The sequence below is a fragment of the Teleopsis dalmanni genome, chromosome X, assembly GCF_002237135.1.
Source record: "Teleopsis dalmanni isolate 2A chromosome X, ASM223713v2, whole genome shotgun sequence".
Classification (NCBI taxonomy): domain Eukaryota; kingdom Metazoa; phylum Arthropoda; class Insecta; order Diptera; family Diopsidae; genus Teleopsis; species Teleopsis dalmanni.
In genome coordinates this window covers 10561381-10849738 of record NC_051848.1, presented here as the reverse complement: position 1 = coordinate 10849738, position 288358 = coordinate 10561381, and the positions used below count along the sequence as shown (strand labels likewise).

At 32.6% G+C, this 288358-nt stretch overlaps 6 protein-coding genes across 18 annotated transcripts; 3 read left to right on the top strand and 3 right to left on the bottom strand.

Annotated features, from left to right (window-relative positions):
• The first annotated feature begins 29005 nt into the window (after positions 1 to 29005).
• Positions 29006 to 75865, top strand: LOC119688174 (GATA zinc finger domain-containing protein 14-like). The gene is made up of 5 exons (XM_038102859.1): positions 29006 to 30832; positions 70199 to 70334; positions 70449 to 70660; positions 72114 to 72415; positions 72571 to 75865. Exons 1-5 carry the CDS (start codon positions 29006 to 29008, stop codon positions 72728 to 72730), a joined length of 2637 nt encoding a protein of 878 aa, XP_037958787.1. The 3' UTR covers positions 72731 to 75865.
• Positions 75866 to 98208: 22343 nt separating this feature from the next.
• Positions 98209 to 119871, top strand: LOC119687112 (alpha-protein kinase 1-like). Of its 5 annotated transcripts, XM_038101301.1 has the most exons (7): positions 98209 to 99019; positions 104788 to 105118; positions 105193 to 107332; positions 113957 to 114110; positions 116752 to 116975; positions 118198 to 118577; positions 119074 to 119871. In XM_038101301.1, the coding sequence occupies exons 3-7, from the start codon at positions 105245 to 105247 to the stop codon at positions 119201 to 119203; spliced, it is 2976 nt and encodes a 991-aa protein (XP_037957229.1). In that variant the 5' UTR covers positions 98209 to 99019; positions 104788 to 105118; positions 105193 to 105244; the 3' UTR covers positions 119204 to 119871. The 5 variants fall into 5 exon arrangements, with proteins under 5 accessions (XP_037957229.1, XP_037957228.1, XP_037957227.1 ...); XM_038101300.1 differs by having other exon boundaries at positions 98209 to 98873; positions 104788 to 107332; XM_038101299.1 differs by having other exon boundaries at positions 104880 to 107332.
• Positions 119872 to 120815: 944 nt separating this feature from the next.
• Positions 120816 to 125823, bottom strand: LOC119688173 (dynein-1-beta heavy chain, flagellar inner arm I1 complex). The gene is made up of 7 exons (XM_038102857.1): positions 125790 to 125823; positions 125026 to 125730; positions 123391 to 124150; positions 122092 to 123190; positions 121844 to 122023; positions 121265 to 121775; positions 120816 to 121207 (listed from the first exon to the last, which is right to left on the bottom strand). The coding sequence occupies exons 1-7, from the start codon at positions 125821 to 125823 to the stop codon at positions 120816 to 120818; spliced, it is 3681 nt and encodes a 1226-aa protein (XP_037958785.1).
• Positions 125824 to 127634: 1811 nt separating this feature from the next.
• Positions 127635 to 129174, bottom strand: LOC119689525. The gene is made up of 4 exons (XM_038104364.1): positions 128546 to 129174; positions 128254 to 128464; positions 128074 to 128184; positions 127635 to 127958 (listed from the first exon to the last, which is right to left on the bottom strand). The coding sequence occupies exons 1-4, from the start codon at positions 129079 to 129081 to the stop codon at positions 127788 to 127790; spliced, it is 1029 nt and encodes a 342-aa protein (XP_037960292.1). The 5' UTR covers positions 129082 to 129174; the 3' UTR covers positions 127635 to 127787.
• Positions 129175 to 131952: 2778 nt separating this feature from the next.
• On the bottom strand, positions 131953 to 270209 carry LOC119687571 (nesprin-1). Of its 9 annotated transcripts, XM_038101921.1 has the most exons (31): positions 250135 to 252841; positions 236987 to 237048; positions 235492 to 235764; positions 233058 to 233221; positions 232715 to 232991; positions 230039 to 232645; positions 216599 to 229798; positions 215547 to 215700; positions 215325 to 215485; positions 214287 to 215255; positions 214036 to 214209; positions 213527 to 213718; positions 210696 to 210933; positions 207830 to 210612; positions 201538 to 201843; positions 199099 to 199250; positions 187152 to 188121; positions 186593 to 186805; positions 186133 to 186393; positions 165888 to 181808; positions 156504 to 165530; positions 152914 to 153024; positions 151787 to 151951; positions 143418 to 151724; positions 142066 to 142371; positions 141181 to 141438; positions 137094 to 140113; positions 136384 to 137013; positions 135255 to 135384; positions 134856 to 134935; positions 131953 to 133450 (listed from the first exon to the last, which is right to left on the bottom strand). In XM_038101921.1, exons 1-31 carry the CDS (start codon positions 252356 to 252358, stop codon positions 133210 to 133212), a joined length of 63576 nt encoding a protein of 21191 aa, XP_037957849.1. In that variant the 5' UTR covers positions 252359 to 252841; the 3' UTR covers positions 131953 to 133209. The 9 variants fall into 9 exon arrangements, with proteins under 9 accessions (XP_037957849.1, XP_037957853.1, XP_037957854.1 ...); XM_038101925.1 differs by lacking the exons at positions 156504 to 165530; positions 165888 to 181808; positions 250135 to 252841 and adding exons at positions 264605 to 265500; positions 270054 to 270209 and having other exon boundaries at positions 135255 to 135396; XM_038101926.1 differs by lacking the exons at positions 156504 to 165530; positions 165888 to 181808; positions 213527 to 213718; positions 250135 to 252841 and adding exons at positions 264605 to 265500; positions 270054 to 270209 and having other exon boundaries at positions 135255 to 135396.
• Positions 270210 to 278319: 8110 nt separating this feature from the next.
• On the top strand, positions 278320 to 286006 carry LOC119687469 (E3 ubiquitin-protein ligase MSL2). Its single transcript, XM_038101796.1, has 5 exons — positions 278320 to 279005; positions 279063 to 280374; positions 281350 to 282019; positions 282088 to 282745; positions 285483 to 286006. The coding sequence occupies exons 2-5, from the start codon at positions 279088 to 279090 to the stop codon at positions 285517 to 285519; spliced, it is 2652 nt and encodes an 883-aa protein (XP_037957724.1). The 5' UTR covers positions 278320 to 279005; positions 279063 to 279087; the 3' UTR covers positions 285520 to 286006.
• The last annotated feature ends 2352 nt before the right edge of the window (positions 286007 to 288358 follow it).

The following is a 288358-nucleotide window of genomic DNA, read 5'->3' as shown; positions in this document are numbered from 1 at the left end:
TGGACTATTTTAGATTAGTAATTAAAATATCTATTTTGTTTATTCATCTTTTGGTTTATGTGAGAATCTTAAATGCTCTACATTATTAACAATATTAAAATGAGCAGAAAAGTGGGCATTTAGCCTGGCCTTCACGGAATCTAATATTAATAAGAGTTTTTCTTAGATTGTGTTTATAAACAGGTCAACATGTTTGGAACCGTGACAGGTGATTGAAATAATTTTCAAATAAATTTTAAACATCGTCGCCAAAACCACATTTAAATGAGAACATTTGACCGCTTGAACGCTAATTATTATCGGGCGATTAGTGCTTGGTAATTTGTGTGCGAACGCTGATCAACCTCCGACTAATTTTAGCCTATGTCTACAAAGATGCGTACATTCCCTCATACACATCCATAAATCTTCTTATTAGCATGAAGAAGAAACCAACTTCCAAAAACTTGAAACTCGTTTCCATTCTCCGATGTTTGTCTTCGCAGCGAGTTGGCTGATTGCAGCGCTGACCTTCGCTGACAGTTGACGTTGAACTGCTTCTTGAGTGCACCTCACGAAATTAGCGAGCAACTCTTCTTTGACGACGAATTCAAAATACACATAGCTTTGAACTGTTAAAAGCTGAGAATTCGTACAGTAGCCGTGCGTAAATGAAAGATTTTTATTGGATATTTGTGTGAGGATTAATTACAGTCCCTATTTATTTATCTACAAATATACTAATCAAAAGTGCTGAAGTTTTCACAACTACTATGTTCATCAGACATTATAGCTGATGGAAATCAAAATTGGGGGAGGTCGGTTCTTTTAGTAAGTTAATAACAAAAATTCTAAAATTTTCATAATAAGTTCATTCGTCAGAGATCACAGCATTTATATTTTTGAAATATGGTATGTACAGATCAATTTTACTAGTAGACCAACATAAAAAGTGATAATGTTTCTTTTCACAGCACTGTCTACATTAGTTGATTCCCGTGTAATTGTGACGTCACGATGAACGCATGTATTGAAAAGAAGGTTTTAAAGAGATTTTAATGATTGAAAATGAGATCTATCTAAATATTTATTCGGATTATTCCGCATTATTCATTTAGACTGATTATTCTTTTCATTTGATCATCTCCATTCAATTATTTTGTCATGTCATCCAATTCTATTCAGTATAAATCTTTAATAATTTGGTCTGATCTTTCTGCTATATTTGTCTGTGTGATAATTTTTTATAATTATTCCATCTGATCATATTCCACAGTAATTATTATCGAGTATACTATCTAATTATTCCATCCAATCATCAAATCCAATCATTTCATTGCTCAGATCAATATTTCTACATATCCGCTCAATACAATATTTCATTCCAATTATTCTACACTATAATTATTATCAATCATACTCTCTGATCATCTGATCCAATGATTTCATCATACTGTCCAAACAATTTACCAAATCATTCAAACTAATCAGTTTTTATTGTCTGATCATTCCGACCGATTATTCTATCCCATGCATAATAGTTCTTATGCATCATACTAAATGATAATTCTATCCACTCATTATATTCTACCTCTCTAATAATTTATTCAGATCATTTCGCTCAATAACACCTAGTCATCATTCTCTTAGATTATTCTAACTGTTCATTGTATCTTGTTAACATCTCTTATTAATAAATTTGATCATTAGGTTTATAGATTCTTAATTATCATTTCATCCAATTATTCTATTCAATCATTTCATCCATTTAATTTCTTTATTTATACACTCCAATGAATTACAATTAGTAATTCAATCTAAGTTTTCATTCCGTATACTCTGCACAATAAATATTTTCGATTATACTATCTGAACATATTATCTAGTCATTTCTTTCTATTTCCTTCTACCTGATCATTCCGACTGATTATTACTGATTGAACTAACTGATCATATATCCAATCATTCTATTTAATCATACTATCCAAGGATTTTCTTTAATAATTCAGAGTGATCATTTTTTTCTGTCTGAGCATTCTGACCGATTATTCTATCTGATCATTTAGAATAGTAATTTTTACTATTTATACTATGTGATTATTTTATTTAATCATTATTATATTCCATATTTATTATAACTTAATTTAATCATATTTCTCAATAATATCTATCGATTATTTTTTTTTTTGATTATTTAAACTAATCATTTTATCCAATCAATTTCTATAATCATTAAATCCAATTATTGCGTCCAATTATGCTCTCCAATCAATCTTACCGATTATATTATTCGGTTGTTCTGTTTAGTCACTCTATTGGGTTTATCGGTCCGATCGTTTTATTTACAAGTTCTATTCGATCATTCTATTCGATTGTTTTGCCTAACAATTCTCTTCTAATCGATATGTCTTATCATTTCTTAGAACAATTCAATCTGATTATTTTGTGCGATCACTTGCATCAGTCCTTCATTTTAAATTTTTTTAAATGGACCAGAGTTCAATTTAAAGCTTTATAAAATACCATTGATTGATCCACCGTTTTAAATTATTTTACTTTCTTTTGTAATACATAGAATAACAAAAGTTCTAGTGAGTGTTTCATTGATCTTTTCGCATACTTCTCTTCTCGCGACCGCTTTAATCGCGGCTGTCGATTAACTACTTTGTTAAATTTATGCGCTTTTCATGTTTTAATTGCGCTAGAAATATTAAAACTCCATTGCCGCCGAACTACAAGTGACGCAATCGATCTGCAGTCGCACAGCAGTTGTCTATTTTGGTATTATTCTGAAAATTATTTTTCACAAAAACAAATGAGGGCAGACATTCTATGAAATTACTTATTGAATTATATATGTAAGCCATGTAACGATGGCATGATGCAATGTCGGAAGTGGGCCAAATTTAATTAAAACAGTTTAGGAAAATGCGTAATGGGAACAGATACAGATACAGAATTCGAATTCAATTATTTATTTATGCATTTATCAATTTTACTACCATATTTGCAAAGACATGCCCACTACAGTGTGGACTTCACACAGTAATATCTATGGGATGAACTCGATCTTGGATGAAGTTGCGGTTATCTCGCGATTCATTCATTAGCAGCTCATACGAATTGCAGAATTATATTTTTGTTTCGCTAGTTGCTTGTTACTAATCTTGATTGTTACTAATTTTTATGAAAAATAATCCATTCATGATAAAGTCTTTTAATGATATCGAACTAAACATATAGACGTCAAACTTATAAATAGCTATGATTTACGAAAACAACGGAGCCACTGTAACCGAAACGAACCTAATAAAATTTGATTACGATCCATAATTTTCACCAATAATTACAAGAAGCAACTTGTATTGTCCCAATTCACTGAAAATCCTGAGCTTTATCTTTCCACTGCGACAGATATGTGTCGGAAAATATTTCCCTGGGGAAAAGTAGCTTTTATAAAATGCCACTAACCAGTCTTAGTGTTCATCACATTCAGTACTTTATTGTACATAGAAAATCAACAATTTTTCAAGTAAAATTGGATATGTATAATATGATGTTTAAGTAAGATTAAGTAAGGTTATGATAATAAACTCAAAAAATGTCCGATTCTTTTATGCTGAATGATACATTGTTCTGTTAAAAATTGCCTATAAATCTACCATTATAAAATCATTTCGTTATTGTTGAGACTTCTAATGAGTTACCTTTCAATATGCATATGCGATGTACCGACAGAACATATATAATATATAACAAAAGTTAATGAGGTTAATAAAGATGTAGAGATTCAAAATGCATTAGTTTTCATTAGGCATCTTTGGGGTATGGATAGAGCACTTTTCTTATTGATTGATGAAATACAAGTATGTAGACACTTCTTGCGTATTTATTGATAAACCATGAGTAGAGTGCAATGACTTCACAGTAAACTCAAGCCTTGAGATTTATATGTGGATTCCTGATGACTAGTACAATGACTTTTCCATAAACTCAAGTCATCATATGCGTGATGTGAATTTTTGATAACCAGTATAATGACTACTTAGTAAACCTGAGCTTATATATTCGTTACGTGGATTTTTGATGACCAGTACAATGACTACTCAGTAAATCCAAAGCCTCCATATTTGTGAAGTGGATTTTTGATAACGAGTACAAAGACTACCCAATAAACTCAAGCTTACATATTCGTGATCTGTATTTTTGATAACCAGTACAATGACTACCCAAGCTTCTGTATTTGTGATGTTGACTTTTGACAACCAGTACAATGATATTTCCGTAAACCCAAGCCCATAAATATCAGGTAGAGACAATGATGGAGTTGGAAGCCATATTAGTTAAAATCGAAATAAAATTGTCCATATAGTATCTTTACCATAGAGTGACTCTCATAAATGAAACTTCTTTTTTCGAACAAGGCGCTATATTTACTACGTAGTGGCTGTAAGAAGTCAAACTTCTATTATTATTTGGTAATATAGGCGTTATAGGGGTTTTGGTCTAGTACGGAGTACTGACAGTTTAAAGATAAAACTTCAAAATATTTTATTGAATTACGCTAATAAGTAGTGAGAGGAGAACAAATGTTTTTTTTAATTCTCTGTGTATTATATATGGTATCTGATCTGAAAAGGCAGATGGATTACATACTTTGTAACAGGCGATATATTAATTAATGGAAATTGAAATCCATGGCTTGCCTTTTAACACCCACTACTAAAAACCAACCATTATTTGTTTCTTTAACACTAGTTACTATTAAGAAATAGTGTAGAGAAAAGTGTTGTTTTAGAGAATACGTATATGTCTTTAGAGCCAATTGTACCATATACATATGTACTAGTAAAGTAACTATTGGTAGTCTCTGTAGTCTACTGTTTTACTTATAATGATCTTATTTTACTAGAGCTGTCTTCAACTACTACAAATATGAGTTCTATATAGAGTGGATTAATACATAATTAAAACTTTTTTTCTTGTTTTTTGCAGCACGTGGAAAGCATTGAAAGCTACAGTGTGAAACCTGAACCCACTAAAACCACCTCTTAGGGATGAATGGTGAAGATTTTCATAGCAATGTGCAAATTTTATTCCAGTAATCAGGGGAGAGAGATGAGAGCAGATAGGCTTAGTACCTAGTGAGATTGGGTGATAGTACATAATTAAAACCAGAATAGACACTACCACTTATACTATTTTGTTCTGGTTTCTCTCCTAACTATTCAAGAACAAACCATACCTACTTAAAATTATTTCATCTTTAAATTTCAACATTCAGTTTTTTTCTGAATCTATGTTTTAACTTCTTAAGAAGTTAAAATATTGGTTACACTGGAACTTTAAATTTCAGTATTATTTTTATTTCTGGGTACAATTTTTTTTCTGTATAAACTGCAATCATTGGTTGTTTCATTTTCTACTACGACTTAACATATATGCATATGCATTCCTCTGATCCTTGCAAGTGTGCCGTTAGTGAAATTATAACTATTTAGGTATTGCATCTGTTGGAGTTCTTTGAGTTTCGTTCACAGAAACAGCTAAAGCCGTTTTGTACTGCTAATGAGACCACGTCATAATCACTTACTTCTCTTTTCCGGAATATTTTTCACAAGGACACCTTGCAAAACATCCCAACCATGCAATCATTCTTGTCTGTGCAGAAGGCTTTTGAATGAATGGGCTTTATAAATAGTCCCTCTTAACTGCAGGTGGTGGTTGTTGTGGGTGAAGAAATTTTGGTACGCACTTGTCTTGTGGAGTGCCTTGGAATGTTTATAAACATGTTGATGGGTCGACACAATGGTCAGCTGCATGTTGCTAACAATTGGTTGCGCTAAATATGTTTGCGTGGTTGCTCTTCAGCTTTATTGCAATTTCAATTAACACTCGAAATGGGTTACTTCGTTGACTATGACTAATCAATTAGAATGCTTATATAACCGAGCATTATTTGATGAAGTTAAATTAAAACAATTAAATAAACTAAGTTAGTAATTTCAAACTCTGAGGATATGCATTACTGTAGAGATATATATGGTACACTCGTATGTATTCAACTTCAATTGTTTGTCGCCGAATTAAAGTAATTTTCTGATATTGATAAATTCCCATATCAAAAAATAAGAAGAATCTAAATAAATGTACAACTCCAAAGAACAAAATTAGGTGAACTCTTAAGCGATACACAATATTTTCCTGTTGCGGATGGAAGGTGCCATTATCACCTCTTCGAGCCCATTTCAAATACAAAGTGAATGCAGAGTATCTATGGCAATGCATGCCGTTGCTTATCTGGCAATTGCTACGTTGGCGTTTCTTATGTGTAAATTTATTTCAAATGTAAACAATTCTATTGTTTAATGAGGAAAATCATTTCACTTTTCTGCCGCTAAGAATCGAAAACTAAACAAAGACCAGATCCCCTCACATAAAGCAGGCATTGCTCCGGGAAAACCAGCAGCAAAATTAGCAGCAACAAACAACAAACAACAGAGATAGAAACTGCAGTTTCTATCTTTTTTCACATGCATCGCTGTTATTTTAATTATTTACATCTTGGCACTTATAGATAGATACATTTGAATCTACAGCTTCGCTCCATATGTAGGAATGTGTGTTAGCATGTTTGTATGCTGAATCGAATGGTTTGAGAAAATAAAAATCTGTATTCAATAAATTTTAGTGGCACTTTTTTTTTTACTGCAACTGCAACTGCAACTGGAACTGCAATTGCAATTGCAATTCCAAATTGAGCCAAAGTGAAGTTAAGAACCTTTTGCATTGAATGCGGCTTCAGGGGACGAGAAATAGGGATGCATCGGTCAGCAAGAAATTTATAGTACGGATGAGTTTCTCAATGCGACGAAATTGTTTACAGTTTTTTTGATTAACAAGCGAATTCCGATATTCCTCAATGGTCTCAGTCACAATTTCATGACTGAGATATAAACAAGAAGATACCAGGAAGAAGAAAAAATAATGACGGGAAGTTTTTTGAAATAAATTTTACTTAATATTGTAGCCTTATTATTTTAGAAGAATTGCATGCATCAATATTGTCGACTCGTTATTTTAGAAGAATGATAAGTTCACCATATAGTGATGTTTTTGTAAAATGATATTTGTGAGGAGTTATTTGAGTTATTTTTCTAATAAAGACATAAAAAAGAGATAATAATAGATATAAATTTTGATCATGAGCTGTATAAGACTCTGAAGTGGTTCGGTTCAATACTTTCGATACTTTCTTATATATTCAAAATTCGAGTTATTTAATGTTTGTGTCAGTAATTCGGTTTAAAATTATAATGGTTCGGTTTAATTATACTAAAATCTCGTAGGTCTCAGTTTAAAGCAGCTTCTATGCAATTACTTGGTTTTATCTTTATGTTACAGTCATCAATAGAGAGCCAGGACCAGTGTTGTTTAGCGTGGGTTCCTGCCTTGACGGCTTAAGACCACGGTACTCTACAAACACATATATCAAGATAATGCGCTGATAAACGCCCTATTGGAAATTCTTATGAATTTCCGTCGGTGCTAAAGAAGCAATGGGTGCATGACATAACTTCCATCTTGGTTTGATGCGAGGCCGACACAACCTCTGCTGATCTTTGGGTCGCAGCACCCTGTGATGAATACAACTCTTCGCCGAATGAATGATAAACAAATACCTGATTATTCTACTCGCGTAAGTTTGGGTATTAACCACAGCCACTACGAATCCAATCTCAACTGCTCAGCACAGCCGAAACTGTGGGCCACTGATTCCTGTAGTACCAAATACTCTGGACAAGTGTCGCAAGCTTGAACAACACTTACTACTATGTACACTTCCTGCACAAGTGTCGGCAAAGCTCCGGGATTTTAGTCGCCCCTTACGACAGGCATACCTACCTTGTGAATATTCAAACCCCTTACCCGCAGGGGTAACTTGAACTTAATAAATCTTTTACAAATTGTAGATAGAATTTATTCATAAAAAACAGGGGCTGAACCAGGGCGATTTAATGGTTCGATAGTTCTTGCAATTGGTTCGGTTCAAAACCTAGTTAATGTGAGTGACAGCTTTTGTGCTATTAGTTTGTTATATAGTTATAAGATATAATTGTTGAGCTTGATTTTATTAAAAGGTTTTAGTTCAAAACCACATCGGTTCAGTTATTTGATTTCAATATTCCGTTATAGTTATTTATAAAGACATTATTACAAGGATCTGGACAAAGTATTGAGAAATTAATAGTTCTTTTATATTGCTTACGTGGAACTAATTCGGGTTAGTGGATCGATATTCTGAAACATTGATTCCATTCAAAACCTTGCTTCAATCTAACAGTTCAGTACAAAAGTCAAATGAGAGCGGTTTGTTGTTGGGTTTTGTATAATTTAATTATAAGAGACAACGATTTAAAACCGATACATAGCCCTATATATATTTATTTTGCATCAAGTGAGACAAATTTGATCAATTCTCGATACTATACAATATGATAATTACTTATACGAGTATAAAATCTTTTGAAAAAAAGCTACTGCATTTCAGTGTTCTTTTAACGAATCAAAACTTCACTGGGTATTCCTGGAATTTTCCTGCTGTGTGCTGGAATACCTTAAATGCCATCATCCGTCGTTACTTTTGTCAATGCAATAAAGTTCTGACCGTCGAATGACGCCGTAATTATCGCGTATGTGCACATAATGAACAAATTAAAAATATTTACTATTTCGAATATAAATGCAGAGCCTTTCTTTTATCTGCAACTTATGAAAACATCATAAAAAGATACAATATTTAAAATTTTTGGATGAGTCACGTTTGTCTATAAAACGATTTGAGGAACAAAAGATACTAAGGTGCAATAAAGTGAACAAGAAATTACGGTCGGTTGAGGTCGACAATGAGATACACACAACAATATTACTACCACAGTTCTATAAAATTAATACTGTTCAAGTTCGATTCCAATTGGACGAATAAATGGACTACTTGGACGACACTGTGTTATGTCAATTGAAAACAAGCTAATGGTATACAAACAAGTATTACGTCCAGTTTGGGCGTACGGATCTCAACTCTGGGGTTGCACGTATGAGTCAAAAAGGCAGATTTTCTAATGATATCACAACAACATCCTAGGTAAGACCGATTACCAATGCTCTGTGGTGTGTCCGTAACAGCGATCTTCATCGTGATTTGGATGTTTCGACGGCTGCTGAGATAATCACGCTTCAGTCTGAAGCAAATAAAAAAAGTTCACTGCTACACAGAAACCTCATCACTCCTTCAAACAGAAGACTTCGTATGATGGCTTAAGAGAACCAAATTGTCTGATATAATTATTTAAATCACATATTAATCATTATACTATAATTTTACATATAAAGATTAATATGGACTATTTTTAGTCCCCGTTGTAAAAGTATTGCTTATCAGTTTTTTTACTTTTCGTAATTAAATTAAATGTTCAATTTTTAACATTGATAACGTCTTACGGGTGTTTTCCACAGAAAATATTTGTTTTTTCCTTAAGTTTACTCTTTATTCGATTTTTATTTTCATTATTTTCGACTCTTCGCAGCTGCTGCGGTTTCTTATAAAGTTTCCATAAATTTATGAGGATCAGGTTATGTATTATTAAAGTAACAGTAGATTCCGTTAAGAAACGGCAGATTTTAAAGCTTTTGAAAATTAAGAGAATAATGATTGGATCCATGGTATCTTAGTAAGAAGACCTAGGATATCAAATAAGTAGAATGTAATGATTATTATGGAATTAACCTGCAATCAATCGCGAAACTCTGTCAAATGGGTGAACTATCAAATCGATGCAACGATCAGAAAACGCTAAGCTTCAGTGGTATATATTAGGCCTAAAACTTTACTGAGAACGATTGCAGAGCAACTAATATACATTAACGACAGTTTCTATTATATTTAAGTTTGACAATTTCCACACTAAATAAGCTAGCACATTCAAAAATATCAACGAAAAAACCGATTAGGAGATTTCCCTTATTGTTGTTAGATTTTTTAAAAGTCAATATGAAAGCATTTATTTTTGTTTTTTTTTTGTGAATAGTATATGGATAGGACTGGAAGGTCTGTTGTAATTGATTGTCTTCCATTGTCATAACTGATATTATTGTTATATCAAGAATTGATAAAAAATTAAGATATGTTGATGAAATCGAATTACCGCTATCCATATATACAGATATAAAGAAATAAACTATATGACCTAATTGCATTTCTAATAATAGATCTTAAAATACAATAGTATTTCTCCACATAAAACATAAAAACAAATTAAAAAAAAAAAATTTTAAAAGTGAATGACCCCTCCACACAACTCCAGAACATCTTGAGATAATTAGATTTAGATAGAAAAACTATATGGATGTGAAACATAGTTGGTTTCAGTAAACTCCAAATCAACGTAAATCCAAGCATTAATGCAAATCCATCCATAATGCACCCACCTGGATCAGAAACCGCAAAGTTAAATCGAACGATGACGTCTTGAAGCTGACTGAATACTGCTAAATATTAAAATAATATTATAATGGAGTAACGAGGAGGTAAATAAATTTTATTATGTTTTTTGCATCGAGTACTCATAACGATAACAGATTTAGTTTTGTCCTCCTTAATCTTTCACTTATCTTACTTAAACTTTCTATTTTCTAACTTATATTTTTGATAATTATTATAAATGGCTAACACTAGTCATCATACATAAATCTCTGTACTGGACAAGGGAGGGGAATGGAATTTGTAAAGTTCTTATTAAAATTGATTCATTCTACTTCATGGATAAAAATTGCAAAAAATAAATAAATCTTTATTGTACTTTCTTGGATAAAAAGTTTAACACCCCAAAAAACGTTTACGTCATTGACTTCACTTATCTCTGTCATTTCTTAATATCACATGATTAAAAAATATTACTAACATACTTCAAAAATTTTTTTGGCGATGTGGAGAATTACTGCAAGTGGATTAGAGTTGATACAAGTGACCTAGCTTTAAAAATCAATTATATACATTATTCTCAGCAAAATCTTATCATCTAGATACTTGTATAAGAATTCGATAGCCTTTTGAAATAAAGCTGAATGTTTAGTCCAATACTAGACTGCTATGCCACTTTTTTATAGGTCATTTAGAATTTCCACACGAATATGCAATTTGTTCCCATATCCGTACAATCTGGGACTGTATCCATATTTTGATCTTTTTTGTTAACACAGTATTAACAAAGTTTTATACATCTTCTGGGGGGTCTGTAAATATTTCAATTAACTTGCTAATCTTTTTAGTTTAAAAAGATCGTATTATTCTTTAAACTATTCTTAAGTAGGTATATTTTCAACAAAAAATATTTTTGATTTAAAGTAAGACTTCTTATTACTTCCTGCTGTCCTTCTCTCCTAGTGGAGAGTAGGGCCTTATTGGCGTCATCTTCTTAAAGTACGACTAAAATAAGTCTAAACTTTTGTTCGCAGCTTATAGCAATGGATCGGAAAGACAAAGTGGTCGATAACCTGGCAGAGATGTTACAATAATCTTCAAATCGCTTATGTTAGATCAGCATTCTAATGCTTCGCATGTACATATGTATCGATCTAAGCATGTATGTGCGTATGGGTATACGTAAGTATATAAGTATATTATTGAAGACTAGTTCTAAAAATTTTTTTAACTTAATATACTCACTTAAAATTGTAGTTCATTTCTATGTACAAGCATAATTTGGTTACTTTGTGTTAAGTGTCTTTTAAGGTACGAACCAGAACCACAAACTTCCTGATGGCGATAATAATTTTTCTGGGCTGAGGATGACTGCAGCTCATAAATTGAATGGATAAACTGAAAATGGTTGCTGAGCTGAACCGCAAAAGAAAACATTCATAAAATATTCAAGAACTTTAAAAAGTATTTCTAAGAGCGAAGCACAATTGAAACGAAGGCGAAAAGCGAAAAGCGACAATAACAACAACGACATAAAAAGTAGAAAAAGTAGAAAAAGTAGAAAAAGTAGAAAAAGTAGAAAAATAAAAAACAAAAGACATAAACTAGAAAAAAAAAATAATAATAATAATAAGTGTTGGGACCATTTATGAGTTTTGCGTTTGCGGTGTCGTGCCAGTTGTTTCCAGTGAATAGGTTAAATAGTACACATAGGAAACGTGAAAATGTCCTGGAGGCAACCAAAGGCATCGCATGCAGTCAAGTGTTTGAGTGGAGGAAAAAAGAACTGCTTGATGAGATGGTGTGATGCTGCTCTGCGATAAGCTAACCAGAAGAAGATGAAGAAGAAAAATGTATTCATAGTCGAAACAAAAGTAAAATTCCTCTTGGAATATTTAACCCAACATACATATGCAAAGAAATTTTCCTAAAAATTAAAAACAGACAATATCAGAACTACTCAGCTCAGAATTTACAGTCTAGAGAGTGGGATGAAGGTAATAATGTTTGGTCAAAAGAGTTGGAAAATTTGCTTTTATTTTGAAGTTAAAGTTTAAAGAGGCGCTGTCAAAGCAGAGAAAACCCATTTTACTCCTACTGAAAAACTGAAAACCTATGACAAAAACTCTTTCTTCCGGCCTGTTTCTGACGTTTAAATTATTTCCACTAGAGCGGAGCTTATGAAGGCAGTAAGAAATTAAATCGAACAGTGCAGAGTGTCATTTTGAAAATTATTAATGTAATCTGTTCAAGAGTGGAACTATTTATGGCTATGCTGTAACTGTATGGAGCCAACTGAACTACAATCGTTCGATTAAATTCTTTAATCTTGTACTTTTTTTCAATCCATTCTTTGACAACTGAAAAGTTGACTTCCATAAGTAATCGAGTGCTATCTTTAATATAATATGCAGCCATATTCCGTAAAAGACACACGTTTGCAATGAACTGTTGTCATTGGCATGATGTCTGCAGAATGGATAGAACATTCAATACCTATAATTGGCTTAACCAAGATTTTGCAAAGTCCCACTCGTTGGAAGAAGAAAAAATGTATACAAAATTTCAAATTTTAAAGAAATCTTGGCTAAGGGAAGAATAAATGGAATGCAATACGAGTATAGTATACATCAGATCAAACTTAATAAAGTATCTACATATCTTTTTCAAGTTTTCATTTCTGAAAGTAAGAGACTTTATTTTTCCTATGCCTGCAGAAATAATGAAAAATTTTGATACATCTAGAAAATTTTGTTAAGAAAAATCACTAGTTCAGTTTATCCGCATTTTTGGGCTTTTTTAAGAATCATGGCTATTTTTACAGACTCATACCAGGCTCTGTCATCCGCAGTAAGTGGGAAGAAGTTTCTAAAATGCTGAAATGCGGATGCAGTGTTGTTATTGAATATCAGTAAAAAATAGATGGCAAGTAAGTTGATTTGTGAAGAAAAAGGAGTGCAATACCTTCTTAATTAATAAAAAACGGATTCTCTATAAAACCATTTTTGATTTCCAATTATTTGCAAATTTACAGCGAGAGCTAATTGTTTTACAATCTCGGACGCATTCATAAATATTATATTTTGTCTGATTTTTATGTTGAAGGTATTGTAGACAAAGTTAAAGCATAGCCTGTGACACAAGAGTTGCTTTAGTGTTTCTTTCTAAAACGTTGGCAAAAACGATTTACAAAAGTTTCGTTAGGGCAGATTTAGCCTGGTATCATATTAGTTTATAGTTCCCTGAGAACCGACATTATTTTGAAAACGTATTATATTTTGATTTTGTAGATTTATTTAGTATATGCTTTGACAAATTTTTAAATCTACGAATATCATTGTTGCCATATACAGGCTGGCTGATGAAAATTGCAGCAAAGTAAAAAGCACTGTTTTTAGCCATTTTTGGTTGACACGTGCTTTGTGCGATGATACTGAGTCCTGTTGGACTGTCCAACGCCTGCGACCGAAATACTTATCTACCCAGGGCCTTAGTGCTTCCTCTAAAACAATTTCCCGATAGATTCGAGCGTTTATTTTTACCCCACGGGCGATAAACACGAGCGGAGAGCGATCATCGGTCGTTACGGCAGCCCACACCATCACCATCGTCATTGATGGTCATCATCGTATGTTTAAATTTTCAGCTGACCTCTCTGACAAGTAAACTCGATCATTTTGCTTGTTTACGTACTGCTCAATTACGAATACTGACTGATCAAAAAAAATAAAATTTGCCAACCCACCATCTTCGACCGAACGAACCAACACTTTGGCTCTTGCGACTCTAACATTTTTTTGTTCAACGTTGAGATCATGCATTGTGTTCAACTTCAATGGCTTTAGTCTGAGCTCATTTTTTAAAATATGTTACATCCTTACTCGCGATACGTTCAGCTCCTTCCCCATTTGATTGCAGCTACAGCGTGGGTTTCGCTTAATTCGCTACTTCAGTTTACGAAGCATTTCCGGTGTTGTTACTGTTTTTTTTTTTGGTCCACTTCCTGTGCGTCGGGCAACGCTACGAAATTCACGGTATAGAGCTATGGTACAAGTCATAAATGATTTGTTCACATTTAGGTGTTAAAGGGCTCCAAGGATACACACTTGTGTTTTTCCAGCCAAATATAAAGCAATCACACTTACATATTTGAACTCTATCACTTACAACTTTACTTCGACAGCACAAAAATCGAAAAGCCTTCGTACGCTTATAGACAAGACAATGATGTGCCGAATGAATCAATTTTAAGCTTTATGACATTTGACAGCTAGATCGATGCAAAGTTTGTTGCAATTTTCGTCAGCAATCCTGAATGTGCCTGGTTAGTACATAATATTCTGCGAGAATACCTTTTCCTTTGCAGTGTGAAGTTACAATGAATAGAGTAAATCTATGCCTGATTAGTTCAGGCATAGACTTTCTGAGAAAATTCCATTTCGTCTGCAGTAAGTAATGGGACTTTAGATTAAAGTCTTGAGTGCTTATTGCAATAGAAATATTATAAAAACAAAGGCTTGAATTGATTCTTTGCTTGTTCCATCGAGAAAAGTATGGTGTAGAGAAGTCATCTATGCAGTATTAACGTCTAACAGAAGAATTCGAACTACCCTCATACAATGGAGTATAATAAAATATACCTCTAGACTTAGTTTAAAATACATGTTTTGCAAGAATCTGTATTGATTAAGATTATGTTGATAGTAATTATGGAAGATTATTGTATTCTAGAAATACATGTTATATTTTTCATTCTAGATCACAATTTACTTAACTAAGACAAATGATAGTAAAATGTTTTTTAAGAAGCGGAACTAGTCTTATCTAAAATTGATGATATTAAATAAGAAGAATCGAATATCAATGAGAATTCTTCCTAAAGTAATTAAAATTTGCATAAATAACGTATAGCGGAACAACGTTATTCCTCTTTCTGGTGATTAATCTTCACTTGGTGATTAAAACAATTTCCTAATAAAAAAGACAACTGGCATCGATGTAAAGTGAATCTAGGTAAATGTAAAATGGACTAGTGAAGCTTTGCATTCGTGGTCTTCATTAGCATTTCTAAGCAAGTTGCCTGTTGGTGGGCTCTGTCAGAACTCAATTCTCAGCCTCTTAGTAATAAAGTCATCTCTATTCACTTTCTCATTGATATTCACCGTTGGTATTGATGAGCCGTTGAATTATGCACAGCAGCTGACGCAGTATACGTACGGGTAGCAGTAAATTATGACGAAGCTGACGTGTGACACTACTGCGAGGCTGGCTACTGCAACTAGTCGATGCTGAGATAGGCACTAAATAATTACAAATCGACGATACATGCTTTAATTAATAGAGAAATTATGGCAACGAAAATTATGAAGAAGGCTGCTTCGCTTAAGAGCACGGTTTCACCAGTTACGCTGACCGCTTCATGCAGAAACTGCTTTAAGAGTCTTTAATTCAATTATGAGGAAATGTGCGGAATTTTCAAGTTGTTGGTTATTTAAGATGCAGGAATGATTTCGGGAAACTCTACCGCATGCACACATATGCGCACCTTGCGGGAAATTGGAAAATATTGTCAAATCCTTGAGCACCGCAAATTTATCAAATCGGCCTTCCACTGCTCCATGCGCAACAAAACGAATCCATTTCGAAGCAATCAACATTTCATGAATATTTTGCATTTGATACGATAAGCGTCGATTAGTGATTAATTGTTTTATTAACGACGCAAAATTGCTGCAGACCACACAGGAGACGCAACTACTGGTGTGGACATTCCATTCACTCACATGCTGTGCGGAGTCGTGCTTTTATGCAAGGAGTAAAAGGCATTAATTTCTTATCCAAGCCATTACGGAATGCATTTACAGTGGAATATTATTATGTGCTCGTCTGGTTTGCTTTGGTAATTGAACGTTTAGATGTTGTCCATATATAATCGAATGCGGATGGAGGATGGCGGTTGGCGGATGATGGTCGGCGGACAGCGTTCAGCCTACTTACGTGCTCATAGATTCCAGTAAACGCTGAAGTAATCATAATGTTCAGTAATTATAGTTGGCAATGCTCTGGGATATTGCAACACTTTTGCTGTGGTAGCTGTTGTTGCTACTTGCACTGCTGAATGAGACGCATTCATCAATGCAACGCTTTTGTGGCGTGTCTGTCGTTGTTGGCTTCACAAATGCCTCCGTTGGCTTACGTTGACGCAAATGTCGACTGCGGAGGCAATGGCATTCTGTGAGGAATCGCTGATGCCGATTATCTTGCTGATTTAATTAAACAATCTGTTATTTATTGTGAAAGTGTACCTTTTCCATGGCAAGCATTCCACTGCTATTGCTACTGTTACTGCTACTGCTACTGCTTCTTTTTCTTCTTCTTTAGCCAACTGTCATTGCTCTCGAAACAAAAGTACATTCTACGGCGTTTTTAGAGAATTTCATATATATTATAATGATACATCTTTATATGCTTTATAGACATAGGGTGCAATGGGAATATTAAGTATATTGAAGCGTGAAGCCTCAGTAAAAGTGACATCTAGTAACTTATATTCATATAACCGAACCAAACCGATCGGCCTAATGGTGTCTGTCTATCAGTCTATCTGTTTACTTGTTTCACTGTGAGGAATTTGTCTTTCTAAATGTCTGTTGTCTTCTTTTTTGACTTCCTCTTCATCAATCCATCTACCCAACTATCGATTTGCTTGATTATTTTCTGTCAGCCTATCTTTATGTTTGTTTTTATGCCTATTTGTATATATCGATGTCTTTTATGTTCCAATGAAAAATAGCTTCTCCAGAAGAATTTAAACTTTGTACTCCCATTTTCTGGAACTTTTATCGGAGTAATATTTATTATATGGCAACATCTCATAGATATTTATATATGACAAATGTTTGCTTAAATAAAACTGCTTCTAAAATGAAGAAAAGTCTCCAATCCGCAGTTTTCTTAGCTTTCGAAAAGGTGACAGAATTGTGTTGTAGATTGTTTTGGGTTTGGGTTGCAGTACTTTGCCAATCGCTAAACTACTTCTCAGTATTTTCAGGTTCATTGCTTTTTCAAGCACTATAACAAGAAAAAGTGACATTCTCTAAAAAAGAAAGACTCACTTGAGCATGAGCCCCTATTCGTCCACCAGATCTGAAAAACCAAGTCAAAGTGTGAAGCATCTAGCACACGTCTTTGTGTCTCTGTGAGAAGGTGCGATTACTCATTTAAGTAAAAGGAAGCCGATTTACCATTGCCATAAACTTGACTATGTTGTGATTTAAAAGCATAAAGCATGAAACTAAAACCTTAACAAGATTTAAAACTATCTAGTCGATTAACTTGGCTAACTTCCTAATTTTGTAGGGTGAAAGCTCTGTCACCTCGGTAAAGAAAAGGGTTCAAAAATTTTGAATCTTATCCTAGCTCATGACATACACTTACAAATGAGTTGGAGTACAGTTTCTTCTTCATTCGCAGAGCCATTAACTCTACAAAAGTTGTACAATGGTTTGTGAGCATCAATATCGTTCTATGGGTTTGATTGCATTTTAGTAGAAACAGCTGATGTGTGAATTTCTACTATGAATCTGTACTAAATCAGCTTTCTGATTTGACAAGAATTCTTATCAATTCAGGTTTTCGTTGCTAACTGTAGGTATTTACATTTGATTGCTAATTTAGTTGAAAATGGGATACTGATATTCAAAAAGTGAGTTTGGGAGAGCAGCATACACATTTCAGCTAGTTTATATGTTTAAGATCCTATAAAGCTTAAATAGCTTTTGTATGTCCCGCACGATATGCTAATCTAATCATATCCGTCTCTGTGTTTGCATGAAAAAATTATTTTAGAAGGGTGATATTGATAATCTAGTAGTAATCTAGTAGGTACTCACGTCAACAACAGTTTTAATTTCTTTAACTTCTATAGGAGCTTCAGGTCTCCACGAAACATTTTAATCGAATTAGATTATCTTCAGTTACTTACATCTCATACCCTGTGTCGTTCCCTTATTAAATTTTGATTCCTCTGTGATTCTGATGATCCTGTTAGTTAGTCCTACTAACCTTTAGTAGTTGTACTTAGCTGTATAAGTATGTATAAGTGGGAAAATATTTTATTTTATTCCTTCTGTTGAGTTCTTGAAAATTTCGGTATTTTACCAAACAATAACCAAACATAACCAAAATTATATTTTTTTTGGAGATACACATATCTTATTTTTGGGGGGTTTGTTCTAATTAATTTTTTTATTAACGCCAATGGAACAGAACTGATTTCCCCTACATTTCGTTAGGCATCTTAAGTAATCTTTTCTTGAAGTAAAACAGGCAAAACCGCAAAAGTCACGTCTCCTTTTGTGCTGGCACGTAGCTTGGATGAGCTCCTTGTGACATTGTGCACACGGTGTGCTTTATTTCAACTTCCTTCTTACATGGAACGTTTGGTATGTGTTTGCTTTAACTAATATTTGCATGCTCACATAAATTCTGGTAGGAAAACAAATTTCAGACTCAACTCAATGCTGTTTTAAATGAACAATACTAGGACGAAGGATAATACACATATAAAATGTGACTATTATGCCTCTGGGAAATTTACGAAGGCTGTGAATCGTGTTGGTTACTATCAATGTGCCATTCCAGTCTCACTTGCTGGTGCAGCAGGTCTCACTTTCCTGAAACTATGACACAAATTGCTAACGAATTGCGCCGCCAGCAACGCCGCCCGACTCCTAATTCCCTCAGGCGTAGTCGTTTTATGAGCGCAATTTCGGCTTTGCCTGTAGTTTGCCATAATTTCGTGTTTATTATTAATTTGCAACAGAACTTTTCCATAGAATAGCGTACGAAGGAAGCTCACAAGGACGATGTGCGACCGAAGGCGGTAGCAACAGATAGACATAAATAATTCGACGTGGAACTCAACAGGAATCCAGTGTAAAGGAAGTGGAGGCGCGCGTAGGTGAAAGTTTTAATAGGTAAGGAAGCGTTCGCAATTATTTTCTCATTAAACGTAAATGTATATGTATATACCAATATATCCATTCCACCACTCCAGCACTCCTCTACCACTCCATCAGTGAGAAGCAGCAACTCTGCTTCGCATAAATCTATTAAAATGCAATAAAAATGCGCACCGGCAGGCTTAGCGACTGTTTAGCAAGTGGCCCAATTTGGTTGATTTCAGCATTTTGTTGCTTTATGACAAGGACTTGTGGCACTTTGGAATGAAAAATTGATTCTTAACTGTTTGCACTTTGTTGGTGAAAAATTACAGATATCAAAAAAAAGACGCAGAGTATGAGTAATTCAAAAAATCTTAATGAATTTCTGAGAAAGTCTTAAAGAAGTAAATCTAGTTAAAGATCTTATCAATCAGTTACTGCATTAAACCAATCATCCAATTTCATCGACTTCTATAACGCTATGTAAATTATCTCAGCATATATGCAGAATAAAGCAAACCCTAAAGATATTCATCCGTCAATTAGCTAATACTACTCCTGTTAATCCTCCTACTGTAAATAAAAATATCAATCCTATAGTTCATGTAATAGTAGAAATTGTTGCTAATCAATTAAAAATGTTAATTCCGGTTGGAACGCCTATTGGCAAATTTCAAAGTAGATATGACCAGTATCGAGTTCATTCCTAGTTTATATACTCCATTTGTTTTTATTTATGCCAATGTAACATTTTGAACCAAACTTGGATATTTTGTGGGTCAAAATAAATGCCGTGTACTGTCAAGAAATAATATTTCGAGTATGATAGTACAATAACTTCAACATTGTTAAGTTAGAAATACCCAATTCTCTTGTTTATATCCCTATTTCTCTCTCTATAGATGACGTGGTTCTTATCCTCTGTCCTTTTCTGTGTTATGGCGCATATATTACAGTTGTATATTTTTCTCAACATTTCTGTTTTTTATTGACGAGACCAGATAGTCTTTGTACCAAACGGATGCTGTCGCAAATGGGTCAATGGAACTAAATGCACTTCTGTCAAAATTTTCGATGTTTCTCGTCTAAAAAGCGGATTTTAGAATTTGAAGAAGTGTGTGAAGATAAGGCGAATGTAGCGATAAGAAATATTATGAATGATTGAATATGACAATTATGTGAAGGAATCACTTAAACTGATTAGAAAAAAATATGGAAAAATCCAAATATATTAGAAATTCAAGAAACATAACTCGTGAAAAGCGAACAGAAATTCCTGAATATTTGATAAAATCATAAATTAGTGAAGTTGAAAGGGAATAAGCTTGAAGACCTAGTGATTTATTCTAGGCGAATAATACATAATCTAGAGAATAGATGTTAAGTAAAATAAAAGACAGAAAAATAAGTTAGAAATGTAAAAAGGAAATAAAAGAGAGCTACTCGGTTGGTAAAGCTTAGTGGTGAAAATTTGGAATCTTTTCCAATCTTTTTCTTATACAATTACAGTGTTTTCTAACTCTGGTTTCTGATTTCCCTAAAAAAATTCCTAAAAAGATATGTCTTTATAGAGTTTCTTGTTTTTAAAAAAAATGCTAAAAAGATCTACATTTACATATACATTTACTAAGTTTTCTAACTTTGGTTTCTTCTTTCCTAAGAAATTTCAAAAAAGATATATCACAAGATATATCATATATTTTTTGTTCCTTTATTTTCTTAAGGAAATAAAAAGTTTTCAATATTAAATTTAGAAGTATATAAAGATAAAGATTAATTCACATTGGTGAAGCCAATGATTCCAACATATTGTTTACTAATGGTTTCTATAAACAGAACATAGAAAATTCTCCTTACTCTATTCTCTGCGGAAGACTTGGTGATACTAAGGCATCGTCATATGAAAGTCGATATATCATTTTATCGGAATTTCAATTTTGTATTACAGCATTACAGCTGTCATCCTAAAGAAATTGATCAATTGCAAATAGTTTCTATTATACTTAATATATTAAAACTGAATTAGATCTGTGAATTTGTCGGCATTTAAACAAATAATGTAACTATTTGATAGTACTCCTAAAAGTGTAAAGCTTTTATCCTGAAGGTAATAGCTATAAAACTTATTCACGACACGTGGACATATCATCATTAAATGGAAAGCTAGCTTGGATTTAAGATTAATCATCACTTTAAAATTGATTGAAGATTTATTTAATTAAGATTTAATTTAAAATAAATTAACCTCTATACGCAGAAAAACAATCTAATTAGAGCAAATGATGATCAAGAAATTGTTGGCTAGATGAGCAGAAATGATTCTAAATATCATGAACATCGGATATTACAAAAACAATGTCAGTAATCGTATGTATTGTGTTTCTTCATAGGAAGACTTCCTCGCCTTATATGAAGGAAGATTTCATCCATGCCGGATGGCAATAATTAAAAAAACTTTATTTATTCGTTAGTAGGAAAGTCAGTGTACTGAATTCTTCTGCTTTCTTTAGTTAATAACTTGGATTTTGAATTGAAAAGAACAGGTATCGTGTGACATAAAAATATATTTGACTATCTAATTTCCTTTAAATAAATATTTCCATTAAATATATAATTATGAAGAATATGGAGATAACGAAAAATTTGATTATATTTTTATAATTTTTTTTCTTTTTCGTAATATAATAGTATCCTGCTATCCCTGCTATCAGTTTCACTTTTAACTTCATACCATTTTGTTCCATTAAATAATAAAATTTGGAATTGTAAGGAATTAATTGACGTTACACTCGTAAACTGACTTCCCTGCTGCACTCACGGTTTTAGTGTATTTTGATTTGCATTGTTATTGCTGCATTTACTATCCGGATCCAAAAAAATGTATGCTAATTGATATAGGTCCTGCATTGTGATTGTGTGGCAATCGTAAATACAACACCGCAAACAAGCAGGAATTTTAAATCGTCCTAGGAGCACCCTTTTTCGTTGTTCGCTGGAAAAGGTGTGCGGAGTACAGGAGTACAGGTTACAATTGCGCTGCATTTATTTTGTTCAATTAATTCGAATCCATAAACATCAAACACCAAACTGGTTTCTGATTTATTAAGCTGGATTGCAGTTGCTTCAAGGATATCACAGGACCCCTGCCGTGCTTGAGCAAACTATTAATTTATTACCTTAAAAAGTTGAATCCGTACTTAAACCCCATTGTCGCACTGTTCTTTTTCCATTGAAATTAAGAATTCAGTCCACAGCAACTATGAGCGTAGTGCAAAGGGTATAGGGTAAATTTAATGGAAATCGAAAGCAAATTATATATATAACAAATCAATTCAAAGGTTGGAAAAATGCAGCTGATCTGTGCATATTTGCCAAAGTGATACGTTGCTCAGATTAAAGTGTTGTATATGCGTCTCCACACCCTAATTTGACCTAAAACCTGATGCACTTACACGAATGCAAAAATGAGAACAAAGGGAATACATTACAATAGAGTGAATAGGGCAGCGAAGAAGAAGTGGCAACAGCAGTCGGTCTTATTTTTCCTCAGTGCAGAATTATTTGTGCTACAAGGAAAAGGTTTGCGGAAGGGATGAATTTCGGTATTAGAACTATCACGATCACATTACTAATTTCTATTCATGTTAATACTAACAATTGTATTTATTTTATTTTTAGTTTGAGGAAAAATAAAACAATTTCTGACTTGATTAAATCTATGGTTATACCTATGTGTGAAATACAAGCAGCCCTAATTTTCCACCAATTCACACAATTTTTTAACTATTTAAAGACGTTTCTCATGAATAGCGGAATCCATGTTGGCTTACAACGCTGAAATCTATGCTTGTTCGTCTGTATACCTAAACTATCCACATTGTTTATAGAAAGTTGTCTAACGGTTTGCGCAAAGTAGAAGAACAAGGTATATGGACACGAGTCCCTTTCTGGAGATTATTTTCAAATTCTTTCTTCAATTGCACTACAAGTATAGCATGTCACACAATTTTGTTGAAATCAAAGCCGTTCTGTATTATATGCAGGCATTTTCGGAATGAAGAAATTGATTGATATGGCTCGATATCGGATGCTATTGATGGTGACAGTAAATTAGTTTTTTATTTGAAGAAGTGCAAAAATCGGGTTAAATCTATTGCATTTGTATTTGCGTTGATCAAAAAATACTTATAAATTTTTATTACTGATGGTTAAGTTGTGGCAAACAATAAATTTGAATATAATTATCGATTTCGGTGTTCTATATGTGCAATTGGATATTTCTTTCATTTGTGGTAGATTGTGTTAGCCTTCAAATTCTACAGATATTCTATGAGTTCGAAATTTTTGGAAGAGTAGATATTCTGAAGTCAGAGTTAGTTTTATACTCCATAGGGGTCTAATTGACTTCGTTTTTTTCAACGATATAATAACTCTATGGATATTAACGACTTTTATCTATTTAGTTTATTATACGCATATTTAATTTTTAATATTTATAAATATATATTATAATATTTTATATATAATAAAAATGTTTTTCAATAGACGTTGTCAACACCTTCATATATTTTGGTGCTTTTTTAATTGGTATGGTAAGGTAATGAAAACCTTAATCTAATTTTTTTCTAAAAAATATAATTTATTTCATTAACTAGTTACATATATACTATAAGGATTGAACGAAGTGAAATATTTTCAACAGAAGTAGTTTTAGAAGAACCAACCAACCACCTTCTTATTGCACCGTCTCGATACTATTGCATTATTACTGTACCGGCTTAAAGTTTATTGCATTCACGCAAGATTATATGGTAGTTAAGTCTCATTGACCTCTGACAACACTTATTAGGCAATTGCCGGTTCTAATTTGATAAGCAACGAGGAGAGAATATTTACTAAAGAACTTTATTCAGTTAAAGTGGGAAAAGTTCTCTAAGAACTGTTTCAGCTCTGTTTACAAAATGCTATAATGCTACTCAATGCTGGTATACTACGGACTTGTATGCTTAGTGTTTTAAAATCGAAGTAATAGTTGGATTTAAGTCCAACTTTTTCATTTCGTAAAAAACCCGTATTAAGCACATTAAACTGGCTTTAGTCCTTCAATAAGTGTTACATTAAAAATGTGTTCACAAATGTTGCAGTAGGTTCTAGAACTTTCAAAACTCAACAATTACAAAAAGCTAAAACCGAGGTTATGACATAGCTCTTCTTCTTGAATGCAGTACTCAGTGAGTGCTCAGTGAGATTTATCATTTAGAATTTCATTGTTAAACTGTAAGAAAATTAAGTGTATCTAGTATTATATCATATTTCTTAAAGGAAATGCTTGGTGTATTCTCGAACATACCCTGAGTCATTGATAGGACTTGGGAAAAATGGAATGATTGTGTGATATTTCATGAGAAAAAAACAAAGTACTGAGTTGGGATTCACATCACTGTTGGTAACTATAAGTTCTACGTTGAGAAAGGCTTTGTTTTTTGGGAACCAACGTAAATAATAAAAATACCGAACATACCCTGACTTATTGATAGGACTTGGGAAAAATAGAATGATTGTGTGATATTTTATGAGAAAAAAAAAAAATACTGAGTTGAGACCCACATCACTGTTGGTAACTATAAGTTCTAAGTTGAGAAAGGCTTTGTTTTTCGGGAACCAATGTAAACATAAAAAATAACGTCAGCCTAGGGACTTAACGATGAATCATTCTTGCCAACAGTTGTTGCTTCGAGCTAAGTAGACAATTGAGAAATATAGTTAGGCTCTCACTTGACAAACAAAAATCACGATATGTCGATCTCTTATCATGGTTGTCCTATTGTATGATGCTGAAGCTTGGACAATTACCAATAGTGATGAAAAAGTCTTGAAAAGCAGTGATTAAGATTTGTTAGACATTTAATAAAAAAATTATTAGAACGAAGTGGGAAGCAGCAGAAGAAGAGAGCAGCCAAGAAAGAGATGGAAAGACAGTGTGCAGCAGAATTTAAAACAAATGAACATAAGAAATTGGAAAAAGAAAAGCAAAAAACAGACAAAAATGTAAGGATGTTGTTTAACAGGTTTAGATCTGACATGGACTGTGTAGTCACGGATGATGATAATGAGAAACTGTTAAGAGCATTCGAAAGAAAAAATCGCCAAAAGATCTTTAGGTTTCTTGTGCGTTGCCAACGAGTATTGAATTAGATGGATTAATGAGCTGTATGACCTCTACCGCGACATTACCACAGTGAAGCTCACAAAAATTTGGCGGTTTCGCTGAGTTGGTCATGTTGTGCGAATTAAAGAAAGTATTCCAACTAGAAAGGTGTTTGACGCATTCGGTTCGACCAAATGACAGGTTCCAAAAATGGCTGGATCTATATTCTGGAGGCACTTTTGAGTGCGACAATAAGTGCCGTTCACCACACCCAAAAAGGACTACACAGGCAGATCTCTGCGGGTCACAACAACAACAGCAACAACCAACTGGCGACAGCGAACTAGAGATTGGGCTGACTGGCGGAGGCCACTGGTCGCAGTCAAGTACGACTCACGTCTATAGTGGCCAGCTAAGTAAGTAAGTAATGTAATATTTCAGTACAGTGAGAATCCGGTTAATGATGATTGTGTGAATGTCAATATTGATTACAGCTTCAAATTTTTTCTTTCCTGTTCTTATCCTTCTTTGTACTTCTTGAAGTATTTATCGCTGGTGTGGGCTCAAGAGCTCCACGCCACGTCAAAATTTAAGACATTTTTGTTTGTATTACATAATTTAACATTGAATAATATTTACTTTGTTTCACTTTGATTTATTTAAATCAAAAGCAAAAGCAAAAACAAAAACAAAAACAAAAGTGAAAACAAAATAAAAGCGTATGTATGGTATTAAGCGATATAATGATGTACCACCAAAAATATTCTGATGTAATAAAAATCACCAGCTGAGCTCAATTATATTAATTATCTCATTTTACGAGTAGTTATGATTATTACTCATTATTCTATGTCATAAACAACATTAACTCGGCTTTTGGCGAAGCACTTACATTTCCTTTTGGTTATGCGAGTGTGTTTGTGTATGTTAACCTGTGTATTATTTTGCGTGTGTAGTATTTTGTGGGATGTTAGAAAAAAAGTTGAATGAAATACATAATTACAATAAAAACGCGAATGTAAGTAATAACAGCACTAAGCACCAAGCACTAAGCAGCAAGCACCAGCTACAACGCTAACACAAGTACTAACAATAAAAACACAAAACAAAAACAAAAACATAAACCAAAAACAACAACAACAATAATAATAACAGCAACACCAATAGAACAGCCATATACTAAACGTTAAATGCCTTTAACTACAACTATGTAATGTAAGCAACAGTTTTATCTTGTTGTGTGTTATTTTGTTGCTATTTGTGCTGCTGCTGCTGTTGTTGTTGTTTTTTGTTTTGTTATTCTTAATCGTGTTGTTGTGGGTTTGCTACTACTTTTTGCTATTGCGGCTAAAGGTGCATAGTTGTTGATGACAATGTTTACATATATGCGCATTCATATGTGTATGAGCAAACTCTTCATCAACTCGTTAATATTTGCTGTGTGCAAACTGTAAATGCTCTGCTGTTGGTATAATGAATGGTTGATTCTTGCCTTCGCTGCTGCTGCTGTTGTTGTTGTTGTTGTTGTTCTTGTTGTTATTATTGCTTTGTATAAAATTCATGGATTCATTTGTGCTGCATTGTAGTTGTTGGTGTTGCTGTTAGTGTTGCTGGTGGGACAGCTAGTGGTATTGTTGTAAATATTATTCTTTGGTTTCAATAAAATTTGTTGTGTTTTAGTTAATGTTCTTTTGTTATTTGTTGTTTAGTATTGAGAAGCGTTTGTCTAGTTGTCTGTTTACTTACTGTGTATACTTACTATGCTTTTTGCTTTACAAAAAAATGTTGCCGTTGTTTATATTTGTGTTGTGGATTGTATTGTTTTGTGCTTGCATTTTTGTCTATTCGCTTCGGTTCATGGTTGATACATGTAAACATGTAAGCATGTAAACATGTTGCTAATGCGCATGTGGCGATATGCATTGAAATGTTGCTGGTCGCTGCTTGCTGCTTCATGTTGCCTTGATGTAAATTTTCGTCGGAGTAAAAATCAGTCGTTATCTCGGCGTTCAACTGTTTAAATAGTATGTGGATTAGAGCGGATTGCGCTTGATTTATTTGTGTATTTCAACATTTTTAAATAATTTGTATCTCGAATCTTAATGATTTGATGCCGAAGAAGATGTGAAATGTTGTTTAATAATTAAATAAAAGTACAATAGAAAAAAAAAGAAAATAGTGAACATTGTGAAGTGCGTTTTACTTAATGCATTCGTTGCAGTGTAAGATAAGAGCGTGCGAGCCTTGCGAGACGCATGGAAGCAATAAATAAAATCCTGAAAGGATCAATTAATTGTTGCGATATTTATTAGTTAATAAATTAATAAACTATAATTTTTGATTTAAACCGAAACGGAAGTCGATAGAGAACTATTGAATAAATTTCCGAAATAAAATTGAATTTTGGTGGTAAATGAAATTTTGTGCTCTTGTGTGGGATAAAATTTGGAGTGTTTATGTTGCGGCGCCTCTTCCGTTGCGTGCGTTTGCCAATGCCCATGCCCATACCAGTGCCCGTTACCGTTACCGTGCGAAGATTTAAAAGGGTGCGTCGTTAATCTGGAAAGGTTGAGACTGAGACTGCGACTAACATTTTGTTGGCGGTCTTGGTGACGGTTTTCGCTTGAATCTGTGCAATACGTATTGTGCAATTAATATTCGTATTTATTTTGTTCTCGGTTTTAAAGGTGTTGGAAGTGTTTTGTTAACGGATATGCGCCGTGCAGAATTTTTTGTGTACCAGATGTGTTCGCGTGAAATTTATAGTTACCAGGCAATGCCGGTACCACAAAAATATTGCACATGCAAGTGAACTGTGAAAGGTAATATGTACATGTCTGTAAGCGCGTAATCTCAACATATATAAAGATTGCCATTATAAGGAAAAAATTTTATAATTTGAAAAATTAGTTGGTTTAGAAAAAAACTGAGTTCTAAGAAAAAAAATTAATTTGAAATTCAATAGAACATAAAATAAGCTAACGGCGTATGCGTTTCCTTGCCAAATTGTGCAGTAACGCGTCCGGAATGATTTCGTTATCGGAATCTGTGCCTGAGCGCAAAACTCAGGCACGATTTCCGCAAATTTCATTGCATTTCTGGAGAATCCTAATCGCAATGATCATGTGCTGTGCGGTTCTATTGCCTGAAGCAAATGGCAGACAGTTTGAGCAAAGCGGAACGATTGTATCTGCGATTGGAGTGACTGCTGATGATGAAGCAAATCCAAATTTTGAAATTGCTGAGGAAATCATACAACTGCCTCATGCACTACGCCATCAGGAACACTACGCTCATCACTTCATGTCGAATAGACAAGAACACACTAAAAAGTTATTCTCAATTCCAACAACTAATAAGCCAACAAAATCAGTAACAACAACAATAATTGAGAATAATGAACAAAGTAACAACAATAATTTCATTACCAGCAAAAATAATAACAATAACAACATGAACAGCGCAAATACAAACAACAACAACAACAATAACAATAACAATGACAATGACAATGACAAAAGCAATAGTAAGAGCAATAACAACGGCAACGGAATCAGTAGCCAACACATTGCAGAAAGAAACCGAAAGAAAAAACAGCAACGCCAACAACAAATACAAATCGCACAGTTGCCATTGTTGAATTACAAAGTTTATTGGCCACATGCAATGCAACAGCAACAACTGCTGAAACCTCAAGAAGACTCAGCAGAAGAAATAGACGATGTAGTCGCTACAGATGTTGATGAAGCCGCTGTAATGCACCAAACCCTAAAAGACGAACATCATTTACGCCACCAACACAACAACCAACACAATCCATACACTCAAAACGTTGAACGGAAAGCAGCACGGACGTGGGAGGAGCAACAAATTCTACCTTCATTGCGTCATCATCAAAAACAAAAGCACCACACTTTTCACAGAAACCATTTTGACACCACAACTGAAACTGTTATCAAAAGCAGATCAAGACAAGCCAACATTACGCCTACACCAAGGCCAGCTACTGTGAGTTCCGCAAAAACCAAAGATGCAATTATAACCACAACGGATGCCGCAACCGAAGACATTGATTCCGACAGCAATGAACTTGAAATCGCTGACACAATTCAGCGCTTCGGTGCAGGTCAGACAAATGCCGAAACTCCACCGTTAAACAGGTCAATGCATCGCTACTTTGATCGTGACAGTATTGTGGTAAGTGATCGCAACTTTTGGTTGTTCACAACACGCGGACCAACAACAATTAAATTGCACACAACACAACAACAACAACGTAGTAAGCAACGCTCGGCAAAAGCTGCACATGAAGAGCAGCAACAACAACAACATCAGCGCCAAGAGCTTTATGCTACAAACAACACAAATATAAAAGCGAATACTTTGCAAAAATTTGATCAGCAAAGAATATCTTTGAAATTAAATGCAGAAAATTACAACAACAATAATGGCAACCGCAGGCAAACCAACGATAACAACAACAACAACAACAACAACAACAACAATAGAAACGATCATGATTACAGCAACGAAAACGAACATGAAAACGAAGATTACGAATACGAAAGCGCGGAAGCCGAAGCCGAAATCAAATTGAACACCAATACCAAAGCCAAAAACGAAAACGAAGACGAAGGTGTCAACGAAGCCGATGATAGCGATGCTAAGGATGACAGTGATGAACTGCAACCAGAACATAAAAGTGCAATGACTGCTAATGAATTCTCAACTAAAGTTGCAGTTAAACGTTTTACAAATCCATTTAAAAGTCACATAATAACTCAACACAACAAAAACGAAAACAACAACAACAATGGCAATGTGGGAAAAATACAACAACAAAACCAACAAATGTTTGCAAACTCCGCCTACAATAACGGTAATGCAGCCTACAGTGATGAGAGCAGCAATGACAGTGGTGTGAATGGTATTGCCAATAATGACGACGTTGAGAAAAATCATAGGGACAACAACAATGATAATGATAATGATAATGACGATGTTGATGATAATAATGATGATATTGATACTGACGATGATTATGATAATAACAATAACCGTTTCAATAGCGCAAAATGGCATAAAATTGAGCAGAAACATCATTTAAAGCAACAGCAACATCAGCTCGAGCTACAGGCATTACGCAAAAGGCATGGTGGTATCGCTATGAACAATGTTAGCAACAACAATACTAACCAACACAACAAGAACGCGAACAATAATTTGCCCACGACTTCAGTGATCGCTGCGAACACTGCCAGACGTCAAATTCACGATGATGTAAGTACAATGAAAAAAATCATATATACATATTCCAAATTTTAAATGCATACGTTATGTTTTTGTAATTATTTAGTTTTGATTTACATTTACATTTACAACGAATTTAAATCGGCCGGTCACACTCGCCGATAACCTTACACCGCACAACAATTTTGTTAAAGCTAAAAAAAAATCTGTACAATATTTAACATAACAAAGCTTTAAAGAAAATTACAAAAAAACAAAAACAAAAAAAACAAAGCAAAAATAAAATAAAAAACAAAACAAAAAAAAAACAAAAGTTGCAACATTGACCCCCTTACCCGCTCTAAACCATTGTAAATTATTTCTTGTCACAGTCACAGTTATAGACAACCTCGTCCAGCGTTCACTGTTCACTGTTCAGTGTTCAGTGTTCAGCGTATAGCGTATGCACTGTTTAGTGGTTTTATTGCTGCTATTCTTTCGCCTTTGTTATTGCTATTGTTTTTGTTCTTGGTTTTGAATTTAAATTTCATTGTTATTACTTTATTCCTTGATTAATATCAAAATGATCATTAAGAGCAGAAACGATAGAAGAGATCATTATCTCAATAATTATTTCCATTATTGCCTTTGTGCTGTGTTGCTGTGTTGCTGTGGTGCTTTGCTGCTGCCTGCCTGCCACCATTGCCTGACTCATTATAGTTGCAAATTATATTGCCTAACTTCGGCATGATGCTACACACACACTTGTGAGTGTGTGTAATTATTTACAAGCAGACAAGACGCACGCAGAAGTCAAGATGCAGGTACTTTAATACACTGAACATACACTTCTTGATTACTCAACTTTGTGTGCTTTTCTTTATATTTTGCGTTGTTTTGTTTTATTTCATTTGTGGGAAAGCACAGTAAATTATTTTTGGTATATGAAATATATGGTATATGGTGTATGGTATGTCAAAAGTGCCATTCCAGCGTGTTGCTTTTTAAGAACACGCATAAGTGGCAAGGGCCCACCTGTTCGTTTCTTTAGCGTGGTGTGTGTGTGTGTGTATGTGTGTGTGTTTGGTTGTGATTGCCTTGCTGTGGCGACTATCTGTCATCTTTTTAACTTTGATGTGCAATGAAAATAAGAAGAATTGAGGCAGAATTAAGGCAGCACAAAATACAAAATTTGTGGCAGGCCATGAACTGTGACTTTAAAAATTAAAAATCTTAAAAACTTGGAGTTTCTTCAAGTTTTATGTGAAATTGTTTGAAATTATCTAAATAAATTTTATATTTGCATTGATAATATTTAATGGTTAGTTAATCACTAAACATACCCTACAAAGTGTCGTCTTATTGAACGGGGTCCATAAGGATCGATACTATTTAAAAGACTTACATCTTTTCTAGTTCCAGGTTTGAAAAGATGTAAGTCTTTTAAATAGTTAAATAGTTTAAATAGAAAGAACTTTTTAAGGGACCTCTATCGAAAAAGCACAAAGTTCAATCAGCTACATATATTCACATGATCTTGAACCTAACCTTTAGTTACCTTTTAATTATTCTCCAATGATTTAAAATAAGTTTGAGCTCGTACAGTATATTGAACGAGATATTGGCCGTTGAGATAGCTTTAATAGCAACCTGACTATACGTTAAATAAAAATGAGTAGGGTTCGTTGCTTTGGAGCACATTTCTACGACCATGCCAAATCTTTCGTGCTAAATATATTAGATAATATATTTAACATTTGCCACAAGAAAGCAGTTTCTTAAAGGCGATTATATTTCAACTTAAAATATTGAGTTGAAGTTTTATAAATGATATGATTTGTGCGTTTCAAGTTCTGCAAATAACACTAGTTTACAGCTAAAAAATTCAAAAGACGAGACCTATACTGTCTTTGGAAAACAAAACTTTTTATTATTTGTAAGCTAGTGTAAGTGGATATTATAACCGTCGGTGTAAATTTGTATCCTTCCTTTTGTCGTTTTTGCTGTAGCACGCAAGGATCTATATAGCAGATAACATGAAAGCAATTACAAAGGGTGTAGTACATATATGGGATTATTTCAGAGTAAGAATGGATTGGGTATGGATGGGATCCTTTCGTTGTGATCTACTTTGTTTCTTAATTAGTCGTGTTGACATGAATTTAACCAGAAACCTGAAAAGTAGTCTCTACTCAATTTTTTTAATTATTGTTTTTTATGTTAACATATTAGTAATTTTCAATTTTTCATTTCTTTACCTAATGGAATTTGTTGTACTCTTTAAATATGCACAAATATATTTGCAAAATTTGTTTTGATAAAACAATATTTTCATCCGATTTCTCGAGTGACTATAGTTTGGTACTGCCTCCCTCTAAACGTATGCCTAGCTAACACTACATACTTAGCAAAATTATTATAAAAATTTAATCAACGCAATTGTTATCTCATTCCTCACCATATTAGGGAGGTTAGGTTAGTTTATATCGGTGATCCTAAAAATTTTCTTAAGCCTGTTGCCTCATTGTGTTACTAATTAAGAAATTTAGAGGTTTAAAAACAGTATTGATTGTTTGACAAAGGTTACAAAGGTGTTTGAGGTGCTGAAACTGGCCAAACTTCTCAAGAAGGGAAGCTCCAAATATAGTTATGCCGCGCTTTGCATGAGCTTAGCAACATAAAAAGCAGACATGAGGAACTTTTATTGTCCTTTTCATAACTACAATAGGAATGATTAAATGGGAGACTCAATGTTCTAGCTTGGTTGCCTAATCGGCGGTAACCTGTCAACAAACGATGGTGATACGAGGCATCTCAATGAGAGTGCCGAACTTTTTTTTCACTGGTACGTAAGCAACTTGCATGATGTATGTATACCCTATTAGAGAAAGATAAAAGAATATTATTTTGATGATAAGCCATTAATCGGTATAGATTGAAAATGTTGAGCCCGTTTTTAGTGTAAATGTATCAATAAATCTTCTAAAACTTATCAGCCTATTTTTCGCCGGACGGCAAATTTTTCTGTCAACTCAATGTATCCAATGAAAGTGATGAAATAAAGGTTTAAAATTTAGTACGCTGAAATAGTAAGTAGTCATAAGAAAAAGCTATTCGAAGGATAACTTCGATGTATCTGCTTTATTATTCAAACTTAATAGAGTATATTTACTTTATGTTGAAAAATATGGTACTAAAATGCTACACATTATTGCTAGAAAAGTGTATCTTGCAAGATATGGTAGTTTAAATTTCACGTATATAAGGGACAGTTTTGTATTTTATTTTTATTAAGTGATTTATAATTTTTGATATAAAATCTCTATTGAAGTTTGTTAAAAGGGAAGAAAAAAAATATATATTTATTAGTTACGTATTAGGAAAAATCATTAGCCTTGGGTTTGTTGAGACTTTCTTATTATTTGTACAAATGCAAGTAATTTTTTTTTTTGATTTTGCGGATAATTTTAATGTAATTATATTTTTAAATAACAGCTCATATCCGGTAGTTGTGTTCTATTTATCGACATAATCTCCCTGAGTTCATAATAACATACAGTGTAAAGTTACATTTGGTTGGTTCAAAAACTTAGAGACTATATCCTTGAATATCATTCAGACAGTCAAACAGTTGGACATCGTTAAACAGATTAAATTTAATTCTACATAAGCCAATATTAGGCATTATAGCTTGGACTGATTTCAACTTTGGGTGGCTTTTTCTTGCAGTTGGTAATTTCTCACGTTCTTACATTTGACTCAAACTTGTTAGACGAAACCAATTAACACTTTCGTTAAAGTTCAATATGTTTTCTTAAAGTTTTTAGAAACTATTTGAATTTGGTGGACTTCAAATGGAATTACGTGTGATACTCGGTTTTGCAACATTCCCTCAATCGCAAATGTCCCGAAATGTGTGTTTTATAAGTGATAGTTAAAAATAGATGATGTTTCAAAACACTTTTCAAACCGTGAGCCGTGTAAAATTATCTTGATGCACTTTTACTACTAAGAGTTATCATTTAAGAGTTATCATAATGAAATCCTCTTTTATCTGAAGATAAAAGAGGCAGATTACAGATCTTCATGACAATGTAGTAATTTTTCTTTAATAACATAAAATCGATAAATATCGAATAAAATAATTAAAAAAAAATTATTTAGACATCCACTAAAATAAAAGACTTTCTCGCCATAATCAGGTTGACATATTATGATGTGGTATTTAACAACTTCAAGATTTGCATATAGTATTTTCAGTGTCTGTTGCTAACAAAACGAGCATATCTCTGTTGGTGTTAGCGATATATCCCAGCTGGGCTGCATTTAGGAATACGAAAATGTCTATGCCAAGTTGTATACAAATTTTAATTAATTTTTTCAGCTGCACAACCAAACTTGTACACACACCCACAAGCCGGTGCACACCCATCGAAGTATCGAACTGCAGGGAAAGAAAGATCAACTTGATTGAGTGCAAAGTTGAATAAACGAATTTAAACAATATCGCCAATAATCGGAGCTGCGGGGCCCCTTCATGTCAAAATTTAATAAAAACTATTTTTATTTGCTTTTTTGTTGTTGTATGTTGTTCCTACTAGCGGATACTAAAACGTTTTCAAAGGGGATAGCCGACATTGCAGGCGCCACGGATACCGAAACCATTGTTCTTTTGTGCACTATTTTATATACTCTACACCCTTTGAGTGTAGATCTGTCCTAGTTGTATTGAAATGTGATATAGTTTCTATAGATTTGTTTTTTTTGAGAATTTCAAATATATAACTGGATGGTCATATGTATACCATATATGCCATATTTCATGCTACTATTGATATTATTATAGATTTGCTAGAGATTAAATTTAATCCTACATAAACTATTTTGCATTTTATAAGAAATTAACCGTGCTAAATTTTATAAGCATATATCGAATATTGGTAAGTTCTAAACGTCCATACTATCAAAAGTCCATGTGGTTAACTCTTAGAATACTGTAGTGTATTTTAGATTTCTCTAAAACATCTTAAATGCTATGACTGCTATTATATCTGTTTTATCCAAACTTGAGATCTATGCCATAAAAATGTTAACTAATTCTTGTTATATCTCCGGTTAACGACGTCTGATTTGCGTATACTTATACTCATTTATCTATATACCTTTTTTTAGTTAAGTATTTATTATTATAATATTTAGCTCATTATATATATAATCACATATTATATATAATAATTTAGTACATTTACTATCGGTTCTGTGCCTTATTAAAGTCAGTAATTTCACTATTCAGATGAAGAAAAAAGTTTCCTTTATTTGGAATATCATGTTTTTAAATGAATATGGAATATTTGCGAAGAATATGGAATGAAAAATATGTGCAACTTAATAATGTGCCAGTTTTCTAATTATTATACAACTATGTTGAGGGGTTATAGTATCCTGTCTTAAATATATAAAATGCAACAGATGTGATCAAAAAATCTTTTATATGTTATTTCTCGCTAACCAAACAGCAGGTATTAAGCTTTTCAGAAAGGCAGAATATTCTTCATACCAGAGTGAAGACGAGAAAGTACAAAGATATGTGTAAAGATCTCGGTTAGATTTTGTCATATAACCCAAGGGATAAGTTTAAGTAATAATTTCAGAGTTTGTGAATTATCAGGAATAAAAATGATTTTTGCCATACATTTCATCTGATATTTCGTTTGCCGAATGTAGGTTAGAGTATATTCAGTTGAGAAACACCTAATTATAGTTGCAGATTACAGATCACAGATTCATTACTTCTCTAGGAATCTCATCCTGACTCAAAACAAAGCTGAGTCATCAAGTAGGCAATAGATATTGTGGTATTTAATAGTAGCCTTATCTCCTTTTACAGAGAAACTGCATTTTATTAAATCAGATAATAATAAAAAAGTCAACAATATGTATATCAGAGTTCTCGACCAAATCTCTTAACATCCATTCTCGTTTTATTTTATTCCTTCTTCAGTAGCATTAAAAGAGCAATTATGGGAGTGCAAAAATGAGGTTAAATACTTTAAGAATAAAGAAAGCCAAAGCAAACAAAAGATATCCTACTGTGATATCAATTGATGAACGATATACGGAATATAGGGCATTGCGTATGTTGATCTCAATCGGTGGAAATGCAATAACATTTCGCTGTGTTTATTGCCGTTGGGCAGGAATGCACCCAAATGCATGGCATGCGAAAATGGGAAAATCGAGCACTTTTTATTGGTTTGGATAAATTTTTCCGGATGTTTTGTTAGTTCTTTGTTTTTTCTATTTACTTTCGTTTTGAAAGTTTTAAAATTTGAAATTTTTTTAAATAATCCAGTCAATTTATTTTTATTTTAATTGAGGTGCAAATTGCTGTTTCAGTATTACAATTTCGTGCCTCTATGGCAAGCGGAAGAAAGCAGAAAATAATTCGGTGAAGTCAAGAATCTCTACAATGGGAAAACAAAAGCCAAATACCGAAATTTACTTGTTTGTTTGTGTTTGTTTCACTTTTCACGACTTCACCATTCGGCGGCGAATTGGTACAGCTGCAACCCTACAAGGAGGCTGTCTGCTTCCGCCACCAACGTTGCTCTAATGTTCTTTCTGTAATTGAATTGGATTTGTCGAAACTGCTCTCGGTTCGCTTTGAGTTGAAGAATCATTTTGAGTTTCTTAAAATTGATGGATTTCTGTTAAAATGATTGCCTCAGCGCTTATTGCTTATCGTTTTGTGTTTAATGGGAAAATAAATTATTTCTGACATCATTAATCAGAAAACTGAATTGGGCTACGAAGTTGTTCAGAAGAATGCACTCATATTTTATTTGAGGGGCAATTGGTTCATATATGAAAGAAGAAAATTTGTTGTTAATTAACCGTGACATATTCAGACATTTAGAACTCGTGGCAGAGAGACCTATTAACACAACATACAATGTTAGGTGCTTGCATTCGATTATACTTGTATTTCTTTATACGAGTCATGCTTTCATTATAAAAGGCATATCAAAATATTTTGATTTTTTGACATCCATCAAACATTTCGAACCTTAAAAAATTGATCAAAACAGCAATTAGGACATTAGTAGAGCACCGCAGAGCAGGTGGTTTGTGTAAAATATTAAGGGAGGTATCAAGTATATGAGTGAGTACATGACTTGAGTATGTGACTTAGCACATTTTCAAGTGCAATTAAAGAGCACTTCATAAGAGTACTTTATGTATTGAACCCATATTTAAAACATTGACAGCAACAATATTTTTGTCTACAAGCATTTTCTTGCATTAAAGTTCGTTATTTTAGCCACTTAAAAACGCGATCCCAACAACTCCTTGGCTTATTTTAGTTTAAGACAGAACTAAGCCTGTTCAGGCATAGATGTCGGGTCAGAAATATCACATATTTTTACTGAGAAAAGAAAGTAACACATTTGTACCACTTTTTACCATACTTTTGAATAGAAAAATGCAATCACAACGTTTTGAGTTACTTTGTATTGTTACGCTTCTGGTACTACTACTATTACTACTTACCCCACTGGCGTACAGGGCTCAATAATTCTTCTAATCTGACTTTATTTAGTGTTTCTCTGTAGATATCGTTCCATGTATATCGTGCTTCAATTAACTCACTTTCGCACGTACTTCTCCACGTTTTTACTGGCGCACCAGGTGTAGTACATTTATTATATATGCATTTTTTATATATAATATAAATATATATTATATATTTTTTATATCACTTCAATTGAAGTATAAAAGTCTGTCCAAACAATTTACTATGTAATGAGAATTCATTAAAAAATATTAACTTATGTACAACGTTGTGTGAGACTTAAACTCACTAAAACCACTCCTTAGGAATGAGTAGAGAAGATTTGTGGAATTAATCAGGAGAGAGAGATGAGAGCAGATAGCCCTTATACCCTTACAACGTTTAAAGTATTTTATTGTTTATAAACATCATAAAGACTTCATTGATTTTCTTAGATAGTCCTAACAAATTATATCTCCCAAGTAATTTCTACTTCTTTTATGCGTCATCACTCTACTGAAGATATGTCTTGTTATCCAGATATGAACTTTTTACTAGATCATTGCTTTTTACCCGACAGGACCAAGTCACTGAATGTTAAAGCAGTTTGAAAATGAAATCGAGATGTCCTAAGCTTTATAGCTTAGGATTCATTCAAAATACAATATATGTTGGGCAGAGTATATTCAGAGAACTCGAATATACTTTAGCATCATGTAAAAGTATATGATGAGTTAAATAGTGTAAATATGATCACTGTGCTTTTAGTCACGTCTTTTGGCAATGCAACTTCTGCGCCAGATCTTTTGGTGAAACACGACATTCATTTTTTGTGATGTGGTCAAAGCAGATGTGTTCTTTAGTAGTTGGAAAGGAATTGATACCAACAATCCATCGGGCTATCTGAAACATCTGTTAAGAACCCAATATATGTTTATCTATCTTACTCTCACTTACTGTTCGAGTTTTTTTAAGTAGAGGCATTACGCTTACTGCATTTAATGATGTCGAGGTCATCTATGATTTTAAGTACGGGACATATTTGCAAAATGTTATACCAATTTGATAGCATCAATCAGGTAGCACACAATCACTTTAGGATAATTTTTTTGTTTAAAAAATATTTAGAAATATTTTAATTAAATTGCTTAGTGGATCAACAAGAAATAAAGGAAACAACTTATAATTTATTCAATATGAATATAGAAAATTAACACAATAAACCTCATTATCGAAATCCTGGCTATTACTTTATTGCTATTATCTGGTAATCTGGAATTATTTGCGGATTTTCTTGTTAAAGACACATTTTTTATTATTTTTATGGAAAGGTTTTTATTTCTTATTTTGGACGTCCGAAACGTTTTGTTTAGCAATATTAGTAAATGTTCTTTAAACGAATGTCTCCAATTTTCAAGAAAACTCTCTTGTGGCATAAAGAAAACATTCTTAGTGAAATCATCATGCCCAAGTAGATGTGAAGATGGGATTGAAGTCTTTCAAGTGATCTTTTAATATGTATTCCAAAAGTTTTCATTTCAATATTCTTTATTTTCAATACAAGCATTAAGAAAAAATCCATGATTTTTACTTACGTGTTCTGAAAGTACTGAATATTTCTAATAATGTTACATTAAAGACCCAGAGGCATACTTCTATGCATGTCAACTTGATATCAACTAGTTTATATTATATTTTCCAACACTAAGTTTTGAGAAAGAAGTTGTCTTGGCTAAAGCAAGTCCGATGATAAATGGAATTGAAATAATTTAAGGATGGTCTCCAATAAATATTGAAAGCTGATCGTTACTAAAAATAAGCTGATCGTAAAATTAATATCGCAGATCAGCGAATTCTATTTCCGAAATAAATTTCCAAAATAGTTTTCTCTTAAAGAAAACTTCCCGTCAATCTTTAAAGAAGTCGGAATTTTTACTTTATAAAATTTTGTCATCGATCGAGGTTCATAAACATTAACATGAAAACATTTGATTAATGCTGAATCACGAAGCATTAACACTTAACCAAATCATGTATGCAAATCATGTGGAAGTTCGAAATACTCGTAATGTAAATGCTTTATGATTGAGAATAATTACACACTTGAAAAATTTAATTATAATTCCCAATTTACTCGACACAGTTTGTACTCAACTTTCCCCAACGCCTCCATACCAATTGTCAGTTGATCGTTGATCGTTGACGTTGTTGCGTATCGTCCGTCCACATTACAACACTGGGTTAAGTGTCTGCGACACGTTGTCGTAGACTCTTAACGTTTTCCATTATGGTTGTTGTTGTTGTTGTGCGGTAAGGGCATATCGCACCAGCAGTGTTCGTTGCCAAGTAAAAGTTGTGAAAAGTCTGTCAGTGCACATTGAACATTGATAAAATGATAATGTTACCAATGTTTCCCAAGAGCGCCTTAACTGGAGCTGGGAGCACTGTGACATTGAGTCACATTTAATACGATTGCGATTGCGATTGCTCTTGCATTAATTGTAATAAGCCGGTTATATTTTTTAACTTCAATGGAACAATGAATCTTTAATTAAATAAGATTATCTAGAGTGCGATCAGTACGTAACATTAGGTTATGCTGATCAAAATTATTATTTAATATTTTTATATTATTTTTATTATTATTTTTTTAGGTTTGCAATTGTTTGTTTGCTTGATTTTTTTAAATTTTAATCTTTCCTGAAGTGCGATCAGTTTAGTATTTTCTCTCACTTTCTGTTTTTCTGTTTGACTTCCGTACCCATCGACGATACAAGGAAGAGTTGTGACAGATTTCTTAACATTTTGTTTACTACAAAAACACATTTATACGGACACAATGTTAATGTCTCTTTTCGTTATAGACATCCTTATTCTAAGATTGTTAGAAAGTTTGATTGACAAACTTCAGTTTTGCATGTTATTATAATGGCTTCACCTTCATAACTGCTTCTTATTATCTTCCTCAGCTTAATAGGTTTTCTACACGTATTATAAACTCTTTATCCGGTCACCTCAATTTCTTCATATAACTATAGCCTCTATATCTTCATTTACTTCTCCGATCTATTTTATTCTCGGCCACACTATTTTTCAAATTTCTGAAAATTTGCTTTGAAATATATTTTATTGATTTATTTTCTCAAATATTTCAAGTGCATGCTCTAGTCAACATAGCCTTCATATATCTGTATGTATCACTTGTCTTCTCTATTATTGGTCACCGACTTGTGCTACCTGTAAAATGGTTTGGATTACCGTCTCTTCACATAAAGCTTACCAGCAAGCAACCAGCTTATGTTAACGCCGTACAATAATTCCGGTTATAGTCATGGATATCAACTTATGATTATGACACTCTTTTTACCTATGTTTCATCAGCTGATCCAAAAGCTGTATGAATGGCCATCCTTTTTCATACGACTATTAAGTCAAACTTCTGCCATATTATACCACATTTCTTAATTGTCAAATAACTACGAGACTCAACTCAAGATTGCAAGACATTCTTTGTATTCCATCAGTTTATTGCACTGAGCTAAAGGTATAAATCACATTCCTTTTTAATATGACCATCATATCAAACTCCTTCCACATTTTACCAAATATCTCAATTCACAAGTAACCATAAAACTCAGCTCATGACTGTAATACCTTTCATTTCTTCTATTATACTGTTTATTTATTCTATTATATTATTTTACTGTTTATACTGTTTCAAAACTATAGTATTTAAAATGATTCTTTTTTTAATAATTAAACAACCTGATAATCTAATCTCTATTAGCATTATCCATATCGCTGTATAAATTTTGCGAAGAGACTGTGTTAGCAGAATCGCATGGTTGCTAATTTTCCTAAAATAAACGAATCACTTATTTAAGAATTTTAGAGAAGAGATTGGAGTTTAAGCGATAGCGATTAGAAGAATCGGTCCTCAGATCATTTTCCCAAAAAAAACTGCTAGTTGAACTATTGATTTTTTTTATATAAAATTTATCTTAGTCTATAGTACCTTGTATCCTATTACCTATTGCTTATAATAGATACCAAGAAATTTCAAGCTTTCAAGTAATCGGTTGTATTGGTATGGTTTTTAATGATAGTCTTGAGCTAAAAGGAGTTGTCTTGAGCTTTTATGAATATTATTTTGCTAATACATAATTATAAGCCAATTTTCTATATTTTCTCTTGGATCTCTGAACGCGTACTTATTTCAGCCACTTTCTTTTAAACCATTCGCACCAATCTAGTAAAATGAATTGTTCAACATTAAGATTAATAAGGATTAATATAATAGTTATAAGAGACGGGTATTATTGGTGAGGTTTCGAATGTTATCGAAACGAATGTCAAATGTTTTGTCAGGAAATGTTCAGTACTATTAAATGTATATAATTTTCTTTTACTTCTTGTGGATATATATGTATACAGTTGCAGCAAAGTGTAGTGTGCTTGAGGAATTTAATGACCTTTATTCTTCTCAGTATTCTGGAAAACTCTGATGAGCTTTTTAAATTGCTAATGGCAACAGACTTTATTTTAGCGTAATTCGATATAAGAAGAAATATATAATTTTACATAGAAAACATTTCCCTACTTTAGATTTGCATGTAAATGAGTGAGTGTAGCGTGTCTGGCGGTCGTTCTTCGGTCTTCTAATTGAAAAGTTTGTTTACACAGCATCCACTAAGTGATGATGTTAACATGCGTTCAGGTTTGTTTATTGCCAGTTTAAGTTTCATTTAATTGAATAAAATGTTTCATTTTTCAACTTGACTGGATTGCTTGGACTGTTTGGAATGCTTTATGTGTGCAGAGAGGCTGCTGAAGCCCATGAACGTTTTGCGGCGGAGTGCAGCAGTGTGTGTATGATTGCATCTGGAAATTCCACTTAATTGCCGATCCATCGAACTATCTCCGATCGCGTTGGCATTGTGCGCAACGTTCGACTCATACAAATCATTTTATCAGCATAATTAATGCTTTTAATTGAGCAGAGCTCGCGAGATTCAATTTTCGATTTTAGTTTCATTTTTCTAAATAAAAGCGCCTGACTCATCAATGAAATTTTGCTGATAAGATGTTGAACTGAACGAAAGCGTTTGTTGATTTTGCATTAAACTGGAAGAAAAAGCATTGAGCTCATCTTGTCAGTCATTGATGTTCATAGTATATCTACTAATCGTAATCGTATTCTAAAAACAGTAGCTTTCTCACTATGACTTTATTGGGGATCTTTTAAATCCGTTTTAGTAGGTGCTCACTACTGAACTGTAAGATTTATTGATTCGTTTAGGATCTCTTTTCATACTTGTACAATCATATGTATAATAATATTATGGCAAAGAAGTATTGATATAATCACATAGAAGTTTCTATATCTTTCAAAATGTGCTTCATCAGATATTTTTTGCCTTCCGCGTTTGTTGTGAAAAGTGCATAATATCATTGCATCGTAGACACTTTATGAGTTATTCTGATAAGTTTTATGTGAGATATTCAGAGAATGAAAAATAAAAGTTTTGTCTCGCTGTTCATTCAACATCCAAGCTTATCATTCGCTTTTAGTCTTAAATTTATGAATGCGGATCAAACTTTGTTGAAACTGAATATTCCTTATAGCTTCAGTAAGTATTCTTAAATAACTTCATTTGCTGTTTCTTATTAAGATGAATTTTTCGAGAAAATTATTTTGTCAGTTCTCTGAACAATCAGTCAATTCTTGTTGTTGTGTTAGTAGGTAGTACTTAGAAGAAAATACATTTTTGTTCCATGTTTCATAAGGTCACGTATTTGATTCAGCTTCTTCGCGGACATATGACGATAAGGCATTCAATAAACTAAATTTATTTTATATATAGATTTCGTTATTTTTATTATATAAAATTTATTCAACTAATTGGAAATATTCTGTTGACTACCGTCATATTTTGCACTCCTCTCGTGACCTCCTCTTTGTTGTTTATATCGGAGTTAACTGAAGAGTCTCTAAATATTTTTAATAGATATGTATATATCTTTATTTGTAATATATATCTTAGATGATACATTTTTCACATATTTGTCCGTTATGTCTTAATTGATACTAATATAAGTAATATAAATTTAAACCTGTTTCATAAAATATCATCTCTGCCTGAAGCCTGATATCTTTAGCTGACACATTTTGTTAAGCCTCGTATTACCTGTAGTTTTGCTTCTGTAGCGCCGTATTTTGACATTTATCCAGTTATTAACAAAGGACTCAGTTGTAAAGTAAATAATTTTACAATAAGATTCTACATCATATAATTGTAGAGTTGTGAAGGTTCTTCTGGGGGTGTTCACAGATTTATATTCATCGATTTCAGCATGTCCGGGCAGTCACTAGCCACACTATTTTGAAGTATTTAACAGATTGTAAAATATAGTTGTTATCTTTCAGTTGTTATCTTTCTTACTAATATATACTTTATTTTGTCAGTATTTAGCGACAAATACAAAAAAATCCACAATTTAGGTTAAAACTTTTTTGATATTTACAAATGTAGGATTGCCATATATATTAGCTTAACATCTCTTTGGTATAGATACGTTATAATTCATGTAAATCTTTCAATTGGTTCTATTAATTTGTTTTTGTGTCAAATTTGTATAGATCTTCAGGTCAAAGTCAACGAAAAATCAAGCCTCTGTATGTTAAGCGCACTTTAAAATAACCGATTTAGAAAATAACCGATATTACATTTATATACCAAGATTATGCGGCTATAACGGGGCATCTGATTATAAGTAAACAGTGAGAGTGACAGTATGAGTTGAGTCTGATATGCCGAACAACGGTATAAGTTGTGCATACGTAGAGCATTTTTACTCTCAGTTTTTCAAGAATATATACTATTATAAGAAATTCATTAAGTTATAATATATCTATATTAGCGTTGAGAGACGTCATAAATGCTAAATTCTGTTAGCAGCTCATTTTGCAGCAAAACTCGACTCCGTAAGTCGTGAAACTGAGACTATTAGGACACCGTAGTTATAACTAAGGGAGAAGAAAGAGTTATTTCATCAAATTTTGTGCAGAGAAGTATTTAACTTTAACTCCTACGTAAAGTTTTTTCATCTACTCATAATGTTTCATTAGACATGGTTCCTCATTGCTACTAGTATTGTGAATATGATTCGGCATTATTACTTTTCGGTGATGCAAGAAGTTTTGAAAGAAAGTTTTGAACTTATAGAACCTTGTAAGAAATCATAATAACACTTCCTTTCATTTAGGAATTACTAAGACTTTTTTATACACCCGTAATATGTAGCAATTATCGGGGATCCAATTGCATCCGAAAACAGGGCGTTGCTTTTTCCGTTGCATTTTTTTCGCCTTTTATATCGAAATTAATTTCTTAATAAAATTAAGTGGAGTAATTGATAATGACACTTTAATTGCCAACAATCACTATTAACAGCGGCAATGGCAACAAACAACAACGAATAACAACAAAAATACAAACCACAATGAACGAGAAATGAGACGACACAACAATAAAACTTCAGTTAAAAATCTTTTGAACGACAGCGACGAATCATAAAAATTCCATATTGAAATTGTTTATTTATGAATTTCGGGATGAGGTGGCCCATAAATCATATCAGCCACGATGAACAAATAACTTAAAATTTGTTTCACGTTTTTCTGCTTTGTACTGTTTTTGTTTTTGTTTTTGTTTTTGTTTTTATTATTATTGTTTTTGTTATTGCTTTTTGACTTTTACACAATTTCCCGCAACACAACACCAACAACATCAAAAACAACAACAACAATACGAACAACAATCGTAACAATAAATAATAATTTGTAATTTTGTTGCTGCAGAGTAAGCGTAAGCTTGGAGCACTGCTAAGCAGAGTGCATCGTGCTTGCTTAGCAACAACAACACACACACATTAAAGTTATCAAAATGTTTATATACATTCGCATGTTTATAAACATGTAGTCGTGCGTACAATTTGTGTTGCTTGTCATTCTTCGCACTCCCATATGACCATTAATGAATGTCATGCATATGCAGCAGTAATTAATTTATGACTTAATGGTGTGTTGGAATTTGACACCAATTCGAGCAGATACATGAAAACATATTGAAAATTACTCATATTTAATAAAAACAAAAAAAGCAAAAAAAATATTGACAAAAATAATAAAAAATTTAAGAACTTTTCGAACTTTTGAACTTTGATTCAATTTTGTTGCTCGCGCTAACTGCAGTAAAAACGGGTCTGTGAGTAGTATATTGTATTGAGAGGGAGGATGGGGAGAGAAAAAAACTGCAAATAAGCATAGGCTTAAATACTTGTTTTGGTATAAGTAAATATACGAGTATATTTGTATTATGCATTGTGACCAAATATCAAGAGTCATGACCTCCCAAATTGCAATATTGCAAATTTTGAACAAATATTTCTAAAAAATGTTTACTTATTAACCATTTTGATCCACTCCAATAACTGCTTTTTGATAAAGTACACTCAATTAACATAGATTTCTAAATAAATGAAACTAACACAAAATAACTGAAGTTAACAAGGCAGGAGGATAATGCATATGAACGAAGCATAGCGATTGATGAATACAATTTTGAAATCGTGAACAACTTTAACTGCCTTAGTGCTCTGACTGATAAAAGTAACTATACCGGTATGGCTATAAATGTCAGACTAAAAACAGCAAGCAGATGCTTCTATAAGTACAAAGATCTTTCGAAATCCAGACTACTATCCAAAGCAAGTAAACTTCAAATATATAAAACGATAATACGACCGATAGCAACTTATGGCCTGGACAAGTCCTGGACAACAACAAGGGCGGACGAAGAAGCGCTGCAGATTTTTGAAAGGAAGATAGTTCGCCAAATATATGAAACTATTCGAATAAACGACGAGACATTCAGAAGACGAACAAACAATAAAATTGATGACCTGCTTAAAAGTAAAAATATAGTAAGATTTGTCAACACACAAAGACTGCAATGGGCAGCTCACGTTGTAAGAATGTGACCTGAAAGAATCCGATGACAACAAGGCATAGAGGCAGACTAAAGCTGAGATGGAATGAAAACACGTACGAGGACGCCAGAAAACTCGTAGTAATGAATTGGAAAAGAACTGCAGAAGATCGAAACAGAGAGAGGCAGGTTGTGAAGGAACCCAAGATTCACACTGGACTGTTGTGTCAAACAAGAAGAAGAAGAACAAGAAGAACATATATATCTATGTTACCCTGAACTAATGTTTCAGGCATGTGGACAAAAACATTATTTCAAAATTCCGATTTCGAAAGCACACATGGACAACAGCAACAACACTATACAGACAGATCGAGTCAGATATTAATTTTTTGGTTTTTTTTCCCACTCATTCACATTTAAGCAGCACTTTTAATATCTTGTGTTTAGTGCGCTCTATTCTTCAGTACTGGTTTGTTCTAATAAAATTTTATTCGCATGTTTATCTTAAAAAATCAATTTCCAACTGTAACCAGCAATAACCATCACGCGAAAAAGGTTACACTATTCCCAAGGTAAGTTCAAAAAAGCCCTTATCTTTATTAAAATTCAGTAGGCATTACCCGATACTGTAAATGATAGTGAGTTTTACTTGCAACATTGTAATTTAAGCTGATAACGCCGAACTCTTTTATACGGTGATTCAAATATGGAATCCTTGGAATGCAGCTATTGGTAATCGATGTGTGCATTGTGTCACGGTGCTAAATCTTATTTGTATTAATATTACTCTCTTTCAATAAAATATTTGGTTGACTTCGCCCGTGATACTCTCACCGACCGTCACGGTCTCCCAGACAATGAGGTATTTCGATCGGAGGTATTTCTATCTCGGATCAGATTTTCTTTATCATCATGCTATATGTACTGCCTGAGAAGGGGCTTAAGTATGTTATATAATATTTAATATATTCATAAATTCTAATGGTCAGTGAAGATTATTGTAATTTGATGTTTAATCGTGGTTCAGTCTTTCTAGCTAAATCTCTAAATCTCTATCTCCTTATAGTAGGAGTTGTATACAATATTAATATTTTGCAATATGAACTGTATTAACATTTGAAGAAATTCAATATCTAGGAGTTTAAGATATGGACTATTAACTGATTCAAATCAATGAAAGTATTATCAATATATATCACATTAGTACTATATACTCTACCCAGTAAACTTAGACGTGCAATTTTCAATTTTTAATATAAGGGCTTCGGTTATCTAATGCTGTGTGCCTGATGAGATGGTACACACCATTTCTGTTTTAAGCAGGGAAGAAAGAGAAGGAGAGGAAATTTTTTTTTTTCAACTATAATTAAGAACCTTTCGATTAAAAATGTACTGTGTTGAACAGACGTATAACAAACAATATTTAAGTGATATAATTGAAGCACTTAATGCCAGAAGTTGTGACTAATTTTTTTAACAACAAAACTCGATTGTACTGACTTTACTGGGTAGTGCTTTCGCAATCAAGCTTTTATGTTATAACCTGCCATCACAGTGACATACCAGTGATATTCCAGACATTCATGATATTTTGAGTTGAAACCTTTTTGCTCTAAGGGTTTCAATTACTCTTTATTAATATTAGTCATTATATGCCAAATTAGTAATACGTGGTATAGACAATAAAATTAAATTCTTGAACCTTTGTTGAATTGTTTATAGCTTTTCACTCAATAATAATGAATAACGAAAAATTTAAATCTTCGACAAATAGTCCTATGTGGTCCATACTCGTATATCATATATAAAATATCATCTCACTATTATTCATCAATTTACATAAGTTTCTTTGAGCTTTCCTTAGCTAAAAGTGAATATCATAACAGAAATTTGAGCCGAAAGCTATTCTTCATTCATTGGTTTGGCTAACCCATCATTAATGAAGCCATCAAAATATGCATTTTAGATGAGCAGTAGGCATTGGTCATAAATCTTTATTGCTGGTTTATCGTAATATATTGATATTAGCTTTAAACGTACGTTCTGTGGTGTAGAAAGTGGGGAACCATTGAAGTGAGTGGCGAAGGCAAATAGCAAAATGTAAAGTCTGGTAAGCTTACGCTAAGCCAGGCGGTCTGAAAAATGGGAAAACTTAATTGAACGAAGATTTACATAATGAATATTCCTCCAACTGCTTGTTAGGTGCTGAAGTGCGTAGCCAAGTGTCGTCAGCAACGTCGCGCCATAACCTCACGCATTGCAGTCAGCGAATAAATCATTTCGCTGGTACGGGTGCACATCAATTTCGTGGAAACCAATTACAATTCTAGCATTAGGTACTTCCATAAGTTATTCATATGCAAATTCAGTAATGAATTATGAGGATCTAAAATTAAGCGCCATTATTAATTGCCTACAAAGTATTTTCATGGACTCACACATTTTATGAAATGAATTACTCAGACGTGAGCACTTAATGCAGGCGAGTAGCACTTTTTATGACAGTTAGTAGCGATACGAATTTAATCCACGCAAGGCTCCTGGCGCTTTTTAATATCAAATGGATATCATATGAAATCACCATTTGAGCTATAATAGGAGTAAAAAGTGTTCATTGCAGTGGAAAAAGGAAATACTTTTGTTATTAAAATGTCCGTCCACAGATCGACAGGCACGTCAATTCAAATTTTCATCAATGTTTGGACATATCCTGTTCACCTTTGTTTACAAGCAGCGTGTGTATTGTGTGCCCGAATATCATTGAGTTCTGGCTTGTGCATAATTATCTCTCTTATCAAAATCCCTCTAACCACATTTTAAGTTAATTACCTCATAGAATTTCTGAAACATAATCTGACAGGTCAGTCATGTGAAATAGATAAATCTCACTGGCGAGCGAGTACAAGTATCAATCATTCCGAGTAATTTTTCATTCTCTTCGCTACGTGCTGCACACGCTGTTCAGATGTTCTGTTGATCAGTTGTTCAGTTGTTCAGTTGTTGAGATCGTAAAATTTTCCAACCCACAAGACAATCAACCATATCAATTTCATTTTAGGATCTGCAAAAGAGCAGGATTTCGTGTAGCAGCGCTTTGCGCTTGTGCGCCTCAATGGACTTAGGCATTAAATAGATTGATGGATTGAAGGTATATACGTATAGGTATGAGCCCATCGCAGGTACATGCAGACAGGAACATTACCAAATGTTTTCATTTTAATTGGTTTTCAACTTAATTTGTTGTGGTGGGCAGGGTCCGCAACAAATTGTGCCATTGAAAAATGTTCGTTCAACATTGTTCGCTCGAGAAGAAGATGAAGAAGGTGCATTACACGCTCGCATTTCGAATTGCTCGGCTCAGTGCTCGTTAATGTTCATTAGTCTTTGGGTTCTGAACTCTTACCGGCCGTTCTTTGCAACTACATGGCCTTATGTTCTGCTCTCTGCTTTCTGCATTCTGCATTCTTTTGTTATCAGTGTTTATCAATATTGTTGTTTTGTTATCTGCGCGTGTAAACAATGTTTGTTGTTCTTGGTAAACTCCGCAGTGGGTAGACGGCCGCAAGCAGATCGTTCTTTACTTTTATACTTCCACACAGCCACGGATTTTATTGTTTACGCTCTTGTCTTCTTACGTTTTTGTTAATTGTTTTTCATGGAAGCAATTTAGAAGGGTTCTTATTCTTATTCTTATTCTTTTTCTTTTTCTTCTGATTGTATTACTATGAGATGTGTAAATGGATTTGAATTTGTAGCTGTTGGGCTAGGGGTTAGCAATTGTAGTAAAAGGCAGCCGACATTTTAATGATCTTTACATAAACTTTATTTGGTTTTCTGTTCATCTAAACAATAAATTTTTTTTGTCAATTTTTTAATTTTCAATTGTTTTTCCACTGCAGCTTATTTTACTCAATTCACATTCGTTCTGCTATTGAAGTTAAACTATTAAAGTTTGTACATATAAAGAAGAGATTTCTTATCATCTGACTTCATTTAAAATTTAGTAATGTCAAACTTTGTTAATAAAGACATTTACCTGGATTTAATGTTCTTTAGATCAAAAAACCAGAGTCACTCATCTACTCTTTACATTACTTTAGACCTCTAAAAATTGATTCTTAAAATGGGACTAAGTGACAGTCACTTACTTTTCATGTTAATAAAGACATTTAATTTATTATTTGATGTTCAGATTAGCAAGCAGGATCACCTAAATTAAATGTCCTTTAAATCAAAAAACCAGAGTCACTCATCTACTCTTTATATTACTTTACACCTCTAAACATTGATTCTTAAAATGAGAACGTAGTGACAGTCACTTACTCTTCATATTAATAAAGATATCCAATTTATAATTTGATATTTAAATCAGTAGCCAAAGTCACTTATCTACGATTCGTATAAACATCATGATACGTGTTCTTCAAGTGAGGACCTTCAAGTGAAACCATATTCACACTTCAATACGTGCAATTCGTGTAATTTTACTATTCTTATAAGTTGTAACATGGTGTATTGTCATAGTGGAAGAACACTGGAGGCTAGAATTTCACTAACTCACCTCTGCGTTCCTGGCCGCATACAATTCTGAATTTGATTCTGAGGATAAAATTTGGATCCATGTTTTTTATTTTATTATAATACACTGTTTTACGAAATCATTTTTAATGCACTGAAGCAGCGCCTAATAACGCTCGGATTCCTTGACCGATTTTAGTTTTTGGTCTGTTGTAAGGAAGTTTATATTCATACAAACCTATATAAGGTTTGTATGAATATAAGCACTTCTATAACTCAAATTTTCTATAATTCGAAGAAAAACAGTTCACCAAGGTTTTAGAGAACAATTTACATACAATTCTGCTTCTATAACTCGAGAACTTCTATAACTCGAATTTCTCTGTAACTCGAACAAAAATTTTGTTCTGTACCGATAAGAATATGGGAAAGCGCATTCTATAAGTTGGATTTTTGTTTTAATTTTAAATGCATTTTGCTGTTAGAGAAAATCTCTTTTTCCAAAAATTAAGTAGAAGACTCATTCAAAATTCTGAATAGGGGCAATCTCTTTTTACTCAAAATAAGAAAAAAATTAAACTCCCGAACCCTAATGTCTGAATATTTTACTTTACTATAAGTTTTGTGCTTAATTTGATTGCCAATAAATAAATATTTTAAAATGTAATTTTACTTTCTTAAAAAAATTCTCTAACTCGAACTCTCCATAAGTCGAACCTTTTCTTTGCAAAATTGGACTTCGAGTTATGGAAGTTTGTCTGTATATCAAATTTTTTAGCTTTGGGTGTTAAGGTATGAATCTCTATACTCCTTCAAAGTGATAATATATATCAAAGTATATAATTACAATATTATATATTCAACACTGTCATATTTATAGTCATTTTGGAATTAAAATTACGAATGAATACTACATTCAGCACAAGAATACTTTAAAAAAGAACTAATTTTTAAAATAGCACTAATTTTCAATATAGCACTAATTTTTAATATAGCACTAATTTTTAATATAGTACAAATTATTGTGATTTTGAGTTTTATGTGGCATATTCTGAAATATTTAAATGAATGTTTTAAATTTCATCGAATAACTTGAAGAATTATAAGCCATTTCAAATTTTTACTAAAGCTTAAGATACTCTTCAAGGAGAAGTCCTTGTTCAGATATGTTAACCGTTTCCATTGTGCCTATAAGACGAATTGTCTGGCTGGCTTATTCGACATCTGTGTGACAGGAAATCTAGAGAAGAAAATGTGAAATTGTGTCGACATCTTATTAAGAGATGCGTAGCAGTTAAAAACCGTTTATTTTAAGTGAATATGACTACCATGCAATTCTATATCTATACTACCTTGTCTATACTATTATATCTATACTCATCTATAAAATATGCAATTTTAATGTATCACTTAAAATTTTGGAAAAATTCTGATCAGGATCGATTTATGCATTTTCCAGTCTCATATAAAATATAGAATAATAATGAAGTCATATAAATAATGAGAGCATGGAGTCTCCCTTGAGTCACTTTTTAAAAAACTTCAGCAGATAGTAAAAGGAGTGGTGTCACTGCGATAATCTTGCCAGACTCAGACTTCGATACATATCAACTGCCTATCCGCTGCTAACGGAATTAGGCAACATCTTTCCAAAGGACATAATGGCGTTCTTAACTGCTACTCGTCTATGGAATTAGAGTGGGTGTGTCACAATAATACTTAAAGAATGCAGTGACATGGTGACAAGTTCTCAATCCTTTTAAAATTTAATCTTATTTAATCTAAAAAAAGGAATATTTTCAAGCGAATTTCAAGCGATGAACAATCTTTTTAAAAGTTTAACGCATTCTGTAACTGAAGTTCATTCAATCAGTGAACCAATTGAATCTATTAGAAACTGCCTGCCTGTCGTCAACTGCTAACAATGATCAAGCTCAAGTTTTCAAATTATTCCAATAAATTTTAATTCCAATTTATTTTTATTGTCGTCACAAGTGGTTCGGAATAATTGGAAGTGGCAGCAAAGTGTCTAGCAGCGATCAAAGCACAGCTTTGCATGCGAACGCAAATCAAAAACGGCGAGTTGATGAAAAAATTGTACTAGGATTGTGACTCCACTCCGGTGGGTAGGGAGGAAGGCGGTGGAGACTCAACTCATATTGCTGAAAACGGTTCAATTTCAAAAATTGCTGCAATCTTTTGGTTGATGTGACTTTTTCTGATTGTGTCAGTCACGTTTCAAGATGAATTTCGCATGCCTTGTAAATGCCTTGGTGCATCTACAACTGCGTTTGCATTCCAAGAAGAAGTCGCAATAATTCGCTAGTAACAATTGTAATTCTAAGCACACACATCTGCATTTTTTAATAGAACAATAAAGCAACAACAACAACAACAACGTCAACGTCAACTGCAGTAACAACACCGCAAAAAAAAAACAAATATTGCGAAAATCGCATTTGAAGTAATCGCGTGGCAAGAATTGACGATTGCAATCATTTTCAATGGGCGCACGCAAGAGTAGTAAGTGAGCTCAGCACTAGGAGGGGAAAGACAAAAAAACTCCAAACTCTAAACTCAATGCTTCATGTTTTCGTTCCTTGCTATGTCACGACGCTTTAATGGATTGCTTAAATAACGTCTAAGTGTGCGAGAATTTAGAAGGGATTGTCTTCCGATTATGTGCATATGTAGGTATTCTGTATTCGGGATTCACATAGATGCTTATCACTTTCTGAATTCAAAAAACCTATAATTTCAGCATTATTTGAGTCGTTTAGTTCTTCCAGTAATAAGAATCAAATTATTAGATACTGAAAAATCTTTTCTTTGTCTATTACCTCAACTATTTAGTTTAAATACGATTCAGGTCTCTATTGTGATTGCTCCCCGTTGGTAGTTGTCCTCTGTGTCACCTAAGTATTCTTCCATTCACAGTATCAATTATTATGTGGAGAGCAGTGTGCACTGCAATTGAGATGTTCAATGTATTAACTGCTTTTATAATAATGTGCTATAAATATTTTTTCATCACTAACACCGCAGCCACAGCGTCTCATTTAGGCGGTTTAGGCGGTCATTATAGCTCCTAATGAGGATGATTTATCATACAAAGTGCTTTTATAGATATAAATGAGCTCATTATCAATAACTCAGCTCATTTAAGGCGAAAAATGTCTAATGCAACTCTTAAAAATAAATTTCCCACAAGGGAAATTACCAAATTTTTAAATATGTGTCATATGTTTTATATGTAAATTGTAAACAAACAGCTGAGCTGTAAACAAAGGCACTGATGAAGTAAGTATTTAATACAATCTTAGGTTTTTTTAATTTAAATATGCAATTTCCAAGTCCACTGATGATGAGTATTTGAATATACTCGAAACAGCTCTGTGGTCAATCAAAAATTCAATTAATTAATAAATAATAAAAGTTTATTGTTGTGATTCACTACTCTTCAAAATATCTCACTATTAAAACAATAGTTTTTATAGTTTCTAGAAATAGTTAAAAATTAAATTTATTATATTAACGATATCTGCATTCCAACGCACAAAAGCGATGCCTATTCGACAGGTGCGAATTTCTTGATTTTATTTTTTAGAGCACGTTCCTTTATTGACTCTTCTGTCCACTGTTTAGATATGTCTAATATTTCTTGAGTACTGTAGTGTATTTTTATCTCATCCCCAGTTGTATTTTAATGCCAAAAATCAAATTAATAATGATATGAATTTGCAAAAAATATTCGCAAGTCCTGTTGGGATCCTGCATGGGTATATTTTATTTATTTTTTTTTTTTTTAATTTTCTTCTCTCTTTATTTCTTGCAACAGCTATTAGCATGTTCACATAGGTTTCTGATCAACGCTCAGTAATATTCAGCGCATAAAGCCAATAGAAATGAAAGACGTCTACATTTTTTATTAAAGTGGTTTTACTATTTGTTCTTCCTTACACTGTCTTATACTATTTATATATCTTTTATTCTACATATGTATATTATGATTTTTTCAATATATCAAAGATTTTTATAAGGTATTTATATATCTGTATTAACTAATATTAAACTTTTCTCATAGATATCAATTAACGCTTTCGAAAAAGAATTCAATAATTCCAATTTTAGTAGACAAGAGATGCCATGTTACTTGCTAAGAGGAATAGGTACAGTTTGAAGACCTGCTGTGTATTTGATATGAGTAGTACTATGTCATTATCTTTTTAAGAACTTACTTACTAATTTAACATATAGCAATTTACTAAAATAAGTTTATAATAAATATGATTATATAAAAAACAATTAACATTTTAAACCCAGCAAATACATCAAATTTTTTAGCTTTGGGTATTAAGGTATGAATCTCTATACTCCTTGAAAGTGATAATATATATCAAAGTATTTAATTACAATATTATGTATTTCACACTGTCATATTTATAGTCATTTTGGAATTAAAAATAATTAATGAGTACTTTCAGCACAATAATGCTTTAAAAAGCATTTAATTTTAGTATAGCACAAATTATTGTAATTTTGAGCTTATTAATGTTTTAAATTTCATCGAATAACTTGAAGGATTATAAACTATTTCAAATCTTTACTACAGTTTAAAGTACTCTTCAAGAAGAGCTCCTGAAAGTAAGTTTTTTACTTAAATTCACTTAAAGCATATTCAGTCACCTAATATGGTTTCCTAAAGGCCATGTTATGTAGAGTGTCTCGGGCACGGCAAAATTGACTCTTTCGGGCCAATTTCAGAAAATGCATGTTTTGTAGAGTGTCACATCAGTATTGCCACAATTGAAGAAGAGCTAAGAGAAGTCAATTATTCTTCGAATGATATCTGCCTAGAATCAAATAACAGAATCCGATATAAAGGAACAATTATTCTTCGAATGATATCTGCCTAGAATCAAATAACAGAATCCGATATAAAAGCATGATAGAGGCTCTATGTTCCACTGGGAGATGAGGATGAGAGAGAGATATATTCTTACTTTCAATTTGCCACCAAGTATAACCAGCAAGAAAAAATTCATAGAGGCTTTAAAAATATTAATTTATTATTATATTTTCTTATACTAAGTGTTAATAGTACTTACAAAATTAGACGGTTTTCCTAAAAATGGGAAAGTGTGATAATCAGATTATTAGCGGTTTGTAAAATAGGCTGTGTTGCTTCCTGCCATTTTTGCTCCAAAACGTATTAAAATTGTAGTAAATTGCTCCTAATATGCGCAAATTCTGACATTACAATACTGCTTTGGAAGTTCCGAGGCACAAATATCCCGGTTCTCATATTGAAATTTAAACCGACATATTATTTTTTCTCTCATTCTCAATTTTATAATTTGCAACAATTTTAATCATGCCGTGCCCGAGACACTCTAACATAGCCCTAACCAACAGTAACCATTCATCAAGGTCTCTAAGGAAAACAACTGCGGAATTCTTTCAATTTTTCCATTTATGATAGATCAACTTTCATACAGATGGTTTTTCTTATTTAGATTTCATATGCTTGGCAACTATGCCCTCAACCCTTCTCTGTCAATTGCAGTACTAAAAATCAAAACTCTGCCATACCTGATGTCAAGTTTTTAAGCCTGAAAATTTGTTTTCTATTTTGCAGTTTTAACATTCTCCTCCATTTTTCAGATTTCTGGATTGCTCTAAACTCAATAAATGCCAATATTAGAGTCAAGTTTATGGCATAAATTTGCAACCCATCTGGACTACCAAATCGAATTTTACGCAGTGAGCACTCCAAACTAAGAAAACTAAAAAACGTTAAAATGCAAATTTTAAATTTCATGAAAAGCTAAACTCGCGGTTTTACTGACTGCGAACTTCGTTTTTGGAATTCAAAAATTGTTTATTTAAATCGTTCGATTGTTTGTTTGGAATTCAGTGTCTATCTGTCTGTCTGTCCGACCATTCATTCCACCGACCATTTTTTAATTTTTCCACTTTTTCACTTCGTCGAACGTCCGAGTACTTTTGTCATTCGTCATGTATGAACAGGCCTGCTCCATGGATTGGCGCTACTTACTTATTGCTTGCAACTTCCCGCAGCTGCCGCCGGAAAAATCAAGGCAAAGCTTTGTGTCTCCTAGAGATTTGCCTCAGTATCAGCACTACTAGTGGTAAGGTGGTCCGCATATTTGTGTTAATTGGTTTGTTAATCGCTTAACTCATTTGTCGACATGTCGACTTATAACCTTTCCATTATTTATAATACGATGTAGCGCTTATTTTTCTCTTTGAAACATTAGTTTCAGCTGCTTAAGTGCAGCTTCAAATTAATCAGCTGTCCGTCTGTCGACTATGGCTGAGTCTGTGTGCCTCAGCTGACACATTTTATAATACAAGTTATAACTTATTTCTTAGTTTTTATTTTTATTTTTCATTATTAAATGCAACTTACTAATGGCTTTCGACAAATTGTCTGAAAAATTAGCATTTGGTTCAGTGTTAAATGCTTAAATAATTTGTGCTCTCTTAATTATTTTTAATTTTAAGTCTATTTAATTAAGTGTAAAAAAATTTCGTTCTGACTTTTCTGAATTATGACTTGGCAGATAGGCCGATACAGTCCCATAAGTGACATTAAAACTTTTTTGAATCGCCTTCTTCTGCAGACAAATGCCTCACACATACACGCTATGTTCGGCATTTATGTTATAAAACAAAACTAAAATCCAAATTCTTTTAGAATTAAAAAATTTCCTCACCATCGACAGCTGTTTCTATTCCGTAGATTTCTAATTACACGACATATAAATCTTAAATAAAAAATAAATAATCGCATAAAGAAGTCATAAACATTTTTTTCCCATGTCGGAGGACCTAGTAGTCCAATTCCTCATTCCTAGTTAACTTTAAACTTTATTTTTATGTCAACTCACGAATAAATAAATATCAATGTTAATTTTTTCTTGCTGAGAGTGACGCGTCTTTAGGACGAAAAGAAATTATTTAAAAGTTAGACGGCTTCGAATAGGAAAGGAAACACAAGGATCAAAATTTTATTTAATTTATTGAAATTTGGCTGATCATACAATGCTGTTTCGAGTATTGCCAAGTACTCACCATGAGTGGTCTTAGGATATATTCGAATTTCTTAATTAGTTTATACTCCGTATATAATTTAAATAAAGATTATAGTTTCCTAAGCGCCGCAATTAAAATTGGTTGGTCTATCTATCTATCTATCTGATCTATCTATCAGATCAGTTCTAAGGTTACAATTTTTTGCATAAAAAACACCAACAGCAACTAGCTGGGATGGAAGGTAATTGGATATTATATATTTGTAGCCATTTGCTGGATGGCTCGACTATGTATTCTAAGTTATATATTCAATGTAAAGTGCAGAAACACGATATATCAAATTGGTTAAAATAACCGATGTTATGAAAATCTGTCATTAAATCGTTGCATCAAGAAAACTATAAGCTTGTAATAAATTTGTTAAACAGTACTAATAATAGTCCTTAAAACATTTATAACTGTACTCAAGAATAGTTTCCGGAAGCATATTCATACTTCAATAACATTCTGTAATATATAACAACCCTCGTTGAATTGTTAGTTGATTCATATTGATCAAGAATATATTTCGTTAATAATGCTTCGACATCTAATTTGCAGCTTTATCTACATCTTGAAAAATTCCATTTATTCACAATAGTATGAAAGGTTAAGAAGGCATTTAAAGTGATGTCTAAAGCGTATTACTGTTTCGGTAAAGCAAGAGTTGACTTCTTCTTCGTGATATTTAAAAAGTACTTACATATCAGTATACGTTATAGTTGTTTCTATGCCATAATAAGTGTGGCACGGTTCTACCTAGACTATTATCGATGCCAGGAAGACTATTAGTTGTTTCTATATACTTTGAAATATGGGATTAACAAAATGCCTCTCGATGGTTTTTAAGGTTTAAAATAATAAACTTTTTTAAGTTTATTCAAATAAATTCCAAATATTTATTATTTTAATTTTATATGAAGAACTATGTTATTAAATTGGTTATTATGAATATATCTACAGATATTAATACAAATATCATAGCTTTAAATGGTTTTTTTGCATAGGTGTACATATCACATATAGATAGATAGTCACGTACTGTTTTCCAGTACTTCAAAATTCTATGAAATATCAATAATTGATGAAAACTTAAGATGTTTGAATTGCAGTATGTATATGCGAATTTCTCGAACATCGTTGTGCTCGAACACTTTGAAGCACCAATATTTACCCTACTTTTTTAATAACCGGAAATAGAAAATGTAATAATATTAATATCTCCATATCGTTTCATTGTGCTTGACTATTGCCTTTGTTTAAGTTTAAGTTTTGATTTTTAAGAATAATGTTGTGATTTTTCTTTCTGATATTAAACTTATTAACTTAGTGTCATCATATCGAATACCGGTGCATAGAATAGACTGTAGTTATGATTGCTATAATGTATGGCTATATATCAAAGCAAGTTTAGTAGACGGTTTCAGTGTTACCTGGTCTTAAGTGTGATCTTTGTGTAATAAAATAATGAAGATATTCCTAATGTCTGATTTAAAAACTTTAGTAAATGATGTCGCGGACTGACCCGTATTTTAGGAAAGTTTCTTTATTTTTTAATTCTATGAAGTACATTCTATAAGTACATAAATATCTCACTATCTGAATAAGCCAGTGTATAATGTAGTAAAAAGTTTGTGGTGGATTGCAGGCAGATTGCAGATACACTCGGTGAATTTATACATGATGAGTCACCGAATCGGATTTGCTTAATAGTCAATGTGTCTTTCCTCAATTTTTGATTTTTGGAACATTTCATATTTCACTTTCCTCACATTCATAGATATATGTATATACATACACATGTATAGATATTTGTAAAATTATTAATGAACTGTAAATGTCTGTGAATTCATCAGTTGTTGCTATGATATTGTGTTTATCATTCAAACATAAAAGATAGTAAAGTGTAAATAGATGGGAAAATGTAAGACAAAAATTATTTATATCTTTCACACAAGTTGGAACTTGGCACAGAATTGGTACCACAAGTGTTTGTCGGTGTTGCCAAGTTTCCTGAACTGACTACTTCCAACTAACGGATTGAACGGATCAGATTGGATTGGATTAGTTCGGAAGAGTTGCGTTACATGGTAGCCGTAACAGAATTATGGAGAAAATGCTTTAATTGCATTATTCTCATGAGTTTTCCTATAGAATAATGCCAGACATTGTAGAGGCATCGGCATTCGAGTATGCGGGCACTTGGACCGTGTGGTTGCACTATGATTGCTGTCACACTTCCGCGCTTGATCTCTGATCCAGTAAGCCAATGCAGTATTCAACAGCTGAGCAAATCTTTTACGATAAACAAATACGAGCAAATCCGTTTAAAAAGCGTATAACGAAAAAATATTTGCATTAGCAGTTGTCAGTTTTGCCAATTCAATTAATTTTTTTCACACAACTTAACATGACCGCATTCGTGAATTATTGCCCATACAATGTCTGACAAGTGTGAAGACATTTCAATTTGTTTGTCTATCTAAACGGGCACATAAATATTCTGTCCATATTCGTATATTCACGATCGTGGAATATTTGGCTGCGGAATTTATTTAATGTCAGTCGTAAGTCACCCGTAGGAAAACGACAATGAGGGAAGGCGTATCAATTAATTTTGAAAAAGGGTTCAATTTTGTTTTTGACATAAGACAATATATGTATATGTTTTTAGACATCTGAAGTAAAGGGATTGGCAAAAAAAGTCTAATTAATTAATTATCTAATACATATAGAGATATCGAGAGATAGAAACGATTAAGAAACTTCTATTGATGGTGGATAAATCTGAGGAACATGAAATTTTTTTATTCTAAAATTAATAAAATTTTGTGTATATATGTTTATCTTAACATATATATCTTAAATCTAAAATTAAACCCTAACCAATCTGTTTTGAAATAAATTTTAATATATGTAGAGTTGCCAGATTATCTCAAAGTTAACCTACAAAATCCAATTTAGATGGCTGTTTAACAGAATGATCTACTATTTTTAAATATAACCAAATTAATGCAAATTGTATTGAAAAAATAAAAAATTTAAGTAGTTATTGTTATTAAAGATTTTTTTTCGACGATCCATCATAAGCCGTCATACCATGACGTTTGATGCCGGTGTGCTAGATTCTTACCGACTAAAAGACCATACCTCTTCATAAGGGAGATCCTCCTGGTACCTTTTTTATAATACTTCGGAAAGATTTTCTGTTTTTCTGAATTGAATTAAAACTGCTTTTGTTAATTCTTTCTGTAGTCAATTAAGCGAACTATTGTTAGTTCTGTCGTATACAATTTCCATTAGTTTCCAATGGAGCCAAATAGTTATGTTATTAAAGCTGATGAATGAACATTAATTAGTTTATTCATTATAGTCCACATTCATTATTTTTCAAGTTTGAACTGAGCACTTTCATAAGCATAGTAGTATTATGATTAAATAATCCAATTTCATTCAATCCAACAAATCTTGAAGAGTCGTTCTTTAAACTTCCAGGTGTGAAGTTCAATTCGTTAGTTCAAAAAATAGAACCAAATAGATACCAGTACATTAATTTGCTACATATATCCAGAATATAAGTTATTTGATATAAACAATCACTGGTATATTCTTCACTATCTGACAAACATTCCGGAAATTCTAAAGGAACATTTGTACATTATATGACATCGCAATTTTGGGCACCGTTTTAAAATTGATGACTGTCCAAAAGTTTGAAAATACAAAATATTTTTCTGGAAACAATTCAGCAATGTAGTGATATTTCAGCAATAATACTCCAATTATATTTACACTTTATTAATATATTATAATAACATAAAGTATAGGCAATTTATTATACTTACTAATGTCTATAATGTCTATAATTAGCGAAATCCAACTTGATTTTTATTCACACAAGTATTAAAATCTCTAACTATTGGGTGTGACGTGACCTATTTCATATAAAAATCTAACTTCACATAACATTAATTACATATTATATAGTATATATAGGCTAAATTAACTATTCTTCAAAATGTCAATGATCAGGTGTGAGTCCGGCAACACGAGGGTCAGAGCCCACAACTTCGGCTTTACTGACCAATAAGAATGGTTCCTTAAAGGTGAGTGTTGTGGTTAAAACTCACATCGATATATTACTAAAAAATTTTAATTAAAGTTAAAATTGTTTTAGTCAATTTCTTTAATGCAAATTAGTTGCTGCTATAAATGTGGACTTTTTTTTGGGTATAAAATTTATAAAAAAGTGCTATCAATTTTGCCTTAAAAACTCCGAATAATTTTTGCCCAACATAATATGTATTGATTGCATTTTCAAAAGTATGAACGATGTTCTTCAATGTTTATAGAGTGGCCAAAACATGTTTGAGATATGCTAAGCAGTATTCATTGCACCTCGTATTTCTCTAAGCACCTACTGTAGCTGCAGTAGGGTTGGTCCTTCTTCTTAGGGTGAATCTGATTTCCTTATTCGATACATGTTCCATTAGCTTTATTTACAGCTTATATGTATTTACGGTAGTTGCGTCTATAATTTCTTAAGCATATAGGCTCCAAGTTTGGATACTGCCGAATCCAATAATATTGCGAAATTCTCGTTCTTGTCCGCGGCGAACCTTCTTAACCTCAGCAACACAGTGAACCTGAATTTATTTCGTTAATCGCGAACTTAATGGATTATAAACGGGCAAAAATGTCTTGAATTGCCTGTCTTATGAATTTTGTTCGCATTTTTTATTCGTTTAAGGAGTGGCAGGCCGGCCAGCGTGCCAGCAAAAAATTCGTTGTCTAGAGATAAAGTATGAAACAGAAATTATCTCATTAAGGTTGATGTGTTTTTTTTTTTGTATATCTCGAATATTTATTATTTTCATTTTCTGTGCTCATTTAAATATTTATTATGTAGCAACGCGTCATATGCATTTACTTTTCATGCATGTTGAGCAGGTCAGGCGCGCTGTGATGTAATGTACGGCACAAGCCAGTTCGAGTGCGAACCTCGATTAAAATATTTCTGATTTACCGGCATTCGTTGTGCACAGACGGATTTGCATTCTATGCAAAGAGATAACGTCTAACTTGGATCGATAAAATGTCTTACCAGTATTTGACAAGAGTCAAACGTACGTCAACGAGAGCTAAGCCACATAATAATCGCTGTATATATGTCAGAATGCTTGTATCTATCAATCGCCTCAATTCACTCACTATGCCAAACGAGTAAAGCGTGGAGTGGACTGAAAGTACTGAAAGCTACCAAACAGATTGTATTTCCAGATTCTGACACGTTGTCTAACTTTATTAAATGTTTAAAGTAAAAGTAACTAATTTGTACAAAATTATTAACTCTAAGGAATATATGAATCCATTTTTAAATAGCAGTAGTGGCATTCTCAAGAAGTGGTCGATGAAAATAGATTCACCTATTTTTATAGAGAAATATTTAAAATTTTTATGCATTTTTAAAAAATTGAGGTTATGTTTGCAAATTTTCTATACTTTTCTACCGAAAGAATACTGAATCGTCCCATTTGCAGAAAGTGTTTCGATGAATTTCGCAGTCTATGTAATAGCTGTATTCCGCTCGTCAAAAGAGTATCACGGCAGTGGGACAGACTCCAAATTCGGGCTTGAAGTCTATGATTGCATATACCGGGAGTTTTTATGAAATGAAGTTGTTATTTTTTTTTTAAAAGATGTGAGAGCAAAAACAAAATAAACAAAAAACAAAGAGTTATTAGATAGAAAAGAGATTAAAACTTGATTGCTCTGATTTTTAATTCTCTTTAAGGCAATAAAAATCTATTCTCTTGAGTTATGTTCTAAGGGTACTAGGTTTGCTCACAGTAGACTAAAACGACCACATCTTAATGATTCTGTACTCTGTAACACTTTAGGACAATAAAAAGGATCTGAGATATCGTTAAACTTATCTCCATAACTACACTTCAAAGTCAAATTGACAAACATCAAAAATCGCACAAAGCAAGCAATAACCCAAATATAAAAACAAGATGAGATAATAAATATCGTACTATATTATATTATTATAAGCATGATGCGCTTAACAATTTATCAAATTATGGTACGTTTTGCATATGGACTCACATCTTCATCCTTAACAAAGCTAGATAACATTGGAGTGCGTAGAACATATGCCGATTGACAGGCAACCTCAAGCTAAATGAGCTGCTTACAATAACAAGAGATGTAGTTATACGAACGGAAGCCATCTAGCTTTAACTCAATAACGACATCCGAAAATCGAAGGACGAAAAAGGACCCGTCTACTTCGGCTAATCTTTCACTTCAGTGGGGCCACTTGTTGGACGGCGCGCTGCCCCAAACTCCCACAATATATGGTATATAAATCAATATAAATTTTGTTTTTACATTAAGAAGTTGCGAGATAAAACATCCTCCATTCGCCAAGAAGGCTTTTTGATACTACATTTCTATTCCATTTGGAAAGACGGTCGGAATTTTTGCAAGCAGTTGGACGCGTTGAATATGCGAGATAAAGTACTTTATATAATCATTTTCAAGTTATTTCCGTAGTAACTTAGATCAAATCTTTATGCAAATCGTCAATCATATTTACACTACTATTTATTTATACTACGTTTATAATAATCACTTTTTGGGCTTAGGTCTTGGTATCACCCCCTAAACGGCAGTTTTTTAAAACCATTGAAACTGCGACTTAATATTCGTAATAGCAATACTTTTTGGAAAAAAGTATGCATCCAAAATTTTAGCAAATGTATTTCTTCTATTTGCGTTACCTACAACATATGCACGTTCCCAGAATTAGCATATGCAAATATTATGAGAGTAATATTTCAAACGAATTTTGCCTGATACTCCCGTTGGTTCGGAACAGTGGTCCGGTTTACCATGTTCTATTGATTTACCTTCCAGTCTTAAATTCGAAGCCATATTTTAAAGGTGAATTCACTTTTTCTGCTGCCCCTGCATTAAATGTTTGCAGGCATATCGCTACCGTTGAGCAATCTACACCATCTCCTTCCTATGCCACCTAATTGCCTGCTGCCTACTGCCAACTGCCAACTGCCAACTGCTAACTGCGCCCTCCATGGCCTTCGCTATTGCATCGATTGCGCTTCACTTTTAATGGCTGAAATGCATTGTTTGCCTTTCTGTTCAGGATTCTGCGCTCTGGAACGAAATTTGTCAAGCACCGAAAGGAGCAGCATACAAACTGGCTGAAAGTTGAAAAGGTGAAGGGAACGCGAATGCAAACGGACCAAGCACGGGAACGCGAACGGAATTGCAAATAACAAAACGCGAAAGGTATAAAGAAACCACTGAGCGGGGGCGCTCGGAAATATGTTGTTTCGCATGCCACATTTACCTTTTCTTTTTTCCTGTGTAATTGCACTGAAGTGCCCTCGTATTCCAAACGCGAATAAAGTTTTGTGAGGCTTTCACCCAAATTGAAAACTATTCAGATGCGGTACGCGATACTCAGATACTCATAGGTATGACTTTTTACTTGCAATGAAAATAAAAAAGTGAAATGCTTTTAGAGCAGTCTTACAATTTTTTCCAGTATTTATTTAAGTTGAATTTTTATTTAAGGACCTTAAAGGGAAAACTAAAATTTTTATTTGATCGCTGAGATTTTTATGCTTAGCTGTAGAATGGCTTTAGGGCGATGAATGTTTTATATCACCGATAAAAGTTTTAAAGTCATTTAACTACGAAAATTTACTATAAGTAGTACCATTCATCTAATATTAATTATTTACTGCATAATAACTTCGAATTGATTTTTATATATAAAGTGAAAACGGATTTCAGGTCATTGGAGATGATAGCCCGAATAAGGATTTAAGAGAATATAACATTTTTGGTTTGTAATTTTTTAATTCCTCTAAATCTGAATCCTAAATCCTTCTTAGCTGAAAACAATCAACTGAAATGCATTCTTGATTTCAATAAAAAATTTAAAAAATTTAACAACTTGGATTGCTGGTTTTTAACTTATCGTCGCATTGCAATTGACAATTGATTCGCGACTTCAAAATAAATTAATTGACACTCTTGATAAGAGACACTGTGAATTAGTTGCGAACGTGATTGTGTCCGATACGTGACTCGTCTTTATATTTTATTTCCATTTGTCTGTTTTATATATATTTGTATCTTACTTACTTACTAACTTGATTGGCCTTTAAAGTCGTAAGTCATGCATGAACATGTCAAGCAGTCTCTACAAGTCTGTCGGTTCTGGGGTTTACTATGGTTAGTTGATAATACCGAGTGCCTTTATATCAGTTGTTACTTGGCATTTTAAATGCAGATATGGACGTCGTCTACCGGGTTTTCTATCAGTAGGTACGGAATCAAACACCTTTATAGCCAGAGCGTGACTATGCTGTTGTCATTATTTAACTCATATTTTTCATCATTTCATTTAATTTGATGTTCATTACCAGTGCGGATGGAACCATAGATCTGCCAAAGTATTTTTTGCTCAAATGCTTCTATTGCCATCTAATCACTGTTAACTATAATACAAGCTTCTTATATCTAGTGATATATCGCTAGTGAAATAAGTTATCGCTGTTATATATATGAAACTATATAACATTTGATATATTGATAAGGTGTATCTTGTAACTAACATCTCCTAAAGAAATTAAAAGGGACTAAAATAATAATAATACATAATTGAAGAACTTATGGTATTCAGTTTGAGTAACTAGCATATGTCGTGTGACAACAAAAGAAAATATCAATCACTTTGAGAAACTCGGTAGTAAGATAATATCGATAATAATGACGGGTCTGTAATCGATGCTAACAGTCAGCTAAAGGAAGTATTCTCTTATAATATCTTGCACTACATGAGAGTCTCCTATATGATTGTTAGTTTGTAGGACTGATACATCACTTCCTAAAGTTATGGTACAACACAATGAATATCATATATAATAGATATGTTCAAGTGTTAAAATGCCTATTGCTCGCTGCTATTTGAAAGTGCTAAATTACAGATATATATGTGAGTAGAAGATTCTGTCGCACTGTTAATATTACTTATACTTATAAATGGAAATTGTGAAGCAATTTTTTCAGCTTTATTAAAGCAACGAACTTGTTTCAGATTTTATGGTAGATTGATGTGTAGCATAGGAATAGTAAGGTAAAAAGATATAGCATTGCTCTTGCTTCAGTTTTTGATTTTTATGAGTAATGCTTACACACGGAATACAAAATGGACCGATTATTAAGTTGCAAGGTTTGATAGTAATTGAAATTATTCACCTACAACTATCTATAAATTATCATCATATATAGATCTTTAGTCTTGCATTTTCATCAGTATAAGCATGCCTGACACTCGGAATCAAAAAGTAGAGAGTTATAAATTGTAAAGCTTAAAAGTGTTCAAAATTTCTTCTCTTTCTACAAGTTGTAGATAGTCTTCCTATATTGGGCTTTGATGTACTATTTTTATTAGTACTTGTGGATGCTTACCACTTTAAATCGAAAAATAGGGGATATAAAGTTTCAAGGTTTGGGAAAGATTAGCATTTACATTAAGACTGAAAAGTTTTCGGAAATTCTCATTTAAAATTCGCGCGCTGTATATTTTTCGATATTTTAAGTTTATGTAGTTTGGCAGCACTGTCCTTATTTACTATGCCAAAAATGAGCGCGATCTGTCAGACAGTTCGTTTACGGCAGCTGTTGAAACCAGTTCACCTCAGTAGTGCGTTGCGAAATGTCTTCGACGGTCGTACGACCGTCCTGAAAGGCTTTGTACCACTCATAAACTTGAGTTTTCGATAAAACTGATTCCCCATAAGCCTTTTGTAGCATTCGCAACGATTCTGCACACGAAATTTCGTTCGAAACACAAAATTTGATGCAAACTCTTTGTTCAATATTTTTTTCCATTGTTTTTTTCGCAACGCACTACTGAGGTGAACTGGTTTCAACAGCTGCCGTAAAACGAACTGTCTGACAGATCGCGCTCATTTTTGGCATAGTAATTAAGGACAGTGCTGCCAAACTACATAAACTTAAAATATCGAAAAATATACAGCGCGCGAATTTTAAATGAGAATTTCCGAAAACTTTTCGGTCTTAATGTATGTTTCTTATTTTTTAGATTATTTTTTTGTATGGAATTTTGACGTTCCATTTTTTACATTTCATGTATGCTTGACTCTCGCAATCCAAAAGGAAAGATTTTTCTCATACTCCCTTAATGTATAGGTTGTCTCCTTATATATGGTATTAAGACTCTTATTGTATTCTGATGTATTTGCGCATTTAAAAGGTCTTTAAAAATTGTCAATACTAATGAAGTCTAAAAAGTATTCAAGTGTGTTTGCGAGGATTCTTGATTTCTTATAAACTGAGTAGAGTGTTTAGTGTTTGGAGATCTTTAGGAGAGAAGCCTTTTCGATAATTGAATGATATCACAATATTTAATAGAAAAATTGAACTGAAAATAAATTAAAATAAATAAATTGCAAATATTTCGAATAAATTATTTCTCGTATCGAATGTGAAAGTTTGGGGCATTTATAAGTCGGTGTTAACGGGATGTGAATTTTCTAAGGTGTGTATATATATTTATATATATACATATATATTTATACATATATATATAAATATATACATATATATATATATATTATATATGTGTATGTGTGTTAGTTGTGGCTGTATGCGTCGTTAATTTTCTTTTTGTTTTGGCATTTATAAGTTAACAATATTTGATTTTTTATGAAATTTTTAATGTTTATCGAAAGTAAAAGTGGCTACAGCAGGAAAGCTAAGACGTTTGAGCTTGCATTTCTAACGACTCGTCCGTTGATTGAAAGTACGTAGGAGTGCTTTCGATAGCTACGTAATACTTGCAACCTGCAAAAGATGTACGCCAGAGGCAGCACACGATCATATGGCAAATGTGCAGCATTTGAAGCGACCTTACGTGCTCTAACAGGAAAAAATGCTTAAAATAAGAAATGGAATATTTATTGCTTTCAGCTGTCTGATTGTCAGTCCATTCGACTAAATACTAACTTGCCCGCCTGCTCGCCTGCTCGTCTGCTCTCCTGTCTGCCTGTAAGCCTGCATACCTGTATTCCCTCTAAATCTGTCTGCCATTTGCTATTTTTTTTTTAATTTCAATGCAATCTTAAATTTAATAGAACGCCCCAATTTCATTTTTGTATAAATCTTTTTTCTTTTTCTCTCTCTTCCTTTTAGGACGAATCAGAGCATTTGTATTCACGCTACTACATTCCGGGTACTCTGACGCGTCAAAAGCAGGAAGAGCTTGGCACATTTGATGCTGTTCAGGAAACACGTCGCGCACATGCCTCCAAACATAATCAAGGCAAAGGTAAATAAATAAAATAATGAGTCTAACAGATTTCTTCTGAACTCCACTCTAAACTATGCTCTCGTTTCTTACTATCTTATTTTACTGTCTATTTCCACTTTTGCTTCTTTATAGATTTAGCCAATGCACACGTGAAGCAGATCTTATTGGAAGCGAACTGCAATATACCACAACGACGTGTTGAACGCATACAAAAGGATCCTTCCAAAATTTATATGCCGCATTGCACTGTGCTCTACAGATGCGGCGATGACACTGGCTGCTGCAGGGCTGAACGTCAGACTTGTGCACCAAAACGCACCAAAAGCGTAGATCTCTATTTCTTCGTAAGTATCATAATGGTTTGCATATATATTTTATTTATAATAGATGTCTCGACTCTAGTAAAAATTTATTGTATACGCTTACTCAATACTTGGCCCAACGCCTTCCGTTTCTCAATCCACTGGGCTTCCTATTCCATTGGCATTTCTAAGAATCACCAAGATACTTTGTACAATTATTTAGATTGGTATGAGATGCCGAATCTATTATATTCACTTTTAAAGGATGCTATTAGTCTATAACTAATTAAGGTTGACTTAAAGCCTTCAGTTACTCAATCTATTAGCTTTCCAATTCCAATATCATTTGTTGGTATCGCTAAGGTGTAACACTTTTTTCGTTGTTAGTCATCTACGCTTCACGTGCTATATGGCTAATAATATAAATAGTACAATAAATTCATTCCTTACCCTGTATTTAATATCTTTTGCGGAGAATCTAGAAATATTATTTACAGAATTCAAAAGAGTGCTTTGTTTTTCCATAACTGTTTATTCTGTACTAGTAGCTAAAGTGCCGAATTCTAATTCAATAGAATTTTTCCTAAGATTTCAGATAATCTGTTTGATTCTGCAGATAGTGTCTAATATTTCCACTGTCGACCACCGTAATAAAGTCTTAATTATATAAACTTTGCTTAATATTTTTTATATAAGCTATTACGCTATTTTGACCGTGAAAAATCTCAATATCGGTTTTGTTGTCTTCTCTTACTCGTAGTATTACGTAAAAATTCATTACACTAAAGAAACACTGCACCAACATTTCATTAGAATGCACTCCCTGAACCCAAACAGCTACTTCTTTGTCCCATTGAAAATCGAATTTCATTCCAAAACCAGAAACTCAATTAAATTTTGAATTCATTTGATTTATTCGAAATTAATTTCCCTAAATTTGTATACCTCAATTAAAGCAATTGTTCACGTTCACGTTCACGAGTTCCGTTCCAAGCCACTTTTTTCTTTTCACTCATTTGGAGCATTTGAAGGCTGAATGTTGGCTTTTGTGTAGCTCTTCTCTTGTTTATGTAACAATTAACTTCAATGCCAGTTCACAGAAGGTTAAACTAATGTGAAGAATACATAACCGCACTCTACAGTCGGTAACTACAAATCCATATATGAAGAGCTATATATTGTCACTACTTTTCCAGGTTTTGTATTTATAGGTAAGAACAAGTCTTATTAAGATTTTGTTTCATCAGTTGGCATGGATTTGTAGTTTTGGATTGCTACCAATATTTTTACCTTACCGTTGAGTTGCATTTCCAGATATTTTAATTTGTTTATGATTTTGTGGTAGATATTCTTTATACTTCTATACCTTTTATTGAATTTTTGAAATATATCCTATTCATTTTAAATTTATTTATGGATCGATTTAAGGATCGAAATGGATAATATATTGAAATCTATAAATTTGTTTTTCCTTTTTATTCAATACTTCTTCAAGGTGAAAGGTGTTAACGATAGACGTGGTTCTATTGAACGTCTTACATTCATCAATCATACTGAGTGCCATTGTGTCGATAAGTCAAAGCATCCACCGGACGAGTATGGCAGTTTAACAGCGTTCACTCTCTCCCAAAATAGCCAAACGCTACGCCGCGCTACTATACTCAATTGTAATTGCCCCAAATTGTACGAAAAGATTCTCCAGGAAGACGGCTTCTGCCGTTGTGATTGTTCATCAGGTAACACCGGCTGTGATTGGTTAAAGAGTGGTATGGAACATTTCTCTATGATTGATAGAAAGTAAGTACCAAGACTGATGTACATTCGTAATATGTACTTATTTAAAATTTACCCATTTAGATACAATATATGTGTTTACTCTATAAAGTAATATATGATTCTCTTAATCAGATATTTGAAAACACAAAATGTTTCTTTTTCTCTTCTTATTACAGATGCATACTGGATGGACGATGTAAGTCCCCCACATGCCAGTATGGAAGTTATATTAAGAAGCACGGTCGTTGTCCACGACGCGAGGAACAACTTTCAGTCAATCTGGGTTCGTCGGCAATGTATAGCGCAAATGCAATCTCATCGCACAAATATCAATAAATTGTGATTGAATGCAAAACTCAATGCACCCAAGCCAAGAGGAACGAAATATATCTCAATTAGTAGTTGCGTGTTCCAGCACGACTGCATGAAGTACGCGCTGGATCTTTGGTCTTTTATAACACTATACTCTTTCCTGCTCTACAAAATGCGCGCTGCAGGACGCGCACTATAAGCCTTCTATTCCCAGAATAACGTCTGTTTTTTCAACTTTTGATGATCCAATTCAAAAGATGATGAAGAAGAAGATTTATTGCTGCACTTCGAATGAGAATCAAAATACTTGAATGAGTTATGTGCTTTATTCACATTATATAAAATTGTTAACTTAAGAGAACCAAGAAGGAAATTTACACTCTACTCTCAATAATTTTACTTAGACAAACTACGAATTTTGAACCTTTTTACTAATAGTTTAGAAATCAAAATCAAAAACAAAAAGCAAAAGAAAAAGAAATACCAAAAAAGAATTAATTAATTAAAAGCAAAAATTATTTAAAAAAATATTCAACAAAATAAAATATGGTATTCATATTCAAAGTAGGGTCGAAACATAAGTACATTTCTTCAGATTTACTCACACACACACACGCGCACCTATTCGAAATTTTGACATATTTTGTTGTACATACTTGACTGTATATATTTCCTTTATTGTTTTATATTTTGGGGTTTTGCGAAACTGAGTTAGTTCAATTATATTGCAGTGCTAAGAGAGAGAGAGTAGGGTGAAATTGAGTTAGAGATAAGCGAGATACGAGTTATGCTCTCCAAACGAAAGGTAGGTCCTTGTTTCAAATTCGGGTCTTTAGCAAGAAAAATTGAAAGTAATGTTTTCCAAAGTAATTTTCTATAATAGGAAAAATCAATACTCTTTAATATAACACTTTTTTATGAATATATATTCCGACAGTGTACCTTGGAAATAGTATTTTAATTTTGTAATGTCTGTAAAGCCGTACCATAAGGTTTTGTTTATTTATTAAAATATCTTGAACTTCTGGGAAATCAGTATTATAAATAATAATCTATATATCTGGCTTCTTTAAATCAGTGCAGGGACTTTTGCAGGAACATATTTGACAATTCGCCATCCCTACTCTGAAGATAAAACTTTGCCGCTAACTAAAGGCGCACAAAAATGTATCTTCAAAACGAGATTTTAATCCAGCAAATAATCAAATCATCAAATTGTGCTATCAATTTGGATAGTTCTATGGTAAGCCGTAAATGCTTAATAATATAGACGTCAATATAATTTTTTAACCAAAACTAACACAATGGCTCCCCATTTCTGCGAGGTTTTTAACTCCCTAAAAACCAGTAATTCCAATCCCACCGTTTTGTAACAAAATATTGTAACATCTATACTTTTTATGTACGCCTACTACATAAACACTGTACCATAGATAGTTCAGTGCTACCCAGAAAAGAATTTTGGTTTTGAAACTAATATATTGTGACATCATATATATAATCGATATTAAACTAAAAAATAAACAAGATTTCTCACTTTTATGTTTTTTGGAAGGAACCGATTAACACCATGGACTTTGTATTACTTATCAAAAATGAACATATAAACAATTATTTATCTTGTGGAATAATGATATAAAGGTTATTAGTTTTTAAAATTAAAATGGTTAAAGGTGGTAATCGGATGAAAAATAACGAATATTTTATCGATTCTTTTGTATCTTTTGTATCTTTTAGATTTCGCAGCACAGAACTTCGATTTCGATACAAATTACTTCACTCAGATCCAAACTCATTTGCAAAAATGTAAATTTTCTTTAAAAATTAATACAATAAGAGCTTTACCTAAATGGCCACTCAGAGAAACGTATATTTCTTCTAACTGTGCAATGGTGTAAATCCCCTGTCTACATACTCTCTTTTGAACAAAGCAAATTTCTGGTCCCATTGGTATCCACCAAGAAAAATCTTTCTGTCTTTGTATTTTCTTTCATATGAGTATTGTTTTTCGATATTTTTCCAGTATTTCCAGTATATAAAAACTTCCATTCAACAATGTAAATGGAATCTTTCATCTGCGGTCGAATGGTGTAGTATCTCTTTGAAAATGTCAGCAATCAAAACTGACTGAGAAAGAACGGCACAGATATGCACAAATTTGAACTTATATATATTCCAAAAACTATTAAAGTTCTAATACAGTCAGGACCTACTATATTTTCTAGTTGAAATTCAGTTGTCTTTTATTACGATTGTGATGTTAATAAATTTAAACTTATATATTCCAAAGACAATTCAGGTGGCACTAAAGTCAGGACCTACCACAATTTCTGCTAAAAATTCCGGTATTTTTGATTAAGATTGTGATGACGACTTGTCGACAGTCCCAGCTATAAGAACTTTTATTGATCAGAGAAATATTCCCTTTAATGGGGTAATATTATAGTCTTACGTTTTAGAGTCTAAGGTACATTAGGTCTAGATATTACCTTAGCACTTTATGTCCCACTGAACCCGGCGCCTATCACAACCGACACTCAGAATTCTAAGCTAAAGCAATATCACAGTTTCGCATACATACACACAATTACACGCACACATGTATACAAATTTCCAAGCTCATCTCGTATGTATTCTGTTAGTATCTTAGCATCAATTTAACATTAAATTTAAATTAAAAAAACAACAAAATAACAAAAATACAAAAACACAAAACAAAAATAAGATAAAAAGTTCAAATTGATTACCAAAAAATCCCATAAAATACAAGATTACATAAAATGCATTCAACGAAATGATTTCGATAAGAGATTCCAATGATATTTTGACTGCCTTTGAGTTAATTAGTTTAAGTATTGTAGATTTGCTCCCAGTAGCCTCTCGTCTTCTGTGCGTATTTTCGTTATGATTTCCTACTCACTGCAGATACGAGCAGAGACGTCGATGCGAATCGTCGCAGATACATGGAGGAGAATAAGTAGAGGCAGCGTAGGTCTTATTCTACGCATTTGCCACTTACGGATAGTGTGCATACCACTTGCATTTTCTGAGGCAAAAAGTATCTTCCAGATACAGTATCTGCAACTAATGTCCGTATCTTGTATCCGAAATCTTATGGCGAGTTGCAAATTTTTGTTTTTTTTTACGCATAACTCTAGTCAAGCGTCTTGTAATATAATTAATAAATTTTTAATGATAATTTTTTTAATGATATATTTTAATATTTTAATAGTTTTAAATATTATATTTTATGTTTTATATTTAAGCTATGCTTATGATATTTTTTATCTGAATTATTCACTAAAAACTGATTTTAAGCTTACCATGGCGTTACGAATGGCAAATTGTTGAAATTGTATTTAAATATTATTAAGGATTGCATGCCTCAAGATAAATATTTTAAACATACTTTATATTTCATTCTCATGTATTTTAGATATTAATTATTTAAGCTGCGAAGCAATAATATTTAGTGAAGTACTCAACTGCACAGATACAAAACTGTTTTACTTATGTATTTCGTTAAGTGCTTAACTTAGAGAAACTTGTATAAATAAAACTTTCAAATAAATTTAAAAAGAATTTGTTTTATTTCCTCTATTAATTCTATTCACGGAAAGAAAAGAAAAAAAGCTAGTCACCAGTAACTAGTTAGCATTAATACTGGTGGAAAAGCACTCCCCAGAACGTCTTTCATATATTGTCATAAATATTGATCTGTCACTCCATCTATGATAGCATTATCGACCATCTGAGTTGCGCTGTATAGCATTCCTTACAGCATAATGACTCCGTTCCTTGAGGTTACAAGGTTGCTATATAAGTACGGGTTTGGTCCAACATTCCCACTAATTTGTCTCTTCACAAATTACTGAGTGGGTAGTGGTTGGGGGTTATAAAGGGGGGAAGAGGAGGGGTGGATTGGGTGGGTGATATATAAGTGAACGTTAACTTGGATACAGACCGAGAAACCGGGCCACTTTGTGACGAAACTTTGTGTACGTAGTAGGATAGGAGAACATATGTGCGATGTCTTGAGGTGAAGAGCTGCAGTTAGGGCACACATTAGGAATAAACGTGTTTATGCGTGACAACTAACTGTTTAGCATTTGGATTTTTGCGCTTTTTATATGTGCTACGACAACAAAAACAATAATAACAACAAATACTACTATCAATATATCAGAAATAATCTCCAAAAGTATTACAAAGAAAAATAAAATTCGTATGTCGTATCAGAGATTTAAGAGATGGCAAAAGATGGATATTTATCTTTTACATTTGTTGATGTATTACAAGAAAGGCGTTAAAAACTCAGGCATCAACATTTCTAAATATGAACCACATCAAACCAGGGAGGTGGAGGTTCAAAGAAAATTCTTTTCTGGTTATATGGTTTACTTTTAATGGTCTCACCTATTATACGAGTGCATTGAATTTATTTGAGCTTCTCTAGAAAACTCGTATACATCATATTATGATCTACAGCTCTCACCATATCAAGTAAAAGCTTTTTAAAAAATATCAAGAAAATAGAAAATTGGCCAGACTGGCACTAATTCCATACTTAACATCAGTCACGTAACCATGATTGTGTCGAAGAGGGTATAGGATATACTAGCTAATGTTTTTAGCAGATTTTCTCCAGTGTATTATCTGTAGATTAAATTGTCAAAGAGCTGTATATTTTCCTTTATTTCCTCTCTGGCTACATCACTACTTGACATACTTTTACTGTATTTTAAACATTTTACTTTTATATTAAAGAGAAGGATTTTGATTATCCGAACACGCCCATTTCGCATTGGATTTTAATAAAGGCAGCTATTTTGAATGATGTATTGGTCTCGATAAAGCTTGAAATAATAATTTGATGAAACTAACTAATTAATAGTTATAATGTGTACAAGTCAAAAAAAAATCATGCAAAAAGAAAAGCAGTGAATACGTATTTGCATATATTCGTATATAGGTATGTATATATATAATATATAAAACGTATTCACTGGTTTCTCTTGACTTTGAAGAGCACTCTAATTAACTCGAAAATAATATTATGACTTCAGGCCACTAAAACTATTTTGTATATATTCTTTAATACGCTAAATGACTGAAATAGAGACAACTGAACATGTTGCTCTTTGATATTTGAGAGGTTATAAGTGCAGCGTTCCTTTTAAGAACTGTAAGCCAATAGATGGCTTTAGTTGTCTATTGGAACCCGTTTGGAACCATTTGTATAAGGCTGGATATAATAAGAAGCTCGATGTATGCAAAAAACGTAATGGACCAAGTTTCCATCTGCAATTCGATGTGGCTGTGGTTGCTGACTGATGATAAAAAGTGACTTGTAATCACTTACGAAAAGTCAAGCGAAAGCAGTTGTGGTCGCGATAAACTCGCTAAATCGGTGACCAAGGTAGGATTGACGGATAGGAGATTTTTGCTGTATGTTTGGTAAGATTGGGAGGATATGTACTATCAACAATTGGAGGGTCTGAAGGAACCAATCTCCCAGAAAGAGCCAGCTCTGGGCAATTGGAGAAGAATTACATTTCATCAGGACAACGCCAAGATACACTTATCAGTAATGGCTCCCTAAAAGCTTTGGAAGCTTGGATGGGAAGCTTTTATCCACTCACCTTATAGTCCATTCACCTTAAAATGCCGCATTTAAGTCAAATACTTAAATCTGATCATTCTAACTATGGTAAGTAATTTTACCATTCAATTTTATGCAAATATAATGGATTTTTTTTTCTGTTTACTAGATATATCTAGTAAATCTAAGAATCTTTTATTATTAGAAATTATTTACATTTGCATTGTGCACACTTGCGAAAAGTAGTAACAAACTGAGATATCAAGAAAATCAAATAGAAATTAGTGATGCCAAATGAAATTAAACTGAACCGCAAAAGACAAGAAATTAATTTCAGTGTTTGCTGTGGTGCACTTTGTATCTGTCTTGGTTCAACCGACGGTAACGAATGCAACATTGTGAACCCGCTTTAACGACACTATCAAATGCCGGTGTCATCCATTGAAAGAGGCCACTGTCATAATTTTACGCATTATGCATGCATGGGAATCGGCTTAAGCCTAAGTTCGAACACAACTCTGTGCTCTGACATCACTAAACAAAGTCGCATTTGCGCGTATTAATTTTTATTATTTTTCGTTTTATGACAAACTGATCCGCTTTTCTCCTACGACTTAAACGAAGGTTCTCAGGTCCTTTTCATGCTTAGAACATATGAAACAGTCTTTTTCTGTTTTGCTTATTCAACGCATAAATTAACAATAAAAGAAACGTAAAGAAGACAAGACTTTGTTTTATTTATTTATTTTTTTTTTTTGTTATGCTTTTCTGCTGTCAAAACTGTTTGGTCACTGAGGAACAAGAAAAAAAAAAAAAAATGTGATATATACATATTTCATTATCTTAAGTTAGGCCTTTACTTTGGAAGGTAGAAGATATCCAAAATCCTTTTAATAAATTTTAGTTGTTAATGCGACTGAAGCCTCTTTCCGGCTTGGCGTAACACACGCTCTTAGGCAGCAGTGAATGACAAATGCTTAAACCGCATTTCGTGCCATTTTCGGTCCGGCCTGCAATCAATTTTCTGAAATTTGGAAGCAATTTGAGAGCAGCGGAGTCACTTACTATCAATCACTCAACAAGGTGAAGGTAAGTGTGTTTGGCGCAGTCGCAGGTAGTGTTCCAATAAAATTAGCCCATGAGAACAGAGTGAATCATCGTAGCTTGAAGGTAACAAATTTGCTAAAAACTGCGTAAATGTTCTGATCGATTGATAATTAGTATTCGTCTGTAGTAGTTTCAGATATTTACTTGAAACAGAGAAAATATTATAGAAGACCTTAATTAAAATCAAATAAACAGTTTCCCAGTATATCACTTTAATCAACTGATTAAGAAATTCAAATGATTAAGAAAAAATATATGGTAAGATTCGAATCTATAAAAGTATTATTTAGATAAATATTGTACAAATATCTATTTTGTAAAAAAAAATCTGAAGTTAATTTAGACTACTCTGTTGAGATCAGTGGTGAAGCCAAAAGGGAACGCTGATTGTGAGTCTGAAAATATTTTAAAATCATTAATTTTATAAATTAATTAAACCAGATATTGAAGAAGCTGTTTCTACTCATAAGCAAGAGTCAACAAAAGATACTTTAAAAAAACTTTACATTTAATTTAGACAATGTACAAGGCCTGTACAGATCATAGAAATATGTTTCGTTCTAAAAGCGTGAACGTGAATTTTTTGAATTATCTTTAACTTGACTTCTAATATCGATCTAGCTAGCCGTATCCTATATATAAACCTGTAAAAACCGTGCTATTACTTTTTCTTTAAGATTTGCAATATTTTATTTGATGGATTTTTATCTACACTTAGGCACAGTAAACCAATTACACAATCTCGTCTAATGCAACAGTGCTTGGAGTAAAGCGAACACCTCTTTTATATTTACCTAAGTAATTTATTCCCAAGAATTTGAAATAGATGTATTTTATTCTAATATTTTTTTTGATTTAACCTCTCATGTTTTTAGCCAGAAATCTGTGCAAGTCTTGTTGGCAAATGAATGAATAGTGGTGCAGTAGCTGCTCCAGCTTTGAAAGATCCAGCTTACTATTCTCATTATATACGCATCTAACCAATCTATGCTTACCCGGGATGGTGGAATTAAACACTTATTCAAGAATTAATGCAATAATGTAAAAATGGTCCCTAAATAGCGATCAATTCAAAGTGTCCATGTTGTCAGTCTATATATAATATCGCCCTTATTCTTAATACCAGCATAAGACTTCTTAAGAAAGTCATGATGACTAATGCGATCTTCTAATTATTAATACTCGGATTTTAAGTTTTTCTATATTATGTTTATAATTTTTCGTTTGTTATTCTTCCGATAAGATGAATATCTAAGTAATCATACTTAAGAAAAACTGAAGTTTCTTTCGAAAAACTAAGAATTATAAATGTAAGTTATAAATGAAAGTTTGTGCAGCCTTGGCTTCTTGTGGATAAACACGATTAGTCATCGCTTCTAATTTGACAGGCACGAGTTCTAAGCCTGGCACTTGCAGTCCAAACAAATTATATACGGACTATAAGCTAATTAAATAATATTCGATTATTCCCAAAGACCACTGATGAAGAGTACTTGGTAATACTCGAAACAGCGTTGTATGGTCAGCCAAACTTCAATAAAATTAAAAATAAATTTTTGTGTTTGTCCTTTATTTCTTTCTTTGTTATTCGAAAACCCTCTAAATTTTAATAAAGCTTCTTTGTCCCCATACAAAGAAAGCGTAGCTTTATAGTAACACTAATACTTTATTCAAATATTAGACTTGTGAAAAGTAAAGAACAATATGTTAAAATATAATATTGTTCAACTTTTCCTAACCGCGAAAGCGGATTTGTAGAATAACATAGCATAGCTTCTTTGTAAAAAGCACCAAAATGGTCGCTTTACATATAGTAAGTAAAACAATATGCATTACAAAATGTCTCTACAAAAAGAGTAGCTTTGAAAAGAAATAAAGAAATAGGCAAAACCCAAAAGTTAAACTTTCAATTCGCTGAACTTGTGTTTCTAAAAATAAAGCTGAAGTTTATAAGCTCGTTCTTATTTAAAAAGCACGGCAAGTGCGTTGGTTGTTGTCACTAATTAAATAAAAATAAGTGACAATAAAACCTGGAACTTGAGCATTGAAAGTTTGTGCAGCCTTGGCTTCTTGTGGATAAACACGATTAGTCATCGCTTCTAATTTGACAGGCACGAGTTCTAAGCCTGGCACTTGCAGTCCAAACAAATTGTATACGGACTATAAACTAATTAAATAATATTCGATTATTCCCAAAGACCACTGATGAAGAGTACTTGGCAATACTCGAAACAGCGTTGTGTGGTCAGCCAAACTTCAATAAAATTAAAAATAAATTTTTGTGTTTGTCCTTTATTTCTTTCTTTGTTATTCGAAAAACCCTTCTATTATAAATGTATACTATATAAAAAGTTATAACTGAAATATGGAAAGTTTCAGTACCGCAACAACAGTGAAAAACTTTACATATTATTGGTAATAAAGAAATCAATGAAGTGTCTTGTAATTGCAGACAAGATAAAAATGTGTACTCGATAATAGAAACACAAGTAATTTTAGATATATAAGTACGCTACATACATGAGACAGCAACTAAGCACTTTAGAAACTTTGGAAAATGGAACAGTATATGAGAGAAGAGCACCAATGTTTAGAGGTTATAAGAAATGAAAAAACTCTATTGATTATTCTCGTTGAGAGTCAAGAAATTAGCTTAGGAATTAGGAATTAGTTAACATCTAAGTCAGCAAGAAGCTTTAGCGAGATAAATGATGTAAGTTAAACATGTCAACTGGAGCAGAGATGTAGGTGAGGTTAGATTAAAATGACAATCCTGTGGTTCCACTGAGTTTATTGGCCCATTGAGTTAATATACAAAACTAAAGCTCAAATGCTTTTCAAGGATTCCTAATAAATACTCGTAAGTCCTTAGCATGTTTAATATTAGTTGCACACATGTCTGACTGACATCCGACAAACAGATGTGAAGCACTTTCTTTATCCTCTTTATAACTGTGTTAAACATCGTTGAAAGGAAAATTCATGTTTTTAACAAAATTACCTTACCAATAATAACCGGCCAGCAATCTTATTGCAATTCTGATATCTTTATGAGACATCCCAATTAGATGCTAGATTTTTTAATATATCATGATGAGTCGACTTGCATACAGATGCTTGCATTTTATTGAATCGTGCCATCCACAAAGCATAGGTTTCCAATAGAGTATTGTGATAATAGTAAATATTTTGTGCTAACTACTAGCACACTGATGGGAGGAGAGAAGAATATAGAGAAATAGAATAATTATAAATGATGAAATTACTTTTCAATTTACTGTGTCTAAATACATATGACAGTTAAACTTAAAATGGTTCTTCCCTTTATTCTTTCTAATTCAAAAACCAAAAGAAAAATAACGAATCAACAAAAAAAATATAAAAAGATTTTTTTTTTTACTCGATACTATTAAAATATATTCTCACAAAGTTTCTAGAACCCTGATAGTTAAATATTTCTTCCTAAATTTAGAAAGATACGTTATGTGGTTTGAACTTTTAATCTCGAAAGAAATGCTTCAAAATTAAAAGCTGACAGTTTAAAATAAGAAGAAAAAAAATCTTCATTTTAGGAAAATTAAAATTTGTGTTAGATTAAAATTGATGGAGTATTTATTCTACACATACCAAAAAAAAAACTATCTCAGTAGTTGTTGCCAAAGTGTAGCCTCCACAGTCTCTTTTATTCATGCTAATTTATGTGCTGAGGCAATGAAGAAAACATAAACTAGACATTTTCTAATAGACCATGACCCAGTTTCATGGCAATTTTCACGCCACCATTCGTTGCAAAAGGGCTTGATTTAAAACATATATCCCACTTTTACGAGATTGCGTTTACTTGTGCCTCTTGAGCCTCCTCTAAAGTTACTTTGAACACTAAACACTCGTATATCTCATCCAACACGAACTCACACTTTTCACAAAAAGATCACAGAGTAAAAGCTATCTTAAAATTAATTGAAATATTTATTGCAGGCAATAACAATAAAAGTAACAATAAATAAATGCGTGATATCTTCCAAAGGTCAAATTTGTCTGTTGTCGTCTCCCACACAACATCCCAGGTTGGCTTGGGGAAAATTATTCAAAATTTAAGAAAGTCTTTGTCATGCAATTTTTGCACCTTTCAGCCTTGCTATTAGAAATAAATAAAACTCTTATAAATGCCTAAGTAAAATAAATGTATGAAGTTACAGTGAAACCTCGATTATACTCGTATGGAGAAGAGATATTTATTCAAAAACTACCAAGTGTTATGAATTTACAATGTTATATAGAATCTTCAATACGAGTTCAGTAATCATATCTATATTATAACAGTACTGTTTCAAAGCACCTAGAATTCACTGACTATTGTGTGATTCGATCTATGTATTAACCAGTGATCTTAAAACTTTCTATGAAACTAACCACATTTCGTCATTTGGCATTGCAGATATTTCAAGAGTAATGAGTATATCTTCCTAGCTGACATTACATTTTCGATTAACTGCTAAACACAAGAGACAGCTCCCAAAAATGAATTGAATGATTGTATTCAAACATATGAGTATTTAATACTAATTCTTTATAATTCATTTTATAGACAATTTAATTACTCTTTACAATAACTTTATCTGACAAAATCCACAGCCGTCGGTATCTAAAAGTACCATCTTCTTAGAACAATGTCTGAGTCTACAGTGTACTGGTTAATAACTTATAAAAATCTAAAGATACTTTCTTTCTACAACGTTACGTCTGCCAGTGGTAATTGAGTTTATTTGTCTGATAATGTGAAGTTCTTTACTGTCGTGCTTTATACAGCAAGCTTCTCGAAGTCTTTGAAGTCTTTGACCATTGATTCAGTATGTGATTAAACTATTTATATTTTAGAATAAACTTTTCTTCCTAAGTTCTGTGAAATAATCATTATATTGCCAATAGATAATCTATGTCTCGTCTTCAACTCATTGCAATAGTTACTTTGTAAAACCCTATTTCTTTGTATTATGTTGCTTTACATTTTCTACGTAGAAGAAGAACCAATTAGTCTAGGCTACAAATATAGAACTAACAGTAGAGCAACATCATTTCTACAGGTGTCGAGTTGTACATGCGTTAAACTGCCGTCCAAGAAATGCATCGAGAAACACTTAAGTTTAGAAGTTTAGATGTTGAAAAATTGTGAATTCTAGTAACACCTACGGAAGAAATGCTGTTCCAGAAAAATATATACTTCTTCTGGTTCGAATAAAATAAATTTAAATTCACTACAATTCATTAACTGTCACATTTTCTGTTTTGACTAAGATAAGGAGACACTTTAGATAATATCATAGTAAACACCAATGCAAGTGACAACAAAAAAGAAATTCATAGGAAAAGTTATAGCATTGAAATGGAAATTGTGGTGTGAATTGGGGAGCGGATTGTGAGGCGAATTGTGGAGCATTGGCAAATGTCGATTAGTGAATAGCAATACTATTAGCACGCGTCGCACATGCGCACAATATGGTAAGTACGGCAACTATGGCAACTGTGGCAACTATGGTAAATATGGCATATGCTTACTTTTATAGGCATTTAAGCAGGGTTCAATTATTTTCGTGCACTCTCCTTTGGGAGCTTGGAAAGCGTTCATTAAAATTATAATTAAAAAGGTAAGCTGTATAGGATCAAACGCCCATGCTTAAACGTTCGGCGTGGGCTGGGACTTTCTAATGAACTGCTGTATTCGTGTTCATACTTAATTTTGCGTTTTTCTTCATACTTTTTAGTTATTTCATTAAATTATTTTTATGGCCATGTTCAACCTGTACACAACAGGAAAATCCAATCTGAAGAGTGAAAAACGTTTCAATTAATTAAACAAGATTTGTCCACCCAGGCATACTTTTATGGATGTGCAATATTTCGCTCACAAGGACGGCTGCACGCTCATTCACTTCCTCAACTACTGACCACTTTCTCTGCTGCCAAAATTCAAGGTTTCAATAATTAACTGCAAACGAATTTTTCTTTTTGAACTTTGCAGATATTGAATCCTTAGATGAGAGAAGAAATAGGATATAACTAGGGCACATTAAAAACGAAACAAAGCCTTCGAATTACGAATGATATGAGTAATGTCGATTTATTGGCAACAGAAATGTTTCTGTTTCTGTTGCTGCTGTTAATTTCGTTTAAAAAGGTATTTAGCTCTGATATTGCAGAATTTGCGGCAATTGCGATGCTTGCAATACGAATTTACACAACGCTCGCGATGCATGCCAGCATCTTGAAGCAGCATAAAGCACCACAAATCACCACAAATCACCACAGAGCAACATGCAGCACCATGGAGCACCGTGAAACACTTACGAGTATGCAAATAGCTATTTATGGAATATTAAAAGAATTAAGACACAAAACAAATATGCCAGCAACAGCAACAGCAACATCACCGTCATCGTCAACATCATCAACAACAATGACAACAAAACATTATTGAGCAAACAACAACAACAAACATTGTTGACTTCCACGCAATGTGAACTTGTGCACTTCTCCTTCTCCACCTTTTATATTTTCTTTAAAACTTTTTTTCCTTAATTTTCACAGAAAACATATTAAAAAAAATAATAACACAATGTCTTTACTTCAATCCACTGATCATGTGATCGTGTGATCGTTTGATCGTATGATCATTTGATCATTTGATTGCTGCTGCTAAGAAAGGGAAACGTCCAGGAATACGTTTTTAAGAGGTGCGTCTTTGATAAACTCTGTACTGGGTTGCTTGCTGCATTCCACAAAGTGAACTCTGAACAGTTTACATCAAAACGGAGTCAAAACACAAATAACAACAGACGAGAAGATGAGATCCAAACACACTATACTTCATCAGCGACCGTAAGACACGCTACACTCTCAAATGCACGACACCTTCACAGACTGTCATCAGCTATCGTAATTTTAATATGCAAATGAGTGCAGTGGAGTTATTCACCAAACACCTCTAGTACTAGAGCGCATGGATGCAGTAAGCTCGGTGTAGGGTGAAGAATTAGTAAGACAGCAAACAAAGTTCTAATTACTTAACAACAATCGGCAAATATAAAGAACAACGGATGGCACCATAACAACCATAACAACAACAACAATAATATCAACAACAATTATAAATATGTACAACAATAGAGGGTAAACAATGACGTTTAACCGTACGTGTTACGCATACAAGAGAAGAATGCGCATCCGGTAGGATTGGCATTAATTTATGTGGTTTCATTCCCGAATCCGCAGCGCGAGACAATAACTCTTTATTTCAATGTCAGATATCATAGCTCACAACTGTCAAAATTGAGAAGTCATTCAACTCGACAAATTAAAAACATGCCGAGAAACATGAATCATCTTATGTTTATTCTAAAAGTGGGACAAAGGCGCCAGTAACTCCCTTGAAAGCTTTCTTCATTGTTATACATACATTAGTATTATGTATGAAAACTGTAAATCTCATATGTATTTCCGGCAGTAATCTTTTGTGAAATATAGAACTTATTTATTTGCATGTTTATTTAGGTTGAGTAAAATCATGTGAAGAGCAAGTACTGAACTTGAGAAGTGTAATCAAAGTTGAGAAGGAAGGAACTCTGTCCCATGAACACGTCAAATATTTCTATTAGGTCACTAGAAATATTGTAGATATACAGTAGAGGTTAATTCCATGTTGTCTATAAATAGTACTTTATTTCATTAAAAGTATCTGCCCTTCATCCTTCACAGTAGATCTTTTTCTAAAAATCTAAGAGAGAGATAGTTGTTTTTTAATACGGATCGCAATGGGTATGCGTCTAAAGCATTTGAAATGTTTTGGGCCCTAACATGAAGCGTCATGCCTAATATTGAAATAATCGCCAATTTTGTAAATAATAATTTTAATAATTTTTTTTAATTGGCCGACTAAGATTTTGTGAAAGAGGAAAGAAATATATATAACTTTGTGACTGAATTTTTATATTTAAAACATCATTAATATATCATTGCAAATAGAATCCGAAAGGTATAAAGTTTATGTAAGTCTGAATGATTCTATTAAAAAAATACTCTTAATAAAGTGTGTTGCTGACTTTAAAAGCAGTCATTGCAGTTTAGTTAAAGAAGATCTAACTCTAGAGACTTTAGATTCTTAAGAAGATCTAAAATCTAGACAACTAAAACTACTGCGCCTTAGGAAAGAGTCGAAAAAGTGATAAAATAACTTATTGGGGTTCTCGATATTTTGATTGACAATATTTAAAGTTTAAAGCATGATAAAATTTTTTTTGCAGTACTCCCCATCGAATAAAAAGACGATATTTGCTTTAAATTGTTCAAGACATCATTTGACACAATACATTATACATAGCACATAAAAAAATTGAATTCGGTTGGAAGTATTATATTTTTACCCAACGCTTGTTTAGTAATATATATATTAAACTTAATTCCACTAATTTAATAATGAAATATATGCTTATATATGTGAAATTCTTTACATTTACTATAGTGAGAAATTAAACCATTCAAGCGCGACAATCAAGCACTTTTATCTATCAATGTGTAAATTGACAGTTGTAGTTTGAAAGTTTCTCTACAATATGTTGTAGACTTAAAAAAAAAACAGAACTCTTACTATTGTATTGTACAATAGCTCCTATAAGATCTCTAGAAAGGATTTTGTAAGGTAACAATTTAAGCCTATTGAAGAACCTAACAAACAACAGTCTTATTGTTTTAATAATTTTATGCACAATTTTTTTAAAATTGTGTCTTTGTGTTTTATTAACTAAAGGACTCTATTCTTCTCAATTATTTTGGAATGAAAGTTTCAAAATTCTTTCATAACAGGTCATACCGGGTGTTATGTTTTTACAGACATAAGAGTTCCTGTCATGGGCGCACCCAGAGCCAAAATTAAAAGGACGGTCGGGCACTAGTATGTTGATCTGGAAAATGGAAAAACTATTATTTAAGAAATATATGTATGTATGTACAAAATATATATTTAATTTTTATTCAAAACAATAAAAAAATATTGAAGTCCCGCCCCTATCTGTGTACGCCCATGATTCTGTAAAAATTGATCCATTTCTCAAATGGACAGAGTGGTATGCTATATATGTTAAAATAATTACCATTGATTTTTTTTTAAGTAAATCAAATTCCTATTTAAATTTCTACATTGAGATTAATGCTGAAAATCTTCTATGTGATCCATTTTGATTATATAGTTAAATTTTTACAGCTAACAACTTAGCAGAAGATAGTAATATTGGATTGGATTATTGATATTATGTCCACTCATATAAAATCTTTAAAATTTAAATTTAATTTAAACACAGCCATAGTGAACTTTTTTTTGGAAATTGTGTGTACGTTACTATTAAGAATTGTCATAGTATCACAAAGAAAGGGATATATCCAATAACATTTTCATAGTAAAAATTTTTTTGGAAAAATCGGTTACAACAATATAGATAGATATAAATATAAAAATATATAAAATAGGTATGGATTTATACACATATAATTTATTGGTTGAATATATGAATAAATCGAAAGTACTCTTCATGTACGAGTACATAAATATATATAACATATATTTAATACATACTACCAATCGTTTTTGGATTATTATGACTTTCAATCATAAAAGTAAAATCTTGCTTATTTCTCAGTTGTTCTAAATATGCACATATATATACCAATAAAGATACATATATATAGAATGTATGGACTCATATATATATAAATGTGTTCGTATTTCTCTATTCCACCTATTTGATTGATTTTTTTATAAATTCGTCGAATATTCGGGGTAACCGAATTTCACATTTAATTCATTATACGGATTGGTGTTATGCAAATTTGTCATCTATCCAAAAAAATTGTTTTTAAACATTGGCAAAGAGATGCAAAGATCATTTAAAAATTTGACGAAACGTACAATTTAGTCCAGAAATGATAACAAAATATGAGAAAATAAAAAAAGTAATAAAATTAAAAAAATTATAGAAAATCGTACAAAATCGTAGAAGCAGAAATGTTCTGTCATAAAAATAGGATCGCAGACATCGCCGTGATTTCGGCGCGAAATTGTGCATAGGCGGTGTGTCGATGTGGATCAGTATATGTAGACGTGCATGGATCTTTTGACAGATGCATACCCGTACGTTCAATGTGATCGTAAAGCAAAATTAAGTAATTTAATTTGGTATTTTTATTGCGAGCATGAGGCATGCAACACTTCCAATTCTAATAATTCGCAGTGCTTTGGCCTTCTGGCTTCGAGGCGTGGAGAGTGCACTTCACATGATTTAATGGCTCTGTTGCCGTACGACTAAATTATTTTGTTAGCAATAATTATTTTAAGTGTTTAAAACCTAAATACCCACAAACATAGTTTTTATATTAACATAACCCGAAATGTGTGTAATGCAAAGATTTATTTCAAGAAGAAAACGGAAATGCTTCACTTTTGTATACTGTATATCTCCTAAAGACCTATATATATATTGAGTTTAGTAGTATCAGCTGTTGAAAATTAATCCACAAAACACATTTAAAAATTATTTAAAAAGACATCAAATTTCCGGAATAGATAATTAAAGCAATAAAATAGATTTCCAATAAAAATAATACGAGAGGTTGGTAGTAGTTTTAAATTTAATTCCGTAGTATTTTCTATTCTATCAAAAGTATTAGAAAAATTAAGAATTTCGTCTACTTTTTACACGTTTAAGAGAGGATATTTACATATTCTGCTTCTGCTATTTAAATAGTAAGCAGAGGAAGCTCTTATAATCAAGCAATATACATACATCATTCTATTAAAAAATGGATGGAATCTACAAGTCAAAGCAAGATATTAGAAAAGTAAAACTATGAATATAAGGTTGGACTCCAGATTGTGAGTATCTGCTGTGAAGTATCTGCTCTCTTAACAACATTACAATCTTTAACTGTATTTCCTTTCAATCCATAATTAACCTGCCTTTATTGATTGTCAATATATGTCTGTTTATCTGTTTATGAGTATGATATTCCGTATATATACCTGTTATCTGTATATCTATCTCTTTGTATGGCGTTCTGTTCTTCAATCGTTTTCATCGAGACTGGTGTCAAACTCAATGTGACTTAATATCGAGCAAAATGTTTTGGAAGTTGCTTTAGAGCCGTCATTTTTTAATCATTTGAAGACCATAGTCAAGGCAAAATACATATATATCTATTTTCTTTTTACGTCATATAAACTAATCAATCGAAGAGAGTGGCGTAATCGATTATTATCTGTAAATATATTGTCAATGGGGTGATCTATCCTCTAATTCTCCATGGATTTGGCAATGATTAGAACTCGTCCTTTTTTATCATTTATAAATGATATTAGAGACTTCATATTCAATGACAGTCTTTATTTCGTATGAAAGACTAGTAAATAGTAAAGAATTCCAAAATTATTTTGTAATCAAATAAGTTTTTGGGTTTACCAAATTTATGTAAAATTTAGAACTGTTTATTAATAACTAGTATATTTAACAAGCGCACACAATTTCTTGACTTTACAAAATATATTGCATAGTTTAGTTATTGGTTATTGAAATGTCTAGTCGGCAATCTCCCAAAACCAAATCCTGTATTTTTCCGTCAACGCCTGTTGTTAATACAGCCTCTGAACATCCAGCATATCGCTCGTTTGTAATACCACTTCGAATACTTTTAAATAAACCAAACCTCTTGCAAATCTTCTATTTTGGATGGATCAGGTTCACTTAAATTAAAAATTTTGGTATAAATTTCTATGGCTTATATATTTGTTAAAAATTCTATTAACTTAACTCAACTTTAAATGGTCTGTAAACAAAGAATAAATTCGCAGATTAATATAAAATTTTGGATTTGTTTTCTTAAGAATGAAATATTAGAGAGGTGCAAAAAATGGACGAAATAAATTAATTAAATTTGGTCATTAAAACAATTAATTTTCGAAATAAATACAAAAAAAAGTTTTAGATTCAAAGATAAATCTAGATAGATCTCTTTACTATATGTTGGTGAAAATCTAATCAGAATATACTCTAGTATGCATCACTTTTTAAAATACTGAAATATCAATCATAACCCCTGAAATTCTCATTAAACTAGAATCATTTATTTTCGAACACATTGTGATGCAAGACGTTGTGTTTTTCCGAAGAACAGTGAACTCAAGCTAAGCCTTTAACCTCGGGAATGAATCGTCTTCACGCACTCATGTCGGAATGCTATTTTGAGTTTCTTATTTTGATGGCTGCTCCCTCGTGGGTTTACGCACGCATTTAATTAAGCCATAAAATTGTTTTACAGATCCTAAAATAACGTCCGCTCGATCGATGACTAATTTTTATGAGTTTCTGAATTATTAGCCGCGGATTCTTTAGTATGCATGCAACTTTACTGTAAATAGAAGAAAGAAAAGAAAAAAAAATCGGCGACATATGGCAAATTGTGGGCGTCTGCATGAGCTTCGATCGTCAGTGCGGCGTATCGGGCGGCGTATCGGGCGGCGTGTCGTGCTGCATCTGTTCGTACGCTCGCTTTGCGCAAGTGAATCGCGAATAATGCGGAGTGTTGTGCGGTCTGAAATAAGCCAAACCCATTTAAGTACACGCGAATGTAAATGACAAGTTTTTCTTCTTATTTTTCTTCTTTCTTCTTATTTTAGCGTTGTTTTGTTCTTGTTTTCAGGTTCTTTTTGTTTTGTTCTTGATTAACTTTTGCGACTCCTGCGTAAAATGGAATTTCCACTAATCGACTTGGGCGAAAACGAGTTGAGCAGTGCACACATGCGCAAATGGCTTAAGCGGAGTGAGCTGACGAAGTTTATGACGAAGCTGACGAAGCGCAGGAAGACCATGCAGAAACTATCGCAAACGAAAGAAATTTGGTGCGGAGGAAGAAAGTTGGAAAAATAATTTGCACCACACACACACAAAGAAACTTACGCACACTGCAATAAAACGCGGTCTTATTTTTTATACCTTGAGGAAGCTGGTTTTTCTGAGGTTTCGTCATACAATTATGCCCGCAGTTACTCTGAAAAATGCATAAAAACATCTTTATTCCGATTGACAGGCTGGTTGGCGGTCTATTATGTTCCCGTCACTCTAGAATTTGATCGTTTCGTTTGTAAGCCGCTACAACGTGTGTATGACTGTGCCCTACCACATACACGCCACAACAATCTTCGAGACCGCTGTTCTTATCTAGCTCGGTTACATATTATTATGGTTTCTAAGTGTGAACGTGATGTATTTTCGACGTGTCATCAATCAAATTCCATGAAATTAATTCCATTCATTCTTCGTCTCAGTCTTAGTCTTGGCAGTAGCAACACCAACACCAACACCAACGCTAACGTCAGCGCCAACGGCGACAGCGACAGCGACGGCAACGGTGATGGTATTTTTTGCAGCTTCTGGTTAAGCATCTTCCATCTTCTTCTGGAAGACAATGCTGTTTCTTGGTTCTTTTGTCTCAGTGATTGAGATTCTTAGAGCATGCTCGGTACGCGCGCAAATGATAAAAATGCAAATTTGTTAAGGAACATTGGGCGGCGATCATGCCAAGATCACGAATATCGATGATTGATGTCTTTCTCTACTCGTATACGATCGAATCTGCGTTTCTGATCTGCGCTTAAATACAGCAATGCACGCATGTCTCCATGTCTGCATGTCTGCACTTGGAAGACCCATGTGAGTTCGTGTGTGTCGTGTGTGTCGTGTGTATTTCACATGTCATCAGATTAAATTGAGTGCACAAAAATTTCGTATGTCTTATTTTGGGGCGTCAATGGACAAATAAACGTAATTGTTTGAAATTTGGGTTTTTTTCCATTTTATCTCTCTTCCCATTGTCAGATTGTCAAAACAGAATTTTCAATTAGTGAAAGTGCTTCATTTTCTTTTCAATTTTTCCGTCACATTCTTTCTTTTATTCTGAATTTCTCAAATTCTTTTTTAGAAACTTTCTTATTGATCTTCAGTGATCCTCAATTCAATGCGAAATATAAATTTAAAAATTTGTTTTTCTTGAATTTGTTTTTGTTTTTTGTTGGTGAGTTCGAAGTGCACTTAAGGTTCTCATAAAATGTTCAAAATTCACTCTTGAAGCTGCTGGCTTTGGAAACATTCGTCTTTCTACCCATATAGTCGTTTTTGTGGAACGGAACTATGAAAATTAATCGTATTTTTGTTTGCGACAATAATAAAAAAAAGCACAGGAATGCCCCTATTATGAAGTCAACTCCACTCAGCGTCAAAAATTTCAATGTTCAGTGGTAATCATTTCTTCCACTCTTTCAAGCGCTGCTCGATTTGTCTCTCCGCAACTGATTGATTGTACCCACAGACCAGATCTGTCGCTATTGCCACTACTGCCGCTGTCGCTATTAGTGGCGTGGCTTGTATTTCATATCTGGTTTCTACGCGATCATGTAAATTAATAATGTTTTAATTGAAGCAGCAATTAAACAATTTGTTGTTCGTAAAAGAATGAGTGAAGACTTGCTGATATGTGAACCATTCAATAACCAAAAAAAAAAACGAAAAAAAATGAGAAAAAAAAAATGATAATAATAATAAAAATGAATTATGTCGTCATCAATAGAAACACTGTTCCCAGTGCTTTTGATAATCAATTAAGAGCATCTGTCTATTAATTATAGTAATAATGATTATAATATATATCTCCACATCGCCGTATCTCCGATTGCTGCAAAGCGGTTTGAAAGTAACTCAATCTGGAAAAGTCATTCACTTCACTTTACTTCACTGCACTGCACTCGGCTTCATTGCGTTTACGTTGCTTTTGTGTTACTTTATCACTTTTTTGTAGTTTTAGGTATTCACTTTGACACAATAATTCCAAAATCACATAAATTCATCTCAGGCCACTTATCACCAATACTGAGTGATCAACAAAATACCAAAACACACCAAAGAGTTTGATCCCATAAAAGACATACGTTTTGATGAGTGTTGACCGAGCTTCACCTACTACTTCCTCAAATATTTCGTAAACATAAAAATTTAGTAATTAAAATAATTACTTCTGGCCAAGGTTTGTTGTTATTATCAGTGTAGGCTTTCAAAAAATGAAAATAATTAGCCAATTAATTCTACAGCATATATGCATTACGGTATTTTATAATTCTGAAAAGAAAATCGGTAGTTGATCTTAATCAAATGCGTATATATTATAATCAATCAAGTACTGCTTATATAAAGAGTTCATATAATACGAATACCTTCATCGAAGGGAATCACTATTTGGTTATCAATAATACGTATTGACGGGTTTCAAGGAACCCATCTCAATTACCCATATAATTTCTATATAATGAGTAGAACAGATGGCCATGCAATGGTACTAACCTGCACGCTATTTTGAACGTTATTATCTTATTTAACGTTATCCTAAATAAAGATAACGTCAGACAACCCAACTTAAAGCGACATGTGATGCAAGGATGTGAACGAAGAAGCAACTCAGACATGGATGCACCACACTCAAAATAGGAAAAGATCAAGAAAATGAAAAGGTGTGATCTGCACTATATATTGTACCTTCTGAAAATTGCAGTCTAGTATTTAATATATTGAAATAAATTAGTACTGCATGTATTTATTCCATACATGAAAATTTAAGGATGATTTCATATACATAGTTCTGCGTCACTCTTTGAAATGTGATCAGAGTAACCTAACAATAAATTTATTAAAATTGGATGAGAAAGTTCTTGTAACGATCTCGAAAATAGTTTGTGTAGACTTTCAGCCCGATAGTTACTCATTCTATTTGATAACTACTAATATTTTTAAATAGAACGTCGGCATAAACATATTTTTTATTTACTACTCATTTCTTTATTGAAAATCAACATTAACTTGAGTCTACCAAAGCTAACCCTTATTGTTATAAAGGATTTAAGTTTTAGGCGATGTCCTTATTAAGACCATCTAAAGCACCTGATGAATATTTTAGAAAAAACATATAGACAATCAAAGACATACCAATTAGTGTCTGGTTAAAAATCAATGATCCTATATTTATACGAAAATACGTAGTAAATAATAGTGAATAATAGGGACTAAATAATAAACATTTATATATGTTTAAACATTTATATATATATGTGAGTAAACATTTATATATAAAACACAATATAATAAAATAAAACAAAGCAGCTATGTATATACGTCTATTTGTCTGTAATCAGATAAATCACGTTTGAAGAAATGTTTATAGCGTACTAAAAAAGTCATATATTTGTTTAACTTTTGGTGACAAGTCACTTTTAGATATATGTATTGTCTGTCTGATTGTGTGACTTCTTGTATATATGACAGTCTCCCTACCTAACTGTCTACCTAACTGTGTATTATCTTTTTTTTAAATAAAAACTTTAGCATGCGAACGCCTTCTCCGTCAGGACGTACGTCTTCCATTAGTATATTAGTCACACTTTCAGTGATTCACTGACATTCCATACTCATTATTCGATATGAACTGCGAAAGTAACATATTACATTTCAATTTTTGAGTACTGCATCTACTAAACATCTACTAACATCTACTTACATCTACTAAACCAGATATTCGATTTTGGACGCTACACCTATCATATTCTCCAGTAAAACGCATCTAATGTCAAATTGCATATAGTAAAATATGATACGTTCGGTCTAGGCAAAACAAACCAACACTATATGGGTGTTTGAAGCACCCATTGCTAATAAGAAATTATTTTAACTATAGAAATAATTGACTTTAACTTGATTTCCTACAAACCAAATATTTATACGTAAGATAGCTTAAAATTCCAATATTTTCTTTTTCTCTCTGTCATTAACTAATCTCTCATTTTTTAAAAGAATTTTTAACATAACGGATAGAGGTATGAAGATTAAACATTTGGTGGAATGAGCCAAATATAGTGACTATATCCTAAGCTTATAAACGAACAATCAGAACTTATATTAAAAAGCCATTAATTGGAATTGCTTGAAATCACGTATCCAAACAGGTTGAAATTAATTAATATGGATAAATTTGAATTACCGGTTCTCTATCGGTTTGGTACAAGTACCATTCAAATTAGTGGGTCAGTTACGTATAAATCATAGAACAACGTCTGTATTTTTTAACAATTAACAAATAATTTGCAGAAAATTATATGTTAATATTATTGAAAAATTAATCGATTGTTAAAAATTTTGTTAAAGTCATGACAGTATTAGCTGATTGGTCTTAATGAATAAATAAGTTCTTTGTGTAATTTAGTTTTAATTATTAATAATTATGTTTGTTAATTACAAGTAGTAATAATAAAATAAAATGGTTCAAATTTGGGTGCAGCTTGTAAACAAATTGATAATTATTTATGTAGGGTATTTAAATTTTCTAAAAGCCAAAGTTAACAATTTTAATTGTGTTATTATCAGCTCAATTTAATTAATGAATTTTTAAAATGTTTTTTAATGAAATTTATAACAACGATGCTATTTTAAATAGATTATCTCCGACGGTACTTCAAAAGTACCGTCGGAGTACTTGTTATCAGTAAGTTACGAAATATATAATTATAATATATAATTTATTTATTTATGCGAATTTTGTTTGATTTAATTATAGAATAAAAGTAAAATAATTATTTATTACGATTTAATTATAAAATGGTACAATAATTTTTAACAAAAGCTAAGAAAATGCAGTTCAACGCAGAAGACTCAGAGGACTGGTATAGATTTAATACTGATATATGAGCAAGCCATACTACATACAGTAAAATCTCTGTTAAGCGAACATTGAGTTTTGAATAGCAGTTTTGAATGGTTAGTAGAGATGTGAATTTAAAAAAGAGAGGTCGGAGGACTAATAACGACGCTACCCGATCGATAGAGATGTTTGTTTTTATAATAACAACTATTTAAGAGAATTTTCATTGCTCTGTTTGGTGTGTAAACTGCACAGTCGAAACTGAAACAGATAGTAGCATCAATAAATATAAGTGGATTTTATTAAAAAAATCATATTTGAAGATATTATCAATAATAAGGAATTTCTCTCTGAAAATTATTCATAAGTCATTACCCTCAACCTTGAGGGTTTACACCTCAAGCGTTCCCAACTTTTTATATTTGAAAATCAACTCTTTTACAGTGCAACTCAACGGATTATTCCTTAATCCTTAGTATCGATGTTGTCTTTATGGTATTTTAAAACGAATCAAAAAAATGTTCATATCATTCTTTTACGAATACACTCACCTACATTATCGCATTAACGCATAATCGCATATTGTATCGTACCGTATTATATCGTACCGTATTGTATCGTATCGTATCGTATCGTATCGTATCTTATCGTATCGTATCGTATCGATGGAGATGATTAATTCATACTTGCGCTGGCATAATTTGTCGGTGCATTACCACTGGCCTAATCATGCCTGTTACTGCAAACTACAACAACAACAACTATAACGAAATAAAAACACAAACAACAACAATAACAACAACAATGTCAACATCAATTAAAAAACAAGAAGAAGAAAAAAATTAAGCCGTCGCAGCAACAACAACTACAGCAACAAATACAGCAAAATTGTGATTGAATCAGCTGTGAATTATGTTCAGGCGTGAGCAGATGAACGAAGCGAATAGAGCCAAACGAGCAGCACAAACTAAAGCAGCCAAGCAGCCAAACAGCCAAGCAAACACTACTGAAGCGATGAAGTAGCGCCGCCGCAACGTGAGGAGCATTCCATGTGTGGTGTGTAGTGAGTGCATGCATGATTTTTGCTATTGGGCCAGTTGCGTCAGATACGCGAGAACAGCGAACGAGACAACAACGCGCGTACGGACTAAAATAAAATTTATAAGAGACGGCAATAGCAGCAGCGCCAGCAAAAGTTTTCAGTTTTTAAAAATTTTTATTATAAGAAAAGTGTTTAAAACTGAAAAAAAAAAAATAAAAAAAATGTGATCGCAAAAAAAAAAATATATTTTATTATTATAAAATTAGAAAAGAAATAAAAAAAGGACTCTCTAACACTGTAACGAGCCGAGAAGGTTTACGAGCGCAGGTGCGGGCGTTTGTTTATGTGATCGCGTAATAATTCGCGAAGTTTTACGCATTTTGCCGGTTGGCGTTTTCTTCAGATTTTCGGATTTTCGGATATTCGGTTGCCGGAGGCCAAATAGTTTAGGCATTCCTGGCATTAAGCGAACGCGTAGTACAAAGTCACGTCACGCCGACAAATAGTGGCGCGCGTTCATTCGAATTCTCAAGAAATTTTCGCATGCGACCTTAGAACTTAAAACAAAGAAAGAAAAAAAATCAAAATAAAATTGACCATCAAAATAAAAAAAAAAATTTATGCGTTCGCAGGCAGACGGTACGGTACGGTGGAAATTCTGTTTAATGTTTCTACTAGAAGTTATAGTGTAGCACAATAAACCATCAAGAATGACATGTGAATTTATGGAAAATGTATTGAACTTAACCTTCTGCATATGCTTCTGGTTGTGGTTCTAATCCTGGTACAGGTACTGGTACTGGTACTAATACTGCCTTAACCAAATTTTGATTTGTGAGCCTGTGTGAGCCTGTGATAGTACGTAGAGCAGTATGGCAATTAAATCCAAAATTACGCGACAATAAGCACTTTCAAATCAGACCCACAAATCATCCGACCCCAAACTTCTTAGCCCCTTGTGCAGACATACCAACTGGATGAACGTATGGGTGGCTGCTAGACGTGCTATTTGCAAACGCGTGCTATACTTGGCGCTAATGCTAGATACATTTATTTTAAGATTACTAGCAAAGACACTACTGCGCTGCTTAAGTATATTATTTATATTTTGTTTAATATTTTTTTTTTTTGGAAATAAGTCAAGTATATTAATCATTTGCGATGTCTGCAGATAATACTTGTAAAATAGAAGAAAAAGAACCCGAGCAAAAAAAAAAAAAGTAAAAATAAGTAAAAAAATAAATTGTGGTTAGACGAGTAAAATTAGTCATTGTACCAGGGAAGTGGGCGTTCTACATTGTTTTTGGCAATAACAAAAGCGCCGACCGAACGACTGCCCGTCCATTTTCACTAAACAAAACAGTGAAAATTATAACAACAATAATGCCAAACAGTGGTTGTTTCTAAAACATCTGTTCTTCTTCTTTTTGCTTTGCATTTTCTTTTAAATTTTTATTTTAATTTTTGTTTATACATATAACAAAATAAATTTAAAAATGTAGAGCAATTAGTCGCAACATATCTATAGATACATATGATGAACTCGTACATTATATATGTATATAAAGATATACATACGATAAATGTAAGAAGGGTTATATTCTATAAAGTTCCTTATGAACCTTAACTACTTAACACGTCTTTCAGAAATTTCTTTACCCTAATTTACAATCTGCGGTATTATAATAGCTAGTGTGTGTAAATCAATTTGATATCTCGAGAATCATATTTAAGTTCTCTATATAACGATATACATACGATAAATGTGTGAACGGTTATATTCTATAAAGTTCCTTATAAACTTTATCTACTTAACACGTGTTTCAGAAATTTCTTTACTCTAGTCTACGATCTGCGGTATTATAATAGCTAATGTGTGTAAATCAATTTGATATCTTGAGAATCATTTTCTTAGTTCTTCATTCCCTTCTTATAGAGTTGATCGATTAACAATACCGAAGTGAATTCAAGTTTCTGTAAATAATAGTAATTTCAAAAAAATATATTGCTAATATTAGGACCCACTAAATTAGTTAATTATTATGTTGCATAAATTATATTAAGCCGACTTGATGAACTTAGAATTACTCTCTTATTGCTATTTTGAGATTGTTGCCTCTATAAATGACAGTACTTTTCTTATTTTGTCGAGTTTTATATTATTATCGACAGCTATATAGTCGTTTATACATTAGCCAGTGTTTCACGATGTCCTCTCTTCTTTGCAGAACTTGCAAATGTTATTAGAGACAAGTCCTAATTAATTTATTTTGCTACTTCAACCTATTCTAACTTATTCATAACTTATTGTTCAAGCAATTCTTTATAGATTGCTCCATACAATTTTAATTCCTCGTCCTAAAACACGATTACTATTTGGATCACTACGCAAATACCTGCGACGTGGTTGTACAAAATGAAGGAATGCCTGCTATGTGTGTTTGAACTTTTTTTACTTAGTGTCTCTATTTTCTAAGAATTTTCAACAGGTTTCAAAATTTCGATCTGGACATAATGTATTATATAAACAAAAAAGTTAGATCCAAAAATTTTAGCATTACCTAAAATAAGTAAGCCCACTGATAAGATCTTTTATGTTTTCAAATGTTTCAAAATTCATTACTTGATTTATTCATTTTACTGCAAGAAAGTCACAAAATTCTAGCATATTCAGTATAATAGCTGTCTTTAAAATAAACTTAGTTACTTAGTTGGCCAGTACAGATCTGAGTCGTTCTTGGCCTCGTCGAGTACCTTCCGCCAGTCAGCCCAATAATAATTTTCACTTTGTCCTACCATATAAAATTGAAATGATATACCCGACATATACTTGAAGAATAAACTGGGATTTTGCTATTAATAAATTAATATCAGTTCTCTGCATAAGGCCCTGAAAAAATTTTTGTAAGATATAAGATATGTAACCACACAGTAAATTTTTTTTTTTCCAATATCCATGATAATAAACACACTGAAGAGTTTTTATCCTCAAAAAGAGTTTATTTAATACAATTCAATATTATAATAAAATTGTATAAAAAAACAATGACACATTCTCAGGATATGTACTTTTAATGCTTATCATTATGTATGTTTTATAGGAATCCATCTATCCATCTATTTATAATTCTCCACATTACTTACTTCTACTGATTCTGATGATCTAGAAAAGCGAATTCCTTAAGAACGTATATGTATATGGGAAGAATAATGCCAAGTACCACAGAAGTCTATACGACACAAATATAATAAGCAGTAGTACCATTGATATTGGTACCCATGTGTTATATCAATATTATGTTTTATTTTTTCTAAACGAATTAAAAGTAATAAAACAAGCAAATATTAGGTTGATCAAAAAGTATTCGGCAAATCTAACGTTTTTAAAGCATTTTGATTTGATTTTAAAAAATTATTTTACTAATTCGAATATCGCTTATGTTTTCACCCACTTTCTGCTATTTGATTGAAATCTTTTAGGATTTTATATTTGCATATCTAACACATTTCTAATACTTATCATCAGGAATTCAAATTGGAGCTGAATTAAAAACCCATATTTCTCCACATTAATCTTAGCTGAGCACCGTTCGGTTTCTTTAGAGTTGTAGTTTCCAATTTTATTAATTAATATTTGCTTTTTATTAATTTGTTTTTTTTTCTATTAAATGTACTTTTAATTATTTCTAATTGTGGCTGTATTGAGTCGCTTTTCCGAGAAACACAAATTAATGGTCATATGTTTCTGAAAATAAATGCACTAAATTATTGAACTAAAAGCATGAAATACGTGCTCGATGTCAATATACCTAAAAAAGCTAGTAATTAATAATACTAAAATTATAAATTAAAAAAAATTCTATGAAATGATTTTAATCATAATAACAAGAATTCTTTTTAAAACAATTATATAAAATATATTCACTCAAATCTAAACCGGAAAAAAAAGCGAAAGACTTGCTCCGCACAGTCCACGTTAGCAAGTGAGTATTGCCAAAGATCAATAACACTTTCTCGCGAATCTGATAATGATAATCTAAAACTTTTTAGCCAAGGTCTTTAAATTCTTAACATACTACAAAATATGTCTATAGTTAATCGTTTTGATAACCAGTGATGATATCTCTGCAATTTCACCCAAACTTATATTATTCATGAAATCTAATATTTTTTCACTTTATAATTTCTGATAAATTTTTCTATTTTTGTTACCACACGATTAGCTTGCATTTGAATAAGAATTCGCTGATACGAGTTCAGTTTATTAAGTCACGATCTCAGGATAAAGCGTATGCTTAGTTCCAGGTTCTTAACAGAATGCATTAGCTTAGATCCTAAAGGTGTATGATAATTTGATGCATCAATTTAGAAGTGCTTCCGGGATCTGAATTCAATTAATCAGCAAAAACCTACCTCTAAATCTAAACTTAATATAAACCATAGATTTACCACAAACTATAGAATCTAAATCTTATGCTCACATTGACCTAGTTCTACAATCTGAACTTAAAACATTATAATGAACTTACTCTTAAAAGTTTTCACAAACAATTGTCCTAGCTGAAGCTGTCACATATTTTGCTATTATTTTTTATTAACATTAACTTTTCTAATAAGTCATAGTCTCCGACACCTTATCAAGTAATAATAATATCACATATTCATACATCGTTATTATTCGTATAACTTCTTTTCGAAAAGTGCAGGTATATTTAAGGGTATATTCCGATCTGTAACATTGACTTAACTTTAATACAATTTTTCCAATATAAAATTAGTTTGTTTTTATTTTTTATTCTTAAGGTCTATAAGTTAAGCACCACCATAACTGAACAGTTAATGCATTAAATGCTGAAAAACCTGTGCTACTAAGATGGAAACAATGGGCATTTACCCATTTATTTATATATCTGTATTTTCTTCCCGGTATATTATGTTGAAAACTCTGTTATTGTGATTATATTCCTATTGTTCCCGGTATATTAAGTTGGAAACTCTATTATTTTGATTAAATATCTATTTAATCGGTATATCAAGGTAAAAACTCTATTATTTGGATTATATTTCTATTCTTCCTGGCACATTAAGTTGGAAACTCTAGCATTTTGATTATATTCCTATTCTTCCCGGTATATCAAGGTGGAAACTCTGTTATTTTGATTATATTTCTATTACTCTCGGTATATTAAGGTGAAAGCTCTCTGATTTTCACTATTTTTCGAACCAACTTAAGAGAAAATACTGCTAATAAAATAATTCACTGAATTTTATATAAGAAATGTCAAGGAAGAATGTTAATTTGTCGCAATACAAAGACGTTCTTTCTTCCGAGAACTCAACGATTCGCTCATTCAACGAATCAGGCTAATTCGTTAATGATTCTATCTTCTTTGTTGTCGTACTTACAAATACTAAAATAATGTATAGTATTCACATATATAAACTGTGAGATAATTTTATTTTGTTTCGCAATTGCCCCTTTAGTTTAGAACTCTTCACCTATTTAGAATGTTGTTGTTACTCGTGTTGGTATTTCTATTGAATTGAAATTGATAAAATTCAAAAATAAATAAATTAATCATTGAAAATCAAATTTATTTAGTTAATCACTGGGAATTCCAATTTTCGAATTGGTGCTGGAAAGCGATTCGAATAGAAACGTAGAAGAAGATAGCGGACGAGTGTTTGTAGTGGGAAATATTTAATAAATTAGGTCAGCGAATTCAGAACGAAACGCACAGCTGCTAGAATCACTGCATTCGTTTCAACGACAGAGATGCATACCAATTAATTAGACAACCTGATTGCTTAGACGGTGCCATACCAGTCCACACACTTCCCTTAAGCCTTACGACTTTGTAGAGTTCGTCTTGCAATCGTTTGCGCGGTTACGTGAGATTAAGCGATTGTGAATCGCGAACAAACGTAATGATTTATGGGTTATGAATTATGAGTTTTTGGTTTTCAGTTGCAAATCTGAAAACTCAATGTATATTTTTATCTAGAATTGCGTATCGTTGAGCAATCGGATTGGTGACTACCTTTCTGCCTGCCGGCTTGCTTGCCGCATGTCTGATTTCTGTTGGTAAGACTGCTTGTTTGCATACTTAGCTGCTGTCTTCGAGGCAGCAGCTAATTTTGCCGTTGTCGGTCTCTAGTGGGGGGAGGAAGTAGGGCGTTGACTGTAGTTAATTAATAATTTAGTGAACCAAAAGCAAATAATGTATGAGCTTATGCGAATTTCCAACTAAGCTCTTTAAATTGAGGTTGTCGCAAATGCGACATTATTACCAAGAACACAAACAACAACAAAACCTATTAAGCTAACAATTTTCTTTATCAATAGTCTTATATATTTATCTGCATCTGCACTACAACTGTGCGGCTGTGGCTCCGTATCCAAGTCTATTTGTGTTCTATATGTACATATGTATACACATCTGTATATATATACATATATATATGAATTGCGAATGCGGCCGTAGTGACGGTAGTAGTGACGGTGCCGACCACAGCGGCAGCGGCAATTATCGTGAATCTTTTTGTTGATTTCTTAAGCAAACACAGGCTCACAAATCACTTTTTCTGAAGAATTTCAAATAACATCAGAACAAGAAAATAAACCCCAGTCAAATCATGTACTCATATAGTAAAATCAAGTGAAAATAACCGAAGTATGTGCTCTTGTGTGTGAGAAAAAAGCGGAAAAATAAAAATGAAAGGTGTGAAAATCATAAAAAAACATGGACCAATAAATGCCGTGGAACATTATAAAAGCAAAAGTGTTAAAGTCAAATTTGCTTTGAGAGCTATATAAGCGATTCCTTTAACCCACCACCAACGAAGTATTTGCACTAGATTGAAACAATTAAACTCTACAAATCAAAAAGTAAATAATTTTTCAAAAACAAAACAAAAAAAAAGAAATCTCATCCTAAGCCGAAAATTTTTTAAATTGTCCAGCAAGCAAACAATTTGAATATCCGCCAAAGACTCAATAGTTGCAGCAACCGTAATGGCAGACATGAGATCTAATTTTAATCCAATCCTGCTCACTTTTCTGTGCGCCACATTTTGGTACTCAGCCAACGTCGAAGCTAGCATCGACCCAAACGACCAAAGTCTGACATTCTTTCTCAAAGCAGCAACAAATTCAAATGGATACAAAGCATCAACAGCAGTGACGTCGTCAGTTTCAGCTGCAGCTCCAGCGTCAGATTCAGTCCCAGTATCGGAGTCATCTATGCTTGCAGCTGTCCATCAACATGGAAAATTGAAACGTATTGAGAAATCATTTGGGGACACTGACAATTTGTCCGCTAACAATGCAAATCAATCAAAACAACATTTTACCAGTATTCACCACGAAAATATCCATCGAGGCGAGCACCACAATGCTGCAGAAAGAGGAAGGGAGAATGCAATTATCAGTGAAGTCAACAGTTATCCAGCTAACAACATACAGCAGCCGCAGCAGCAGCAGCAGCCGCAGCAGCAGCAACAGCAATTTAATGAAAAGCATTCACTACATAAACAACAAAAAAAAAGTCATACAAAAGAACATACAACAAATCACCAAATGCACAAGCTTCACAGCAATCAGAAATATCATCAGCAAAAACATTCACAGCAACAGCAACAGCATCAGCTACAGCTACAACAACACAAACACAAACAGAAACACAAGCAACAACGTTCGCAGCATGCAAAACGATTGACAAAATTATCATCATTTCAAAATATTAACAAAATAAATAATTTAAATGAGTATCGACAACTAAATATGCTGCAAGAAGATCAGCAACATCTACAATATAGGCAGCAGCAGCAACAAGCAAAACAACAAGAACAAGAACAACATCACTATCAATACAAGAGCGAGCACGAGAAAAATTTGCGTTTGGAAAATTTGCGGCTGAAGGAATATTTGCAGGTAACAACGACGAAACCCGTTTCAGGTTACAATACGCCGCAAGAGTATTTTAAAAACGCACAACATCCCCAGCACCAACAGCATTTGCTAAATTATCGCCAACACAATAACCAAGAACAGCAACAGCAACAACAACAACAACAGCAGCAGCAGCAGCAGCAGCGACAATATCAGCAAAAACATCAACAACAACACCAACAACAACACCAACAACAACACCAACAACAACAACGACAACAACAATACCAACAGCGACAATATCAACCTCATCAGCAACAAGAACAACAACAACAACAACAGCCAACGCACAATAATTACAATCAAACATCACTGTCCAAATTAAGTGCTACGAAAAACTCTACTGTCAACACGATATTAATAACGACAACAAAAGAACAACTACAACAACAACAAAAGCAACAAAAGCAATATGCACATCATCATCAACAGCATCAGTACCAGTACCAGTACCAGTACCAGAACCAGCAGCAACAACAGCAACAACAGCAAGAACAACTGCAATTGCTGCAACCGCTATCGTTCACGCATAGCAATGCATCATCAACGATACACGCCCACAATCAATCAAATGTTATGCACTCATCGATTAAAGTATCAAAGTCCATTCCAGATGTGATCCCTCCAATTTTTGCACAGCACAATTTCAAGGCAACCAACCAGCCTAGCAACATTAAGTCTAGCAATGTTGGAGTTGGTGCTGCAACAACAACACCAGCACCAGCACCAACACCAACAACAACAGCAGCTGCAGCAACAAAAACAACAAAAACGCATATTACTACTAATACAGCCGGAAAGAGTCAACATAATGAGAATTTCTATTATAGCGACATGGAAGGTGATGAAGATGACGATGACGATGAAGATGAAGACGAGGATGATGATGTGAATGGTAATGGTAATGGTAATGGTAATGGTAATAGTAATGGAGTTGGTGTTGGCGATCTAGATAGTGTTGAAAATAGCAACGAGGATGAAGATGAAAATTATGAAAACGATAACGATAGCCGCAGTAGTGATGACCGTTACCATTACGAAGAGGATGAGGATGAAGAAGAGGAGTTAAACAGTAGAAAAGAACAGCAATTAGAAGGCGGCAATCATAATCATATAAAAAGTTTGGCACACCATTACAATCAGAATCTGGAGGTAAGTAAGTTACTAGTTTAACAAAGATTGCCATATAAAAATAATATAATAATTAACATATTAAATAAAAAAGTCTTGAAAGCAAGATAAGTAATTTGACAAGTAGGTAAATGTTTATAATATCACATATAGATGATTTTATTTCTTTTCTTTCTTTTGAGTCGGAAACTATATACAATATTTCATGTGAATTTAGGGATTTATATTAGTATATACATATAAGCTGTTGTATATGTATATAAGACTATATATATGGTAAACATCGAGTGTTTTTTAACTGCATGAGAACTTGACTGCTAATATAAGACAGAACTATTATTGGAATGAATTTTTTTTATTATAATCTAGTATTTACTTTCATGGCATTTATTTCTTGTATATGATTTCCGGCATATGGCCGCAGCGGCTACGAGTTACGTAGTCCTTTCGATCAGTCTAATTTTTGAACATTTATTTTGAACATTAGCTTCCAATGCTTCAAGAGTTCCTGGAGTTGCATTTCTAGAAATAAATTAAGTTATTGTTAATGTTAAGCGCGCTGTACGGCACGTTGTGCCGTCTTGTTGGAACTGGAACCAAATGTCGTCGCTGTTTAATGTCGTCGCCGATTCATTTTTGGAAATTGCTAACAAAAATTCAGTCAGCATGGCTCGATAGCGCCAGCTTCTTCCTTATTTCAAGACAAATAAGAAATAAGAACCGATGATGCCACTGCACCAAACATTCAATTGTTGATGGTTTTGCATCAAGAAAAGTAAAATTAGTGCGAACACGATCAATAATTGCACGAATTGCTTGCTCCCTAGGTCGATTATGTTGACCGTAAAAGAGACGACGTGCTATATGAACTTCGCGAACAAATTTATTTTTTTTTTAAGTAAATTTTCACAACTTAGGTGCGTTAATCTAGCGTTAAGATTCATAATGAATTGCCAAACCTTACTAAACAGAAATGTCAACACAGTTTGTCATTCTCAACTGTCAAACCCTAGTTGTCGATATCGATAGTTTTCATGCAGCTGAACACCCGATGTATGTAGTTTAAATATAAATGGCAACTAAGTTTTATTATACCATTATACTTCAACGGTACCTGCATAAACGAACAGGAACCTGGGTTCAGTAAAACTATTCGTTATAGATTGATTAGTTAGTTGAAACATTAGTGCTATAAGTTTTTTGCTATAATGTTATATAATTTTGTCATATCAGAGTCATATTAGAGCAAGCAATCCTATTGGGACCAGTCTGTGAGACACAGGTGCTCTCTACTTTCAAAACGCAGAAAATACATAAAGGAAATATAAAGAGTTCCTCTGTACTTTCTTTTGGCTGGTATAAATTGTGAGAAATTCTCATTTTAGCTACCCATCCTATAAACACAATCCTTTTAACATGGTCAGTGTAAAATCCACCTGAAGAGAAGAGATAAGCAGCAGTACAACATTTGTATTGTTATCGGAAAATAGCATAATGGAATAAGAATATATGTTATTTGATAAACACATTAACTCGTATATCCTTCACTATCTCACAACATTCCGGAAATTCTAAAGGAACATTTGTACATTATATGGCATCGCAATTTTGGGCACCGTTTTAAAATTGATGACTGTCGAAAAGTTTGAAAATAGAACATATTTTTCTGGAAATAAGTCGACAATAATACTTCCATTATACTTACACTTTATTAATATATTATAATAACATAAAGTATAGGCAATTTATTATACTTGCTAATGTCTATAATTAGCAAACTCAAACTTAATTTTTATTCACACAAGTATTAAAATCTTTAACTATTGGGTGTGACGTGATCTATGGTATTTCATATAAAAATCTAACTTCACATGACGTTAATTACATATTATATAGTATATATAGGCTAAATCAACTATTCTTCAAAATGTCAATGATTTTTATGCTGCATTCTAACTTGATAACTTCACATAACTATTGAAATCTCTAATTATACGGCGTGATAGGATCGACTTTATATAAAAAGTAAACTTAACTTAATGTGAATGATACACTCAAGTTATTCACACACACACAAATATGTATTCAAAAATAGAAAGAATATTTAGAAATAAAATACGTATTATTTGTATTATCGTAAAATATATAATATAAGAGTAGAATACATAAATTTAATACGTATATCATGGGTCAAGACAACTCAGGTAACACCTTATTGAATTTAAAAGTGCTGTCCAGAATTAGAATTGCAATATTTTGATTGGAGTGTTTAAATTTAATACTACATTGATCCATAAGCGCTGTTATTATTCGAGACTGTGATCTATAAATGGGCTCGTAAGTTAATAGCAAATCGAATATACACTGCACCAAAAGTTGGTATAAATGAATTTGAAAAATCTGTAATACAATCGTTTCACTTGTTATACTCGCGTAATCTGTTTTTAGGCATCTATATATATATATTTATATTTATATATAGATTCGACTATATAGTATATTTTATTTATATATAGATTCGACTATATAGTATATTTTATTTCATGTTATACTTATGTTAGTACGGCACATTAAACTGCTCATGATGTATCATAAATACTATTCCATATTACCCTATATAAATTATGTAATTTTACACATTCATACCTACCTTATCAAACTGAACTATGCAAGTACGTCTATCGAAGTACGTCTATCAATATAGATTTCAGTATACGTAAACCACACTTGAATTTCAATCAAATATTAAATATTTATTGTGCTCTCTCTGCCCGTTAGATGCTCATAATTTTCTTTGTACATGTCGACCCATTTTTGACAGCAATAACTGCGATAGCTTTTATAAAACCCATTTTTTTGTCCAAGCAATTATCAAAGCACCCCATTCCTTTATGTGTATTCAGTAATATTTTTGTTAACAACTGCTTTATGAAATTATATTTATCCATAGTAACATACTTGAGTCACATTTGACTCCTGAATATTGAACATGTTAAGCTAGCCTATGTGTCTAACTTCAAGAAACTATCCTATAAATTTTAGGCTAAAACTGCAGCTAAATCGTTTCTTCAAAGTTTAGAGCATCGGCTTCTTCTTTAAATATGTGCTTCAGCTTAGGACTCTGGATGCTACTAAAATGTATTAACCAAAAAATTTTATTTTCTTTACAAATTTGGAAATTACGGTAGAGTTCTATTCGGTAATGTCCTGCAATTTAGAACTCAGGATCCAAAATATCTGTGCAGCAAGTGTTACAATTTAACTTTGTATCAGACATGTAGGTATGTATATTGCATGCTCTAACCGCTTGTACAACAAGTCCCCGTTGAACAATATGTGAAATCGTATATGTAGTACTCTCTGTATTGTGAATTGTGAATATTAATTCAGTTCTAGATGATAAGGTCGTATAAACTAAATCATTATTTTTTTTTGTAAAGAACTCTTTTCCTTTCACAATAGCATTGACACCTGAGAAATTTTTATGCAATTCTGTATTAAAATGATGAAATTCATTACTTAAATTGTCAGTTCTGGAATTAAATTTAGCATTTATCATTTCTCATTTCTCACCCGCCTCTCCGAAGCGAAAGTTTTGACACGTAAAACAAAAGAAATGAAAGTTCTTTAGTCGTATGTCTTTGACGTAGCAAAAATTTGTCATATGTCAGCTCTACATGAAGAGGGAATACAAAGCTTTGACGGCAATTGCCTAAAAAAACATTTTCCAAGGTACATTTTCTTCTGATTAAACAACGAAATGAAAACAAATCCGACAATGAAAATAACAGGCGGAAGAGCATTGAAATCTGAAAAAATTTCAACAAAAACCGAAAATGGATGTGTAAGCATAGTTTCTGATTTTGCCCTTTCTTTTCCGATGCACTCTTCACACACCGGATTACCAAAGGAGGAAAAAAATTCGTAGACTGTAATTACGTTATTGTTTTTTCTTACATTTGATTTAAGGCTTCTGTTGGTTTCGTGTAGCTGTTTTTCGATATAAATTTGGTTCAATGTACCAATTAAATGTACTTAACGTACACATCGGTATGGAGCCCTTTCAGAGATATGCACGCACAGAGCTAGTCAGCCACATGCACAAGTAGGGAACAACCGCATTTGTATTCGCTTGACCCAGAAATTACGTATGTAATCCCTTTTTTGTTATTGTTGTTGTTGTTGTTGTTGTTGAATGGAGCGTTCCAGTCTGCGTGCTGCAATGTCATCGCAGATGCGTACGTCAACGTAATTGATGCTTATTGCGACCGTCGAGTTGTGGCACCTGTGGCCAGCCTAATTACTAAACATGATCGGTTCCGTTTCGGTTTCTTTCTTCTCTCCAGCATCGACATCATCGACATCATCGACAGCATCGACAGCACTATCAGCAGCTATTGTTGCCGTCTTTCTGTTTGACCGTGTGTCTTCTTGTGTGCGAGTAAATTGCTTTACGATATGAATTTCAATTGAAATCGTTTTAGTGTCAATATTTTCTTACCACAATTATGGATAGCACCTGCATATGAGTATGTGGGAATGGTGATGGGAACGCACTCTCCATTGCAATGCCCATGGATATGTACAACCGTTGCTGAAAGAGGCTTAAATAAAAGTGAAACCATTTAAGCACAATTAGTAAACAATAAAAAATGTGTGGCAAGTTTAGTAGTTTATACACGGACAGACATTCTCGTCTGTTTCAAACATACATGCATGTTTAAATGTCCATACATACTGAAGTTTATGGCCGAGGTGATGTGAACTGACATCTGCTGAAGTGAGAGTATTTTTTATATTCACCAAGTGACTTTGGGATCTTATATTAAATCAGTAAATCAGTCAGTTGATAGCAGCTCAGTGCTAAATTTAAAGCGAAAGCGAACGTGATAATCATCTTTATAACGACCTAGAACATATAAAACGAGATGTGTAATGTTGTCCTGTCAAATTAATTTACATATACCATATAATATGAGAAACACGTCAAGATATATATCTATCTACAGCAAAAAATATTTTATTATTATCATTAATATTATGATCGTTAGTAATATATCACTATTGATATCCTTGCATTTTGGATTTTTTGGATAATTGGATCATTACACTTAGTTTTGAACGCCATTTACTTTGGCGGCTTCCGCCACACTTCTTTATAAGATTACTTAGTTAGGAGTAATTTTCAATCAGTTCATTGTATTTTATTAACTTTCATAGTACCTATGGACTTCTGGTTTTAACTCAACTTACTACTATTCACAATATAATCATTATTGTCTTATATATACTTACACATATTCTCTTCCTTCCCTCTCAAAGACAGAGAGATTCTTCATATCAATCTGTAGAAACACAACCGTTTTAAGAAATATTTCAAAAATCCTTTTTAATAGAAATTGAGTGCAATATAAGAAAGATATCTAATACAAAAATGTTTATTTATTTATTAGTATTTATTAGTATTAGTATTTATCTATTAGTATTTATTTATTCAAATAATACTTTCAATTCGTCATTATTAAAACAGAACTCTGCAAAGTAGCATTATAAGCAGAAGTAGCTTTATTAAGCAGTAAATATGTAAAATTGAGATTACAGTGAGATTAGTGTTTAAAGGATAGTGTCATCTGGACCAAAGGAAGTAAAAAATAAAGTTGCGCTTACTGTAGAGAAATAAATTTTAGGAAGCATGAACCGCTCTTGATTGCAAGTTTAGAAAGACGTACATAAAACAGAGGGGCCTTCATATAAATTAACATAGTGGTCAAAATCTGTTTACAGATAATTTCACTATATAGTTTTAAATTTTTAATTTTTTTTTGGAGGATTTTGGCCAACTGCAGGACCTTTCAATAAATAGCATTTTAAGCTTTGCCAACAGTTCAAGGTGGTTTCAAACCTCTGAGTTTATCCCTTATATGGTGACACAATGGACCTAAGTGGATCCCTTTGGATAGCCGGTACAACCTAATATAACCTAATGTTTTTTCGATAATTAATTGTAGATTTTCTATATCCTAAATATGACAATTTTTTAAGAAGACATATCTACCAAGCGGTAAACGATTCTTATCATTGAAGGAAATTCCATGCAAAAAATAATCGCTATTTTTTGTAGTAAGTTTTATATTGTAAAACGGTTAACCTTATAGTACATTCACACTGTCTCACTTAGGCTGTTTTGCTCATTATAGCCAGTAATGAGGATTATTTACCATACAAAGTGCTTTCATATAAATGAGCTCATTATGAATAAATCAGGTCATATAAACAATTCAACATATCAATTATATACATATATAACTTTTTTGTGTGCTGTATTATTAAGTGAAGTTAATAAAAGTTTATAAAAGTTCTATCAGCTGTATAAATGAACTTATTATAATGTGAACGCTCATTTACTTTATTTCGGATTTTAAACTTTAACTACAAATCATCTGTGTTGGATCGAAAGGTTCTTTGTCGATTTCGTTGTGATGTTTATTATATATATTTTATAAGTGTATATATAATACAATATAATGCTAAGATTCGCCTATTCTGATCTTTACAATAAATATAATATTTATTTCACTTAACTAAGTATTTAGAGATTACACAAACTTAAAAATAATATTAATTATTATAATCTTATTATTTAAGGATTATCCAAATGATGAGCCTTCTCGTAACTCATTAGAGCAGGGAAGCTCTCATGGTGCATTAACTGAACAAAAATTTAAGGAACTCGGTACACCGGAAGCTGTGCAGTCCTCCCACGACCATTACTTACAGGAACAAAAACAACTACGACAAAGTGAGTAAATATTCACCATGTCACATATAGATACCATCCACATTTATACATCTTTTAATACTTCTGGTTTTATCTGCTTTTACGATTTACGACTAGTGGCTAGCGGCTAGCAGCTAGCGGCTTGTAACTTACGACTTACAGTTCAATTTGCATTTTCCTAATATTTAATAAAACTAACAACATAAATGAAAATATTTATAGAAAACGCGAAAATATGTAAGTATAAAAAAAGCATTCATCATACGCTTGTCGATTAGCCTGATCTGTACGGCTTTGTAAGCCGTTGTACACACGTGAAACAGATCGCGCCGGAGGCCTATCATTTCCATGACTAACAGAAAATTGCCCACTTAAGTTGCGCTTTAGTGTGATTTACATGCCATTAAATCACTGCTACATTGAATACTGATTATCACATCACAGGTAAGTTATCAGCGAGCCAATCAAATGCGCAAAGTGATAACCCATTAACCGAAAACGAAAAACGAGGAATTTTGCAAATTGCTGGCCCCAGAAATTTAATGCCTCTATCCGTCTAACAATTCGTCCGTCTTTCTGTATATCTTTAGGTCATCCCAGCCATTGTTGTCAAATTTATTAAACTCTTAGCATGTCCGCACTGTATTAAACCGGTGCTTGGGAGTTATAGCGGCACCCACAAGTGGAACTCACACAGCCGCGTGCCGCATGCTGAATAGCCGGATTGCCGTATTGCAAATCGCTTTATCGTTAAATCGCTGCATCACCGCAGCATCACTGCATCATTGTATCTCTAAGTCGTTTCATCGCAAAGTTGCCGAACCGCCAACTGCAATAAAACTCTTTTGAAGTTTAATCATTTGAAAGTGAATTCACTATCTCGTGTTGGTTTACATATATTTACTTTCGGCTATTTATTCAGTTAACCACCCAGCAAAAGCGAAACGACATTCGTAAACACGATTTATGTGAATTTTTATGACATGACAGCTCATTAATTGAAATATGAATTAAAATCTTGAGCTCCGCGCAATGATCGCTGCATTGCGAGTGTGTGGTACCCACGATTTGCAGATTTTAAGAGGTACTTAGGAGGACTTTCACTACTCATTGATTCGATATCCACATTACCCACATTAATTCGAACTAATTTCCATGAGCTAGCAGGGAAGTTTAAGTCATTGACACTTCCAGTTTGAGTTGCATCTTAGGAAAGCATTTCTCTCTAACAAATAAAAACATATGTTATGTTATATACTTTTCATAATCAAAAAATGAATCATTTTACACTGTTATTGCAAAGAGAAGATACGTCATTGTCTTTGGGGTGCATTGTCAAGCAACTCCCGATTTAAACATTAAAAAAAAAATGGTGGGAATCAGCCTATAAATTATTGGACAGTGAGTTCCTCTTTCAAACCCAATTCCGTCAAAGGAAGAGAAATGGAACTATGTGCTAACACTATCAGAGTGTGCACCATTAAATTCACTTACGAGTGTACCTACCAAGAAGAAACTAGATGAAAGTCTGTGAAAATTCAAGCCTCCTTGAGAGATACATATGTAAATCTCTGATATGCACTATTACAATAACATACTATATGTTTAGGTAAGTAGATAACTCCCAGTAATGAATAGAAAATTGAAAAAATAGGACAAATACATACAACTAATCATTGAGAAAATAGAACTAAGGAAGCCACTCTCAGTATATGAATGGAGCGCAATAGATCTTAACCTCGATATACTAAAGCTATACTATATCATTAGAAAAGTAATAACAATAATAATTTTAGTGATATCTACTGTTGAAAATATTACATATACATAATCTCTAATATCATTAAGACATGAGTGAATGAAGTCAATGATACTTCCAGCGGAGAATGCAATGTATATTTCGTCAAGTATTCTTACTTTGAAGGATGTACCATATTGTATTCATTATATTATTTATTGTCAAATTGTTTATTGTCAAATGTTTTCTATAAGATGCTCACGAGTAAGCTTTGCGATATTCCCTATTTAAGGTTTAGTTTACATATAATTCATCTTTCTTTAAACACGCGAAAGTAAGTTCTACAATATTTTCTGTGAGTCCCACATTGTTAGTTGCTTTAAGATGTGTTAAAGGAACTTGGATAATATCGTAAAGTCCCAAACTTTCTTTAAGAATACGCAAGCATGTCTGTTTATATTCTAAATGAATTATATCGTGTATATAAAAAATGCATTTTAAGGGTAATGATAAATGACACACGAAGGGCTATATACGTTTGATATACGTAGGGCTTTACTACAGATTTAAAAAACTTGATTACAAATAATTAAATTAATATTAATTCTTTGGTCGTTCGTGAAATCAAACTCATACGCCTTATATGGTAATTCAGCTTAGTTATAGTATATGGAGTCCAGAACCAAAATAAACCATATAGTTTGTTCTTAGCATTAATCTCTATGAAGGTTACGAGTAAATTAGATTACTTTCTTCATGTAAAATAGAGATAACAGAGGGGTATACCTTGTAATAAGGTGAACCATCTAATAATAATAACACTGCAGTACAGTCAGCATTATCATATATTTACCATACATATATAATATTACATACCATATATATTTACTGCATAATTACATATATTTTATTTTCATATTTTAGAATCACCAACAGAACTGGCAAGGGAACACATGATTCGTATGAAAACTGCTGCAAAATGTAGTAAACCAATGCCACGGGTAATTCATGTTTCCAATGAGACTTCAAAATTTTATGTGCCAGTTTGTACCATTCTGCATCGTTGCGGTGAAGACACCGGTTGCTGTGATTCAACACGACAAGTGTGTGCTGCCAAGACCCACGAGGATGTGCCAGTGTATTTTTTTGTAAGAACCATTATTAGAAATTTAAATAAATTTTATCAACAAATTTTAAATCCATTTTAGTTTGTTAAAATACAGTTACCGTATTTTGTTATAAAAGTGCAGAGCATATCTATAAACAATCGGGGTCTTTTTAAACCGATGATTGATATACCATACTTTTACCTTACAATCTTATTAGAGTTGGTGATAGCTACATAACTACTTCTTCATAATTTGGTTAGTAGTAATAATTACCGGGCAAAAGTTATAATAGTAAAATTATGTTACAATGAAAACTACATTAGCAACTTCTATTGATGCTTGCAGTCTAATGAAGACTCATCTCAAAAACTAATAGAATTTCACTCCTGCTGACACCCAAAACTGAATAATAATTGTTTTCAGCTTCCATATAGCATATAGATCAGGTTTTGCAGGATGGTTTTATAATGAGAAACTATATTCTACATTTCACACTATTGCTTAATAGTTTCGTCAATAATTTTTGAAACCATTGATGAATACGTGAACATTCATATAAATTATTTTTATCACGAATGTAAACTGTTTCTAATCCAAGCCATAAACCAAAGTGTTTACACGCTAACCGAATATAAAAGCTTAAGTAATATAGAACCACTAAACCGAACTATTTACGAAAATGATATGGTTCACAAATCTAATATATACATGTATTATCTGCTCTCCATTATCTGACTATCTATCTGTTTGTAAGTATTTATTTATTAGAGAGAGTTCCGTCACGTGAATATTAGATCACAGTATTATAAAGATGTAGCTCTTACTTGAGAAATTGTAAACTGTATTAAATGAATAAAAAACACAGTTAACGAAATATTTAATTATAATTCTATATTTCACTTTAAATGCATACATATCTCAAGTAAATTCCAGTCTATGTACTTTTTACTTACCATAGAAACACTGTGAATTTTGATTCAGCGTAATCGTTTGAGATTACTGGATCCTGATAAACAAGTAAATAATCGACTCTTGATATGTATAACCTTTTTTTATTGCCCTAATTTTCAGCAATCGCCAACACCGGATTTTCTCTTACAGTAAATACTATAAGACAATTAATATTCTAACTGTCATTGTCAGAAAACTATTTCTAAGTTTATTAAGACTCCAATTCGTAACGAATACATGCATATACGTTCCATTACGAAGTATTGAAACGTATTATTTATGCTATATTTATTTCTTCTCACTCTAACAGGTAATTAAGGTTGATTCAAACATTAATACACGCGAAACAGAGGTCTTGATACTGCGTAACGATACCGAATGTCACTGTGTGGATCGTAGCTCCTTGCCGTCAAGTTACATGCGTGACAAGCGATCGGGTCATAGCATATGGCGCCATGCGAACGTGCAAACGAACTCTGGGCTTATGAGGAAAACATACACACACTGTAGTTGTCCAACACACTTTAACGTCTTCCAGCAAGAGGATGACAGAGCACTGCTCATACATCCGCACCCACATGCTGCTAAACGCGAACTAAAGATTAATTGCCGCTGTGACTGTCTAAGCAATAATATGCCTTGCCAGAGCTTAAAGAACGGCGAGGAAGGTTTCGCCGTGGATGACAGAAGGTACGTTCTAATAAATTACAACAGCTACAACCTTTATTCATTTATTTCAACAAAAATCGTGTTCAGCTTCGAAGCTTCAAGTCGGCGTATTACTCGCTTTTGCTAAATCAGGCTACGTCTGCTCCTGCTTTTGTTGTGACACCTCCGTCATAACTAATCTCTGCATTCATGCTGATGGCAGAAAATTCATTTTATTGCCACGAAGCAGTATCCGTTGTCGCTGACCATGCATAATCCCAATGTCATTAAACAATTTTAAAGGCATCCCATGCAGCGTGGGTGTGAGCCAGTGCTGTGCGCTTTGACGCGGTCGCGCCAGGACAATTGACGCGTTTACGCACTTCCACAGTGTGAGATTGGTTAATGACTTCAAACTCTCTTCCTCCTTCCATCATTTATTGCTTTTAGCGTAGCGTAGTTCATTGTATTTTTTTCTTTTTTTTTCGAGATTTCCGCTATTATTTAATTTTTATTTTATTTCCTGTTTTTTTTTTAGATGCATAACAAATCGAATCTGCATGGCACCCACTTGCACATTTGGTGATTACAATCGGCAGACGGGTCGTTGTCCTCGCCCCAAGCTAAAAATACATAATGTAATAGAGCATGAGAACGATTTTGGCTGAAGTCGTACACCGCGCTCTTCGCACAAGGTCGATTGAGCCAGCACTTAATTTGTTGTTGTCGATCAGATGTTAATTTTATAAAAAAAAAAAGTGATTCTGTAAATATTTTAGTTAATAAGTTTTCACCATTGCTTTTATTTCCTCTTATTATTAGGTCCCAAATATTATAGTATTAAAAATTAAGTCTCAAATCACAGATAAAAGTAAATTATAAGTATCCACACAAGAACGGCAATATTCGGAATTTAGTGCCGAACTGCACGTACCAGTGACCAATAAAAAAATTTCTTCTCAAACCACGTCTGATCATTTAAGACAGGATATTAATTATTATTTACGGAATTACAAAATGTAAAAACTTTTTCAAAACTCAAAACAGCTGAAAGACGTGCGTTTCTGGAAGTGACCTTCTGGAAGTGACTCGAATCAGTTCCATTCATCCGTACTTGTCGTGGATAGTTCCGTTCACATGCTCTGAACTGACTCATTTACTTATGCAGCCCTAAAGAAATGGCTCTGTATTATGAATGGTGGCATGGAAAGCGATGGATATATATTAAAAATATCGAAAACCAGAAAGTGGAATTGTAAAACAAAAAGTATTTTCCATACATTCAGTGGTACTCGTACTTAAATTTGTTATGCTCCTTATTTACAAAAATACTAGAAAGGAATGTAAAATTGTTTTAGTTTAAGTCTTTAAATAAACTTTAATATATTTTTAAAATTTTTAACACTTTGTTTTAATTGTATCAATAATTTTTTTGTCTTAGTTCTTCTACATCTTTCCTTCATCTTTCCTTCTTCCTAATAACTATACATAATGAGTACTTCTTGAAAAACCTTTCAGGCTGGTAAAGATTCTAAATCTTAGTTCTGGTTATTTAGTTATAAAAGTGGGAATAGATAATTAATTATATGTATCTATTATTGCAAAAATAACTTGAAATAAAATCATTCGATGTTTCGGACTCATCAAATAATGTTTCGGACAACGTCTCCGATTTAATAAAATAAATCTGTTTGATGGAATAAAACGCTATGTTTGTTTGGAAGTGGAGGAAAGGTCTAGTCATATCTTACTTAGCTGTCTACTTTGCACTGTCAGGAGAAAACTCTATAGTTGGATGCTACATACACAATACATGAACAGTAAAAATGTTACTCACAGTTTATGCTAAATTAGAGAAAACTTATTATGATTAGTCTTAATCAAAAATTCCTAAAAACTGTTAATCAAAATGGAAAAAAATTTGTCTATTCTTGCTTAATGAAATTAGTATCACTTAAAATTAAAAATTGGTGTTTTATATAAAGACATTTATGTCCGTCGATCTTAAGCATATAAACTCTTGATTATATATTAAAAGCAAGAAAATGAATCATCATGATGTATACTTCCTATATTAGCTACTATTATCGCCCATTCACCGTTTTTTATAGCCAATCGTATTAAACTAAAATAATCAGCTAAGAGTCTATTCTCAACAAATAAATATATAAAAAATGTTTAAAAACTTTTTATTAAAAGCACATCCATCTATCCAATGGGTCCATAACTTAATTAAGATGAAGGAATTCAGTTCTCGGTGGTACATCTACTTATATAACACTAATCTTGAATGCCGTTTGGTATTTTCGTTAAAAATTCTGTAAGCAGTTTTTTAATAACTGTTCTAAATTTTTGTAACTCATCCACAAGATTTTGTTTTAGATCATCGACATCTGAAACCTCAAGTATATCCTCCGCTTCTATAAGCTTGTTGAGATAATCTTGCCAGTTTGGATCCAGTTGAGCAAACTTATTTATAGTTTCTCTCGGCACTTCTATGTGATATTTATTTAACACATTTAACAACTCTAAAAGTTGTGGGAACTCATTTTGTTTCTCACTCACTTCCATTATTAATTTTTTGAAAAGCAAAACAGCGTCTTGAGCCTCTTTCAAGTTGCGTGGCACAACTGAAATAAGTTCACCGTTATATTGCATATAAAAATGGAATTCTAAAAAAGAACAGACCATACAATTAAATGCATTCCCGAAGGAATAATAATACATACCTTCTAACTTATTCGCAATGAGTTCGAGTAACATGTTTATAATATCCAATTGTCGTTTCTCTATACAATCCATTAAACTGTTCCGCATGCGGTTTTGTTTAATCACGAATAAGTGTACATTTCTAACGGAGTCCATTAAAGCGATTTCGTCGGCTAAGTCACTGTAATGTTGTATCCGTTGCTCATACTCGCTTGCAATACTACTACTGATTGAAACTTCTTCTACACCTTCATTGTCTGAGTAGTCCCATACCTTCCGATACTGCTCCCAAAATTTTAGATATTTTGTTATTTCTTCCACGCTGTAATCCATCTCACAAGCAATGTTTTCCTGTATCTTCTTCGACTCCGCATCATTTGCAAACGTTTCGGAAAATGAGGTCTGATGAAGATGCTCCGCAATGTGCATTTGGACACTTAATCTGGGGTATTGCTGCAAACATGTAGCTATACGCTCAAACATGCCATTAAATATGCTTGTTACGGAGTTTACATCAGGCGTCAGTTGTATCTGCGAAAATATCTTATAAATAAAAATTGCCAGAGAAATTGTCAGTGCATATAAAATATGGAATATACCACTTGTTCACAGATATCGACTTCAACATAAAGTAAAGGTACAGGTGGTAGGCATACATCATTCGTTGTACATTGCACCACTTCCAATACGTATTGTAGTGAATTTCGTCCGCATATAAGTAGAGCCGTCTCCAACATAGCATCAATCTGATTGACGTAATTATGCCAAATAGAAATTGCCTACAAAATATAAAAATAGAAGCATTGACATAACTTGCTAGTTCTGCTAGTTTTGGATGATGTATTACATTTTCGATAAATAAGCACTCAAACTCATCGTTAATTAGTCCGACAAGTTCGACAATTCGATTATAGAGCTGCGTAATCGAATCCACTGCAATTTTAAACTCCGTGTGCATATTCAGCAGAAACTTTGTTAAACCCACAGCTGGTTTCGACTTTAAGTCAAATAGCATAACATCGCACATTTTTTGACTATTCTCTGCTATATCTTGATTGACATACTTAAAGAGTTCCATGCACATTTGTAGCTCCTCAATATTCTTACTGCATTCTATGAACAGCTCACCATTAATTTCATCGGCCCACGTTAGCTTCAACAGGTTCGAAGAAATTTTTTTATCCAAAATTTGTATTAGACTTTGGAAGAGTTTACGCTCCTGTGGCAGTATTGTGACTAAGGCAGTGTTATAGTCTTTGCAAATATTTATTACGGTGTTATGCGCACAATCTAGGTTTGTGTGGCTTTCATACAATTTTCGCAAGGAGAGTGGTAAGGTAAGTCCCAATTGTTCAAAATGTTTGGCCTCTGTAAAAGCTTTGAGTAACTCCTGATCCATATTACATTCCAACATGTGTGCTCCCATATGTGCGCTATCCCGTACTATAATACCATGGTCCAGTTTAGAAGACTGGAATACCGAAGCTGCTTTTTTAGTCCACTCTTCGAAAATGCTTTTAGACGCTTTATTTATTTCCTTTTTCAAGTCGGCAAACTTATCCAAAGTAGTGCAGGCAGCAGGCAATATTGGGAGCCAGTAAGATTCCTCGAGTCGATTGCACAACCATTCCAAATAGTCAACAAAGATGTGGTGGTAGGTAACGCGTGCAACATGATTTACTTGTTGGGACACATATTGCTTTTCACGCTGCTTAAGCTTTTCCACTACTCTGGTCATTTCTTCTTGTACCTTTGCCCAAATTGTTGCTACTTGCTTTAGGTAAACCATTTGCATGTTACTTCGATAAGAAAAATAAAACATTATATTTAGCGCTTCTAGCCGCTCCTCTATATTACAGACACGGCGAAATATATTTGTTAGGAGGCGCTTAAGCGCGTCTTCGAAATCCAAGAAAATTTTGTGGTAAGTTTCGTATTGTCCACACCTGAAATTTAAAAAATTATTATTTCAGAAATTTCAAATGGATTTCAACTGACGCATTAACTGTTTAGATTAAGCTGTTGAATACTTAGTGAGACCACGTAGAGACCTCCTTAGTAATGTCAGTTATGAAGATATAATATGTGTAATTAAACAAACAAAAATAGATGAATAGATGCTTTGTCTAAAGAATGTTTTGCTTACCATTCATTTCGGTAGACGTTTAATATTAAATGCTTAGAGTTTACACGTATCGACTTTAATTGTGCAAAAAATTTAGTCTCTATATCATCAATAATTTTGTCACAATCACTCCCGAATGCTCCACCAAATATTGGCTTCGGTATAATTTCAGTCTCATCCAGCCGTCCAAATACAATCATCGCCTCGCAAATATCAATTAAATCGCATAGACGTTTGATGAAGGTGTCTATATGGTTGAAAATAATATCTTTTTTCAAATTCCAATTTTTTGAAGGATTTCGAACCACATGTTGCTTTGCTATCTCATCGAAAATAATTTTGTATGATACGCAGCAATCGATCGCCATATTGCACATTTTAATGCCGAACCTCGTGTTGCCATCCAAAATTTTTCCTAAATTCACTTTTTTTATGCAAAATTTAATTATCTGATTGCTTAAATCGCAAAACAGTACTGTTATTAGGTCGGCTTGAGAAAGAGTCCCTGACTCAAGCCAAATGAAGTAAATCATATGAATCACTTGAGGAAGTAACGTTGTCACCGACGCTGGACTATCTGAAGTATCTATTTTATTGCATGGTTTCACTAAAAGTTGTAAATATTTTATATTCGTCCTGGCGATATCCAACTCTTTCTCACATATTTTAGAGAGATCATTAAGTTGTTTTAAATAAAGAGAATTTGTCACTCGCAGGATTTTATATATCGGTTGTGTGTCCGAATGATTTAATAATAGACGAATACCCTGTAAGCATTCAGCTGTAATGGTTTTAAGAAGTTATTGTTATAAATTTTGAAGATATTGTATTCTTATCAGATCAATTTCTAACATTGGTTAAAGAATTACTAATGTTACATGATCTGAATATTAAAAAATCGTCTCTACAATATATAAATTAGGTACTAACTTATTATTAACATCACTAAAAAAAATATAGTCAGCAGGATCTTGAGAAATTAAAATCTCATGATAAGCTTAGCAAATGGAATAAATACATTACTGGAAATAAAAAGTAGTGTCCATTATACAAAGAGTTTCAGAATTTCTAAAAAGTCTACATCATTACAAATGGTGCAAATATATAATCTTATTACTAATATTACTGGATAAAAATGTAATCACTGGAGTGCTGAAAGATCTAAATTTTTTAACTAGTTTTTGTTACTACAAAAAGTATAATCACCAGGATTCAAATTGAAGGAACAATGAAAGACGTACAATTACATGAGATTAAAAAATTTCTAGCGATCTATTAGCGATAGTAGTATGTTTTTTTATTTTAAATGCAGCTACAGTCCCCTATCTGATACCTATAAATAAAACTATTGTCGAAGATCTGATGGAGTTCGTTAATTGTTTTTGTGTTATGAAAATAAAGAATATGGACGAAGGCAGGGTTTTTCGATATTTTATAGCTTGAGTTTTAAAATCCCTAAAATTAAAGAACGTGTTCAAAATACAATAATATATATTATATTATAATAATACATATATTATAATAATACATACTGTTATTGTGTGCATAATATTTAAATTACACACTCGTGAAAATAATGTAGTAAAAAATTCATTCAAAAGTCATTCAAAATATATGTGAGTCGTGTAATGTATATATTAAATTTATATTCCTTACAGCGATATCGCCAGAATTCGTATCTGTCCGTAAGTACATTGAGCGTCTGAGGCACAACCATTTCCCTGTCTTCTATTAGTGTACGTATCTGTGCAATCCAAAATACAACCATCGATTCAAGACTAAGTACGTATTTGTTATTATATGTAGTACCCTTACGACATATTTTATCCTCAACTAGCGGTAGAAATAGAACTGTTGAACCACCCAATTTATAATGAGCAGACGTAAAAGCACAAAGAACTCGGTACAGTGTGATGAACAGTCTTAATTTTACATGATCAGGTACGTCTACGTACTTGTGGAACATGGGTCTGTATACAGTATTTAGTAACCAAATATAACTTCCATCTACATCGTTTAGTACGTAACCCGGTCGAACCTCGTCATGAAAATTTTCGACACTAAATATTTGGTTGGGTGAACGAGTAAAGTAGCAAAAATCACAAACTGGAAACGTTGGCTGTGCCATGGATGCAGTCAAATCATTTCCAACATAGTAAATAACAAGCATAGCTTCCTCTACTTCCATTAGCCATCGCCGTATAACATCTAAAGCGCTTTCCTTCCAGTCGTTTTGATTGAAGTACTGTAGTGTGCACATCTTCTGCACATATTCAACTAATTTCACCACCTCCTCGTCGTTGTAAGTCGGTTTTGGAATTTCGGGTTCAATCTCGGCAACCTCTTTTTTCTCATCGTTATCTTAAAATTATGTGTATTAGTTAATAGTGAAATTTTTTCCAACATAAGTAAAAGTTAACCTTCTTCATCCGTTGTCGATACGGTGTCAGACATATTCCTTTACAACTGAAATATTATTTTAAAAAAAAAAATAAGGATAGCAGTAACTTGTCACTTCGCAAACAAACTGGTGTGAATGTGTTGTCTTAGCAACGTCTGCGACGTCTGTTAGATCGATGAAGCAGAAGGCATTAAGAATATTTCCTATCAAACACTTGTGGACTTATAAAAATAAAATCCAATGTAAATTTTTCTGTAAAGGCAATTTATTGAGAAATTATGTTTTATTACATGTTCAAGACATATCTTCTTATAGATACTTGGGTCAGCTTAGTTTTCGAATATCGTCATTGATTATACTAAAGCAGTGTATTTCGGCGATTGGGTTGCTACTTTGAAAAAACTTTTCTGTGCACCAGGATTCCGTAGTTGTATCGTAAACACATGTGCTTAAAAATTTCCACATGTTGGGCTTTTGATATTACACCATACGGTGAGGTCAGTTTTTGAAAACTATAGTGTACCACTTAAAGAAGCATCGTGCACGAAAACCCTTTAATTAAATATTCTAATTAAATACGTTCCGAAAAATCATAAACTCCTTATATTACTATTAATATTGTTATTATTAAATGATATGAATGCACTCTGCCTAAGGGTCCAACTAAAACAATTCTAGATTATTTATAAATCTCGTAATTGCTGTAGGCTTAATTTTACCTATTCCATTTGGGACTAAGATCTAGCTTTCACGGTAGTCAAGTCTACGTCTTGCCGTCGCTGGGCAGTTGCATAAAATATTTTCAGATATTTCCTTCTCCTCATGACATAGTCGACAGGAATCACTTTCTACCGTACATAAAGTCTTCATGTGGTAATTGAGACTACAGTGTCCCATAAGAAGTTCAGTGTAGATTTTAATATCGTTTCTGTTAAGGTTAAGGATAGCGTTAACTTTGATGTGTTCAGGTTCAATGACTTTGTTTCTCCCGTTCTCCCGTTCATAAGTTATTTGTGAAGCTATTTGTTACCCCGCAGGAGAGCTCTGGACCAATGAAATTATATAACTACAATAATGACGTATGTTGAGAACTATCGAACTCTCTACCCTACCCATAGCTTTTATGGACGTAAAATGATTGAATTGTTATATCTCAATCCACTGACAAAAGTGTTTAAAATAATCATACAAATTATAGTTATAAATAATGTATTAGTGTGATTCATTCTACTAAATCGATAACAGATAGCCTACAATAATGACGACAAAACCTTTCTTTTATGTCATATTTTGTTCTGAGTTAGTAAATAAAAAATATAGATCATTATACCCGCAATCAAATACTTTAAAAAACGAGCTCAAAAGATACTACTAAAACTTTTTTTGTAAGGTAGTAGCACTGTATTATGCAAGATTTGCGCATGATCCGTTACTCAGTGTACTTACATGATCTATATTAACACTATACTTTCGAGTGTTCTGCGATGGCACAAAGCTATGAAAGTTATGCAAATTTTGGCAAAAAATAATGTGATCAATCAGGAACCGTACACACCTTACATGGACCTGCGTAATTGCTTTAGTTCTCAAAACTTAAATTGCCACTTCAAGGGAGGTATACCCAACCATAAAATGAAAATTCCCTAAAGAAATTGAAGGACCTATGAAACATCTACTTAAATAGCACCTCCGTCAGATGTCAAATTTAACAAAACAAGGTTAGTAAAAATGTTAAAAATAAGTTTTTTGTGTTGAAATATTTTTACATGCTTTCTGATCTAATGCTTTCTAATCTAAATTTTTGCTAATACTATAATTCCAAATATTTTCCTATAAATCGAATAAGTAACGAAAGATTTAGTGCAACAGGTGAAAGCCACCAAAATCAAATGGAGATTTTATATTTAATTCAATGATCAAAATATATAATATAATAAAAATAAACATTTATATGTAATAAATAAATTGGCATTCATGCTTTTTGTTGTTGTTTCTTGTTAAAAAGCGAGTAACGCTTTTAGTTCTCAGGATCATCTTCTATTGTTACGCAGTGTTTGTGTTTAGAGCAACACTGACACTTGTTGACAGGTGTGATTGGTTCCCCAATTTTTGGATTATTGTTCTTGCAAGAATCATTTGTTGTGTTTTCCTGGTTATACAAAACGCAACGCACACTCGATGGGTATTTCTATAAAATATATAATTTCATATGTTATATTCATTCATAGAATTCTTTATACCTATTCTTTGAAATCAAGACTATTGCTAGACACTCAATTTGGTATTATGTGTATAATACTTACCACAACTAAAAGATTTGGATCATCCTCTGCGTAAGAATGGTCGTAGGGATCTTCACAATCATCTAGAATTTGTTTTGATGTTATGTACTTGGTCATGCAACAAATTAGTATCTTAAAAAATGAGCATCAGTCAGTGTTATGTTCGCAAAACCACAAAAAAAAAAATAATCGACTACTTACGTCTAGATTAAATGCTACTATTATAAGTCCCAGAAGGACATACAAAATCTTCCACATGCTGTGCTTGAATATAGGTAGGCAGCCAACGGTGTTTATGTCAGCCAAATTTAGTAAAGGCATTGCACCGCCACCGTTATGATGTGACACGTAGTTCTCAAAGCAGTTCTTACAATCGTGTTTACAGCAAGCGTAAGGAGCATAAACAGATTCTCTGAAAAAATTGCGTAAATGTGGAACAGAAAAAAATAAAATCATATACACAATATATATATATATAAAATTAATACTGTACTTGTTGCTGGTCAGACAAGACCCACTTGAGCTCGGCATCCATGAAGCCTTAACCCAGTCACCGTATCCGTACACACCACAGCACTCTTGATGAAATTGCAAACCATCCCACAGATACTTCCATTCCGCGCACGTGTAGTACATGTCGATTCCTGTTAATAGCGAAGTCTCCACCATGCGTTCAAACGAATCAGCACAATTCAACAAATAATAGACCGATCCGAATCCACAAAAAACTATCATTGAACTGAATAAAGTCCACAGATTTAACAACAATAGAACATTGGAGGAAAACTGGCGACCCCACAAGCGTTGCCACATGAATATACTACAAAAGTAGGTGATGATAATCTGGATTCCTAACAAGTATGTGTTGAATAATTGACCACTGAGCAGCTTGCATTCAAGTTCATCAAGATAACCGCTAAGAATGCGATGATAAACGTATGTCAATACGATAATCATGATGCCGAGCATAACCTCCGCCACCAAAAGCATAACTATATATTGACGAGCTTTACAAAATGGTTCACGCATTTTTGTACAACTTTTTTTTTTTAATTTGTCAGTTCTTGACTCCGATCAAACAAGAAGAATATTCTACTTTTTTTTTGTCTAACGTTTTATCTACTAAATAGTTTCGACATTTAATTTTTTAAAATTTTAAAAATTAAAAACTGTGTTGCTATGAAAATAACTGAGATACATATTATAAATTTCATAATAAATCGATAAAGTAACGAAAAACTTTTAATATCGAACTTCGATTTCGAAAATTTATTTGAATATATGAAACCTACATGCGTAAGTCCAGAGACTAGTGCATGTAAGTACATATATACTATCACTTAATGTATCTGAGGTCCTAAGAAAGTAACGTTTTAAGAAACGATAACAATATAAGGATTTATAGAAAAATCAAGTACTTTATAAATGAAAGATAATTTTTTTTATTAAAAAATATGCGTTCTTTATATATTTTTCAATATAATAGTCTTCTCTAATTCAAGTACATTTAGTTTTACATTTCTGCAATATGTTTATCCCTTCTAAATAATAAAATTGTTCGAAGTTCACAAAATTGTAATTCGTGGAAATATACGCTATAGACGGATGCGCTAGTTTCAACGTAACTACCGGAACCGTAAAATTGCAATAGTGACTGACAGCCAGGCAGCTATAATGGCACTCATATCCCTCCAGGTAACATCCAAACTGGTATGGGAGTGCATTGATAAGCTGAACAATCTTGGTTGGAACAATCAAGTGCACATAATATGGATTCCAGGGCATGCTGGTATCTACTGCAATGAAATGGCGACCAAACTAAAAAAAAGAGGCGCGTCTTTAGTAAAGATAAGCCCAGAACCTTTCTGCGGTCTAGGCAAAGAAACTCTATCCAATCTTATGAACGGCGCAGAGGAAAAAGAAAGAGAAATCTATTGGGAAAGGCTATCAAGACTATCACAATCTAAAATGCTTTTAGAAACTTACAACCTAAAATGCTTAAAAGATTGCATACAACAATCAAAAAATAACCTAGGAATTATTACGAAATAACTGACCGGCCACTGTAGACTGAATAATCATCTAACGAAGTTAGGAATTCAATCCAACTCAGACTGCAGATACTGTAAAGAACAGAGAGAAATTGCATACCAAATGCTTGTGGAGTGCCCGGCACTGATGCAGAAACGAAAGAAACACCTAGGAGAGTATTTCAAGGATCATAAGGATTGAAGACTAGAAAAGATAGGCTCTATATTGTCTTTCATTAAACAAATCGGATTTGGAGAAACACTCTAATCCCATTAAGGGGCACAATAGATCTTTTAGGTCGCAGTGCACTATCCCTTTTCGCAATAATAATAATCGCTTTCTCGACAAAACAGAAAGATGTTCTTGTCAATATTATGAAACCGATGGAATAATGCCTATGAAAGATTGTCTTAATGAAGGTAATTGATAGGAAATATCCCAAATGTCTTTCGAAAACATTATTTTTCTCGCTATATCATTGCATTTAGCTAATTTTCTCAGCGTGCATACGCACGCATTCAAAGCTGTTGTCGATTTAAGCAGATGCGTTGATATTAGATCACATCTTGAAAGTCTGTTCTCCATTTTAAAGTCGGTTTTGTTTTTCAGGATTTTAACTTTTATTTGGATCGTAACATAACATTCCTATTCTCCATTCCATTCTGTAGACTATACGCCGATTTTTCAGAGTAATTGTCATCAAAATTTCAAATTAAATTAAATATTAAAAACCATTCTGCTGTAAGAAAAATAATGAGACATCACTGTATATATATCATCAGGCATATTTTTAACAAATTTATTGATTTGACTTGGCAGATCTTAAGATTAAATCGAAAATTTGTTTCATACATGTATTTTGTTTCTTTTTCGGCCAACAGATATATTTCACTTGAATATTCGTGTTCAAGTTAATCGAATGGCTTTAATACCAGTATCTTCAACTACTAAATCAATCATACTAGTAGTATTTTTAGATGTCTAAGTGCTATTCAGCCTTTCCAACAAAGACTCAAAAAGCAGAGCAGGATATCACTACACAGAGAAAAGTACCTTTAACTACTATATCAATCATAGTTGTGTCAGTTGAATGAAACTAGGATTACACAGTAACAAACATAGACTACAGTTGTTGTAATTATATAGTTATAGCAGTTCCAACTTGGCGTACAAGAACTAGTAGTCTTTTCATACGTCTAAGTGCCATTCAGCCCTTTCAACAAGGACTCAAAAAGCAGAGCAGGATACTACCACACAGAGAAGCAGTAAAATAAACTTAAAATTTGTTTATATATTTTTTTATTACATATATATATGTGTGTGTATGTAATTGTAATTGATTATACATTTTATATAAAGTTAATATTTTTGCAATTATAATAGTAAAAATAATATTGTAATAGTATAAATGTACACCATTTTGTACGCTTTTATATAAAATGTATATATAAAATAAGTAATTAAAGCAAAAGCAATAAAACAAGAACAAAACACAATATAATAATAATAGTAGAAATAATAATAATAATATTATTAATAGTAATAATAATAATGATAATAATAATAGAATAATAGTTTTTAAAGTAATTCATTTAAATTTAATTAAACTTAAAAGCAGCAATAACAATTTTGATATTTTTTACAAGATCCCGAAACGGATTTTTGTCATTTTCTTATAAACAAAAATCTTTCTTTAAATTTTATTTTTAATTTAATTTTTTTTTAGTTTATAAAAAATATATAACAAAATTTGTATTTTGATTTAAATTGGGCGCAAACCTAAAATATTATTATTTATTAATTTCTCAACGATTTAAGTAACAAACTAAAAATAGTAAATAATTGGATGGATTTATTATAATTAAACAATTTTTTTTAATTTTTTTTTAATTTTTTTTGTTTTACTTAATTTTATACAATTTTTAACAAAATATCTTTTCTCTTCGTAGCTGAAGGCGTTTAATTCTTGCTTTGACCAAAGCATAGGACACTTTACTTTCCATTTCTTTATTTTATTTAACCTTTTTTTATATATTATATATTTATTTGTATACATATATGTGTATATAAATAGAAGTTTATTTATAATTAATTATTTATTAAATATTTTTCAGTTTTTAATAAATATCTGCATATTCGAGTCGCTGAATCAAAGCGACAGCGTCTAAATAGAAAGGAATGTTTCTCATTTTTTTCGTTATGAATTTTGCGTTGAAAGGTCAGCCAAAGTTTAAGAAGCTCGAATTTCGAAATTGGAGAGATTTTCCGAAACCCAAAAACCTGCAAAAACTGAGACCTTTGAATTTTAAATGAAACGGCAATTATATCTCAAACGTTTGGAAAGCATTGAAGCCGTCTGTAAAATTTTTTTTATTTTTGGGAGATTAAAATTTTACAGCCTTGAAACGCTTACCAAAATTTTGATTTTTGACGGGAGAAATGGGGGTGTTTGTGTGGTATAGAATAGTAGTTTCTATATTCGGGTCATGGTCGGTATTTCGTTGTGCAATACGCTTTGGTTCAGCAACCTATTATTTACTTTTTTTTTTGTTGGTTTTATCACACTTAAAAAATTAAAAACTAAAAATATTCATCGTCAATGGCTGAAGTGTCCATTTCGTAGATACATTTTTTTGATACAATGTATGTATAATTTTTTTTAAATATTTTTTTGTATTTTTTTTGTATATATAAATTTGTGTTTCTGTCTGTGTGTTTTCATTTCTTTTTTTTTTAATTTGTTTTATTCGTTAAATCGATACAATTTTTAAAACTATTTGAGGATGATTTTAAATTTTGATATATCATTTGTTTAAAAAACTATCTAAGCATTACAAAAATGATAGTGTAGTTTGCCGTGCAGATACTATAACACTACGATAGAAATACGGCTTCCAACTCATCATTACATTTAATAGTTTTTTTATATGTATATATATTATATATTGATTAATTTTTTATTTGTACATTTAATGAAAAGGCGGAAATTAATTGTATATATGCATGATATATTCTATATGCTATATACGTTATGCTATATGTATAATTTGATCGAAAATATTGTTGATTTGAGTTTAGAATTTAGAATAATTTTAGGCTTATGGCTTTCTGTATTTTTAGTTCTGTTTATGTTGGTGGTGGACCATTTGGATAGGACAGCATTGGTTCCAGACTGCGAGCGAATGTGTTCGAGAACATGCAGGTGTAGTCTTCACCGTGGGGCACAAGTGTGGCAACACCCAGTAACAGCAACATGAGCGCTTGTATGGGCAAAGACGCACGCGCAACCCGCCCTAGGAAACGAGCACCGCGAGCAAGCACTGTAGTGTTGAGTACATCTCCATCGGCAACATCGCCTTCGGTTGTGCTATATAAAAAAGAAATCAATCAATCAATTTAAATTTAAAATAGTATATTTAAATGTTTTTTAATTTAAGACTAAAACATGATACAATGAGGATTGCATGCAAAGGTATAAGCACTTAAGTGCAAATTTCATGTGTGAAATGCGTGCGTTTGTTGGTTTACAAAACAAAAATAAAAACTTGGAGGAAGGAACTTAATTATGAAACTTCAAGTTGCATTTAATTGGTTTTTTTTCTTAGTAAACTAATTCTCTTAATTTTTGAATCCCCATACGCAATACATATTCCAGAGAGAAGTCAAATTATATAAATGAAAATCCACCCGCGAGCCACACAAGGCGAGAAAAGGTTCCAAGAACGGCCGGATCTACGTCCCGGAGTCAGTCGACGAGTTCGGCAACCAAGTGCCATTCGCCACACCCAAAAGGAACTACACAATCAGATCCAAGCGGGCTACAACAACTACAGCTCACATATGTCTTACTTGAAACCTACAGCCCGCTTTATAATAACTAGAACACACCTCTTGTTAAGGTGTGACAAATGTGACAGTCGATATCTTTGAAACCGGGTTGGACATACGGTCTATAACCATGCTTTATTAAAAATCACTGTTATGGAACATTAAAATAAGCACTGATTCACCTAGAATTGTCATTTTAAGTAAGTAAGTAAGTTACTTACTACAGCCATGCTACGCTAACAGTCGTTATTTTGAAGTCAGTGCACCCAAAAATGCGTTTTACAGCATCAAGAAAAATGATTTCTGATCCCAGTGAAAAATATATCTAGTAAGATACTTTTGCAGAATAAATTTGTAGTATCACTTAAATAAGTTAGGGTTTCCGACACTAATGGCTGTTAGTTTTGTGAAATGTAAATTGAAAGTTCAAAGCATATTCTTTGTGAATGCTCAAATATTAGCAAGAAAGAGTTTCTCCACTTAGTAATGTCATCATTCTAAATAAATTCGAGAAAAAATATTTAAAAATTTTAGCACACTGTGCTAGAATTTATAAAGCTTAAGCTTAAAGGGTTAAGGATTAACGATACACACAATAGATCTACTCAGGGTACGATGCGTTTCCGGTCTTAAATAATAGTAGTAGTAGTTTTGATAAATTTTGAGATGAGTAGTTATTTTTGTGAGTCTGTGTCACAAAAGATGGTAGTTTTTAAGCAAACTAAGACAATTGAAATATCTTTTCAATATTTCTCCAATCTATTTCTTGAAGCTTGACAACAATAAAAATATATAAAAATATATAAAAATCTTGCATTTAAGCAAGCTACTTAATTATTCGAACTGTGTTAATTTGAAGTAAATTCTTAATAACTTATATTGATATAATTTCTAATTATTAAAAATTAATTATTGTAATTTAAAAATAATCCACAAATATTTACTTTGCATTTTCAGTGTTTGGTGCGGCAGCCTGCATAGAAGAAGATGTAGAAGGTAATGTAGATAAAGTTTGTTCCAAAAGCTGTTACAATAAAGTTAAAAAAAAAATTAAGTAAATAAAAATAAAATTAAAACCAATTGAAAAATAAAAATTATATTTTAATAAATAATTTATAAATTTACAAAAATTTCTATATATTTTTTTTTACTCTTCTTTCTTCATTCAATACATTTTTTTTTTCATTAAACAAGTGCATCGCTGGGTTTTTACTCCTACAAATCTTAGTTATTACATATTTAAAAATAATATTTTAAGTTAATTCAAATTAATTAGTAATACTTAAAAATTATTATATCAAACAAAAAGAAGTGTCAACATTGCAAGTAGAAAAAAAACTTACCTCGTTCGATAGCACATGCAATGGTACTCCTAGGTTTTCACCATTGTAACCCAGCACCGCTCCCAACTTAACTATGTAAATGCCAGCCAAGCGACGTAAGGATTGAAGACGTAGACACAAGTCCGTCAACCTGAAAAGGGTTCTTGAATTGAATGCGATTTATTTATGATTCTCAAACTACAAGTAACAAATGGGCAATAAAAGTGGGCGGACGAAAACTTCAACAAACTCAAACAGAACATTTTGCAAATCAAATAAAAAAAGACAAATTGAAAAAAAAAATAAATAAGTAAAATTAAAAACTACGTGAAAGTATTGTTATCAAAAAGCAAGAAAATTATATTTTATTATGTTAATTTTTTTTGTTGAAGACGCATCACGTCTTATGACAAAAAGAAACTATCTAAAAGTTAGAAGAATTCGAATAGAAATGAAGAGACAATAGCAAAAATTTTAGTTAATTTATTGCAAGCTAATAACGCTGTTTTGAGTATTACAAAGTACTCGTCATCAGTGGTCTTAGGAAATATTCGAACTTTTTAATTAGTGCATAATCTTTCTAGTCATTTCTATTCGAACCCTTCTAATTTATATCTTAAATATTAAAGTTAATATACTACCAATCAAAAATACTTTCTAAAAAACCATGCTTAAATTCTAATATAGACGCACAATTTGGGTTAATAATAAATAGGAAAAAGAAGGAAGGAAAGGGATAGAAAGAAATAAAGCAGTTGTTTAATGATAAACAGGCAAATTAACTAATAAGCATAATTCAATTTAATTTTCTTTTTTTGTAATATAAATATTTAATATAAAGTTTAACCATATACTACTACTATGCGACCATGTAATGTAGTGAAAGCTAATATAATATCTGTCTTTTTTTTAACTGTACTAAAAGTAGTCACTATATTTTCATTATAATACTGAATGTCACATTTTTATCAGTCATATGAGTGTTTGTCATTTCTACAAGTCAAATTCTACAAATCATTACACATGTCATCGTCGTATTACTTCCTTTACACATCACTGTCATATCTAAACTGGTACCTGACATATTTTCTAAATGTAACCCGTCATAATTTCTTCGTTCCGCCCTCTTACTGGCAAACTTTATAATTACCTTTTGTAGGTGTGAGTTGATTCCTCCGTCGAACCGTCATTCGTTCTAAGCAATTGATCAGCGGCATCCTGCAAACTCACCACACGTGGTTCACATCGTTCCAATTCACCACGAAGTTCTTTGAATTTCTTAAATTTGGCATCGAGTATGGCACGATCTTCCGTTAGATCAACTGGTTCGGAAGCTTTAATACTTTGTTCGGTTTGTTGCAACCAATTGCATAGTTCATCAATGATTTGGTGGAATTCGCTATTGCCCATAAGAGCAGTTTGTAATAGGCCTTGCCATTTAGTTGCGTTTATGCACACATTATTCCAACGTGTGTTATCTTCATCGAGTCGATCACGTAATTGGCGTGCCTTTTCTGTATCAAGTGTGTGTGTAGCCAAATGATCACCTACTACGTTCAGTGATGAAATTATTGATTTGTGACTTTCCAGATCAAGCAAGAATTCACGATGATCCTGCACAACATCTTCCAACAATTCAATATTGGATGGCGGTGTGCTTTGCGATTTTTGCGTACCTTCAGCAAATTGCAACCATTGTTCTAGACGCCAAAGATCATTGTCTATTTGTTGCCAGTTGCGTTGCGTACAAAGTGGGCAAGTTAAACGACCAATCTCACTTCTATAAGTTACGCGAAATATGAAAAAATTAGAAAAAATTTGATTAAGAACATTAAAGAATTTTAACTATATGTAACTTACCCTCTGGCCTGATCCTGTTGTTGACGTGCCTTCCACTGCGACTGCAATGTATTGAATCGCAATGTTAATTCAGACACTGTATCAGTTTGTGCTTCTCTCGAATCGGCATTACATTCTGTTTGCAATATTTTACTCAGATGGTTTACTAATTCCACAGAAGATTGGGCGTTACTAATAAGTTTTGAAATGGTTTGTGGGCCTGGTTTTCGTGTTTTATCACATATCGTTCGCATTAAATTATCTAGATTTACTTGACATTCTTTAATAGCAGTCTCAAGTTCCATTATGTATGCATCTTTAGCTGTTATTGATGTCTCACGTTGCATTTGAGCCTTGCGCAATTTACGATTCGACAGAGTATTTACTTGCACTCCAGCTTCGGACTCTTTCGAGCGAGTCGCTGTTATAGCTTCAGAAACTGCACCACCGATTGCACCTGCAGCTGCAGCACCAGCAGCTGCAGCACGTACAGTCCAATCCTTTTTGATTGTGACTATACGGGTTTGAAGTTGTTGCCAAAGTGTCGTATATTGAGTGATGAGCAAAGCTATTTTTGCTACATCTTCTTTCTTCAATTTCGATTTTGCTTTTTCAGCTAATTTATCTGCATTTTCTACCTTATCATTGCTTGCCTTAAACTTTCGTTCCAGACTTTCTACACGGCTTAGCGCAGACTTAAGTTCACTTGGATTGTTTACATCCGCGCTTGTTAGTCTATCGAGTTCGTTTTGTATAGCTGTTAGCGACTGCATAGCTTCATTTTGTGCATTGTCAAACTCACGATACACTTTCATATCCTCATCGATTACATCGATGATGGCATTACAGCGTGGAACTAGTTGCTTCCATTTGATCAACATAGTCTTGGTCGGCATTGTCAGCTTTTGTATGTTTTCGGGATCAATGCCATGACTGGAATTAAGTTTGGCATATGCTTGCTCCAGTTGTTGAAGCTGTTCTCGGTTGTTGAATAGTTCCGCTAGTTTTAATTTTATTTTTTGTTGACGATCAATAATTTGATCTTTGGATAATGTTTTCAAATTCCGTTCTAGTTCCGATATTTCACTTTCTTGTTTTGCTAACCAATCTTTGTGTTCAGTTGTCAGTTTAATGAGCTGTTGCAGTAAACTCCAAGTGTTAAGTATACGATGCTTACGTTCACTGGACTGACTACAGACATTCTTCCACCGTTTTTCTAGGTTCTGTGCAGAAACGGCCAAATTTGAAGTGTTCACATGAGTACGCCATGTATCAGAATCGTTCAAAAGCATATCAACGAGATTTAGAACTTCACCAACATTGCTGCTGTGATGTTCAATTGATCGTTGTATCTTTTCATGTTCCTTCAGTTTCGTTTCAATTACTTGTGGTTTATATGAGTCAAACGTTAGCGGTTTGCCTAACTCTGTTTCTACTTCAAACATCCAGGTACGTATTAGTGCGATACGCTCTTCAAGACGCATTAGCGTTACTTTCAGATCATTAATTTTACTTGAACGTTGCTTGCAAAGAGTCTTTAGTTTCTCCCAACGATCTACGAGCATATTAGACTTCTCATATACTTCTGCTTTTATACTATTAGCATGGTCCGTATTTAAATCGGCATGTAAGGATATTAATTCGCTGCCTGTGGTGAGCAACCACTCGCGATCCTTTTCACGCAACTGTAATTCAGAATTGATTTGTTTCTCTAATTGCTTGGCAGCATCCTCAGGATTTGCTATAGCAGAAATGTCTGACTCACGTTCTATACGATGTTCTAAGTTCTGTAGCCACTGAGAAATACGTTCATAACGTGAATTGAAATTCGCTTGCAGCGATAAACGTTCTTCAATGGAACTAATGAGTGTTGAGAGTTGATAGTCGAGATCAGCATGTTGTTGCCATAAGATCCATATTTGTTGACGTATCGATTTCATGTCATGCGGACTTATACACTCCTTTAACTCCTCTTGGGTAACATTAAGTTTCTCAATATCCTGCGTCAGACTTGCAAGTCGTATACGTTGTCCACGCAAACTACTAACACGTTCCTGAATGTCGTTCGCAGTTGTAGGCACTTTGACAGAGCACTCCTCAATAATCTGTTGAACGTTACCAAAATCGCTTTGAATTTGCGAAACCTTTTCTTCGTATGTATCGGACAGTTGGGAAATCTTGGATAAAAATCCTGACCACGTTTGCAAAGCAGCCTTCAAATTGTTAATGCGCTGAGACACACTTGAGTGTTCCATGCGTATGGATGTAGCTAAGGCGTTATCACAGAACTGCAACAATTGTTGTTGTTGGTCTTTTAATTTGCACGCCATTTTCTCACCTTCAGGTAGCTGTTGCAATAGCATATTAAGACGTTGATTCTGACGTGGAATTTGTTTTAAGTGTATATAACGTAACTCTAAACGTGACCGTTCCTTTTCTCGTTCCTTTAACCAATCAAGTAGGACCGACAAATCTTGACGATATGTGTGCCAAGCAGACATACGACGTTCAAGCTCAGCATTGCGTTGCATTATGCGTGACAACGTTTCATTATGCATATTGGTAAGAGCCTTGAATTGTTCGACGATTCCTGCATCTAATTGTTCTTCGGTGGCTGTGTGTGACGACAGTACGCTTTGTTGTGAAACCAATAAATTTTGATGTATTTCACAGAGATACTGTTGCTCACGGAGACTAGTATAATCTTCTGGTATGGCACACGAAAGGAAAGCTTGCACATGCTGTAAATATTGACGCCACAGTTTAAGTGCTTCAGTGCTGTTTTGACTGCGTACCAGCAGCGAGGAGAGACGATGATATTCTTGGAAAGTATCCTGGAATATTTTCTGCCACAATTCAAGCACCTCTAAAACTGATGCATCCTCTTGATAGTTGGTATTAGTCGCTGCTGCATTATCGATGTTTCGTTCACGCAGATGTTTCAATTGCTCTTCAGTATGAGCCAAAGTCTCTAGGTGAGTTCGTAAAACAGCAAGCTGCTGCTCGCTGTCTTTCGCTGTTTGTGGTTGACGAGATACATCCTGAAATGAGACAGAAATTAATAAAATGAACATAATTTCATCTTAAGCAATACTTTGCGATCTGCTGGCATTCAACTTTAGTGCAACGACTTGACTTGTTAGCTAAATACATTTAACTTACACGAGTCTAGATATTCAAACGCACTCTCTACAGAAAAAAAACCCATATGACTGACTACATGCACTCATGTACTTATTTCCTGTAATTTGTTAATGACTTTATTTAAGGTAAATGAAAAACTTTTTACAAGGCAATGAGCACGGACACCCCTCACCGTTGATCCCTTCAAACCTTCAAACCTTCAAACCTTCTCAACCTCCATATTTCCACTCATATATCGCTCCTTTTGATTTGTTCAATGTTAAAAAACACATTAAGGTTTGTTTTCATTGTTCCTCTGCTGCGAGTTTTGGTTCATTTACGTTCCCGCTGCCAGCAAACAACTGCCTGACCCACTGAAACTATGAAAATCCACAGGCTGACGTTGTGAAAACTTTTTCACTATTTAACCCAATTTTCACAATTTTTGCAATTTTCACGATTTTCACAATTTTCACAATTTTCACGATTCGCTTAATGCAAATATATGTTAGAAGCGTTTTTATTTTAAAAATACACAAGTACCGAAAGTGAGTTGCGGTGATGTCTGCTGTCTACTGTCAGTTGCTATTTGTTAGTTGCTAGTTACATTGGAATGTGAATTTCGGATTGCGGATTGCGAATTGCGTTGGTAGCGAGGTGGTTGAGATGATTAAGGTGGTGTAAAAAAAATGCTCACACTAATTTCATTGGAATTCCCATAACAATTTAAGCAAATTATTTTAATCGATTGCCGTCTGGCTCTTCAATTTAAAATTACCTTTCAATTAGAACTGATTATAGCAATAATTGAGTTAGTGGGTGGTTCGGAGTATCGGAAAGAGTGGGTAAAGAGCGATTAAAGAGTGAGTAAAAAGTGTGTAAAAAGTGAAACCTTAATTATTTTCAAGATATACCGAAAGTATATCTTCATGAGGTTTAATTGATTGCCATTAGATCAGAAAGAATTGTTTTATTAAATGCTTACCTGGTGGACGTTGTGGAAGAGTTGTTTGGCTTGCATGACGTTCTCCTCGATTTCTTTACGTTCCTGGTTTTGTGCTTCAGCAGCATTAGCCAATGCAGTTATAGTTTCCTTACAGCTTTGTAAACGTTGACCTAACGCATCGAGTTCACCTTGCATAAGACTTGAGGCATCTAAGCCAACATCTAAAGCAATCTTTGAGACAATATCACGCAATTCTGTCAAACGATTATTTTGCTCATTCAAGTTATCTTGGTAGACCTAATAAAATTACAAAAATTTTATTAAATTAAATAACAAAACTTATTTACTCGAGATGTATTTAAATATGTAACAACCACCTTGAGCACTTAGTGGGTTTCAAACGTTCTGAGGGTATGGAAGTTATTCATCGTCAAACATAATTTAAGCATACTTTACGCTTTCTGATAAAATTATATCAGCAGCAACGATAACGTGAACGAAGTTCATTGAAAAATCCACATTTGAGTTTTGTTGTTTCATGAGATGAAAATAAGTCATCCATAATTAAATTAATGCGATAAAATCAACATCAAAACTTCTAACATCATATCAAAGATATGAGCAATGCAAAGCCCTACTTATCTAGAGCAATCGAAAACGTTCAAATGGAACGTGATTAGGTATATTTATCAAATATGATGTTGACATGATAGTATCATGGCATTAATTTTTAACTTTTGCAGTTATATTTCTTACTGATGAGAATTCTTGTTTAAAAGGTGATTAACATTTCCGAAATCTTATCATTTTCAATGCTACATAAAAATACGAGATAACTCTTGCTGTCTTTTTTGGCCTAGCCGATTTCGTACATGACATCAAATTATTAAACAAAAATTGGAATTAACTATATTCATTACTCACCTTGGCATGCTGTAAAGATTCTGTTGGTTGTTCCAAATTCTTGATGGTATCCATTTGCTGATCAATAAAAAGTTTCACAGCAGCTGATGCATCTCGATATTTATCCCAGAGTTCAACAGCTCTTTGATAACGCGTACACAAACTCTGTAAGTTTTCTGAAGTATCATTCCAAGCGACTACTGCTTCTTGCACTGCAGATTCAATCTGTTCGACAACTTCAACATTACAAGTTTCGATAAGGGGTTTAGCAGATAATTTCAAATCTTCAAGTAAAGTCTGACGGCTTTGCAGATCTCCAGCCAATCCCTAAGAAAAACACAATCATTCAATAATCTTATCAAACCAGATCTTAAAATATTTTATTTAAGAAAAACAAATACAATAAATGAAGCAGCGATTTATCACTTCCGCATTACCGGTTCAGAATTTCGATACGTGTTCGAAACGAAAAAGAATTTTCGACCACATCAAAACCACATCAAAACAGTCGCGTGAATGTTCTTTGCTTTCCCACAAAACACTGATGTTGGCTGGTCAAAATCTCACCCACCGAACCTCCAACAATTTGAAACGATGAAACCGCACTTCGCCAAACGGCAAAAAACGCGCACAACGACCTTATAAAATTTTTTATTTATTCAAGCCCCGTGCGTTTCGCGCTGCTACTCACTTTTCGGTCTTCAGTTTTCACTTTCGAAAGCAAAAGTATTTGAAGTGAGCGCAAGTATTTCAATTTACTTTGTGGTGAGTATGAGTTACGATGTACGTAAGTGGTGGGGCGTACGTAACGTAAGCAGTTGCAATTGTAGAAAATCAATGAAGCGTGAAGCGACTTATTCGCGACACAAGAAAATTCGCGTGCGATAACTTCGATTTCAAAAACGAAAATGAAATGAATAGCCAATGCGTTTGTCCACAACTGACTGATTCTGCGGAATGACTGCACTTCACAGTTCGCTTTCGTTTTTGCGATATGAGTTCACACTCAGAAGCAATCTGTCTTGTTTTTTTATTTTTTATTTTTAACACACAAAAGCTTTTAGGCGCAGGTAGGGAGCAGTGAGCCGAACCCATTAGTATCCTTAAAGGGATCGTATCTAATACGATAAGAAGCAATATTGTTTTTGTCAGTAAAAGTAAAAGCAATGCTGATACTAATACTGATGATTGATACTGTTATCAAATGAAATTTAAATACTTTATATCGTAACATATATCGTAATATCGTAACAACATGACAACATGACATTATTTATCCCACCTATTATAGAATAATATTATCTTTACATACTCGTGTATGTACATAAAACGAAAAGTTAGAAAAATAAGTTAAAAAAAATGCAAACACTCACCTCAAGTCGTTCTGTTGCCTTTCTCAAACGCTCGTAATCAACTTGGCCATGTACCTTCAAAAGTTCCATCATAAAATCGGTTTCTTGAACGGAATCATGCACCAATTCCAGCTGCCGTTCGTAGCGCATCCACAACGCCAATCGATTGCGTAGTATTGTCATTATATTGGTACATTTGCTTTCGAGGAAGGCGTGATCGTCCTGTAGTTGTGAAATGTCACGTTCCAATTTAACTGGTGAAACTGACATCTTGAGACGCATTGGCAAAGTGTGCAACATTTGCCGTAGCTTCATAATATCCTGCCAGTTACTAATGAGATCTTCGCCAACTGTTTGACAGTCTAGTACAGCTTTCTCAATACTTTCGCTACCCAACTTTTCGGCATTTTCACACTCGTCCAATACGACAGATATCTTTGTTTGATGTTTTCGTAAATTATTGATACCTTCTTGTATGGCGATCAACTGTTCGTGTAAAACAGAAGCTCCCTCAAGTTCTTCAGCAATTTGAGTTGTGATTTTATGCGAAAGCGCGAATAGTTCACCAACTTTTTCTGGTTTAGTTGCGGGTTCTTGCAATCCCACACGTCCCAATTCGTTACAAATGAAACCAACACGTGTGCGTAGCACTTGAATTCGTTCAATATATAAACATAGCTCTTCTTCATTTTTAATGACCCCTTTCATGCTTGTCATTGTCAAATAAATTTCCTGTAGCTCACGTTCGATTAGTTTTAGTTTTTCATCTGCAGGCATATCATGCGATGAAAAGCTACTCATAATGGTACTTTGAATATTCTCAATGGTTTGTGCTACATCATGCCAACGATCTTCGAGTTGTGCATGGAATTGTCGTTGTAGTACTTCATCGGCTAACGGCAACATTTGCAATGCCTTCTCAAAACTATTGCTAGCTTCATTGCGTACGTTATTATTCATTTCGAAATGTGCTTTAACTTCCCAAAATTGTCGCATGTGCTCAATCGGCTGTTCTGAAAGATCTTCTGGTAATTGTATTTTACGAAGTTCTTTTTCCGCTTCTGACAAGAACGATTCCATTTTAATGGTTTGATTTCCGTACTGAGTCCAAATTTCTTTGAATACGAGCAAACGATGCAAATATAATGATACCTCCTCTCGCAATTTGAGTAGAACAATTAAAGCTTCATTAGTTTCCTCAACAAGATTGGGTGCCTGTACAAGGCCTTGCAACTTATTGGCAATATTGGACATTTGAGTCATTTTTACATAGTGATGAGAAATGTCAGTGCTAAGGGATTGATATAAACGAGTGTACTGGTCATAGTCAACTGATGTAACGGCTGATAAGTCTGGGACACGCTGTTGTGCCACTTGTAACCACTGCAATTCCTCTTTCATTCCTTTCTCTAAAACGGTCCAACGAGATGCAGCTTGAACTAGTTTTGAAGAACGCTCTGATGCTTTTTCTAGAAGAACTGTTGCACGATTATACAGTTCCTTGTGCAGTTCTGAATGCTTTTCTCTTGTTTCTGCATCAATATTTTCTTCAAGAGACTCCAGTATAGCGTGACAGTGACTTAAGTTAACAAAGAACTTACGATGCTTCTGAAGTTCATGATTTAATTGTTCTAATGTACTAGAAACAAGTGGACTCTCAACAAGCTTATCAGCAACGACTGTTATGTTTGTGAACTCTTTCAATGTTTCCTCATATTCTTCAGATAAGGATTGTAATTGAAGCAAGCGGTCTCGTTCTGCTACGATACTATTTTCAATGTTCTTGCAGGTTTCGTAGCAATTGTAAATGTCCTGAGGGACTTTTTTGCCTGGGAAGTCTCGTTGCAGTGCTCGTGCATTTTGCATCAGTTGAGAAATGTTTGCCGATGCTTCAGCATTTTGTGCTTCCATTTCATCCAAATACGTTAATTTTGTATTTAACGTGCTTTCCTGCGATGAAATGATATCATAACGCTCTTGCAAATCTTCCAATATTATGTTAATGCGTTGCACAAGTGTAATATAATTATTCCATTTCTCCAGATCTTTTGTGTCTTGAGCTTGGTTATCCTTCGTGACATCTTCAACTGCACTAATATGCTCGTTGAGCTTATCAATACACTGTATTACTTCTGGTGCGTTAACTTCATTTGTATCGGCAAGTTCGGATTGAAGTACATTTATGTTTTCTTTAATGGAGTTCAGTTCATCATTCAATTTATTGTAGTCATCAATTTTTTCCTCAGAAGGCCCTTCATTTGATTGCTGTCTTATCAAGTATACGCGGTACTCAATAGTTTCCAGCCATGTCGAGACAGTTCTTATGATTGTTACAACTGTTTTTTGTATTTCGACTGGATTACCTTGTTCCTTGGCATCTTTTAGTTGACTTAAATTATCATTTATTTCCTGTAAACGTTGCTCTACAGGAACTTCTTTTATTTGATCTGATAAAGTAGCCAAGTGAAGCACATTGCTCAGTGAGGTCTGTTGAGGTGTGGTCTCCTTCAAATTTTTAATTCTACCACCTATGGCTTGTTTTGTTTCCCTCCAAATATCAGCTGTTGGCGATTCTAATGTAGTTGTAACTATCTGCCTCTGACCTGGATAATGTAATAGACTTTCAGACATTATCATTGCCTCTGACATATCTTTTGGAGATCGTTCCAAAGATATATTTGCAGTAGTTGTTGGCCAAATATGTTCATCACTATGAGGAAGCTCTTTATCAGGTCCTGGAGTAATTGGTACGGCAATCTCTTCAATTGGAGAAGTAACTTCTTCAATCATAACAGATGAAGTAGGTCTTGAGCGCGGTTTACTATTTTGCTGAGCTGATATGCTAACTTTATTTTGTTCAGTTACATGAATTGGGGTATTTGGAAATTCTTCATAGACCGTGGTTTTTGTGATTTCCAATTGAACTAACTGAGGCTTCCTTTCTGGAGTCACAGCTTGATCAGCAAAATTACGTTCTGATTCTAAAAAGTTTTGATTTGTATTAACCACAACGCTAGGTTCAGGCACACCAAATTGATCAATTTCAACGCTGAGATTAACTTCTGGCAGTTCCATACCATCATCAACGACACTGTCATCATCCGCTTTGTTCGATTTTTTTCCTTTTTTAAATTTCTTCTGTGATTTTGGTAATTCCACAGTTTGAGTATATTCATATACAGCGGGTTCAATTTCAGATGTATCAGTGTCTGCTGGAATTGCAACTGTTGTATGAATTTCAATATTATAAGGTTCAGAAAGCGATGTAGTGGTCAATGACAAATCATCGTGAGTGAGTGGTTCTAAGGAGATAGGCTCTGGTGATGTTTGCGTAACTATATCCTTGATTTGAACCGACTCTGTTAGTGTTTGCTGATCAGAAGTTTCAACTGGTATTGATGGCAAGATTTCTGGTTCAGTAGATTTTGGAACTTCTGGTTGCTGTTCTTGTTCTACAGTTTGAACAAAAGTTTCTTGAGTGGGGGTAATTTCTGTTCCTGTTGATTGGGTGGTTGTAGGTATCACTTTTTCTGGTATATTTAAAACAACATCAGTTATCAACTCTTTCGCCAGTGAACCAACAATGTCAACTGTTTCGGGAACGGCAATCTCTACAACTGGTGTTGTTTCAGTTTCTCGCTCAGTTCTAGTTACAATAATCGTCTGAACTGAAATATCTTCAGTTTTAGGAATATCTTGAATTTGTGGTTGTGGGAGCTCAATAGTTTGGTCGTCCGTTTGTATTTGCTGTGTGACCATTTCAATTTCTGGATCGTGTTTATGATCTTCTTCTATAGTTGCTTCAATGATTGGCGTTGTTTGAACTTCACTTTCCACTACCTCAATCATAATTGTTTGAGACTCTATTTCACGATTTTCTGGTAAAGGTTCCAAGCTTGTCTGTTGAGATATTTCTTCCTTTTGCGGACGATGTTCGGGAGAAGTTTGCACAGATTGCGCATTGGTTTCAATTTCAAGTTCTTTTTCAGCGACTTCAGGCTCATTTCGTGGTGTTGTTTGTTGTTGAGCATCTTCGACATATGATAGTTGAACAATTTCCGTGGGTATGACAATTTCCTTAATGGGTTCAGAAGGAGATTGAAAATCTGTGGAAATAACCGATTCTTCTATCACTTTAATTATTGTATCATTTTCAAAACTTGTTGCTTCACTTTCAGGACTTATTTCAGCAATGACTTCTTGTTGAATTTTTCCCTCAGAATCTAAACTCAATGATTCAACATCTCGAGGTGTGTCATCAGATGACGCAACAGTATAAGACTCCTCGTCTTCTATTATTTTAACTTTAGCTTTCTTCTTCTTTCTTTGTGGCTTTTTAACTTTGTTTACATCATCTGCATCTTGCGTTAAATGGTCAGCTTCATAACCTGTTTCTCTAGGAGATTCGATTTCAATATCAGAAACTGAAATTGCACTCGGAATTGGCACAGTAACTGTTTCCTCTACAGGAACAATTTCGGGTTCCACGACAGGCACAACGTCTGGTTCTATAATTGGTATAATTTCTGGTTTTTCAACAGGTACTAATTGTGCATCTTTTCTTTTCTTTTTCTTTCGACTTCGATTAGTATCAGTTGGCACCTCTTTTCGATCATCTTCTTGACCCCCAACCTCAATTATGCTCATGCTTACTTTAGGTGTGTGCACAGAGACAGAAGTTTCTTGCACATCAGGTTTTAACACTACTGTCAACACACCGGAGCCATTATCTTCAATAGAAGGAGCAGTAACTGTAAACGATTTTGGTTGTACCGGAATATTTCCTGCAGCGGCTTCCTCAGAGATGAAAAGCTTCGTGATGGAACGAATATCTTGTTTAGGCTTTATATCTTGCTCTTTTAGGATTTCAGTATTGAATAATTTATTGTCATCCTTAGGTTCAGTTTTCGCTTCTAATTTATTTTGAGATTCTATACCTACTGTTGGGGAAGGTTCATCAGTAATTACTGTTTCTTGCGAATGTTTAACTTCAGCCTTATCTAAATCTGGTTTTAACTCTTGTAATATTGTTTCCACAACTATAGTGGCTGTAGTGTAAATTTCATCTTTCGGTATTGGTTCATTATGTTCTGTTTCTTTTTTAACATCAACGATTTGTGATTGAATTGGAACCGATGAAATGGTGTCTACTGTAGGCTTATCTGTTTCTGAATTTGGTTGTATTAATATTGATTCAACTGTTATAGTGGCAGTAGTATGATCTTTGTCTTCTGAGACTGTAACAATTTCTTGATCTTTGGTAGGTTCTTTGATGTCGAGAATTTGTGATTCAGCTGGTATCGTTAAAACAGTTTCTGTAGAATAGTCTGGCTCAAGTATATTCGGTTTTATTTCTCGTAATATTGTATCAACAATTACTGCGCTCGTAGTGTAAATTTCATCTTTTGACATTTCTACGGGTTCATGATGTTCTATTTCATCTTTAACATCAACGATTTGGGAATCTATTGGAACTGATAAAATGGTATCTACTATAGGTTTATCTGTTTCTGACTTTGGTTCTATTAGTATTGATTCAACTGTTACAGTGGCAGTAGTATGTACTTTGTCTTCTGGGGCTGAAATGATTTTTTGATCATCTGAGGGTTCTTCGATGTCAGGAATTAGTGATTTAGCTGGAGTCGTTAAAACAGTTTCTGTAGAATATTCAACTTTAGGCTCAAGTGTGTCCGATTTTATTTCTTGTAATATTGTATCAACAATTACTGTGCTAGTAGTGTGAATTTCATCTTTTGGTATTTTTTCAGGTTCACGATGTTCTTCTTTTTCATCAACAACTACTTGTAAATCACTTGGAACTTGTGAAATGGTTTCTATTACAGACGTGTCTGATTCTAATTTTGGCTCTATTAATATTGATTCAACAGTAATAGTGGCAGTAGTATGTGCTTTGTCTTCTGGGACTACAACGATTTCTTCAACTTCCACAGGTTCTTTAATGTCTACAATTTCTGATTCAATTGGCGGCTTTGAAAAAGATTCTGTGAAATATTCAACTTTTGGTTCAACTGATTCCAATTTCGATTCCGTTAATATTTTTTCAACAATTTCAGTGATAGTAGTCGTAGTGTCAACTTTGTCTTCTGGTAAAGCAACTTGTTGCTCATCAGGGATTTGAGAAAGCGAAACCTGTTTTTCAAATTCATAATTATCTAATGATACTGGATAGCCTGTTTCCTCACTAATTGGCCATATGGGCTCGACTAATTCTATTTGTTCTGGCAGAGTAATTGTTTCAATAACAGGCGTAATTGTTTCATCTCTGTGTTGTGAAATTTCTATATTGCTTGGCTCCAAATGATGTTCAGTTGGCCATATATCGGTAATATTTTCAACAGCTTTTCTCGATTCAGGTTCATCATTTTTCTGTACATATGTTGTGGTTACAATTTGTGTTTCTATTGCTGGTGAGATGTGTGGTAATTTAGTTTCGTCAATCAAATCAATTTTAACGGGATCTATTACTGTAACATGAACAGGACTTGTAGCAATATCTACAGGTTCAACAAATTTTTCAACTTCTACTTCAGGTGCGAGAGGACTAATCAAATCTACAGGTGCTTCACTTGTTACAATACTTTTTGTTGTTGTTGTTGTTTTTATATTTGTTGTTGGCTGTGTTTGTGTAGTGGTGATGATAGAAGTTTCAATATCAAATACCTGTGTCGGGTCAGTTTCACCAACCTGAGGTTGACCCTGTGTCTCTTTCCAGTCCTCCTCATGCGCAACTTCTTCAATAATGACGCCTGGTTGCTTGGTTAGGCGTTCAAACTCTTCATCAGTTACAACTTTACCGTTTATAGTACGTACAATATTAACATTAATTTGTGGTGGCATTTCTTCTTCAGTAACTTCAATCTCTTCAGGTTCTTCAATAACTTCTTCAGTCACATGCTCTACTCCATTGATAATGACAATACGTTTGATGATTTTACGGCTTTTACGTATAATTTTACGAGTCACTTGCTGAACAACTGCGCGAATACTACTAGTTTGAGTCTCGCCCGTGGGAGGAATATTCAATTGATCTAGATACGCAATTTCACTAGCGTTTAATGGTACTCCTTGTACAAATTCTTCTTGAACGACAACTGGCTGTGTTTCAAACTCTTGTACGACAACAGCTGTGGAGCTTGCACCACTATTTTTATCATCTTCTGTGGTTGTGCTGACTTCGACATTTTCGGGCAACTCTTCAATACTCTGTTTTTGTACTATTTGGTGAAGTGTTCGAGTAATCTTTTTCACCACAATATGTTTAGTACCATCCGGATCAACTACTACTTCAGTGGTAGTTGCATCGGGCTCAACAAAAGTGGTCTCAAATGATTGAGGCACATTCTTTAATACTAATTCAGTCGCACGATCAATGTCACCTTGCGGTTTTTGATGATAACGAGCTTCAATTTGTACTTCTTCTGGTATCTCAGGTATATCCTTGTTAAGTGTAGTATCAATTTGTATTGTTTCCTGTCCAGCTTGTATCGTTTGCGTAACTGTTATATTCTCTGTTGGTTTTTTCTCTTTTTGAGTTTGCATAGAAGCCTCAGTTGTTTCTACAGGAACCAACATAGCCGGTGGTTCGCTTGTAAGACTTGTTTGAGCTTCTACAGTTGTAGTCTTTACTTCAACAGGCTTTTCAAGTTTCTCAGAGGTTTGTGTCTCAACAGTAAACATTTCCGTTTGTGGTGCTATATTCTCAATGGGTTGAATTGCTGTTATGGGAGCATCAATTGGTTTTACTTCTTCTTCAGGCATAGAAGCCGAATCAATAGTATTATCATTTGATTCCATGGATTCGTGCGTTCGCGTTTCTATTGATGATGGTGCTGGTGGTGATGCGGATGTTGTAATATTGGCTATAGGTGGTACTATTTGCTCTTCAGCTAATATACGCAGACGTTGCTCTTCATCATGTTTAGCTTTACGCAACTCAACAATTTTGGTTTCAATGGTAAAAATTCTGGTTGTTGCTATTGTGATTTGTTCACGGAGTAAAATAATGATATTTTGTAGCTGCTCGACAAGCGCTTGTGCTAAAGGAGCGACATCGTCATGTGATTCTAGGAGACGAGTTTTCTCGAGCAATTCTTGCAATGATTGTTGTTTGTCCTTAAGAGTGCGTAAAAGCTGTTGACTTCTTTCGACTTGTCCTTTAAGTACTCTTTCATCATTTGTGCTATCAGCAGTTGGTTCGAATGATTTCAGTTCCTTTGATATCTCAATTATCCATTCTTCAATCTCAATTAAGTGTAATTGATAGGCATTCAATTCATCTTGACGCTTCTTCTGCCCATGAATGGCGCTCTATAAAAGTTTTTAATAAGCACTGCAATTTATTTCAAAATAGTTAATATATATAAACTTACAGCAATTAATGTAATGCCCTGTTGTGTGCGTCTTAGTAGAATATCAATGCGATCTTTAATATCGTTCAGCAAACGTTCAGAGGCTGGATCCGTAGGCAATATACGGCTTAATTCGTTTAGTCTTTGTGCTTCCTTCTCTTGATACTCTAGATTCTCTTGGATTAGCTGAAGAATTTACAGATTAGTAAAGGTACAAAATTTAAATTAAGGACTAAATGAATTTTTTAACTATAAATACAAACTTCTTAAATAGTATAACGTATTAAAACTTACTACAACATATACAAATTAATCAATTACAAAACACTAGGGCAGAGTACGCATACACTAATATAAACTTCAAATCATAGAACGATATGGATATGTGGCTAACACTAGTAGTAACTAAATCAACTTGTATGAATACTTCGTTTAGAAATTTGTTGTATTCCAATACACTTGCAATAGGCATCAAGATTCGTTCCTATTGTAAATGTACTCTAATCGGTTTCATCACCAACAATTCAACACCTTTCTCAACGGAGGTGGAAAATTTTGACAGAGGTGTACGTGCATGAGCGGTAATGGTTCTCCATACAAGGCTACCACACAATATACCATATATAAAAATAAAACAAAATATGAATAACATATCCTTTTGTATATTCTTATTCTATTATATTAACTGTTATTTTTTTTCTTTTAGTATAAGGGTTTATTTTTCAATCCTAACTGGCTTGAAATGGAACTATTCAAACGAGTTGATAACGAAATGTGCGATTCATGAATGATGCGATTGCGTTACTTTATGTGCTGCACACGCCGGCATTCAATAATCGAGTTTGTTGCTATTAGTGTTTTGCTTTCAAAATACAATTCTCAGTTAATTTACTTAATATTATACCACTATTGTGTCTATTATTGAGTAATTATTAACAAGTAACTATATATTGCAATTGTAACTACCGGGATTAGTGTTAGATGCGTTTCATATCAGTACATACGTGTATGTGCGGGGCATGTGGGGCATGTATATGAGGTTATAGATAATTAAATATGTATATATATATATATATATATATTAAAATGTGTAACAAAGTATATAACAAACTACTCAAATAGAAAAATTCCTTGCATATTTCACATACCTTGAGTCCTTGCAGCATTCCATCTAGGCTACTTTGCGGTAAATTAGTGATGCCATCTTCGACTGTTGAAAGCGATTGAAGTAACTCATCGATTTCAATTGTTAATAATTCCTATAATTTTTGTTTAACACAAACCGAATGAATATAAATAAATTAGCTTGATTATTTATTATTATTTATTTAATTTTGTTTGTTTAATAGTTCATTTTATTTTTTATTTTTTTTTGCAATTCACAATACAAGTAGCAAATCAATGTTAACAACAACAACAAGAAAATCGCGGTCATTCATTTTTAGTATCTTGCAAGTTAAAAGATATAGGTAAGATATATACAGAATTTACATAGATTAACGCATACCGTCATATATTTCATAAATACATATATATAATTAATATATTCAATAAAGTTAATAAATAAATATATATAAGAACTAAAGAGGCAGGCAACATGCGGAAAAAGAAATAAGTAGCTATACTAGTATTAACTACTCATATTTCATTAAGTTATTAGAAAGAGAAAAGTTCCTTTCAGAGAATTTTAGTCGTAATGTAAGGCTGCACATAAGCTCATCTATATACACATAGGCACACTCTACAAATTTAGTTAATACAAATTCCCTTCCAAACTGGAGATATGCGAATATAAAAACGAAAGCCGTCAAATTATACTCAATTTAATATTATCACAGTAAAACTTCCATAATAAGACTAACTTCACCTATTTATATATCGTTTTAACGAAAAAACAAAAAAAGATATTATCAAAAGTAATGGTAAGAATAATCACAGCAGAACTAACCCTTCAAAATTACAAACCGTATTAAATCGTAAGCTAATGCCAGTAACCGATAAAACAATCGAAAAAAACGATAGAACTAATCGTGCGAATTTAGTTTAGAATTTAGTTTGTCTAATCTTTTTACGTACAATCTTTTTGTTATATATATATACATTTTCTAACTTTACTATTTATGAAGAAAAAAGTTGTAATAAAAATTTTCGTTTTCATGTAGTTTCGAAAGCAATTGTGTTGGCAGTTTATTATTCGAATATGATAAGCTCCTATATAGTTTTTTTAATCATTTCAACTTTTAAAACCTTAGTTACTGCAAAAAAACTCGAAAGTACCGACACAACAGAGCCCGCCTTACAAACTTACATATACTACTAACCTAATTATTTTGTACGACAATTGCAGTAACCGGCAAAATGATCTAAATTAATAATAAGTTACGATAACAAAAGAACCAATCGTATGAACTTATATATCGTAAACCAAAGCAGTACCCGACAAAAAAACTAGAGGAGCTATAAGTACCTATAATAACGAGATTTAACCGTACATACATAGATATCGTTGTAAATTTAGTTTTTTTTGTAAATCAATTATATGAATTGCCAAAACGTGTAAACTCACAAATCCTTATTAACTTGATGCTATCGATATTTTACAGTAATAACCGACGAAATGATCCAAAATAATGACAAATAATAATAACAACAGGTCTTATCACATAAATTAACATACCGTTTTTAACCTGAGTCCATCGCAAACCAAAAAAAAAAACACGATAACATAATTGAATCGATTACTTTATCGAATAAAAGCGATATTTTATATTAATTAAATTTTAATCGATAAAGGATAACGAGGTAAAAATTTGTAACTGTAAATGTAGTAATATACGAAAATATTATTTATGTAGACACTTAATTATTTTGTAAAATTTAGTTTAATTTTGAATTGTGCATAAACTGTGTGATGCAGTTGCCACTCTAAATCGAATTGAATTTATTTTTGTTGAATTTTTATTATGAACGCTGCTGTTACTCAAAAATAATTCATTGGTATGAGGAACAAGCTGAATTAGTTCTTGCAAATTTATTTATAGAAATAGCATTTACTTGCAGTGCGAAAAAGCCCTAAAAAACTATACAGCAATCTACGAAGCAATCGCGCACGAGAGGTCAAAGGCCAGAGACGAGAAGAGCTGCAAAGAGCTATAGTGGACCAGTGGCAAAAATTATTCGATGAACTCGATACTTTTATGGAATTATTCGCATATTGCATACGAGTATGTAAAATAAATTAAGTATATAAACGGGAATCTTTCGGCAAGCGAAACTTGTCAAAGGGGTTGCCACCATTTTGGTGCAATGTTTTAGAATAGCATATCCATTTTTTGAAAAAATATCTACGAAATATAATAAAAAAATAAACGAAAAATTCAAAAAGTAGAAGGAAAAATTTTACTCCAATTTCGTGGTGCAAATGTGAATTGTGTTTTTTTTTTTGCATGAAATTCTACAAAAACTACAAATGCGATGAACGACGCCTTAAGAACCCAACGTCTATTTGATTTTTTTTTAAGTAAAAATAGTTAGTTACTATTAGAAGTATTGATTAGCGAAAAGGAAATGACAGTTTAAGTCAAAGAGTAAGAAAATAGGAGAAAGTAGTAGAGAAAGCTCAATCAATAAATTTATTTAGTTAGCGTGCGGGTGAGACAACAAGTTATAGACATGCATTTTTACTATATATGTGTTTTTTATTTAATTTTTTTTATTTTGGTAGTGTACTTTATAATTATGCATATATAAATATAAATATATATATGTATATATATAACTTAGTGCTTTTTATTTTATATATCGTATAAAACTATAATACAAAAATTTTATTCAAAACAAACAAGAACGACGAACTACTTTTTGAATACATAAATGTTACATACACGCAGCATTTAGTATGCATTTACGTGTATTTAAGTGCGTGTGTGTGTTTATATATATATATATATATATATATATATATATAAATATGCTTATTATTTCGTGCTATATGCCAATCACAGTGTATGTGTTTTATGGCTAAAGATAAATGCTAAAAATAACTTTCAAATCTTTGTTGTTGTTATTGTTTGTGTTGAGTTGTGTATGTGTGTGTGTGTGTGTGTGTGTGTAGCACTACAGTTACTTAATTTCCATATTCCATTATATTTAGTAAGAAAAAACAAAAAAACAATACAGGCAAAAATAAAAAGATATTATTAATCTATTTATAAATTGATTTAATTTCTAATATGCGTTTTTTTTTTGTTTTGTTGTTAATATTGAACTACAACTACTAGAAAAAAAGTCCAAACAATATCAAACCACTGCAGGTACGTAACAGCTATCGATATTTTTCGATTTGTTTCGATTTGTTTCGATTTTGAAATGAGAATTCAAAAAGTCGTTAATTTGATGTTGTTTGTTTTTTTTTCAGTTTCTTTTTCTATCTATTTTGTTAATTCTTAAGTATTAAGTTTAAGTATTAAAAAAAAAATAATAATAAAAATTAGTAACTTTTTAACTCAAATAAAATAATATTAATAAATTTATGATTTCAACTATTTAAATTAATGTTTTGTTGTTTGGTTGTTTAGCTGTGCTCAGTAGTGATTGGTCGGATTCATTCGTTCATTTAAGGTTTACAACACTTATTTCTTTCATTTAAAAGCCAAACGAATAAACAAAGACCAAAACCACACAGAAAAGCTGCAAACATTAAAACTAAAAATGTATAAAGTCTTAATGTTATCATCACCTTCTGCTCTTGTTGTTGCTGCCGTTGCTGCAATTGCTCGACCTGCTGTGGCTGTGGCTGTGGTTGTGGCTCTTGTTGTTGCTCTTGTTGTCCTTGTTGATTATTTAATGTCACTGTTTGTGTTGTCGTTCCAGTTGAAGTTGTAACTGTAGTGGTGATTATTGTAGTTGTTGTTGTTGTGCGTCCATCGATATTTATTTCTCGTTCAGGTACAGAGACTACACTAGCAGGAGTAGTAAAATCTCTTGGTTCATGTCCTGAATATTCTGTAGCTAATAGGTTAACAGCTGGTTTCTCTATTATCTCTAATTCAAGGTTTGTTACTGAATGTGGTTCATCTTTGTCTACATCCTCAATTATTTCAGTATTGCTTGATGATTCTGTTATGGTTTCTGTTGTTGATGTAATAAATGGTGATGAAGTTAATAATGATGATGATTGTGTCGGTGATGGTGATGGTGATGGTAATGTTGATGATAATAATGGTGATAATGTTGGAGTTGTTGTTTGTAATGATGATATTGTTGATGTTGATATCCCAATTGGTTCTTGTATTGGCTTTATTTGTTCTGTTGTTGTTGTTGCTGCTGTAGTCATATAGGTTTTGTTTGTTATAGGAGTTAAATTTTCTGTTGTTGCCTGATTAGTTGCTTCTATACTTGTTGCTTCTGCTGCTGGAGGTGTACTGGTATTTGATGTTATCACATCCAAATTCGTAGCAGCTGCTAATGGTAGCAAAAGTGCAGCAGCTGCACCTGCTGCTGCTGTTATTAAAGGCACGTTCGTCGTAGCCACATTAGTGGCTTCATTAACGACTTCTCTGGCAATATTGGTGGCCACTTCAAGTGGTTTTATCGTTTCTTCCCGATTGGGTTGAGATATATGGGGTGCATGCTCAATTTCAGTAGATTTTATGGAAATGAAAGTTTCAGGTAAATTTAATATGGCAACATTGTTAGCGTTTAGTGCAACTTGTGTTTCTGCTAGCGGCGTTATTGCGTTAGTGGTTAGTTCAGTTTTATCAGCTGATATTTGAGGAACCTGTTCATTTTCATTTATTTTCAAGGCTAAATATGTACTTTGATCTCGCCAATGACCTAAGCCACCTGGCAAATCGGCTGACATGTATTCTGAAGAACAACTATTATTTGTTACATATTTCGACATATCCTGTTCTGGCGTGGGCGTAACATTACCACTACTACCACTACCTGGATCCCGTTTGTCGTTATTGTTGTCATCGTCGTCGTCAGGTTTTTCAATTGTTGTTACAACAATCGCACTTTCACCGTCACCGTCATCGTCATCGTCGTCATCGTCATCGTCATCATTATCGTCGCTATCGTCACCGTCATTCTTATTTTTGTCATTGTCATTGTTATCCTCTAGATTTAATGTGTCATCATTTTTAATTTGTGTATCTTTAAGATGTTCTATTACCGTTTTTGTTTCTAATTGAGCGCTCTCTGTCTGTCTCTGTGTTTCAAAATATGCATTACTTGCATCTACATTTGGTTGATTCATTTGCCAATAATCCAGATATAAATGCATTTCAAGCTCATTTGAATCAGCAAGACACTCAGATGTTTGTGCGTTATTAGTAGGAATGATTAGTTTGTCTTGGTTTTGTATTTCAGTCTTTTTAACAATATCTTCAGTTAACTGTTTTGGTTCAATAATGTTAGTGTCAAAATCCACAACATTACTGATCAAATTAGTTTCAGTCTTATCAACAATTTTAACTGGTTTAGTAAGGTCTGTGCTGGTATTGGCTAAAGAGGATTCACGTAAAAGGTTCATATATTTACACCAAGCTAGTGCACTGTGAGCGGTTTCTAAATGCAAAGCAGCACGATTGCGTAGAGAATCTTGACTAAGATTCCAAACTAATAAAGAGGAATCATGTAGACTTTCTGATACTGAGACTTTCTGAATTTCTAAAGTTTTCTGTAGACCATCAGATGGAGTAGATTCTGAAACTACTTTCATTTCTAAAACTTTTTCAAGATTATTTATTGATGCAGAGGCTAAAGGAGCTTTAGTTGCAACAATTTCTGAAGTTTCTTTTACAGATAGAATAGATTCTGAAGGTGCTGTTATTTGCAAAATTTCCTGTAGATTTTCTGAGCAAATAGAGTCTGAGGGAGTCTTAATTTCGGAAATCTCGGATTTTTCTTTAAGATTATCGGATAGAACAATTTCTGCAGGAATTTCAGTTTCAAGAATTTTATGTACTTTATCGGATGATACTGACTCTATAGGAGTTTCAATATCTAAATTTGCCTTTACATTATCGGTCGGAACAGATGTCGTAGTAACTATCACTGGTTTTTGTTCAGCATTAACTAGAATATCAAATTTGTTTTCAAAATGTATGTGAGGTGGATGTATAAGGTTCTCATAATCCAAAGATAGATTATGTAAAAGAATTTCGCTGTTGACTTGTGCGACATCACGCGGCTCTATTACTATAAATTGTTCAACAAGTTCGTCATCACTTGTTTTATTATTAAACTCTTCCATCGCAGGTAACGAACTCTCACTCAAACCAAAGGTATCCATTTTTTCTGTAACAGTTAACGTATGTATAGGTTCTTCTACAATATTTGTAGATGTTATCTGCTCTTCAATAGGAGGTGTTATTGAATCGTTCTTCGTTATTACTCCTTCTATTAATTTTTCTATTTCCAATTTAAATGGTGTATTATTTACAACTTCTAAGGTTTCAGTTGGTATTGTTACTTCGGTTTCCTTTGTATTTTTTTGAAGACTTTCCAACTCTATTAATTTACTCAGTTGGGACTCATAATCACTATATCTTATTCTTTGACATAGCGGATTAACTTCCAACAACAAATTATTACGAAGAATTTCGTGGTTTATAATTTCGATTTCAATTGGCTCTACAAAAACGAAATCGTCATCATCCTTTTCTACATTTTGAACCAGTAACACTTCATGCTTAATGTTTTCTATCAGTTTTTGGGGCAACTCAACTGTGCTTATGATATGAGATTCAATTTCTGATGTCTCATCTGTTGGAGTTTTGATATCTAACTGAACAACTGTTTCCGTCAACAATTCTTCGGAGTCAATACTTGAAGACTGAGATTCACATATGTTATCATCTCTTTTTGTTGATATCACATATGGGACCTGTTGGAAAGCATTTCTGTTCTCAACTTTTATTGTTATATCATTTAAGTTGTCAGATATATGTGTTTTTTCATCACTTTTACTTAAAACCACAATTGGACTTTGTTTGGAAGCTGTGTCTTCAACTTTTTCAGTTATAATATCCGTATCAATACAAACTGGAATTTGTTCTGAAACTATTGTATCCTCAAGTTTATCTGATAAAATATTTGAAGGTCCCGATTTAAGTGCATCAACATCGCTCTTATTTGGCATCAAAATTGGGGCTTCTTCAAGAGCTACTGTAATTTCGACTATTTCTGTTTCGATATTTGAAGGTACATATTCACCTTCATTTGAAATCGAAATTGGAATTTCTTTGACAACTGCTATATCTTTACTTGAAGTCACAATTGTATCCTGGTCTGGAGCAACTGTATTTTCAATATTTTTTAATACAATATTTAATGGTTCAGATTCAAGTATATGAGTATCGTTTTCAGTTGATACAATAAATGGAATTTGTTCGAGAACTACTGTATCTTCAACAGTTTCTGATACAATATTTGATGACTCAAATCCAGGAGTATCGGCATCACTTTGACTTGAAATCAAAATTGAAGCATTTTCTTCAACTTCATCTGTAGTCGGAAGTGTTTCGCTTATGTAATGTGGCTCATCTAAACTAAATGTTACCTTCATTTTGACATTCTCGTGCTTTACTCGACTAGTATCAGTTTTGGGCGAGTCCTGAATTTCAGGTTCAATAACTTCATTTTTGGTTGCAACCGAAGTAAATGTAACAGTGGATTGTGATGAATTGTTATCATCTTTATCACTGAGAGTTGTGAACTCTTTAAGTGCTTCAACAACAGGTTTAGAAAATACTGTGGATTCTGTTTGAATTATAGCTGACCATGTAGTTGGTTGCTCTAAAGGTGACTGTACTGATACTTCATCCACCGTTTCAGGTATTTGTACTACAATTTCTTTTATTAATTCGCTAGTTGATATCGGTGATGAAGAAATTATGTTCACATCTTTCTCCGAATTTGGTTTTAATGTTGCAGACCAATAGGAAGTTTGAGAAACAAAAGGTTTGTCTTTGACAGATGCACTTTCTTGATCGACTGTTTCCGGTACAGCACTGTGAGATGTTTTTATATTAATTTCAGTATTTTCTACAGTGATATTTTTTATTTTAGTTGCTCCTTTTTCCGTTTCCGTTTGTAATGCTGGATGAGATTTTGCTTTTTGCTTTGATTTTTTCGATTTTTTAAGCTTTTCTACTTGTTCCGTCTGCACATGAAGCGGAATATGGAATGCTGTTTCTTCAGTTGTAACGCTTTCTTTCACTAGAGGAATTACTTTTGCAGGAACACTTTCTAGAGTACTTATTATTTGCATTGGTTCTGGAACATTCTGAGCAGCAATTTCTGCCCAAGAGAGTCCAGATGATATTAATGTAGGCGCGCTTATTTCAAGAGTATTTGATTCTATTTCTTCAGGTACTTGCTTGATCGCGATTTGATCTTCTTCTGTTTGGCTATCAGTCGGCAAAATAACTATTTCTGTATTTGCAATTTTAGGTTCCTTTTTGTGTTTTATCTCTTTTTTCTTGTGTTTTCTTTGCTTTTTACTAATTGTTTTGTCAGAATCACCTTCTATTTCAATAAATTCTTCAGAAAATGATTGTTGAGATCGGGAACGTGATCGCCTTCGCTGTTTTTCTATCTTTGACACATATTCCAAAAATCCTTCACTATCAGGTAACTGTGTAAATTCTGTATTAACGGCAGGTGATTCAATCACTTTTATAACTGGTCGTTCAGTATGGCGAGACGGTCTATTTATACTTTGGAATGATGTTTCAGTATCGAGTTTCTCTACTTCTGGTGTTGTAAAACTGCGTACAATAGAAGCCCAACTGGACTCTTCCTCCATCATATCTTTCCAACTCAAAGATGAAGAATCTTCAGGCCATTCTGTTTTAACAGGTTCACCATAATCTAAATTATGTGAAGATTGAATGTTCAGTTCGTTTTCATCTTCAAAGTTCTGAGTTTCTAGAGGAAGATCGTGTACAACTTGTTCTTCTAATTGTTCTTGTTGTGGTTGTTCTTCTGATTGAATAACTTCTACTTCATACTCAACAAAATGTGTACTTTTTGCCGGTTGTGAAACCAGTGTTTGTTCTAGTTGAATTCTTGGTTCCTGAACGGCTTCAAGATAATCAGATATATTTAAATCATGACTTGGCACAATTTTTTTCATTTCTGTAACCGGTTCAGAAATAAGTGTCGGCTTTGTCTCCAGAGCTTTTCCATATGTAACTATACTTCCATTGTCAGTATAACCAGATTTTTTAACAACCTCAGCATATGTCTCCGACAGTGACCAAACTGATGGTGGTACACTGACATGTTCTTGCTTCGGACTAATTTCCTTATCTGCAACATTTTTGTCTTTTACCGTCACATCTACAATATTACTAATATCCTCAACTGTATCTAGTTCTATTTGCTTCTTGTTCTTGATTCTAGTCTTATCATTCTTCTTGTGTTTTAATGCAGTCTGGGATTCTAAATCTTTATCACATATTTCCATAACAATGGGATTACGGTCTTCTTCACTTTGATGTACAATTTCAGACCAGGGCGAAATTGTGTGTTCTGTTAAAGTTTCAGAAGAAATATAATCAGGTTTAAGTTTTTGCACAATTCTTTCATTCAGGTCATTCTGATCTGTTGGAGTCACTTCAATATTAGAACTTTCTTGCACGACTTTTTTGTTTTTCTTATTTTTATCCTTCTTTGATTTGTCTTTTTTAGATTTGTCGTGAGGGTATGAAATTAATTTCTCCTGTTCCTTTAAAATAAACTCCTTCGATGCTGTTTTATCATCAATAACATTTAAATCTTCAAATTTGTTTGTGCTTTGACTTACAATTTCAGACCATGATAACGTCATAGAAGACGGATGTTCTGTAAGAGCTTCTGATGTTGTTGTAATATATTGTTTTATATCCACATTGCTAGACTTTTCCGGTAAAAATTGTGTATCGGGATATGTGGTTTCGTCAACCTGGGTCTTTATGTTATGCGAAAGTATAGCATTGGTATCTCTTAACACTTCAGGTTCATCATTTACTTTTTTACTTAGCGATTGCAATTTTAAAGGTTTCTTCAGTTCTTTTTCATTATCTTTCTTAGGTTTCGGTTTAATATGTTTTTCGCGTTTTGGTTTAGACTGAGAAACTAAAGGCGAAATATGTTGAGGAATCGCTTCCATTACATTCGGTTTTTCATCAGATGAATGTTGGCTTACGATTGCGGACCATGACAACTGATCTACAACTTTTTGGTCCTGCGTTGAAATGTCAAATTTATCTGTAAATATTTCTGGTTGTGTTGATTTATCACCAGTGAGTTGTTTACTTATACTATGATCTTCGTTCACATCATCAACATTAAGCTTTGGTGGAGATTCATATGACTGAATTAAAGTTTCATCACAAATTCTTGTGTATGACACAGGCTGTGATTTAGATGTTTCAGATTTAATTTCTTTAGTAGGTTTACTAAATTCCTTTCGTTTTTCTCCTCCTCGACTTTGCTTAGATGTATAAGATTGTCTTTCCTGTTCGATAAATTTATTAATTTTTTCCGAATTTCTGTCTTTCACATCTTTATCTGGAAGATCGTTTTCAGTACGACTAACAATTTCACACCACGATAAAAGTTTACTTGGTAACTGCTCTTGGACTGGAATAACAGAATCAGTCGAAATTGAAGGCAACCTAACTTCGTTTGAAAACTTATCTTTTTCATGGTCTAAGATATTCTTCGAGGATATTTGCTCTTCAATAGTGTTATCTTTTTTATATCCAATAATATTCAAATCAGGTTGAAGTGCTATATCTACTGTTTGACTATATTTTTCATGGTCTGCTACAGTATGAGTTGATTCATTGTTGGGTATATCAAATTCAATGTTGTCAATAGTATGACTCACTATATCTGACCAAGACATCTGTGTTTCTTCAGTTACAGGAATGACATCATCTTGGCTAACTTCATCCATTACAGTCGTCACATTAGTTAATTTGTTTTTACTTTCAGCATCCATATTCTCAAGATCTACAACTATGTCTAGGTTCCTTGCATCTTTTTCACATACATTTTCAATACATTCAAATTCAGACGTGTTATACAGAATGTTTTCTTTGGTGGATTCTATTTTTACAGGATATTCTGTCCTTTTTGAACTGTGCTTCTGTTTCTTGCGGTCTTTCCCAGGTTTAACTACATCTATTTTTACTTGTTTTTCAGCTTTGCTTTCGATGATGGGTGGTTTCAATGTAACTGCAGGCTCCTCCAAGTTCTGTGAAACTATTTCAGACCAAGTCAATTGTATTTTCGGTTTAAAGTCATTGATTAGTTCATTTTCTTCATTTATTGGAATTGTGAGTTTAACTTCAGCAGGATCAGGTATTTCAGACAGTGCTTCGGAAGAATTAATATCTTTATGTAACTTTGATTTATCTAACTTTTGAATTTTTTTCTTAACGTTTTCCTTTGCTTGTTTTTTCGATGTAGGCTTTTCTGACGTACTTTCAGTCATAACAGTATCTTCACTACTTTTAACTAAATGAGTTTCCCCTAAAGGTTTTTCTATTTCAATATCAATATTTATATTTTGAGGTTCTTCAATTGTTTGGCTTACAACTGTAGACCAAGACACTTTCTTTGTGAACGTATCTTCTGGATTTATTTGTAACGTGATATCAGAAACTTCAGTACCATCTACAGCAGTTGATAATTCCACATTTGAAGATATATTGAACTTTTCTTTACGTTTGTCTTTTTTTGATTTATGTTTCCTTACTTTCTCAGGTATGACTGGAACATTTTCTTGATATATCTCCTTAATTTGTCTTTCTACAATTTGATATCTGTCTTCTTCAGGATATTTATCAAGAACTTTTGGCACTAAAACATCATTTTCAGTTTTGACAGTCTGTTGTAAGCTCTTCTTCTCCAAATCGATAAAGTTATTAGTTTGTTTCACAATATCAGCATAAGAAACAGCCACATCTGGCAGCTGCACAGGACTTTTAACTTCACTAGTCGTTGAAGAACTCATTGTTATTTCCTTCCAAGGAACAGATAATTGAGGCAATTCAAAAGCATTAGATAGCGAAGTCACACTGTGAGAAGACTTCACATCCAATGCAACTACTTCCATTTCTTTTGATATCAGATCAATAACTACATTTTCTCGACTAACAACAGGCTTAATAAAACCAGAAGCATTGAATAAATTATCTTCTTTATTCTTTATATTCATCCATTTATTAGAAGAATCAATAATTGGAATTTCGGCACAGGATGGCTTATTAGATTCATTTGGTATTTCCTCAAAGGATTCAATATTGGTTGTAGTTGTTGTAATCAGTGTTGCAATTTCTGTAGCAACTTGTTCTTTTGGCTGTTCATCGCGTGTTTGTTCAACTACAATTTGTCCCTTAACCTTGACAGGAAGTATTATAATCTCCTCCACTGGTTGTTTTTCTTCTGGCACAGATTCTTTTTCAACTGGTTCCATCAATTCTGTGATCTTTTCAACAACCACTGGATCAGATTTAATTTTCTTAACATCAACGTCATTATTTTCAGTTAATATCACCTCTTCATCCATAACATCTCTCCATCTAGCAGATGTCTCACCAATTGGACGAGCTGCATATGCTGATTTCTTAGGTTCTTCAGGAACTTTTTCAACTAATTCAATATTGGTTGTAGTTGTTGTAATCACTGTTGTAATTTCTGTACTGACTTGGTCTTTTGGTTGTTCATCTAATTTTTGCTCAACTGTAATTTGTTCCTCAACCTCGACTGGAGCTATTGCTATCTCTTCCACAGGTTGTTTTTCTTCTAGTACAGATTTTTTATCAACTGGTTCTATTAATTCTGTGATATTTTCAACAGCCACTGATTCAGGTGCAGATTTCTCAACAATATCAGTTTTAGTAACCTCATCATCTTCAGATAATACTATTTCTTCATCCATGACATCCATCCATGCATTAGATGAATCGTCAATTGGAAGTCCTGCATATGATGGTTTCTTAGGTTCTTCAGGAACTTTTTCAACTGATTCAATATTGGTTGTAGTTGTAGTTTCTCTAGTAACTTGTTCTTCCTTTTGCTCAACTGGTGATTGTTCAAAAATAATTTGTTCTTCAACCTTAACTGGAGCTATTGCTATCTCTTCCACTGGTAGTTTTTCTTCTGGCAAAGACTCTTTCTCAACTGGTACTATCAATTCAGTGATCTTTTCAACAACTATTGGTTCAGGTGCAGATTTCTCAACAATATCAGTTTTAGTAACCTCGTCGTCATCAGATAATATCATTTCTTCATCCATGACATCCATCCATGCATTAGATGAATCGTCAATTGGAAGTCCTGCATATGCTGGTTTCTTAGGTTCTTCAGGAACTTTTTCAACTGATTCAATATTGGTTGTAGTTGTTGTAATCACTGTTGTAATTTCTGTAGTAACTTGGTCTTTTGGTTGTTCATCTAATTTTTGCTCAACTGTAATTTGTTCTTCAACCTTAACTGGAGCAGTTATAATCTCCTCCACTGGTTGTTTTTCTTCTGGCAAAGACTCTTTCTCAACTGGTACTATCAATTCTGTGATATTTTCAACAACTATTGGTTCAGGTGCAGATTTCTCAACAATATCAGTTTGAATAACCTCATCATCTTCAGATAAAATCATTTCTTCGTCCATGACATCCATCCATGCATTAGATGAATCGTCAATTGGAAGTCCTGCATATGCTGGTTTCTTAGGTTCTTCAGGAACTTTTTCAACTAATTCAATATTGGTTGTAGTTGTTGTAATCACTGTTGTAATTTCTGTAGTAACTTGGTCTTTTGGTTGTTCATCTAATTTTTGCTCAACTGTAATTTGTTCTTCAACCTTAACTGGAGCAGTTATAATCTCCTCCACTGGTTGTTTTTCTTCTGGCAAAGACTCTTTCTTAACTGGTACTATCAATTCTGTGATATTTTCAACAACCACTGATTCAGGTGCAGATTTCTCAACAATATCAGTTTTAGTAACCTCATCGTCATCAGATAATACTATTTCGTCATCCATGACATCCATCCATGCATTAGATGAATCGTCAATTGGAAGTCCTGCATATGCTGGTTTCTTAGGTTCTTCAGGAACTTTTTCAACTGATTCAATATTGGTTGTAGATGTTGTAATCACTGTTGTAATTTCTGTAGTGACTTGGTCTTTTGGTTGTTCATCTAATTTTTGCTCAACTGCAATTTGTTTCTCAACCTTAACTGGAGCTATTACTATCTCTTCCACTGGCAGATTTTCTTCTGATAAAGACTCTTTTTTAACCGGTACTAATTCCATGATTTCTTTAACAACTAGTGGTTCAGGTGCAGATTTCTCAACAATATCAGTTTTAGTAACCTCATCGTCATCAGATAATACTATTTCGTCATCCATGACATCCATCCATGCATTAGATGAATCGTCAATTGGAAGTCCTGCATATGCTGGTTTCTTAGGTTCTTCAGGAACTTTTTCAACTGATTCAATATTGGTTGTAGTTGTTGTAATCACTGTTGTAATTTCTGTAGTAACTTGGTCTTTTGGTTGTTCATCTAATTTTTGCTCAACTGTAATTTGTTCTTCAACCTTAACTGGAGCAGTTATAATCTCCTCCACTGGTTGTTTTTCTTCTGACAAAGACTCTTTCTTAACTGGTACTATCAATTCTGTGATATTTTCAACAACCACTGATTCAGGTGCAGATTTCTCAACCATATCAGTTTGAGTAACCTCATCATCTTCAGATAATACTATTTCTTCATCCATGACATCCATCCATGCATTAGATGAATCGTCAATTGGAAGTCCTGCATATGCTGGTTTCTTAGGTTTTTCAGGAACTTTTTCAACTGATTCAATATTGGTTGTCGTTGTAGTTATAACTGTTGTAGTTTCTCTAGTAACTTGTTCTTGTTTTTGCTCAACTGGTGATTGTTCAACAATATTTTGTTCCTCAACCTTAACTGGAGCTATTACAACCTTCTCCTTTGGTTGTTTTTCTTCTAGCACAGATTCTTTTTCAACTGGTACTGGCAGTTCTACGGTCGTTTCAGAGACCACTGGTTCAGGTTGCTTTTCTTCAATAACTTCTCCTTTTTGTATTTCTTTAGTTAGTTCCTCAGGTATTTTTTCGACAAATTCATTATTGGTTGTAGTTGTTGAAAGCACAGTTATTGTTTCCGTAGTTACTTGTTCTTCTGTTTGCTCAACTGGTACCGTTTCAACTATAATTTGTTCCTCAACTTTAACTGGAACTATTGTAATGTTCTCCATTTGCAGTTTTGCATCTGACACAAATTCTTTTTCATCAGGTACTGGCAGTTCTGCAATATTCTCAGCAATGACAGGTTCTCTGTTAGGAATTACCTCAACAGATACAATATTGTTTGTAGTTGTTGTAATTGCTGTCGTAGTTTCTCTAGTTCTTGTTGGTTGATCAACTGATAATGGTTCAACTACAATATGTTCGTCATCTTTGACTGGAACAATTGCAGTCTCAGCAAAAGGTTTTTTATCTTCTGGCGTATTTTCTTTTTGAATTGGCACTTCAAAGTCAAACAACTTTTGAACTGGAACAGGTCTAGGTTTAACTTCTACAATTAAATTTGTTTTAAGAACTTCATGTATGTTTTCAACGGGCTCAATAATTTCTGTAGTAACTTGTTCCGAGTATTGTGCCTGTGGTAAGTATTTTTGAGTTGGTACGTCATCATCTTCCTCTAGTAGATCTTTCCAGGATTTAATACTTGAATCTATATTGGCTTCCGCAACCTCCTCAACTATATTAACATTCAGTTTCGTTTGTGGTATATTTTTTTCTTCTGTTTGTTTATGGCTAGATATTGACCAATTAAAATCATCGAGATCTTTAGGCGCGGATTCCGTTACATGAATGTTATCGTTTTTAACAACTTTAGATTTCGGAACAGGTGTTTCTTTCGCTTTGTAAGCATGTGACCTTTCCGTATCAATAAAGCTTGTAGTGGATTGACTTACAATAGAAGCCCAACTAGGAGTTTGTGCATTTTCAAAATTGGTTTCAAAACTTATTTTTTCTTCATCCTTTTTCAGACGTTTCTCAACTTTTACATTTGGAAAAACATGTGATTTATTTTTTTCGATATATGACTGGTCTGGAGAATCTTCATCGAGTTTTTCAACAGCATCTTCACTAAGTTCTATAGATGAAACCAAATCTCCTCCTTGTGCCTTACTCAGCAAGGAATTGTCATCTTTTTTCCGTTTATCCTTTGTTTTTGAAGATTTTTGAGTTTTTTCGGATTTGCCTTTCGGTTTTTCTTCAGTTTCAACTTTTTTGTTTACAATCTTTTTACGTGAATTTATATCATCTATCCATTCGCCAGGCTTTTTAACTAATGCCGCCCATGAAAACTCATTCAAAACGTCTTTATGTGTATTAGTTGCAACATCATCAACCGGTTCAGGTTCAAAGGTTTTATTTACGTGTTCTGCTTTCGCGTCACTCTTTAATATTTGATCACTTTCGTCAGAGCTAGTGGTTTGAATTTTATCACGTGTAAGAATTTCTTCATTTTTCTGTTTTGTTTTTGATTTTTTATTCCTGTGTTTTTCAGGATGTTTTTTCTTCTTCTCTTCTCTATTTTCTGGAACAAGCTGTTCTGGTTTTTTATGCCTTGTCATGATATCATCGACCCACTCTCCTGGTCTGCTAACCAAAGAAGCCCAAGATAACTTATTCGGTTCTGCTTGAGAAAGCTCTGAAGTTGTATTTTCTTTCTCAGGCACATCTATTGACACTTCTGCTTTACTTTCTTCTTCTGATGAAACAATGGGTGTAATGGATTCTTGAACAATAGCACATACTTCAGAATTTTGGTCATTTTCCGATTTAGGGGTTTTATCTTTCTTTTTATTTTTAGATTGCTTTTTCTTTTTTGAAGGCTGTTCGAGCTTATTACTATCATTGTGAACAGTTTTATCTTTTCGCAGAACTGTGGTATCTATCCATTCCCCTGGCCTTTTCACTAATGCCGACCATGAAAACTGATTATTTTCCACTGACTTAGGTACTTCCGTAACATTATCGATGAAATCTAATTCCGTTTCAGAAGTACTAACAGTTATTTTTTTCACATCTTCGTGTGGTTTAATGTCCACTTTATCCACTTTTTCCACTTCAGTAACATTAACCTTAGATGTCTTTACTTTTTTCTTATTTAATTTTTTTTTGTGTTTTCTATCAACTTCTTCGTACAATATATCTTTGGTAACTTCTTTTACTTCTGGTATATCTTCAATTTTTTCTTTATTTGAAATCGTTTTTTCATCAGACACTTTTTCTTGCCCCATTTCCCCAAAAAGTACGTCAGCATATGATTTGCCTCCAAATATCTTCGAAGGTGGCTTTAAAATCAACTTTTGTTCTGCACGATTAGTATTTTCTTCTGTCTCCTGAGTAGTCATCTTATTTACCTTCTCAGGCTTTTCTATAACATTTGGTTTTCTTTTAACTTTTGCCAAGGAAGTAACCAGGTTATCAGAAAGGTTCTGGGTATTGTGTAGGTTTTGTTTTGGAACAAATTCACTGTACATTTTTTCATTTGCTAAGAAAGTGTTGGTTTGATTCGAATATGAGTGCTTAAGAAAATCTGGAGTAAACTCTGGAGCATTCGGAGATAAATTTGAAGATAATGCAATGTTAGTAAGAGAGGATGATGTATCTTCTAAAACACTAGACCACGTATCAATTTCCGATTTATCGTCTTGTTTTGACTCTATAATGAAATCTTCCTCAACTTTAACTGAAGCTATTGTAGTCTTCTTCATTGGTTGTTTTTCTTCTGGTACAGATTCTTTCTCAACTGGCATTGGCAATTCTGAGCTCTTTCCTGCAATCACTGGTTCAGGTTGCTTTTCTTTAACAATGTCAGTTTCCTGAATTTCTTTATTTAGTTCCTCAGGTATTTTTTCGACAGATTTAACATAGGTTGTTGTTGTACTCACTGTTGTAGTTTCCGTAGTTATTTGTTTTTCTGATTGCTCAACTGGTACCGATATTACAACTTCTTCCTTTAGTTGTTTTTCTTTTAGAACAGATTCTTTTTCAATTGGTATTGGCAGTTCTGAAGTCTTTTCAGAGACCACTGGTTCAGGTTGCTTTTCTTCAATAACTTCCCCTTTGTGTATTTCTTTATTTAGTTCTTCAGGTATTTTATCTACTGATTCAATATTGGTTGTCGTTGTAGTTATCACTGTCGTAGTTTCTCTAGTAACTTGTTCTTCCTTTTGCTCAACTGGTGCTTGTTCAAAAATAATTTGTTCTTCAACCTTAACTGGAGCTATTGCTATCTCTTCCACAGGTAGTTTTTCTTTTGGCAAAGACTCTTTCTTAACTGGTACTATCAATTCAGTGATCTTTTCAACAATTATTGGTTCAGGTGCAGATTTCTCAACAATATCAGTTTGAATAACCTCATCATCTTCAGATAATATCATTTCTTCGTCCATGACATCCATCCATGCATTAGATGAATCGTCAATTGGAAGTCCTGCATATGCTGGTTTCTTAGGTTCATCGGGTATTTTTTCAACTGATTCAACATTCGTTGTAGTTGTAGTAATCACTGTTGTAGTTTCTCTAGTAACTTGTTCTTCCTTTTGCTCAACTGGTGCTTGTTCAAAAATAATTTGTTCTTCAACCTTAACTGGAGCTATTGCTATCTCTTCCACAGGTAGTTTTTCTTTTGGCAAAGACTCTTTCTTAACTGGTACTATCAATTCAGTGATCTTTTCAACAACTATTGGTTCAGGTGCAGATTTCTCAACAATATCAGTTTGAATAACCTCTTCATCTTCAGATGATATCATTTCTTCGTCCATGACATCCATCCATGCATTAGATGAATCGTCAATTGGAAGTCCTGCATATGCTGGTTTTTTAGGTTCTTCAGGAACTTTTTCAATTGATTCAATATTGGTTGTAGTTGTTGTAATCACTGTTGTAATTTCTGTAGTAACTTGGTCTTTTGGTTGTTCATCTAATTTTTGCTCAACTGTAATTTGTTCTTCAACCTTAACTGGAGCAGTTATAATCTCCTCCACTGGTTGTTTTTCTTCTGGCAAAGACTCTTTCTCAACTGGTACTATCAATTCAGTGATCTTTTCAACAACTATTGGTTCAGGTGCAGATTTCTCAACAATATCAGTTTGATTAACCTCTTCATCTTCAGATGATATCATTTCTTCGTCCATGACATCCATCCATGCATTAGATGAATCGTCAATTGGAAGTCCTGCATATGCTGGTTTCTTAGGTTCTTCAGGAACTTTTTCAACTGATTTTATATTGGTTGTAGTTGTTGTAATCACTGTTGTAATTTCTGTAGTAACTTGGTCTTTTGGTTGTTCATCTAATTTTTGCTCAACTGTAATTTGTTCTTCAACCTTAACTGGAGCAGTTATAATCTCCTCCACTGGTTGTTTTTCTTCTGGCAAAGACTCTTTCTCAACTGGTACTATCAATTCAGTGATCTTTTCAACAACTATTGGTTCAGGTGCAGATTTCTCAACCATATCAGTTTTAGTAACCTCGTCGTCATCAGATAATATCATTTCTTCATCCATGACATCCATCCATGCATTAGATGAATCGTCAATTGGAAGTCCTGCATATGCTGGTTTCTTAGGTTCTTCATGAATTTTTTCAACTGATTCAACATTCGTTGTAGTTGTAGTAATCACTGTTGTAGTTTCTCTAGTAACTTGTTCTTCTTTTTGCTCAATTGGTGCTTGTTCAACAATAATTTGTTCCTCAACCTTAACTGGAGTTATTATAATCTCCTCCACTGGTTGCACTTCTGGCGCAGATTCTTCTTCATCTGGTATTGGCAATTCTACGGTCTTTTCAGAGACCACTGGTTCAGGTTGCTTTTCTTCAATAACTTCTCCTTTTTGTATTTCTTTAGTTAGTTCCTCAGGTATTTTTTCGACAGATTCAATATTGGTTGTAGTTGTTGTAATTACAGTTATTGTTTCCTTAGTTACTTTGTTTTCTGTTTGCTCAACTGGTACCGTTTCAACTACAATTTGTTCCTCAACCTTAGCTGGAGCTATTATAACCTCTTCCATAGGTGGTTTTTCTTCTGGCATGGATTCTTTTTCAGGTGTTACTATCAATTCTGTGATATTTTCAACAATTATTGGTTCAGGTGAAGTTTTCTCAACAATATCAGTTTTAGTAATATCATCATCATCAGATAATATCATTTCTTCATCCATGACATCCATCCATGCATTAGATGAATCATCAATTGGAAGTCCTGCATATACTAGTTTCTTAGGTTCATCGGGTATTTTTTCAACTGATTCAACATTCGTTGTAGTTGTAGTAATCACTGTTGTAGTTTCTCTAGTAACTTGTTCTTCTTTTTGCTCAATTGGTGCTTGTTCAACAATAATTTGTTCCTCAACCTTAACTGGAGTTATTATAATCTCCTCCACTGGTTGCACTTCTGGCGCAGATTCTTCTTCATCTGGTATTGGCAATTCTACGGTCTTTTCAGAGACCACTGGTTCAGGTTGCTTTTCTTCAATAACTTCTCCTTTTTGTATTTCTTTAGTTAGTTCCTCAGGTATTTTTTCGACAGATTCAATATTGGTTGTAGTTGTTGTAATTACAGTTATTGTTTCCTTAGTTACTTTGTTTTCAGTTTGCTCAACTGGTACCGTTTCAACTACTATTTGTTTCTCAACCTTAACTGGAGCTATTATAACCTCTTCCACAGGTGGTTTTTCTTCTGGCACGGATTCTTTTCCAGGTGGTACTATCAATTCTGTGATATTTTCAACAATTATTGGTTCAGGTGAAGTTTTCTCAACAATATCAGTTTTAGTAATATCATCATCATCAGATAATATCATTTCTTCATCCATGACATCCATCCATGCATTAGATGAATCGTCAATTGGAAGTCCTGCATATGCTGGTTTCTTAGGTTCTTCATGAATTTTTTCAACTGATTCAACATTCGTTGTAGTTGTAGTAATCACTGTTGTAGTTTCTCTAGTAACTTGTTCTTCTTTTTGCTCAATTGGTGATTGTTCAACAATAATTTGTTCCTCAACCTTAACTGGAGTTATTATAATCTCCTCCACTGGTTGCACTTCTGGCGCAGATTCTTCTTCATCTGATATTGGCAATTCTACGGTCTTTTCAGAGACCACTGGTTCAGGTTGCTTTTCTTCAATAACTTCTCCTTTTTGTATTTCTTTAGTTAGTTCCTCAGGTATTTTTTCGACAGATTCAATATTGGTTGTAGTTGTTGTAATCACAGTTATTGTTTCTGCAGTTACTTTGTTTTCTGTTTGCTCAACTGGTACCGTTTCAACTACAATTTGTTCCTCAACCTTAGCTGGAGCTATTATAACCTCTTCCATAGGTGGTTTTTCTTCTGGCACGGATTCTTTTTCAGGTGTTACTATCAATTCTGTGATATTTTCAACAATTATTGGTTCATGTGAAGTTTTCTCAACAATATCAGTTTTAGTAATATCATCATCATCAGATAATATCATTTCTTCATCCATGACATCCATCCATGCATTAGATGAATCATCAATTGGAAGTCCTGCATATACTGGTTTCTTAGGTTCATCGGGTATTTTTTCAACTGATTCAACATTCGTTGTAGTTGTAGTAATCACTGTTGTAGTTTCTCTAGTAACTTGTTCTTCTTTTTGCTCAATTGGTGATTGTTCAACAATAATTTGTTCCTCAACCTTAACTGGAGTTATTATAATCTCCTCCACTGGTTGCACTTCTGGCGCAGATTCTTCTTCATCTGGTATTGGCAATTCTACGGTCTTTTCAGAGACCACTGGTTCAGGTTGCTTTTCTTCAATAACTTCTCCTTTTTGTATTTCTTTAGTTAGTTCCTCAGGTATTTTTTCGACAGATTCAATATTGGTTGTAGTTGTTGTAATTACAGTTATTGTTTCCTTAGTTACTTTGTTTTCTGTTTGCTCAACTGGTACCGTTTCAACTACAATTTGTTCCTCAACCTTAACTGGAGCTATTATAACCTCTTCCACAGGTGGTTTTTCTTCTGGCACGGATTCTTTTCCAGGTGGTACTATCAATTCTGTGATATTTTCAACAATTATTGGTTCAGGTGAAGTTTTCTCAACAATATCAGTTTTAGTAATATCATCATCATCAGATAATATCATTTCTTCATCCATGACATCCATCCATGCGTTAGATGAATCGTCAATTGGAAGTCCTGCATATGCTGGTTTCTTAGGTTCTTCAGGAATTTTTTCTACTGATTCAATATTGGTTGTAGTTGTTGTAATCACTGTTGTAATTTCTGTAGTGACTTGGTCTTTTGGTTGTTCATCTAATTTTTGCTCAACTGCAATTTGTTCCTCAGTGTTAACAGGAACTCGTGTAATCTTTTCCTCGTGTAATTGTTTTGGCACGTTTTCAACTGGTATTGGTTCATGTGTTTTCTCTTCTTTTAGAACTGTGTCCTGAACTGCTAGTGGTAACGCGGATATTGTTTCAGTATTCCAGCTTTCTTTAGGAGTTTCTCCTGATTTTATCTGGTAATATAGCTCTTCAGAATGCTGTATTACGCATGTGTCGTATTTAGGAATTTCTAAGTATTCAAAAGTATTTTCCAACTCCTCATGTGAAACTGTTGTAGTGGCTGATATATCAATCGGAGTGCTCTCTTTTTCATCTTTGTGTTCGTTGATGTGGTAATTAAGTTCAGCAGAGCGGAGCTGCGTTAAATTATATTTTGGAACTTCGAAATCTTGAACGGACGGACTTAAGGAAAACGTGTTAATTGCAACTTCTGGTTTAAGATCAGTGCTTGAAGTGTTAGAAACAAATTTGATATTTTTTGCCTCATCTGATTCAGCGGTTGCATTTTGGTTAATATTAGCTTCTATGTTAGTAGAACTTAAATTTTCAAATAATCTAGTTGGCTCTTCTTCTACATTTTCTGGTAATGGTTTGTCGGTAATTTCTTTACTGATTCTAGTTAAAACCTCATTATAAGTTGTATTTGCTTTATCAATATCACACATTTTAGAGACTAATAGTAGTGCTGGCTCTAGCGAAATATTTCTAATCAAATCTGTAACTTCTACAGTTTGTACGGCGCTATCACCTACAGTTGCTATATTATCAGTTTCTGGAATTGAGTGTGGGCTTCCTAATATATTTATTTTTGCAGCGTCAGTTGGGCTTACAGTTTCTACATTCTCTTCAGAATTAGTAAATTCTTTTTTATAAAATTCTTCTGGAAGTAAAGGTCTTTTCTTTTTATCTTTCTTAGAGATTTTCTTCTGGAATTCTTCAAATAATATTTCCTCTTCAGTGGTCAAATCGGGTAGAATATCTTTTTGGTCAATGCATTCCAAGGGCTCAACGAATTCTGAATTTATATTCAATGTTTGATTCTCTACTTGTGAACTACTTAATCCTGGTGTAATTAATGGTGCAGGGATTTCACTACTGTCTACGTCACCTTCTATTAAAACAGGCTCACTAATTGGGGTTTGATCACTACAGACAATCATTACTTCCGAAACAGATGAGTTTGGCAAACCATTACCCAAAAGTACACTGGATTCAATAATAGTTTGTTCAGTTTGTTCATTGTGTTCAGTATGTTGATCTGAAGCTTCTACAGTTTCAGTCAAGGTTTCTGTAATTTTAAGACTAGTTTCGGGAAGATCTAAGTGCATTTTAACTATAGGGGTTTTATGTTTTTCCTCATGAGTAATAAGTGAAATTTTTTGAATCGCACCTGGTGGATAGGAATCACCAGTGTAAATGATATTGGTACCGTCTTCAGACTCGAAACTACGTTTTTGTGTCATTGTTAATGTCGTATGTTTCGTGTTCGTCGTCGTGGTTTCAGTCACTTGCGTAGAGCGTGAAAACTTGTTCAAAACGGTTTTGTCAGTTGAAGTAGTGGTAATGCTATGTTTAAAGCTGTCAGGGTCTATGTCTTTATTGTCTTTTTCAAAAGTCGGTAATTTTGTTGTTTCAATGTCAATAACCTTAATGCCAGGTGTCACGTCGTCCTTTTTAATAGTTTGCGGCGAATCAATAGTTTGAACCTCATCAATATTAGCCTCATCCGAACTAATTTTATCAAAACTATCTTTTGGCGTGCCCATCATTGTATAAGTGGCTGAATCCGTTTGTCTTGGCTGATCAGGTAACTCAATTGTTGATTTAACAATAATGTCGTCTGGTGATTCTGTTTCTTCTAAAATAATTTTACCATCTTGTGAAATTTTCTTAATTATTTTCACGGTACGTATTGTTGTTGTCTTTATTATAGCTCCATCTACTGAAGTGTTAGTAGTTAAAGTTTCTGTTGGTTCTTCAACAATTGATGGAGAAATCGTAGAATTAGTTGACTGCAAATCATCTTCATTTGTTAATATTTTCACTTCTATTTCCTCTGGTGTTTGAATTTCTGGAGAAGTTCTTTTTATAATTCTTGTCGTTCTAATTGTTGTTGTTTTAGTTACACCTCCTTGGTCATCCTCTGAAAGCTTATCTGACGAAACTTCTTGTGCTATATTTTTACTATCTAAGTCTGTTGTATTATCAAAACTATGCTCCATGGTTTCATTTTCGATGTTTTGCGAGATTTTCTTTACAACCTTTGTCGTTCTTACTATAGTCGTTTTTATAACGTCACCTCCTTCAGAAGTTTCTAAATTTTCTGTGTTATTAATTAAATGCTCTTTATTTAATTTTTCATCGAGCGTTACTAAATTTCCGCTGGGTACTTTTATATGATCTTCTGCAGGAACATCTTGTTCAGAAACATATGACTGTTTAATAATTTCTGGCTCAATATTTGTTTGTTGTGCTTCCTTTTGGGATAACTCTTTGTTAACATCCCTGTCATTGTCAGTACTAGTTTCTAGTGACAAGTTTTTGTCTTTGATTTCTGAAGCATTTTTGGTTTTTAAGGTCCGAACTGTTGTTGTTTTCACAACACCGGTATTAGTTTCTTCTCTTATAACCGACTCAGATTTTTCAACAGACGCGTCTTCTTGTGCTTCTTCAGCAATTTCAAAATCAGTGTTTGGTGGAATGCTGTTTTCAGTAGTTTCTGAAATTATTTCTTGATCCTCATTGCTGTTAATTTTTTTGACAATTTTTGTGGTGCGTACAATAGTTGTCTTGATCACACCATCATTTATTGTGGGTTCATTTATTTCGTTATTTGAATTTGTTTGTGTTGAACTAGTGTCAGTAATCAGGGGCTCTGTTGTTTTTAAGTTGGATTGCGAATCAATAACTTGTGTGGATGTCTGTTGCAGCGGTACATGTTCTTTATTTGTGCTTCTTTCAATGAAAATGAAATCAGCTGTTGATGATTTGGCGTTATTTTCTTTGGTGGGGTGTGGTGGTTTCGAAGGCGATACCGGATTTAAAGTCTGTTCCGTCGTTGTTTTTGTTGTTATTTTGGACAATTCAGCCTTATGTCCAACATTCTCCACTTCTTTTTGTTCTTTACCACCAATTATTTTGTTAAGGAAATGTTTTGTTTTTGTTATTATGGATTTTGTTTTTACAACATCACTTGTCTCTGGTGTATCTTTCTCTTTCTCATTTTTATTCGGATTTTGAATAACAGAAGATATATTTTCGGGAGTGGCAGATATCGACAAATCAGTTTCTGATTTTAGTACTTCTTCCGTTATTTTGGGTTTATCCTTTTGATTTTTCATATGCTTTTTGTGTTTATTTGCTTTAACAGATTTTTTGCTCAAATCTTCTTTTATGGTTTCCTTTTGTGACTCTGGTTGAGCAAGTGTTTCAGTAGCGATTGTTGTTGTTTGCTCAGTCAATTCTACTTTCGATTTCTTTGATTGTGGTTCAATTTGTTCTTCAGATCTCTTGTGTCCTTGCATAGTTGCACTTTTCACAAAGTCTGGTTTGTGTTCTATATGATCACTATCAAATACTGTAGGTATTTGTTTCTTTTCCTTTCGTTGCTTCTTTTCAAATTGTTCGTGAGGTATTAGCTGCGTTTGAAGCGAATTTTTGTCTTTTGGTTGCGCCAGCTGAGATAAGTCCAATGTTTCTACAAAAGTTGTTTTCTTTACTTCTTTTGTAGTCTCTCCTAAAACAATGGGCTGACTCGATGGGACATCCTTTTTCACTTTTTTAATGTCTTTGTTAACTTTTTTGTCTTTTTTATGGCTTGTGGCTTCATATTCTACAGGCTTGTGAATTTGTGGTTCAGGATCATATCGATGAGTTTGCTGTAAATGTTGTTGATGATGACTTTTATCTGATTTCTGACGAACATATGGCTGATCCACTGGAGTAGCTAGCTCACGATTAATTGGTTTCTGTTTTCTATTCTTGGTAATTGTTGTTGTAAAAGTAGTCCTAGATGTTGATGCTGTGGTCGAAGTCGAGGTCGGCGTCGGCGTCGTATCAGAGATGGGATTTGTCGTTGTCGTTGGTTGTTTATTTGTCGTTGTATTTTTAGCTGACACGCTTTGTTGCTGTTGCTGTTGCTGTTGCTGCTGATTTCTAACATTATTAGGGAACAAAGAAGTTGTTTTTACATAATTTGGTTCACTTTGACGTATTGGCTGACTGGATGGCTGGAAAGTGTTTCTATTATTCAAACCAAACAAAACCTCGGCGTATGTTGAACCAGGTGTTGTAGTTATATTTGTCAAATTACTTGAACTTGTTTCATAGCTAGTATGTGTCAGTAAATCCGATGTTTGCGGTACTTGAGGTGTTTGTAGTATTTGATGTTCTTGCTCCATTGGAACATGTTCATCTTGTCTTTGTCGTTGATCTAAAATTTCACTGAGCGTATTGGAAGGTAGTTCAATATGTTGTTGATTGTTTATATATTCTTCAATTGGTATAGATTCGATTTCGTTACTTTCAAATTGTCCAAATGTAATGTCGGGACGAACTTCGTCTACATCCATTAATTGAGCTTCGTAAGCATTTGGCGTTTGGATAGGATTGTCATGATGTTGTGTGTAATTTTGAATTAGGGGCATTGTATTTGTTTGTGTCGTTTGTTGAACTAAAGATGCTAAAGTAGTTACAACTTGATCCAAAACACTTGGTCTTGTTGGTTGTATTTGTTCATCAAATTGTTTGTTATAGTCAAGTAAATATTGAGGTTGTGGATGCGCTTGTTGCATGTGTTGCTGAGTGTGTTGCTGCTGCTGATGGTCGATCGTCTCGTAAACAGGTTCCAATTCTTGGAACTGTTGATAAACTTGAGGTTGTGTCATATACATTTGGTTTTGCTCAGCAGTATATATTTGCGAAAAAGTTGAATCCGGTTGCTGGGTTTGATAATAGCCGGATGGTAGTAATTGATATTGACTTGATGTAGGGGCTTGGTATGGATAACTTCCATATGCTGCAAGAGACGACGTTCCTTGTGGGTACTGCATTTGTATAACTTGTTCGTAATAATTTTGATTTGGCTGAGTTTGTTGTTCTTCCATAGGCAACGGTTGTGTTTGATCTGTGGCATAGCCCCACTGTTCATTCTTGGCAACATTCTCATACATGCTTTGATAGAGCACTGGATCAGGTTGCAGGTATGTCGCTTGTATTTGTTCAGCTGTCATAGGTGTATCTTCGTAAGAACTTTTGAAAGTTGTTGTTGTGATTAATTGAGTTTGTTTCTGTTCTTGCTGCGACATTGTTGGCAATTGCACTTGCACTTGCTGTTGTTGTTGTCCTTGTGGTACTTGTTGTTCATTTTGTATGAACATTTGTGATGTCAGACCAGTATCGCTTATGGGCAAGTTCTGTATTATTTGATTTTGTTGTTGTACTTCTAATGGTGGTTGTGAATATGTTTGAGTCATTAGTGGAGCAGAATTATTTATTTCCGGTAAAACTACGCCTACATTACTATCTTGCAACAGCGCCTGCGCCATTGTCACATGTGGCATTTGAGTGTTTTGTGAACTTTGTTCTATTTGGGTTTGTGTTGCTTGTTTGCCACTCGAATAACTTTGTTTCTGATTCGCCCGTATTCGCTCTAATTCTAATCCCCGCAAGACTTCAGCATATGAAGTGGAGCCTGGTACCCAAATTGGACTTCTGGAACGAACTCGTTCCTCAGCAGGTAAATGCAAATATGTTTTTGCTTCTGCTTTTGGTTGATTAACAATTGATGTTGTTGTACTCGTCGACATTGTTGACGTATGGATATTATCTTGCGGCGGAGGTTGACGTCGTAGCGCACGTCCTCTGCGTGGAGGTGCATTTGGTGGTCGCATTTGTTTATGAAAGTGTTTTTGTCCTCTTTCATTATCGATGAACTTATCAATAGTTTGATAGGCTTTATTAGGAACTTCAATTGATCGCTGAGTTTCAGAAGGGAGTTCAATGTTGCTAAACACTTGATGCTGTTGATCTAATTCGCTTGTTTGTGGATGTTTAAACATATCATCAGCACTTGAATCAGTATATGAAGGCGTTTGATGCGAAATTACTGATGTCGAAGTTATTATTGCTGTTGAAATAATTTCTTCTTGTTTTGCCTCCACTGGATTTTTAGGTACTTCATGTTCACTTTCAGTTTTTTGAATATTGAAATCCTCATCGGAATAATGATCTAGACTAACAATTTCATGTTTCTCTTCCCGCGGCGAGGGTGAAAATGAGGGCTGCGTTCGAGTTGTAGGTAAAACGTCTTGGCTATATTCATAAATATACTGTTGAGGTTCAAACTCTTGGTTTTTCACGGTAGGACCTTCAATGTTTATATATTGTGTAGTTGTGGTTGTTGTTGTTGTTGTTACATTATTATCCGTTAAACTAACTGGACTTGAATGTCCCGACAGGACCTCAGCATACGTTAGGCCTATTTTTGACGGCTTCAAGAGTATTGAAACAGAAGACGAGGTCGTCACAACTGAATGTGGGTCCAGTTTATATGATAAAGCTGCAATTCCATCAAAGCTGTGTTGCGTATTTTCAATTGATGAACGTAGAGCCTAGCATTGTTGAAAACGGGAAATTTGCCAAAAACGTTAGGTTTATTGCGCAAAAATTTTACATGTATAATTGAATTTCAAATACTATAAATAACTAATAAGCGAAATCCAACTCCTAACCCAAAAATCCTAATCTCATTCATTCCTACAATCCTACAAATCTAAAAATCCTAATAAGTTTTTTGTTTTATTCAAAAAAAGAAAAACTTTATAAACATTTAATGTTGTTTTTTTTTATTGTTTTATTTTGCGCTTTGATTAAATAACTACATTGATAAATTACTCTGAACTTACACTGAGAAAAATTCAAATTTTCTTAAGTGGGCAATAAATTTTTTATACTGATTTCAAATTGGAACAAAATTTAAATCAAGCAATTTTTCAATTTTTCAATTTTTCAATTTTTCAATTTTTCAATTTACAAATTATTACTTTTAAACTTTTAATTTCGATTTAAAATTCACAAAATTTAATTTTGATTTTCGAACTTCAATCTTCGAATTCAACTTTTAGAATAATAATTTTGACATAAAAATTTACATTCGTAGATTTCATTATCTAATTTTTAGTTACGAATTTTTAGATTTTTGATTTCAAAATATGATTCTCGAATTTTGATTCTATAAGTTCAAATATTGATTTTCAAATTTAAAGATTTCAATTTTCGAATTTTAATTTTAATTATTTTTTTTTTTTTTTTAAATGAATATTTTAATTTATTGCCTACTTTATAATGAAAATGGGGTCATAAGGAGTGTGGGCGATAGCTGCACTTTTTATTTATATCGTCAGTATCAATTGTGGTTATGGTGAAGTTTCTTTGGTTTCATTTTCATAAACTATATTAAACTGATTTATATTGAACAAAATACAAAGAAGAATCGAATTCAATTAAATAAAATTATTTTAATTTAATACGTGTAAGCAAAATGAATTAAAACAAGAATAGGCAAATTTAACTTAATTAATTAATTATTAAAATTTAAAGTAACTACTAAAAATTATTATAGACGGATGCGCTGTGGACTCTCTCAAGGATCAGACTAAGTCTCTAATATTGCATCGTCTGGTGTGCCGCGATGGATTAAGAGTTTTATGCGTTCGTTCCGTGCTGTTATTTTGGAATAGAGATTCTTAACGCGTTCCCGACACGCCTACATAATGTAAAAATAACCCGAAATTCATGCAAAATGATATATAGATACATATATCGATTTTTATGCGTTTTGATGTGTTTTTATATATATATACATAAATAGGTTGAGACGAGAAAAGCCCATTTACCAGATGTACAAAAAGTAGAAGAAGGCATTTCGATAATCGAGTGCATGTTTATAGAAATGTGTGAGTGGAGTAAGTGGAGTGAGTGAGTTCGATGAGTAACATAATTCATTACATAGTAATTATATGCAGAGTAAACAAAAGAATAAATATATATTTCAAGCGTTAGTGCAAAAGCATGTCAAAGCAATTCCGTATTTGAGTTAAATAACAGAGTTCGGTGTTGTAATTGAGTGAGTGAGTAGCGTGAGTGAATTAATGTATGAGTTAGTGAGTAAATAGTTGAGTGCGTGAACATGTATGAGCGAGTGAGTTTTGAAGTTAATGAGCATTGTTTTTATATACCATTACCGCATTTTTATTTTTTAACAGTTTTTACCAAGATATTCAAAGGAGCAACAACACCAGTTTTTGTTTTCAGGTTCATATATAGTGTTTTAATAACAATATATATATTGTAAATAGTTACAAATGAAAATGTAAAAGAAAGAAAAAAATACAATTGTTAAGTATATGTTAAAATCATACAAATCCCGTTAAAAATAAACTAATTTAGAATAAAGACAACCAAAATGTTAAATTAAAAAATGAAAACAATATGAAATTAATTATTTGCTTATTGTTGAGCAATGACAGAAAGACTTCTGCTAAAAAATACATATAAATATAGCTAATTTCCATATAAACTTATATTATGAGAATATAATTAATAAAACAATATATTATTAAAAAGAAAATATAATGAAATTTTTAGTATTCTTATCCAACGCTTAATTATGCGATAATTCGCAACGTAATGTGGTTGTGCGTAGCGAATTTATTGCTACTTCGCGTATAATTAATGACGCTCAGACTGTAATAAAATTTGAGTGAAACAAAATTCCACTCAAAATTAAAAAGTTAAAAAAAAAATAATACAATTAGAAATGCACAACAAAAATAATTATTCAAAATGTTGAACTTTATGCGCTGTCGCATCCGGTGAAATATGTCGCACCCGAGTGCGGAAAATCGGACAATTAGGCGTTGGACATGAATTGTTGTACGTATGAATAGTGCATGTTCTGAAAAACTGATTTTGGGTGTTTCGGGTATTTTGGGTGATATTAAAGCTATTTTCAGATTATAGCCTTGCGACAAAACAATGATAGTGAAAGTGCCTCTAACGACTTACATATACTATTTTATTTGGAAATATCAATAGACTGCCATTTCACAACAAGAACATATATGTTCTATAGAACCGAACACTGCACCAAAGCGCAATTTACAAACAAAACAAAAACATTACAAAAAAATCATTAATATTAAATATATGTGCAGTTGCTAGAGACACCAAATAAAACAATATATGTATATACACCGATATTAAAAGGTTGTACTAGAAAATAAAATTAAAATATATATACATATATATCCCTTGCAATTTTTTCATGTTTTAGGAATTGTTTTCATGGAAAGATTAAATAAATAAACCATGAAACAAATGAGTGCTCTTCAAAATAGTTTCAAGATTATAAGGTGAGTATGTTGTTTAATGGGTCTTGTTTTTGTGTTGAAAATAAAAAAAAATTAAATAAATGTTAAAAATTTTCTACAAATGGATATGATTTCTGACTGTAGTAGTCACCATTAAAATTCGTTGTGGACATTTTATTCTTTGTACTACACTCGCGATATATTTAATTTGAAACAAGAATCTAAAACTATTTAATATTTATTTAAAGACTTACCGTGTTTATTTAAATTTTAATAAAGTATTTAAATTAAATTTTTTTTAATTAAAAAAACTTATTTCTAATCATGAGAAAAAATTAAAGTTAAGAGTAATACGAAATATACAATATTAACAATTAATCATCAGCACACGCATTAACGTGAAACGTAGACGACAGTATCGTCTGTACGTTCCTAAGCGTAAAAAATAGTGCTTTGTCTATAAATTTGTTGTCTCTGTTGGCCACGAGACAGAAAATTCAGAACATTCAAAAAATATCTAAAAATAACTCTCAAGTGATCTGCGATCGTTCCGTCATAAATCTTTACTAAGCAAATGAGTTTAGAAAATTCAATTTCCAACTAAAAACGTGTTTCTTTAAACGTAAATTCAATTTTTTTTTTTTTATATATATATATATATAAAATTTGTACTTTGAATAAATTATGTTCCAGGTAACTACTCTACTATATTTTTGACCTCCAAGACTACCAAACAAGAATTTTGCACATAATGAGGCGCACTCGTATTAGAAATTTTGCAAACCCAAAATTTATGGATAACATATGAATTGATGCTGCACGGCGAAACTTTTATGATTCTCATACACTTTAAATGCAAAATGCAATAGATAAAATGAGTAAACAAAAAAAATGGTATTGCCATAGATGGTATGAACATTTTCAGCATTATGAAGTTAAATGATAAGATAGATACAACTTTGCCAATAGGAAGCGAATACAAAGAAAACAAAAAAAAATTTAAAAAACGAATATAAACAGAAAATATAATTTTTTAATTAAAAATAATAATAAAACCAAAGAAAGTAAAATAATGTTTATATAAAAAATAAAGAAAAGATCTAAAGTTTTTATTGCAATTTCGATTTTGCAGCCACCGTGCAACGTTTTTGCTTATTGGAAAAACCTCAGAATATCTGAAAGTTTAATTACGATTTTTATTGTCCTTAATACTGTTTTAAGTTGTTATTCAGTTGTTAGTTAATATGTAATTAAAAACAAGATAAAAAATATTCATAAGTATATATATATAGAAGTAGATAACTTTTATTGTGCTAATGCAAAACATTTTAAAATGTTGTGTTGTATGATATATGTTGCAATGTTGCAATGTTGCAATGTTTCAATGACTAACAAACACAACTCCCTATCACAACTTCTTATATCACATATATAAGGGAAAGTCTTTTATGACAGTAAACCTATAACTAAAATATACATGATAATCCTATACTAATCCAATTTACGATACCTAACCAATATTTTTGTATACTGCATATATTTAAAAACAAAACTATATACATACCTGTTGCTCTGCTAATGCTCGCTCACGATCGTGAGGCAAATATGTGGGAGCCATAACGAGTCTCAATTGTTGTTCTTCTTGTAAGATTTTTTGACGTAAATTTTGCATTTGCTGTTGATAGACATCGATTTGTCCTAAAGTCTCTTCGAGACTTGATGTTTTCGATTTAACGAAATCACCAAGCTCGTCCATTATCTTCAAAAGCTCATCGACATTTTCACTAAGGCGTGGATCACCACCCATGCCGTTACGGAAATGTACCTAAAAAAGAAAAAATAAAAGAACAAAAAGAAAAAAAAAAAGAAGAAAGGAAAAAAAAAAGAAGAAGAAAGGAAAAAAAAAGAAGAAGAAAGAAAAAAAGAAAAAAAAGAAAAAAACAAGAAAAATTTTAACATTTTGATTCAAAGTAAAATTCTGTTTCTACTTTTTTTTTGTTTTGCCCTATGTATATGATATTTACCTCCAGCTTCTCTATTGATAATCTAAGTTTTGTTTTTTGCACGTTGATATCAGCCATTGTTTTTTCACAAAAGCCTAATTGATCACGTAATGGTTTCTTTTTGTGTTGTGGGGAGTCTATTGACTGCTTAGTCTTTTCAATCCAACTTCGTATATCTTTAATTTTGCGTTCGCATTGATCCCATTCTTCGCAGGCTTCTTCCAGTAATGAATTCTATATTTGAAAAAAAAAAAAGAAAAAAGTTACGTTACTTAAGATCTTTTCAATTGAAATGACTTGAATGACTTGAACTTTAAGAAAGTGTAAACAACCAATAACTCTGAACTGTTTCAGTTATTAGTTAAGTTGTTCACGGTTTATTGAAAAAATTGTACATAATAGACCATCAAGTTACGTTGCATAATATAATAATAGTGTATGGGTTCAGGGTCTACGTTCCGGAACTACTCGTCGAATTCGACGACCAAATACCTTGAACATTCCCAAAAGGGACTAAACAAGCAGTTTCTTGCAGACTAAAATAACAACAACGTAAAAATATTTCTATTATAATACTTACTCTTTCTAAAAGTATTGTTTCAACACTAATCTTTGCATCTTCAGCTTCTTGTAATTTTTCTTTGAGATCGCCAGCAGTTGTTACTTGTCCAATGTGTTCCAGTTCCTTATCCATTTCATTTAAGTGTTTCGCTATGGGTTTAATACTTTTTACGACTGTAACGTACTCATTTAGTTTTGTGCGTGCTTCAGTCAGTGTTCGCAATTCAATTGTCTGTTCAAGGAATATACGTTTTTCTGCTACCCATGTCATTACGATTTGATATAGATTCATAAAACGTGTCCAGGCATCCAAACTATCACCAACTTGCTGTTTCTTTTCATCTAACCAAGCACGTACCTGTCCCAACTGTTGCGTCAACTGTTCAATTGTCGTCTGTACTAGCATTTTCTCCTCATTATTGCGACAATTTTCCATGATTATTTGTCCGTTCGATTTGACTAACGTAAATCGTTCATATATACCAGTAATTTCCTGATTGATGCGATGCAAAAGTTCCTTCATTAATGTGGGTGCGAGAGTTCGATCTTGCACTTGCATCTCAGCTTGCATAAGCCATTTTTGTATCTCATCAACGCCAGTTAGATATTCTGTACGTACAGTCTTGGCACGTTTATAGTCCTTCTGTTTAGTCTCCATTGCTCCTTGTACACGTTCTGATAATAGTTCCAAAGCCGTAAACTCTTGTGTTATATCGCTTGGTATTAGATCCTGTTGTTTTAAGTACTTTTCCTTTGTAGAAGTAATTAAATTTGTGCTCTCCTCAACCGTTTTTCTTACTTCGTTCTGTGTATCGTTTAATGTTTGCTCAATTTTTTTAGTATTCTCATCAAAAACATGTATATCTAAAATTTTCTCCAACAAAACATTGAACTTATCCTGCAGTTCAGATATGCTTCGGAAAACTTGCTGAATTTCTTCGAGATCCTTAGTAACTTGACGATCCTTGTCACGCAATATGTCGTTTAATCTATCAAAAAACAAAAAAAACAAAATTTTATTAAGTGTCTGCACTGAAAAAAATTAACACAAATTAAATAAAATTCAAATATTTTGGTTATGTTTATTAAAATGACACGAGGCCAAAAGTTTGTTTAGATTTTATATATATTATAATATATATTTATATAAACATATATATATAAATATATATATGTATTGCGATTTTGTATAATTTTTTTTTCTTTAATTTTGATTTTTAAATGCGAAAGATCTTTAAAATGCTTTTAAATCTTTTAGTTTCTTTTTTTGGGTGCGCAAAATAAAATTTTCAGTTTTATAAAAACGATTTTATTTTTAATGTTCTGCGCTGTGCTTTTCTTTTTCTGCTCAAAACATTAATATTTCCGTGGTGGATTATGTGCGGCCTGTTAACTACAAGAAAATTCTCAGAATGAATTAAAGAGCGGAAATACGGTAAGGCATTTTCAAAAATTTTCATGCATAGACTTATTATTAAAAGTCTAAGAGGCTTCAGTATACATTATCTTTGAACATTTCACTCAACATTCTCTTCTAGGAGGCTGAAAATCTATGTTCAAGTACAAATAATATATCTTACAAAATTCCGGCACACAATTTTTATACTACAGACATTTTTCAAGGCTAATGGGGAGAGGAACAGGAAGAGAGAACAGTATGGAACAAAAAGTTTTTCTGTACATTTCAAGTGTATGAAATGAGCTCCGATGAAACATTTTCGATGTGACTAAGAAACAACATATGCTGTGTTCTTCTGTGTGTATAGATGGTGGCGAAAGAGAGAAATTTGGGAAAGCGCTGAAAGGTGAGGGATTTACAAATTCGATCAATTGTGTGCTGCATTAAAAAATTTATATTTTCATTTACGAAGGGCAATGTATATGCGCGCAATTTAATTTCTCAAAAGTGTTCTAAACTATTTTTGAATTTTTTCGAAAACAGCTTTAAAAGCTCCTCAATACTTTACTGCTACTATAGCTAATGCTATACTATTTGGAACGCTTCCAAATGTACTAACGAAACAGCACATTTTTAATAAAACATCCATTAATGCGTCGCAATTTTAAACAATATTTTAAGACCAACAGATCAGATCTTTCAAACGACTTCCATCATAAATCATATGGCATTAAATATTTTTTCAAGGCTCTACTGAAAAGTAAATGATCTTACTATTTGTCAGAATAGTAAGGTAGGAATTTCAACTAATGTTGTTGTTGAATCCCGCATAGGTCTTGGTGATAGGATAGGTCTTGGTGATGTAAGAAGGGAAAGCATTATTTATGGATTGAGGGATAAATTTATTTCAATTAATAGACAACATTAGTAATAAAACAAATTCCATTAAATTCTGAGAAGAATAAAAATGCTAAGTAAATTGAGATTAGTGTAATAATACTTAAATCTCATAAATTTTTTTCTATTTGTATAACAGAAAGAATTTTTTTTTTTTTTTTTTTTATACTGACAGACACCCACAAAAGAATTCTAAAGTATTTTTATTCCCATTTCTTTTTTTAACAAATTTTTAAAAGTGTACGTATTTTACGTATCACTCAGCAATTAAAAACAAAAGCAGAAACAAAAACAAAAACAAAAACAACAGTAAAGAATAGAATTTAGCAAGCATGCGGAAAATCTTACTACTTCTTTTGCTGTTTGCACTCTTCACCTGTTGCTTCAATTGCCGCGTGAGTAAATGAGTAGTAAACCCAAGCACTGAAAAACCGCAATGGAAGCAAAGCAAAGTTTGATCAATTTTTTTTTTTGCTATTGTTTTTAGTTAATGTAATACCGTTGGCATTTGTTGACTCAAATTGGGTCAACAATTAAATTTGATAATGAATTGCAAATGCAGTGTAAATAAAAGAAGCACATAAAGTAAATCAAGCAGAAGAAAAGCACACAGTTTCCCATATTAATAAAAACTCTAAAAATAGCACCCTGCAATTGAGAGATGATAACCAAATGCAGTCATAGTCATGCTGGTGAACAGGACGGCAGGAGGGTAGGAGGGCAAACAACCAAACGGATATATATATGTGGCGAAATTATCTTGGACTCAGTAAAAAATATGGAAACTGAAATTTACTCTACATTACACTCTCTCTATTTCTCTCTATCTCTCTGTCCTATATGAATCCTGTTCAACAGAATCTGTTTTATACGCTGTAAATTGCTATTTACATGTGCTTAGTAACGACCACCGCTCTCCTCACTCCGTCCCCCCAACAAACAACCAACAAAAAGTTTGTTCGATTTGTGACTAATTTTTAAAAATTTTGCTAATATTTTTAGCGCTCACGTAACAGTTTTACTTGTATTAATTTTTTTTTATGATTTGTTTCAATTTTATTTGCTTCTTGTTATTTTGCATTAGCTTTTTATAGTTTCCTACGTCATCGCTGCTAAGTCAAAGTTGTAGCCGCCGCGTAGACCGGCCGAGTGAAGTGGCCTCTGTTCAAAGACCTCGAAATGACTTAGCTCTGTTGCTGATTTGAAGCGGCTTGAACTTAGCATAATTTACAAGTTTAAAGCGGGTTTGTTATGTATTTATTATTGTTGTATTTTTATACTTTTATTATTATGTATATATGTTTATTTTATTTTGCTAAATTATAATCTGTATAGTATATGTATAACGCGGAATTATTCATGACTATGACTTAATCAATTTGCAAATAATTAATTTCAATTTTAAATTCAATTTTAATTTCAATTTTTTGTCTTTCATTTTTAGTTGCACTCTCTAATATGATTTTTTTTCATTTTTTTTTAGTTCATGGAGCATGTATTAATTCAATCAATCAATTTAACTAAGCAACCAACCAACCTCTTTCTTTGACGACAATGACAATGGCTTCCTTTACGCTTAGTTCACGAGCACAAATTGACTTTTTTAAATCTCTAATATCCAAATCAGTCTTTTAAAGAAAATTTTTATCCACTAAAAACCTAAAAACACTACGATCCGACCTCCCCGTGTTGCGGCGTTATATGGAGCAAGAGGAAGGGAGGTTGGTGTGTGTATTGAGTTTGCAATTATTTACAAGCTCCTTCTCTTTTTTTGTTCTTATTATTGTTTTGTTACTGTTGTTGCTTGCTATGTTTGTTATTCTTATTCTTATCCTTTCCTTTATCCTTTTTAGTTTATTTTGATATTCTATTTGAAGTCCACTTCTTTTTAGTATCAAAGTGAGTCAAATTCAAAATTTGTTGCTCATACGCCCGTTGCACAGCTCGGCCCGTAACAACGTTTTCAATTATCTGAAAATTTAATAATTACTTCAAAATATTTCAAATAAAAATTATTTGCATTCGATTTGAAAAAGAGCAAGTTTCTTCCTTGAATCGAAAAATAATTTATATTCAAATTTACCACCGGTTAGATAATTTGTCTTTTATTTTTATTATTTGAAATTCCTAGAAAATTTATGGTAGTATTCTCTTTTATTAAAAAATCCCCTTTTATTGCTTCTGCTTCTGCTTCTGCGTCTACTGCTGCTTTTTCTTCTTCTTATAATTTCGTATTTTTCATTAACTTTATTCCTATGCATATAACTTTTTTGTTTAATTTCCAGCCATCCAGTTAATCACATCCATCCACTTCTAAGTCTTAATTAAAACTGAAAATTTTGTACGTTCGGCACCGTTAAACAACCGCAACAGCATTGGCAGCGCAGCAACCGCTACAACAAAAGCGAACAAAAGTTCTTGTAGACGAAAACAGAGCAGCGGAGCAAGAGTTGATGATCGCAAAATATTTCGTATGAGTTAACAAAATGTCTTGAACACAGAACACATTTTAACATTTTTATTTTAATTATTTAAAATTTTTGTTCTTATTTTTATTTTTATTTTTATTTTTATTTTTATTTTGATTTCTCGCTTATGAAAAGAACAAACTTTTAGTTTTGTATTTGCTCATATGCTAGTTAGCTACGAAACACATGTATGTAGTTAGTTTATAACTGTGTACATATATATGTTATATATATGTGTTGTGTGTGTGTGTGTGTGTGTGTGTGTGTGTGTGTGTGTGCTGTGAAAGCTCTTTTTCTTGTGTGAGTACTCTCCCACTTCCCACAGAATTCTCTTTCTTATCAATTATAACCCAAAAATACAATCAAACGCACAAAAATGCTAATAATAAAATAAAAAACGTAAACAAAACAGCGAAAACAATAACAAAACCTTAACGAACGATTACATATGATGTCAGCATGAGATTTTTTGTGTGAAAAAGCAAAATTCCTGAATTAACAAAACCAGAAAAAAAAATCATTTCAAAATAAACGAAAAAAAAAATCATTGAAAAGCGTGCCGTTTAATTTCTATAATTTACTTTAAGAAGTTTATTTATCAGTAATATTACTTAACGAATCAAAAGTAAAGAGAAAAACAGCAAATACAAACGAGAGTCGTACACGCATTGGAAAAGATCATTTCAGAGAAGCAGAAGAATGCATGTATAGTATGCATGTTTAGCGCTAGAACACCATGTGCTTTACTAAGAGTTTTCTTTCCATATAATATATTTATATGTATATAATATTTCAATTTTTACTACGTACATATTAAAATAATTGTGTTATTATTATTATAACAATTACAATTTTTCTATTTTATGTATTAGTAGATTGTGTTGATTATACCAGTGGTATTCACGATCTTGTGTAATAAGCTCAGTAACCAAATTACATTATAACAGTGCAAAGTGAAGTACTTTATTATTGCCGCTTTCTACTCTGTTACTCAGTTACTCGCTGATTGAGAGCGTGAAAATCCCTACTTTAACTTTCACCAGTCTGATACCCATTAGTATTGATTGTTTTACTATTATTTTTATTTTTACCATTATTTTTATTTTTATTATTATTATTATTTTTACTATTATTTTTATTTCTACTATTATTATTTTTACTAATATTTTAATTTTTACTATTATTATTATTTTTACTATTATTACTATTTTTCTATTATTACTATTTTTACTATTATTACTGTTAGGTTAGTTTAGGTTATTATTATCATTATTTTAAAAATTATTTCAACCATTATCACAATTTTTCTATTATATTTATTTCATTTTTATATTCTTAATACTATTCTGAGTGAAAAGCGTAATACAAAATCTGACAAAATTGTTATAATTCACTGCATCAAAATTTATATAAACAAAACATCTTTTTAATTAACTACACAAAAAAAAATGATCTAACTAAATCTATCTATGTCTGTCTGTCTATATGTGTGTCCATATGGCTGTCGGTCTGTATAATATATAAGGCAACTTTAATGAATTTACCACAGTGACTTCATTTAAATACAAAATTTATTTTAATATATAATAATTGCCTTAAACTTAACATTAAAAAAATTTAAATATAAGTAAGAAAAAGTACTGTTTTGTAAGTACTACATCTTAATTAGATATAGTTTCCTTAACGAAATTAGATTCAGTTAGTTTAAGTTGAATTGGCGTTGTTCATACGCAGACTAGAGGTCAGCGTACGACCTATTACTATTACCGCCTTATACAAGTAAAAGTGAACAAACGTCAGAAGTCTATAAACCTAGCCAAGTCCTAAATTTTGCAAGATGACAGCTCTGTTAATTCAGTAAGGAAATTGGCCCTAAAGATTTTATATGGTATATATCTGTATCTATTCTGGGTCTGTTCTTTCATATATATTGTATTTGCATAACATAAAAACAACAACGACTAAGAAAAATATCATTTTTAATGATATTTAATGGGTATTTCACAATTTAATAAGTAGTAAGCAATTCTAAATAAATCGCTAATAAAATCAATCTTCAGACGAAATTTCTATAATTCTATAAATGGAATACCTAATTGAATAAATTTTAAAATGTTGTAGTGAAAAAGTATGAAAAGAGTTCTCTATTTAGGCTCACTTCTATTTAGACTCAAAAAAAAGGTTTACCATTTTTTGCGATCTTAAATAGGAATCTTTAGCCAACACATATTATTGCACTTATATCAGATGTGAAAAAAAAATGTAAGATAAAATGAAAGTAAAAGTTTTCTTATTTTTTCGTCGGTCAATAATTCTTATCGGAGTTATTTTTGTTGAATAAATGAATATGTAGGAATTCATCATATATAAAGACATCATGTAGTCTTCTCATAGATAATAAGAAAATCTCTTTGGTAGATGAATCTCATTCAGTTGTTGTAATGTTTGAGATGAGTAGTGACGCGATCGATACTTTACAGAGCAGTTGAGAGTAAATTTTTACCAACTCTACTAATTTGCTCTTTTTTTAAATAAAGTCGTCAAGCTTATTAAATATATCTTAAAATTTGATTAACTTCAATCTCAATGCCTTTCAGATATTTCTTCTCGAATATCAACAAAGTCGAATAAAATGTTTGCTTGTTTCGAGTGTTCCGATTACATACAGACGATTACTCATAACAGCAGTTGAAGCTGCGGAACAGCAGAAGAGAATGACGCTAGATTAAGGCATATGGGGTATATGAGGCAATTGAGGAGAAAATATTAAAATATTTATTATTACCGGCTTACCTCATTGCTTGCACAATCGAACAATAAAAATTTTTACTGGGAAGTGAGAAACATGTTTGAATTTTCGGTACGTGAGATAAATAATATTTTTTTACAGTTTGATTGTTTTTATTTCAATTTCAATTTAAATATTTCAACAAAATATTTCAAATATGAAAGAGAATTGATTTAGTTGGATTAATAGGAAATGCAAAATATTGAATTTGCAGTCAAATAGGAACATACATTTGAAAGCATTACATATTAGAAAAATGATATTGTACCTCTTAAGACCTTCTATAAAGACTTGCACTAGGTGGGATTCTAGTCTTTTTTTAGCGTTTCATCTTTACACGGCTATATCCAATGACCTCTCATCCAGACTCAAATTCAACAAATTTAAAGAAAATAGTTTGGATTTCAATAAAAGATAGAGTTATCATATTATTTTTACGAAATATCAATAAATAAGGATAATTTTTCTATCATCCTTATTTGGAATCTTCGCCAGACTTGTTACTGGATTTTCGTAGCAGAATGCCTAAATCTGACCAGACTCGACTATTTGAACAGAACATATTCAATTTTCTCATGCTTATATATCGTAAGACTAGAGTAATGCTTGATTATATGCTTCAGAGTTACAAGAACCGGTGATCAAGCAAAAAAAGATCGAATCCTCCTCAATTACATAAGAAAAAAGTTTTGATTCTACATTTGCTCTATGAATTGGACACATTAATAAATGCAAGTTTTTGGATAATATTAATATTGAAAATATACCCAAAGGTGCTTCAGCGTGGACATAAACACAATAAATATTCCGGTGTCGCCGCTTCGAGCACTGGTAGACATATACTACAAAAAACAAGACAGGGTCTCATAGGGACAGATATATACCTAGATATTTCTGGTTTACTTCTATATACCAAGACGGAAATTCTATCAAGAGATAGGTAGCTCTTGAGCTGGTTGCTGAGGAAGTAAGCTAGGTAGCTTAGTATGGTACTATTACACTATTAAAGAAAGAAAACAAAAACTTGGGAGTGTCCCAGGACTATTTCAAACCGACGCCAGTGACGTAGGCGTAGAAGCAGTTTTAACACAAAATAATTGTGGGAATTCATTAGAAATCAGAAATTCATAGAACATACCTCATAAATGCAAAATATTTACCTCCGTATCAACAATAAGCTACAATTAAGAACCAAAACAAACAAATTTCAATAAAAAATGTGGCTTAGGCATGGCATGTGTTGCGATTTTGCTGCTATTTTCATATAATTCATATAATATAATAATAATAACGAATAAAAATAATAAATAAATTTGCTATGATTTCATACAATTCAAGTTGTGCAGTTTCGAGTTATGAATTTTTAAGTACACGCGCTGCTGTCTGTGTGTGTTTGATATCTTAATGAAATCATCTAAAATATAAATAACAATAATAATAAAATAAGTAAACAAAATAAATGCCGTAAGCATAAAAAATATACTTATTAGTTTACGAAATGACATAATTTTGCACCCAATTTATCTTTGAACAATAAACGAACAAATCTTTTAAGCTCAATATTTATTTATGTATGTGTATATTTAATTTTTTCCTGCACTTTTCTACAAAATTTATTTTAACCAAAAACAAACACACAAACACACAAACAACAATAAAAACAAAATAAAAAAATCTCTGTATTTTAGATACTATTTTTCCATCTACTGTATGACACCCAGCCCCACATTATTAAACATATCCCATTCGGCGTATTGCAGATGCAATCTTAAAACCTATTTTTATAATTAATTTTATTCACAGCTGTCAACATTTTTCCAAAAAAAAAGCGTCCAAAACTATATATAACAGGAAAACTACACAACAGGCGAGTACATGCATCCAAAGAATAGCTTTCTAGTATCTTCACGTTTTGTAATTTTCAATGAAGAAAATAAATAAATTTAAAAATAAAAATTAAAACAAAAATAAAAATAAAAATAAAAATAAAAAAAGGAAATTGTGTCAATAATGCATATTTATTTTTGTTTTTATTTTTGTCTTTAATTTTTTAAATTAAATTAAACATTTTAAATATTTTGCGTTTTGTTAAAAATCGTCTTTAATGTACCATATACAAAAATCGTTTCGGGGCGTATGAGCGACATATTTACCTCACTGGTCAGCATGTGGATAAAAAGTAACTGATCATTTCAGTTAATGCTGCGCTATAGTCATATTATCATATTATTATATGACGAAAACGTATGATGCCACTGCGAACCAGCCACTAGCAAAGACGGACGGTGGTCTTTTGTGTTCGACATAAAGATATATTATATGTTGTATTATAAAAAACTATTGTTTTTTAAAACAAAATATAACTTTCCATACAACTTGAAAAAGATATTTGGAAACACATTAAATGTACTGTAAAAAGCTATTCGTTATGTCAGGTTTTTTTTTCTTAATGGGCACTGAAATGCTCTGTTGTGCTTCGTACGCTGAGAATGTGCAAGAGAGCGGCAAAGAGCAAATGAAATGGGAGAACTCTTTATGTTTAGAGTATTAAATGTGCTTTCCATAGAAAAATTGCGGTTTATTAACGCATTCATTGCCGGTTAAATCACTGGAACAAGACGAATAAGAATAGTCTAGTAAAAATTTAAAAGAATATTTTATTATTGCATTTTCAAAGATTCCAAGAACAATAGAAGATTCGTAACCGCAGACGGTTTTTTACTACAAGATACACTCATATGTTTCTAACTAAATAATTTAGGCCATATGAATGAACTAGTCGAACACCCCATATCTAGATCTTCCAAAATAATCTCCTTTACCAACCATGCGATTTGAACTTAAAATTTAGAATGCCATATCCGGGTTTGTGGTAAAACGAAAGAAAAGAGGAAGTACTACCGCCACTAGAACCAAATGCGAATCATTATTTTACAACAAATTCTTGTGACAATCGAAGGGAAATTCTTATTTTGAATGAGAGGGCAAAACTTTGTAGAATGGATTAAAACATATGTAACTTGTATAACATTAAAAGTACGCAATTTCTAACACTGAAGACGCCACAAATAAGTTTCATGAAGTGAAATTCGCACTCTCCTCTCCAGTTATCAGAACGCATTTCTACATATGTAAGAAATTTTCAATACTTGAATCGCATTGTATGTTCTTGATAAATTTGCGGTTTTTGGGTCTTTCATATATTATCAGTTAAGTATATTTTTTTAAAACTATTTGCGAAAAGTATTTTAAAGGAGAAAATGCTTGTGCAGTAATTATCAGTAGAAATTTTATCATTACTACGAAAACAAAAAAAAAAGAATCTAATAAATCAAATTATTTAAGATAGTTACTAAGACCTATAAGTCAGGAACTGATAACTTTCAAACAAATTATAAATTTATAAGTGCATTTTATACTTAATGTATTTAATTAGCAGATAATAAAGAATTTTCTTTTATAATATTTTTTAATTCAGGCATTTAGTTAAATTCGGAATGTGGTTCCAAGAAAGGCATTATGAACGGCTGACAATTAACTACATAATTATTATTATATAGGTAGTTGTAATTATTATTATATAGGTAGTTAAAATTATTATTGTATAGATACTTAGATAGGTATTAAAACTATTTCGAACTTGAAGAATTTACCGACAGAGAGTTTATATTTTTATAAATTTATAAAGAATTAATTACAAAAGACTATATTGATCACAACAAAATATCTATTAGTACAACTATTATTGTTGTTGTTCTTTTAACACGCATAGATATCTTGATTACAAACAGGAAACACAAATAGGAAAGAAACTCTACCGAAACCTGATTCAAGCTAATAAATCGATAAATCAATAGCATTCAAATTCATGTGCATAATATACAAGTAAAAGAGATAAATAAATATGGAACGTCAAAAAAATAGGGCTTGTTTATGCACATATCAATATTCTGAGTCAAATTGGGGCAGTACAATTCATGCTGCATGAGGAAATCCTCTTTCATCTTAGGTAGAGATCTGTTGAAAGCCGTGATGCGATGCAAGTATGTTCTTGAAAAAAGTACTGCTATAATATGAGGGTGTTTAAACAAAATTTATCTGTGTGGGTTTTAAGCAACACTGCTTAGAACTATACATTGCTTTAAATTAGCAAAAATACATTATAACTTCTGTAAAAAAAAACTAAACACGTAGACTTTTATTAGAGTCGAAGTCTTGAGATCTTAATAAATTTATATATCAACATAAAAGAAAAATAAGATATTAAAATGAAATTTAAATAAAAACTATTTATTTTTAGTGCACATATTACAGTAGCTAAGAGATCAAAGAGGTAATGATCTTTAAGCATCTATGTTTTATTTTGCTTAATTGTTTATATTATATAAATATAACAAGATATATCTTTACTTACTTTGTTTGTTGTTGGACTAAGTTATCCACTTTGGCCTGTATGGCCTCCGCCGATGGTTGGTGCACTTCCTTAAGGAATGTGACAATTGATTTTGAGAGCGCTTCAATCTCTTTATAGGTCGATTTAATCTCTTCAGATTCGCCGAGAATTTCCTATAGAATTAAAGTCAATATTAATATTAAGTTAAAGATTTTAATAGAAATATCGACAAAAAGGACAAGACCTAAAATGTTTCTCACAAAACTTCCGGGCCTATCTCTGCATTGTGCTATTAAAAAGCCTCTGCCTAAACATTATTATATTATATACAATTTTTATACTACTTAATTTTGAAAATTTTACTCTTGTATAAATAAATTCTAACTTTTCAAATAAACATTTTCAATTATGGTTGCTAAGATTAAAAAAATTTTTTTTTTTAGTATATAAATGTAATATTTTAAACTTTTAAAAAAGTTATTATTATTTTGAATTTTGTGAAACCTGACTTCTGCTACTTTTAAGGACTTAGCAACAACTTACAAGTATATATATATATGTATGTATGTACACCTTTTTCTATAAGTTCGGAAAATTTCAATTTTTCCTTTTTAATATTTAAATTTATTACTCAATGAAAGGAAAAATATACATACATAATCCAATAAGATTAGGAAACAAATATTTGCAACATACTTCCGTACACATTTATTACAATCGCCAAATTCGTACGAAAGCATGATAGAAAGGGAATAATTAAAAATTTTGGAAAGAAGCTAAATCAAAAATTAAATTAATATAATAGGCGCGAGCGCACACACACATACGTACGAATATTTATATATTTGAAAAACTCTTTTTTGTACAAAATCGTACTATGAAAATATAACAATAACAAAAATAATAAAAAAAAACAACAACTGAAATGAAGGTCAGCACCGTCGTCGCATACGAATGTTTAACAGACGATGACAACGATAACGACAGAAACGAATTTGTCGTCAACGTTTACGTCGACGACAGCGACAACGTTGACGCTAACGCTGCGCCAACAACGCTGTCAAATATTTTTCATTTATATATTGAAAGCATGTGCACTCACTACTAGCGCTTGTTGTTGTTTGTTAGTTTAATTGTAATTACACTTTGTATCATTATATACATATGTAGTAATACTGATTCAGATATTTGTGCTGTCATACCAATTTAAATTGTTGCTTTTGTTTTGTTTTTGTTTTTACTATTCTTTATTTTACTTTATTTTATTTTACTTTCGGATGACAGCATCAGAAGCTTTATTATGCTATTATGTTTAGCAATAACAACAACAATAAAAAAGTTGGAATTAAGAAAAAAAGTTCGGGTTTAATTTATGTTAAATTATTTTAGACACACTATTTGTTGAGTATAAAAATCATAAGCTAATGCAAAATTCTGCTCTAGCTGCTGCTCTCTCTCTGAGCTCGGAATATATATTAATGTATTTTAACCAATCAAACAGGTCAATGGTGACGTATGAGCAACATTTGTATGTTTGTTTTAAATTAAATAAATAATTAAATGGTAGACTGTTAATTTGAAATTAAAATAAAATACATATAAATAAATATTAAGAAAAAATGTTTATATAAATGTGTACACATTTTCGATTTAGTACACCAAGCTAAACAAACAAACAAATGGGAGAACCTAACTAAACACATTACTTTTGTAAACAGATGGATGCTATATTTAGACGGCAACAAATTAATCGTAATTAAAAATTGCAAAATATGAGCTCATAACTTTCAAAATGTTTGAAAAGTCATATAATATAAAAAATACAATCTTAAATATAAAAATAAAATATTAAAAAAAATTATTAGAAATAAATTTAAAAAAAAAATAAATTTCTCTCCCATACTCATTAAGTGTTACATATGTAAACTAATAAAAATTTGAAGGATAAAAAAAATATATTTAGCTGAAAAAGGAAAGTAGACTGACTATTCAACGTTAGTAAAAAAAACTATTTAACGTTAATATAATTGTTTCTTCAAATATATAAAAAAATTATATTTATCATATAAAAAATTTATTTAGCAACTATCTATCAAGTCAAAAGAATAAATTGTTCAAAATTGTACTTCCGGTTTTTAATTTTTATTCTATGAATTTTTATTGAGATTTTGTTCTTTAATTAATTTATTTTATTTATTTTTCGACTGTTTAATTTAATAATTTTGTACGCCGGTTTAACAGGTTTTGAATCGCTAACTTTGTCACGTTCGAGTATTTGTATGCCCGTCTAATAAAATGAGCTCACACCACTCGAAATCAAGACAAATATTATTTTGATACGCGAATAAAATAGAGTGAAATTGAAATTGAAAAATTAGTCGTTTAAAAATTTATCGTATTTATTTTTTTTAAGCTAGTCATTTTTTTCATAATATGATTAGTAAGTACTCTTGCACTCACCTGAATGACATGCTTTGTATCTTCCAAATGACGTCGCGACCTTACAACTGGGTCGACATTGCGGTATTTATCCTCTAAACGTGCAATTGCCTTCTCCCAGTTGTGCAAACGATTATCGAAATCGTCCCACTTATCAGCGATGGCTTGCTGGTTATCACGCCGCTGCTCCAAACCCTTAATAAGCTCCTGCCACAATCTGTTTAAGTCGTTATTGTCTTTTTCAATCAATTCACGATTGCGAACGTCCGCTTGACGTAACAGTCCTTGCGCTTGTTGATTTACGAGTGTGATATCACCGGTTTGGCTCTGAAAAAATATTAATAGCCAAAATGTTGTTAAATGTCAAAAGTCCTTATGAAAATTTACTTTAGCTACTTAATTTATAGCTTATTTATTATTTAATTTTTTAACTAGAAAATATTTTATTTAGCAGTTTACTCTTTTGTGCCTTGCAAATCCTTGCTCTTAAAACAATATTACTATATTTTTTTTTTTTTTGTTTTTTTGGTTTTCTTTTGTTGTAAATCACACTGCTTTTTAGAAAATTTCACAACAGACACACACAAAGTGCCACAGAAGGAACTAGCAGTGTGGAAAGGGAAAAAATTTGCACATGAACAAAAACACTCTTACTTAATTATATTTCAATAATTCCTTTTGATTCAGTAAACATACGTACAACTAATTCTAATAAGAATTTAACAATTAATAGTTTTTAATATCACCAAGAAATTTTTGCACAATTGTTTTTATTTTGCGTTTTATATTTTTCTGTTTTACAAAATGTTTCAATTAATTATTAAATAGAAAACAAAAAACAAAATACAAAACTATAAACAAAGTAGTCTCTCAAATAATAATAATTTGAATAGAATTTAAAAAAAAGAACTCTTATTGCTCACGACCACGTCTCAATTTCAAATGAATACAGTGCGGCGATCTGAAATTCTTCAAACTTGAATTTGAAAACATTGCCAGAGACTCACATTTGCACACAAACATAAATAAAGGTGAAGCCAACGTCACTACACTAAACATGAAACTGAAAAAAAAGTCTTACAATTTACAAAGAGAGCGCGCTACACATAGTGTAAAATAAAAAGAGCAATAACAACAACAGTTGCTAAAAGGAAAGACTTAAAATACCGGTAAGGAGAGCCAAGAGTTTTACAAAAACAAGAACACGTTTTCTATTTTTTTTTCGGTGTTTTGTGATTTTACTGCACGCAAAAGCAAAGGACAAGAAAAACAAGACATAGGAAAACACAATTTTGCCGGCAGCAGTGCACACCCAATAAAATTTGCCATCATAATGTAGAAAGCAATCCCTACATGCAGCACAGCATTAAAGCATACTGAAGGACAACACTGTCAGGTCACTATACATTGTATATTGTATACGTATATCACTGCAGAAATTTACGTTAACTTGTAAGGCAAATGAAAATATATGTGTATATACATAAAATAAAGATATATATGCATATATATAATAAAATAAATTAATATGTAAAATAAATATATATACATAATATATACATATATACATACATAAAAAAATATATATATTTTAAACAAATAAATATATAAAATAAATAAATATAAAAAATAAGTATATAAAATAAAAAATATTTATATAAAATAATGAAATGTTGAAAAAAAATATTTATAAATAATAAAATATGTATAAAAAATAATGAAATATTTTATGTGCAATAATAATATTTAAGACTATTTAATTATTTACTGTTAATTGCAGTTAAAATAAAATTAAACTAAATTAATTTAAATTAAATAAATAAATATTTGAAATAAAAAAATATGTATATAAAATAAAAAAAATATCTATGTATATAAAATAATGAAATGTTGAAAAAAAATATTTATTAAAAATAATGAAATATGTATAAAAAATAATGGAATATTTTAATGTGCAATAATAATATTTAAGATTATTTAATTATTCACTATTTTTTACAGTTGATATACATTTATACATGTGTGCATAAATTTGTAGTTCAGACCGTGAAATTCTGATAAGAAATAAATTTATTTAAATATTAATATTTAGTGCCCGCCGCCCTAGTGACTAAGAATTCGGTGTGCCCTTTTATACGTACATACATACATACATATACACATATATGAAAATATATACATAGATTAAAAACAAAAAAATAAAATTGCATTGGCATTTACACCATATCAATATATTCAGTAAATTATTCTCTCCCACTACATATGTCACCCGTTAATTCATACAAGGTCTGAAATATATATTCATACTTTACACAGGCAAAGCTTTCAAGTGCAAAAAGCCGGTATTTTTTATAAGACATAAAACCAAAAAAGCATGAAACTTACTGCCACATAAATTAAGAAGAAAAAAATTATAAAAACGTTTAATGGAGCGTTGCAGTTGAGAGGTCACAATAGGGTTCGTATAATAATCGAAACAGTACCGTAAGTTTTATATGGCTTCTAACCGGTTATTTTAGGGTTATTATTAAAAATGTGAACTCTCATGTTCCTAATTTTTATTTTTTTTTTTTTTGAAAAAAAATTTCTGGAAATAGATTTCAATTATATAAGCTTCATTTAAGGATTTCCAGATAATTGAGAAAGTTATATCCTAGAATGGATATACATCTTATGACGATTGCCGTACAGTAACAAAATAGGTAAGTGAGATGTTTTTTTTCTCCTATGACACACAATTAAGACAATAGTACTTAGAAGGAGATCCTAAGAAATCGGTATACTACCACTAAAGGCAATATCCCATAATTTATACACCAATTAAGTTGAAAAGTAAAATGCGAGTAAAACTAATAGTAGTCGGAATAAGAACCAAACCGATCGCTATACCTTTACCAAAAATAACATTCCGATATCAGTATGGCAGTTATATTGAACAGTGAGTCGCGATTAAGACTAATATGACATCTGAGCTTTTTATGTCATTTTAAATTCTCGATTTTCTAGTATTTGGTGCGTATAGCTAACTTTAGTGAATATTGAAAGAAATCAACGTTATGAAAAGACATAACTTAACTGCCATTAAAAACATTAATATTCCTTCACACTAATCATATTCTTTATTGTTATTGCCATTAAAAAAATTGTTGATCCTCACGCTCAAAATTGTTTTTTCATTAGAAAACTAAAAGTATATGTATATATACAAATATATACAGATAAAGAAGCAGACAGATAGACAATTGAACAGGCAAGGAAATGGACTAACAGCCCTCCACACAGATATAGTACCCTCTTCGAGGTCACTGTTGCACTACAACAAAGTTGACAGTAGCCCCTAATATCTCTCAGGCACAGCAGTCCCAGCTCAATTGGGATTAGGATATAGTTATGTTGATCAATTTCAATTTTTTTGAAATTTTTTTTTTAAATGCTAGGTATTTCATTTAATATAATATTTATTTTATGACAAAAATATATAGGGGTATAGACAGAGTTGTACCAATGATGAGTGGTATTAGAAAATATTTCTTTCGCAATATTTTCTGTAAATTATATTATCAGCTGATAATCTATGGCCTAAACTTCCCTCTCCCACTTGATATGCCTCTGAGAATATTTATTTTTCATATTTTTCATTCCGTCGGGATAAACTCGTCGTACCAATCGAAATGTTTATTACCCAGTCATTTAAGTAACTTTACATTATCGATGACGGGTTGTAATACAGAGTTCAAACACTATTAAATCTATTAAAGTAACAAATCCTAGAAAATGGTTAAGGTTTTGACATTCGATGTCATTTTTTGTACAGATGAACAAAAAAATGATAATGTTCACATTAAAGTCTGTAAATGTAGTTATTAAATGCAATATATTTTTTAGATTTCTTTAATATTCATTTCTCAAATTGTAATATTTTGAAATAAAAATTGATATACTTGAAAAAACTTCAGAACGAAGATTAAAGCGATATTTTGATAGCCCCATAAGCTCCATAGGTTGTCTTTTTACATACATATGTACACATACGACTGCAGCACAAATTTTTAGAAAGTTAATATTATATTTCCATTATAAAATTTTTACTTATTTAAGAAACGATATTAAATCTTTTGGACAACATTTTCATTATGATCCATTGAACCCTAAAATATAATAGCGCCCACACAGCTATAGGCTGAGCAAAAAAATAATGTAAAAAACATATGTTAAGAGAAAATTGCGGTACCACGTGCATTGAAATTTTTTTCTTCTCATTTTTCTCTCGGTCAAAAACGTACTTGTCACGCACACACACATATACAAAATTTGACATGTGGAAACACAGAGGAGTACGCTAAGTTACTTGTATGATGATGTCATTTTCAGTCAAAAGAAAAAAAATCATTTAAGTTCAGATATCCATTGCGCTCTCCTTTGCTTTATGCACACATGAAGTACACAACTGAAGAAAACAGTAAAAATAAAACAAAAACAAATTTCTTACACTCAATGTGATTCGAATATATTTACTTGCTATTACCAGCGAAAAGCAAGTTTATCTATGACGACTAACTCTCCCTACACATACCTACATCTACATGTCCATATGCTATATGTAGAACCTACCCCACTACCTTTTTATGTTAACTTTACATAGAACTCCACTGATTTTTGATTGTTCCAATTAAACAATAAAAATGTTTATTAAAATGTTATCAATTAATAATTGATTTTTTTCAATTTATTTGAAAGTGTGTATTTTTTACCACTGTTAAATAAAAGTTAACATGTGTGCAGTGCACAGAATGTAAATGCACTCAACACAGTCAAGTAGTAAAAAGCGAGAAAGAGAAAAAAAGCATGAAAAGCTTTAACACCGCCTTTGCAGAGAACAAATCCAGGTCAAAATCAACTTTCCATACAACTTTTGCCGGCCGGCAAGCAAAATAAAGCAAAATTTGTGAATTGCAAAAATAAAACGAGAAAGCAACTCACTTTTCAAGATTTCGCATACTCGCATACTCGCATTTATTGCAAGTGAGTAGATTAGCAGCCATAAAATATTTTTTTTTTATTAAAATAGAAAAATTTTATTGAAAAATTAATCGTAACTTATTTCGATTAATTCTGAAAAAGTCTTAAGCATTTTTTTCTGCTTTAGTAGGTATATTAAAAATATAGTACTCTAAGTCCCAGTATGTAGTGCTGTCCTTAACATAATAGCGACTAATTCCGGTATTGAAAACTTTTGTATAATGTATTATTGTTGTTAATGTTGTAACCCATGTTAGTCCACCAGCTTTTCAAAGATTCCATAGAATACCCTACTAAAAGTATTTACTACTATTACTGGAACAAAGATAAAAACACCCATTGACATCGATGACCACACCACATACGAATAATAAAGATTTCCTAGATTATAGTTGAAAGAACACGAACGTACCCAGAGAAGTAACAAACAATTAAGCCCTATGTGATTAAAGTCCTCAAAGCGAAGCGATTAGACACAGAAAGGAGAAGCAAAAACTAAGTTAATAGATAGGGCAGACACCGAAAAATGAGGTGCAAAAAGAAAGAACTGGACCCAGATTATAAATCCAAAAAGCATGTTGGCTAAAAATGTCAACATAAAAGAGACCCTTTTCGAAGTAATGCTATTGCGGTTCCAAAGGGAAATAATTTTCTCCGAAGATGAAGTTTTTTAGTCCATACACAACATATAAATAAATTAGAGTCCGGTACACCATTCCAACGTCGAGCGTTCTGTTAAGGAAATGGGAAGATCAGACTCGATCTTCACATTTCCTTTATTGAATCATACACATCTCATCTTAATTACGTTATTCTAAACCCTAATCAATTTAACTTTTTGGATACAAGATATAAGCCGTTTTTTTCGAAATAGTGTGGATGTAGTAAAATCTATAAAAACAAAGCGACTAGCTTGCGTAAGTTCTACAGATCGAAGAAAGAATATTGGACGATAACCCATTTTCGTAATTTGAGAACATCATAATGGGCAACAGGTGTCTTCGGTGAAACTATTAATATGTGTATCAACAGGCGCCTTCACAAACTATATTATAAAATTTTAAGACATCTCCATAAGAACACGAGTATATGATATGATATGATATATGATATGATATGATATATGATATATTTCTTATAGATTACAATTTAGTAGATAAAATAAAGTGACTGATCTGAACTTAACATACAATATTTTATTAAATATATTCTAAACTATATATTTTATATACCATAATAAATATATTTATAAAATATAAATAAATATACCAAAATATAAATAACACAAACTCACCTGTACATTTCCAATAGCGTGGGTTAATTTTTGTATGTTAAAATGCAAACCAGCCAGATTTTGCACAGGTTCATCTACGAATTTAGTGCGCTCAATAATAGCTTTAACACGATCAACCAGTTGACCATATTCACGCCAACGGTCATTTTCTTTTTCCAATGAACTTTGTTGAACTTTACTTGCTGCTAGAGTATTCGCCAATTTTGTTTGGAATAGTGAAAGTTCAGCTGATAGCTCAGATTCTTCATAATTATTGAGAGACGGCCAAATTTTGTCAGCGGCCTCCTGAATTTGTTTTTGCACTAAATTTTTGACAGGAGTAACATTACCGAAGAATATTTTGTGTTCATTAAGATCATTAGAGAGATTTTGATAATCGATTCCATGTTGTCCATTTTGTAATCGTATCTCAGCTTCATGAACCCAATCATTGAATTTTGCCACTAGTTTCATGTATTCAAGACGCGAATCACGATTGTTAATTAGATACTTTTCACGTTCTTCGAGTTCCTGTGGCAAAAGCGATAGTAAAGAACGTCCTTCCGATAAAAGTTCAACCAAAGAACCTGGCATGCCCACCTCAGACTTGATGCCATCATTAATCTTGCTAAATTTATCGAGATATTGTTGTATGTCATCACTCAATTTGTGATGTTTTTGCAGTTCATGTTCAACTGATTCTGGATCGCGATCAAGTTGAGGACGAGATTTTGCTGCGCCTTCATTATTGTGCAACCAATCTAATATTTCAGATAATTCTGCGGCCAGTTTTTTGTGATGTTCGAGTTGTATTTGATGTTTTTGACGTTGTGATTCCACAGCTTTGCGTAAGCTATGTAATTGATTCTTTAAAGATTGCAATTGTTCGGTTATACTGTTTTTGTCAGCAGCAGTTCCTTCAGAAGCGATCTTTTGCCCTTTGTCATTTGCTGAAGCTAATAAGCCCTCACATTCTTGTATTTTTACAATAACGTCATCATATTTGTTGATTTTATCTTCTAAACTATCTGGTGAGTTCTCAATATCTATGATAACATCGGTATATTTCATAATAAAGGCAATTATTTCATTAATTAAGGCGATGAACTGTTCACGCAACAATAGTAATTGTCGAAGATGGGCCAGTTGATCCTCAATCAGTTTAATCATGTCATCTTGCTGTGTTAATATACTTTGCAATTCGGGCAAATTATCATCTTGCATATCGCCCATGCTACTTTTGCTGTCTTTGAGCTTTTTCAATATGTCCTCATAGGCACCCAACAGTTCTTGGACATCCTCAATCTTAGAACCAATTGGTTTGTTTAACTCTCGCAATCGTTGTTGAATTATGTTAAGGAACTGCATACAATCAGCCATTTTATTCTTAGCATCCTTATACTTCTTAATATGATCTCCCAGTGTACCGACTCTATCATTAATCACTTGTTTGATTTTAGAATAACGATCTTTCATAGTTTTAAGATCATCATTCAATTTAAGCTTATCGGGATTGCTAAGGGTTGGCAACAAACCTTTACCTTGCTCGGCCACATCATTCATTGCAGTACCAACGTTGTTGGCATTGTCAAGTAATTTCTGGTAATGTGAAAGTTGCTCTTCGAGCACTGGCAAGCTAGTAGTGCGAAGTTCCACTGCGGTTGCAGTTTCCATTTCATTAAGCCAATCATTCATTTTCTTTATTGCATCTTCGAATTGTTTGCGTCCTTGCAATAAATCGTTTAGACTCTTAGAACGTTTAGAGGTTTCATCTTTTAGTGTACCGAAGTCGTGTTCGATTTCATCCAGAATTTTCTGTAAAGCAGCTCTATCAGCATCTGAGCAATCCTTCATTATATTGTTTGCTTGACGTTGTAAATCACTTAATCTACCATCGTTAAATTGTCTTGCTTCATCGTCATACTTTTTACTTTCATTCAGTTTCTTTTCGATATCTGAAGAAGACAAAGGATGATATACGGGCAATTTTCGTACTTCAGCAATTTTCGACTTAAGCCAAGAACGCGCATTTTCGAGATCATTTTCTAACGACTTTCTAGCACGTGCTGCATCTAAAGCACGTTCCATTTCACTCTTTAGCACGTCCGACAGATTGCGTTGATCTGAGTTAAGATTGCGCAATGCTGATTCTAACTGAGCATATTCGACAGGCTCCAATTCTGGTTGCATATTGGATATACGTTTCTCCAATGCATCGGCTAGAGATTGTTTTGCTTCAGCATCCTTCATCATTCCTTTTATTTGTTGTTGACGAACTTCCGCAGATTTTGGTTCAAATCCAATTTTGACAGGCGCTTGCAATTCAACAATTTTTTCTTTAACCCAATTTTGTAGCTGGTCAATTTCAGCTTTTGCACCTTCCACACCCTTATTAGTCACATCTAAAAGTTGTGCCTTTCGATCAAGACGCTTACCTAGATCGGCATAACGTCGATCTAATGATTTCATTTGCTCTTCAACTTGTTGCCCATCTAAATTACTAATGACTTCGGCAACTTGTGCTGCTTTAGCTTTAACATCTTGTATTTTATTTGGACTTTGCTTTTCGAACTCTTCTTTTATATCCAACATGGCTGTCATTTTCTGGCCACAGTTCAAACCTGAACCCTTATCAAGCACATCCATACGCTTAATCAAAGAATCGAACCAATTTTGTACATCTTGTAAACTTTGACGGTAATTATCAATCGTATTCTGTCCACCTTGCTTCTTAGCAATAGCGTCCATTAGTTCTGTTTCTAACTTATTAAGATTATCATCGAGATCAGTATCCTCGTCTCCAACTACAGAAAAATTATTATTATGGTCATTAAAGGAAACATACATATGTTTATAGAATTTTCATTGATATAAATTAGATACTTACGAGATCCTGTCATCTCCAACATAAGTTGTGAACGTTTATCGCCAATGGAATTAAGCATATCGTTCATGGACACTAGTTCTTGTTTTGCGGCTTCTGGACGCAATTTACATGGACGAGTAGACCAATCAGATACTGCATTTTCTTGTTTTTTAATCCAATCTTGCAGTTCCGCACGTTGCTTTTGCTGTTGTTCCAATTCACTCACAGAAGCAACGAGACCATTAAGATGCGAATGTACCTGGTAATTAGAATAAAAAAGAAACTTATTAAGAATTATTCTCACGTAGGTTATTACACCATAGCAGACAACCAAGCACATTAAAACGATGACGGATAATGAATGTAAGTTTTTCACACGAGTCAAAAATCTTTAACTAAATTTTTCAAACCAGTGTTAAACAGGTATTACTTAATATTTCGAATATATTCACATATAACCACGCCCAATGTAGATGTTTTGATTTAATGTGGATTAAGAAATTTCGCCCAAAAATTGCTCTAGTAAATTTTACAAAAGAATATGAAAGTGATATTTATATAAAATAACCAATATCATCCAATATCGAGCATTATAATGTTAAAAGACCTTATTCTGTCTTCTGTGGGAATATAAGATTGCACAATAATGAATATGTGAAATAAAGTAGAAATCGCCTAATGTGGGAAATCGTAGATTCTATTGGCAGTCTGTACCAACGTAGACGAGACTTATATAGATTTTACAAAACAGATTCATTGTGATATCATATTGTGTTATTTATGCTTTTAAACTGATTCAGTGTAAAGGATAACGTCATGTGGCTAAGAGCTATAATGGCACAGATGTCAAATATCTGACAAATAATTGCCTTTATCTGGGTCTCTTGCCTTTATCTGGGATTTTTGCTGTATAGAGAAGTCGTCTTTTTTTCTGGAATATTTTCAGAAAAAAAGCTATTTTTAATACAAACGAAGTTTTGAGGAAGTTCCGACGTAGGTATAAAAAAAAGTTAGCCAGCATCCGCAATTGACATCAATGATATCATCTTTCTTTCCGGAAAGGTATTGTGTATGAAGATATTAAGACCAGTTAACATTCTTCGGTATTTCACATCATTAATGTTACCTCCAAAAACACGGATCCACGGAAACAGCAAATTAAAGACTCTGCTAATTGGATGTTTGCGTGGTAAACAAGAAGTAATTACTTATATAAAAATGATTGTATTTTATAACAGAAAGCAATTTTGTTTTTGGATCTGAATGATAAATGTGTAACATTCGATAACAGCCAATAGAAGCAGCAGTTACAAATTCTAATAAGCTAATATGTGATTCCAGTGCATATAACAGATCTGGTAGATTCATATAGGAACAGAATATAAGATTGTCAGCTTACTATATAGGATTTTGGGTTGATGGTTATAGGTACATAATTACAGATTCATTGATTGTAAAAGGTAGACTTATGAATGCTTTTCTAGCTTAATTAGTAAATATATTATTTAAGAATTTAATTAGATATATATAAGTGGATACTTCCATATCCAAAGATTGTAGTATTCTGGATCGACTATTATTTTAAATTTTCTGTTATAGACATATCAAAAACCGTAGCTGATTTAGTTGGCCACACATCAGTTTAATTATAAATTACTCTTATAATAAGAGAGTAAAAAAATAATATCAAAATTGAGCATTCGATCTAAAATAATATATAATAAAAATAAATACTCTTGGTCCCAATGGAATAAAACACTGCGACTTTAGTAGCTCTTTTGTGATGTTAGGTGTCCTTAAGTAAAAGTATAAATAAAAGTAAAGTAAATGAAGGCCAAAATGTCGATTATTAATTTCCTAATATCAGACGGAAATGGAAAAGCCGGACAGTCATAAAAAACATAAGAAGTTTCATCTGCTTAAAAGCAGATCTGTCATTTCGTCTTATCAGACCCAGCTTGTTGTTGTGGTAACGCAGACCATGGCGATATGTTAAAAAACCTGTAAACATCATTAGCTCTGTTAATCGGTCTAAAACGACATCAGAAGTACAAACTAGGTCTGTAGTTTGGCGATTATTTAGAGTGTCGTGCTAATAGCAATATTTTTTGTTACGAACACCATTTCAAATTTGATTTGAGATTCACTGCTATTATCTCACTAATAATATATGATGTGATACATAATAACGCTAACTAATAATAAACACAGCTACTCACTAATCTTTGATAGGTTTACTGTACAAATACGATGACACCAAACCAATCTACAGAATATTAAAAAAAATGTAAAAAGTGTCCTAACTAGTCTTAAGTTATATGTAGGTATTGAAATATTATTAGCAAATAACTCATCTCAACAAGATGGATCTGTGTGATAAAATAGAATGACGGATCTGCTTTGAGGTATGTGACGTCTCTTGGTGTTTCCTATTTTGAATAGGAAGAAAAACTATATCATATTGTTGTAATTTTCGAATTAAATCATGAGTTTTAAATAGTTTTCTACTTTAAGGAAGGATAAATATTCTTTATAGATTTGCAGTTTCTGTCATCGTTAAATAGTCGGTATATGTAGAGTTAATATAGATTATATATAGGAAACCTTGAAATTGAGCATGCACGATATGTAACCATGTAAATCATGGATGTAAACCTCACCTCCCTCCCCTTATATTTTAGTATAAATAAGTTTTCTTATAAATTAGTAAATTAATAATTATATAATTATTGAATAAATTGAATAAATATTAAAATGGAACCAAATTCAAATGAAATATACAATATAATAATTGCAAGGCGGGAACAAGAAGCAGCAACAAGCAATAGAAGCCAATACGCAACTGAACTTACCTTCGCGGTGAGAGATTGGAGCTTTTTGATGTGCTCACTGTTTGATCGTATTATCTTGCGATAGCCGAGAATACGGTCGTGAGCAAGTGCATCCAGGAAAGCATCATTAATATCGGATAACTCAGTATCAACATCTTCATCATCGGTACCAAAGATGTTGGTTGAGTTTTGAGCTGCTTTTTGCATAAGCGGCTATTTATCATTTAAAAATGCAAAAATATTGCAAAATTTTGTTTAAATTTCACGGCCACGGATAATTAGAATTTCGCATTTACAGTGCATTAGGGACATTGGAGGTGCAGCAGAGGATTAATGTCATTAACAATAGTAAGTAGTCAGCAATAACAAAAAAATAAAAATAAAAGCAAAACATATCATAAAATTAAATTAAATTAAAAAAACTCAAAAATTATTCTATGCACTAAATTAAATTAAGAAAATTTTAATTAAATATTATAATGGTTAATTTAAAGATAACAAGCAACTACGTTTCCCACTATTCTTCTTACCTGATCAAGTAAATCTTCCAATTTGGCACGCACAACCAATTCGCGTTCTGGTATTGTTTGCATGGCTGTTTCCAATGGGGAACTAGGGCGACTTATGGATGCTGTAGCAGCTTCGCATGCTTGGACGGCTGAGGCAAGACGTGTCTTCTCAAAGTTCAACTTGTTTTGCATGTTCTGTAAAAGCGAGAAAGTAGAGACAATATATAGTACCATTTTAAGTGGAGGGATTTTCTTCGTTATACTATACTTACTTGTGCACATTTCAGTTGATTCTGTGCCATTTCCAAGTTGATTGCTGGTGCATCCAGTTCGGTTTGTATGATTGGTTCATATTGTTCTAAGTTGCGCATTATGCTATCCAAGGTATCTTCATATTCTTGGAACTTAGCTAAAGATTCATGAAGACGATTTTTAATTTGGATTGAAGTTTGTAAAAGTGAATTGTAACTGTCTTGTATATTTTTCAGCTGTGACTCGACAGTGTCACGTATCGCAGGTGTTGTGCGTTCGTAACGTTTTATTTGACCTTGACCTTTGGCGTTCAAATCATCTAAATTCGACTGATATTTCTGAATTTCGTTCAAAAGTGCTTCGTGTTGCAAGATTTGTTCGTTGGTTTGTTCACGATTCGATATGAAAAGCGAATTATGCGCCATGAGTTGAAAAGATATTTGAAGCAACCATTTCTCAACATCTTGGAGACTCTGGTGGTAGGCATTATAGTCTGCCATTTCATTTTCAATATCTCGAATATAATTGAGACAATCATTTTTAATTTTCTCCCAACGCGCTTGCATTTGATGTATATTGTCAACGTCTGTAGACAATTCTTTAGCCTCGGACAACAAACTGTCTATATCAACACCCTTCTGTTTAATCTCATTTTGTAGTGACTTGTAGCGTTCCACTAGCGTTTTCATTTCACTTAGTTCGCTCTTTGTATCGGGCACAACTTTCAGCATGTTTTCAGTGGCATTAATCCATTTTTCCAATTTATCTTTATTGGCTGAGAAATCTGCCCATCGGGTTTGGATTTGTTTCAAATCATTCAACTTCTGTTTAATTGCTAAACCAAGTGCATCCCAATCTTCGCGTACTTTCGTCATAAGTTCACGCAATTTTTCCTGTTTCTCTTCTGGTGTAATATTCGATGCTTTCGAGTAAGCATTCTGTACCATACTCAACAAGTGCTGACCTTCGGGTAAACGAGCAGAAAGAGACTGTAAAAATTAAAAAAGAGACTGCTATAACATATGTTTTCAATATTTTATACTTATATGGGCACTCACGTTAACTATGTCCAACTGTAAGTCAATAGCTTTGGTGTCACTGTCATTAGCGCAGCCATTCAAGATCTCATATGCTTTCTGTATCCATGCATCCATTTCGCTCTTGTAATTCAAGAATTCTGTATGATCCATTAGATTTTTCTCTATTTTAGCAACCAGACCTAAAAAATTTAATAGGCCCTTTAGAAAGAGCAATTGATTTAAGCAAAGCATTGTAAATACCTTGAGCAGCTGTTAATAGTTTCGTGTAATTGGCTTGAGTTTCGACAGTTTGATCACGTACTCTTGAGCAAGCACTATGTTCCATGAGTAGTTCACAAGCATCATTCAATTCTTCAACTGTATCTTTTTCAGCAACGACTTCTTCCAACAGTTTCTAAATACACAGAATGAAATTGCAAAAATTAAAATACAGTTAAACCACAAAATACGATAAAAATTAGGGTGAAATTCAGTCCAAAAAATAATAAAGTTTAGTGACTTATTTTGATTACCAATTTCAACAAGCAAGGTAAGTCGAAGAACGATAACAGTTTTCTAAACGTCGTGAATCGATGACGGATTCTGATAAAATCATCTATTCAGAGCAATATTTTTACTAATCTCTATGCCGATATATAGCTTCGTTTAATCGGACTTTAAAGTTAGACATTTTTATATTGATTTCACAAACAAAAAATAGTAACACCATCCAGCGGCATAACTTTTTATATACAATTTTGACTTTGATTATGAAAACACTTATTAATAACTATTAGACTTGCTAAATAGCGCCTCTAGTTGCTTTTGGTTTCTGTCATGTAAAAATTTACAACTTTAAAACCGGATATCTCCATATAAAACTTGATGAAAAGTTTCTCAGAACAGCCGATATTATCAAAATCCGTCGTCAAAGCACGCCACATATGTAACTGCTATCGTACCCAAATCAAACTCGGAAACTACTTCAAAAATATTTTACATTTGACTATTTTTTCACTAAGTCACACCCATTTTTTATCGAAATCTGTTAGATAAAATTTACATTAAATCTACCAAAAGTTAAACTACTGAGTTTTGTTAAATCATATGTTAAAATAAAAAATTCTTAAAAAGCAATTGTTAGAGGAAAAGTGTAAGAGTAGGTGTACAAGTACGGATTCATCAATGATGTGTTAAGAGTATTACAGCAAATTGAGATCTACTCGTGGGTTAGTTATTGTTAGTAGCAATTACAGATAAGTTAGTGCAAAACGTGCTGTGTTATCGATTTAGGACATGATGATGGAACTTACCTTGGCGTTAACCAAGTCTTCAGGCGTTTTGTTTTCCTCTTCGCTGGCTTTGGCAACGCGTTTGTTAATGTAATCGATCCATTGATTGATTTTGTTGAATTTTTGCAAGAAAGCGTTCCACGATGTCAAACAGGACTCCAAGTTCGAGCGCGCATCACGTGATATTGCTTGCAATGTTTCCCACTCATTTGTCAATTGTCTGATCTCTTGTGAGACAACATCTTGACCTTCAGAACTGGTTGTGCTAATTACAGCTTTGCTTAACTCTTCGCATGCGTCCAACAAATAACTGCCTTCGGACATTGTGACGTCGATGTCGCCTAATTTTTTCAAACTGTCCTCCACTTTTTGTTTCTCACCATGGCAATCAGAACACTGCTCGAGATCAATGCGTGTCTTGCGCAACCAGTCTTGTATTTCATTAGATGCTTGCTTATATTTATCATGACTATTGACTTGGTTCTCGAGAGACTCGATAATATTTGAGAGAAGTGTTTGTAACGCTTCATATTTGTTAAGACCATCTTTGAAGTCGTTGCGGTCAAGACTGTTGTCTTCGTTTAGGCGTTGATTAATTTTTTCCATTATGTCGTGATGTCCGTTTATGTCGCGTTGTATGGCGCGGAATTTTTCGAGTGCAGCACGTTTTTCGCTGAGATCATTAAGGAATTCAAAGTTGGCTTTACAGTTCGGTTCGATATCTTCAAGCCATTCAGTAAGCAGTTTATATAACTTATATATCTCTTCAAGTTCGGCTAATCTATTTGCAAGTTGTTGGCGTACATCATTCAAATCAACTAAAAGTTTTTCAAAGTCTTGTTTCAATAGCTCTGTGTCTTCCTGTATCTTTGCTGCACCATTTTGTTCAGTATTCATTATTACCTTTTCTTTAAGCTCCAATAAGTAACGTAACTTATTTTGACCAGCTTCAAAGCCCTGTCTTAAGTTCTTGACAGTGTTGAGTTTTATCTGAACTTCGTTCAAAGTTCCCGGTATTACTTTGCATTCTAAAAGCTTTTCTCGCGTATTTTCAATCCATGATTGGCATTCCTCGTACAATGTGTGATGTTGTTGGTGTTCTTGATAGTGCACTTCAAGACGACGCATAACTTCCTTTGCAATTATTAGCAACGCATTATATTTAGTAGTGAGTTGCATTATAGCGTTACTTATGCGCGTATCAGAACATGTTTCCAGCAAAACTTGTGCTTTCATATTTAAATGATCCAATATTTTTTGCCAGTCGAACAATGTTTGTAAATGCCCTTGGAACTCCTCGAGAACATTCTTCTTTTGACCAAGATTTTCCTGTAATTTATTGTATGACTGAACCAAAGCTTCTGTTTTAGTCAACCATTCAAGTGCCTCAGCGTACTGATCTTGGTAGTCGGACCACTTCACGATACCAATTTCTAGATAATCCTTTGCTTTTTTCAATGCATCAACATAAGCATCGAATTCTTCTTGTAATAAAGCAACTTCTTCTTCTATAATTTCACGGTCTTCAGGTTCTGCGCTACGACAAGCGATCTCCCCTTGAGCCAAAGCCGCTTCAAGTTTCTTTTGTCCTTCGCTAACTTCACTTTGTAGAATCTTCAGTTGGTGAGTTTTTTCAGCCAAAGCTTGCTTATCACCGGTTGGCTCAGAGCACTTACTTAATCGTTCCTTTGCATTTCGCAACCATGCAGCAAATTCACTTCCAGCATCAATAAGCGCCTGGTATTGATCAATGGTATTCTTTTGCTTGTCATACAAATCTTTAGCCTGTTTTGTTAACGTTTCATATTTATTTGAAATCTCTGTTGCTGGCGCACCCTGTTGTAAATCGGACGCTTTAGATGTTACTGATTGTATCATCGGTTCAAAGGATACAATGTCCTGCACAATATTATTTGTTTGTCTTAAGAATGCCTTGCGTTCACTTAAGCCAGAACTAAGACCTGGCTGACCTTTCTTCGATTTAACGATTTTTTGTTCGCAAGCCTGTTGAAGTTTCGCTTCTCTATCTTGAATCCATTGTTGTAACTGTGAATAGCTGGAACTATAATCAGCCCATTGTAATAGATTTGTCTCTAACTGTACTTTAGCTGTCGATAACTTCTTAACTAAACGATCCCAGTCATTTTGTAATTCTTTCATTTCACTATTGATAACATCGCGGCCATCGGACCTTGTATTTCTAACAACTTTTTCTCCATTATTTATAGCTGAATGCACTAGATTTTGACCAACTTCTCTATTCTTTATTAGATCGTGTATTTTTTCTAGACGTCTTTGTAAGACATCTTTTGACGCTGCATTTGAAGCTTCAGTGCACTCACGAATCACATCCTTGGCATTGTTAATCCAATCCCGTGCTGATTTAACATTTGTATTATATTCACGATGTTGATCACAATTGGTCTCGACCTTTTTAAGTACATCCTTTGCCAAATTTGTCTGTACCTGGTACATTGAATTCAAATGCCTTAATTGATTATTTACATATGAATCGAGATGCGATTTTAAGAGACTCGCAGCAGATGCATTGAATTTGTCAATATTATTTTTTCCTTTTTCTATTCGCGACATTATATCCCTCATATCTGCCACTTGTTTCTCTTTTTCTGGCAAATTGGGTAACAAATTAAGTTTATGATTTTTCACCAATATATCAATTTGCTGTAACCACTCAATGAGACGATCGTATTCTTCTTTGTATGCTCGCCATTGTACCATAGTGACCTCAAGTCCTTCTTTCTGTTGGTTAATTTCTCTAAACAGTGCTTCAAAGTTATCACGTAGGCTGCGAATATCATTTCGGATAATTTCTTGACCTTGTGTAGAGGTGCTAGCTAAAACAACATCTCCAGTGTGAACCAAATGCTCAACTAATAACTCACCTTGAGCTTGTTTGTTTAGCAATGCTTCAGTTGCTTGAACAGCACTTTCTATAGCAAGTTTATCACTCAAAGTGCCCTGTTTCAGCACTGGGAATTTCTCACGAGCGCGGCTTATCCATGCAACCAAATCGTCATAAGCTTCTTTGAATAATCGGTGATCTTTGTATTGATCTTGACGTTCAGATAACAATTTCTGAATTCTAGAAACTAGTTCATCAAATTTGTCTAGCACTTTTTGAGCTTGGAAAGCAGCTTGACTTTGTTGTCCACTTGCTATCATTTCCTTTGCTTGAATTTTCAATGCATCTACTTCAATTTTTTCAACTCGAGATCTTTCTTCAGCAGTTTTGATACGATCTAGTTGTGCTCTCTTTTCTGTCATGGTAGTTTGGAATTCAGAAAAGTCTTTCAATGTGTCTTCAAGGGACTTATTATACTTGTTCACATTTTCGATTTGCTCCAAGAAGCCAGACCACTGTGTAATGGAATCATCTAAATTAGCTTTGACATCAATTATACGTAGTGCTATAACTGACCATAACTCTTGAAGGTCTGCCAAGTCTTTATTAATGGCAGCATGACCAGCAGGTGCAGTATTAGCTAACACATTCTGAGCTAATTCTACGATGCTCAACACTTTTGCAGAGCCTTCATCTTTTAGTAGTATTACATCTTGTATGATAGATAGCTTCTTCTCCAAATCTTTCTGACTCATAAGCGATGAATCTGTACAGTAATCAAGATTCTCTTTAATTCTATTTATCCATGCAGTACATTCTGACACAGAGTTATCGAATTCTTGATGAGATGTTACATACTGCTGCCAACGGTTGTTTAGCTCTTTCACTTTGTGCAAAATTTGTTGATATTTAGTGACTAATTCAGGACCAAAGGAACGTGCGCTTGAAGGTCCCTTTAACAACAGTTGTGCTTTTTCTGACACATTATCAATCTCCAACTCTTTAGCTCGAACTTCACCTTGTAATGTTTTTAGATCTTCCAATTGCGACTTCTTCTCATTCAAATTAGGTTTCAGATCAATGGCATGTAGTTTGTAGTCAGTATCACGTAGCCATGTCAAGCACTGATCTCTTAAGTGTTCATAGTCTACCCATTGTTGCAGGCGATTTTCTATTGCTTCAATTGTAGAAGTGACCGAAGCAATAAGGCTTTCCCACTCTTGCTGTGTATTATCGATTTGAGTTTTAATATTCACTTGTCCAACATCTACTGTGCCGGGTATAACTTTCTCGCCCAATGCACGTACTTGATCCACTCGAGGGAATTCATCTGCCAAACTGTCTTTTAAATTCTTCAAACGATCGAGATTTGTATGTAATGACACTTGTTCCAAGTCCAAGTCTCCCCAATAATTTATTGTGTTGTGAGTAGCATCAATGAATTCTTGAGCATCCATCACTGCTTTGCAATATAATTGATGGGCGCTTACAATACCCTCATAACGTTCAACATAATCTTTAACCCTTTTATGCAGTTTTCCAAATTGGTCCGTAATATCTTTTGTGATTTGCTCTACATGCTCTGTCTTTTCCGGCAAGTTTGCTGCTATATCTTGTAAATTACCAACCTCTACTTGATGATTACTAATATCACTTAAAATGTCGCGATAATTCTGTAACATCGCACGTTTTTCATCTAAAGTTGTTTTCAATTCTATGTGAGGTGGAAGTGTCTTTTCAACTTCAATCAACCATGTCTGCAACTTCTTGGCGATTTCATCAAACCCTGACCATTTGGACATCTTATCTTGCATTTGTCTTGAGGTCATAACAATATTATCAAACAGTTGATCAAATGTTTGTTGTAGTTCTTCAAGCTGGGAACGAATAGCTTCACGACCATCAGTAGCAGTCAACCCATAACACTTCTCACCTAACTCAATAGTATTATTCAACAGTAAAGTCGCGGTTGGCTGTTGAGCCACTAATTCCTGAATAACGGTTTGCTTCTTCAGTAAATCATCGCGAGAACCAAGTTGAGACAAATCACAACAGTCATCATATTTTCCTTGCGCACTAGCGATCCAATCTGAGCACTGTTTGTACTTATCATTGAAGTGTTGGTGATCCTGAACGGCTTGCTCGCATTTCTTCAGTATTTCTTTAGTTGTAGTTTGAATTGATTGGAAACGGGAAGTTACTTGTTGGACGTTTACTGCAATCCTTGTTTCACCAGAACTTTGTATTAACTCGGAAGAGTCATCTTTAATTTTTTCAAACTCAACTTCATTCTGACGAAGATTTTGCAAAATTGTTTGGAAGCGTTGTAGCTGCTCTTCCTTCTCTTCCAATGTAGATTTTGGATTGTAGTTTTTAAGTGCATTCTCGGCTTCACTCAACCATGTGATTAGACGATCCAAATTTACTTCATAATCATTCCATTGTTGCAATCGGTTTTCTAATCCACTTTTTACGTCACTCAAAGAACTATTAAACTTCTCAAAGTCAACCTTCAAGTTACTTAAATCACGTGCCATGGCTTCCTTAGAACGTGCGGGTAACAAGCCGGCATTTTGTTCGATATGTTCTGAAAGAGCTTCTAATTTAGATATTACAATTGGCAGACCATCCTGTATATCAATTATTTTGTTGAGACGTGCCTGTAAGGCCACTTTATTTCCTGAATAATCAGAGTAGCCAGTAAGTCGATCCCACAAATTCTTTTGGTAGTCCTGTTGAGCTTTTTGTAATTCACTGAATTGCTGGAATACCTCAAAAGCTTCTTCGAGCTTACCAAGTAAGTTAGTGCAGTCAGCTGACACCTTTTCATAACGTGTATTAACGTCAGAGATAGCATTTTGTATTTCAGCTGCATTGCCTGCAACTGCACTTTCAAGTAAAATTCCACCCTTTTCATTTACAGATTCTACAACTCGTTTATGTGAATTTATATCTTGCATTGTGCCTTTGTATTTAAATAATTTCGAACGAATCTCTTGAGCATTAGTCCATGTGGTAGGATTTTCATTCTGCAATACTTTTTCGATTTGATCTAGCCAATTAAGCGTTTGGTTAAGTATATCATGATAGCTAGACAACTGTACAGTTTGTGCTTCCTGCCGTTTCTGCAAGCTACGTATGCCTTCATCCAATTTATCCCAACGATCTCTTATATCTCGTAATTCCTTACGTATTTTCTCACGACCAGAAGTAGATGTTTCTGGCAAAGCTTTTTCCCCAGCAGAATTTAATGCAACAAATAGAGCGTCAGCTTGTTCCTTTTCAGACAATAGGACTTGTAAAATATTTGCTGACTGTAATGGTTCGTCTTTAAGTGCACTTTCCAATTGTTTCTCAATCGGTTTTAACCACAAGTCTACTTCAATGTATTTATCTTGATAAATTTGATGATCATCCACCAAATTTGACCAACGATTGACAACTTCTTTGCTAAGCACCTGCAGTAATTGATAGCGATTGGTTATTTGAGATGCAAGTGTTTTTAAACGCTCTGCTCCACAGTTATTGAGCAGCGCGTGAGCAGTATCGGCAAATGCGTCAATTTCTTTTTCTTTGTGCATGATGAGATCACGTTGAATTTTGTACTTTTCCAACTGCTCAAACTTTTCATGAAGTGTCGATTGTAGCTGTTGCTCCCGGAAAACACTTTCGGCTGTACGACACCATTTCGACAACTCTTCTAATGATTTTTCAAAATTATTCCATTGCTGCAGTACATCCTTCTGCTTACCCTCGATGCCTTCAATGTCATCGAAATGACTTTTTATTGTGGTTTCTAATTCTTCTACCTCCTTTTCAAGAATTCCATTTCCTTTTTCGGAAGTTGTGGGTTGTATGCTTACCAACTGCTCGCGTATGTCTGCCATGAGTTTCTGTGCATGTGGTTTGTTCTGTGCTAATTGCTCCAATGTCTCAATTTTCCGTTTAATATCCGTTTTTTCACCATAAGCATCGTCACATTCTAGAAGTTTCTCTTTCTCTGTCGCTATCCAAGATTTGGCAGTCGCGATTTGGTTATTTAACTGTGCGTGCTTATCGACACAATCTTCAAGGTTTTTCAGTATTTCATCAGATTTCTGTACAATGCTTTGGAAAAGTTTCTTAATGGATTGCAAGTAAACATTTAAGGAATTATCTTTTATTTGCTCAATCAAAATTTGAGCTTTGTCACATACATTATCGACCAAAACATTATGCGTTGTAATTTCCTGGTGTAATAATTTATGATTCTGCAGTTGCGCACGTTTCTCTTGCAATGAAGTTTTGAGTTCAGTGTGGCTTTGCATTGCCTTATCAACATCCTTTAACCATTTTGTTAATTGATCCTGTGCAATCGTAAACTCGTTGAACTGCAAGAGACAGTGATCGATTTTCTGTATAGTAGAATTTAGGTCATCAGTGTAGTTATCCCACATAGTTCGCAAGTTTCTCAATTGTTGACGTATGATTTCTCGACCGTCTGGACTGGTATGCCCATACAGCTTTTCGCCACGATCTATCAAGCTTTCGAATGTTGTGGAATCGTTTACACGCTCTTCAGACATTTCACGTAATTTATTTTGATGTTCTTGCAATATATTTTGATCACCTACAACTTCACTATAGTTTGCTAATTTATTTGCAGAGTCCTGGACGGCTTTTTTGAACAGTTCGTAATCCGAATCGAACAATTCATGATCTTTTGCGTAGTTGGTATACTTCACAATGGATTCTCTGCAAAGGTTTTTGAGAGTTTGATAGCGGGTATTTAAGCGGGATAACTTAAGATTTAAATCAGTTTCACCCTCGATTACGCGCCCTTGCTCCATTAGATCGTTTATGGAAGTGCCACGATTTTCAATTTCCTGTGCTATTTTTTCTAACTCTTTAAGGTGTGCTTTCTTGGCATCTGCCGTACTCCTTAGACTTTGATTTTTAACAATTCCTTCAATGTTCTTCATCCAATTATCAAGATCATCGATAATGGCTGAAAATTCGTCCCATTTCGAACAAAGTTGTTTTAGTTGAACAAGAGAATCTTGACATTGCAACATAAAATCATTCCAAGCCTTTTTCGGTTCAGCGAAGCTCTTCAAAAGTGCAGGATGACCAGACGGATGAGTTTGCGTTATAACAGTTTCTAGTAAATTATGGCAAGCATCAAATATTGCGTCACCTTCAGATTTATGCTGAAGTAGATTTTCCACGACAACTAACTTCTCTTCGGCGCCTTCTTTTTCAAAAGTAGTTTCATTTAAAATTTCAACTGCTTCTGTTTTAATGGTATTAAGCCAGTCCTGAGCTTTCTCTAACACTTGATCATAGGCTTCATGTTTCATTACTTGATTATTTACTACGTTAATTCGATCCGATATCTTATTCACCATATCATTATATTCCTGTATCGATTCCTCAGTTTTACGTTCCGACTCATCATCGCATAATGTGACAGCCTTATCTTGGAGCTGTTTGAGTGCATTCTTATGCAGATTAATTTCCTGCAACTGAGTTTTGTAGTTGCGCAAAGCGGATTTTTTTGCTGCTAAGGTAGGATACAATTCATCGTCTTTGACAACCTTTGCCTTTGCTTCATTTAGATAATGTGAAACCTGAGTATAACTATCTTCGATTGAAGTCTTTTGAATGAGCACCGCTTCGACTTGCTGCATAAGAGCATTGGCTTCATCACGCAAATAATCATAGTTCTCCCGCAGCTGTCGCAGCTCAGAACGTATTTTTTCCCGATTTTCAGGTGTGATTGTTGGGTATAATGCTTCACTTATGTCAACGGCATTATTTAAAAGCAACTGACCATTATCAAAAACTTTCATGTAGTTCTGAATAGTTTTAAGTTGTTGCGCAGTAGCTGATGATGAACCAGGTGATCCCATACGTGCAAGCTCTTGGAATTCGATTTTCGCATCCTGGAACCATTCATTAAAATCATTCACTGCCTTATTAAAGCTGACATTTGCTTTTTGTGCACCTTTCATCTTATCAATGTAACCTGCTAAGCTTTTGGAAGCAGTTTGATACCGCTGAACCAAATGGGTCACAAATTGACCAATTCGAGCCTCAGGGTTCTTCGCTATTAGAAGTTGTGATGTTTTTTCTAAATTATTGATAAGTGGCTCATGAGCCTTTACATCGCCTTGCAATATTACCAATTCTTGCATCTTTTTATCAATGCCAGGTATATCAATTTGATTGCTAGTCTCCGCTTTGATGTGTCCTTCCACATCTCGCAACCACGACGAAATATCTTCATTTGCCTGTTCATATTGCGACCACAAATCGACATTTTCATCCAAAATATTTCTTATTTTGTCAAAACTGTCCTGCAAATTGTGCATTTCAGCGTTGAGTAACTCAGCATCTTTCTTTAAATCGTGAAGATTTTGGGGCGATTCAACCACTTCAAGCATTTCCAAAGTTTTTAACAGTTCACCATGTTTCTTTTTGCAATCATCAATGCTTTTTCCTACTTCTTGTAAAGAGGATTTCTTTACATCTAAATTGTACTTATCGCTTGTTGTTTCCGGCTGACACCAGGTAACTTTTTCCCGTTGAGTCGATATTATGCGTTTTAAAGCCCCAACTCTATCGTTGTGGAACTTTTTCAAAAATTGCAAAAGCGAGCCCTCAATTTTTTTGGCATACAAATCGACTCCTTCAAAACGCTTTTGCACATTATTGAGTTCTTTGGGAATAATAGATTCGTTGAAGGTTGGATATAAATTCCGGATTTCATCAACTTTTTGTTTTATGGTGTCAACATCATTTCCACTATTACCCAATTCACCGCGTAATGCTCTACATTCCAGTAGTCGTTCCATAATTTTAGAATTGTCTCCAGACATATCGTCACATTTAATTAATTTTTCGCGTAGTTTGTTTATATTTTCACCCACTGCTTTGATATCCTTTCGTAATTTCTGCTCCTGATCATTGAATGAGGATGTTATAGCATTTAAGCGTTCTGAGTTCATCTCAAGTTCAGCAAATTGATCCGCAAGCACTTGATTCAATGCAGTTAAAGCTGGAATTTCAACACCGTTGTTAATTTTCACTAATTCATTAGTTTTATCTCGAATTGTTTCCTTTAATGTTTGGTAAGTAGGAAGATCAGAGTGATATTTACTCAAACGCATGGGTCCAAATTCGATTTCGATGGTATTATCGGCCGCATCACTAAGACCTTGATTTGTTTCCGATATCCACGGGAGCAAATCTTTCTTTGCATCCTCTATTTGTGACCAAATCACAGTTTCCGTTTCGAAAGTATGTGATTTCTTTGCAGTTTGGTCATGTAAATCTTGCCATTGTTTTTTAGCATGAATGACATCATTTGGAATTTCTTGTGGTACAATCTCACCGATAGCTTCAAATAGTTTTGCAACATTATTTCCTCTGCGCTCAAATTCATCAAGATTTACTTTACACTTTCGTACTTGTTCCATTGTTTTGCGGGTTTTATCAAAAGCTTGCTGTAATTCGACTTCATCGTGTGGATGTTGTGGAATTGTACGGAATAGATCTTCTGCTTTCTTAAGATCTGCAGAAAACTTATTTTTGGAATCAGCATATTCACGTAGTGATTGACTAATGGCATTATATTTCTGAATGCGCTCAGCTATTTCATTTTGTAAAGAGTCGTAGTTTTTATCCATAATTAAAAGACCCTCCTGTATTGCAGGCATTATTGTAATATCTTCTCGCATTAATATTGATCCTTCATCGTGTATACTGTCCTTTACGCCGGCTTGATGTTTAATAATTTCATTAAGTGCAATAAGATCTGCAATTATTTGATCAATATTATTCAAATTGGGTTTTTGCTTCAGAATGTTGTTCAGTTTGTCCCGATTCTCTTGCAGAGCTTTTCCGAAATTATTTTCTAGCGCTACAAACTTCTCTTTTCGCACATTCATTTGATCTATTTGTTGTTTTTGACTTTGAGAACGCATTTTGAGATTATCCAATTTATTACCAATATCATTAACGATCTGTAACGCAATAAGTGGTTTTCGCGTTGCCATATCTCTCAATTGAATAGCTGTGCTTTCATCAATATCCTTAGCCTGATCCTTCCAGTATCCCAATGACGCTCCAATTGTGTCAATTTCATTTATAATTTTTGATAACTCTTGAGTGTTAGGTGCCTCTACTTTCTCCAACTGGTGCTTAATATAATTTAAATGACTTTCTGTCTCATTTTTCCAACCAAGAAGTTCAGTCCATTTTTCTAGAGCTGCTTTCTTCTCCATCATATTACCTTCTAAGTTTTGATAGTTAACCACCAGAGAAGTGTAAGCATCATTAAGAGCATTCGCTTCTACTGGCGAAGAATGGAGTGCAAGTTGTTTAACTTCATCGTAAATGGAATTGAAACTTGGCTTCTTGTCGGCATGCTCTTGCATTAACGCATGAATGACATGCAAACTCGTTTCAACGCGCTCTGGATTTATTTCTTCTACTTGAGAAATTTGATTGCGTAATTGATTCATCCAGTTTGAGAAATTTGCGAGTTTGGCGTTGAAATCTTGTCTTGACATTATGGCATCTGAAACGTCGTTGATATTTGCTCGGGTTGCTTCTGACAGTTTTTGTAATTTGACCTTCATGCCGTTAATGCGATCTTTCATTGCAGTTGCTCCTTCAGGTGCTAAATGCAAACTAATCTGATCAGCCGACTGGCTTAATGCTACTAGTTTGGCTTGCTGTTCAGATATCTCATTATTGAACAGTTTCAGTTGAACTAATTCTTTTTCGAGCTTATCTACATATGGAGTACTGAGTACAGCAGATCGCTTACTGACCTGTTCTTCGCCTTTATTTACCCAGTCTTCTAACTTAGAAGCATCTGCATCGAACGACTTCCAATTGGAAACTAATTTTTCTAGTTTTGAACTAGCCTGTTTTGCATTTTCATGAACAGATGTCCAGCGGGAGTGCATGGCATCTAACTCATCAGGGGCATTGGTTTTACATAACATTTTATGACTTATGTTTGAGATGCCTTGGAGTCTGTCTAATTGCTCGAGGCATTGTGTTTCAAATTGTTTGGCATTTTGTTGCAATGCAACAGCTTCTTCTAAGGTAATGGGCTTAGGAACTATAGTATTTACCTTGACTTCACTTTCCTCAACGATTGGTTTGATTTGCTGTAAACCTGCTTGGTATTGTTGCCAGTTAACCAAATCTTCTTGTACAGCCTGTGCCTGATGATCAAAGTTACGATTGATAACGCTCAACACTTCTTGGAGTTTTGTAATTTCGCCCTTCAAACGCTTCGCTTCTGCAATATTACCCTCTTTTGGCGCCAACTCTGATGCATCAGCCGATAGTAAATCGAGTTGCTTCATACGCTCAGCTAGTATACCCTTGAAGACGTTGACTTTAAGTAAACGCTCTTCGGGTGTAAGGTCTTCTGATTTAAGTGTTTCAATAGTTTTTGGTGCAACCTTATTAGCCCACTCCTGTAACTCAGCTAAACGAGACTTGTAATTGTTCCATTTAGTGCTGTAATCTTCTAAATACCCAACACGATCTTTCACATGCTCCATGGTATTAAAGAACATTTTTTCAACTTCTGTCACCTCTTTTTCGAGTATTGGACGCTTTTCAATAGCTGCTAATGTTGCCAGTTCACCCTTTAGAGTATGTAACTTAGGTAGTAACTGCTGCGAGGCCTGTTGTAACTGTACATTTAGTTCACGTTTAGCTTTTAGATCCTGACTAACGTTTTTAGGATCAGTTTGTAGAGGAGTAAGCGCACGTAATTCAGTCTCAGCAACTTGTAACAAGGAGAAAATATCATTTTTCTGATCGACAAATTCATTCCATACAGCTTGGGTTCCTTTCAGTGCTTGCAACTTATCGGCTGTTTCGGTATATGCCTCATTCCAACCTGTTTCAAGGTTGAGCACTTCAGCATTCACAAAGGCAGGTGCATGTACATCTTTACTGAGATCACGACCACGTTGCAACATAGACATTATGTGTGGTCGCTGATGGTCGAGTTGATTAATGGCATACTGCTGTTCTTCAATCATTCTATTAACGCGTTCCAAACTATCAGGGGCAGGTATATTAGCCGTCTGTTCCTTAACTTTGCTAAGCAGACAAACAACCTCATGCACTTCACGTCTATATGTGTAGCATTTTGAGAACACCTCAGTTTTTACCATCGTTATTTCAATTGTTGGTATAAGATTCTTATATCGAGCAATCAAGTCCTCCAGTTTTTTCTGCTCTAAATTTGCCTCCATTTCACTAGCATAGCTAAGTAAGGAATCTAAAGTCTTGACAAGCCACTTCATGTCCTCACGTTTGTTATCTGCTTCTTGACAGATTTTCTATAAGCAATAAGAAAATAAATTAGTTACGAGAAATGTCGCTTGAATTAAATAAAATGTGAGATGAGATGGGTTTAATGGTTCCCTATACTTTTTATTTATTAATTTTTTTTTTTTGAAGGAATATATTAAAAGTTCATACCACAAGTTCCTTAAGCTGCATGGCAATTAAAAGAGTTTTTATGAGTTTGTGCATTTAGTGAATACAAACTTAAAGTAATATTGTTAATGAATGCCTACCTGGAAAACCACCTTCTCCTTTTCAAATTCTTCCATACTGTTAACCTCATTTACTATGTTCTTCAGACTGTTGTCCACGATATTCATCCATTCGACCATCTCATTGAACTTCTCATGATAGCTATCCCATTGTGCAGGTATTTGCTGTAGTGTTTTGCTCATCTCACCGATCTGACCAGAAACATGTTGCCATTGAGACCTTGCGTTTTTGTAAGCTTGTTCGAGGCTTGAGTCTGTTGGTTTTTGAGCTCCGTACAGTTGAGCCAGACGTTGCATATTTGAAAGACACTTTTCCATTACCGGAAAAGCATCTTGTTGCTGAAAGAATCTCTCGTTTCGCCTTAGTATCGATTCAACATCTTCATTTCGATTCAATGCTTGTTGCTCTAAATGCAACTCCTTTTCGACGCCCTTCAATGCATCGTAGAAGTTTGATTCATCAAGACGGAATTCAAGTTTTGTTAAATGCAAAGGCGCTTGACCAAGTACTGCTTGCCATTTCGCTTGTAGGTCTTCAACTTTTTGTACAATTGGTTGTTGTTCTGGCGGTGGTACAGTCTTAAGTAAATCCTGAGCAGATTGTACCAGATCGTACATCCATCGGTCATTTACATTTTCAAAGTAGTATTGCTGAGTTTCTATCACCGTCTTCGAAGTGATATGCTTTTCCGTAAGCATAGTTTCTGCTTGTGAGAGCCATTCACTTACAACACGTTCGTTTTCATTGAAATTGTTCCAACAATTAAGCGTGTCCATCAGACGTTGCTCACATTGTTGAGCATTTTGAATGACATAGTTGAATCGCTCGTTCAATTGTTGCATATTCTGCTCGACTTGAGTCGTGTCTATATTCTTCTCAGTAGCTACTGATTTCAACAAATTCTGGAATACTTTATTCTTGCTTTCTAACATAGAACGATAGTAAACAGTACGAGAGAAAAATATTTTGTGCTTATTGAGCTCTTCATTTAAAGTATCCCTGCCTCTCGACAAGGTATATGTGCTCAACAGATTTTCAGCTTCATTAAGCCATTGATTAATTTCTTTTTGACCCGCCTCAAGGGACTCCTGCTGAATTTGCAATTGATGGAAAAGATGTAATTTAGTAGGTATTTGTGCACGAACGCGCACTAATGCCTCTTTCTCCTGTTTTAATATTTTCATTGTTTTATCGACTTCATCTCTAGATAGATCCTGTATTAAGCTCTGGAAGTTTTTGCTTATAGTTTTAAATAGTTCCTCGTTATCATCAATTTCTCCAGCTAGTTTTTGCAATTCATCGCCATATTTCTGAATTTGTTCCATATTGCCTAACACTTTTCTTTGTTCTAGTACCTGCTCAGCATGGCGCAACCACTGAGACAGTTTTTCAAGACCTTGTTTATATTCTTGACGAGTACGTATTATATCACCCGCATGCATGTATTGCTTTGTGTTAGCGAAAAGCCGTTCAAATCTTTCTGATAAGCCACCGTGCTTTTGGCGCAAATTATACGCAATTGATTCTTCACAAGAAGCAATTAAATAATTGGCAGAATTAGCTAAACTATGGAATCTGTCTTTCCAAATACTAATATCTTGGAAGAAATCAAGACGCTCATCTTCGGAGCTGTCTACTTTCTTTTCGGCTAGATTCAACCATTCTTCGCATACAGGTGCTAACTGATTCCATGTTTTCCAACAATTCACAACCTCTTCTAAAGAATTTTGACAGCATTTAAGTTCCATTGACACTCGCTTCCAGCGTTCTTCTGTTTCAAACATGAAACGATCAATTTCAGTCACATCTTTTGTACTAATTTTGCCATCACGTTTGTACTCATCGACTACTTGCTGCATATCAACAAATGCCTTTTGAAATTCTTGGAAGATTTTATTACGTGAAACGAAATTCTTATATTGCTCCAATTGCTGAGATACTTTGTCTTCGTAACCATATTTACCACTCCAGCCTTTCATTTTATTTTCAACTAAATTAAGGAAGGCAATCAAACAACATTTGTGCTCCAAAAACTTTAAACGAATTCTTCGCTCAGCTGCTTTAGGTGGAACCTCTTGTAGACGTCGCTCCATATTACGCAGTTGCTCTATAGGAACTTTTTGCACATCTGGTGATCGCTTACCATTATCGAACATAGCGGTTATACGTGGCAAATTAGCAAAGAACAACTTATGTTCTTCCAGCTTTCTACTTATAACAGAAGCAGTTTCTTCATTCATCATGGTGGGAATTTCATTGTCGGAAAGTAATTTCTCAGCTTCAGCCAACCATTTGCCAACTATACCAAATTCACCAGGCAATTCAGAATCTAACAACCATAGCCAATACATCATTTGATATTGCACTCGTTGCCAAAGCTCGGTGATAATTTCCCATTTCTGACGTGGTACTTGCAAAAATCCACTTTGACTATCCATTAATTGTTTTATACGATTATAAAGTGGCAAATGCGCATCGACTTCTGAACGTGCAATTAAATATTCAGAAAAGTCACGGGGAAAAGAGTTATTATTAACCATGGGCTCATATTCAGCTACTTTCTCCAACAAGAAACGACGTAACTCTTCTAATTCCTGTTGTATATGTGAGGAATCCCGTGAAGCACCCTACAAAACAAGAACATAACATAAGCATATACAATAATTATGATGAGAAAAAAATCTAACAATACTTACTTTTGGTTCAGGATACTTGTGCAAAAATTGTGCCACATAGGTCATTATACTCTTCTCATCCGGCTTTTGTACATCAACATCTTCAGCATCCAACAATTTTGCGATGCCCAATTTACTTTCTGCTACATCGAAAGCAGTTTCCAAACGTTGGCGATTACTAGTCTTCTTTAATTCTGCTAAATTAACCAGATTTGCTTTAATGGCATCAATAAGTGCAAGAAATGCGACACCGTCTCTCCAACTAGCGCCGAAATCTTTCACCTCAACACCAATATCTCTGCAACAAAAAGTTTATTCAATCGAGTAATCTATAAATACATTAACCTATATAACATTAACTTACTTTGGCAAAGCATTCGTGACCCAGTTTAGCAAAGTTTTTCTGGCTCCCTGCTTCCATTTCTCAGCTTTTTGATCGCTGGCTGTTTTACCAACACTATCCAAAGAGCTAACCGAACCGCTTATACCGTGACCCAAATACTCAAGGTTGCGGCTGTTCTCTTCAATCTTGAAAATACAAATTAATGCGTAAGTTGTCAAGTTGTATAATTTCACATTTAGAACTATGAGTATATAGTATATATTTTTGAAATATTTAGTTATATGGTATACAGATTTATCAAAACCCGTCTCTTGAAGTAGCTGAGTCGAACGACAAGCATTTCATTCGTATTTTGTATCATCTAACGAACGAAAACTATTATTGATTTACCGACATTTTGGTGGTTTTTTTGGATTGGAAAATTAGAGGAAAGGAAAAATAGTACGTACTTGGTGTTATATAGTGCTCTAGTGAAGGGAGATAGTTACAGGATACTAGAGAAACAACTAGATAAAGTTCCGAAATATGTTATGATGTTGATATCTTTAGAGGTAAAATCTATAGAAACGAATTAAAAGCTTAGCTACTTTCGGTTTTTTTTTCCGAGATGATCAAGATTAGCAAGATAATAGATACACATACATCGGTCAATTCAAGCCTTTACTTTCTTTATGCAATTGTCAACTTACGTGTTCATCTACACGTGTTAGTTAAATATTTACTTACTCTTTAATCTGTTTGCTTAAATATTTTTAAATATATTCATCAATTAAAAATAACAAAAAGAGATATTTAAAATTTCGTGAAAAAACCTACCTGCGGAGCATAATCAATAACTACAAAAAACTTTTTCCGCCTCTTTTTACGAAGCTTGCATTTCAAAGAGATCAAAATCAAAAAGATATAAACAAAAAATTTACTTTATTGGTATAAGCTGTGGATTTTATGCATATATAAATAATATTAATAATAAAAATTAAAAACGAAATTCATCTTAAATGTATTAGTTTAGGTGCAGGCTTACAACACTACCGTATACTACTTGAAATTTTAAAAGTAATGCCTTAGTGCTCTAGAACTTTTAAAATCGAAAATCTCTGGTTTCTACACTGCAATGGAAATGATTTTCTAGAGTTTAGCTGGAGCGTAAAACTAGAAATTGGGTGACTACTGATATGGAAGGAAAGTGTATATCGAAAGAAAGAATTCTAGAGAGTAAATATCACAGTTCTATCATATTGAGTAGTCTAAAAAATATAGAACTTTTTGGTAACTTTTAAGTATTAGAACGAAATAATTTTGGCAACAGTTACTCTCTTTTGAAAATCTAAATTGTTATTAATCATCAAACATTATAATACAATAAACCTCACTCACTACACAATAAAGTTCGACATATCTGTTCTACACACTCTCACTCAAAAAAAAAACTCTCAAAAATAGTCTTTTTGCGAGTCCGTGATGAATTAAAATTAATTTGAACTATTTTTAAAGACCCTGATAACGTGTAATACAAAATAGATCACGTACAAGGTGGTGCGAGAAAAAGTAGAAGGATAAAAAGTATCACGACATGTGGTCGTGATGTACGTATATATTATCACCGAAAAATAATCTGAGGGAAAAAATATCCATTTTAAAGAAATTGACGACGAAGGATGAAAAGTGGATTGTATTCGTCAAAATGAGCACAGTTGCGCTGACACTGACATCAAAATAGGAGACCCAGTGTACTATACAGTACATACATTATAAACTGCTGCCATTTGAAAATATCATCGATTATGTTCTGTGCTGTTAGATGCTCACCATAATTCATCACAAAAAGAGCGTTTCTCTACCTATATAATGTTTATTTTACACCACACTATTTCTTAAAAGTGCAATGAAATAAACAATTATTAATTAACCTAAAATATATCGGTTGAAATCAAGAAAATTTTATTTAAAAAAACTGTAAGAGGTCAATACTTTCCAGACTTCACGGAAGACTCAAGGAATTTATGGAATAAAGTCTACTTTTTTTTACAAAATTCACTGATAATGATATGTATTACAATTTCAAAATAATTTATTATAGGACTAGCATTTACACAATTCATCAATTAATTAGAAATCATTATTAATGTCGAAGCTAGCTATCCTGGCCTTACCATTTCAATATTATTATTATCATTTCCCTAATTAGTATCGCAGTGTTCGATATACAGATAGGGCGAAAAGCCATTTATAATGAGTATTATATACTTATATAATATCTTTCAAAGACTTATTTTAAAGGAAAGATATTTAAGATGTACATTATTTATTAGCAAAATAATGTAAGGAATACGTATAATTAAGTTAGGCCGTGCTGTAAATTATAATACGAAAAATTAAAGAAAATACGAACAACAACATCAATAAGTATATTGATCAAATAATATAATTAATAATTCTTACAGTAAACACTTACTTGGAAATATAAAATAATAGTCCAAATCAAACCCAACACAACTGGTGGTCTCCCATCCACCAAATCGGCAGGGTTTATATTGACTAATTTAATCCGCTTGCTGGCTAAGAATTGTAAAGCAGTATTGGCGTTGCTAAGAAAATGAGGACGACGTAAAACTCGTCCTTTTTCTACTGGTAAACGCTCACCGGAAAGAACCTCTAAGAGAGCTATTAATTTTGTTCCATCTCGTAAATCGTTTATTAAGTCATCAACTCGAAGCGGAGGAATACGCTAAAAATACAAAAGAATTTATTTTATATTTTTTTTATAAATATTTCTTATTTAATCATTATAAAGTTGAGGTGAACTAAATATATAACTTAGAACCAGGAAATCGGACAACTAAGTAGGCATCACTTGAAGTCCAATATATATACGTAAGTACTGTATATTATACACATAAAAAAACCTTGACAATTTGTCAAGATTTTGGTATTCTGTGCTATAAATAAATTGTCAAGTTGACAAATGCACGACACATAATAAAATGCTCTTTACAAGCATTTTTTTATTGTTTGTACAATATTGTGGAAAATACTTCGTTTAAATGAAAGGAAATATTTTACTGTTACTATTATTGTTAGAAAAAGAAAATGATTAAAAAGGATATGGCATGCGAAATTTAAGACATCTACCTTTAAATAATGCTGAACGGCTACTTATATATATTTATATCTAAATAGGAAAGCGATCACAGTTTTAATGAAGAAGCATTAAGTTTTGTTGCCTATGATCAAATTCTGGGATTTTATTAACTGTTGACCTACGGGAGCATCTCATCTGCCAGTATACTGATGGATTTGTAGTACACATAACATAAAATAATACTGGCTTGTTGGCGATCAAGTTTACCCTCTGAAGCTCTGACTATTAACAATAGTTAAAGCTCCAAATAGCAAAAATACAATAAATTACATGGTTCTACCAGAATATGGACAGAAAGGGCATTTGGCGTTTTAAAGTCTCGCTTCAGATGTTTGCTAAAGCACAGAGTCCTACTTTATTCGCATGAAAATTCAGCTCTCTTTATTAGCACTTTTGTTATATTGTATAATATAACGACGAAAGCAAACATTACAGTGAATGAGATTGAAGACAATGTTGCAAAAGAATCTGATTATGTTTTTCATGCTATTGATTCGTCACAGTAGACAAGGTGAAGATATATTTCAACTCTTCTGATTCTTGTGACAAAACGCTTTTTACCATAGTGTGGTGAAAAGCACTAGGTACTTAAGCCTTGAAATTTGTCAAGATTTGCCCAGAAAAGTGAAAATTTTGAATAATTGTTAATACTTGACAAATTTGTCAAGTTCACAGAATAGGGAAGATAATGTGTCTTTATAAATTATTGAAGATAATGTAATTAAAATGTATATATAGAAAACATAAATAAACACATAGTTATGAGAATACATATTATATGTCTTATAATCCAGTCTTATAAACTTACCTTCGAAAGATATGAATTGATCCAGTTTGTAAATGTCTTCTTTTGAACACGCTCTTGCTCCTCTGTAAAACAAAAAAATACAGTTCTTAAAATGAAAAATTCAATATATTTTTATATTTATATATATATATATGTCCTAATATATTGTTAGGAGAAGGTATATATGACTTTTTAAGGTATCATGGTACATTAAGACAAATGACATCCTCATGGACATCAAGATTGATCCCATCAAAAAATACATAAAGGATAGAGCCCTGATATTATTTGCGAAAACTGACAGACTTACCAACACCGCGTTATCAAATCTCAAAATGGTTACAGGCTCCTCGGGGAGGTATGCAGATCTGAGATCAATTATTGCTTAGTCTGATAAAGTGATAAACATTAATCTACTAAAGGTGTAGAGAGGGGTTTTGAAGAAACCTCGAGTTAAAAAAGAGTATAAGTGCTTAAATGCACTAGCTCAAAACAGCTTCAACATAATAAAACATATAATTAAAAATATGAATTTTAAAAACTTTTATAGAACTACATTTTTCGTTTAAAATAACGATTTAAATAGTTAGATGCTGAGTTATACAAACTAACTAAAAAAAACGACGAGAAGAATGGTAAGGTGCGGTCATTTAAGGACAATAAGCAATTAATTTTACGTTTCGATGACACAAAAAAATTTTTCCACCATTATATAAATATTTCGGGAAAAAAAATATAATAATTTTAAGCTTAAGCTTTCGCCAAATGCTGGACACTTATAATATTTGTCATGCATAGGATTGTCTATTTGTTTAAGTGACCTACAGTAGGATTTCTACACTGTAACTCGGGCTAGTTTTAATATACTCCCACACCCTACACCAATCAATTCCGTTCTCTATTTTCAAAACGTTTTACATTGGCCTATGACTATACTATACTTTACTATACTTTACTTTGGAAGTTTTAAAGTACTCATACACAACCTTCTGAAGTTACCTATTCTCTAGATTAATTCGGTTAATTTGAATCTAATATTAGCATCGCTGAACAAAAATTTCCGTACTTTTTCATTTAACTGAAGTTATAATTTTGAAGTTACAAAACGATTTAAATAATTAGGGATGCTAATAATCGAAGTTTAGAGATGTTCTGCTATATTTGAAAGTCGCCTAACACACCTCATTACATGACACTCTATGATTACATAGGGTATTTGAAATGTTTTTTACTTGTTAAGAGAGAGATCTAAAACCTCATAATACCGTTTATGAAAGTATTTTATTGCCTACATTGATGGATATTAAATTATGTGCATAAATAAATAATTTTCTTCTTTAGATAGTTCGCAACCTTCGGATGGTAAGTTTTCAAAAATATTCTATTAATTTATATCTTCATGTGCTAATTATAGTTTATAGTTTACCACAACTATCCCGAGGATTTAATTTATCTCAGATTAATTGGTATATTGTCATTGGAGAAATAATATGTAAATAAGAATATACATATGTCAAATATAGATATATACATATGTACATACTTTTTTAAACAAATAAATTAAACAATAATTTAGTAATATGTAAATAAAAATGATTCATGAATTATGCATATTTTTATAAATATTTCTGTAGTTTTTAATCTTTAAATTCATATTTGCGCTTATAATGACAACGGATTATAATGACCAGATTGCGTTGGTCCCTTCAATGTCATTATGACCGATATTGGTACTTTAAGTGATATAAAAGTGATATGCATCATGTTTGTGTGTGCTGAAAATTAGCGAGCAGATCCTAATTTCAATTAAATCTATTGTAGAAAGTCAATTAGACTAGATAGTTTTGTATAGTTAATCTCCAAATATATTAAAATGCAATCCATATATTAATTAAATTGATTAAAAGTACTACATAACCCAGCCATCAGTAGACACAGACAACGTCATCTCTAGCACAGCATTATAAATCCATACAAGATTCGGAAAATATACCAATTAGAAGGTTCATAAATACAAATACCACAATTTCTTAATTTAAAGAGGATGACATAATACACAAAAGAATGTGAAGCACTGCCTCTTAACGGGTCTACGATAACATGGACATGACAATGTGTTTAATATATAATCACATTGCGTTGTTAACTAAATAAATACTCGTATGCAAGAAAGTTAATTATTTACTATTTAATTATATGACAAATCATTCTGAATATTTTTAGAAATCGTTAACTGCACATTAATCTTCCATTAATAGGAATAAAGCAACTTCATGTATAAGAAACACACATTTAAATAGAAATATTTGATTAAATTAGTTTTATCATTTCCACGTAAAAATAAAACAATTTTTTTAACTGATATAGTAAAAATAATTTAGATAAGGAATTTAAATGTGAAGTACAAAGTTTCAATTACTATACAAGTACTTGACATTTAACATATTAAGCTATATAAGTGCAACTATATAGTTAAAAAAGACGTGATTTAGATGTGAAAGACAAACAATACCATATAGCCAACAATAAACGTGCAAGTCCGCTTGGTGAAACAGTTTCTATAAATAAATAAATTATTGACAACAACTAGTATTGAGTCCCTTACCAACCGATTATTGTTTATCTTAAAGGTCAGAAACAGACTCACTACAGATATATTATTACAGATAATTAAGAATCGTGTACTAGTGATATCACCAACAAAAAAAAAAACGAATTGTAAACAACTCTTTTCTGAGAAAATTTAGAGTTAAAATGTATTTAAAGCAAATAGGTAATACACACATTGTTATATGTAACATAAATATTGAAATAACGTCTACTACCAATATTATATAGATTTAAAAACTTTTTGTAAACAGCGCTTTTTACACTGTCTAGCCATTCCGCAGTGAAAAATGAGAAGAAATCAAGATTTAGTTATTTGCAAACAGGTAATTGCCCGTTTTAAACTGCTGAAATAGCCTAACTGTTAAAATTGTCTTTGAAGACGTTATCTCCATAAATACCCATAGAGAGCGCCCGCATCAAAACACAATCCCAAAAACAGCAACGCTAACTGAACATACATAGGAAAGAGAATTTAGAAATAAAACAACAAATAGCAACTATGCGAAGATAGTAAATTTTATTTGAATGCGTGAGCTATGCAAGACATTTCACGCATCCAGTCTTCAAGACATGTTGAAGATATACAACAGTCTTTAAGCACTTTTCGCGCCTTGAAGATATTTTCGTTGACAAATTCATTCGTTTCCATCTAGAAGAAAGCATAATACACACACATTGTTAATAACAATTAAAAAACATATTTTAGTAATTACAACTTATTGGGAACAGGTGTTTTGTAAAATTTCTAGTCAGTTTTCTGAAAGAAATGAGAATAAACAATTTTCAATTTTCTGAAAACTGCCATTTGTTAACTTTTATATACTGATACAGGGATCATGATCCTATATACATACATAAACATTAAACGTAAACAGCTGTTTTGTACAATATCTGATCGCTATGGTGCGATCAATGAGAATATATCAAATGTAGGTTTTTTGTTGATTAGATTCGGTGATTAGAACCGTCACACACACATTATTATAAACGTTTCATTATCGTATATCACTGCATGTGGATATATTCATGTATAAATATGTATAAAATATACAACATATGTATAGAACATATAAGTGACATAATGTCCTTATGCAAAATTTAATTTGTTCCAGTTTGAAAACTGGGAGATAGGTGCATCGAAAAGTAGACAAATGGAAAAACAATTAAAAAAATTAGTTTTATGTTGCTGATTTATTTTATATATATTGTATATATATATATTATACATATTAAATGTTGTAGTATCGTAAACAGATTCATTGTACAATATTTATTCACGTTTGATTTAGAGGTTAGTTGTAGATATACTCAATTGTGTTTGGATTTAAGCACTACTATTGTGTACTTTAAAAAATTAAGATAGAAATCTTTAAACCTATATTTGCTTTCATTATTTTTAGCTTATTGTTGTTTTTTTAAAAGACTTATAATGCAAATCAGATGATAATATCAATTCTATAAGATCCTAATAGCTAATATATACATTTTTCTTTCAGATGGTCGTCCGCATTTTTAACTAATTGAAGTTAGGTTGGAGTAGCAGCCTGACGTACCTAATTTCAATTGAGCACAAATCCTTGTATTCATCGGTTGTAATATCACAAATAAATCAGTCCTCAATAAACAGGGTACTAGTTCGCAACGGTTCGGAGACCCTAATCGAACAGAAGATATTCCGCCGTTCAAATGAAAGCCAGAATGTCAGCCGTTGAGAACCGCCTAATGTCAGAAGCAAATACTTGCAATACTCAAGTAAGATACAGTTAATGTGTATCTATATTATTATATGTGTCTATTCTATTTTCTGTACCTTAAAAAAATGTTTAGGATGTGAAAAAGTTTAACCAACTTAAATCAACAACTTAAAGGTTAAAATTGAACGTCAAATATTAAATTTTTCTCGTATTCTTTTTAAACTATAACATAGACTAAAATCAAATAGTTTTAACATATTTCTAATTAAAATTTTATATATGTATATACGCATATATACAATAGTATTTCAAACAAGCTTAACTTACTATAAGATGTTCCAAAAACAGATTTAAGGAAGTTCTACACTTCATAGTTGTACATGGCATACGTATAGCACCGATAGTCTTAAAAATAGAGATTATTTTTTATTCAAAGTGAAACGCTAACCGCAACAGACGATATAGTATCAAATAATACTTACAGTTGCCTTTGCTTTATTGGTAAAAAAATGCTTAAAACGATCATTTACACATTTTTTTTCAAATCGTAAATTAATAAAGCGTTGGACCGCAACTATTTAAACTTGACTTTCAGCTTCGTTAGCACGTGAAGAGGCAAACTGCAACTGTTTTGATTGAATAATAAGCTTTGCGTAGCTCACAGGAACCCTTTTGAACAAATCGAGAATAGATCAGTTCGTCGTAAATCTACTAAAGCATAAACAACCTTCATACATGCCATAGCTATTGAGATTTGATCTGATCCAGCAGCATATGTGATACTGATTGAGGTGTAACTCAATCTGAATTTATCTGCTCAAAATTTTATATATCCATAATCGACGACCAAATGTTTTAGTGGTAAGTTGAAATTAATAAAAGCATCTGTAACTTAATTTGAAGCGTTCTCTTAATAAAGCCATATAAAATAACTTATACATATAATGTATTCTTTCTCAGTTTTAACCTACTTTTCGCCAAGATCATTCTTCCATTTGTTTTTGTCATTTCTGTAAAGAAGGTTGTAAAGTATTCTTACGAGTTAGTTTTCACGAAAGCGTTAAGGAGGTCCCAGGACTCTATGAAATAAGTCTATAGATTTTAATTTTGCACTATTGATTTAAGTTCAGTTCCAAATTTTTTGGGATCTACGAAATATTTTATTTCTTGCGCAGTCTGGTGAGCATATGATATCATTATAGCAATTCAGAAGATCAAGAATGCTACAAAGAATTTCTACACATAAGTACTAGTTACCTAAGTTCATTAAAGAATTTGCTAATCTCATTTAAAGAAGTTCTTCTCAACATTATTTGGAGAATCACTTAACATTTTGTACATTGAGTTGTAAGCATAAACACTAAATACGTGACGTTAGCATAGTATTATCATTAGTACTATTTAGTACCATTAGTATTATAGCATTATCATAGTACCTATTTGATAAATAGGTTATAAGACAGATGTGATGTTTTGTTCCAAGAAACAACATAAGTCATGTGGAAAACAGTACATTTGTTATAATTAAAAAGCAGTTAAATTGTCATGAAATATAAAACTATGTCATATTATTGGAGTATGCCCGATTTTTAGAGAACATAGAGTACTTTTTAATGACAAAGCTTTTCTGTGAAACTTAAAATCTTGTTAAATGGTTAAATGGCTATCTAATCTCAGAGCAGTCACTAGCCGTACGGGGCGATATGTAGATCTTAGATCAGTCATCGAATAATCGCGAAGCTTATGAGGAATACATAAATTAGTCACAGAGAACGGAGGGACTCTTTAGAAACCCCCCAGCTATGTTAAGAAAGAATAAAAGTGCTCAGTTGCACTAACTCAGAAAAACCTGAACATAAGAGAGTTGAAAAATTTCCATCATAGTTTTGGAGACAATATAAAATTAGATATCAAATAACAGGATATTTTAGGGACTAAAAGGGTACTTTAAAGAAAAAAAGCAATGTACAACCAAAACTATTTGGAAGAAATTGTTTTGAGATATTGGAAATTTGTTGATTAAGTGTTTTCTCCAATAAACAGTGCTCGTAACTTACCACTTCATGTTCTTCTGTAGAATTTTTTTCATTTCTTCGACTAAGACTCAACTTTCAAAATGAAAATGCTTTGAAATACAGTTCACTCCTTATGGCTACTTACTATTGATCTTGAAAGCATTTTAAGTCATATCTTCAAACTAAAGACCATAAAGACAGCTTAATGTTTTTAAAATACTTCAGATGTGGGGACCCCTTGGAATTAGTAGTTCAGCTCAGCACTGTTCGAACAGGTTTGGTTCACTCGCTAATTTGAATATACAACTTGTACTAAACTAAGCCATTCAAGTGTTGTCAAAGTTGCAATTTATGGCATTAACTCATAAACTCAGTTAACGTTAACGCTTAGCACTTAACGCTTAACGCTTAACGCTTAAGTTGAGTATTAGACCCGGTCACCAACAACAACAACAGCGGCGGCAGCAGCAGCAGCAGCAGTAACAGCAACAAACCGCAATTATAAAAAACGTTTGTTCAAATGTTTTTATTGAAATGCACGTACGTATCTACACACATCTCTACATATATCTACATATAACAAATGCTCAAATAAAAATACACAAAAAATATTGCGTATTAGCAACATATTAAATGAATAAAACAACAAAAAACAACAATAAACAACAATAAACGAGTAAATACGTTATGAAATATTCAAAGATGATCTCATGTTTGTTCGCAAACTTTATTCTTTGAAGTGCGAGTATCTGAAATAAAGTATCTTAACTGCTAAATACTAAATTAATCCAAATCAACTTTCAGCAACTTTCAGCGCTGCTAATTGTGTTGACAATTGTTGTTGCTATTGGTTTTATTGCATTAATATTAGTTGTTTTTTTAGTTACTGTTTTTTGCTATATCGATTATAATCGCCCGTTTCGAAATCGAAATTAATTATTAATTGAGAAGGCAACCGGCCGTCGATGAAATTGAAAAACAAGGCCAACGGTTCTAAAATATGGAACAAGCCATTTTTCACATACCGAACTTCGAAAATATACATAAAAATCGTTAATGTATTCAATTCAGTTCTCCTCTTCACCGCAATTTCTGCTTTATACCTTGTTATTCGTTCATGTACAACTCTATTCAAAATTACTCAATTCCACTGCCAAAATAGGGAGTGTCTCTACAGCAACAAATTACACCAAACATTTTAGTTGATTATTTAAATGTAGTTTCGTGTGTAGGATTTTTAAATTTAATTCCATTTTCAGAGTACCACAAAAAAAAAGGAAGAATATTCCATCGCCTACATAAAACTGCGCCGCAATAGCTGACCCCAAAGCAAAATAACCGCAGACAAGCTTTTTACAGAAACTTAAGATTGGAAAGAATAAGCAAGTGAGATATTCCTTAAATTATCTATTAACTTTAACAGTCGAAAATAACTTCATACAAGACGAAATAAAATTATTCGTTATTGCTTTTATCTCAATTTTTAGCTTTATCTCTGGATTATGGAACATAAAAAGTACGTACATTACTACAGTGATTATATTCTGATCACAGGAACATATTCTGTTACCAATGAAATCTCATTTCATTGGTAACTCATTTAATTCAATCGTCCTTTCTAAATTTATTTAATATTATAAGCAGAATGTTTTCGTTATGAAAATATAATAGTAACTACAGTTGTTATAACAAGAGACCCTTCAGAGTTTCAGAGAGACCCTTCAGAGTTTGTTGTTTATTCGTTTCACTAACTGATCCTTTCTTAATTAATTAAATGCTACAAACAGAATGTTTTCTTTATGATAAGTAATACAGTAACTATGATAAACATTAACAATTCGGGGCCATATCAGCGTCTTCAAAGTTAATTCTAATGGCTTGACTATCTTGTGAAGAATTGCATTAAATTGATTGCTATTTCTAAACTTCTCCAACTGATTCTTTCTAAATTTATTTAAGAAAATGAGCACAATATTATATAGCAAATGAGCATAATACTAACTGGATTAATAACTTCAGTTACTAAGAGTGAGTTGAACTTAAAAACGTGGGATCGTACAATTGTGCTGTAAATTACAGGTAATAGAATAAGCCTATTCAAAAGTTAAAGTTATTTATTGTGCAAATCAGACCTGCTTTGGAAATATAATAAGTACCCAATGAACACTTTAATGTATAATTCATACAAAAATACAGATTAAAGAATTTTTCATTACTTTCTGAAGACAATCTCTGAACTATTAATATCTATACCTATAACGTAGCCAGAACCGAAAATTTTCTAAGTTGTTCAATACTGAATAATGTATAAATCAATAATTGAAGTCATTAGCATAATTAATTTTATATTTTAGAAATCATTTTTCAGTCGTAAGACAGGGGTGACAGAGATGTTGTCAGCAATATGCACTTCCATAATAACAATAAAAAAAGTTGGCACATATGGAATAGTTTTAGTTGTTCCTATCCTATCCTATCCTATCCTATCCTATCCTATCCTATCCTATGTACCTTTCTTTCAAATGGAGTGTTGTTCGTACACCAAATGTCTGGAATTTTTACCTTTGGGGTGTTGTGTCAGGTCTGCTGTCTGTGGAAGGTGTCTCATAATGGCTCTATAAAATATTTTAATTTATTTAAAAATAGTAATGTTCTTACACATTTTTAATTTCTTCCTAACATATCTGATGTCTATTGTTAAATTAATAGCAATTTTTGATAATAACATAAGGAATAATTATTTATTTATTGATGTTATAGAATAATAGGCTAAAAATGAAGACCTTAAAAGATTAGCAATTCATAACTAAAAAGAAATATTCCATTTATATACATTTTTTTATATAAACTACTTTGAAAGAGTGGTGAAATATATTTGATCAACGAAGTCGGGTGTGACTCAAAGAGATTGCCGTCATTGTCACCTTTCGTTAAACCTTTGTAGGATTGTGGTACCTAGCAATAAGACAGCACCAATTAATATGTTAGCGACAAGTAAGTAACTCAATGTTTATTAATTATCTCCAGACATTATTGCAATTGCAACCTATCGTGAAACCTCTATAACTTCGTGATACACAGCAAGCAGAAATTGTATCTTATCGAGAAAGAAAAAAAAAAGGATGTCATTTATATTTTATTTTACATAAACTGCTACTTGTGTTCTTGGTGTAGCTTGAGACAATAGTGGTAGTTGTCGCTTTGTCGTCAATATTGAAAAATTCAATTTCCAATTGAAAGATTAATGATCTTTCAATTGGAAATGAGTGGAACGTAATACTAGATCACTGTTGGAACTAAACTGTTAAACTGTGACTTTATAAACTAGAATATTGAGTTTAGCATAAAATAGCATAATCATGTCTTCAAATTTTGATAAAAAATTTTTAAGAGACTGTGATAATTGTCAAATTTCGGGTAGTGTTGAATTGTTAAAGCAGCGTCAATATTCCAAGATGACACTCCAAAAGTCAACAGCGACTAATGATGGCTTTAACCAGATAATGAAAAAAGGTGGTATAAAAAAATTGACAACATTTGCATGATTAGAATTACTTTTGAAACAAAAATAAGAATTTTTACTTAAAAAATCTTTAAATTCTTCAGCCCGAACTTAATTATTTAAACGATTTCATTAAAACAGCATTATAAAGTAGTGTTTCAGATACCTTCACCGGAAATACCATTTTAGTATGCGGAGTCTGTTAAGCAAAAATGCTCTAAATTCTTAGAAAACAGAAATTTCAGATACTTTAGTTTAGAATTTTTAAAAATAATTCACTTTGCTTTCAACGTAAAAAGCATTTCAAACACGAATTATTAAATAATAAAAATTTTATAGTTTTGAAATATTTCAAGCAAAACTGAGATAAAATGGAGAATTTCTTAGAAAAATTCAAATAGTTTATTATAACCGTCAATCTAAATAAGAGAAGCCCGAAAGGTCAATAATATTTTTATGTTTTTTTATGCATATAAGTTCTAAATACGAACTTTAATAGATTATATATAGTGTTCTATCTAATATACAATGCAATTACCATAACTAAATGTGTGTGTGCTGGATGAGAGAAATTTTTATGTAAAAATTTTATTATTCAAAAATTAATTTGAAGATAATTAAAAAAATGTTTGCTTTATGACTACAGTATAAAAAACAAATTTTATTAAAAACGAAAATAAACCCAAAAGATATAACGTAAAGGCAACAAATGCGCTCTGCAAACATTTACTTGACAAACTGTTTACACTTTTTTTTTAAAATTTGTTATAAAAAATTGTTGACTTTTAAGCAGTCTAAGTGAATGCTATGCAAATGTCACAGACATTTTCTTCACATTATAAGCATCCCAGGAGATATAGCTTACCTAAGATATTCAAGAAGAAAGTGGGCCGGGTTGAGCCTTCATTAACAACTATTTATTGTATTAGCTACTATAGACTATATTAGGAACCGTCAACAAAGTCTCTATATCAAGATTTAAAAGTTCCTTTAGTTAAAGATTTCTATTATTTTAATGTCAATATTAATACAGAGAACAACTTTTATATATGAATGCAACTATCTAGATGGCACTCCAAAAATCTATCCTATACCGCATCACTAATCACAGCGTAGCTAATATAGACTAGCGAAGTATAGACCATAATTAGGGCAAATAAAAGTTACAGGTTCTAGAAGAAGTCACATTTACGATCGTTAAGTACTGAATATATTTCCTAAAAGATTTGGATTAAAACAAATAACAAATTACAATAATTTGAGCAAGAGTCACTTCGAAAATCCTTGTAGTAGTATAAGATTACAAAACTTGGGAACAATTGTATAAGCATGTATTAGAAAGATTATGTAGACACATATATTGATATATTAACAATTATAAAAACAAAGAAGTTAACATAATCAAACCATGATAGTAGCAGAATGATAAAATATATACCATATAAAGCCCAAGCATCAACTAGATAGTAATACATACTATTGAAAACCATGAAGAAGAAACATTTTTATTGTAACACACAGTTATAAACCTCAAGCTATTGCCTAAGAGATATATAAAACATATTGACTTAACAGGGTAGGACAAGAAAGCACTTAACAGGGTAGAAAAATCGGGTATAATTTATGAATTTGTATTAGCTGGGGAAAAAGTAAAGAATTTATATTGTATAGCTTAACTTTCAACTGATGGTACAAGAAATAGAATAAATAGATAATTTTCAATAAATCTACACAGATAATATAAAATTCAGAGTAAAAACTTTTGGTTAGATAATAATTGGTTAGGAAAAGCATTTTTTTTAATAATACAGAGATATAAAGTTATAGATTAAGAGGAGAGTTATTGCAAGCAATTATGAGTATAGTAATATTAAGAAGAAAAAATTTGTTTTTAAAAGGGACATACAATATATAAAACTCAAGAGATATAACAAATACGCTTGTTAAATAACATAACATTAATCTAAAGTAGTTTTAAGAGAGAAGGGTGTAAAGTTTTTTTTTATAATAAAAGTATGTGCAACTTCAGTTATAGTTCAAGAAATACAACAAAATAGAACGATATCATAAAACCAATTTTTACTCATTATAATGAGATATAGATATAATTTCCACATGTATATCACCAAAACCATCGAGTTCTTAATTAAATTTCTCTATATATATGTATTTGGAAAATTTAATGATATGTACTATAAATGTTAGTGAAAGAGTAGAGAATATATAGAATCTTCAGACGCTACATCATACAAAAGAAACTGCCTTCAGTTAATGTTGATAAGATTTCTTAAATTGACTTTGAACATTCTATAGCGAATGTAAAAAATTATATTCTATGAATAATGTATCAATCTAAATTGATTAATGAAGTGTCTAGCAGAAAGAGATATATTATATAAAAGTATAGTAACCTGTATTTAATTTTAGGTAGCAATACAAACAGAGTTACTCACTCCCTCCCCCTCTAACAACATGCTTATTATTATAATAAAATATAGCTATGACTTCATAAATATAATCTATGAATTATATATTATTCTAAATCGCTTAATGGAGTATCTAGCGGTAAGTGATCTATTATATGAAAATATAGCAAGCTAAGTTAGTGTGGGTTTTGATTTAAGATTGTATGGATGCTTACTTCATTTCACTATATGAAATATGAAATATTTAGATATTGCCCTTGTCAGCCCCAAGTGAACAAAACTCAGTAACTATAGACGAACGCATTGTAAACCGAATTTTTTTCTGAATGATGTCAGCGTCTGCTTTGGAGAGTACTATACGGTAAGGCATACAGTAAGGCCCATCTCAAATTACAAGCACTATTTAATTGTGCTGTTTGTTCGGTGATTTTATGTAAATTTCGTACTACTTGAGCTCATTGAATTTAATTTAATTCAAATTCAAATTCTAAATACATTCTACGCAACACAGAATTTTGCTAAAATATTTGTTATCTCAACTCACCATCACGACATTAATTTCACTTTTTTTTACTATTTCATTGTATATATATAATATATATATATATATATAATAACTATATATAATAAATACATATGTATATGTTTTATTTATTTTATTGCTAGTTTTATTCTTAGGTGATGTCATTTTTGATCAATTAAAATTGGTTTGGTTTGGTTTGGTTTGTGGTGCTAAGACGAATCGTATTGATTTCTTGCCACCAGACAGTCAGACAGTTAGACAAGTGTCATCCCAATTGCCAGTGAGTAGTGAATATGTGTTAATCAATTGTCATTGTCGAATTAAATGAATGTTTATGTTTGTGCAAATCCAAACCATTTTTAGATCATTTTTAATTTTATATTGTTTTTAAATATTTACCTCTCTTCTCCCTTATATGTGTATCGTAGTGAGAGTTGCTGCGTCCAAAATTTATGGCTGCCATTGTGGATTGGAATTCCTCGTATTGGTTGTGGGTGCTTTGTTGTAAAGTGTGTTGACTGTTACAACTCTTACTGATAGCACCTGTAGTAGAACTGCTTGTTGTCGGTGTCGAAGATGTGCTACTGTCCCTACTTGGGCTCAGAACAGTGCTAGCTATCTTCTGTGTTTCATGTATTAATGGCACGTAAACCGTACTACTTTTTATACTAGTTTCGTCACGACTTATTTGAGGCTCGCGCCCGGTATCAATTTGTTTACTTACAACGTTTAGATCTATATCGGTTGGTCTTTTTACGGCACCGGTTTCTATATCAATTACTTTATCTGCTCTAATGAAATCTTCACAGACATTTTCTTTGATATTTGTATTCCGAATAGTTGTTGTTGTTGTTTTTGTAATATATCTATTTGGATTGACAATTAAATTGGACTTTTCCGCCGGAGAACCTTGCGGCTGGCATGTCAAAACACCACTACCAAATCCTTCTGTTGGTACTATATTCGTAGTTGTTTTGCCTGACTTAACCTTTTGCCATGGTGCTTCGTTTTTCTGTTGTTGGTGTTGTTGTTGTTGTTGATTTGTGGGCTGTGGTTGCTGTTGTTTTGTTTCCATAACCGCATTTTCACTACGACATTCCACGCTATCCATTTGTTGTTCTTTTTGTAATTGTTCATAGTAATGCCAACGACGGGGGTTGCTACCAACTGTAATGTCAACACTGCTAGGCGTTTCTATCGCAACAAAAGTGTTCGTGCTTTTCCCATCAGGTGTTTGTTCAAAGTGCTTTATACGTCCCCTTACCGTGTCAGTTTCATCTAGCATTTCATGCGACTCGCTTGTATCCATTTCATTTTCAAGTTTTATAAGAATTTTCCGTCCTCCAGCAGTCATATCTATACTGCGTGGTGGTGTTGCACTAGAACGTCCACTGGAACGACTTAACGAACGTGGCACAGAACCCTCGTATTCGAACCTAGTACGCGCCTCACTAAAACTAGGTGAATAGAAGCTAGTATCAAAAGTTTCTCGTTGTGGCGAACAACGTGGTGAAATATAACCCTCACCGTGGCGGAAAATTTTTTCCTCATGCGAGCTGCCATCACTAGTCATTGATGAGGTAACTATAGTACGCACACCGTCTGCAGTTTGCACTTCACGCACAGTTTTCTCGGAATCCAAAAACTGAACAGTTGCAAGTTTCGGTTCAAGTTTTAATAATTTATCGGAAAAACCTGAACGGGTTGTGGTACGCAATGTAACATTGAATGGACTGGAATGTTCTTCGCTTTCAGGTGAATTCACTTTAGTGCGTCGAGTGGTACGTAATGTCACATTAAATGGACTTTGCGGTGGAGATTTACCAATGGTGACGCTTTCATTCTCAACATCTACGGCATGCTTACCAGTTGATTTGAGTTTCACATTGAAAGGACTATCACTGTGTATTTCTTCGTGTATTTCAGCACGCTTAGGGGAAATTTGTGGTATGGCACGTAGTCGTACCTGCTGAAAAGCCAATTTAGAAACTTCACTTTCTGCAAGACCTCGTTGTCGTTCTCTACGTAAACGTTTCTCAATTTCATGCATATCAATTTCGTAATCTCTACCATCAGCATCATCTGACATCGGTTCCACATTACCTTGACGAAACGATATAGTTGATTGTGCAGAAGTACGATTTATATCATCACTGTTGTCAGCACTCCAAGCACCTTTGAAAGCAGCCGTTTGTTCATCTATGTTCATGAGTTTTTCCGGGGTATTCGATGCACTCTTTATTAAATCACCCTCCCATATATACTCCGTTTCAGAACTGGTACTATGTGCAATCGATTTCGTAATGGTCTTTGTGTAGGTCCGAGTGACAGTTTGGGTATGGGTGGCATGCGAGTGCCCGGTTAAATTTGGATCTATTTCAACATTTATATCTAAATTTTCGGTATTAATTTCTACATTATCACCAATTTTATCACCACCACTAACATCAGCAACAGCACTACTGTTGTTGTTGTTGGTGTTGGTATTAGTGCTGCTGTCAGTTGTCACAGAAACAGCTGTTCGATTTACGCGACGTGTGCGAACGGCAGGTGTTGGTGGTGTTGTAGAATCGGCCACCGGTGTTGCCGGCGGGTCCTTATTTTTATCTGCATCCCTATCCATGGCATTGAATTGGGCGCTATGTTTACTGTTTCGGTCGCTTTAGTAACAATACTACGCATCGAAAATATTAGGTCAACCTAATAGTGCACAACGAGTCCACAATTTTCTTTTCGAAGTGTTAACAGAAATAATTGATTTTTCCCATGCACGCAAACAACAACAACAATAGTCACAGCAACAACAATGACATGCAATAAGGATTTGCCTCTCCTTCTTTCAAATTTTATCAACCAAAAACAACAACGTTTATCGTCCGTTTGAACGACGACGACGTCACAATACAAAAGCACCACCGCAACACTCGAGAGCGAGTCTTGTAACGGGAATACGCTCCAAATGCAATACGTAAAGCCTAAAGCCCAACAGCGATTGTTGAGTGTGCCTTCCTTGTCTGTACGCACGATGTGCCACAATTTACAACAACAACAAATTTATTTACAATTTAAACAGTGGCAATAGAAACAACAACGTTCGATTCTTTTAGAAACGTATTAAGAGAAAAACAAAAAAAAAAACAATACACAAATTTAACAAAGTACAAATAACACAAAAAAAACACTTTTTAACTCTTTTATTTAACCTCGTTTAGGTTTGTGGGCATAATTCTTCACTATTTTCATTGCTTGTTCACAATTAAATCATTATTATTGCCTTTTATTTCATTTGTTTACATATTTTTTTCATGTTACCATAAATTATTTGTTGCTTTTTTTACTATTCTCTTTTTTCAGCTTGTCCAGCAACATAAATATACACAAATATTAAACATAAAAACACTTTAATTCATAAATTTGTTATTCAATACGAATAGGAATTTTTTCACAAATTCTTGAGTCAGTTCCACACTAGGGTCCAATCCAGCAGTTAGCAAAAAGCCGGTTCGACTTGAACCAAATACAAAAATATTCGTTTAACATCAACAACAATTCAACTTGACGACTAATTTTACACTAAACGAAGAGTACGACACCAGCCCAAAGCTTGAATTAAATTTTACGCAATAGAGTCTACGCTGTTAAAAAAAAAAACTTTAAAGAGAGAGAGAGAATATTGCAAGCACAGAGTAATGAGAAACAAAACACAGCAATACAAATACCTATGCAGACGTTAAATAATGGTAAAAGCATAGGTAACGCAGCAACGCTGCTGTGTGGCAGCATGGCAGTGTAGCAGCATAGCAGCGAAATACCGAAACAGCATTGCGGCAGTTATTTTGCTTTGTTTTTTCCTTTTTCTGTTATTTCTGTTATTTGCTAATGGGTACGTCAAATTAGAGGTTGGCAGTTACCAAATTGTGTTTTTTTTATTTTTTATTTTTGAATTAGTTTATCAGCTGACATTGATTCGCAAAAAGAGAGCATCTGATGCTCAAAATGTGAATGCGTGTGTGGAGTTGTAATAACTAAAAGTCTAATAAGATTTTTTATGAATAGTAAGAAATCATTATCTTCTGTCTTATGGCTGGTGTCTGATGACTTGTGTTTTGTGGTGTTGCTGCGATTGTGGTTGTGGAGGGTTAAGAGCAAAGTTTATTAACTATTGTCGTCGTTATGAAAAGCAAGAGTTAAAAAGATTTGAAAGTAACAAATTTATATATATATATATATATATATCTTCCGGCAATTCAATACATTTTTTTCTTAATTCTTTTTTTTGTTTCTTGTGATATTGTAATTCTCTTGATAGAAGTAAATGAGACTTTGAAGTTTACAAATTATGTTTTTCATTCGTTGACCATTTGATATGAGGTAGGTCAGATTAAAGTACACAATAAGAATTAAGTAATAGCGATATAAATGGCAAAGTAAATAAAACATTTTAGATATTAGCACTCTACACTTGTGATACGCACACTCACACACACAAGCACACTTGCATACACATAAGCATGTGAATATTTATTTAGATTTACGCAAAACTAATTCATGTGTTTATACTAATATATTTATAATTTAATAAAATACATGAATTTCAAGCAGACCTTGAAAAATTCAAACAAGTAATGCAAAAAAAAAAATGTTTAGCGCCATAAACACAAAATTTAATTAAGAAAAATTAGTGACAAGATATTGAAGAGTTAAGACCGAACTTTACAGTTCTAAAAGAATTTATTGTACGCCCATCATGAAATTATTAACATTTTGTTTCTTAGAAGAATAATGGCTTACACTAAAAATTCATTTCGGAAATTCTAATTGGGAAATGTCGTAACAGAATAGCGATAAACCCTTACTCTGTACGGTTTCCAACAGAAGCGACAAACTGTGAAGAGAGAAAGCAAAATAACAGGTAACGAAAGAGCAATTGTTTAAAATTAGACCTTAACGTCCAACCGAAAATGTCTTAAAAGTGTATGTGAGCAGGAGCGCAATCAGAGCCAAGGAAGGATAGCACACGCAAGAAATGAATTTTTGTGTTCAAAATAAAAATAAATGTCCAAAAAATTATTTAATGTTCAATAGTAAGTTATGCTCTGAAACTCATTAAAATCATATATTGTTTTCAATGGCTACACGATACTACCTGCCCATATACATACATACATTAAAATACCATGGCACACATTTAGGTGGACATTACCCATATGCCCTATTTTCACTATGAAATACTGCTTTGGACACACTTATCAGAAAGAATCGACTAAACGCCTTAGTGATTCGTAAATGTGGGCGCATATATTTTTAGCTTCAAGCAAAACACACACTTCCGAACCTACTTTACAGCAAGAATATGGTCAGTAGGTGCTCTAATAATACACATTCCAACTCACTGTGGAAAAAACTTTACAGTGCATTGAGTAAGGTCCCACGCAGAATAAAACCCCACAGGATATTACTTTGTGGTTCTTATATAGTTCGTTTGAAATTGCCGTTTATGAGGCAACTTTGATTTGTTGCACAGTTTTACATGCAAACCTACATACAGTTTATTTGCAGTACAAGAATAGTTGAAACAGAAATGAAAGAAAGGAAGTTCAAGCCTGGAAATTTCGATTGCAATCGATAAGTCAGTTTCTTTTTTAACTTGAACTTCCTCTCATGCAATAAATGAAACAACATGAATTTATCATGCAACAAATTTCTGTTGCTTAAACAAAGGTTAAACGGAGATTGAGTTGTGCAAAGTTTTGTCTTCCCTCGGTGGAAGCCTGAGATCCCTAGAGGTTGCGTCCCCAGGAAACGATTAGGGAAGAGCCTCCCTGATATGGGTGGCAGGAGGGAAATAACTACACAGGTCGGAGAAGGAAACTTCGTTAACAAACCAACCACTAAATATACTAGCTCGGTGTTTAGTGGGATATATCAGTGGCGGAAGCTATACTTCGCGTCGTATTGGTAAAGTGACCGGATCAGATTTCTTTCTACGCAAGAAACGGAAACATCCTCCCAATTTCATTTCCTAGCAAACATGGATTCAACACAAATATATATCACGTCTGCAAATGGTACGCCCAGACATTTAAATCCACCTGTTCCATTTAATATTGAGGCTGCCTGCACATCGAATTTGTACCGCCCTTTACTTCGATAGAAGCGATAATTAATTAAATTTACATTGTAATAACATTTGTAATTTAATAACATTGTAATTATAAAGGAAATAAGAACAAAAAAAGAGTTTTGCCTTACAATGGACAGGAAAGTGGAGATCAGCGCAAAAATTCGCTGCACAGTGGTACCACATAGGATCTACTACTTACTTAAAATCGTTGAAGTCAGTGACTGAGTCCATTATTTTATTCTAGCTCTCATTCAAGTCAAACCAAAAATAGTTAAAAGAAGATAGTCAATTAAAACATGTTCTATTCGAAGTAAAAAAAACTATACAGCATTTTTTTTGTTAATCCTAGGTAAGCTGCTTAGATTGTGTAACGCCTTTATAATCGACCCTTGATTTAGCAAATATAGTAAACATAGGATTGATACTGGTTACTAATTTCTTGATCACCAATAGAGTTAACAGCTCTTTCCTAAGGAATTTCCTTCTAGATTAAAACAAAACTGTATAGGTATATAGTATATGTAAAAAAGCTTCATCCCTTTCTAGACAGAGACGTGATCAAGACCACCTATATCAGTATACTTTTTCTGTGCTTGACATTACATTTGGACATCACAGACTTTAGATGACACATAATACACATGAACTGATTTGAGCGATTGGCAAGCAAAAATGTTTAAAGATATTTAAACGACATTCAGCTAAACTTTTGTAACTATTTATTACTATGTGTGAAAGATGGGTTCCTAACTAAAAACCTTAGTTAAATGAAGAAGTTCATATGTTAAACTAGCTTTGAAGAAGACGAAGACCCCGATGTTGGATACATAAAAATGAAGGCACTAAATTCTTGAGATGTAAATGGCAAAATTCGTATTAAATACTTTGAGTTGAAGAAAAAAATAAATGACAATTGCTATGGAAGTCCTTTTGAGCTTTTTCCAAAGCATTTTATAGAAAAAACATTCCCATTTTTCCTGAAAGAATGTATATTACTTCCCTATTCAGCACCTTACTAAACCGATTTTCTATTTCCACACCTATAGATATGGATGCGTGAAAAGGAATGTACAAAAAAAAAAGCTTATTTAACAATTTAATTTCTATTTCCACACCTATAGATATGGGTGTATGAAAAGGGAAGTACTAAAGGAAAGCTTATTTAACAAGGTTCTACAAATCATACAACTTGTTTGACTTTGGAAAATTGAAAAATTGCTCTCATATCGAGCTAAAGAGAGACCAAATTAAGAATTTAAGAATAGAATTAAATTTTTTTAACCAATTTATTAACTAATTAATTATTAACAAAGTTAAATTACGATTAATTTTGCTGCAGAAATTAAAGTCTGTGCCCGTAAACAGATAGGGCTTAGAAAGCTTAAGTTATACTTCACAGTCGTAACTAAAGCCTCCATACTGACTTCAGTCATGCTGAAGTCATCAATTTTCCTAACTTAATTTATATTTTTGTTAATTTTGAGACTTCAGTTACGACTGTGAAATAGACTCTTAGTATTTGAGTCGAGCCAGAATTAAACTTCACTAAATACAAAAATAATTTGTTCTAATCAAATTTAGTACATATTTCTCATTGTTCAAAAAAATGTATACATACCATATCGCACGTACTAGTATTTACGGGAATCAACTAGTGAATAAATGATGTCATGCATATGTGTGTGTAGAGCAATTACATTGAAGGGCTCGACCAATTGCTTAACAATATACACAATATTTTGACCTACTGGGCTACATGCACTGACCTTGCCCAATGGAACCATAAGCTAAGACTCATTGTGGTCTTTTTATTTTTATTTAATTTTATTTCAATTTTTTTTTTATGAATTTGCTTGTAAAAAAATTATTTCTTTTTAAATAATAAATAATAAATAAATAAATATGGTACTCTTAGCAAAATATAAACAGATCATGTTAAACCCCTCTTTATACGTTAAGAGTGCCTGCAACCTCTCTTGCCTATTATTAACCTTTGAGACAGCTCTGCCGTGGTATATTTAGACAATTCACTGACAGCAGCTGTTAGAACCATTTAAAATCAGAATGCATTCAATTTTATAAAATAGAAACATAGATCCATTTTAGAATGTCGCCAGCGATTCTTGGCCAACACACATACACTCACAAATACATTCATAAGACCACAACTAAAACTCTTACAAGGAATTCTTGAAAATAATACTCGACGAATACGAGTATGTGCTCTGGCGGCGGTGCTCTCTCCACTTGGAAAGTGAAAATAAAAAGATTGATAAACATTATTTTAATAAAGAGTAAACAATTAAAATATTTTATCTAATCTAAGCGATTTTAGTTTTATTTTTATTTTTATTTTATTTTCTTGCACTTGCTAAAACGTAAATAGTCATGGCATTAAATAAGACAAATAAGTCAAATAATCAGAGAAAGACACACAAATTATGAAATAATCGCAGACCGAACGCAGCCCATTAGAGAATGCATTAGGACTACGTCTACAGACAGATGACAGATGACGGCCCATAATTAAAAATAACAATTCTTTCGAAAAGTTTATTTGAATCAAGACAGCCAAATATTTAATAAACATACGATATAGTGGTAATTGGATAGCTATGGTTAAAATTTGTCATAAGACTAAGAAGCTTTGTCGAAACTGTAATACTCTTCATACATACTAGTCCATAACACATATTCAAATATATTTTATACTTAATTTTTTTTATTTGATAAAATATACTCTTCAGATAGTACCAGTAAGAGTCCACCAATTTAAATTAATTATTGACTTGATTTGGCGGGATCCACAGAAACTATTTATGCAAAATTTTACTTAATTATTTCAAAAACAGAGTTTCGTTCATCCATATAAATAGATCATCGGTAATTGTTACCTCGCTATTCTGTTATACTCTATTCGATATCCCCTTCCCTGTCCTATAAACAACTTACTAAACGTAAAATATTCTTTTCACAATATATACGTATATATGCAATGGGTACTCAATAGTTCACTATAATATATATAAAGCATATAATATATATTTTTCTAAAAATACTTAAAAAGTGCAGTGATCGTCTAGCAATAACACTCCACTTTAGTTTTTATTTTAATATTAAAAATATTTTAAATTCAAATAAAATTTCATTTGTAATCTACTACTTATATTCAAATACTGCGATATCCCTTATTACTAATTATTATCAATATATTTGTTCATTAAAATGTTTTACTTTTAATGCTTACTTGCTCCAGCGAACTCTGTACCGGGCTTCCTTATAATCTAGGGTACAGGTTGATTGGTCTTAGCTAACTTAACACACCTTACGTATTTACCTAAACTTGATCTTACATTAGCAGGATTGAAGATTTATGAATTTAAATAAGGTTATAGATGGTTATAGTTTTTAATTTTTTTTTTGGGTCAGATCCCCTAGGGGGGTTAGGCCTAATGCTAATAATGCTCGACTTAAGAAAATAAACAACAATAAAAATAAGAAAAAAATCTTTACTAAAATAATTATTCAAGAGATATTATTATAAATTAATCTCAAATTTACATCCAATATTATAAGACTAAATTTAATAATCGGCTTTTAAAACTTAGCTAAAGTATAGAATTAGATTTCTTTGTGGTTCTTTCACTAGACGTTACAAATTATTAAAGCATCTATTGTATATATTCTAATTTTACCTAAAATTAAGCGTTGTAAGTATCTTAAACTGGGGTCTGAAACATTTGTACATTTATATAATGAATATGATACATTTATAAAGTAATGGAATATAGTAGAATCAATCAGTTTGGCTCGTACGTATAAGAGTCAGAAAACTGGCTAAACGTAGATCTAGAAAGACTGTTAAACCAAATAAAGCATTTAATGTTATGTAGAATACTACTAACATTGAATTTTAAAGGCATTCTAAAAAAAGTTCTAAACCAAATCGGTTTTGGTACCTGTGATTTGTACAACATGATTTAGTCCCATCAATAAAAGAAACTCATACCTCACCACTTTACCATACTTTTTGAATATAATCAAGTACCTAAATTAAATAACGCCAATAAAAATTGCTAGTTCACTGTCTATTTCACGATGAAGATAGGACAGTTCTATTGCTACTAAACATCATATTAGATTGTATATCATGTTTCTATTGCAGATAAAACTACTTATATTAATTAAATTAATATTTCGCCGTTTTCATGGGCATAAGCTGGTTTATGCTTGTAAAACATCTTATTTGTTTAAATTTCTCTTATGTATAAAACATATGACAAGTATTTTACATTTTAGTAATTTCCCTTCTAGGAAATTTATCTTTGACTTTTCACCTTAAATCAGTTAATTTATTTATAATAACATAAATAAATCGGCATTGTCGGCCTTAATGATCAAAACTGTCTGAATAAGACAAGTGGAAACGCAGTATAATATTATATACAGATAATTAAATCCAGATATATTGTAATTTTTAAAAGAGCTATATGATTAACTATATTAACTATATGTACTTTACAAAAAAATGTATTACCATAACCTTTCTGGTCATGGATATTTTCAAAAATACCTTTTCGCATTGGCAAAGCGAAAGATCCGAAATGCATATACGGAGATGCAGGCGAAGACAAAGCTGAGCATACCATCTTCAAATGCAACAGATAGAACACCGCAAGAATATCATTTGAAACAATAGTCGGTGAAATAAACATCGGAAATTTTATCTTAAAAAATGAAGCTATCTGAAGAAAACTGGTCCGCCATAGACCGATTTGTTACGATCATATTTAAACAGAAAAAGTATGATTTAGAAAATAAACAATTTTAAAAAAGATAAAAACAAATAAACCTAAGCGAGGCCTGGACGCAAGCTAACGAAGAAAAAACAAACAACCAACATAGGATAGGGTCCATCCTGAAGTATTCCCGTTAAAGTTCCAGGATAGAAACGGTCTGGTACATGAGGAGGATTGTTTTTAGTCCGTGTGACAACATAGTGACGATACGTTAGCCTTTTTAAACGTCCTCTCCGCAAAAAAAAAAACAAAAAAAAAGTACTTTACAAAAAAATGTATACAAAACATTTTTAAAACACTAACCAACAAATTATAATTTTTTTTACACTTAATTTAATTTATTTAATCCCTTTTTATTTAAATATATTTAATTTAAAAATAATTGAAGTATATATACTTGACATAGAATGTATTAGAAAAATATATTGTTCATAATTCCTTGACACATTATGAGTTTAACTTTGAAAATAATAAAAAACTTGATCTTCAAAATGAATAAATTAAATATTGTCGCCAAATTTATTGAAAATTAGAAATTAGGTGAAATTCATTAACTCACCATAAGTAATTTTTCACCTACAGAATTTCATTTAAATTTAAATGACATTGATGGCATCCAAGCCTCATATTTAATAAATTTGAATTATTTAACACAAATAATTTTAAATATATTAAAAGTTAATTTATTTAAATTAAAAGTATTATTTGCATAAAAAGTACTAAGGATTAATTTTTTTTTTTTTTTTTTTTTTGATTTTGATTTTGATTTTGATTAACAAAGGATATATTTAGAAACAAGTAAACAGAAAAATAAGATAATAAATCTATAAAAAGCAAATTATTTTTTAATGATTTGCTCATTGTTTATCTAATAAAAAGAATACGTAATGTAGAAACGGTTCGGTATTTGTTAATATATTTGAAAATGATCTCATTGCATTTTCTATTTTCAGATCAATTGACAACAAATTATTCACAACAAAAATCACGGTCGAATGCAATAAATCACCTCACTTTCAGCTTTCGGTGTGTGCAAAATGATTTTCACCAACGAAAACTAAGGTTAACCGAACTTTAATTAAACTAAAATTAAGAATTAACTTGTGCCATCAATTAAAAACAATTTATCTACTATGCAAGCGATTTAGATAAAAATAAAAATTAATTTGCATTTAATCACTTCTTACACACATTTATCAGATTTTTGGCTTGCGGTCCCAAAAATGACGTCAGCAGATAAATAAAATATCGTATAGTTGCATGATCGCTTTTTTAATTTATGAAATCTATTGCTATCACGAAATGATTGCTATCAGACCTCATCTATCAGACCTGTCTCTGGTATGTAAAAAATTTTATTGTTATTATTAGAAAAACTGATAAGCACATATACGTTTTCTACTATATTTTATGGACTCTAATAGATATATCTTTAATGCTTTTTAATATGGATCCCCATGGGTGTTTGATGCAGTAGTTATAAACGTACAACATCTATAGTTTCCAAAAAATTTCCGATTATAATTATTATTTTTATTATGTGGGGTATACCAAACATCTTGACTCAGGTAGAGCAAGTTAACACAATTCGATAATACAACACACCGCCCAGGTTTCACCAATTATCTAAAATCCATTATATATATCAGAGCTAGAAGATTTACTTATCTATATTCTGATTAATTAACGTACGACTTTACAGATCATTAACCCTTTCACATATATAAATGGATAAATTTTACATTAATTAACTGAGCATTATTTTATGATTTCTTGGTGTATTTGTCATAGACAAAATTTTACCCGAATATGTTTATGCGTGTATACATTCTGGTGAAATATCTGAACTAAGCGTACTCAAAGTAGCAGAATATGTATATGTATATATATATTCTTGTAAAATGCCTAAACTCAGAGTACTCAAAGCCGTAACTACATTTCGAAGCAAGAGGCAATAAAACTCTATAAAGTCGGTTTTACTACTACTTTTTATAGACACAACAGGGCCTAGAGACCTACTCTAAACCCAGTAGGGGCACAATAAACCGGATGATCGTAACAATAATAATTTATATTAAGGAGCACTTCAAGAAACTACTAATATATACAAAACACAAGAGAGAACGAGAGAACGAATACGCCAACTGGAATATGTAATTAAAATACCTAGATAACATAAGAGAAACAAAAAGAATTTCGAACGCAGACTTGCAGATGTGTACAGCAGGTGTCAACTAAGAAACAAACGAACTATTCTCTTCCAAAAAAATCGATGGAGGATTAAATAATTCAAAGATAGTGCGTGCCAATAAAAGTATGTCTGCAGAAAAAAAAATGAAATTTTAGAAAAGCTTAAAAGAGGACACCTAACGAAGAAAAGAATCAACGGAGATACTTTCCGATTTATATATAATGTGTGTCAATATAAGAATGCAAAAATAAACACCAACATCAAAGTAAATAAGAAAGAAAAATTATAGAAATATGCAAAATCAGACGATTAATCCACGGAGGGTAAGAGGATTTAGACCTAATACGTATCAGTAGCTGGAGAGTCATAGGAATAAATGTAAATAATTTCAGGAAGATCGCACCGGATTTATGTTCCTAATGCACTATAAAATCATTAGTGCTTATTTAAGATTTGATATAATTAAAATTTCCTTAGTAAATCAAAAGTTTTAAAAACTAGGGAATGGCAAAGAATAGAAATTTTGAGTATAAATATTTACTCTCTGATAGATTAAAGAATTTTTTATCTATGATCAAAATCTTTAGTCTTTAATAGATTAAAAAATGTTTAATCCTTAAAAGTTGTTTGAAATATAAAAAATAACTTTACCAAATGAAATGCTTCATCACAAAGTGAATCATGTTTACAGATTAGAAGAATATGATGAAAAAGACAACGAAATAGGACGCCTTATGTTCTATTAAAGAAAAGACTTTTTTTCAAAGATATTGGTGTAAACTTTATCGGAGATATATTATTATGAAAAAAAATTGTTTTTCATGATAATGTCAATATACAATCTATGGCTTCGCCTAATAAGATAATTTAATTTGGCTGCGTCAAGAGATAGGGCTGAAGACTGAGAATATGAGACGAATGGCTAATGCCAATGGATGATTTAATTTATGTTCGAAAGATGTTGCTCTTTGAAAGACAGTTAAGGTTAAAGATAATATAGTAAAACTATGAAGGAAAATTTTTAAGATATGATAATATGCGATATTTGTTAAGAATATCGCGAGAATAAAAGACAACTATATGAAATTGTACGATTTAATCTTTATTCGATAGAATATATTATCACATAGAGAATTTTGTTATAGGATAATGGCAATATAAATGTCAAAGTTTCTCTGATAAGATAGCTTTATTTTTATTCAAAAGATGAGGGTCCATTAAAAGATATTTGTTAAGAGTAACTGAAATATGAGAAAACTATTTGGAATTGAATGATCTGATTAAGAAAACTCAAATGGTTATTGAGTGTATTTTATCATGAGAAGAGATTGTATTCAAGAGAATTAATCAAATAGTATAAATTATTAATATACTTTGTATCTAAAATTATTGCGTTAACTTGGAGTCTTGCAGAATTTTATTTTATACGATATTGGAAAATTAGACCCCTTTATGGCAACCCCATATCTGAAATGAAGATTATGTACTTTTTCAATAAACTAATTTTTTTTATTCTTTCATAAAATAAGTTGACAATCTTCATTCTAGACCTAAAGTTTTCGTAAAGCGATATTTTCCAATATCTCTAAAATAAATGTCAACAAGATGCCAAATTTATTTTTAAAACTCATTACCGTTACTCCATAATATAATATATTGATAAAAGATAATAAATAAATAAGCAATTCATAATCGTTAAATTTTCATGATTTTAATAATTTAAAAATGTTAAAAATGTTAAAAATTTGGACTCACCTTGCAATTGTAGAATTGTCATTTGGTATTCCGCCAGTTTCTCATCTATATAGTCTTGCGACTGGTTCGCTATAATTTCTGCTGTCGATGGACCGAATTCCTCTTCATCATCATAAATAACGTACGATTTAGGCTGAGGAGGCTCCAGTGGTACACCGACATAGTCGTATTGATTTTGTTGTTGGTGTTGTTTTTTTGGGTATTGCTGTTGTTGTGTTTCGTAAAGATGAGATAAAGGAGTTTGACGATTGCTGTACATAAACTCTGAACTATTTGGTGTTTGGCAAACTACTGGCGATGGTGTTGGTGACAATTGGAAGGAGCTTGTCGGGCCACCCACCGAATTCTGATGCTGCATTGTTGGCAATGGTCTGAATGGTCTAGGTCCGTTTGAAGCAGTGTTGTAAGCGGCAGGCATTTGCAGACTTTTTGGCGGCGGCATCTGTGGCTGCGTCTGCATCGGTATTTGATGATTAGGATTATTTACAGAATAGAAATTAGGTTGAAAATTTGGTGGTTGATATGGAGTTGGTGACTGATTTCCTGCTATATACGATGGTGGCTGTGGCCATTGTGGACGTGGATGCGGCATATTAGCGGTGTTGCGTGTGCTCCGTATACCACGCGGACCTGGTGACATTGCATGACCAAACGGTGTTGGACTTATAATCGGTGCCGGTGACTGCATCGCTGGCGAGGGTGGCCGATATAAAAATGATGATGGCGATGGAGAGGCTGGATTTTGGGCACGAGGATTCCATCCACGCCCATAGGGAGGCGGCTGTTGCCCGGACATCACTCTTCAACAATCTGAACACAAGAAATGGTGACTTCAAATTTTTATTACGCAATTTTGTGAATTGAATTGTGATTTTGTTCCAGATTTAATTCAAATTCTAAAAAAAAAATGTTAACAAGATTTCACAATAACACAACTTCACCACCGTTTCTGATTATTCTACCACAAGGAACACGTTTTCTGCCCGATTCTTCTAACGAAATGAATTTCTTTAATTTTTATGAAAGCGATTTTCACTCAATTCTTACGCTTACACAGAAAGAAAGTTCATGGTGAAAATTTTTCATGACGAATAATAAATTTTAGGAATAATATATATACAAGTATACATATTCACATATATGTATATATAAATATATATAGTATGATATATATATTAAATTGTGTATGATGTATAATAGAGCGAATATTATAGATATTTTCGCATAAAACATTTAATTTATCGTACCAGGTGTAAGAGGGTAACAGGGAAGTGATAACAAACTTGGATTTATTAGAAATCGAAATGCGTGTAGTGTCCGTGAATGTGGAAAATTGGTACGTAACACGTAACACATAACACGTATATGTATTACCGAAGCCCAAGTGTCAAAAGTAAGAATAATCGATTTGACCTAGAAACGAGAAGAACACAAACAACAACTAACTCGTCAGGCCAACAAACGGAAATCGGTTAAAACAATGAATTTTCTTCATTGCTCAGAATTGTTAAAAGTGGTGCTGACGACATCTCATTTTCTTTCATTTTCCATCAACGATCGTCGTGTTCAGATTCGAAATGCGTTCAAAATGCTTAATACACAGAAAACACTTGTCTCTGCAAATTAAAACATTTCCCTAATATATTTCATCTCTGACATAATTCTTTTTTCTTCTGCGTGTTTTATGGGATTAAAATCTGTCAAAAATGAGATAAAATAAGAAGGCACAGATATAAATATTGGTATTATAATGATCGCATAGTCGAAAATGTGAGTGGTTGATGTCGATTGACTGGATCATACTCTACACCCTATACTCATTCAAAACAAATACCTCAATTACGAGTGGAACGGTAACATTATTTGAATGAATAAGAGACATAATATATAAGTCAAATAAATGTTTGCCAAATGCAAAGATAATAAATTCTTGCAAATTTCACATTTTTTATTTTTATGAATTTTTCTATCACATTTTTTTTTTTCATTATTAAAAAAAGAAACTTATGCCCCATTCTTGAAAAAGATTTAAAAAATTAATATCTTTATTTTGCTTGTTGTTGTTCTAGCACGTCCTAAAGCCCATCCATCCAGAGCTGAGGGCCCCAGCAAGCAAAAAACACATTCGGAATATTTTCTTAATGGCAAGTATATAATGAGATTTAGGATAAAATAGAGTAAAATAATAGTGAATGGGAACGGAGTCGAATACGTATCTATTTCAGTTTCCTTTGATATATCACAATTATTTCAAACAGTTGGCGTAGTCCCAACAACTATGCTGTGGAATAGTGGAATATAGATATAGGATATAGATTTTTATGTGGAGAACCATTTCGAAAAAATACTTCTCAATGGAGATGAAACTGTTTTATAAATGGCTATTTTACCTTTCTGAATTATAATTAGTGTTAAAAAGAAACAGATGTTCTCAAAACATAAGACGATTTTTGTTTTGTATTATTAACAAATTGCATTATTAACATTATTTAGTGTATTTTTTTTTCATATATGTAAATCACAATTTCTCTATCCCTACTTATATAATGTGTATATATATTATAGAGAGTGCATTTCCAGAAAACAATCAATTTATTCTATATATTAAGGATGAAATCGATCTCCATAGTCCTAACATGACCGATTATAAAGTAGATCATTTCTATAAATTTATTACTTGGGAACTATAAACTAAATATGTATATATATATATATATATATATATTTCGTATATAGAAAATACTAATTAATAATGGACAACTAATAATAATAGAATTAATTAAATCATAATTAAATTAATTCATAAACTAATAATGGTATTTGGCAATACTCGAAATAGATCATTTCTATAAATTTATTACTTAGAATCTATAAACTGAATATATATATAATATCTATATATATATATTACATACATATGAAATACTAATTAATAAAAGAGTTTGTACTTAATGTCGTATTACAATCAATTGAACACACTTTAATAATATCTTAAAAGGAATAATAATATTATTAGAAATTTTACTACTCAGGATCAAGAGAATTGTATATTTATGTACTTCAAACTACTAATCGTAATATAACACTACGGTCAAGTATACGATAGTCACACATTAATAACCACGGTCAGATTTGAGATTATGGGTTAAGTCCATATGCAACATAATTAAGTCACTTAGTAAAAAATATGAAAATAGTTAAAGAAATTTTACGATCAGTTGTAGACTTTTAGTAAGTATTGCTATCTTAATATAGAAATACTTTCAGTGATTGTATCTATATGAAAGAATATTAAAGTATGGGTCACTTACAAGAACCAAGTTTTCTACTCATCACTCTACATTTTTTAAAAACTGAAAGAGATCTCAAATGAAAGAAGTTCTCAAATGAAAAATTGATTAAATACGCTTACTTAAATAAATTAAATTACTTAAATAAATCTAGCTACAATATGTTCCCTTACAGAACTCCTTTAATTGCTTTAAAAATTTGAATGGTTAACCCATCAACTCTTATAGAGTAGTTTAATAGGTCACTCGGATTAAATAGATGTTCAAGAACATTGTTAAAAAGTAATACTTTCTTATTTGTTTTTGTTCTTCAATAGGACTTACAACGCAGTCATTTCCCTGTTGCTTTATTTTTGTAATAACCATTTTATCTATATCCCAAATATCTCTTGTAAAGTTAACGAGTTTAACGTGTTCTATTTTTTAAGTAAACCCGGCTGCCTACAACAACAACAGTATTCATGAAGAACCTGGAGAAGAGCAATTAATATATAACTTGTGCATATCGAAGCACTGTACATGGAACAACAATATTAGTCAAGTTATGCTTGGAATATGGTTTAAAAAGATTATTAATATACTAGCTACATGACTAGTACCGACATTACTCTGCCCATTACCAAAGTATGACCCACCAATTATGAATATACATATATATTAATCCAATTATAAATCAATCATAAGGGTTCAGAAATTTAATATATAGATTGATCATCAAAGACTATTACATATATTTATATATATATATATATATATATATATATATATATATATATATGTTATATATATATATGTGTATCGGTATTGCGTGTGCAATAAATATTTTTATTATATTTGAAGTAAATTTAATATTGAATTCCTTCAACTTTACAAATACATTAACCAATGCATACATTAATACTCGTATATATACATTAATTTTGAGTCATATAAAAATAATGTTTTTTTTAAAGTCAATATTTTATAGTCTCAGACTATAATATCTTAGAAAATGGAGCAATTCATATGAAAAGTATTTACCCAAGAATATTTTATTTGGCAAGAAATTATTCTAATAAATTTATTTCATGTTATTTGCGTTTAATATACAATTTACTTAAGCAAAACACATAATATCGGAAATCGCCTTTCAAAAATAGATACCGAAAATCCAAAAATAAAACCATTCGAACTGGAATTTTAACGCACAACAAATAACATCGAAATAATTGCAATTGAGTTGAATTTGGTCGAGCATGCACAGACGTACATGCTCATACGTCTATGGCCATCACACGTACACATCAAGAGATTTAATAATCTACACACCGATCTAAAATTAGAAATCGTGGCAACTGTTCGTTCGGACGACTAATAGGATGTGCAAAATTTATGCGAATGCAAAACTTTCCACAACAACAACAACTGCGTGAGCCCAAGCAACGCAACACAAACTCTTGTTCGTTCTGAAAGAAGGAACGAACGAACAAGCGAACAAGCAAACGAACGCAGGAGAGAAGTCGAGAAGTCGAGAAGAAGCGTATCTCCCCACTCGACTTTCGCTATTAACAGCATTTATTTGTTTTCATATACATCTCTTAATTGAATTTATCTAAGTGCGTCCAATATCTTCGTTGAAGCACTTCGAGTCGTGGATTCGCTTCTGTGTCTATATACCACGACACCACGACACCGCGATTTGTGGCCAATTCGTCGTATTGCTAACGAATCGCTTTTCGATTTCAAAAATAGAAATGAACTCAGTTCGTTAAACTTAAAAGATTCTTTATTTTTGGCTTTTCATTTGCGGTGAATTTTCCTTTCTTTCCTTTCTTTCCTTTCTTTCCTTTCTTTTGTTTTAATATTTTTCTCTTTTTCTTTTTTTTTTTCTTTTTCTTTCAATGAAAACAGATTTTAATTAAGAAAAATTAACAATTTTCACACAAGTCCATTTTTTGTGATTTCATCGCTAACATAAATTGCAGAATCCCACACAGAAAACGTGTTTCACATATTTTTGAAAAAGTTTCTGAATTATAGATCCATTATGTAATTTTGAGAGATATCGTATGCGTTGTTCTACGCATTCTTCTACGAGATCTATCAAAACATGTTCATGTCAATTGTTTTCCCGATTCGATCGATTTTCACAGAAGTGCACTATCAATGCGGAAAATTACTTTACGCTTTTGCCGATTTTTGTATGCAAAGTGTGTGCGAACTGATTCTGATGTATGTTATATGAAGCGCGTGTTTCAAAAAGAATTCATAAGATTTTCAGGGAACAACGAATCTTCTCCGTGCAGTAAGAAGAAATCGAAAACAACACACACGACGAGAACGAAACACAAACTGAAAGAACTCAGAAGAGCAGCGCAGATTTTCATACCAAACATAAATTAAACACTACCAATCGGGCGCCCAACCGATACGGTCCGATCAAAACCGAAATGTCTAAAGGAAAAGTGTTTTCTTTTTACCTCAAAAGATGTCCGACACATTTTTCCATCTTGTCAAACAAGCGCACACATTAGCATGCAAGTACATTTTGAGTTGGCATTTGTCATTTCAATGTTAATAAGGAAGTTCATGCAAGTCCATCTGCACTTTATACTATTTAACCCATTAAAATATATATACACACATGCATCTAATTAAAGATACTTGTATAAGATATAGATTTATCTTATCCTATTAGATACATTGTTCTAATATATTTAATAGATTAATATTGATTTATATCAAATGAGAAAATTGTGTACCATGGCCTATAAGATCTATTGTAGTAATAGATATATAAAACATATGACGACTTACATATACTTTATATAACTTAACCTACTACAACACATGCCTGTAAATATTATCAAAAAGAAAAATAGTACACCGGGACCTATGATGTCTATTGTACCAATGTATTATATCAAACTATATAGATATGCAAAAGTTTATCCGACCCATCTATAGTTTATACTACTTAACTCATTAAAATATATATACATCATTAAATAAAGAAATTTGCATAACATATAGATTTGGCTTAACCTATTACATCGATTGTGCTGATATGGGAAATTCGTATAGCTGGGTCTATAAGATCTGCTGCAGTAATAGATATATGAAAGATATGACAACCCAACTGTACTTTATATTACTTAACCTACTATAATACATGTAAATATTATAAAAGAAAAATAGTATATCGGAACCTATATAGGAACCTATAATACATTATTTTTGTATTAAAATAATCTTTTTATAAAATTTCGTGTGAGAGGTCAACTTTGTTCTGGACCAGAAGGTGGAAACTGAGGCAAAGAGGCCTCAGAACCTCTTAATTAAGAAGAATTCTTTTATAATAAATATTTTGAATATTTTTTCCTTGTTAAAGCCAATTTTATTGGCATCGTTTTTATAACATTGCTATTATTTATATTAAATAATTAAATTAATACAATTTTTTTTTTGTTTTTTTTTTTGTTTCTGTTTGTCATTAAAACAATAAATTAATATTTATTTAATTTTAATTTAATTTAAATTTAATATTTAATTAATTTAAGCTCAGCTCAGACTGATTGGGATACCGTAATTGCTTGCAGATAAGCTAAGGAATTCACGCCGAATCGATGAAGAGCCAGAACTGGAACTAGGGAGCTTCTAATGCTCAACAGAAATGGTACCCGACTTGTCACAAGGTTTCTCACTGGACATTGCGAAGTAAAAACGCATCTACGAACCTAGGTATTACAAGAAATGATAACTGCAGACTTTGTTGCGAATAGGAAATAGCAGAATACATTCTCTGTCACTATGATAATATCGCCAGACACAGGCTTCAATACTTATCAATTGCCTGCCTACCTTATAACGAAATTAGGCAATATCTCTTCAAAGGACATAATGGCAAGTAGTTAAATGCTACTCGTCTATGCAACTAAAGTGGGTATGTCACAATGTGGTGACAAGTTCTCAACCGTTTTTGAATCTAATCTAATCTAATTGATTAATTATTATAATAATAATAAATATATAAGTATTTTAATTTAAATTATTTAAGATATTCTTATAATTACAGCTATTTTAATTATAATTATTATATGTACTATATAATTAGTATACGATTAAATTATACTGATTTACCATAAGTCGAGATGCCATCACAATAGCCATATCAATAATAATAATGTTATATTGTACTAATTATGGTATTATTATTATAGCAGAATATACATTCCCAGGAGCCTATTTCAACTGTGCATTAGCGCAGGGCAGTCTAATAGCACGTGTGTGGCCGACCACTTCTGGGTTTAGAGTAGATCTCTAAGCTCTGTTGCGTCTATAAAAAGTAATATACAACCTATTTTACAGAGTTTTATTGCCTCTTCCGTATAATACTCAACATAATCGACACAAATTTTTCGGAGTCTTATTCCCAATGCGTTCCCATGTCTTTATGCAGCATTAATGCGTATGAGATACATTACGCTAGAAAGTTAAGGGTTCGTCAATTTGTGTTGGGGATTTCAGTAGATCATAAAAATGTGCTATCATCAAGGTATGTGATAAATTTATTTTATTTACTGCTAAAATGCGAATTTATAACTTTTGCCAAAAATATCAATGGATTACTCAATGAATTTCTTTGTTCTTGGCGCCATCCTCTTTTTCATCACTTTATTTTATAGGCGAGCAGTGAAGAGTTTGCTACATAATTATTAAGATTAGCATAAAAGAAAACTTAATAAATAAAAATACCAAAATGTTTATGCAAAATCACTATAAACAATTCGAATTCGAAAGGCTGGTGATGAAGAAATGATGGACGTGGGGAGAAAAGTTTAAATAGTTTTACACTTGCCACTTGCGTTGTGTATTCAATAAAGTAGGCAATTGAGCTATATTTCCTTCCTTCTACCAACAAAACCGCGAAACAACAAACAGAAGAACAACAATTACAACAACAATTAAAAATCTTTATGAACACGCACAGATGCGATGTACTCCAAATTTGGATGAGTTCATCCATAAGCACATAAAATTAATTCTAAACGCAACATTAAAAATGAAATTATTGATTCGATGTGAAAATGATATAAAAATTTTGGTGTTTACATAGATTAACAAATGGTAAATAGTCGAATGGGCGAAGATTGGGCGAAGTGCCGGCCACTTCAGTAATTGATCGGTGGAATTGTGGCGGATGTGTACACCTCAGATATATAACATACAATTGTGTGAGTGAAGCCACAGAAATCACGAGAACTTATTTTCAAAGAAACTATTCCGTCTGTTCGTTGGATTGTTGGTTCGCTTTTGTTTTTAGTTTTATCTTTTCTATTTTAAATGCAATTTCTATTATTTGTTCACACCGACTGAACATTCGGTGTGAACAAACGTTGGCATTCGAATTTATAATCACACAAATCTTTAAAGCAACGTACAACGTTTTAGTACACCGATGAAGATTATTATGAAGAGTAGAGCACTTCTCGATATATAAACTTTTTAGGTTTACTTTCAACAGAAATATAGAGAAACATGTTCAGAAATCAAAAACTAGAACTAAAATATTTCTGAAGCCTTTCACAAAACTTCGGATAGTCCTGTAAATATGCAAAAAATATTGCGAAGAAAATATAAGCCTCATAATTTATGAGTACATTATTCAAAAATAGTCATATGAACATCAGAGTCCGTAGCTTAGTGCAGTGCACCAAATCCCCATAAAAAATTTAACATTACAAAGATTGATGTGTTTCTAAATGACTGACCCTATAAGAAATTGTCCCACGATCATTTATTTTGAACCCACCACCTATACATTAGGCAGGCCAACTGTCAAGGAATCATTATTTTACTATAAAAAATAGACATTATAAAACAAAAGACCATGCATTACATAACTCAATTATCAATAAAACACTTACTGTCTGCAAATCGTAGTCCAGAACTCAATAATCAATTTGTCACACAATAGCTTAAGTAACGTATTCAGTGTTGACTATATTGAAAGATGAAATTGTGAAGGTCTTAGAGCATATCACAGAACTTGAAACTTCGATTAGGAAAAAAGAAAGGATGAATATTTGAAAATTATACATAAAACATGAAATGCAAATTTTCAATGGTGCTGGGGTTGATGTATATTGGTCAAATCTGTTTCAGTCGAAAATTATTCAAAACATTTATCAGACCTGGATAGTTCAATAATTTGCATGTATCAGTTTTCAAGAAAAAGAAACAGCAAAAATATTAATGTATTTGATAATGCTAATCAGACTAGGCTAGATAATAATCAGATCTTAACTGGTTAAGGAGATATTTAGCGTTTCAATATCAACTCTTCTAAAAATATCAAATAGAGATTTAAATGGAATAGGTGTATATCTACAACTATTCAGGATACCTAATATTCATGACGGTAATATGAGAGTAAACTAAAAATGAAAAAATTTGGAACTTGATCCCAAATTGTTTTGTTTGATTGTCAAACATTTTACAATATCTTTACACGGGTATAGTCAACCAGGGTAAGATAATCTCAAATTCACATTCAAGGTTGTAATGACCAAAATACTTAACAAAAATCGATCTAGAATACAGTGTCGATTTCCTAGTGAGCCACACAAACTCAAAGGATCCCTATATAATCCCAAATCTGTCTGGAAACAAATATTGCCGGTTCACCTAGTCATACCAGAGACGCCAACACATGTACTAACAGAATGTCCATTATTAAGTGGTCAGCTAAGTGCTACGCACATATCACCAGAAAAGTCCGCAACTTTGAATCCTAGAAAATTACTTGTCTTTTTTTAGAGAATCGGATTAAATGTAATATTTTAAACAATAAATCATTAGTCAAAAGTGAGAGCAACTTATAAACTAACCCTATAAAAGTTTCTTTCAAAAATTAAAGTTATAGCTGTGTATTAAAAAATAATGTGAAAACACTTAAGTTATAATGCTCAGATCACTTTCCAGTACTTATCGAATGCTGTAAGGACATTCTTATATATGCCGAATAGAGCATGTACAAAGGACATTACCTACATATTGAACTTGTGATCTAAAAGCAAGTATAACTAATTTTATTCCTAAAGATCAGTTACCATAGCATTAAAAATCGCGTATTATCCAAATGGAACTATTTCTTAAGCACTAGTAGAGTCTCATCTTCCTGAATTTATCTCATCTTATAACACTATTCCTTACAGACTAATGGAATTTTTTTTCATACCTTGCCTTTCTAAGCATATATAAAAAAAAACGACTGTTTATTCCTTATATTGAACATTCTATTATTAAAAACTGAAATATTTAATACATAACATTTTTACACCAAATCACTTTATAGTAACACTTTGTATAAAATATTAATACTATTGTGATGGTCTGAGTCAAATTGTTTTAAAACAGTGTTCAACTCTATTACCAAAGTATACCCCGAACTGATGTAACATCAGATTAATGACTTTTGGCTCTGAGTTTCAAAAGAACTCAGAAGTTTCTTCTTCGAACAAGACGTTGTCAGTGTGACCAAGACAAAAATTACTGTTTAACAATGTTCAAGTAATGGACGTATCTGTAAGTCATTTGTAGTCTGTGTCAAATATTCAGAATAAAAAAATTTCAACTTGCCAGAAACTTGAAGAAACTTGAACTTGAATGAAAGGTGAACTTAACATTTATATAGGATATTGATTACACATAAACAGTAGGCATAAACAGCTTACATAATCCAACGTCACATTTGTTGCAAGCCAACAAATCGACAAATCTTCAAGTTTGAAGAAAACAAGTCATTCTAAATGCATTCTTAATTTGAAACAGATATAGTTAAACCCTTATGTGTTGTTTCCACTATGTCATTTTAAATGACAATTATGATTTACTAGAGTGTCAAATGCGTTTTCATTACATGACAAGAATGCGAATATAACATCTTATGACTACCCGTTTTCATTATACTGACAATATTTGACATTGAAAATGTTGTAGTGAAAACGAAGCATTTGTATTTGCAGTCTAAAAATTATATACGGACAATTAAACTGAAAAAAAACATATTAAAAAACACTACTAATGGCGAATATTCGGCAAAATCTACAACAGCTTTATAGTCACCCAAAAGTCTACTTAGTTAAAAAGTATTAGTATTTTGCAGTTGCATTATCATATGCTTTATTTATTGTGCCTTTTTGGAAAGATAGATGTATAGACTATCTAATAATAGTGATGTTCGTTTTAAAATTTAAAAGGTTATGCAAGTTATTTGATTCAATGGACATCGGGACATTATATCTAGAAGAGAGTATGACACGTAAAAAATCTTATGTTTTAAAAGGAAAAACTGATTTAATAACATTAGCAAAAAAATCTCTATGAAGACACTCCTTTAAAGAAAAATTTTCAAAATAAATACTCTTAACCTAATGAGCTGCATTGCAGTCAATAGCCATACTGGCAACACTGTTCGAGTTTTCTCTTTTTAATTCACTACTTGCGCACACAGAAATTTATTGTTGCCAGACTATGTAAACTTTTTATAAAAAATTGTCAGAATTTGTTGAAATTCAATTATTACAAGTGTGGTCACTGATACCAAAATATGGAAACAAGTAAGATTTATAAACAAAAAACATAACGCAGATTAATGTTATGAGTTACTTTTCATATAATGAAAATCAATGGTAAAAACCTGCTTAATCGCTGTTTTCCATTTAGAGATTTATAAAATGATAATGTATTAGTTTCCTTGGTTTCGATTAGGAATATTAGGTTATACGTAAAGTACATGATATGATGTACACACCTTTTTAATATTTAAAATACTTATCAGTCTTTTAAATTGTTTTAAAATTAAAATTGTTTTATCAAAAAAGTTTTAAACAAAACTTATACTACAGCTAATAATATTGGATATAAATTAAAGTCTATTTATGAACTGTTCAGTACAGCACTGCATAAAATAATAGATAATGAAATACGTTGACTAATGTAATGGTTTTCGTATACATGGCAGTATGAAATGAAAAACTTGTTATATATTTCTTACTGCTTTAGCAATTAAACTAATTATTCTTGGTATCATAGAAAATTATTTTGAAAACTAAAGTAGTACCCAATATCATAAACTCAATTCTTCAAATTTTTGAATCCACTTTTATATTTAATAGTACGTTCATAGTACATATATTAATACTTAATTAACGAAAAAATCAATTTTAGAGCTTCATAAAATTAATAATGACAATTTATTTATGTTCCAGAGCTAGCAATAAAATAATGAAGAATAAATAAATCCAATAGTACAACTTTTATAATTATTTCCCTTACAAATGCAAATAGTTTTTAGTGAAAACTAGTTTGATGTACTTGTATCTATGCAGATTATTTACAATAATTTTATTAATATTAACTACAACTATATCGTATGCTATATCGTAAACTGCTTAAATTATAAGCAACTCAAATCACATGGTTACCAAGACTAAAAATTCGTCTATTGTGATCGATTTTTGGAAGTACGTACAAAATTTGTAGTTAACTGTTAACAAATATTTGATAAATAATACTCAATTCTTTTCAATTTACTAAAATTATACTAAATTATTGAAAAAGCCTAAAAACACAAATTTTATTCGCAACACCTAAAATATATAATATTTTTACCCATAATTGCAAAGAAACTATTCACTTTCGAAACATTAACTTTAAATTTTATTACGTGTTTTGCATATATAAGCTTAACAAAATTTCCGATTCTTCTAGAGTTGCCATTAAAAATAATGCTTATTTTATATTGTTCTTTTGCGACATGCCTACAAAAGAAAAGGCCTTAGCAAGGATCGGTTAAACTTTAATTAATTCCGTCACTATTAACGGACAGTAAGACTAAAAGTATATTTAATTTTTTTAATAGTTTTTAAGGATTGTTGAACAAAAGATATATTTTTAAAAATATAATTATATACACTAACGCTCTTCTGGATAGATTATTATTTTAGTTTTACTACAGTTTTTAGTCCGAAACAAGTATTTAAAATATTGTTTGCTTCCATATGTATATACATATAAAACGTTTTATTATTATAATACATTTTGGCACAACAAATAAATTTGTTTGTAATATATTTTTATACATAGTTTTATATAGGCAACGTTTTAATCTTATGCTTTCTTTGGACTATTGTACTTAAATCCACAAATATATTGGATTATGTACCATTATTCGTACAAAATTCATATAAAAGTATGCTAAAAGACATATCGATAAGACAATACGTAAACATAATATATTGTATAAATGAAATTTTTAATAATTTCATAGTTAAGCAAATACAGCATCTGGCAACTCGTTGATATGTCATAAATTTCACTTCGCATTGACACTAATTCATAATAAAGTAAATTATTTTGCATGCAAAGTAAAAGAAAAAATTAATTCCGAATAGTGCATTAAATAGTTTCATAATTTATTTTCTGCAATTGTAAAAAAATTAATTACTGCTATGAAAACAGATGGCTTCCTATGGAGGGAAGTCATCGTCAGTCAGTAAGAGTGCGCAAAATACAAAACATAAAACATTGAAAATTCATAGAATACGCGATTATTTGACATTCGTGCACATAATTTGTTCTCGTTCAATTCGTTTGTTTTGCAGAAAACAAAACGGAGGAGAAAGATTGAAGAAGAGAATTGGTGTGAATTGCAAGTGAAATATGGCTTAATTATAATTAAAAGCTTAAGAATATATTACATTTATACAAATTTAAGCAATTATGATACCATAAAAACAAAAGTACGAGTTAAGATATGTGCCAGTGTACACAGAAAAATTAATTAAGTAAAAATCGAAAGGACGATTTGCCGTGCTATAATCGCCGAAGTTCAATTACAACAAACCAATTAAACGCAATAACAAGTGCAATTTACAATTAATTAGACATAATGGAAATAGTATTAATAAAATAGTTAAAAAGTATCAAGTTTTGGCACTTGCGCCGGCCGGATCATCGATTTCATGTGTTGATATTGAAAATATATAAGAAAATTCTTTTTGTTTGTATACTAAAAATAATTATGGAAACAGTGCAAACATTAGGCTGTTTACTGAAAATATAAAAAGGTAAAAGAAATGCAAATTTTTTTTTTTTATTTTTAACGAAAAATATGTTTTTGTTAGGATATATACGAAACGTTGGTACAATATGAACGCTGTTTGTGTGTATGTATCCACGGCTCAATTAGTGCTACAAACTGAAAGTGTTGCAGTGCAGAGTGAGCAACAGTTGCATGATTTGAATCGTCTACTGTCGCATTTGCGCCAACTGCTCTCCTGTGTTGTATGTTGTCGTTTACTGAACGATCCATATGGACCGAGAAATAAACGATGTCAGCACAACGTTTGCAGAGTATGCATACATGGGCAGAAATCACTCCGTCCATTGTGTATACATTGCAGGGATTGTCAGGATTATAAAACATACGATGAGAATCGTCAAATGCGATGCCTAATGGTCTGCTACAAAAGTTTATGTGAATTTTTAACCGGCGCGCCAATGTTTGATCAACTGAGTAAATTAAAATTAAGTAATATAGTAAATAGTATCAGTTGTAGTTTGCCGCTGCCGAATATGTCACCACAAGAACTCGTACTGGAAGGAGCCAACTATGATGATATATTAAATGCTTTTAATGCCGACCTGCCGCATGCTATTATCCCAAATTTACACTTTCCAGTAAGTTCGTCGCATACGCTGATAAATTCTTCGTCAGTGTCGGCGTCAGCATCAGCAACATCACCTATGGCACCTGCTTCAACAGTACACATACATGGAGTATCTCAAAGCATAGTTAATACAACTACTCCTCCCATAAGCTCATCAACACATTTTGTAAAACCACGTATGCACATTAATCCAAATAGTACAACATCACCTCCTCTTCTACCCACCACTACAGTACAAACACAAACTCTAACGTTAAAGCATTTAAAAAGTATAATGGATCTATCGCCGACGGTCAAGCTACCTATACTCTCGAATTTGAGCACAAAATCCGTTACGGCATCCACAACTGAATCTAAAATGTCTAACGTTGTTGTTACAGTCGGTTCGTCACCAGTATCAAAAACGCCTCTCTCTATTGCTTCATCAAAATTGCAAGGTCTGAATCGGCAACTTGGATCAACGCGAAATGCTTTTATAGTATCTTCAAATGCATCAAAAACGAGTACAAGTAGTGAGACCCATCCGCCGCTCACTTTAAAAGTATCATTGAGCGGTGCATCATTTCGCACTATACAACCCAAAGCGAATAGTTCTGCATCCACAACGCCCACTACAGCAACAATCACGTCACAGCAGATTTTGAATCCACCACCAATCAAAACAGTATCAAATGGTTCTGCAATGTACTCAGTATTATATACAGGCATCGGCAATAAAATCACAATCAAAAGAAAAATTGATGGCGACGAGGATTCTACTCAAAGGGTAAGAGTGTTCCACAAACCAATCAACTTTCGATATGGATATCTAAAATTATAGCATGAGAATACAATAGTATAGCTATTATATAGAACGCAATACCATATTACTCAGATATTTTCAAACATAGGTTTTTTCTTGTGAAAGCTTATTTGGGACCATATTCTTGGGAATGAAAATCCTTTGTACATTTATATATTAAATTTAGTATTTTAATTACTATCCGTTTATGTCTTTTCACATTTTGTGAGGCTATGCAAATATAATCATAATCTAAAATATAATCTTATAAGACAATTATGTCTTATAAGTATGACATTTAAATTATTATTAGATAATAATTAATTAATTTTATATATAAGTATTAAAGGCATATTGATATTAAATTCAACATATTTATATACAACTATTGTAAATAAGATTTTTAATCTTATAAATAGTCATCTCTATATGCTATTACTGTATATATAATTTTGCCTTAGCCAAATAGCTAAATCCTCTCGTAGAGAACTATCTATATATCGTAAAACAATAACAAAAACAGATGTACTATTGTCACTACAATTTAAAATACTTCTCCTATTCAATTTATTGTATATACGTTTTTTAAAATTATGAAATCTAAAGAATTAATTTATTTTAATTTTTTGTTGTAAAATAAAGTTAACTACGTTATGTTATTTTATTTTTATATTTTTTGACATTGCAGCCGCAAGAAAAAAACTTTGTTAGGCCTAAGCAATATCAAAAGTTTTCTTTCAATATCAATCTTATCTGATGCCCCCTTTTAGGGAATCTCAGTTAGCTTAGAGTTATTCACATTTCACTAAAACTTCAATAGCCATAACCCATAATAACATGTTAATTTAATATAATATATATATCAACAAACAATCATATTTATGCTAGATACTAATTTTTTTAATTTTATTAATTAATCACAATTCCATTAATTAAAAAAAAATATTTTCTACAATTTAGAAAAATACGAGTGCATCCTCGTCTTCGTCAACAGTATTTGGACAAAACACAAAGACGAGCAGTAAGAAACGGGGATGCCGTTGCGGGAATGCCACTCCTACACCTGGTAAATTAACTTGTTGTGGACAGCGTTGCCCATGCTATGTAGACTCTAAATCTTGTATTGGTTGCAAATGTCGAGGTTGTCGTAATCCTCATCGTCCGGACGGAAACAAAGTTCGGCCAGTTATACCTGAACTTGCCTGCTATGAAATTCAGATGGCTGACGATAACTCCAGACTTAGTCCAAGTGAACTTCCAATAGCAACAACAAGGTCCACATCAACGTTACCAACATCCACAATAGTGTCCTATGGCGAGAACAGTCAAACGGAATCACCAAATCAACTAGACGAATTCACATTTAACAATGCAACAAGGGGGCATCAAATGAATATGACGTCGTCAGGTGCTGGTGTATCCAGTACTACTTCAACGACAACAGGAGCTTTGATACCCATTCTCAGCTTACAGCAAAATACTCCGCAAATGCAACAGCAAGTTCAAAACTTAAATCCGTTAAATGGTGGACTCTCAAGAAACGAAGTGGTACAACCATCAAGCATGTTACAGTTGGAGAATCTTCAAAGCAAATCAGTGCTTATACAAAACTCTGAGGGCAAATATCAAGGTAAGTTTCACACTAGATTATTATATTATCATCACTAGATATTATTAAAAAATATATTTATATTGCAGTGGTGAATGTTTTGACTACGGGGTCAACTGTTCAAAGTACTAATCAGATGCCCGGAATTCAATGTTTACAAACAATTTCTCAGCTGCAGAGTGGTGGTCAAAGCAGTAGCAGCAGTATATCATCTATTGCAAACACACCTTTCACGACTAGCTTCTCCCCAACATTGACGCAACTTTTCACAACACAAGACCAACAACAACAGCAGCAACAAGTAGTAAATTCATCAAATGGACAAACGTCAATTGTTACGTCTCATGTTCAACAGCATTTCAACTCAAATAATAACAACTTCATCACCCTGCATTCACTTTCCAGTCCACACACCACAACAAGCTCTTTAACACAAGCCATGCCTCTTAACTCATCGACTAGCTCTCAATCTATTACGCTATCACCGATAATTGTAACATCACCGGATAGTTTTACGCCGGATATCTTCTCAGATTCTTCAGATGAATTTCCAAGCCTATCCAATGCATTATCTGTTTCTTCCAGCACGAATGCCTCACGCTGTGTTTCCATAGCGGCTGCGGCAGCAGGGCATAACTCGTCGTCACCGCTGTCAATAGGAAGTGGCGGCGGTCGGAGCAACACTCCAAACGTACACAGTACAACTCAGCTTGCACCAATCGCCGAGCTTATTGACTCCAATGACTTGTAAGCCTTTATTTTAGTAATACTTTTTTTGTGTTTGTTTTTTTTTTTCTTACCACAAAAATTTGTATTTGTTTTCGTGATATTTTTTTTAAAAATGTTACCAGTGACCTATTTGAGCTTAGAACTCTTAGTTTTCAGTGGTTTGCAAAGCGATGGCGATTGCGATATAACGACTTTTATTATTTAAATTAAATTTAAAAATAAAATTTTCAAAAATCAAAATTGTTGACAACATGTAAAGAAAATCTGTGACTATATCTTAATATCTTGTAAATATCTTGTCGTTAATCAATAACATTGCAAGCCAATTGAAGAATTATAGGAGCTAGCAGCGGTTATTTGCGGATTTGGCATGAGTTGAAGTCCTAGACTTTAGCAAATTGCATAGAAGTTTAATTTACATGTAGAAGCTCCATGTGTACTATTTGAAAAGGGTTTCAGTTGTGCTCCCCACTCCTCCCACCAATTCTATATAAGAAAGGGCTTCTGTCAGCTAAGACTGTAGGGAATATTGACAGTTGACAGTGGTCAGTGCAATTTATGTTTTAGTCTTTATCTTATTTTAATAAAAAGTCTGATTGTTATACTTTATGAATAGTTATTTACGATTCTTTTTTAACTAGGGTAACGAGAAAATAGAAGGTTTTTGAAACCTTGTTACTGTGAAGAGCATACAACGTCCTAGACAAAAGTTCTACTCTTCAAAAGCTCGCTAATATCAATTCCAGACAATGCTCAAATAATTTTGTGCGTTCCTATGAAAAATTCTATACCATTAAAAATATTAAGGGGGGGAATATATTTGATTTTTGCACTCTCACTCTCATTCTTCGAGGGGCGTGTAGAATCGTCTTATACGAAAACAAAACCTTTCTTTCACAATGCCAGTTATGAGTAAACAGAGTTTCCTGCTGTTTACTCATTAGAAAGATTCTGCGGCTTTAAAAGAATTGGAGGAAGTGAATTTGTTTGTTGCATATGAATAAACAATTATGAGGTTCCATCGTAAGTTCCTTACAAGACAGCGGTAATTAATAATACTCAATTGTGTCAAGAGCCCACGGCATGTTCTGCTGAATGTAAAAACAGAAACATTACATACTTGGGCTCTGTGATTGCTTAAAACCTCTTATAGGTTTAATTAGTGATTTAATTTATTTTATGAGGATTAACAGATTAATTAGGCTTTAGCATCTGAGGATGATTACTAACTCTATAGGATTTAATAGAACTTATTTCATGTGAATGAGAGAGTGAGTGTAAGATCATATTACAATCTAATTTGACGTATGTGGACATTCGAAGATCGACCGGGTCTCAGTCAAATGCTACTAGACCCTTAAAGCATAGACCATAACTAAACAAGTAACTTCTCAAAGTTTCAAACTTACGGACTAAAGTTGAAATAGTTTCAAAAGGATGTTTATAATCTGTTTGATGTCAGATTTAATATGACTCTTTGTATTTATGTTTAACGCTTAGTAATACATTTGTAGACATGCAGGAACATAATGGCTACCTGGTTCAAGTAATATTGCTGTAAGCCAAATTATTAAAGAATTTAGTAATGACGTCTTTAAATTTATTTTCATCTAGGGGTCGTTAACTTTCTGCACAAACTTTCATCAGTAAGCACTTCGGTAGCTTTTGAGAGCGTTTCACCTTTATTTTTCATAGTAATAATTTCGAAAATATAGCTTCAAAATCAAATAACAAAAAAACTTCAGTTTAAAAACGGTGATATCATGTTTATTCAACGACTCTGCTTAAATTGTCTTAATGTTTTTAATTTGTAAAAATTTCTTTGACATAAGAACAGATTCATCTTCATCCAACAATTGACGCCCATAACCCCAAGTTTTTTGCGATTTAGAATTTTTTTTAAGCACAGCTACACACACGTATCTTAGCTGTGATTAATAGCGGTGAATATGCAGTTCAAAATAATATTAAAAGTATAGATTAGATGATTTCATTTCGAGTCGTATTAATTTCCAACTACAGAAGCAAACATTCTCTAATGATAATTGAACGTTTATGGCGTGCAATTTTCATGTATATAACAATAGACAAGTTCGACTTAAGTAGCTCATAGATTGGCTCTTGAGATTGCCATTCTAATCCAAAATTCTTAGGAACACCGTTCTAATCCAAAACTCTTAGAAGCATCGTCCTAACCTAAAATTTTTTGGATTGTCGTCCTAACCTGAACTAACCAAATTTTTTGGCACAAGACAGAATTGAGATTTCGTTCATTCATTGAATGTTTGACTTAATCAAACTCTTAGGTATGATTAATGCTTGAAAAGAATACATAGTAAGTAGATAATAATTTTAATTATTACTTATAAGCTTATAGTTGTTATGTCCTTAGACTCAAATGTAAGCACACTAGCACTTTCCTGCTCCTCACAAATCAAGTATAGTGTTCCTTTATTATATTAGTTATAAGTGAAATATTTTTTCTTATTGATAACGAAACGTAGCTGAAATTTTATATTGCTCTCAACGTGATCAGTCACTGTCACTGTCAGTCATCAGTCATCAGTGATCAGTGATCAGTGATCGGTGATCGTTGAGATCCATTGGAAAAACTTAGAAAATTTTTTTTCATATATGTATTATAACAATCGTTCTTAGTGCATTTGGTTTAAATATTATTTATTCCACAATTTTAGGCTTCTAAATTTTGTGAAGTGTTATTTTAAGTTTTACTATAATTTTTTTTACATTTTAGACTCAATCTGGAGCCAAATTGGTTTGCATGTCTTTAGCAAATTTGTGTTTAAGCTTTTTTACATACTCTGATAATTAATAAAATTGTTTTTATCTGTAAATAGTTCCAGAACTATAGTCAATGTAAGCTATGTTAAGTATGTGAATAGCATTCATTAAACTAATGTTAATATTAAGCAATCTGTATATATTATAGTATTTGTTAACCTTATACTTTTAATCGATTTGAAATTCATTGATTCATGCTAGGATAATGAAAAACAGAAACAAAATAAAATAAAAACTGATGTGAAAACATATAATGGAACAAATATTCAAACTTATATCTAGGCTTAGTGTACACTATGTTTATAAAAACTACAATAATAATAAAAATAACCAATCTATATAATACAACACATTCTATAGTAAATACTAAGTATATGTGTTTGTGTTGTTCGTGTTTTGATCTATGTACATTTGTCGTTTATGAATCTTGACGAGACTCTCTTCTCAAAGAATAAAATGATTATTGTCAAAAACTGATACAAGACTTTTTTGTAAAGATAAATAAAGAAGATTTAGCACCAATTAGAAATATGCAGCAGGAGGTGTGGTTAATGTTGTAACGCGACATGAAAGGATATACAATACTATTACATGGGTGGGGAAGTGTTTGGAGGTGGATGAGGGTTGAACATCAACCCGGGGCCAGACGGAGAAACCTGATCACTTCCATGGGGGTAGATCCAAAGGTCAATTGGATGGAGGTTTGTGTATGATGTGCGACAGGAAAACAAATGTTGATGTGATGGGGAGTAGAGCTGTAGTTTGGGCACACATAGGAATCGACGTGTTTGTGCATAACAAATAACTGTTTAGCACTCGTGGGAGACGGCGTTCTTCCTAGGAGATGTTAGACGGAGGCCTGTTGAGAATCTTGTTGGGTGATAATTTTTGTCCCGAGGAAGATATACCGCATATGTGTGGAGGCTATAAGTCCATGTTTATATTCGACCTCACTGATGTTGACTCCATTGCAAAAGGTGTCGATATATCTATGAAAGGAAAGGAGGGCGAATGCATCCAGGGAAAACACTACTAGCCATGGCACTATTGGGATGTCTATCTATGTAGCACGTGATTACACCAATTGTTGAGAAGTCTATTTGTTGTTTTACCTGTTTACCTAGGGATTTACCTGTGTATTTCTTTTTGGTTGTGGCGTGAAAGAGAAGTTATTTTAATTCGCCTCGCTTTAGGTGTGAACTAATTAGAATAAGCACATCATAAGGAGTTCTAGACGGCCGGATCTATGTACGGAACCACTCAACAATTTCAATGACTAAGTGCCGTTCGTCACACCCGGACTAAAATAACAACTAAACAACAACTAAATTTTTTATCGATTTTAAAACCGCCAAAATCATCGATTAAGTGAAGGCAACTGTACTCGCAACTCTAGTTTATAACCTAATGTGAATTCGATTTCCGTGCCCGGATTTAGTAGAGTCCGCTATTTTGGACAAATTTTTTCTTGCGCAATATATCTAACATATATCGCTTCTGAAAAACAACGTGTAACAGGTGATTTTCGTTATTAGAATTTCAAAGTTTAAAGCCCGATATCTTCAAAACTGAGCTATATTATTCGAAATATCATTCTTACTAAAATCTTTATCCATTATTACTCGTATCGTGGCCAGGAAATCAAAATCGTGTCAATAATCTTAATTACACTCATGGGTATTTGTATATAATTTAATGACTAATAATTTAAATGTTATTAAATAATAAATTAAATAATAACAATTTTCTTATAGTTTAGTCACGATCAACGGAACCACTAATGCTTTCCATTTAACGGCTTTGGCATATAAACTTAAACACAATCAGAGTTTTAAAAAAATGTTTTTCTTAATCTTAATCCTTCTAATGTAAAAACTGGAAAAAAGTCCATCGGAACGACAAGGGTCAATGAATAAAAGAACCACTACGTCTGTTATTGAAATTCTTTCCATTAGTTAACGCATTTATTGAAAGATGGATGACACTAGCGGTGATAACGGAAAAAATATATTTTTACAAATGTGAAGATTTCCATATGTCCACCACACAGTACCTATTCAGCGTCTTCTTTTTTTGCCACACTTAGCAAAATCACATTCACTTTATAACTCATACAAGTGTATAGAGGCTAATTATAGATATTTAATATTAGGCATTTATATTAATCCCTAATCTTAAAAAAGAAATAATGTAGATTAGTTATCTCATAAATATTTGAGCTTACAAATCTTTTACGAAACTTATACACGTCTTATAATTTACATCGACTCTTCCACTAATTTATTTGGAGACAAAGAGCGACTGCTTTGCCTTAGGAGAGATCAGTATGTCTACAAACGTAAATGTTTGCGTTTTTGTCAAGAGATTTCAAAAGAGTTCTTTGTTCAAGTTATGCACAAGCCATTAAGTCATTCACTGCTATATTTTAGTTTCAAGGTGTAGAATTAGATTGTATAGAATCAGTTCTACCTGACAAAGTTCTTCAGATCTTAGATGTATAACAGTAATTGTTTCTAATAACTTGAAGTTCCAAAAAATTTGCTTTAACATAAGGAAAGAAAGAAATACCTTTATAAATATTTACATATTCGAGCCCTACATAAATAATTTTTATTACATACATATGCCTGTATTTATAAAACGTACTCTAATCCAAGTTAGTGCAATCTAATCAATCACTAACTGTCATCTGAAGATCACAAAAAAATCAATTACAATAGGTAAGTCAAATGCGAAGATTATATCTAAAATGAATCTTTCATGAATCAAAAAAATTATGAATGAAGTTAATCCAACACCAAAATGATCTATCCACTTTACAGAAGCATT

Bases quoted from the DNA above. Each gene is read 5' to 3' on its own strand.
- LOC119688173 (XM_038102857.1), bottom strand. From the start codon at position 125,823: ATGTCTGACACCGTATCGACAACGGATGAAGAAG. The intron at 122,024-122,091 runs GTAATACATCAT...TATATTTTGTAG, and splicing joins AGTGCTTATTTATCGAAAAT to GCAATTTCTATTTGGCATAA. The intron at 121,208-121,264 runs GTATGTATTATT...GTTCTTTTTTAG, and splicing joins CATTGCGAATAAGTTAGAAG to AATTCCATTTTTATATGCAA.
- LOC119687571 (XM_038101921.1), bottom strand. From the start codon at position 252,358: ATGGATAGGGATGCAGATAAAAATAAGGACCCGCCGGCAACACCGGTG. The intron at 215,486-215,546 runs GTATTTACAATG...TAAATTTTTTAG, and splicing joins ACTATTAACAGCTGCTCAAG to GTCTGGTTGCTAAAATAGAG. The intron at 137,014-137,093 runs GTAAGTTACATA...CGTAACTTATAG, and splicing joins CAACAGGATCAGGCCAGAGG to AAGTGAGATTGGTCGTTTAA.
- LOC119688174 (XM_038102859.1), top strand. From the start codon at position 29,006: ATGAACAGCGCAAATACAAACAACAACAACAACAATAACAATAACAAT. The intron at 30,833-70,198 runs GTAAGTACAATG...TCTTCCTTTTAG, and splicing joins GACGTCAAATTCACGATGAT to GACGAATCAGAGCATTTGTA. The intron at 70,661-72,113 runs GTAAGTATCATA...TACTTCTTCAAG, and splicing joins GCGTAGATCTCTATTTCTTC to GTGAAAGGTGTTAACGATAG.
- LOC119687112 (XM_038101300.1), top strand. From the start codon at position 105,245: ATGGCAGACATGAGATCTAATTTTAATCCAATCCTGCTCACTTTTCTG. The intron at 114,111-116,751 runs GTGAGTAAATAT...TTCATATTTTAG, and splicing joins ACAAAAACAACTACGACAAA to AATCACCAACAGAACTGGCA. The intron at 118,578-119,073 runs GTACGTTCTAAT...TTTTTTTTTTAG, and splicing joins TTCGCCGTGGATGACAGAAG to ATGCATAACAAATCGAATCT.
- LOC119689525 (XM_038104364.1), bottom strand. From the start codon at position 129,081: ATGCGTGAACCATTTTGTAAAGCTCGTCAATATATAGTTATGCTTTTG. The intron at 128,465-128,545 runs GTACAGTATTAA...CAATTTTTTCAG, and splicing joins TCTTGTCTGACCAGCAACAA to AGAATCTGTTTATGCTCCTT. The intron at 128,185-128,253 runs GTAAGTAGTCGA...TCATTTTTTAAG, and splicing joins TAGTAGCATTTAATCTAGAC to ATACTAATTTGTTGCATGAC.
- LOC119687469 (XM_038101796.1), top strand. From the start codon at position 279,088: ATGAACGCTGTTTGTGTGTATGTATCCACGGCTCAATTAGTGCTACAA. The intron at 282,020-282,087 runs GTAAGTTTCACA...TTTATATTGCAG, and splicing joins CTCTGAGGGCAAATATCAAG to TGGTGAATGTTTTGACTACG. The intron at 282,746-285,482 runs GTAAGCCTTTAT...TTTACATTTTAG, and splicing joins CTTATTGACTCCAATGACTT to ACTCAATCTGGAGCCAAATT.